At 43.3% G+C, this 288358-nt stretch overlaps 2 protein-coding genes across 16 annotated transcripts; one reads left to right on the top strand and one right to left on the bottom strand.

Moving 5' to 3' along the window:
* The first annotated feature begins 102010 nt into the window (after positions 1 to 102010).
* On the top strand, positions 102011 to 132651 carry TBX1 (T-box transcription factor 1). Of its 6 annotated transcripts, none has more exons than XM_029619998.1 (11): positions 102011 to 102333; positions 102557 to 102592; positions 106496 to 106641; positions 109244 to 109363; positions 111495 to 111897; positions 117373 to 117474; positions 120452 to 120623; positions 120975 to 121130; positions 123892 to 123959; positions 125137 to 125237; positions 130990 to 132651. In XM_029619998.1, exons 3-11 carry the CDS (start codon positions 106602 to 106604, stop codon positions 131373 to 131375), a joined length of 1548 nt encoding a protein of 515 aa, XP_029475858.1. In that variant the 5' UTR covers positions 102011 to 102333; positions 102557 to 102592; positions 106496 to 106601; the 3' UTR covers positions 131376 to 132651. The 6 variants fall into 6 exon arrangements, with proteins under 6 accessions (XP_029475858.1, XP_029475857.1, XP_029475860.1 ...); XM_029619997.1 differs by having other exon boundaries at positions 103990 to 106641; XM_029620000.1 differs by lacking the exon at positions 106496 to 106641 and having other exon boundaries at positions 102014 to 102333.
* A 14039-nt stretch (positions 132652 to 146690) lies between these two features.
* On the bottom strand, positions 146691 to 263415 carry GNB1L (G protein subunit beta 1 like). Of its 10 annotated transcripts, none has more exons than XM_029619923.1 (13): positions 261139 to 261507; positions 260867 to 260963; positions 254969 to 255113; positions 218736 to 218783; positions 207496 to 207553; positions 206610 to 206693; positions 189552 to 189672; positions 189128 to 189253; positions 182385 to 182547; positions 179197 to 179295; positions 158443 to 158658; positions 155084 to 155366; positions 146691 to 147316 (listed from the first exon to the last, which is right to left on the bottom strand). In XM_029619923.1, exons 7-12 carry the CDS (start codon positions 189665 to 189667, stop codon positions 155100 to 155102), a joined length of 987 nt encoding a protein of 328 aa, XP_029475783.1. In that variant the 5' UTR covers positions 189668 to 189672; positions 206610 to 206693; positions 207496 to 207553; positions 218736 to 218783; positions 254969 to 255113; positions 260867 to 260963; positions 261139 to 261507; the 3' UTR covers positions 146691 to 147316; positions 155084 to 155099. The 10 variants fall into 10 exon arrangements, with proteins under 10 accessions (XP_029475783.1, XP_029475786.1, XP_029475781.1 ...); XM_029619926.1 differs by lacking the exons at positions 146691 to 147316; positions 261139 to 261507 and adding exons at positions 153089 to 154230; positions 263350 to 263415; XM_029619921.1 differs by lacking the exon at positions 146691 to 147316 and adding an exon at positions 153089 to 154230 and having other exon boundaries at positions 261139 to 261506.
* Positions 263416 to 288358: the final 24943 nt, after the last annotated feature.

Genomic DNA, 288358 nt, shown 5'->3' with positions numbered 1-288358 from the left:
TTGTGTTGTTGTAAAGTCCCCTTTCCTCAGTTCAGGGAGGCCAATGTTGTGTTATTTTCCATAAAGGCAGCGAAACATTCTCAGATGATGACAGGTGCGCTGTCTTCATGTTGGTGACTATAAGAAAATGTAAGAAGGAGCGTAGGGTTGTTGAGATGGGCTCCAAGTCTTGAGGGAGGACAGCAGGTGATCGACTGGAAGCCTTCGCCCCTCTAACTCTACTTGGTGGTGCACTGATCTCCTCTTGCACTCTAGAAGTGGTAAGATTCATTAGAAGTAACATACACGTTTTAGAGGAGCAAGGAGATAAATGGTATTTTTATCTCAGTAATACTTAGGCTGTCCTTCCGCAAGGCCAATCTGGTATTGGACAAGAATCCCCCATGGGCTCTTGTTTTTCACTATACAGAGGTGCGCCTGTTCAATGATTTGTTTTTTTCTATTTTTCAAAGCAAATACTTAAGCAAATACAGACTAAGTGACCACAAATTATAAATAGAAATATGCAAACAAAAACTGAACTCTTGTACACAGGGGCCACCTGAGGCGAGGGACGAGATGGTGCCCCGCCCCTGCCCTCCTCTCAACCCACCCCCTGCCTCCTCTCACCCTGCCCCTCTTTTCAGCTGCTGCCGGCCTGGATGGCCTGCAGCAGCAACCCACCTGTCTTCAGCCGCTGCCGGTCTGGCCTCTGGCGGCAGTGGCCTGCAGCATCCCTCAGCCTCGGTAGGGGCAGGCAGTGTGAGGCAGACACCACAGCGGCGTTCTGAAAGAGGCATTTTTTGCCACCTCAAATTTCTGCCGCCTCAAGCAGCCGCCTCACCCTGCCTCATTATAGAACTGCCCCTGCTTGTACACTCTAACCTTATTCCCCCTCCCCTCCCCTCTTGATCTCTGCAGGACAGAAGGGAAGGAGAAAGCAAGAAGAGGGGAGGGGCTGGATTAGGGAGCAGTGTGTCTATTCTTTGGTCTGCAGGATCTGCTCCAGGCATACCCCATCCCTTCCTGTCCCTGAATGACAGGAGGGAAGAAGCTGGATTAGGAAGCAGAGTTGCTCTTCTTTGCTCTGCTCTGTCACTCCTGTTCCCTGCAGGCTGCCTGGGAGGGGAAAGGCTAGAGAAAGGCCATTCTCTGCTGCCCTAGATTTGAGCATTGGTCTATAAAGTAATCAGGCAGAGCCTTGGGTGCTCATGCATAGCAAAACCCCTGGTGCCAATCCCAAAACTGCTGCACTCTAGGCAATCACCTAATAGAAGAGCTGGCTGTGCCTTTAAATAAATTTTAAAAACATAATCCATTTTGTCCATGTTTCAGTAGACAGTGGATGGTTTACACAGTGGAACGTCTGTGCATACAGTATGTGGTAAGAAGGATACATGGCGAGAGAATGGAAGATGGATGAAGGGAGACAGGAAGAGAGATGGGGAGGGTTACAGGAAGTGATAGAGAAAGAAGGGAAGTGGGATGAGAGATGGGGGGGCTTTACAGGGTGTAACAGAAAATAACTCAATTCAGGTGCTCCTGTAAGAAAAACACATTTGCACAGTGTGACTGAAAGTTAGGGGAAGTCACATAGCAGAGAAGTACCCAGAAATCCAGACAGAATGACATCAGGGGTACCAAGGTGATGACGAGAGCAAATCTCTGGCTACTGGCACAGGAGGAAATAGACTTTGTTCATGTGGTGGTAAAAAGATTTATATACCAGTATTTTGTTTATAAATGCATCTTTGCTTCCCTAGTTTGTGAGATGTTTATTTCTTCTCAGATGTTCTGCTATTTATAATACTTTAAACATGCGCATTCTCTCTCAAGGTTTCCTAGGATGGGGGGCATGGAGAGGAATGTGTGCTGTGCTGTGTCCTCCATGAGATGTGGCGACTGCAGGAGGAGCAATAGCTGGGGCATTCTTCCTGCATGTTCATGACAATGATGTTTTTGCCTTCCGCTGCTCCATTATTTTAAATTAAACCTTTTACTCGAGCTCGTACACCTGTACGGTCATTTGCAAACACACAAAGTAGCTACTTTTAACTTGGCTGAGGATCTTTACAGCTTGCCTCCCTCACGGTTGCTGTTTCCGTGCAGGTCCGAAAGTTTCCTGCTCTCTCTGCTCAGGACCGCCAGCTCCTGAAAAGATTTGCAAGGGCCTGGGGGAGGGGTAACCCTCACCTTTTCTATTTGTGTCTCCCAGTGCAGAGCTCAGAAAGGTCCCTATTTCCCTTTCCTGTTAAGCGTCTCCCACATCTGGGGCCAGGAAACAAATCACAAGGTGGTGTTACACCGCGCAAGTCTGGGGGAAGGAAGAGCAGTGTTAGAGCAGGGACTAAAAGTCCCAATCAAGCTGCTTCTGGTGCTGGGTCCTGGCAACAAGTGTCTGATGGCATTTCAGAGTCTGCAGCCAGGCAATGAGACTTTCCAAAAAGCCCCAAAGATTAAACTCCGGTGGAGACAGAGAGAGCGCATCTGTATTATTCCCACTCTGGGTCTCCAAAGACAGCTGCTGTCCTCTATAACAAATCACACACACAAAAGAGTCTCCAGACGAATGTATATACCCCCACAAACAAGCATTCGGAAACCTTCTATCATTATTTTGTATTGAAAGGGCCTTCATAACATCCGTGCTGGCTTTCATTAATCAATGCAGTGACTCATGGTCTGAGCAGATCATGCTTAATCATCGGTCCAGCATTAGTCCCTTTTGCATTCCTGATCCACACCATTCAAATGTCGCTACATTAGGACCACAATACCTCTTCCATGGATCACCAACGTCCTCCAACCGTGCTATAAGCAAGGCGGTAGAATGTGCTCTGTTTGAATCCTTTTTGCTTGTTTGTGGGGTCAGGTAGGGTATGTAGCATCCAGTTGCATGCTATCCTGGCTGCCTGACAGTTTCCAGCTCTCTGCAGTTAAAATCCCTCTCTAGACACCATTAACAGTCTTACTAGAAAGCACACTACCACTTGCTCCTCAAGACTCAAAGAATGGAAGCCACCACTGTCCAGCTTCTGGAGTCCACACTGCTGGTGCTTTACGTGTGAGAGAGATCAGCCTAGAGCTGGAGCGAGGGCCACAAGAGTGAACCAGGTCTGGGATTTCAGGTCCTCTTACAAAGCATTCTGGAAGCTTCTCAATGGGGAAAAGTTTGAAATGGGCGCTGAAAAAAAGCAAGACTGTGAACAGCTGTAAGCCTGGTACTTACTCCAACCACGACAGGGCGTTTTCCTTAAATACAAGAAATCCCACCCAGAACTAAAGGAGCGACATTTCTGGGAAAATTTGGTGTGGATAAGATGCCAAACACAAAAGTGATTAAGAACGCACACATACAGGCTCATTTTAGAACGGGCGAGCGAGCACCCATACACTGTAATTTTAAATCATGCGCGTACCTGCATGAGTATGATTTATAATACGCCTATCGCGCATAAGTATGCTCCTAATTTTAAGCCGTTACGCGAGCAAACCTACTTTGTGTATCTTCCTTAGGACTTTGTCACACACAGAGAAGCAGATTTTAAAAAATCTCGCGCAAAGAACATTCTCAGTTTTCCAATTAGTCCACCTGTTTGCCCAGTCAATCTCAAGGTCATCCAGACCCCTCTGGATCTTCGTCCTGACCCCTCGCCCTCTCGTGTTAGGTCCAAAACACAAAATCTGCAGACTTGCTCCTCATCAGGGCCAGCAGTAAAGTTACCCAGATAACAAGCCGCCACGTGCTGCGGCCTCCGGTTTTAAAAGGCGGAGTTACGCACGTAACAATTGGCCCCGCCCTGGAATTCCCACTTCCCTGCTCCTTTTCCATCTCATTTTTTGCTTGCGCACACGCACATAACACACATGAATAACATTGTGAATGTGGGCATTTCAGTGCAAGCATCGCTTTTAAAATCAGGCCCATAGCTATAAGTTTTCTTTCCCTCCAGAAAGGAGGCGAAAATACTGCAAAAAAAACTCTACAGGTTCTCTATCGAAAAATGCAAAAATTGTACTAATTTGAATGCAGATCCCTAGAGACTTTTTAGTGCTCAAACGTTGGGTTAGCAAATGGATTCAAGTCACTGGGACAGGCTGAGCCAGTCCTGGATCTACCCCTCTTTGCATTGGCAATAAGGGACAAGTTTGATCCCAAACTGGAAGAGCAGTTAAGAAAGAGCGATGCCCGGCCTTCAGCTCTCTGCATCCTTCTCTAACCTCCCACAGAAGAGTGCTCTGCCTGAAATCTCCCTCGTAAGGCAGGGCTTCTCAAACCTGCCCTTGAGACCCGCCAGCTAGTCCACAATGAAAAAGCAAGAGACGAGTTTCTCAGTGATACTAAGCAGTTACCAAATGAAGCTGACCTCCAAGTTTTCCTCCCTTAAAGAGACCTCCCTCCCTCATTTACCACCAGTCCGTTCAGACAGCTTACTCTCTTGTTCTCCTCCAAGGATTGCTCCCTCTGCTCTCCCAAGGATTTCTCTACTTCCTTCCTCTCTGAAATTCAACTCATACTACCCGGCAAGAAGAATAGTTCGGAACAGTTCTTTGCCAAGTGGTGGAGCTCAGGCACCTAGCTCCTTCTAAAGGTACTAATACTATAAATTACAAGAGCCAGATCTTAATTGTTCAAGGATTATAGAGTTCACTGGGTCTAGAAGGAAGGAAGAGAGAGCTTGTGTGTGTATGTGTAGGAAGAAGACTGAAGGAGAGTATATCGTGTGTGCTTGTGTGCTAAGAGTAGACTGTTGAATGATCATATCAGAAACTTGTGGGTAAATCACCCGTTATATGTAATTTTAGGAAATAAATTTCACCCAAGACTATTCCCCATGTCTATGCGGATCTGCACAGTCATATTAAAGATGTCGGATACATTGATGGGGGGAGGACAGCAAACAGAACCCCTCTTGGCCTGCTCAGAAGTGTGCCCCTGTCCTCTGCAAAAAAAAGAGTTACAAATGCTCCTTACACCTTGCTGCTGTGGGATAATTAAGTGTTCTCACAGCACGTAATGCCTGCTTGGCCTCATTCACATGTTCCCCTCACCGCGCTGAAAGTTATAGCCAGAATGACCATGAAATCTTATCTCTGGTTAAGCTATTGCAGCAGTTGCTCTGCAGATGATTGTAAACTTCTGCTAACTGGTAATATTTTTTTTATTGGATCCAGGGTTTTATGGTCAATCATCAAACCTTCCTTCACAACTCAGCAACCACAATTACTAGGGCAAGCTTTAAGAAAGCTGTAGTTGTGAGAAATGTGATATTTTAAGACTTAAAGCAAATGTTTTACAAGCTTTATCCTTTACCTACTGTAGAAAACATTCTGCTTTGGTCTAGCTCTGTGCGCCGTCCCAGCCGTCTGTCGATGCCAGCTGATGGCACCTGTAAGTCATTTATCATCTGCCTGTGGAAAATAGAATTAAGGTCTGGGCCCAGCTTGAGTAAATTACCACTGGGTTTCACATGCAGTCTTGTGCATCTCAGACTATCAAGAGGGGTCCTGGGGAAAGTTCTAACGTTCTCAGAACGGAATAAAGGTGTCACATGAAAACCGTGCCAATTAAATAAATCGCTGGGTACAATATGACCATCGGGGCTGTAAATCAGGAGCCATCAGCGAGACATATTTTATGAGGGGTGAAAACTGACACGTTCTGGAAACTGGAACCTAAGTTGGAACTAAGGTGGGAGGTAAAGTGTGGGGTGGGAAGGTGGAGGAGAGAGGTGGGGATAGCTTCAGAGCATGGCTTTTAGTTCTCTGCACCAGAACAGCGCTCTGCGGATTCTTAGTGTAGGAGAATGCTAGAGCTGAGGCTGAAAAGAGGTTAAACAGAGGAACAGAATTTCTTCACAGAAAGGGTGGTGGGGTAGTGGAGGCCTGGTATAGGTATGGATGAGCTATAACAAGAATACCAGTGTGCCCAATGTGTTTTCCATCCACCAAGAACCTGTGAAAATTATGACCGTCATAATAGGCTTCATCGTTTAGCATTAACGTCCACTTTCACACTCCGCTTTATATATAATCATTGGTCATAGAAAGTACATTTTTTGTTTGGGCTTTTTTTTTTTTACATATCTTGATGTGTAAAATATATCGTGATCCTAAAATAACTGCGTTACTTATCTATGCAGTATCTCATAACTAGAAGCCAACCACTCCGAGTTTCAGTATACCCGGCGACTCTGCCCGACACAGGACCGTGTTTTGGATGTCAAAACAATCCTTTTTCAAGGGCTCAATTGCTGTAATAAACAAGGTTCAGTGTAACAAACAGTTTTTTGTAATAAACTTTAAAAATAGTAAACTGATGTGAGCAAAACAATGTTAGCCAAAATTTTCAACACTTACTTTTTCAGACTGTTTTTTAAACATGGCGCGGTAGTATAATGGCGTCCATTTCCGTATCAGCGGAATGGGTGCCATTTTGTAGCATATTTAAAGGGCTGAAAATGTCAATCAATGAAGACGACATGATAGAAGACCATTATCAGTACACTAATATCCTTCTACTGAAAAAATGCGACTCAATTGGGGACTCAAATTGGCCATCTTTTTACCAAACACTGCTGTTAAAGATATTCACAGTAACACCTTGCATTTCAAATTATTCTCAATGGTTTGGATATGAAAAAAGTTTTTTGTAAATGCAGAAAAACTTTGCAATTTGTTATAAAAAGTGTTTATGAAAAAAAGTATTGTGAAAAATTATTGTTAATTAATCTTGAACAAATGCCCACCTCCCTCCTCTCAATTCTTGAATATTTATATGCAAGAGTACCACTCTACAGCTGCATTTAAACCTCTTGGATGTGTGGTGTTTAAATGAAAAATCCATCATTGTTCACGTAAATTTAGGGATATCTTGGGATCTCCTCCTCTTGGATTCAAACGCACAACTTCAATAAATCGCCATTTCAATTCAGCAAAACTATGTTTATATTGGATGCAGTGTGCCACAATCGGCACCTGCATCTTAGCCTTGTCCTTATACAGCTCTGATGTTCAATGAGTCGGGTCCTACTAGCACGTTTGGTCCGTCCTACATACTGTAGATTACGTGGACAAACTATTAAATACACCACATTATTGGAAGAGCAATCAGAATAATGGCGTGCTTGATGTTGTTTACCCGTGCAATCCATCCAACTTGGTCCTGTGATTGCTTGTTGACAAAGTTCACAATTTTGACATGACCAATGACCTTTTTGAACTCCTTCCTCAATATCCAAAATAGGTATGGATGAGCCATAGCTCAAGGAAGGATTGATAAACAGAGATCAAAAAGGGCGTCTGTGGTAATGCAATAGAAAGAGAGAATGGGTAGAGTAGACAGGTCTGCAGCCTTTATCTATCATGATACTCTATCACAGTTAGAACATCAGAGCAATAATGGAAAAATTCACTGGAGCCCTTCAGATGTGGTGAGTGAAGGCAGGAACTGATCCAGGCTTTACCTTCTGGATGGAAAAGTCTCCTCCTGTTTCTTGTTCTAGTTATGGGATGATAGCGTAGAGTTTAGCACAAGGCACTCTGAGATATGTAGGGGCACCTGACATTTAAGAAAAAAAGTGTCATCTGAGTGTTCCTATTCATTTCTATGAATCATAAAGGCTTTTATACAGTTCTGCTAGGCTGTGCAAAACCAGTCATATAGATAAACATCTAGGTTTGAAGAGAAGGAGGTGAAAATGCCATGCTGATGGTCACATGGGAGTGATGGAGGGGGTATTAGAAGCCGCTGAGGGCCTTACACTCCTCACAATTGGGCCTTCAAGCCCCAGGGGTTTGGGAAATTAGATGAGAGAAGAAGTTCCGGGGCATTTTTGTGTGGCTGCCCCGAAGTTATGGAACTAACTTCCTCTAGAAATGAGATCTGTGAATGACTTATTATATTTCCAGATTGACCCATTATTATGATTCCCTCCCAACGTATGTAATTTTGGCTTGGCATTGACTGGGTTAGTACGGCTGATAGGTTGTGATGGAGAGATTCACTCTGTTGACAGCTGAGATGCAATGATGATGATGATGATAACAATCCCCAGTAGAGCTTCTCTCTGCCACCGTTGGAAGGAAGGCGGAAGGTCATAATCACTCCATACCAAATCCCACATTTTTGGTTCCAGTATCTGCTCTTCTTCCATGAGGACCCCTTGTTATTTCTTCTTCTCATGGAATGCAGGCCAGCTTGGCATGGGAAGATGTCATGCCAACAGCACTGCCTGGGATGTGAGAGCAATTTCATTTATGCAAATTTGGAAGCTTTCTTATTTTGTGGGAAGAGATAAAAGGTGAAAACTTAGCTTTATGAAGCAGCATTTTGTGCCAACCAATGACACAAACTCTACTAAAGTCTGTACAGCTTATTTATTTATTTATTTAAGGCAGCTTTATGCCACCCCACAACAATAGCTCTAAGCAGTTTACAAAGGATTAAAGCATTCATATTCAAGTAATAAAATCAACCAAAAATAGACAAACAGAATGAGAACAAATATCAATGTCTCAAACACAATCAGCAAATGCCAGCTGAAACTGCACAATTTATACACTGACCCTTACTTGAGAAATGTTATCCAGATTTAATGAGTATGCCACGCTATAATTACTATGCAGTTCTATCTGTGGTACACTTCGAAGTCCCGTTGTCATAAATAAACGATGACAATGAAATCTAATAAAAAAGCAAGAAAACGTCCCGGTTCTCAGAGTGCATAGGTTTTAACTGCCTCACTTTTTAGACTTTTACAAAAGCTTGAGTCACTCTCTAGCCCCTCAGCTAGCCACCAGCAGAGAGAGTGGAAGTTTTGAGACAGCCTCTAACGCGCAAATGGTGAGTAATCCCTGTGTAACGGCTTGGTAACGCGATCGCTTTTGAAATCATATGTATGAAATTAGGCCTAATCTGCATGGTAGCAACCCAAAGTTTCAGCCTGAATTCAGCCGCATGACAGACATACAGATGGATTTAAGCCTTTCATGTAGGGGGAGAAGCAGAAATGTGCACGGTAACACCACACAGCAAGGCGCCCGCACTCTGCATCGTCAGCTTGTGCAGATGTTGTTCTGCATTTGGAGAAGGGCAGGGGTTTGGCTTAGGATTTAATATTTTACTTATTGGTTGGAAAACGAAGCATTTTACTAACAACTGTTGGAATGTCCTCCTCGTCTGCTATTTAATGACAAATATCATGGAGGAAAGCACATTTATTTTAGCTAATAGTAATATGTGCCTCTGGACAGGGCATGAATTCAAGTTTAATGGCATAACAGGAAGTTGTAGGTGTATTGTGTGTTATTTATAGCTCTTTGAACTAAAACCGCATAAGAGAAAATCTAATGATGATCACAAGGGGATGTGAATAATGCACCCCTAGAAATCCTGCAGTATTTCCATGAAATGGTGTGCAAAGCTGTGAGGGATGTTGGGGGGTGGGGGGGGAGGGGGGAATGCAGAATGAGAAAGATATGAAATGAGAGAAACCCAAGATGCCAAGGTGCCATGCCACAGTGTTTCTTAATGCTCTGGATTCAACACCTTTTGGCCTCCCTCTTCTGTACAAAATGGGCATAATGTGTGCTATGTACTGTCCACCTGCGCTCAGCCCGCATGACAAGGCGGCTCAAGAAACTGGTTTGTCCAGAGCTACAGCCTGATCACTGTTGCTTTTTCAGGGTCCAATTAATGACCACAAAGCATTCAGAATCCAGCTGTGTATTGCCTGAAAAAGAATTCCCTCAATCGAAAATTACAAACAAATCAAATCAAGAATAAGAACTCTGAAGCCATCGATTTCGGTGAAGACAGCATGTTGGCAATGCCCAGAGTCTGTGTGAGCCATGGTTGCCTGGGCTCAGAATGCATCTCTAGCAATCCGTTGAGTTGCATGTCCAGTTTAATATCCTGGAGGAGAGCGAGTGCTAGTTCAGCCATTTCGTGTTCCTGTTCTTAACCGGAGTCCCTGTTCTTAAATAATCCCGACAGATACCATGGCAGTTAACCTTGACCCTTCTAGCACAGCTGCTAATACGTTATTGCCATTATCGACCTCTGACTATTGGCTGGAATAAAGCATAATCTGCCTGAAATCGGCTGTCTCCCTGCTTCATGACAGCTCTGCGTGCGGAAGCGTTAAGCCTCAGAGATATGAGGGTGAGAAGCCGCAGCCAGAACCACCCCGACCCTGACTGAAGGGAGACCTCCTCTAACCAGTGCTCACTCTTAAAGGAGACCCTCCTCTTTTCAGGCTTGAGCCCTGCTGTTTCCTCAGGGCGCTGTGTATGGTCCCAGGGAGAGCTGCCATTTCTGCTGTCCTCATGGGCTGACACGGTGCTCAGACACTGAATGGCTTGCAGGACTTCCCAAAGCAACCACGGGGGCTTCCATCGCACACCCTACATAGACAGATTCAAGGAACTCAAAATATTCATGCTGGAGGAGAGAAGGGGAGAGAGAGAGGGGAGGGGGATATGGCAGAAACATTCAGATATTTAGCAGCTTCCATAAAGCACAGGAAGATGCAGCTTTCCTTAGAAAAGGAAATCCAGGGACAAGGGTCATGACATGGAGTTGGAGGGAAGGAAACTCAGAGGAAATCTGAAGAAATCGTTCTCTGCTGAGAGGATGGTAAATGCCTGGGATAGCCGACCAGCAGATGTAATGAAAGCCCAACATCATGAAGGATTAAGCATACCTGGGGCAGATCCAGAGGGCAGTGTAAGAGCCTGGTTGGTGAGAGGTTGGATAAAAGAAATGGGGGTGGGCTTGGGTCACACATGGAACCTTAGAATAGCAAAATAGCAAAAACCAGAGATAACAAAACTCGGAGAAAGGGCAATCTCCAGCATGTGGCCCAGCTTGCATCCTTAGCTATAGCAGCATAGGCAGGAATAACTAGGCAGACAACCTCAAATGCCAATATCTACTATGTTACTGCCTAACAAAATGGCTCAGCTGCTCTCCATGATCAAGGGGTTGAAGAAGGGGGACATTAATGATAGGAGAATACAGCAAAAATGTAACATCCCTACATTGATTGTACTTCTCTGGTCTTAGGGTACACACAGGGTTACAAGCAGCCTCAGGAAAAAGGAGCTCTCTGTCTACATATTTAATGACTGCAATAATTTAATAATCATACATTGACGGAGTTTAATTCAAAGATGCTGTTGTGATAGGGCTCTGCTGAGGAGAAAGGATACAGATATGGAGAAAGGAGAGAAGGTGATGTGTAAGAGAGGCAGACTAGAAGGTTTTCTCATTATCAGCTGTGATTATCAGGAAATTGTTGCCACAACAGGGATAGCATTATAAAAGAACATGATAAGAGGAAGTCTCTGTTTGCCTGGCTCTTTGATTGGTGTGGTAGAGATACTGTACTGCTAATACTTTTTATCTCTTGCGGTCTAACGTTTCTGATAATGTGAGAGGCCAGGGCAGAGCCTGCTCCCTCCCAAGACAGCTTCCTGTCCTGCTCCAAACTGGGAGGCGGGTAAGGGAAAATTGGGGAAAATGGAGATTTGAGGACAGCACCTTTACACTGCGCTGCCTGCAGCTAAAGCATCTCGCAAAGTCTTCTCAGAGGAGGCCTCCGAGATAAGAACAGAGCCTTGAAAAACAACCATAGATTTATAGCATGAAAAAAAAAAAAAAGGTTCGGGAAGAAGGATCTGAGATTGTCAAACCTCATAAATGGAAGAAAGCATCAGGAAGTGTTCAGTTCATGCCCAATCACGGAAAGTGGCAGAATCCTAGTTTCCAAGCCCTGACGAGCACGTGACCTCTCACATCCCCCCCCGCCCCCCAGAGGGCCCAAACGCATAGGCAGAGGATAGTGAGAGCGGCCCAAGATCAGTGCACGGGTCTGGCAGGGCCTCGACCTCCTCTGTGACCTTGAGAACAGCGGATGCCTCCTCTCTGACCTTTGCTGGAATTAGGACCTGATTTCCCCAATCCCTCATGTTGCCCTAAATATGGGAAAGAGCCATCCCTCCCCTCGTGTATCACCCCGTCTGATGAAAGGAAGAGTTAAATATGCAGCAGGAGGTGCCATTCCCTGGCTCCCCGCACTTGGAAGCCATGCGGAGGCCTCGTCTTGCTGCGACCTGCCATAGGAGCAGCCTGAACTCGCCCCTGTGCCTCAGATGCGCACTTACACGGTCTGCTGGCCGTAAGAAATGCTTTTGTGCCTGTCGGGGATTCTTTCAAGGATCCTGTCCTAGCCCCATGGCTGTCCCTTCTCTTTCCAGAGCTCATCGGTGGTTATCTTTCCCCTATTATCCCTCCTGCCTTGCTTGTGAGATAGTTTTCTTTCTTTTCCCATTAGAAATAATAATCAATTACCTATGCCCCCAGTCTTGTATGAGCACGTAGTCCCTGGAATTCTCTCTTGTCTTCCTTTTTCTTCTTCTTCTTATTTTTTTTTTTTTTTACTGTGCTTCTCTCCTGCTCTCTCTTCCTTTCTTGCACCCTCCCTCCCTTTGCTGAGTCTGTTGGACGTTTTATGCTTTGTACCCTAGGAAGTGCTAAACCAAGACCATACTTATAGATGTTCTAGCTATTTCAGACCCAGCTACGGGAAAGTTGTAATTAATTCAGCTCCAGTCACAAGAGACAACTAAAGCCTGCGGATAAACATAAAGTAACTTAGCTCTGCCATGCTGTCCCATTTTGATATCAGTTCCTTCTCTGGCTGAAGATACCTTGCTGCATTATTTAGTGGCTGGATGCTGTCTGTCTGTCTGTCTGCTGTCACTGTCCCCGGGTGCTTCAAGGCTCAGCAAATCTCACACCACGGATGCTGGTGGCTATTTAGATTATTATAAGGGGTTGGAGAAGGGCCTGGCATGGGTGCCGGGTATGATCTTAGTAAGGGGCTCATCCATCCCAGATGTGGAGTACAAATGGAGTAAAAACTAAAAACTACCTATGATAGGAGAGACATCCTAAAAGCTGTTGCGCTCCATGGCCGGCACTGGGATGTATCCGTGGACAGGGAAAACTGGGCAGACTGAAAGGACTGATTGGTCTTTTTTCTACCATCATCTGCTATGTTACTATATTTTGCTGGAGGTCATGTTGCCAAGTCGGTCATGCAGTCCAAGCAGAAAATGAAAGAGAGAGAAAACCTATTTCAGACAAAAGTTACACCATTCCCTGACCTTTCACACTATAAACTACTAAATCTGCTTAGCAAAGCTTTCCACCACGGGGTTTTCAGTTATAATGATATTAACACATTTGATATTTGGTGTCCAGTGTTTGCACTTAGTAAGTCAGTTTGTCTTACTGTTTTGAAACTTTAAATATAGAAACAAAGACAGAAATGCCATTAGTCAGAGGCTTGTTGATATGTAACGTGGCACAGGGCCGGATCGATTTACTAGTACTTGCTGTGGAAGGGGACATGGGGACATCTAGTTCTCCTTCTTTCAAACCAGAAGCTACCTAAATCCCAGCCTAGCATGAAATGCACTAAAATGGAAGACAAACAGTGGCAGTGAGCAACTCTGAGGCCCTTGCTCTTCCAGTATATTTTCTGCCTCCCCCTATGTTTTTCTTACTGCTCCCAGCCCTGCATGCCCAGCATCTGATACAATTACCATCATCAGAAGCCGACTTAATGGGAAGAGGATTGCACAGGGTGATAGAACTTTTCGCCTCTAGGTCACCGGTTCAAATCTGACTCAGGTCAAGGCTGATCAAAAATCAGGGGCCTCTGAAATCCTATGTGAAATGAGAGACCTGCAAGGGCAAAAAAATATTTCATTTGCTTTGTTTGATCTTTAATTCAATTCATTTCATTTGCTAAACCAAAATAAACATTCAATTTTTAAAAAATGGAAAAAAAAAAAAAGAAGAAGAAAAGGAGCCTCCACCCTTGGGCCAAGCGTAATCCTTCTGCGGGGGCTTCTGGTGTAAAAAGGGGCAGGAGTAAGCAATCCCTGGTGTTTCCTGCCCCGCTGGCTCCTGGTACAGCTTCCAGCCATACAAAAAAAAAAAAAAATGGTGTTGGCCCTACGACCAGCAATGCCATTTTTGAACCAGGGGTTAGGGTAAAGTTCATTTCCTAGGTTTTATTTCCATTAACTTTCTCAAACAAAAATCAACAAAAAGAAATACATTATAGAGGGTTTGGTTTCGTTTCATTTTTAAATGAAACGAAAACGTGTTTCGTTTTATTTTTCATTTCGTTTAAAATCAAATACCTACCCCTAGTCTCAATCCAGTTTCTGGTGAGAAAGTCATTAAAAGCGCTCCCCTAGTTTGGCCCTAATTGAAACCTTTGTCAACAGAGAGACCAAAGATGGCAGAGGTGGGGAGAGTGAATTACTCTCCAGAGCAGGGGAGAGGCATATTGGACGAGCAGTAAGGGAAGCCTGCAGTATATCAGTTTTGTGGATAAACAGAGATCGATTTCTTGAACACTAAATTTACTAGAAAGAAAAGTCAATTTAAAGGATGGAAAGGAACCACAAGGAAGTTTGTTTTATAGAAATTGTGCAGTGTCTCAGGTATTTATGGAGACATAAAAGGCTTGGACAGATCAAGGTGTCTTTGATAATCTCCTTAAATATTTTAAACAATGTTCTCTGGATTTGTGGCCTGATCTTTTCTTGCCTTTGGAATGAATTTTAAGTTGCAGTAGTTTACCTGAAAAGAAGACCTAAGTAATCCTGGAATCTTTGGTTAATCTAAGAAGGGCATAATCAGGTCCTCCCAAGCATTTGGTTAGCTTCTTTCAGGAACCTTTATTTTCGGTGGGGCTCCCTTTCTCCTTCCAGATGTGGTACCCTGTCAGTGCCACCTCCTGATTCTTGCAGGAGAGGCAGAGCTGCCGATGAAGCTCATCCATAAATTTTATGTACTGTAACTAAGTGTTTAACCTCTGTCCCCTGAGCTATCAAGAGACTCATTTCATATTGTATTCGTGAAATGAAGGACTTAGGCAACTGGTGTGCTGATTATCTGAGCCCCAGCGTGCAACAGCACATGAATGCTCCAGATGACTGAAGGCTGGAAGTAATGCCTCTGCGGTGGAAAATTCCACACATGCTCCCAGATCTGGAAGTAAATGTTCTGTTTCTTCTACCAGAGACAAAAAGAACAGCAGCCAAAAAATCTGCTAGGAAGGCTTAATGGCATCTGCAAGTGAAATTAGTCCATTAGTCAGTTTTATGGGAGGTTTTTTTTGCAGTATTTCCAGATTGGTGGTGGGGGGTTTGCCATCCTCTCTGTACAGTGATCCATTGTTGTCTTAAATGGATAACCTGCCTTTTCTGGCATGTATTGGATAAGTTCATAAGCAGATATAGAATTAATGGACAGGATGATGTAATGCACCACTGAGTAAGATCAGTTCCAGCAGACAACCAGAAGGCCAAACATGACGGAAGTAAACCTGGTTGTAGTGTGAAAACTGTGTAATTATGTTGTTTGAGCAGTCAGTGCCTGCCATATTGTGGAGGGCTGAGGATTCATTGATCTTACAGGAGTGCTCAGAGAAAGCAGCAGCTGAGCAATAACAAAAAGAAAAAAAAAACTTCCTTCTGGCAGGTGCCTGAGGATTGAGATGCCTTTCAAGTAAGCACAGTGCTAAGGCTGCGGAGGGGGTGTGTGTGTGAGAGAGAGACTTGGCCTGGGACCTGCCTGTACCTGTGCTGACAATGTACGATAAATCCTCTACCACAGAATTAGGCGACTGTCCAAGCAATAGATGCCTGCCAAGATTATGCACCAGAAAATGATGACAAATAGTTTCCTCCTTGTAAAAGAAATGCAAATTGAAAAACACATGCAAATGAATAAAGACTTGCACAGTCTGAAGGCTTCGATAAGAAGCATTCGTAAAATAATTTGCATCTTATTTCTCTGATAAAGTCAGACCATGTGCTAAAGACACTGTTTGATTATTTGTGTTCCAGCTCCAGCCTGGACGTAGAAGGCTCCTGGCTCCTTTGGAGGCACAGCGGTAAGTCCAAAGGGATCCTACTCATTTGCTATTGGCTTACCTAAGTGTCTGCCAACATATTCTGTAAGTCAAGATGTGACTCGCTGACCCTTTTGCCATTGTTCATAAAAAAAATGCAGATACAGTTCTGGCATTGCATAAATGTAGCCAAAACAATCATAAATCAAGGGGGAAAACCATGTGAATATATACAAATTTCAAAAAATATATGTTACATAAAACTCTGCATCAGAAAAATGGTAATCACTTAACTTACATCCACCGCCTCTCGCCACGCAATGGGCCCCAAGCGGTATCAGCAACGCCCACCTTTGATTTCATTCATGTGCCGGTTCACTCAGTTCACACAAATAATAAACCCAAAAATGTATTTCAAAATATACATAGAACCACATTCAAATAATTTGTAAATACGTTCCCTAACAAAAAGAAACTCTACAAAAAAATGAAAAAAGATCAACTCATCTTAAAAAGACGCGCCAGTCACAACCTCACTGTTGAATCCAAAAACGAAACACCCAACATGAGCTCCCGTTTCGGCAGGCAACGCCGCCTCCCTCAGGGGTGACCAATTGAACTGGTATTTAAATCCCCAACCCAAAGTTTGTGTATCTAAAAAAAGAAAAAGGAGAAAGAAAAATCAAAAGATAGAATATACAATAAACAAAAGCATGTGCAACTCTTTAAAAAAAAGAAAGCACATAAATTAAAAAAAAAAAGCACCTATATTTTAAAAAAAATGGCACCTTACCAGTTCAAAATTGACAACAGGCATCGACATATGCATCAGTCATAATGGCGACATGCTCGACCAGAGCAGATGATGAGGGGCAGTTTAAATAAATACAACCAATCGCGCACTGAACGTGGCACAACGTCACGAACGTCGAACTCAAACGCCGTGTGTAAACAATGCCTATGTGGGGAAGTTATAAGGAAAAGATATATATTAACACAAACCTAACAATGGCCCTATTCTATCTCCTCGTTTAATCTCTCAGGTTGTACTGGGCCCAAACGATAAATCCACCGTTGCTCTATCTGAACTAGCACCGCGTCAATGTCTCCTCCGCGAGCACCAGTATGTATGACTTCCAAAACCGCAGAAGTGAAATCTGTAAATACCTGCCCTTTCTCGTGACAATGGGCAACCAAAGGAGCTTCAATCCTACTGTGTTTAATGGCGCTACGATGTTCAATCATCCGGGTACGAACAGCGCGTCTGGTCTTCCCGATATACATTAACAAACAAGTACACCTCATAACGTAGACAATCCTAGAAGTAGCACAAGAGGTGGTCACCTTCAACATGTAATTAGACAATTTGTCTAACGGCAGAACATTCCCACTGGAGGACTGTGCACAAACAGAGCAACTACCACATAGGTATTGCCCGGAACGTTCTAATGGATCAATTATTGGTTCAGGTACGGGGTTAAATTCAGATTTCTCTACCATATCGCTAATATTCCTACCTCTAGTGAATGCAGACAATGGTCTCTCGTTAAACAGAGCACAAGCCCTCTCCTTTTTCTTTTTTTAGTTACACAAACTTTGGGTTGGGGATTTAAATACCAGTTCAATTGGTCACCCCTGAGGCAGGCGGCGTTGTCTGCCGAAACGGGAGCTCATGTTGGGTGTTTCGTTTTTGGATTCAACAGTGAGGTTGTGACTGGCGCGTCTTTTTAAGATGAGTTGATCTTTTCTCATTTTTTTGTAGAGTTTCTTTTTGTTAGGGAACGTATTTACAAATTATTTGAATGTGGTTCTATGTATATTTTGAAATACATTTTTGGGTTTATTATTTGTGTGAACTGAGTGAACCGGCACATGAATGAAATCAAAGGTGGGCGTTGCTGATACCGCTTGGGGCCCATTGCGTGGCGAGAGGCAGTGGATGTAAATTAAGTGATCACCATTTTTCTGATGCAGAGTTGTAACATATATTTTTTGATATTTGTATATATTCGTGTGGTTTTCCCCTTGATTTATGATTGTTTTGGCATCTTTTGAAGGAGTTGCTGCTTTTGTGTTTTCTGTATTCCATAAATGTAGATCACATCAATCTGCTTATTAAGGGGGGTCATATTTTAGCAGTCTGTATACATTTGAAGGCAATTACACGTTACTCCAGTTTTGAAAGGGAATGTACGGCATATTTTCCCTTTGAAAATTATCCTACCAGTTATTACCCACACAATAACACCTTTGTGTTATTTGTGGTAGAGATTTTCAGGAAAAAAAATATGTGCACACATTTGAAAATGCAAAAGTGAGCATGTAATTGCCCATCCCTTCCCAGCCCCACCCCTGGGATTGCCTCCGCTCACTGCAGATAAATTCACACACACGCGTGGGCTATATGCAGGTTAGTTGAAAAAGGGGTGGTATGACATTACTGCATGGGGGTAACCTGCACAGAGCGGCAGTTACTACCACAAGCAAATTGTCTGGCAGACTGGATGGACCCTTGGTCTTTATCTGCCGTCATTATTCTGTTACTATGTTCACTTGCATTTTGGGCAAGCAGTTTTTTAACAGGCCATGGAAATGCTTTTGAAAATTATCCTCTTTGGGGGGACAAATTTTGTAACAACTCATATGAATTTTCAGTCAAATACATGTATAAGTTGCACCAGGTTTGAAAGGAAAAATACATGCAGACGTTCTCTTTGAAATTTACCCCGCCAAACCTACCTATACATATTTATACCTGCTAATTTGTGCACAGGTTGTTTGTTTTTGGGGGGGTTTTTTAATGAAATTCACATGCATACTTTTGAAAATAAAAAAGCAGGCATATAAGTGCAAATCCCACTCCAACTCCAGCACCTGAGAACACCTCTGCTCAGTCCAGGAAAACTTACACACGTAGAGTGCACATGCAAGTACGTTTACCCATATCTCAGGCAATTTTATAACAAACAATTTCTGTTTTATGCAAGGAAATGATTTGAAAATTACCTTTCCTACATTTAAAGGGAGTGGCTGTTAGGGGCCCATGTTGCAGCATGTTGGCATATAAAGTACTCCGGACTCGGTTTGGAACATAGAGCGTATGCAGTGAATGCATCTCAACTATCTTTTGAAGCTCAGGTTGGATATACAGTACAGCTGGCCACTGAGAGAGCATCGGTTCAAGTCAAGTCCCGTCTTTTCCTTCTCAAGGACTGCTTGACCCTTCGGAACCTCGGCAGGTCTCAGAATTCCATGGAGTGGTCTCTTCCTGAGGGACGGATTCATCTCTCCTTAGGCATGATGGGCTCACCACAATCCCTGGTTATACAGGACAATGACAAAGCTTTTGTGTGACAGAATAAAAAGTGGGTCCGCCAAAACTCAATTTCCCCTTAAGCAAAGCAGGCACATTCCTAGGGGTGCCTGTGCCACACAAGGCACTGTGGGCAGGTTTGGAGGGGCCCCTGCATTTTAGCATCATACTGGCATAATGTTGTCCCCTAGCAATCCCACCGGCTGAAGATCCTCTGCCTAGGGGCACATTTTTTGTTTTTATTTTTGTATTTAAAATCAGTTTATGGACCGCATATCTCCTTTAGTTCATAGCGGTTTACAATGGAACATACATAATTAAAAACATACAATTGACAGGTCAAGCAATTATAAAATTAGCATAAACATGTTGCATATGTAGGAATCTGTATTTAGATGACTTCAAATGCTTGCCTAAACAAATATGTCTTTAATGCTTTTTTAAAGCCTTTACTGCATGAAATCAGCCAAATCTGCTGTGGAAGATCTCTAGTTATGCCCAACCTTGCTGCTTTAATTGCTGGTATCTCTAAGAAACTCTTCTTTCCATGAGCGTAATACATGTCTTGATTTGTAGAGCCTTCGTGTAGAATTGAACAATGGGATAGAATTATTTTGAGTTAACTTATGAAGAATTGACAATATTTTATATTGTATTGTGAATTCAGTGGGGAGCTGGTGTAATGATGACAAAATAGGTGGGATATTTTAATGCATTCTGTAAATGGGCTGCAGAGTAATGGACATAAGATGTAAATCTGGCTCTGGGTCAAATGTTTCAAATAAACTCTGAGGTGGAGATTTCCTCTTTTCCACTTCCCACTTGAGCTCAGTGTATGTTGATGAGGGACAGAACACTGTGCACCTTGTTTATGGGACAAGCTTCTCTTCTTTGCCTCTGGTGTGGAAGTTTTCCTTCCAATGGGGCCGTCGGGCCGATGCAATATAGTGCGCTTATAACCCGCAGTCAGACGCAGGTTAAATAGGCAGTAATCCACCCCCTAATGCAATAGGGGGATTAGTGCCTATTTAACGCGCGTCTGATGGGGAGTGAATGAAATAGCGCTCATCACATGCAAATGCATGTGAATGAGGCTATTACTCATTCACTCCGCATTCAAAAAAAAAAAGTGTGCATCTCAGATGCACATTTAGCTCTCAGCTATTAACGCCTGCCTCGAGCAGGCGTTAATAGCTGAGCGCATGTAAAAGGGTACTTCTTAAGTAAAAAAAAACAACCTCGGCAGACCGCCGAGTTATGAAGACTGCGGCGGCTGCTGGTTATGAAAACCGACGCCGGTAAACTCTGAGGTGTCCGTTTTCATTACTGGCAGGCGGCCAGTTATAACCGACGCCGAGTTTACCGGCGTCGGATTTCATAAGCTGCAGCCGCCGCGGGTTCGTGTTAGCAAGGAGGCGCTAGGGGCGTGCAAGCGACCCTAGCGCCTCCTTGCTAGCATGACCCCCTAATTTGCATATAGCATGGTGCCACCCCCCTTGCGGGCGCCGTGCGTGCGTTAAGAAAGCGGGCGCTGACTTTTCAGCGCCCGCTTTCCGCGAGTGACTGGGAAGGAGGCAAATCATGCAGGCTTCAGTATGCATAGCCCTGGTGGAGTCTCTCACATTATGGATATCTGTATAAGGGCAGTAGAAAAGGGGGAAGATGAGGACTGTAACTGGAGCATTCTTTTTATCTCACAAACAGGTCGATACTGTAAGACCGCGGGAGAGTGGACGAACGCCCGCTCTCCCGGCGCGCGCACCGGCCCTTCACCGGTGCGGGCGATTCAGTATTTAAATGAGGCAACGCGGTGCAAACGAGGGAAAGGAGGCGCTAGGGACACTAGCGCTTCCCTAGCGCCTCCTTTTGGCCTGGAGCGGCGGCTGTCAGCGGATTTGACAGCCGCCGCTCAATTTTGCCAGCGTCGGTTCTCGAGCCCGCTGACAGCCACGGGCTCGGAAACCGGACGCCGGCAAAATTGAGCGTCCGGTTTTCGGCCCAACAGCCGCGGGCCGAATTCAATTTTTTTTTTTTTTTTTACTTTTTTTTACTTTTGGGGACCTCCGACTTAATATCGCTATGATATTAAGTCGGAGGGTGCACAGAAAAGCAGTTTTTACTGCTTTTCTGTGCACTTTCCTGGCGCCGGAAGAAATTAGCACCGACCTTTGGGTCAGCGCTAATTTCTTAGAGTAAAATGTGCGGCTTGGCTGCACATTTTACTTACTGGATCCCGCGCGCATACCTAATAGGGCCATCAACATGCATTTGCATGTTGAGGGCGCTATTAGGTGCCGCGGGTGGGCCGCGTGTTTTCCTCCCCTTACTGAATAAGGGGTAAGGGAAAACACGCGTCCAGAGCAGGCTGACAGTGCGCTCCGACGGAGCACACTTTACTGTATCGACCTGAAAGTCTCTAGAATGCAGACGCACACTTGAAAAGTTGCTAGAGCCCTGAAGAATGGATGAGATCCACACATGCACTGCAGGAAATGTCCTTAACTTTGGTTTTAATGAATACACAGCATATGTGCTTCCTTCCCCCCCCCCCCCCCCCCGCTAGCAGTCCATGCTCCTGCTGCACGTAAGTGAGGTGGGGGGGGGGGGGGGGCTTCTGTATGCCCAGAGAAAATCTGTGTGCAAGCCCAAGTTAAATGAGATGAAAGTGTCCCGGGACATTTTTTTCCTGCTGGTACTCAGTGGAAGTCATGTAAAGAGCAGTCAGCGCATTCCTTCAAGATGACAGCTGCTCGGCTCACTTTTCAGGCATTTCTGGTTTTCATCTGCTAATAACAAATAGGCGTCAATGTTGCTTAAAACCAGTTCCATTATTTATCGTGATCACTGGACAAATCCATCCACTGGGAACTGAGCTGAGACTTGGAATTCATTTTACATAAGCCACAAAAGAGCTGGCAGCTTCCAGCCTTAAACTCATTCATTGTGGTAAATATTGACTATTTTACAGGGCTGAAGGGAGCGCTGGGGGCCATATTCTGACCCATGCTCCCGGGTTCTTTCCTGATGGGGGGAAGTCACAGTCCTTCAAGGCCCTAGGCATTAGTTTGAGGTATTCCTGCCATTTTTCAGTTTAAAAAAAAATATCCAAACTGCATGCAATTAACGGTACTGATTACTTGACTGCAGATGAAAATTCACAACAGATTCCCTTCCTAATCTATTAATCCAGTGGACTCCAGCCAGAAACACTTAGGAAATACCCCACAGTATATGATTAGCATGCAACTTTGGATCTCCTCTTGGTCCTTTCCACTCTCAGAATCCTCCTTGGATCTCCCCGAAATTTCCCAAATCCTTAGCTCCCAACCACTCTCTCTAGACAGGAGACTGAAGGAACAGAGCACGTCCCACTGGGGAGTGTCAGGGAGCACTACACCCTCCTGCTCTGTGACTGAACTCATACATTCAGGGTCTGTGCAGTCGGATGCTTTGCTGAGACCCCTACATAACGCCCTCCCATGGCGATCTCTTACAGGTCCTCGTCATTATTTGTCTCTTTATTTGGAACAGGTAGAATACATAGAAACTTGGCAGAGTCAATATGTTTACCAATAACAACCTATTGAAATACAGATGAAAAATACAAGGCCAATATCTGCAAGAGACCTACGGAATACCCTACTACAATGGAACTCCATCCTGGCTCAAATAAAAAAAACTCCTATCACAATTATCACTCACCCTTAACCACTCTAAAACTGAAGACCTACACATCTCTAACAATCCCCCCCACATGGAATATCCAAGACCATTCTTCCACTCAAAACAAAAGCCAAATTGTTGCTACAGTAAGAGACCTATGCATCACACTAGACTCCGAGCTCAATCTGAAAACCTTCATAAATACAATAATAAAAGAGGGCTATTTCAAACTTCAAGTCTTCAAAAAAATCAAACCCCTACTACTCACTCAAGACTACCGATCAATACTCCAGGCCCTCATCCTTTCTAAACTCGACTACTGCAACTCCATTCTCCTCGGACTCCCAGCCTCCACCCTCAAGCCACTCCAACTACTGCAAAATGCGACAGCCAGATCCCTCTCAAACAGCAAGCGCTCCACACATATCACCCCCATACTGAAAGACCTCCACTGGCTCCCCATAACCCACAGAATTCAATACAAAGCCCTTACCCTCATGCACAAATCCATCAACAATGAAAAGACTGACTGGCTAAAGGACACCCTTCATCCATTCACCTCTCAAAGAAACCTGCGTTCTAAAAACACTGGACTACTTATGGTGCCCTCATCAAACAGGCACACCTCTCCTCAACGTGAGAACGCGCATTCTCAATAGCAGGTCCCACTCTGTGGAACAAAATACCAACAAAACTCCGAACGGAACCCTTATCACAAAACTTCAAGGAAGCCCTAAAAACCTAGCTTTTCCCAAAAGCCTATCCCGACAACATCTAACCCACCCCTCTGGGATCCAACCCCAAACATCCAGCTCTACAACCCCACCAAGAGATCTCATAACACCTCCAACAAAGGTCCAAACTATCTCAATAACGTTAGCTATAACGATAATGTTAAGAAACTAAACAGCGTATGTTACTCAATGTTATAATGTTATAATTGTTAAAGCACTACACAGATATAGGTTTTTTTACATGTTACAATGTTTGTTACAATGTAAAGATAATATGACCACCATCACATCAAAAAAGTTATCTTGTAAACCGATATGATACCCACGGGTGAATGTCGATATATAAAACCAAATAAATAAATAAATAAATAAATAAATAAATAAGAGGATGACATGGCAAAAATGAGAGGGAGATATCTCAATCCCTTACTGAAATGTCTGGATGGAAAGGAATTCTTAGGTCAGAAGGAGCAGAAAAATGTCACATTCTTGATCTCAAAGAGCCATTTTCCCCTCTAAAAAGGAAGAACTGGCAACTGTGAAACTGGAATGCAAGTTTGAATTGAGGAAAAAAATGCCACTTGCTACCATGCTAACAGGCAACAGATATTTCACCAAAAAAAAAAGAGAGAGAGAGAGAGAATAAAAGGTTCAGATGAGAACTGAAGCAGCTTAAGGCGATTGCAGAGTGCTGTCCGGTGCAAGTTGGCGATCTCCCCAAAGGTCCCCCTGTTCTACAGCGCCTTTGCCTTGTGCATAGGGAGCTGCCGGGAGGTGCGTTTTCAGTGACATCTAGTGGCAGGAGGTCGCAATGGCAACACAGCTGCAAGTGACTTGGCCCTTTTGCGTCGCTTTCTGGGAGCACAGCCCCAGCTAAGCTGCAAACCCAAGTACAGCTTGGGAGGCTCCATTAATTTGTCGAGCTGTCTCGATGATCACCGCTCTGGATGTGCAGACGAAGAGCACATGCATGAAATTGAAAGCTTCAGGGGAATAAGTATGAAGCTCAGAGCGTCATGGCAAGGATAATCGGCAGGATTGAAGGAAAAGCACAAAACAGTGCTGGCCGCAGAGTAAGCGTGCCATCCTCTGCCCAATCTAGCTTTCCTAACGCGCAGAACGGAACAGAAGAAGAGGAAGGCAGTCACTCATCCACTCTGTACTCATTGACTTTTCACAATTATTTTTAATTGGTAAAGAAGACAAGCAAAGTTATCAAGGAGTGGTAATAAAACAGATGTTAAAAGATGAATGAGAAATATTAAAATGTCCCCATCAATCATAGTGCAGACATCATCAGGGGAATTCAAACAAAGAAACTTCTCCTCTTGGTCTTATAGTGTTTGATTATTTCAAAACTAATGATTCTTTCAAAAAAATCACTTGCTGGTTGTCATGTGAGGATGATGAAATCCAGTAAAGTAAGTTCCAGCCCTGTTCAGGTGATCTATAGTCTAAAAGCTATTAATCTTCACGGCTTTCTGTATCCTTTCCGGAGTGTTTGCTTCTCTGGAGTGGCTTTCCCTGTTGTCTGGGTAAATATCGTGCCGCAAACACAAATGCCTTAACATTTATACAAGCTGAGGTTTCCCAATGCATGTTTAGCTGTTTGCTTTGGAGTCCATACAACACTAGACAAATATTGTATTACACGAGTCTTGCCTATAAACTGCAGCCCTATTTTGTGCCTGTGGCTTTGGATGGAACCCTTATTCTGGCTGTTAGAGAATATCACGAGGAAAGCTGTAACACTAGTGGAAGGGAGTCCAGATTCATGCATTTTTGTGTATTACCTATTTCTCTCTCTCCCCCTAGTTACCGGTTTATCCCATACAAAAAAATCCCCAGCTGGAGAGACTGGTACCCAGATGTACTGAGCCTTCTTCCACACAGACACCAAGGACAACATTTTCAGAAGCTTAGGGCCTGATTCACTCAAGCTTTTCTCCCATTCTGTGTCTAAAGGAAAAAAGCTGCAAAAATCACCAGGCCTTACTTGGGATCTCAGTACATAATATAAGGCATTACAGGCGGTTGATCAGTTGAATCTGCATAAGTGGATTTTCAGTTGCCTAAAAGTTTGCACATATGTTAACAACGTTTACTTTTAGTCATGTTAAGAAGAAATGTTCTGGGAGGGGGGAGGCATTTTGGGCATTTGGTTGGAAACTACACACATATATTTAATTTAAAAAATGTACATATGTAGTGGGCATGCCACTAATGGGCAGACTTTACTCTAACATGTAACACCGCTGAAATGTTTGTGCGAACACTTATATACACCATGCAGGCAGGTGTCCTGTGTTTCTATATCAGCTGGGTCTGTGCTTGCTGAAAAGTGGGTTAGGTGATATGATACAGACTTTCAGATACTTGAAAGGTTTTAATGATCCAAAGACAACGACAAACCTTTTCCGTTGCAAAAAAATCAGCAGAACCAGGGGTCACGATTTAAAACTCCAGGGAAGAAGACTCAGAACCAATGTCAGGAAGTATTTCTTCACGGAGAGGGTGGTGGATGCCTGGAATGCTCTTCCGGAGGAAGTGGTGAAGACCAAAACTGTGAAGGATTTCAAAGAGGCGTGGGATAAACACTGTGGATCCATAAAGTATAGAGGATGGGAATGAAGTTAAGAGGCATGGGGGCGGCTTGCGGGAATGACAGCTACTGCCTGGAGATTAATATCCTAATTAAATAAACATACACACGGTTAATGCGACTCCAACATTGCTCTATGCTTCAACGGCAAGAGGAAATGGAAAAAAAAGAATTTGCATCCACAAAAAAGCAGGGGAGTAGCTTGCTTGATACAGCGGTTACTACCCCAAACCAAATTAGCCTGATACTTCACTTTCAATTATATCCAGCATAGTTCTCTGCTTCAACGGCAGGGGGAATGATGAAAAGATGATTTATATTCGGACAACAACCAACAAAGACTGAGTTGCACAGGCTGGATAAACATGCGCGGGAGTAGCTTGCTATGACAGCAGTTACTACCCCTAAACAATTAGCTAGATACTTCACTTAGATGCAGCTCCAGCACTGCTAACTACATCGATGGCGGGGGTAGAAGGGAAATAGATCGATGGCGAGGGTGGAAGGGAAATAGAACAAAAAGTCACTTACAAGGGACAAGAGAAAAAGATACGTATGGGAAAAGAAAAAGTGAAAGCTTGCTGGGCAGACTGGATGGACCGTTTGGTCTTCTTCTGCCGTCATTTCTATGTTTCTATGTAAATATTTATCTTAATATGGGGAAAACCCTTTCTTACACCCAGCCCTTAAAGAGGTGCTTTCGCAGGGATTTAACATTTGATTGTTACACTAAAATCAGCCCTCCTGTCTCCATGTCTGGTCTTCTGAAGTTCCCACATTTGTCTACCACTCTTAAGTGCTGCCCTGATATCAGTCCTCCAGTCAGCATGTATGGTTGTCCATTCTTCCTATAATTAGCTCACTTTTCTGCTAGCACATTAGTCATTACATTTCTCATGGTATCCATACTGTGGAGCAGAAGTGCATATTATAAAGTCCTTGGTATTCATCGGTCTGCTCCTTATAGTTTTGGGGCTAAAAAAATGTAACAGAGGACTGTTCATCCTACCATTGCTTAGTCTAGTTGGAGTTTGACATAGTCTGTAGAATAGATTAATAGATTTTGTTAACAGCAGGTTGTGGTGACCTTCATTTGAACTACATAAGAATAATTATCCAAAAAATGCTATTCATGAGCTTCTTCAGGGGCTTGCTTGATCTTTCACTTTGGCTAATTCTTATTTTTTAGTCCAATAAAAAGTGCCACGGTGGTCTACAGAAGTAACATGGCTGCCAGAACTCTGTTCCAATGACTCTATTAATTGTTGCTGCTTATAGATGTAAGGGTGCTACCAAATTGTCCCTTACAATATGCATTGGAGTCTTCACAGATGCTGAATGTGTGATTGGAGAGAGGAGGAGTTGGGAGCGTTTCCTGATGCTCCCCAGGAGAGAGGTCTTGTAAAGGAATGTGCTTAAGTAAACATTCATCAGCTCACCTTTCTTCATGGTCTTCCATCCTGGGAAGGTGGCTAACATTCAAGCTAGGAGCCTTCAGGTCTTTCAGGAGAAGGCAGTTGTTTCTGAGTTCCAAGGAGGATCCTGAGATTGAAAGGAACAGCTGAAGCATAGTGAAAGGGGAGTTTGCATTTCACTGAAGATTTACCTTAAGGTCTGCAGAGTGGCTTTCTGGTTGGGGTCAGAGCTGCCAGACTGGGAGATCTGCTTTCAGAGCTGCTGCTTGGCAGAAACTCATCTGTTCAGGAGTTTGTTTCCAGTTCAGGTTAGTGGACTCTCCAGGGTGGGTCCCATCTCCGATGAGTGCCTCAGAGCTAGCAGGCAGTGGAGGAAGGAAGCCCCTAGTGTTTGAACATTTGCAGGGATGGTAAATTTTTAGGCTGTTTACTGTCTTTTGTTTTGCTGTATGGACTGCACTACACTACACTACAGAATCCATTCATCTGCATCAATATTCCCGTAAAGGTTTATTTTTTGGACAGCAACAGACTGTGGTGACGTGTGGCATTTTTACAGGATAGTGTCAGAGGGGTCTTCAAGAACTTTAATTACCCCCTCCCCCGTTAGAAAAGAACCCGGGAGCATGGTCACAACTTGGCCCCCGCATTCCCAAGTGAGGCCCTGCCTCAGAAATCTGGGACAGGGGCTAAATAGTTAACATACAAAACTGTAAGAACGACCATAATAAAGTGAGCCCAATGAAATCAAACAATTATTTTTCTGGATTAGGGGAGTGAGATGTTCCCATGGCATCGAGCATTCTGGGTATTTTTGCTGCCTGGACTTGTAGCTCCTGCTTTTCTTAGGAAACTTCGAGCTACAAACCTGTGGACACGGTGCCGAAAATCTGGGACTGGCTCAGCCTCTCACCGTCTGGTAACCTTATCGCCACTCAACTGAAATATGTAAGTTCTGCAAACTTTGTCAGTGACAAATACCTGTTTACTGTAGCGCTGTCAGTGCATGATGCGAGGAACCTACAGAACAAGCGTCTTCATAATAACCCTGTGCTGCAGGAAAAATTGTTCCTTTGTTGCAGGTAGTTTGTCTGTCATAACTAAGCAAGCTTGATTTATTACTTCCTGGTTACCTCCCCCACGTCCCTCAGTGGTATCTGAAGATTATATATGTCCCTCCTGGAATGACTGAAACCAGAAGTGGTCCTTGGCATTTACGGTAAGGGGGAAGAGGGGGAGGGGGGAGGGGGGGGAAACAGATTCCTGTTTTATGGGTGAAGAGGAGATGGTGTGAAGGAAGCTGGGTTTATCACAATCAGAGCCCTCCCATCTGAGCTGATATCTCTAACGTTCTGGAGTTTTCAATTAAGTATGTTAAATCTTTAATATCTTTTCCCTTCCTTCTTTTGCTTTCATTTCTGAGGAGATATTCAGTATTTAAACTTTCTGAAAGCTCTCCCGAATTTAGTCACGCCTGTCATTATGATTCTAGATAAATTTGTTTGCCATTTCAGGAGTATAGGTGCACATATGGTCAGTATGGACAGTGAACTTCATCAGAGCCCCATGCAGGTGTTGCACTGATATGCATAAATCATGAATACAGCATGGACAACTGAGGAGCAATCTTCCTCACAGCCTCATGCAGGTGTCACGCTGATACATGTAAAGCATTAATACAGCATGAACAGGTGAAGAGTGACTCTTCATTGAAGGTCCATGCAGGCATCACACCAATACATGAAAAGCATAAAAACATAAGAAGTTGCCAATCTGAGTCGGACCAAGGGTCCAACAAGCCCAGCATCCTGTTTCTAACAGTGGCCAATCCAGATTACAAGTATCTGGCAAGTACCCAAACATTCAATAAATCCCATGCTACTAATGCCAGTAATAAGCATGAATACAGCATGGACAGGTGAAGAGCAGATCTTCATTGGAGGTCCATGCAGGCATCACAGTGACACAGAAAGTATGAATATAGGATGAACAGCCAGCAATGATGTCACAAATGACTTCATGTAAATGGTAATAACCAATCAGATCCCATTCCATGTGAGGTTATTTGTGATTCAAGGGACCTACAGCAAATCAGCAACAAGAACATAAGAACATAAATTCAAAATAATAATAATAAACGTAACATTTGTAGTTAACAAAGGGCGTGTTGTACTACTTGTATGTACTTTTGATTCTGTGGGTACTGCTTTATATAAGCAAAATATCATGAACCCATTTTCACCAACTTAATGAGGGAGAAGCCTCCAACATAGCATGGAGACCATGGAACATCTCATAAGAGGTCACTTCCCAGATGTGACATCAGATCAAGGGAGCATGGCTTCCTTTGCAGAATGGGTCAAGCGGCCCAGCACAGCACTGACTGTCCTCAGAGTGGAGTTTTTTTCACCAGCTCCAGACTCGTGCTTAACTGGCATTGTCGACTGGAATTTCCTGTGCACCGGCCTACCTGTCATGAAAAATACAGAATAAAAATGAGCAGGAAGCAGCTGCATACATTGCAATCATACGGCAGCTTGACTCGGGCCATACTTTTTCCCAACACTACATCTTGGGTTTTTTTTTTTTTAATAGCCCAAATCCTGTACAAACAGCTCAACTGGAGTCCACTTCCTGCAAATTGATGGCCAAAAGAAACAACTCTGCAGCATGACTGAGCTCTGAGAAGGGGCATACTGTGGTCTGGTGAGGGCAGGGAAAGCAAAAAAAAATGTTCCGAGTTTTATCAGTTCTAGAGTAAACAGATAAAAAGGAAAGCATTCTATATTTTTGAAAGCTTTTAATAATGGGCCGATAAGCTTGTACACTTACACGCTTCCTGTGATTCAAGTAGCATGTTGTACTCTCAAAGTCTATTCAGGGCAGCATTTACATATTTTAGAAATATTTTCTGAAATTCAGGTTTGTGACAAAGAATATAAGTGGCTGTTTATCAGACTCCTAGTTTGAGCCAAAGGGACAGAGGTATTTATTTATTTATTTAGATTTTTTAGATTCTGCTTTTTGGCACTTCAAAGTGTAGGGTCAGTCACCTCCCTCTCTCTCACTGGCAAATTGTCTGGTTTGTAAAGCTTCGTGAGCCCGCTCCCCACACTCCTTGCACAGATTCACAAACCCCCTTTGCTTTTAGTTTAAGATTGGGGCGTTTGCATTGTTATCAGTGCATCACCTTGTCCCAATGTCCTTTAGGGCTATATCCAAGTCGACTGGACATGCTGACCATTCAGAGCCCAAACCCAAAGGCTGGTTTGTCTCCGCCAGCCTGTCAAAGGGAAGCGCATGCCACAGAGGCTGCCGGGGTGATTACCTTCCTTTGGTTTGTAGCTCGCACACAGGGCAGTCGCTTCTTTGACTTTTACAAGATTTGGCAAGAAGAAGTCATATTTTAGCAGCACCATAATTTATCTTGACTATTGCTTTTATATTGTTTGTCAAAAAGAGCCTAGGGGTAAACATTATTTCTTTGTCTGTTCAGCCCTGGCCAGGTGCCAAGAGCACATTTCTCACAGCAAGCATGTTACTGCATACCGGGCAAAGAGCCTAGCTGAGGACAAATTATAACCTCAGTAACTAAGCACGGCCCCCCTCAGGTGCCATTTCCACTTGAACAAATAGCTGTGGGGAGAATCGAAAGGGCGTGCACTTCACACAGAGTGGGAGGGGGAGTGGGACACAGCCGCTCCAGGGGCCTTGTGTGGCATCACCAGCTGCAGCCTTAAGGCCAGAGAAGTGGTTCTGGTGGCAGCACTATAATGCAGTGAGACCCAGACCAGCAGAGGGGCAGGTGGGACTCTGGCGGGGGTCACTGGCCTTCTGCCATATTGCCATGGGCTCAGACTGCCTGAGGGCTTAGGCTGGGCACGGGAGATCTCTAAGGGGCTGGGTGTTGCAAGGAGTGGGAACTAGAGGAAGGGTTGGCCTCATCCAGTCCCTGCTTTCCTCTGCTGCATGCAGGGACTTGTCATTTTGATTTAAGTAAATCAATGGAAGAATGAGATCCACAAGTCCCTGCATGCGATGGGTAAAGCCCCGACTGGATTAGTCTGGTCCTTATGATCTGGAGCTCATTGCCAGACATAACTGGAAGGTGCACTTCCTTCCAAACTGTAAGTGGACCAGCAACTTGACCTGTCTTTCACTGTGATCCGGAAGGGGTTACCTTGTACTTAAATCAGGAGTCTCAAACTCTGGTCCTCCAGGGCCATAAGTCAGTCAGCTTTCCAGGATATCCTGAATGAATATGCATGCATGCTGCCTTAATTGTATGCAAATCAATCTCATGCATTTTCATTAGGGATGTCCTGAAAAGCCAACCAGTCTGTGGCCCTCCAGGACCCAAGTTTCAGATCCCTGCCTTACCACAATCCCAACTGTTCTGTGGATATCAGCATTAAAGGCATCACAGCACTTTTACCAAGCATATAAGGATCGTGGGAATCTTGTTTGGGGTTTTGTTTTTTTTGTTCGCTAACTCATCACAGTTTGTACAAGCTTCCCCCTTTAAAATTAATTTGCATTCCAGAAAAAAACTATCCCCCCCCCCCCCCCCCCCCCCCCCCCCTTTTATGTAATGGACATGTGCTGCTTTCCCCCATTCATTCCGGCATATATGAAAGAATCCTACTCGGGGGAGACGCATTCCCTCCATTTCATGTCCCAAGTCGGAGAACCTATACAGAGCAAAGAGCACACAGTGATTCATTCATTAAGAAAGGAATTCATTCTTTTTAAACATTTATTACATGCTGTATCACTGAAGGTGATATTTCAAAAGTAGAAAACTTAAAAATGCAAAATCATAAACAATGATAATAAAAATGGTAAAATTAACATCTAAGACAAAATATTTCAAATGAAAAAGAATTACAACAAACAAAACATAAAAATTGCTCAAAATTCATTCAGGCTCAAACAGTACAAAATCTGGCAACATATCTAAACAACGCATACAAGCCCAAACAGAAATGAGCAGCATAGAAAGAAAATCACAAGCAGTCAATAATAACAACAGTAAATACACTGTGGGCCAGATTTTAGTTGTACGCGCGGGTGTAGATTTGTGCAACATGTTATAAAATCAGGGCTCGGCACGCACAAGGGGGTGCACCTTGTGCGCGCCGAGCCCCAGGGGAGCCCCGAGGGCTTTCCCCGTTCCCTCCGAGGCCGCTCCGAAATTGGAGCGGCCTCGGAGGGAACTTTCCTTCCGTCCCCCCACCTTCCCCTACCTAACCCGCCCCCAGGCCCTCTCTAAAAACCCCACCTAACCTTTGTTGAATACGTTGAGCCTGCCTCTGGGCAGGCGTAGGTTGCGCGCACCGGCAAGGCCGCTCTGCCGGAGGCCTTGGTCCCGCCCCAAACCACCCCGCCCACTCCCCGCCCCTTTTTTTCAAGCCCCGGGACATACGTGCGTCCTGGGGCTTGCGCGCGTCGCCGGGCTTATACAAAATAGGCTTGGCGCACACAGGAGCGGGTTTTCAGGGTTACGCGCGTAACCCTTTTAAAATCCACCCCTAAGAATGTAAAAATATGCCGAATCAATCCCTTGCTGCAGACTGGTCTGCTGCCACGACATCTGTGCAGCTGATGTGACAGTGATACATCTATTAAAACAGCCTGCACTGCCTAATGATTCTTCGAAATAAGGGTTTTTCACAAAGTAGTATATTAAAAAAAACCCAAAACATTAAGAACCCAATTTATAGCACGCCATGATTGGTCATGGACACCAAGGTGATGGTTTTATCAAGATGAGCTACATTTGGGTCTGGATGATTGAATGCACTATTAAATAAGTTTTGTGAATGCAGCATTCGAACGCCCTTGTGGGGAGGGGGAGAGGGAACGAGAGTCTCAGACATCGCACACAACCATGACGCCTATTGGTAGGATTTAAGGAGCACATATGTCAGATTCCAGAGGGAGCTGCAATCTGTGCTCTGTTGACTTTGGCTAGAAGAGAGGGGAAAAAGGTTAAAAGGAAAAAAGTTCCCCGTTAATGGCAAATAAAGGCCCCCTGGCCCAGATCTGTCATGTGATGCCTGGGCTAGATGAGAGGGAGAGGTTTAAAAGTGGAGAAAAAAAGCAGGTAGTTTTGAATGAAAGCTCATGAGGAGGCCAACAGTGTGACGACCGTGATGGACTTGGCCATGCTTGGGGCAGAAATGAGAGGAGGGCCTGAGAGATCTGGTGGAAGACCCATGAGGTGAGTTGGTGTTGGGTTGCATTGGGGCATTGTATATGCACAGCTACCAAAAGAGAATGAAGCTCAGGAGGGACCATTTTAGTCTTTCTCTGCTGTCAGTTACTGTAACTTCAGTAAAGGCCAGGTCTGATTGAATTGGAAGCCCAAAGGAGCAAGAGGAAGCTGTGGAGCTAAGCAAACCCCCTGAGGACCTCCTTCAGCTGTGGCGAGCAGGTGGTGCATGTCATCGACTGTTTTTGTTTGATAGCCATTAAATTGGTGTCAGAGGTTGTGAGGCGAAGAGATGCTGGTAGATAGCAGAACTAGTAAGCCATGCTAAGGCACAGAGCCTCCTGGCTTAATCAGGGCACTCCATTTCCGCTGCCGGTCTTGTTGCTCTTGGATCACCTCAGATCAGTTTCCTTTTGTATGTCTTGAACCTTCCAAGATTTGCTGGATAATGAGCGCAGGCTGGAAAACATCTTCATCTCCCAGAAGGATACAGGGACATCCGTGCTGGCTCCGGGCAGTCCTCTGGTTTTGTGCATGGCTTTGCGTTTTGTTTTGGGTCAGAGGTCATTTTTATCACCAGGATCTTCAAAGCAGAGAACTCGATGAGTAAGTAATTTGATTTCCAGCATTGAGGAAAATACCATTGGCCTAATGGGCTTAATCCTAATCCATGATCCTTGTTACTCCCTTGGTGAGAGGTAATATTACTCCCTTCTACTCTCCTTGCTAAGTGGCCCCTCCTGTTGTTTTCCCTTCAAAGGGAATCCAGTCTTTCTCAGGCAGGTCCGAAGGCCCTTTCCTTGTGAAAGGAGCTTATTAGTGCATGCAATAGTTAACCGCTAGTCAAAACAAACCACCTCAGGGACACATGAAGGACCCAGGAGGCTTAGGAGTGCCATCTGTATTTACATATTTTAAAAGCTACAATTTATTGTTTGGAAAAGGACCATAAAAACTATTTTTTTAATTGGGGCACATTAATCCATAGATTGATATCTTACATCTTAATTCTCAGGGGGGTTTAAACGTTAGACTAATTAAAGGAATGCGTCATAATCCCCGAGTGAAAAAGCCAGGGGCTGGTATGGAACCCCCTACCCCCTCAGAAAGGACCCGTGCAAATAAAGCTTTGCACTTAAGCAATTGAACGAAATAATGTCAGCTCCTGACATTATTTAGTTTAACTGTCACTGTCATAGTATCCTTGTGATGTCACTGAGCACTGTGATACGATGCATTTGGCTGTGTGACACTGAGGTCAGGAGATTTTCTTACTGTTTATAGGAAAACAAACAATGTGGCTGCCATGTTAGCCCACTTAAATGCACTGGATAAAGATTAACAAATACAAGCAAAATTTAAAAAACTGTGATACCTTTTTATTGAATTAACTGAATACATTGACTTCCTTCATTGACTTCCTTCATTGACTTCCTTCATTGACAGCAGAAAATGTAAGTAAATCATTGAAGGCATTCCAGTGATAGGATGAAGGGGTGGGAAGCTTTGAGTAGGAGGTCTCGATGAATGATCCAGGCAGGTTTCTTATCACATTATGAGCCATACAAATTATACGATAGCTTTTATAGTAAACTTGGCACTCAGGGCTGGATATCAGTGCTGAGGACAGAAAATGGAGAGTATCTGGACTCCTGGAGAGATGAAACAAGAAAAGAGATTTCCAGGAGGGGAAAAGCTAGACCAAAAGCACAGATTTCAGAGGTCTACCAAGGAGGAGAAGGACTGACATCAGTCAGTACCTCAGTCAGTATTAGCACATCCATATCACTGACACCAGGAAGGGAAATTGTTACGAGCGCGACCTCCGGCAGCTGTTAGAACCGAGGGCTTAGAGGCCTTCGGCTATTACAAGCATGGCGGCGCAGTCATTTCTAAAGCAGGTGATGTGAGCCCTTGGGCCACAGCATGACCCAGGGAGGAGCCCCAAGACACACCGCGGGAGGTGAGCTGGTGCAAACATGGGTAACAAGGAGCAGGACAAGGCTGAAGCGAAGACAGGGATACAAAGTCTGACCCTCTACTGGACCTGCACACCCCAGGATGACCAACAATGCAATGTTGATCAATGAACAGTCCTCCGACCATTCCAAGCCCTTTTGGACCTGCCGCTGGGTAACGGCAAAAGGCGGCAGACCAGACAGAGGACGAGGGTAGACGAAGACTGAAGTGAGGACGCTGTAGATGAAGGCAAGGATCAAGGCACTGTAGACAAAGGCAAGGATCAAAGCACTGGGTCAAGACTGCAATGCAGCGCGCCCTACACAGTCCACCCGCGGGACTGGTCACGGACCACGCTGGCCTCGAAGCAGACTCCAGGAGGGATAGTGGAAGCTGATACCGGAACATGATGAAGATACTGAAGAGGCCTGCACTGGGTCGCGCCCTACACAGTCCACCCGCGGGACTGGTCGCAGACCACACTGGTGCGGAGCAGGTTCGAACAGAGTCCTGTCATGAACGGACGTGAAATGCAATAGGCTCCGAAGACCAGGACAAGAGTCAAGCACTGGATTCACGATTCTCAAGGATTAAAAACTTAGGTCTGAAGCAGAAGTCTTCCTGAGGGTTGCACTGCAGAGATGAGGATGGCCTTTGTACCGTGAGGTACCCTACACATCCCACCTGTAGGACTGGTCACGGACCATGACAATGGTATGCCAGGAAAGTGGACATCAGGGAACCAAGGCAAGGAGGCAGAGGCGAAGACAAAGGCATCAGGAAGGACATCGGACATCAGGAGGTATGAACGAAGAACATCAGGAACAGGAAGACATCTGAAGACACGGATGAAGGACATCAGGAACATGAAGTCAACTGGAGACCTGGACGAAGGACATCAGGAACATGAAGACGACTGAAGACCTGGACAAAGGACATCAGGAATATGAAGACAACTGAAGACCTGGACGAAGAACATCAGGAACATGAAGTTGAAGCCGTCAAAGCAGGAGAAGACCATGGAGGACCTGGACCGGTCAGAAGACACAGACAACTGTGGAACCCAATCCAAAGGCCAGGAGTGACTGAAGAGAAACCCCTTTTATAGAGCTAAAGCAGGAAGTTGTCAGCAGGTGGAGCCCGGGGCATATCCAGCCGCGGGCCCTTTAAATGAAGTGAAGAGGCGTGCGCCAGCGCCTAAGAGGAAGCAGGAAGAGGAAACAGCACCAGGGACAGCGGCGTCCCCCTGCTCGCTGACACAGATGCAGGGAAAGGCAGGCTGGCTGCAGGCACCGGCAGGGACAGCCTCCCTGCCAGTCGAAGACCCCGGCAGTGGCGAGGATGGCTCCCTGCTGTCTGAGGACCCCAGGAGGGGTGTCGGGGAGCCGGAGTGGCATCGGCCGTGTGGGAAGCCTCCCAGCTGTTCAGCCCTGCCGAGCAGGGCCGAGGACATCCACAGAGGAGCCCGGAGGCAGCAGCAGGCTTGCCGCAAAAGAAAGGCATCGGCAGCCCAACTGGCCGCAGGAGGTAGGGGACCTGCCTGCGCTCCTCGCGGGCAAGTTCACAACAGAAATCTTCCAACTCTGCATCAGGATACCAGGATTTGATCATTCCTCCGCTACTAGCAGCCTGAAGTGTTGGGCAACCAGTGACATATTGATAATCACTTAGCCATTACGCTGAAGCAGTGGTCTTTGGATAGACTACTCATAACAAAGTCAGCAATGGCCATCAGTGTGAACCATCCGCTGAAGCTACTTCCCTCTCCCTCTTCTGCGGTGTCCATTCTGGATCAGTCATCTCGGTCAGTCACAGACCGGCAGTGGGAAGGATGCACAGGGGCCTCCAGTCGTGGGTGGGAAGAAGTCCCCTCATGTGCATAGGGGTAGCTATGTTTCTTAGCCACCCCTATATTTGGTGGGTAAGAAACATAGAAGCATAGAAATGACGGCAGAAGAAGACCAAATGGTCCATCCAGTCTGCCCAGCAAGCTTTCACACTTGGGTTTTTTTTTTCATACTTATCTGTTACTCTTGTCCTTTGTAAGTAACTTTTTTGTTCTATTTCCCTTCTACCCCCGCCATCGATCTATTTCCCTTCCACCCCCGCCATCAATGAAGTTAGCAGTGCTGGACTGCATCTAGCTAATTGGTTAGGGGTAGTAACCGCCATCATAGCAAGCTACTTCCACGCATGTTTATCCAGCCTGTGCAAGTCTGACCTTGTTGGTTGTTGTCTGAATATAAATCATCTTTTCATCATTCCCCCTGCCGTTGAAGCAGAGAACTATGCTGGATAACTTTGAAAGTGAAGTATCAGGCTTATTTGGTTTAGGGTAGTAACTGCCATATCAAGCAAGCTACTCCCCTGCTTTTTGTGGATGCAAATCCTTTTTTTCACATTTCCTCTTGCCGTTGAAGCATAGAGAAATGTTGGAGTCGCATTAACCATGTGTATGTTTATTGAATAAGGATATTATTCTCCAGGTAGTAGCTGTCATTCCCGCAAGCCGCCCCCATGCCTCTTCACTTCATTCACATCCTCTAGACTTTATAGAGCCACAGTTTTTATGCCATGCCTCTTTGAAATCCTTCACAGTTTTGGTCTTCACCACTTCCTCTGGATCCTTCTTAGTTCCCCCTCAGTGTCATTGCGTGAGGAGCCTACAGCTCAACTGGTGTCGCCTTGTCTACACTGCAATACCTGTTCTGCAGGCTATTTGTACCAGCTGAGACCATGCAGGACACAGATCAAATGCAGTGCAAGGTTTTATTGCAGTTCTGGTATTCAATCAGAGCTTGCATGTTAGTGATTCTCCTCTCTTGCCTCATTCTCTCTCTGTCTGGCTCTTTCCCTCTCCTCTGTCTCTCCCCTGTCCTCTAATCCATGCCTGCCACCGTCCTATCCCCTGCTCTAACAGCCCCATCTCTTCCATCAGAGCATCCTGTAAGCTAAGCGAGCGAGCTAAAGAGTTAATAGCTGGTCTGAGGCAGGTGTTAGTGAATGGATGCTAAATAGCACATGGAGGATAGCATTCCCCCATTATTTAGTGTGCACCTGCTAAAGCATAATTAGCATCTAATGCGCCTCCATTTATATGATAACTTCTTTCCAGACCAGGTCTGCATGCACTCTAGGGGCTTTCTACAGTGCAAGCTGTTTGTTGTGCACGTTAATTGTCTTAGTGTAAAAGCTAAGCTTTCGTACACAGGCTCACTATGTTCCTAAATATGCAGAATCTATTTCTGAGCTGCTGTAAGAGAAATCTCAAATATCTATTATTACTGTAATAAAACAAGTGCTCTGAGATTTGGAAAGTTCCCTCTGCTTCTTCGTGCCATCATAAGCAAGCTCAGTAAATTGACGAGGATGCTTTTGTGTGGACATCAGGGAATAGGTCATAAAAATCGAAGGGTATTTATGATTACATCTGGAATTAGTTTTGTCGATAAGATTTCCTACTAGTGGAATTATTCTACTTTTTACCTTCATTTCCTTGGATTACATTCCTCACCCTTTTTGTTTTGGATCCCCTATATTTGTTAGCCACCCCTATATTTGGTGGCTAATAAATAGGTGAATTTGAAAAGCCCTACAAGTGCCAAAGTCGGGAGACATGCACGTGTCTCGGGCCGGCGTGCGCCCCGCGGATTTTAAGAAGCGCTCGAGTTCGCGTGTATGCGCACAAATCAAAAAGTTAAAAATGGGGAGGGGCATGGTCTGGGCGGAGCATGAGCAGGACATGGGCGTTCTGGGAAGGAGACTTGAAATGTGCGCGTAAGTATTTATGCGCAAAAGCACGTCCGGGGTCCCCTACCTCATAGCTTTACTTCTGCTATGGAGGAAGTGTAAGTTTTAAAATGAAAAACCTCAGAGCTAGTCAGCGGGGTTTGAAGGGTCGGGGATTATAGGTTAAGAGGGAAGAAGATTAATTAAGGGGGGGGGTAGGAAGTTGGGAACCTTTACCTAGGCAAACTGGAAATGGACTGGGGAAACTGGTAATTGCGTCGACACGCATATCTTATAAGGTAGAGCCAGTATTTGCATGCACAAGCGCGGGTCCATACAAAATTGCATGCACATGTATGCGCGTACAGCCAATTTTATAGCATACACGCATATACATGTGTGTGTTATAAAATGCCTGCGTTCATTCACATGAGCCGCCATACACACGAATGTGTACACCCATGCAGTGTTTAAGAGTTACCATCTAAGGGTATTTGGGGAGCATTTTCTACTCTTTGTTATCTTGGTTTAATTTCATTATTACTGTTCACCTATCTTCTTTTTCTTTCTCAAGGTTGTCTTGATTAATGCATCTTTTGAATGCAAATATAAAAACGATTGTATTTCAGTTACCGTCACAAATATCAGGTGCCATTCTGAGAAAGCGATTGGATACAGCGCCCATATCTATAGCGAGGAGAATGATTATATAAGGGGAGCGCACCGTGACTTGGAAGGGGCAGAGGCTGCTTTCTGGGCTTGTGGAACAGGGCAGAGTGCACTGGATGCCTGCAAACAAATTTTCATTTTGGGAAATATCTCTGCCAAAGTAAATTAGGAAAGATGCTCATCAGTTTGGAAATTAAACTATTTTCCCTGAATATAAGCAAGAAGAATTGAATCTACTCTTTGGGAGCCTGCCAGGCTGGAAATAGGACGCTAGGTTCAATGAATGTTCAGACTGACCCAGTAGAGCATTTCTTATGTTCTTAATTTTTAAAGAAAGCAGTTTCTAGAAACCAGTTGTGCTGAATTTCTTGTTACTGAGAGCAGGAAATCATCTATGATGGATACCCACAAAGGTATAGGGTTTTCATCTCTAGGGTCCAGGATAGGTAGCAACCTAACCCAGCCAGTGACCGAGTCGTTAATTTATTTATTTATTTGACAATTTTTCTATACCGTCGTTTGGGGTGCCATCACAACGGTTTACAATTCACATAGTAAAATATAAAAACAATCTTATCAATCAAATAAAATCAAACTAAATCATAAAATAATCAATTAAATACTAATATCAAAATAAAACTTAAAATTCTTCAAAATTTAGAAACAATCGCTAAAAATAAAGTAAAATCCAATCTGCTAGTTGTTCTGAAATGTACTCAGAACGTGTTGCTTCTCTCTCCCTCCTGTTATATAGTCACATACTGTGCCGGTAAGGACGACTGTGGGTGCTGATGGCTAAATGCAATCCTACCGAAGTCAACAGGACTGCCCATGTGTGCCATGCCATGCCCACATTGTCTATCACACTTCAGTTTACTAGTCTTCTTTCGGCTTAACCAGCAATGTAACTGTGCTTGAAAAAGAGATATCAATCCATCAAGCTTAATCTCGTTCCTTTCCCAGTCTATCACCTTCTAACTAGTGGCCCCACATGGCAAGCTCCTTAAAGAGAGACCAGAAAATGAATTAGCATAGTGGTGCCTTTACTTCCCAGAATTGATCCCTTTAGGACAGGGTTCAGACTTCCTAGTGCTACCCATGCACTGCTTATTCCACAGACAGATGATGGACTTCAGGTACCAGTGCTCTTCACCTGGCATCTTTCTCCTCCTAGAATTTAAATAACCACCACTGCATGCTTCTACAGTAAGGATGTAACGTGTCTGTGAGTATCACAGTGGCCATACCGAGTGTGAGCGTCCAGTATGGTGACCACATGCTACAGTTGATATGTTCAGCACTACAAATCCCAGGATACAGAGTGCCGGAAGCTGGAGACGGCTATTGCGATCATCCTGCAATTTTGTAGACGCCCAGAGCAATGGCATTTAACATGTCACAATGCTGACTTACCTAGCATAATATCCATTCCTGACTTTTCCGTTGGCACACTACTGCATGATCAATGTATATTTTATTTACATATGTGTGAATGGAGGGGGCCGCCGCAGCCTCAGACCGACAGCTAAAGTTTCAGCTGCTTGTGTGGTCTGTGTCTAGGCAGAGTGTGAAGAGTCTTCTTGATCTGGAGCCCGAGTGATGGATGATTGAGGAGCTTGTCACTTTTCTTCCCTCTAGAAGGAGCAATCATCTTGTGTGACTTTCTGAAGGGAGGGAAATTGCTATTGAAAGAGTCCGGATTCTGATTTCATGCCCCGGACGGGGTGGGGAGCTGGATGCAGCCTGTCCTTCATCACATTACCCCATGTGCAGTTCCACTGGCTTTCAGCGCTCCTGCCACTCTCTGTCCCATGTTTATTATCAACATCATAATTCTCCAGTTACTGTACCAACACCTGTATGCACATCTGTTCCGTGCAGGGCTACCGATCGCTGGGGCTGGGGGCCCACCTCCTTAGCAGCAGTTGGCTTGGTCTCCAAATACACATCAACTCCCTCTGGTTTGTAACATGGTTCATATAATTCTTCAGAATGCATCCATGTATTTATTGTTCAGTGGCAGACAACGAGTGCCGGAAGGAGGCGTTTCGCCGATTAATCCAGGTCCACACATGCCCCATACATGCCCCCACCCTCTTTTTACTGAGAAAAGTAGCAACAAGATTTCCCTAAATGAAAGAACTTCTCGGGAATTACGGGGGTAAAGAGATACTTAATTTGCCGGGTGAATGATACTACGCAGTGGCTTTATTTTATGTTAATGTTTTACCTGATTATGTTATTGTGTTAGGGCAATTCTTTGATGCTATCTGTGGTTATGTAAACCGCATAGTGCAATGTATTTGATTTCTGCGGTACATGAAAGATTTTACTGCGTTTCTTGGATTCTTAAGGACGTCCGAGGAATGACTTGGAGCGTTCGGGACTCTCCCCCCCAGGTCCCACCATTTTATTCTTTCACAAAAGCCTTCCTAGCCCGTAAAAATATCAGCCATTTCAGCCGGAGACAGAAGAAGCCATAAGGTAAATTAAACAAGTGTTCAAGTTAATTTATGTGACCTTGTAGTCTGGAAGCTAATAAAAGCAGTTTCTGTTCGTGAGTGATAAATGAGGAAGCCCTAAATCATAAACTGAGACTGTGCCCGGACTGGGACAAAAATATACAGATTACAGGATAAACTGGGAATTAGCAAAACATCTGCTAAACGATCTGGAGAGCTGCGTAATCAGAGCCCCGCCATCAATCAGAAAGCATGGCCTGCACAGATTTCTTGTTTGTGCGCTGCATGGGCCGAGCCTGGGAGCCACCTGAGCAGTCAGAGCAGGAGCAGCGCCCCGAGAGGTCCTGAGGAAGCCGAGCCAAGGAGGCCGCTCTCTGCTCAACAATTAGCCACCTTACTTCTGTAGCCTTTTCCAGCAGTGTACTCATTAAACTGGCCCTCGGTGGAAGGAAAAGAAACCAAACTGGATTTTTGTTTTATCCAACTTATTGGCGGGAACAGTTCAAGGAGGACTGGACTCTGCCACCCCAGTCCATGGACCCTATGAGACTTTAGGTCAGGAGATTGTATGCTAACGGATTTTGTGAGGCTTCCCCACACTGCCTATCAGACTTTAGATGTGAAAGGTACCCTTGATGAAAAGAGGGATCCGTCAATGGTGGATCCCGTAGAGTGGCGCTTTTCCTATGGGATCCTCCTCTGTAAGCATGAGACTGCTTACAAATTCTGCCCTAGGACCTTACTCTGTAGAGATCAGATTCCATGATGGGACCCTGCCCCATGGGATTAGAACTGGGGAACATTTTGTAATATTGCACAAAATTTAATCAGCAAATATATGGATAAGTTACACCAATTGTCAAAGTGAACTTATGCAAATACTTACACCTGCTAATTACACGCATTCATTTGAACTTTCAAACTTATGTGTATAGGTCAAGCCCTTCCACAGCTCCAGCCCCACAAATGCTCCCACTCAGTCTGAGTAAACCTCCCTCCCCATGTGCTAGTCTCGCTCTAATAGTGCATACTGCAACTGTTCCTAGTTATGTTATGTTATATTATCCAAGTTGTTCACTCCCTTGTTCATTGTAAGACATATGTTGTCATTGTTTTCTACTTGTTATAATGTAAACCGGAGTGATAAGTTATAAATAAATAAATATAGGCAGTTTTTTGAAAACGTATTTCTGCAATGCGTTTGAAAATTCCCCTTCCTATGGGACTTTGCTTTGCCTGTCCAGTGCCGGGTTCTCTGTTTCTGATCTGCAGTGCTCCCAAGTTTCCCCAGTGCTGCTGAGGTAGGCAGTACATTCCTGTACTTGTCTAATGACAGCACTGGTCACAGAGATATTTGATGTGCCCTTTGTGATTGTCAGTATGGGATTTAATGCACAGCAGCAGGACTGTCTCGTCTTTTCATATAATGCTATTTTTCCTGATAGGGTTGGAGTTGCCATTTATCCCAGACTGCACCATTTGTGTTACCTCTATCTTCCCACTGACCTTCAAAGGTAATTTAGAGAAACCTGTCTGGAAAGCATAGTTCTGCAGGACGCACGGAGGCACAGGGCATGCTCACCTGGCCATTAGACATCAGCCAAAACAAAACCCAGAGCAGCAAAATAAAGCAATAGGAAAAGAGAGAGAGAGAGAGAGCAAATAATGGGGAATATTGTATTTATTAGAATATCAGTGTCATTTCCTGATTCAGCAGATAATAGGGTGATAACTACATGGTGTTCCCGTGTCACTTCCTGAGGCGAAGGATCCTGTTTTCCTGCCTATAATGACTACCTCATTGTTATGGTTATTGAAAGCTCAGATGCAGTCTATGTTGACTCAGTTTGCACTTCCATTGATTTTTGGGAATTGACAACTACTGATGTCTCCAAAGAGATGCATAATTATCCAATGGCAGAGGGAATTGCTCTCAGTTCAAATTACTTTAGGAGTCAGGGATAGTACTATATCAGGTTTCTTCCTCAGGCACCTGATGAAGGATTTAATCTGAAACGTTGGGAGAGTAGCAAGATATTACCCTTCAATGCCATTAATTTATTCTTTGCCAGCTTGATGTTTAAATATTATCATCTTTATGTATTGGACACAAGCACCAGTTTATTTATTTATTTATTGCTTTTCTATACAGACGTTCGTTTGCACATCATATCGGTTTACATTGAAAGGATTAGAAACATAGAGATAACATAAGATAAGAAATTATATCTCAAAATTTCAAACAGTTTAATATAGGAGCGTCATTTTTGCACATTTTTAAAGCAACTATTCACAGTATTTTTCAAAATTTCTTTAAAAAATTGTTTAAAAAAAACACATTATAGAGAGGAAGATGGTTGGAGGTTCATGATTATATAAACAGTGTGGCTTTGAGTACTGGGATGGTAACAGCCTTCACGTTATATGAAACCATCAATCTCTTCCAAAAAATGTCTTTATATTCTTATATGGCACATTAATATACACAGATTTTTGGTTCATTTCTTAATCATTGAGGAATAGTGTGAATTGTAGTTTGTTGTAATTTATTATTACACCTTCTTGTGGTAACTTTGCACATTGGTTTGTTGCATAAATATGGTGCTAGATAAATCTAAACTTATTCTTATTATGATATCCCCAAAAACATACTATACATGCTTCTTGAGTACAAACATTCCTTCAAATGTTGTGATTCCTAAGGGATTAACTTGCCGTAGCTGATTTGTCAAGGGATTTCTCCCTTGATTGTTAAAGGAGCAGTCTGGGAGGTCACGTGATGTGGTGAGCCTGGGAAGACATTTCTCTCCAGTGCTCCGGGTGCCATCCTCCAACATCTCCACTGATCCAGCTTCTAGCGAGGCAAGAATTGGTCAAGATCACCTAGGTAAGCAGTAGTTATGTCGATTGACCGATTTATGCAAAAATTGCCGGGAACTATGCCCATTAAAGAGGCAAAAAAGGTCAAGGAAAAAATGAATGTGGGAGATGGGAAAATGGCTGCCGTTACAGGGAATGCCTTGGGTCCCACGCACTCGGCAGAGCTGATTGCAGAACTAAGTACAGCAGTGGTAAAGGCATTGAAAGTCCAGCTAAACTCCATCTCAGATCAAATAGCGGACTTAAAATCTGTTATGTCTGAATTCAGTCCCTAGTTGGACCATGTGGAGGGGAAGATTTCTATAATAGAAAATGAGGCCTTAACGCAGGAGGGTAAAATTGTCACATTGGAAAAAATATTACCTCAACAACCAGAGAAAATAGATGATTTAGAAAACCGGTCAAAGAGAAATAACATTCATGTTGACTTACCAGAAAGTATTGCTAAGCGGAGGACATATTAGGAGGGGAAGAGGAGGAAATTCTTTTCTTCAAGGATTTGGTTTTACCCAAAATCACAGAGGGCCAATTGGAATTCCTAAATAGACCAATCCAGGCATATGAATCTTTAAGTTAATCATCTCTAGTAAATCAGGTAAGACCCCAGACCCTGACGGACTCCTTTATGATTATTTTAAGCTCTTGAAATCCCAGGTGCTGGAACCCATGAGTAAGTTTTTTACTGATGCTATACATCAATGAGCGTTCCTGCTTGATTTTACTAGAGCCTATATTACTGTTCTGCCCAAAATGGGGAAAGATCCATTGTCACCATCTTCCTATATGCCTATCTCTTTGTGATCTGAAGATCTTTGCCAAGATTTTGGCTGATAGATTGAGTCGATGTTTCCCTCAATAATCTAAAAAAATCAAGTAGGATTCATTAAAGGGAGAAATGCAGGTACACATATAGTTAAATTGGCCACAGCCATGACTATGTGTAAGAGCCAAAACCTATCAGTGTTAGCCATAGGTTTTGACTCAGAAAAAGCCATTGATAGAGTTTCATGGGTTTACATGTTCTCAGTTCTGCAAATATTGGGGTAGATTTTAAAAGGGTGCGCGCGGGCTTACATGTGCGCACGCAAGTTATAAAATCAGGGGTCGGTGCGCACAAGGGGGTGCACAATTGTACACCTTGTGTGCGCCAAGCCGCGCTGCCTTCCCCCGTTCCTTCCCCCCTAGCCTGACCTTCCCACCCTTTCCCCTAACCTTTCCTCCCAACCCTACTCTAACCCCCCCAAATGTTTTATCATACCTTTTGCGCCTGCCTGGAGACACAGGTTGTGTGCGCCATCAGCCTGCCAGCACACAATCCTCCAACACAGTGGCAATGGCTGCTGTGTCAGAGGCCTCTGACCCCGCCCCTTTAGTAAAGCCCAGGGACTTACACTCGTCCAGGGGCTTTTTGCACATTGCCGGGCCTTTTTAAAATCCAGCCCATTCATCAATTACATTTCCCTGTTGTACAGATGTCCGGTGTCCAATATACTAGCAAATGGTTCTAGGTCCTCATATGTTAGAATTCATAGAGGGGTAAGACAAGGCTGCCCTCTCTCTCCGATATTGTATATTTTATCTATTGACCCTTTACTGAGGAAAATTGATCTTGAAACTATCAGGAGCTTTTCTAAGGGGGGGGGGGGGGGTCAGTCTTTTACAGATACAGCATTCGCTGATGATGTGTTAATTTTTCTCACTAATCCCAAAGAGTCTCTATTAAAAGTATTGGAATACCAGCAGTTTTTTGGGAAATTTGTAGGCTTGGAAATTAACCAGAATAAATCTGAGGTCCTAGATGTTTCTAGAAATTTGGAGGAGTTTTGGGGACCGGGATTCCCATTACAGTGGGTTGAAACGGAGATGAAATATCTAGGAATTAAAATTCCAGTTGATATTAATATTAATTCTATATATAGTATGAATGACAGGCCATTATTAAAAAACATGGTTACCTGTCTTCAGCAATGGGGCTGGTTACCCTTATCTCTCACTGTTAAGATACACTTACTCCAAATGATGGTAATTCCAAAGTGGCTTTACATGATGCAAATGTTACCTATTTGGTTAACACGTAAGGATCTTAAAGAGCTAAACAGACTCTTTCGGAATTTTCTCTGGAATGGGAAAAAAGCGAGATTGCAGTTAAATATTTTAATGAAACCCAAAATTCAGAGGGATTTAAACTGCCTGAATCTGCAAAGATACAATTTGTCTTGTATGCTGAGTCAAATTGCGGACTGGTTATTTGAGTCTTCTTGTTATTCTCCCCGTAAACATTTACAAAGTTGGTTCGGGCCAATCTCCTTAAATTCATTACTACAGATAGAATCAGGAGAGGTTCCAAGGGAATTAAAATCACAATTAGAAGTGAGCTCCTGCAGGAAAACTTGGACCTTGCTTATTAAATTGTCTCACCAAATGGGAAAAGTCTCGTCCTACAAGACTCCAGGTTTAAATAACCCAGTATATAAGGTATGGGAAAACAAAGGACCCAAACGGATACATCAAATCTTTATTGAGAATTCCAATGTTATACACAGTTTCCAAGATTTACCAACACAATTTTCATTCTCCCGTAGAGATTTTTATGCATATTTTTGCAATTGCGGCACTATGTCCTAGGAGTCCTTAAGGTGTACCCGAACTTAGGCGCTGATGGACAGTTGAGAGAGATTTTGCAGAGGAGAATAAAGGGAAGCTATCTTGAGCCCAGTTTAATGGAGCAGTTACTCACCTTACCCCTTTAGAAGAGTTTGCGGAGATTTTTGCTAAATGGAATAAACGGCCCAATTTTCAATTGTGCAAATGAGAACTGCGGCAACTGCATTCTCCGTTTGTACGAGATGATACAGAATGTACTTCTTAGAGAAGCCCAATATAAATTTCTAGCTCAGTTTTACTTATCACGAGACTAAATTATGCCCTTCTGCACATTGTCTTAAATGTGGCAAAGCAGATTGTGAGTTCATACATGAGTTTTGGAGCTGCCCCAAGATGCAAACATTTTGGGGGGAGGTGGATTTATACTGTTCTAAGACACTTTCTGTGCCCCTTTCATAAGATCCGAGGATCTGGCTCTTTGGGCTGTACAAAGAAGGAATGCCTGACCTGGGTCCCAACAAAAAGTTCTTCCATCGCATGTGAAAAATACGATATTGAGTTTATGATCCTTATTAGGAGAATGTGGGCTATCACTAAGACTATTTGGGGGAATAATGTTGAGAGCATTTCTTGAGTTATTAACTCATCTTCGTTGTTTAAGGTACATTACTTTCGGGGCTCTCTTATGAAGCCTAAATATCTTAGTTGATTATACTTAGCTGTGATAGGATTTTCTAGATGACATCATTGTTCTTTGTTTTTTCTTCTTGTGGTTACAAGAATGGATCTGGTGGAAGTAATATGTGAAAATATGTAACTTTATTGGGAGCCGGGGTGGGTGGTCTGTGTAGGGGGATGAGGAGAGGGAAAGGAGGGAGAAAAAGGGACAATGGGTCACTTTTTTTTTTTCACTCTATATAATGTTGATTACAATTGTTGTATGATGTGACTCAATGTTTTCACAAAATCAATAAAAAATAGTCTTGGGGAAAACAAAAAGGAGCACTCGGAAGACCTGATGAATGCAGCAGGTGCACTCCTGCTGAGCTCTTGTCTTGAATGTAGTGCAAGGCAAAGTGTAAAAATAGTGCATTCCAGGCATCATTTGTTGGGTCCTCAGAAGTCCCTTTAACAGTCAGACCCGCCAGGCATGAACCTTTTGTGTCCCAATTACAGAACACAGTCCAAATGGGCTTTCCTTGACAGCTGTCAATTTTGAAGTTGGCAAATATATTTACTTGCTATATTTCCAATTAGATCCTGTTGTAGAAAGGCAATCTCAGACTAGGGCACTGGGGTTATTTTCAGGCATGTCCCAGTTCCCTCTCCTCCCACGCTTACCTCCAACTCCAGATTCTTCTCCAACTGCCTGAAAATGGTGAAACATGGTGAGAAATGCAGGTGAGATGATGATTGCAGTGAATGTGTGGTTAATTTTTCTCTTGGGACTTTTTTTCGGGGTTAGAAAAGGCAGGAATCTCACAGGCAGGATGCTAGAGTCTAGTCTATAATGCTCAAGCTGAGACATGCAAGGAACAGAAAGAGTTAAGAGGTGCCTAGCACTCCGTGGTACTGCTGGTCGCCAAAGAAAACAAGTTCTCTGCGTGCGTATTTCTGGAAAGTGCTCAAAAATGTTGGTGAAGTAGAAAACAGCACTAAGAAAAGCAAGACAGAGACAGACTCTTCCTCACCACGAATGCTGTGAGAGCCGCCAGCCCCTATATTTGAAGCCCCGAGTACACAAAGGGCCCCCCAAATCTGCCCTGAGACTCACCCCGCTCTGGAGGCCTCAGTGTCCTCGTCAGTCACGTTGCAGTGCTGTAAGATGCCAGAAGAACGGGCCCTGGCACTTCCTAGCTGTGAAAAATAAGAGAGAGGGGGAAATCTCTGGTCCCATACTCAGTCAGTTCTTCCTTACTATTGTTGAAATTCATTTAGGTTGCTAGTCTGGGACCTGTCACCTTTATGGAAATGTCACCTGTGCCATCACATACAGAATCTATTCTATAGTTGGTGATGTCACATATATTGCTGTTGACAACATGGACTAAGGCGATCACCAGACATAGCATAGAGGAAAAGGGAATCCATTGGCAGGAGCCAGAGGTCAGAAGGACTACAAGGAAAACATGAACTGTGAATTGCTGTTTGAATACTATGGGACTTACAGAGTTTTAAATGGCGACGTGAAATATAAATGCAAAATTCTGCAGGGTTGCCCAGCGTCACTTCCCCAGGCCGTTTTGTGCACACATTGAGTCATGGTTCTAGGATAGCTGCCATGACCCTTACAGACAGCCCTCCCTGGCCATTGAGGAGAGCAGAGAGAAACTCCCTGCCTCCAAGTGCAGACAACACACACGAGGCTCTGAAATGAGACGTGATTTTGCAAGGTCCAAGAAAGAGATGAATTACAGCAGCAGAAGTGGAACACAATCCTGGGACCATAGATACATGAAGATAGACGGATTAGGTTCCTAATGCTCCTATCTGCTCCTCCTCAGACCCCAGAATATAAGGGACTGTGATTTGTGCCAAGCCCATGCCCAGGAATGAACTGATGAGATTTTCATGAGATGAGGGAACTTGAAAGGGATTCAGCGGCTGCAGACACCTGAAGAATATTCATCTTGATCACTGGAGCAAAGGCTTGAGTTTAAATGGGATAGTTTAATGTTGTTTGTTATTTTTTACAAGCATGCAAGAAATGTGTTGGACGGCATGTGTGCCTATATGTCTGGGTCCATGTATACCCGTGTTTATAGACAGGAATGTATGCGTTTATGCATGTCTGTTCAAGTGTGTCTCCATTCTGAATGGATATCTGTAGTTGTGTGCAGTATAATGGTTTGTGTAATTTGCTGCCCATGGCGTGTATTCTTTTCTATGCATGTATGCCTATGTACTGAATATGCTTGCATATGAATATGTCCTTGAACAATGGCTGCACTCATGAGGATCCATATGGCTTATGAGATGTCGTCTCTAGTAGAAGATGATGTCAAATCAATTTCATAAAGCAGAGAAAATCTGGGCTAATCTCCTCCTGCTTGGTGATTATTAAAAAGGCCTCGTGCAGCTGTCTCGATTAATACTCCCTGCTCGGTATTCTTGTGTGCACAGCTGGTTCAGCCGCTGCACCTGCAGATTCTATGGGCCCTCATCCCTCAGAAGTGCACTGTGACCTTATTTAGTCTGGCTAGGAGTGCTCTTTCAGTGTTTTTGTTTGGAAAGTATTGGCTGAAAATGTGGAGTGTGGAGTGCACCCTATTCATCGCCAGCCTGCCTTGGATTATTGGGGCTTTACGAGCAGAGGAAGAGGGTGGAGTGTAATAAATACAGCCATCAATCAGCCGGCTTTGCGTAGGGTAATTACCTGGCACACAGGTCGGGAGGTGAGAGCTGGGTACTCAGACAGCACAGCCATGCTAGCATCCCATGTGACCCTGGGCTGACTCCCGACTGAGCTGCAGCACTTCATGTGCTCACACTGTATCCCGGCCCCCTTACTGGTGCACTGGACACCATGACCAGAACCAGATCATGGCGTCTCATGCGACGCAACCCCAGGTAACTGTGTCATGAGGAGAAGGGAACACTACATAAAGGCCCAGGGCAATACATGGGAAAGGATGAATTTTTTTTTTGCAGGACAGAGAGAAAAAAAATGTTAGCATTTTAAGCAACATGAAGGATAGAGTAACTGAGGCAAAACTGCCCTTTATTTCTTAGGCTTGCTCACGTCTGTCATGCTAATTATAACAAAACAAAGAGCAAAAGACTAACTGATATCAAAAAGGGATTTGAAAACATACACCTTGAAGAGCAATGCCTGTTTCTGCTGTTAGAATCACCTGGGCTGCTGAATCTGGGCAAACAAAGAACTTCGGAAGGATTTTATTGTCCGTTCCTAGGGTTGGTTCTTTGGCTTCAGTCCTTTTCGCCTCTTGTTTTTGTTTTGACTTGGAATCTCAGCTGGCTAGCATGAGCAAGTAAAGCCTGGTACAAGTCTAAGGCTGATGTCTGCTAGTCCAGCTCAGAGTTTGGGTGGCCTGATTTAAATTCTCCCAAAGGGCTCATTACAGGTGGTAGGCAGACAGGCCTGGAGCCTAGGCCATACCACATTTCCCCGAGAGAAATGGGCTTCCTTGACCAAAGAAGCACAATATTATATTCTTAAAACATTCCAGCCCTGTCTGGGTGTTCTCCGTGTGCATTCCTATAAGGGGGATTATTATTGTAGGAAATTTATAAAGTCATTCATTTAAGCAGAAGTGCATGACATGAGTTTTGGTTGAATGGGCCTAATGCAAACTCTGAGCCATGTGGGCCTGTAAAAACACAACAGTAAATAAATCAGCAGGAAGAATTTACACTTCATTCCCCTGATTATTTTTACACTTCTCCCAGTCAGGCCTCCAGCCAGAGGTTTAGTTAAATACTGTCAACCAGCAAAGCAGGATCCTGGTTTATTCCGTGAGCAGTCAGAAATAATGAAGAAAGAAATTTGTCTAAATCAGACAGTATTTTTGATGGATTTTGCTTACATTTATTTTGATTTTATATGGTTTTATATTAGGGAGAGAGCAGTATTAATAATACTGCTGCTGATAATGAGTTATTAGTCTCAGAATATAGGGAGTTTGCATGATCCTCTCCCCCAGCCTAGGGCATCAGACTACATTCCCCAGATGGACCCTGGGCCAGTGAACTAAGTTGGCCAGAAGCTTCGCTGTGGTGGTACCAGAGTTCCCACAACAGCAGGATATGACAGGTAAAAATAAGCACAATTAATAGTCCGTCACCAAAAGGACAAAATTGCAATCAGCAAAAATGTATATCAGTAGCGCATGTACTTACAATTTATTTACAGCCCAGGCGGTGCACCAGAACAAAAGGGAGTCAGAGGTGGTGGGCTCAGCTAACAAAGTCCCTCCAGAGTGGGCATTCAGCTCCTAGCAGAAGGCATAGCACAGAAGGGTGCTGCTCACTGGAGAGGACTGGACAGTAACTGGAGTTCCCAGAGTGGGCAAAAAGCTCTGAGAATTAAATACCAGGAGAGATCCAAAAGGCCCAAATGCAGACATCTCTTCACAAGTAGTTCCCAGAGCGGGGTGCTTCAGGTTCCTCTCCCCCGAAGGGGCTGCCTTCCTCCTGCAGGCAGGCACTGGCAGCCTTCTTCTCACTGTCTGCTCAGCCGTCACCATTCCAAGAGCTCGTTTCTCCCTCTTTTCCTAGGTCTGGCTAAGCTATCCTAGGCCCTGCAAAGTTAGGCCACTTCCTCTGGGTACCTACATCTCAGTCAAATGTGACTCCACTAAAACGTTGCTGTCTTGCCCATTGCACCAACAACCCAAATGTCTGCTCTTCTAGAATTCTACCTGATTTTTATTTCTCTAAATAATGAAATCTCTAGTGGCCGATACGTGTCATGATAATGCACAATAATACACCAGACTGAAAATGCTGGGTCACTCTGAGACACATATGCCTCAATAAAGGCCACACGAGAGGCAAACCTTTCTCATACACAGGTTCCATTCCACGTCTTGGAGGTACTACAGCCCATGAAAAGATGCTAAGACGGCATCTCCTGAGGCGTCAATACTAAAATATGCATGTACCAATATCCATACTGTTGGCATTCTGCTCCTCTCGTGCTTGACAATGATCCAATGCCCCTGGGTTAAGACTGGACACAGACCATCTTCTCCACAGAATGTTAGAGAAGGGGGAGTGGCACGCACAACCCCACGAGGCCTGTTCCATGGAAAGAGCATCCTCTGCTAAGTGACGCAACTTGGCCATTGCTCTGCTTTCTTCATTCCCAAAGCACATTCAGTCCAAGGCATTACCATGGGGAGCGAAGAGAAGTCCCACATTTCCCCTGGCCATTCCCCACAACCATCCCTCTCTACAGCATGAAAAACCTTTCAAGCCCAATAACATCAGAGCAGCGACCCTGCGACACTTTAGTAATGAAACGGCAATGACTGCATAGCAGGGTTACATTGCGGGAGGGTTGAACATTCTTCCTATAGCACACCCCAGTATTCAGCACCTTCCTGCCTATGGGAGTAATTTCCCACTGTCCTAAGCAAACCTCCATATAAACACTAAAAAGTATTCCTGACACTGTTGGTAGGATGTGGAAACGTTTTCATCGCCCTTCTCTTGCTAACTCCTGTATTGTGTTTTACAAATGCAATTACCTCCATATAACACTAAAAAGTATTCCTGACACTGTTGGTAGGATGTGGAAACGTTATCATCGCCCTTCTCTTGCCAACTCCTGTATTGTGTTTTACAAATGCAATTACCTGTGTACTGGTTCCACACATCTGCCCAGACAGTGGGCATGAATCTCTGTAAGTGCCTCAAGGATTGAACTCTTTCATGAGGATTCTCTTTCCTTCGAGTTCTTTTCTATTGCTGATGGCTTCTTACCTCATTCTGTTGATGCAGAAATGGTTTCTCTTTGGCCTCATTTTTTCATTCGCCATGGCCGTTATCTCTTGGGCCAAGGATTTGGAAGACACAACAATTTTACTTGCAGAGCTTACGGGTTTTTGGCTTGTTCCTCAGAAAGCAGATCCTTCTTCAGCCAGTTTTCTAGCACCTCTCTTCCACACCCCAAGTAAGAAAAGGTTTTTTTGAATCCTGAGAGGTGTATCATTCAGTTCCTTGGTGGACATTATAATGAGCAGGCTGCAATCCGTAGACATAATCATGGACATGTATAACCAAGTAAAAAACCCATGGCTTCTCTCTTGTCTGCACACATTTTTTCCCATTGTTTGTCAGTGCTTTTGAAGCATGTAAAAGAGTTCACCATCTTTATCCCTGAGCATATAATAAAACTGGATCTAATCAATCTTTACAGGCATCGGCAGACATTTTTACGTACCCTTTCTTGGTCACGGCATTTTACCTCAGCTGCATCTATTCACAGTTCTCCAAGGGCTGAAAAATTCTCGCTTGATGTGGGTCTCGGGTACCTAACTTCCCGATCATTCATTGTTTTTTTTTTCACAAAGGTTGGGTGCACATTTTTCCACATAACCTACTGTGCTCAAAAGCCTGTAGATGTCCTCTTTGTCTTACATGCTGGCATGTTTACAATGGGTTGAACTTTATTAATGCTTGCGTGAACTCCTTCTGGGGTTAGATATACACATTCCTGCACTCAGGATTGGCATGTTTTAATTCATTGTGAATCCAGTTTGCCTTGCTTGGTCCAGTACCATCTTTGGTCATGCATCGTGTTCTCCTAGGCTGGCACTCCAAATTAACATCATTCAAAGCTATTACAACTGGGGCTCCATCAAAGAAATCCAGGACAGTTACTGTATGTGGAATAATCGTCAGAGGGAGAGCCATGTTAGTCTGGTGTAGCAAAAATGACAGAAGTTGGGTGGCACCTTATAGACCGACCAATTTACTAAAGCAAGAGCTTTCTTCAGAGCCCACTTCATGCATCTGAAGAAGTGGACTCTGTCCTGGAAAGCTCATGCTTTCATAAATTGGTCAGTCTATAAGGTGCCACTCGAATCCTGCCATGTATATGGAATATTTCTGATGCTGAACAGATCCCAAATAGGAGTCTGTTCAGCTTGATGGACCTTGTCAGATCCAGGATGGCACTTCCTTAAAAAAAAACGGCAATTTAGCAGATATTTCCTTTTCATATCTTGCTTTTTCTCCTTAGGTGTCTTCTTAAATCTTTTATTTTCTAATAATATACACACTCTGCAGGTGAGCCAGAGAAGCCTTGTTAAATTCTGCTGCAGTACTTACCTCCGGCCTCTAGGCCTTGTTATTGTAAAAACCTTTGATTGTAGCTGTAAAAACTGAAGTTGGGAACTTAACTGGTTTTCGCTGTCTCAGCAAACTCGTAAAGTCACAGTTGCCCTTATATATCTTGTGAATGGGAACCGTATGAGCCTGGAATAGGCCAAGCAGGTAAGCAGACAGCTGGAGACAGAAGTTTTATCACCATGTGAAAAAAAGCCTCAACCAGCAAATAGGAAAGGGCCTTCTGAAGCCCAGGAGCAAGAGCTGGGTTATAATTCCTCAGCTGTACTTCTCTCACCACTGTAGGTGTCTGATCACAACAAGAGCGTGAACTTCTGGCAGAGGTCATGCCATGGCTCTGGGAAGCTGCTTTGCATTTCCCGATTCTATGTGATTATGTCTGTGCTGTGATTTGTGTGTGTGCGTGTGTTTGTAGAGTGCATGGAATGTGTGTGTTTGGTTATTTGTATTTATTGGATAAATAGACTCTGCATGATATTTATGTATGGGGGGGTATTGTGTGGAGGAAGAGGGGTCACCTCAGGGCTTTTGGCCACTTAGAAACAAAATTTGCCCCCCCCCCCCCTCCTCTTCCCACAGGCTTCCATTTTGCCTTCCCCAAGCTTCCCCAATCTCCCTCTACCCTGGGGCTTCAACAGTGCTCCCTCCCTCCCAGGGCCTGCCCTCTCCCTGTGGGCCTGCCCCATTTCTGAAGTATCATTTCTGCCACGGGGTGACCCAAAATCCAGGGCCAGATTTAAAAACAGCCACCCAAAAGCACGTGCCCATGTTGCAGCCACAGCTCAGGGAATTGGTTGTTACCTGGGCCTGGCAGCTTACACTTCTCTCCATTAATCGGGCTGTAAACAGGATTTTACGTTGCAGGAGGAGGATTCTCCTTACAGATTTCCTCATTCTGTTGTTGTTGTTGTCTTCTGTCAGAATTCCTGGAGTTATCCCTAAATCTGTGTTTTCCTCTTTTCACTGGCCCCTTATCCCTCCATGTCCCCCTCTTCCTCCTCTATATAGGCACCTGTACAGCCACAGCACAATCTTTTGATGTGAAAACATATTTACTTCATCACTGCACAGAGTTCAAAGCCTTCGCTACCTGAGCAAGGTCAAGAGGAATGCGGTGAGGTCATAGGTGTGTTGTTGTGGCACTTCAGTGCATGTGCAGCTCTGCTAGCTCTGCCACCCAAGTAGGCAGGAGGCGGCTGCGGTCTCTTGGTCATTAAAGGAGAAAAGGTCTCTTGTTGCCGCTCCCTCTCGCCCAACAGCCTGGATCACCAGCAGAGGAAGACACATGATACTGCATTAGAGCCATGATGTGATCTGACAGTGCACACTAAAACACAGCCTTGAACATGCCAGATGAAAGGACCTTGGCTGCCCTGTGTATAGGCACAAACAGTGCTGAGGTAGAGAGGAAATGCAACAAATGAAATGTCTATTTAACATAAACAGGCTTTTTTGGTATTTTCCCATCAGTTCAGTTCTCTTGAAATTTAGGATGAGTTTGAACAAATACTCCCCAAAGGCATCAAGGCCAGGTAGAAGCAGCTTCAAAAGGTACAGGTGGGCTTGCCCATAACAGCTTTTATGAAATGCGGTCTGTATTCCCCAAAGCTGCTCTTCTAATGCTCAAAGCCTACTCCACTTCTCATAGTTTTTATTCCACCTTTCCCCTTTTTTTGTCCTGGTAGGCAGGGCAGGTTTGTGAGGTTACTGTGGGCCCTATAGACCACCCTGGCAGTTTGGGAGCACTCCATGCACAATGTGTAAGTTATTTGCTTAGTTGTTTGAGTACTTAGCCAAGAAAATGCAACCTATGCGCTGTATTCAAGCAGCGTAAGCACTTTTGTAGCACTACATTGAATAGTGCTTCTGCTACACTGCTCTGCTGGATTCTGAAGTGTTCCGTGTGCGCCAGCACTTTGCGCTTCCTGGCTTTCTGCAGTCCCAGCATAAATTCTTTGGTTTGGATGAACCAAGAACGAGGCTGTGTACAGTTTCCCACTTTCCTGTTATCTATGCTGCTTCTCTCAGGGTCTCTAGCCTCGTGGGTGAATGCGCCCCTAGTCACTTCTGGAGCTTCAGTCACCAGTCAGGGAGGTCAGCAGAGCCCGGGTCCACAGACGGAACTTGCAGCTAATTTTACTGAAGCAGTTTTGGAAGTACTTCTCACTTTGTCAAATGGGGACAGATGTTTTCCCCACAGACATAAAAATGGGGGGAGGCAACCCCCTTTAGTGCATCTGGCCCAATGTGAAGATGTTGGAGAAGAGCCAATTAAGCTGAAGCAGGGGGAAGCTGACTGCTGATTTAGACTGATCGCTGTTGTCTAATGTTGACACTATCACCAGAATGGAGAACTTGGCTGTGAGGCCTTGAACATGCATTCGCAGAGATCAGATGTCCAGCACTTGGTAAGAGCAGAAGTTCATGAGTGCTTTGTAAGTAGCCTCTGGGTCCTGCCAGCCCTGTGAATCTCATTTTGCAATTCTTCCTAAACGTTCGCTTGTTAAAAATGTGCATTTGTGTCCGATTCATGAAATTCAGAATAAAACTGGAACGGGAACTTTCTTAGTGACAGCATCTTATATTTAACAAGTGTTTATAGTGTGAATAGGCCAGATTGCAAAGATTCACTGGGTTTACCTTTATTACTACAACTATTAAGCATTTATATAGTCCTGTTCAGACACATAGAAAAGAAAGTCCCTGATCTATGGAATTTACAATCTAGTCCAGGCAGCAAAGAACAGAAATTAAAATCAACAAGGTCATGACTGGGGAGAACCAGGATTTGAGGTGACAAGGAATGCACTGCACTAGTAAAGATTTCATAGGGTCAAAATCATGGCCCACATCATGTCTTACATTTTTGACAATGGGGAAATTTGTTATTTTTATAACACTACTGGATTTAGTGTGGCAGTAAGTATTCAAGAATGATAAGTCCCTGCCCCAAAGAACTTACAATGTAAGTGGAAACCTGAAGGAAGAGGAAATTGCCCTTAGTTGGGTGGGAGGCCTATCACTTCTTGAACCTTCACTGCCCTGGTTCCCAGGCCATTTCTTTCACCACTAATCCATTCCACAAGCCCTGGAATACATTTTCAGTATTTCTGTGATTCAATCAAGCATCCCTACCAAAGAGCTTCAGATCTGCATGTCCGACACTGAAAAGGAATTTTAAAAGTTCTGCTAAAGAAAAAGGTGCTGACTTGTTAATGGTGGAATCTGCCGGGATGAATCTTCCCTCTAATTGCCTGTTGCAGTTAGAAAGATGCTTTGTATGGGGCTCTCCCAGCCGTTTCAGGCAGAAGGGCTGTGTGCTCGGCTTCTCACATGCCACACAGGGGTGCTAACACTTCTCGTATAAACCTCTGCACAGGAATTTACTTGTGTGAAAGCAACTGAATGCCTGTGAATAGAAGAGGACGGCTCTGTAAAGGCAACCAGTGCGCTCTAAAGTTTGCATTTAGTGATTCTCTCTGAGGTGTTTAAAATAACCTTCTGTCTTGTATGTCTCGGTCCTCTGCTGAAGCCTTGAGTTGTTCGTACTGGAAAACCAAAGTGGCCGGTTCCTGGGAGTGCCAAATACTGGGGCCGATGTAAAAAAGCAGTGCTCTGAAATTCAGCGTGCATTTTCTGAATGCACAAGCTACGAAAATGTGCACACAGCAAAGGCTTTGTGCACAGAGGGAACAAGTTTATGCCCAGAAACCATGGCTTGGAGTGCACAAATCACACGAGGTGCTCCCTTAGGGGCGTAAGCGATGTGTGCAGAATTGATTTTCCCAGTGCAGTGCAGAGTTTTCCCCATGCCTCCACCTGCACGGGTTGTGAATGCAAAGCGCACAGGAACTTCTGTACTGCGTAAGGGTGAAGCGCATTTTCAAAGGACAAGGACCTGAGAAGTCTGTGAAAATTCTGTATTTTTGTGCCTCAAACAGGCAGGCGAATTTTCCAAGGAGTTAGACATTTAAATGTATCAAGCAATTTTCAAAAGCCATTTGCCTGCATTAACACAGGTAAAACCTATGGACAATTCAATGGCATTTTTTGTAGCAACTTTCCAAAGCTCACTTACACCCAGTTATAATTGTGTAAATGCTTTTGAAAATCAGGCCCATAATGCTGATTCAGATCACTTTATTGGTAGGACAATTTTACATGTGTAGCCAAAGTAATAGACAGACTCATTAAAATAAAAGGGAGGAAAAGAAGGAGAAAAGTCACAAACTGGTAATAAGTCAAGTAAAGGTCCAGGCTGCAGGAAGTACAGCATCAGGGTCATGCCTCAGGTGCTGGTGCTGGTCCAGTTTCATTTCTGGCCTGGTGGCAGGTTGCCACAGATCCTGTTGCTATAGCCGCTGTTTCTCCTCTTCCCCACCCCCCCCCCCCCCCCCCACCCCCGGGATTATAAAGCATCCCAATTCTGCTCTGCTCCCATTACTCCAGGCACCTTGTATTTGAAAGTTGTCTTGTTTTGTGCGCCCTGAAAAGATCACGGAAATGTGATGGACATAGTTCTTTAGACACAAAGGTATTTTTATTTCATTAAATAAAACTCGATTGCGCAACATGATGACGAATAAATAGTAAATGAACCTTTCGGTATTGCCGGTGCTGATCCCGTCTCACGCTTTCTATGAGCATGATTGCTTGCTAGGCTACTTAGTGTACTTAGCAGTCAGGCACCCTATTCAGGTGCCTGGCCTTCTATTATCGCCCTGATAATAGAAGGCCTTTTTGCAAGTAAGACAGTATTTAATTTCCCCTGAAAGTCGGAGCTATGGTTGTTGCACAACCTGTTCTCACCCGCTGGCTGGAGAGGGGTTCACGGGGACGCGTGGACTTTTTCACTTATTCAAAGGTCTGCGCGTGGCTTTGCCCAGAAACACGAGTCACACAGAACGCAGGCCCAAATCTCTGCAGGGAAGTTTTTAGTCAGACAATAAAGGAAAGTAGAAATTGCCCTTGCTGTTTCGCTTCTGCTATTGCTGCAGCTGCCCCCACCTCCGGGGTTAAAATTACCCTGGAGGTTTGCAGAAGCCCACAGAGACTGATTATTGCCCCCATACAGTTGAATAAGGCCAGAAAAACACTTTTTTTTCTTTTTTTCAGTGACACAAAGTGAGTGGGTGAAATGGACAAGGGCTTAGAATGATTCAGCGCAAATCTGAGCAGCTGGCGAGAAGCTGCCATAATGGGTGGCTTCCTGCAGAGAGAGGGGCACAGGGGGCAATCCTGAGAGGTGTTTATGGAGCGCCTGGTCCTGGGTGGCTTCAGATCTTGTGGCTTAAATCTAAAGCACCCCTGCCAAGTGACTCGGCCCTGATGCCTACTGCACTTAACCTGCCCCCAGACATTTTCATGAAGAGAGGAGAAAGCCAGGTTAAATAAAATCACGCACCAGCAGAGCCTGGAGATAAAGCCTGAAAAATGAAACCCCCATGAAGTGTTAAGGTTGCGCGGAGTTTGGGTTCTGGCCAGATTCACGAGGGAAAATGAGGCAGCGGGTTTTTTTTTTTCCCACATTGTTGCTGCCTGCCTGGGACTTCCTGAGCTTCTCTCACATCGCGTGGAAGGGGCAGTGAGAGGAAAAGGGAATCTTTTTCTATTTTCCTTCCTTTTGCAATTTCTCTGCAAACACAAAAGCCCTTCTGCAGCTGATTTTCCTGAGGTGAGGGAGAACGGGTCTTTGGCTCTTTGCGGTCTCCCCTGACACTGGTTGGGGGTTGAGCTTTTTCCATTGCAGGGCCCTGTTTGCTGGAATAATCTCCCTGAACAACTACGATTAACATCTTGTACTAAGTCATTTATAAAATTGTTGATGGCCCACTCAAGTTAGCTTTTGATCATCTGGGCACTTAGCACATTTTACATTGTATGTATGTTATTTTCTTTTTCTTATTTGTTCTTGTTCACAATTGTCTGTTTTGGTTCGTGTTTTGATTTTATGCTTGTCATTTTGCAAACCGCCTTGAAACTTGGCTTAGGTGGTTTAGACCTGTTTTAAATAAATAAATAAGTTATCAGTTTCCTGGGCTCTCTAGGTGCTACCTGTCCCAACACATACACACAAGGACGCACACAGACAAACATATCCCGAGGATGAGAGGCAGAGCAGGATTCAAATCCAACCTTCAGAAAGGGAAAAAGATTAAAACTCGGTAGGATCCTAACAAGGGGACTAGATAGCTAGACAAATGCATAAATCAATAAATAGGCATTGAGGTGGAAAGATAGACTGACGTAGAACAGGTAATCTCCTACTCTAGATACCAGATTTCTGTTATATGGAACAGCTATAACAGGTCTACTAGAACCAGAATGCTTTTGGGTTGGCCATTGACCCGACCATGATCATATCTGCCTAGCAAAAGCCATATGACCTGATGGTTATTCCCCGTAGTAAACTCAGTAAAAAAAAAATAGTTTCACAGAAAAGTGGGCCTACACTAAATCTCATGATGGCGCGGAGGGGCTGGGAGCGTTGGCTGGCAACATAGTCGCAGACATGAAAGGAAGAGCAGCATGCCGATATTCCTGAAGATCTAAAAGGAAAGCGCTATTTTATCTACCATGCTTTACACTGTTTAATTAAGATATCTGCTGTAAAGCAGGGTTGACGTTAGACATCTGGAATTCCCTTTTCATGTCCACGGTTGAGATCATCCTAGTCTAATGTATTAGAAAGCTTTTTTGCAATGCATAAATTTCTTTCAGTCCCTATAGTAATCTCTAAGGGGGAGCCACGCCTAAACGTACGTGTAATGGAGTGGAAGGAATTAGGTATTATTCTTCTATGATTATGGGGTAGTCGCATTGCTTACAAGTAACAGAGAACTCCAAAAAAGCTTTGCACAATCAACCCTAAGAAATTAGACCAAAAGGCATCAGGAGTTAATAGTTGTTAAATTTCTGCCCCCCCCCCCCCCCAGATCTGTGATGGCGTCCAAGACGCTATCTGTTAACCACTTGGTGCCATTCTTGTTGGGGGGGGGCACCATGGGACCTGCAGCAATCTGCTCAGGAATATGTCACTTGCTTTGCAAGGGTTGAGTAAACATCTGTATGGAGGCTTCCCGAGCAAAAGCGAACAGAGCAGCCTCCTTGCTCCTACAAATGCCCCCAACATTTGTCAGTCTGGGCAGGTACCCAAACAAAATCCAGCCAAGTCACTGGGCTGAGATGATATCTTTATAAGGACGCGAGCAGTCAGGACTACTGAAGTCCCTTCCTTGGGTAAAGAAATAGATAGAGATGTCAAAAAAGGATGTGCAATGAATGGCTGCAACTAGGAGTTTTCTGCACTGGGAAAAAATGAATGTGTATATAATAATCATATCACAACCTAATTCCTCGGAGTCCATTTTCACTTTCTTTCTCAGAAAGAGAGCTTTTTTTTTTTCCTGCTGGCAGTTGCAAATCTAGAGAAATATAATGCTAGTATTAAGAAAAATACTTTTCAAATTATCCTTTCGTTCCAACAGCTTAATGTCCTTACATATGCTTAGTATGGAGTTTCAGATTCATCTGCTGGAAGCAGCTCAGGACAGTCTGATTTGGAATAGGAATGGCTCTTTAATGTTTACGTGGCTAGCTGGGCCATGAGATCTGGCCCTCTCTGTTGCCAGCTGTTGCAAAGGCAGGCTGCTTGCAACTTTACTCCTCCAAGGCATTAGCCTGGATTCTCTTCTTTGGACGTAAGGTCTCTTCGACTTGTGCCCGGGTCAGGAAAGGTTCCTCTCTCATGCCATGCTGCCAGCTGCTTTCTCTTCTTTCTGTCTCGTTTTTACCAGGCTCTTTCATGCATTGGACCTCCACCTCTGCAGGTAATGGCTTCCTCCCCTTGTAGCACTCGCAGTTTGAATATGTACTGAGCAGTGGGCCTGCTTCATCACCCTACATCTGGGTTTAACATGCATGATGAGGAAATCCTAACCCTTTTGAAGAACAGATCCCAAAGAAGGAGAACAAGACAGCAGCAGAAGTTCAAGTTTTGCTGAAAGCGTTGTTTCCATGTCTAATTATCCAGGGTCGGCCTTAGGGAGAGGCAAGCAGGTAGCTTGTGTAAACTGGGGCAGCCTGCACAGAGCGGCAGGTATTACCCTAAAAGATTTAAAAAAAAAAAAACTTCGTGGCAATTGGATGGACCACTTGGGTCTTTTTCTGCCGTCATTCACTATGTTACTAAGTTACTAGTTGTCCAGAACCCAATCACCATAAGAGGTCCTTTTGGCGAAGGTGAGTGATGTCACTGAGTCAGAGCTTTAGGATCCCTGGCACTGATTGCAACCTCCTTAGTTTCTTTCTTCGGCTCCTGTGTGCCCAGTGCTGGCCCTGTAATTATCTACAGTGAGTAGGGAGTTGCATCAATCCAAACTCTATTCATAGAAATATGGAACAGCAGGGTCCAGGGTATTCATGTTCAGTCCCAATATCTTAGATAGTGGAGAAGTGTATAAGGCTTTGACATGGATTTTTGCAGTGAATTTCATGGGTAAATCGTAAAAGTCACAGTTACAGAGGTGATAGTCACCCTTCCTAACCATACTGCCAATCGCAAGCTTTCTGAGGACACATCTGAAGAAAACACTGCAGAGGTCACTCAAGATATATCACAATAACCGGTAACATCACTGCAGGTCATGGTTTGATAATCACAGGGGCAACAGAGGGATAGTTCCCATTCTAGAAGGGCAACTGGCACAAATAGCTTTCCACGATAAGCAACTTATGTTTGGTTTTAGAAAAGCTCTCAAAGAAGATCTTGCCATCTATAATCATGTCCTTCCTTTGATCAGATCCTTGGTTATCATGTTTCTGGGACACTTACTGACTAATTGGACAGAGTGCTGCTGAGCTGTGACCTGGAAGCACTTTCTTCACTACTTCACACTCTTTCTCACACTTGCAGAAGTGTTGCTGAGGACTTGCTGAAACTTCTGAACAATGCTTCAGTTACAGCACAAGAGAAGGACCATGCAAACTGATCTAGAGCAGCACGAATGGTCCAGTGACTCACTAGACTATTTGGAAGATGGAAAACCTAGCACACAGTCAAATTCATTTTTCCAACAAGAACAGTAAATCTGGCAGCCAGAACTGAGATTGGATTAGTGGCTCGGTGATAGTGTTGTGCGTTGCCATGAGGAGGAAGCATTCACAGCCCTAGGGAAGGATGAACATAAGAACATAAGAAAATGCCATACTGGGTCAGACCAAGGGTCCATCAAGCCCAGCATCCTGTTTCCAACAGTGGTCAATCCAGGCCATAAGAACCTGGCAGGTACCCAAAAACTAAGTCTATTCCATTGCTAATGGCAGTGGCTATTCTCTAAGTGAACTTAATAGCAGGTAATGGACTTCTGCTCCAAGAGCTTATCCAATCCTTTTTTAAACACAGCTATACTAACTGCACTAACCACATCCTCTGGCAACAAATTCCAGAGTTTAAATGTGCATTGAGTAAAAAAGAACTTTCTCCGATTAGTTTTAAATGTGCCCCATGCTAACTTCATGGAGTGCCCCCTAGTCTTTCTATTATCCGAAAGAGTAAATAACCGATTCACATCTACCCGTTCTAGACCTCTCATGATTTTAAACATCTCTATCATATCCCCCCTCAGCCATCTCTTCTCCAAGCTGAAAAGTCCTAACCTCTTTAATCTTTCCTCATAGGGGAGCTGTTCCATTCCCCTTATCATTTTGGTAGCCCTTCTCTGTACCTTCTCCATCACAATTATATCTTTTTTGAGATGCGGCGACCAGAATTGTACACAGTATTCAAGGTGTGGTCTCACCATGGAGCGATACAGAGGCATTATGATATTTTCCATTTTATTCACCATTCTCTCTCTAATAATTCCCAACATTCTGTTTGCTTTTTTGACTGCCGCAGCACACTGAACCGACGATTTCAATGTGTTATCCACTATGACGCCTAGATCTCTTTCTTGGGTTGTAGCACTTAAAATGGAACCCAACATTGTGTAACTATAGCATGGGTTATTTTTCCCTATATGCATCACCTTGCACTTATCCACATTAAATTTCATCCAATCCCTCTCTGTTGTCCCCACCCCCACTTTCTCTTGTCCTGAAGGGACCAGGAGAAGAGGGATGAAGTTGGAATGGACAGAAAAAGCAGTCAAAATGTTTGATCTCTCGAACATCTATTAAATAAAACCAAACATGATTTTGATATAATTTCTGGATGGAGTATGTGCACATATTTTTCCTTGTAATTAAGAACCTGACAACCTGCTGATGTTAAGGGCATTTTTAGCATGCATCAGCTCATGTACTCAGAAAGATCACAAGGGCTTTCTAAAAAAAATAAATATATAAAAAGGATCATTACACTATTTCAGTTCAAAACAAAAATGACATTTCACAATTAAGAGGTTGTAACTTCTATGTCTTAACTTGAGAAATTCTTGATTTATGTATGTGGTAAATTTTTATTTGTGTGTAGTTTAAAAATTATTTTAAAACAGCCTAAAAGATTTTTAATACAAAATTGACTTTTTTTTTATTAAATAAGAAAATAAAATAAAAGATTCACAGAGGTGTGAATCTTTATTCAAAATTTTGAAAATTTGCTACAGAATTGCCGCAGAATCCTGATAAATCTGTTGCAGGAAATGGGGAGAGGGGAGGGCTCTGAATGTTTAGTGCCAAATGTGAAGGGTTTTTTTCTTTGTGTTGTTCTCCCCATTTTTTTTTTTTTGCAAAGCAGAATGGAGGAAAGAAAAAGTGTATGGGGACAGGAGTGGAATGGGAGGCGGAGCTATAACTGCTGAGGATCCTCGCCTGGGGACGTCTGCTCACACATGCAGGCTGCTGTGTTTTCATCCATGCAAGCTCAGCTACAGTCAAACACTGCCAGAAGGTTCTCTAACTAGCAGGCCGATGCTATACCGTGCGCTGGCTGCAGGGCACAGTTTAACCCACGACTGGATACGCGTTTTGGACGCGCGTCCATATCCCCCAATGCAAAACTGGGGTTAGCGCGTCCAAGTGCGCACATAGGAGATAACGCTCGTCACACGCAAATGCATGTTGATGAGGCTATTATCGACCCGTTTTCCTAAGTGGCTGACAGCCACCTCTCCCGGGTGCCCGCTGCCGAGGAAACGCTAGGGGCACGCAATTTCTCCTAGCGCCTCCTTTTTACCACGGCAGCCCATTTGCATTTAGCATTGGGTGCCCTGGAGAGGTGGATCGACGCACGTTAACTGAGTAGGCGCTCATTCATGAGCGCCCCTGTAACGCGTGCCGATATTACATCGGCCCATAAGAGATCATGCTGGGCCTAGAAAAGGATCCTGGATGGTTTAGAGAAATACAGGGCAAGGAAAGCCAGCTTCAATAGAGAAAGGCTTTGTTAAATTTGGGAGACTGCTTAAGCTCCAAGCCAATGTCATCAGCTGTTTTAGCTTGGAATGTTAAGTTATTTTCAGCCGGCCAATCGGGGGAGGTCACTAGAAAGCTGATGATGTCTCTAGTGGGCTGGCTCTGAGCGGGCAAGAAGAGAGAATCCTTTGAGAAGCAGCACAAGCTGGGTAGGGGAAAAAAAATCAGGGACTGGTGCATGAACTTTACATCCCATTTTCAGAACGTTACAGAAGGCTTTATTTCCCAGAGGCACAAATTGGAAACAGTCCTTCAGTACACCAGCCCCAAAACGAGGGAACCCTTTTGAAAAGGGAATTTGATAGCCCAATGGGCATTTGATAAACTTCTAAGCATATGGGGGGTTCCTTTCTCTTGGGTTTGGGCTGGTTTCAGCTCTCATCACTCATTAAAGACCACCAATGGTAGCGCTGCCATCTGCCCATCTCTTAAGTGAAATAGTGAGCAGGAGACTTTAGAATGCCAATGTCTGGGGCATTTTCATTTTCCCCACTCTTTTTCCATGTATAGGAAGCTTGAATTCCACCAGACCAGGAGTGATGCTCCAACTCAACGCATCTTCATTATAACAGACTTAAACATAATAAATAATATACTTCCATCCACTTCCTCTAGCTCCCAGGGTAGACCACACTTGCACTGGAATTACACATTTCTAGGTCTTGTGTTTGGGTCTTTCAGGGCCTCTGCACAAGGGTCAATCAATACACCAAGTACCTACAACCCACTGGTGAAAGGTTACATCTTGTTTCTCTCTCTCTCTAGCTACTCATGTGTCTGCTTTAGAAAGGTGCTTCTAAATATGGATTTTTCCACCCAGAACACATGAAGCTAATATTAATCTTGGAGTACAAGAGAAGCCTCCTCAAATTAAGGTAGGGCCCCAGGTTCTCTCAAGCGGGCGTCATTGCTTCTTCTCCATATGTTGCTCTCCTCTGCTTTTGTCACCTTTTTCCTGTTTCGCCTCTGCTCTCACACAGCTTCTTTCTTTCTGCAGGCTTCACTCTGTCAGCTTCTTCCGACAAACCCTGGCAGCTGTCAGCACGTTGCTGTTTATTTGTTCTGCGAGAATTGGGGGGCCAGGATCCAGATTTGGGTGAATCATTGCCCTCCTGAAGGGAACAGGCGGGGGCAGGCAGTAGGGGCTGTGGGAAGGCAACGCCAAAACTCAGATGTGTGAAAAAAAAAACCCCCGTGCATATACAACAGCTTAAGAAATGCTTTAATCTGCCATCGTGTGCAGGACCCGAATGCTAATTTTTCCACAGAGGAAGTTTCCTAATCCATTTCAGACCCTGTCTCTTAAAGAGTAAAGACATCATTTGCATCATTCTTTGGCACGTATTGTTCCCTTTCTATCTTTGCAAAACCTATTAAAACCAGCAAAGTAATTAGGTAGAGACGAAACATTCGTAAGGCCAATGGATGTTGAAAGGCAAGTTTTCAAGAATCAAAAGGACTCTTCCTCAAGCAATGAATTATTTAATTAGGACACAGCCTGGAAATGAAGGTGACGATCAGGACTGAAAAAAATAAGGAGAGAACAGGGAAGCAAAAGTGACTTAGTAACAGCAGCCTCATCCAACTGGAGATCGTTACCTTCACTTGGGAGAAAACAGCCTCTTCCCTGCATAGACTTAAATGGCCTCATCCTCGTAAGCGTCAGGACTATTCCTGTGAAGCCACAAATGGTCATCCTACTTCTTCGTTTGGAAGTCAGCAGGTTGGAACATTTGTAACATTCTGAGGAAATTCTTTTTACTCAACGCACAATTAAGCTCTGGAATTCATTGCTGGAGGATGTGGTTAGTGCAGTTAGTGTAGCTGGGTTTAAAAAAGGTTTGGATAAGTAGTCCATAAACTCTATTAGTCAAGTTAACTTAGGGAATAGACACTGCTATTACTGGTATTAGTAGCATGGGATCTATTTAATGTTTGGGTACTTGCCAGGTTCTTGTAACCTGGATTGACCACTGTTGTAAACAGGATGCTGGGCTTGATGGACCCTGCAGCTTCTTATGATCTTAACAGCATATGAGAGTGTGGGAAAACAGTCAGTAATAGAAGATATGCAAAAGTTAATTTTAGGTATCTGGGGTAAAAATTTTAAAAAATCAGTGTGTGGTATATAAGTTGTGATGTTTGCAGAAAATGAAAGATGCTGGCTTCAGAACCAAGCATCCCTAGGATAAGCCAACCTAATATGAAGAGAAACCCAAGCAATGTTCCAAAGAGTAAACAAAAAACCAAAAGGAATATCTTCAAAACTGGATGATCATCCAAGCTGTAATATCTGAAAATTAAAAATTATTGACTTATCTTATTTTCTGCAAGATGCTGATGTCAAAGTCCCAAAACATTTCTGTGGCTTTAATTCACTCCAAAAAACCTCCAGCGTACGCTGTGAGGAAGTTTCCCGATTTCAGTAAGTGTTATATTTTCTAAGACTGTTTGATCTCCTTCTGCAAAAACTAACCGATGTCTTAATCTAATAGATTGCTGAGTATCCCCTGATGCCGGCAGTGCATGGTGCCGAAACATTACAGTATTGGGCGTTATCTGATATCAAGGAGCGCGCAGATCACAAGGGCATTATTTGATACTAGCAAGGGACCACATTGAAACAAAAATGTTTTTTGAACTGCCACAGAAATGTTTTGGGACTTTGACATCAGCATCTTGCAGAAAATAAGATACGTCAATAATTTTTTTATTTTCAGAGATTTTATTTACATTAGAGAACAATCTACAAAATGCTGTACAGCAATGGAAGTTACTCTACCTTTATGGCTTGGTGGGTAGTGGATGGGCTGGTAGATGATTGTATCAGAAGATGAATTTTCTATGTAATGACAATACAGTGGCAAACATTCAAACAGTGACCACTAAATAAGTAAATGATGCTAGCTCTTAAGAAAATAAATATTTATTATATAGATATTACAGCGTGGATGAGATCTCCAGTTTTGAAGTTGTTCCTTTTGGGGATTTTTGACCTTAGGATAAGGACAAATGCAATGAACCTTGCACACTCTGTGATTCCTTCTATGTGTTTAACCAGTTGTAAAGGCGCTTGGTGTTGGGTTCAGTCCCTGGACGCTACATCATCAGACACAACAACATTACTATTGTTTACCCAGATACATCTGAGCAGACTGAGCCCACCAATGTGTCTTTGTAACAGTGTATTCCAACGTGTCCAAGACCATCCAAGGTGCTTGGTGCATGGCGGGAGCTCTGCTGCGGAAGGCCTGCCTTATTCCTCCCTTCCCCCACGAATCTGTCAGAGTCAGAAGGTTGCATTTTTTTTTCGAAGCAAGCCCCAAGAGCCCTAGTGCTTGCATCCAGATTCCCGAAATGTTTCTGCCCTCATGCCTGTGGTTTCATGTATTGTTTTTTTTGTGAGATACTTGATGGGATGTTTATAGTCCTATTGTCCCTGTGTTTAGTTACTTTGCTGCTGGGCTATTTGTTTAATTTAATGATGGTTCTGGAATATGCCTGGAGGCGGTGCAGCACTGGGAACAGGATAAATCGGAGAAAAGGAAGCAAACTCTGTTACAAAGGCACATTGATGGGCTCAGTCTGCTCAGATGTAACTGGATAAATAACATGAATGTTGCTGTTTCGAGGGACTGAAAAAGCAACATTTTCCTCTTCTCTGTGCTAATACGGGGAATGAAGGAGGTTCTGTATTTTTTTCCTTGCTCTGCCTTATTTCTTCCTGGAAGTGAGAGTATATGGGATTTGATGAGGAGCCCAAGGGTGCCAGCAGATTAGAATATAGCGCTAGCCCATTTTTTGGTTTAAACATTGTAGGTGATTTCTGAAATGATGAACAGGTTCTGTTTACACATTGCAAAGCCTTTCCAGCCCTAAAGACACAACTAGGGAAACGTCTTCCAGCACCATCCAGAACATGCTGTCTATAACCCCATCAGCTGATGGAGGATCTCTGCTCTCATGGGACCTCTGCTCGCTCTGGCTCTGCTGGCAGGTGTACAAACGGCCTAAATACCCAAAACATGATCCCAGCTCAATCCTGCCAAACCTAAAAAAAGATTTAATCTATAAACAATATTATTGCTAAATTGGCTGCACCATGCTACACTTTATTTTAAATTGAGAGTCGATTAAGCTTTTAAGTGCTACTACTGTGAGAATGTCTTAAAGTGGATCCTATTGCTGCTGCCTGGAACAGGCCAGCCACACCAGTGAGTATGCCTGGGACAAGAAGAAGAGAACACCAATGTGCCACGATGCACCAGCAACCAGATGGGGCAATGATAAGCCATTAATCAAGTCATAAACCAAAATAATATTCCAGTGACTGGCTAATCTCTCTTCTTGCTCAGACAGTGCAGCACACCTGAGGCCACTACAGATTCTATCCTGGAATTTCCATAAAAATGTTTGGATCAACTTGAATGGGTCACTGTGGCTAGTGGCCAAGTTCACATGTAATAGTGGAATTGCCTCTTTGCCAGCTGCTGACATGAGTACTTTTCCAGCAGCTATGCATGTGGAACACATTTGTTTTCTGCAGTTCAAAGTGAAAATGGTGACTTGTCAGCCAATACTGAGCTCTGAAGTACCATCAAGGCTATTGATATATGACTCAGGTTAGCTTTGACAGCTTAATCCTTTCCTGGGGTTTTTAATTGCCATGTCACCCCATTTGGGGCCTTTTTCTATTACATAAGCAGGACTACAAGTACCAGAATGCAGAAGAAAGCCAGAGGTAAAGTAGATTATCCAGGCAAACCTGTGCCATGCCTAATCTCAGGCGCTCCAGCACAATCTGTGCTGGCCCACGTTTTCCTTTGTGATGTGAAGAAATCTGCTTTACCTTCCTGAATCAAGTTCCTGTCTTTATGATGCTCTTGCAGCTTTTTCTTCTATGCCTGCAGAATGCTGCTGTCAGAAACAGCAGGACCCAACTGTTCCATCAATCAAATATGTGAACCTCTGAACTAGAGTCAATATAGAATATCAATACAGAACAACAGTACAGCTTATAGATTTAATGCTAAAATAATGCCAAATCTACTGTGACAGGAAGATCAACAAGAAATGTCTTGCCTCTGTTTTGTCTCTAGCTAATTCAGCAGCAATCCAGGGTATTGTAAAGTGGTCCCTTAATGCCTCCATCACTACATAGGGAAAAAAATAAAAGTTACTCTCTATGAACCATTTTAATTTGTCCTCATTCATCCGTGACAACAATTCATGAGAGACTCCTCAGAAAACTAAAACATCCTGGGATAAGAGGCAATGTCTTACAGTGGATAAGAAACAAAGGGTAGGACTATACGAGCAGTTTTCCCAATGCAGAAAAGTCAATAGTGGAGTGCCCCGGGCATCAGCACTGAGATCTGTGTTGTTTAACGTATTCATTAATGATCTGGAAAAGGGAACAACAAGTGAGGTGATCAAAATTTTCAGATGGCACAAAAATATTCAAAATCATTAAAACACAAGCAGATTGTGAGAAATTTCAGGGGGACATTGTGAGACTGAGGGACTGGGCATCTAATGGCATATGAAATTTAATGTTGACAACTGCAAAGTGACACATAGTGAAAACTAACTCCAACAGGTAACCATCTAGAAAAAGGATCTTGGAGTCTTCAGTTCAGTGTGTGGTACTGGACACAAAAGCAAACAGATGTTAGGAATCACTACATGTACATGCTTTCCCTTTGAAAATTTGTGTAAATTCTATAGGTAAGAGACAACCATGGACTCAACACCAATGTGGGCAGTTACAAAATGACCCCCTAAGTGAGGAGGAGGCAGTGCAGTATGAGAGGCAGAAACTAGTCTTTCAGGTTTCCAAAAATCTGGCTGTCATTAGCAGAACATCACAGGAGGTATCAGTGTGGCATTCTGGGAAAGGTAGGGCTGACTTTAGTGCTTGCAGCATCAGGACAGTGCATTCCCTGGCCAAGGGGATCTCCTTGTAGCACTGAGGGCAGCAGTGCTCTCTGCATAGATGTGGTGGTGCTCTGCACTCCATAGCTGGGGGGAGGAAGGTTCCCCCTGGTGCCCTGCACTGCAGGGGCACTGCAGTGCAGGGGCACCTCTGAAGAGGCAGTGCCCTGTGCGACCACACAGGTGAGACACCGTGAGGAGGTTACCCATGGATGATTTCTAAGAAGAACCTCTAGAGCTGAACAGATAAATAAAGGCATCAAGGCTACAAGGTCATGAGTAAAGACAAAGCCAACAGGTGAATAGTAACCACTTACCTGCAGCTCATTAATTACCGTGGAAAGAAGAACCTGTAATTCGGCACTTTGTACACCTGGATTTGACATGATATTGGATTTTTGTTGAAGATCGGGGTAAAACATTTATGCCTGGCCTTGGGGGATTGTGTTGTATTTTTATTGTATGTGTATTTGATGTTATGATTCCTATGTTTCTCTTATTGTACCTGTATCTCAGGGTTTAGCAATATGTGTGTAAGAAATATTTGAAAAAAATACATTTTGCTGGATACAAGATAATATTAAAGGCAACTTTACTTCTGCACAATTGATTTTAGTGTAGACTTGCATATAAAAGGTTAAAGCTCAGGCTCTCAAATGCCAGAGAGTCCCATAAAATACAAAACATAGGGGCCAAAAATATTGAAGGATTGGAGCTTGTCAGATGTTCTCTGCTTGGAGGGAGGGGTGTTGGGCTTACTCCGGCCTTACTGAAGCACTTCCATGGTGTCCCTGTGTGGTAAAATGATTAGTAAAGTGTAGTCAGCTACACACACAAGCCAATGTACCAAGGTGTGCTTAGCTGTGTGCACATTTTAATATGTGGTTATATGCACATTTTTATATGCACAACTACTCCCAAGTTAATAGGGAGTTTAGTGCACACAGACTAGTGCTCCTGCCGGCAGATCTCATGTTAATCAGAGCACTAGCTATTACCGCCCAGTGCGGAGGGGTGTGTGGGATTAACCTGGGTTTTCTTAATTCCTGGTCAGAAGTGGAGGAAAGTTAGCACACATTTCTGGGACTAGTGTTCATCTCTAGGGCTGAACTTGGAGTCTATGGCGTACTTGGGATTTATGTGCATAAATCGTGTTTGATACATGCTAAGTGTATTTTCGTGCACGCATGTTTAGGTTAGCGCCCTTTTGCAAACTCTTGCTGCATTAGATTAGCTTTCTGCATCGGGTGTTAACTCTCAATTTACTGCAATTTATGGCGTATGTTATATTGTTCTCTGTACACCGACGTGATATCTCTGATGAGCGGCGGTATATAAAAACCAATAAATAAATAAATAAATAAATAATAAATAAGGAAACAGGCAATGGAATTCAGCACACATTTTGTACTCACTTCTTATTACATTGGGCACGCAGGGAGAAAAGAAGTCTCATTTATGTAAAGGGACTTTCATCGCCAGGAGAGCACTTTACTCTGAACTAAAAGATCTGAATGTGTACCCCTGGTTGTATTACTTCATTTCCCAATGCATCAGAGGAAGGAAGAGAGGGATATGATACTGACACTCACATTCATAATACACAAGATGCATTTTTTTTCAATGGAAAGGGTCATAGCAAAAGGGGACAGACTCAGACATAACATAATACATTTCTCACAGACAGAGTGGTGGATGCAGGGGTCAGCCTTCCACTGGAAACTAGGGAGGGCAAAAATGAAACCAGAATTCAAAAAAACCTGGATCAGGCAGTGACGGTTGGTGGCAATGCAGTGATTAGGAATAGTCGGGCAGAGGATCTTATTCCCATGTTATTTATTTATCTATCACACTCATGACTTACCTTTCCAAATGCTGAAGGTCAGGTTCAGAAGAATTAAAAATGTCAAAAATCAGTTTATGGCTGCATAATAGTTGAAGAATGGATGATGACCTGCAGCTAAGATGCCGTTAGGGTCCTGCCAGGGAATCCACACCAGACGTGGCTACATGTGTGGTTGTGGAGTGCTATGTGCTCAGCTATTCGGTGTTGTCAGACACTCTTTGGAAAGATAGGCACCACATGTATTTAAATTACTCCCATTATAAAACTGTCCAGATATGGTTTAGTTGAAATCCTGCAGGCCAGGCAAATGGAAAACTACCCTCTGAAAATAACCTGCGAGAGACTGGTCTTCATTTCTGTCAGTGCAGTGCTGCCTGAGCCTAGCACTTAATTCCCTGTCAACTTAGGAAAATTAGCTATTTTGACACCTTTCTAATATAATGGATGAAGTATATTTAGTCCCTTGCCAGATGATCTGCTTAAAGTCCCTCCAGCAGGTCGCTGGGTTGTTCGCCATCCTACAGCCTGGCACAGCCAGTAATGTCTAGAGGATCTAAGCTTAGCAACGTTTAGCTCTTGTATCACTCATTTCCAAGCAACTGTTCTGTAATGTTCTTCCAGTGCTAAACCCAGACTAATATGCAGCAACAAGTCCTGGGAGAGGTGGGGCTTTGGCAGCTGTCATTTGGCATGCTGGCGCACTCAAGCAGCCTGTGTTCCCTTTCAGAGGTGGCTTACGCTGGTGGCCTCTGGGCTAGATACACAGCTTTCTATTACATATGACATGATGAATCCCACCTGATGAAGCAAGTCTATCAATCAAGATGCTAAATGACTTGAATGTTGCAGCACCTTGGTATCTGAATACAGAACATCTTCTTTCCTCTAACTTGGAAACAGTTTTGCATTTCTTGCAATAAAAGGATATTTCTGACTCTGTACAAATAGGCTGACCTTTTTGCCGGCACGATGTTCTTCGTAACTGGTGGGCATTGTCACCATCTTTGCATGCAGTGTTCCCTTAAAAGCAGATCTCCAAGGAATGAGAAAGCAACCCTGGAACCTGATGGCCTAGCATGACGACCTACCCCTGGCAGTACCACCTTTGGGCTGTGTAATCCTACACTACAGCCTGGACTGCCTCAGGACAGCCTTTCAGCAAAGTATTTAAATCTCTTTTTGAAATAATGAAAGATATGTTCCATAAGTTACTCAAGGCCTCAGAATGGCCTGCCATTGGCAACTCTCCAGCCAAAGCTGTTGCTAACAATTTATTGACACTGGGGCTGCAGTGCCACTGATGAGTGCCATAGGTACATTATAATCCTGCGTAGTTACATGGACTTACATGGTAATTTCTCTGCCAGTGAAGGTGCCAACCCTGTAATTACACATTAATTCTCATTGGGGCTTGAAATGCGAGAACACAATGAAATGTATCTCACTACATTGCACTGAAGTTACTATGAAAGGAAACACCTCATTAAGTAATATGCTTCCCATAGGAACAAAATGAAAGAAAATCCCTTCCTAAGTATATTACTGTAATTATAACCCACCTTGTGACATATGGGCCAAGCCAAAGGTAATTACTTGGTTCCATGATCATTCTAACAGGCCTTTTTTGGATAAGAAATGGTTTTTGCCTAATGTGGTGAGACAAAGGACTGTCCCATTGCACTGTGAAAAGGGGGGGGAGGCTTTTAAATCATATTTTAAGTCATCTAGGTTGTGATTGCACAATTTCTCAAGAGCATTATTACATGGTAATGAATGTCAGTAGAAGGTACATAGGATTTGAGTCCCCAAATTCAGGACTCAGAGAACTTTCTGACAGAAACATATTTGTCAACTTTGGTCAATTATAAAAACATTTATGTTTGGGTTGTTTTTTTTTTTTTTTAAATATGACTGAGGGGCTCTGCAGATTTTGGGATACCCAAATAAAGCCTTTTCATGGGTATTTGCAGAGAAATTGTGTAATACATTATATCAGCATCCTACAAAATGCATGAGGCTCATTAAACCTCTTTTCACTGTGTGGAGCTGCTCTGCTGATGTCCCCGGCATCTGGAATTGGACATAGGAAGTTATCTGAGTATCCTCCAACCATGAGGTCCATTCAAACTAAAGGAAAGATGTGAAAAATGCTTTCCCAACACTTCAGTCACCATAGCCCAACCTCATGGGAATGGATGGGGGAACCTAAGGTAAGCAAGTGAAAACTGAAAATCTTTCATTTATTGTGCAAACAAAACAAGGAAAGAAAGACCACTGTTCCCTTTTGCCTTTAAAGAGCACATTGCATTTTATTGTCTGTGCTCTAGCCCTGCTCCACCTATCAAACAGCTCTCAAGTTCAGAGCAAGACACCAACGCAAGTCATGCCCACAATCAAAAAGCCTTGGAGCCTCCTCTCCAGAGACAAGGAAATGTTTGGCTCTCACTCCCTGCTTCTGTTTGGATTTCTAAAATCCAAAACCCCAGTGCATCGGACAAACTGTGCACTGCCAGCAAGCCAGAGTTTGCTCAGAAATCTCCTGATTCCAACAAAATCCCTGCAACATGTTCTGCCTTCTGCTGGGTTACTCCCCCCAACACACAGTCTCTTTCTTTCTTTCTTTCTTTCTTTCTTTCTTTCCTTCCTTTCCCTGGTAATCCCACCCTTCCCATCCTCCCTCCCAGCCTTGCTCCCATATTCCCATCCCAGCTCAGTGTGTGTTCCACCACAAAGGAAATGCCCAGACTGACGCTTCAAAGCCTTCAAACTGGTGCCAGCTGGCTACAGGAAATAAAGAGAGGCTCTTATTTTATGGAAACTTGAACATTTTACATTGTTCTTCATACCCTGGAATGCTGTTATAATGACGCCTGTCATAGTAAGTCCCTTGACAAAGAAACTATTTTTTATAACAACAAATAGTATGTTTTTGGACATAACGTATAATTCTGCCAATATTTGTCTTATTACTGTCTTTCTGTTCCATATGCACGTGTTTATCCACTTGCTAATGAGTAATATTGCAAAGAACAGTATATGTGGGCCAGCCTAGCAATGTTTCCTATCAGATGTGCAGGAGCCGCCCACTCATTTGTAATCACTGGCAGAGCTGGTGCTTCTTTTAGGCAAACCAGGTGGTTACCTAGAATGCCAAAAGTTTGGGGATGGTAAAATCTCACCAGCACAAATCCCAGAGCAGCACTGTGCTAGAGCAGATACCGCCAAAGAAGGGAGTTCTGTGCTGGAGCCATGACCTCCGGTAGGTGAAAGTGCCAGTAGGTAAGTTAGGGTAAGGTGATGAATGACCTAAGGTTTGCTTATGGTGCCAAATAATCTAGCACCAGCCCTGACCACTGGGGGTGGTCCAGCCATCTTGCTGTTTAAACTTCCCAGGGCTGGCAGCCTCTACAAGACTAGGGAGTTCCATGTACAAACTGCAAGATGGCTGGTGTCCACCCAATTGTTATATGGAGTGAACACTGCAGCCCAGAGATGGGTGCTGCCATACAGAGGGCTTGAGTGTGATTCCCAAGCCAAGCTTCTGATCCTTGAGTCAACTGGAGCTATGGATGCAGCAGCACTCACAGCTGTTTCACAAAAGTGACCCTTAGCAGCCACACTCAGGGTGCACACTTGCCCCTGGCAAAGGAATGATATTGTTGGACTACATAGGAAGGGTGAGGGAGGGGAGTTATAAAATGAGGAATCCCTCCCCCAGTTGTGAAGGCCCCTTAGCCCATTCCTTGCTACCTAGAAATGTTTCAGAACTGAGGACCCACTTTGAAAATGTACGGACTGGTCAATATTTACCTCTTGTAGAGTGAATCTAATTGGTCCAAATAAATAATGGTGTCATAAATCATATTACCCATAGGGTACAGAGACCAGTTACAGTACAGGGTGTGTTTGATACCCTGTGCTACTCTTATTAAAGGCTTTTCCTCAGAAAGTAAAGCATTTGTGAACCAACAGCTTCAAAGTGAAGATTATACTTTGTAGGATGCAGGCCCAGCGCTAATACAGAGCAGCTTGGGAATTGCTGGAAGCAGGGAGAAGGCAGTGTTTAATTCCTGTGATACCGGAGGACCTGCAGTGTAGGAAGAGGAAATTCTGTTTGTTTCTTTTTTCCATTATATCGGAAGCCAACCTGCTGGCAGCCAGGACCTTTCCTCGCGAATGGGATGCTCGGATGTGGTAACCAGAGATTCCGGATAATAAATGTTAGCAAAACACAAAACAAAACCTCACAGGGAGGGGGAAAGGGGGCAGAAAATATGGCTGAAGGGTCAGCAGCAGCATCCGAAGGGAAGGATGACAGGAAGCTCCCTACAGGGTTATCAAGAGCAGCGGTGAGCCAAGCACAGCTGCCCTGATCTGATGTGGAGCTGGGAAGGCAGAGACCGTCCCTGGGGATCTCAGATGGAAATGTGTCAAGCATTTATTTTGCTTTTCCTCTTGCGGACATCACTGTATGAAATGCACATCCCCTACCAGCAACCCCTCGCTACAAGGCTATTTACTTTCAAGCTGTGATCTCCTGACTTCCCTCCCCTGCTTGGGGCTGTCATTCTTCTCAATATAAAATCGCTTCACTTTTTCTGCCTTGCCTGGGGAAATAAAGACCCCTGTGTCTTTCGTGCAGGAGGGAGCTGGCAGGGGAAAATAAACTGAAAATACAACTCTCTACCCCCAGACCCCCTCTGTGACAGCATTTTCCCTCGTCTGGGTGTTTGGCGGAAGTCTGAAAATGTAACTGGCCCTGCTTTTCCGTGGTACTAGGGGCTAAATTGCATTGTGACTGTCAAATTATTCCCTGTCGAATGTCTGGTTTTTGAAGCAATTGCTTTTCTGAGTTTATTCTGCTGCAGTGAAGGCACGGTTACTGTTAAGGCTGTGGGAAACCCAAAAGTTCACTGCATACTCCTACTACTATCCATATTTCTAAAGGACTACTAGACAGAGGCAGCACTGTACAGGTAACACATAAGAGAAGGTCCCTGCTCTATAGAGCTTATAGTCTAGTTATGACAAACAAGAGTGTATGGGAATTTGCTTCCTAATCTGGAAGTTTCTGTTCTGTTTTCAAAAATTAAAAAAATTCATAATGGATATCCATATTTTAAAAAACCCAATTACTGTATTTTGAGGCTTTTATATTTTTCATGTTAAGCAAGAATTGTCTTCAAGTTCGGAGAAGCTCTGATTGTAATCCTTTATGTAATTTGCTGCAAAAGTTGTTGGAGTCTTGAAGAGGACTAAAAGACATTTGGGAAGCCTCTCCATGAGTGCTCAATGATTGAAGACCTCCAATGTTAGATACTCACTACACATTTACAGCTGCAGAAAGAAAAGGGGCAAGGAGGGGAGGTTGCCTGAGGCAGAATTGCATGGAGCAGGATGAGAGCAGCATTTTTAATTTCTTAACAGAACAGAACATAAGATTGCCATACTGGGTCAGACCAAAGGTCCATCAAGCTCAGTATCACGTTTCCAATCCAGGTCACAAGTACCTGGAAGGATCCCAAGGAGTAAATAGATACCATGCTGCTTATCCCTAGGATAAGCAATGGATTTCTGCAACTCTACTTTAATAATGGTTTATGGACTTTTCCTCCAGAAACTTGTCCAAACCTTTTTAATTCAGCTACACTAACAGTTTTCACCACATCCTCTGGCAATGAATTCTAGAACTATGTTGAGTAAAAAATATTTTATCTTATTAGTTTTAAATGTGCAACTTAGTAACTTCATTGTGTGTCCTCTAGTCATTGTATTTTTTGAAAGAGTAAACAACTGATTCAGGTTTACTCCTACTCCACTCATCATATCTCCCCTCAGCCATCTCTTCTCCAAGCTGAAGAATCCTAACCTCTTTAGCCTTTCCTCATAGGGGAATCATTCCATCCCCGTTATCATTTTGGTTGCCCTTTTCTGTATCTTTTCCAATTCTGCTATAGCTTTTTTGAGATGTGGTGACCAGAACTGCACACAATACTCAAGATGAGGTCGCACCAGGGAGCAATACAGAGGTGTTATGGTATTCTCTGTTTTATTCTCCATTGCTTTCCTAATAATCCCTAGCAATTTATTTACTTTCTTGGCTGCTGCAGCACACTGAGTGGAAGATTTCAAGGTATTGTCAATGATGGTGCCTAAATCCTTTTCCTGAGTGGTTACTCCTAACGTGGAACTTTATATTACTTTGCACTTGTTCACATTAAATTTCATTTGCCATTTGCATGCCCAGTCTCCCAGTTTGGCAAGGTCCTCTTGCAATTTCTCACAATCCTCTAGTGATTTAACAACTTTGAACAATCTTGGATCATCAGCAAATTTGATAACATCACTCATTGTTCCCATTTCCAGGTCATTTATACATATGTTAAAAAGCAGAGGTCCCAGAACAGATCCCTGGGGCACTCCACTATTCACCTTTCTCCATTGATTTAGCCTTACTCTCTATTTCTATCTTTTAAGCAGTTCCCAATCCACAACAGGACACTGCCTGCCCCCCTGTCCTAAGAAGTCTCTCATGAGGGAATTTGTTAAATGCTTTTTGGAAATCCAAACTGACTCACCTTAATTGAACTATATTATTCAAGAGCATGGCTAACCTATAGATCTTTCTTTCATCTTTGTCCTAAAATAGGAGCTGTACATCTGGTAAAACTGACTACAGCCCGATAATCTTGTTTGAAAGCTAAGTCATGATTTGCATGTGGAAATGCCCTCATCTTCTTAGCCTGGCACGAACATCCTTCCGTGGTTGATCCTGCAGAACCTGCCTTCCGTGTTTGCTTTCACCTCCTCCCGTCCTTGGGGTACCTTACTCCTACAGTTGCTGGGAAGCAAGGCAGGGGGAGAGGTTTTATATAATTTGTCCGAGCTCTGCTTTTTTTTAAAAATAACAAGCAATGCATACCCAATGAAGGCAACCAACGCCAAACATGATCAAAGCAGTGTGAGAGCGGTGACTGTGAAAAACTGGGGCAGGTAGCGGAACAGCAGGGGCAATAAGCAGTGTAACCCAATAATGGCCCTGAAGTGTCAGTATTTTTTTTTTATATATTTATCTGTCCAATTTATACCAAATTTTAAGAACTGTAACAGTCTGCACACTGGATTCATTAACTGTCTCACGTATTTTTATATTTCAGATTTTCGAAAATAACTCCCCAAATGTAAAGGTTAAATTGTGAAGCAGACGTTTGGGATGCAGCCTGGGGAGCAGCTCGGTTTCACGTGACCTCATCAAGCTGTTCTCATTGGCTGGTAGACAGTTATGCAAATGACCTCCAGGAGCTGCTTTTGGGGGGGGGTAATGCTCTCTCTCATGTGTAATAATGAGAATGCTTTTGCCATATTCGTGCCGTAAAGGTTTCAAACATAAAAATTCCTAAGTTTAAGGATAATGAATAACTGCATACAACCGGGACCTGCTTTTCGCAAAGGCGAGCTTAGAACGTGGGTTCTAGACTATCAATCGTTCAAGAAGTTCCTCTTTTGGACAGCAAAAAATATCCTCTGGCAAAATGCCGGCAGCCCAGGATGGGCATTTACCCGCTTCGTTTCCCTCAAGCCCCTTTGTAAGGAAAAAAAACCCGGAGTCATCCAGAGAGGAGAAATCTTAGAACAAGATCAGCTTAGAACTGAGTTTCATGACAGCTCTGCCATGAGCTATCCAATTCCTTACACCTAAGATATCGAATCTTTAGAATTACATCTTTAGTCTCAATAAACTGTGCTTGTGAACAGACCATTCCCATCCTCCCAATCTGCTGGAAGGAAGGCTTGCTGGTTTCTGTCGCTTTGTTAGCAATTCAGAACATGGCGTTGGACCTACGTTAAATGCTGCAGGATTAGCTGGAGCGACTTCATGGTCCAGAAAGGGATAATGCACAGGGAAACGAGGAGGCAGCCGGTGCAGGGAAGGTCTGAAGTGCTTCAATGTTCACTGCTACAGCCTCGAATCGTCTTTGACTAATAACGAGTTTTATTGGCTTCCCTGGCCGCAAAATGAGTGACTGCACCCCGCTTTGTAAGGAATAAACTGACAGATCGGCGCTTTTGGAAAGAGATTAAATTAATTTAACACAACAATCTGTTGAAATCAGTCTTCAGGAGTATAATCTTTGGATTTGATTTGATTTTTATTTTATGTGACTTTATTGTATGACTGGGTGATGACTGATAAGGGGTTTCTTCCCTACTCATTAGGCTGCCATTTTTATCTTGAGATTCGACTGACGCAAGAAAATTATATTTAATTCATCAATAAAGCTAGAATACGGTAATAAACCGTAGACTTCATCCAAGGTGCCTTGCCAGGAGATTTCTCTCGGTTTTGAGTTGATCGCGGATCAGTCAAATTAACGACAGCCAGGGTGTGAAGGTCACCTGTTGCCTTCCTAAGCGGATCTCTGGTCCCCGTAAATCCGGGGCTCTGGGGAGGGAGCCCGTAGCACCTGACACCGTTTAAGTTGAGTTCGCGTTTTCCTGTCCCAGCTAAGTGTGCCCCCGGTCCCCTAAGTGCTCTCACCATGTCCCACACCTTGCTGCTTGCGGGTGAGAATCCCACCAGATAAGGCAGGATGCACAGTAGGGAAGGACGTGGACTGCGCTCCTGCCGCCATCCTCGTGGCTCTGTCATGATTCTTGGTTTTCTTTCTATCGTTCTGAACATAAGAACATAAGAACATAAGAAATTGCCATGCTGGGTCAGACCAAGGGTCCATCAAGCCCAGCATCCTGTTTCCAACAGAGGCCAAACCAGGCCACAAGAACCTGGCAATTACCCAAACACCTAGAAGATCCCTTGCTACTGATGCAATTAATAGCAGTGACTATTCCCTAAGTAAACTTGATTAATAGCAGTTAATGGACTTCTCTTCCAAGAACTTATCCAAACCTTTTTTGAACCCAGCTACACTAACTGCACTAACCACATCCTCTGCTTCTCGTTTTTCTCATCTCCATCCCTCCCGTGCCCCTGCAATAGTCTTGCAGAGGGGCCACATATCGGAATCAGCTGAGGATGTGTGTACTTTAAATCTAAAAGAAACGTGGTTCCTGTTAAAAGGAGTAAGGCTTTGCATGGTGCAGGAGAGAATAGGCAGGAATAATAATAATTAAAAAAAAGACTTAACATCACAGAATTATTGTTTATAGTTCCTTCATCCTTAGTGTGTCTGGGGACACTGTTGGCCGAGCTTTTGTTTCAGTACTGACTCTATTGTGTTTGGAAAACTGAACTGATATTCCGATCACATGAGCAGCCTCAGCCCCTCAAACTATTTCATGCCTAAGACGTACGAAAACGACTTTCAACAGGTTCCAAGGTTCTTCGGGGTTATTCAAGGGATGCAAGGAAAAACAAGAAATACAATCTAATTAAGTTCTTAGTTTATGGTTTTAACAAAGAGAAAATACGAATATTGAAATTAAATACTGAAGTTATTGAGTTGTATATAGCGCCCAAGCTCAGTAGATTAGTATGGATTGGAAATAAGTAGCCGAAGCGAAATTAATAGTTTGATTTAGCCCCTGCACTTCAACTGAAATCAATGCAATCTTCCCCAGCAAGGATCCAGCTGCTCAGTATCTTCTTCGGGAAAACAGAGATGTCAGAGAGGAAGCCAAATGCTTTACAATGTCTGGGAACTGAGGAACCGCCCCAAATCGCCAGACAGATCGAGAAAATAAACGCATTTTGCCCCGAATATTTATTCAGTCATTTTTCTAAGGGTCCCGGTTTCCCACAGTTCCTGCCTGACTGACAAAGACTGGAAAGAGAGGAGAAATGGCTGGGTGGGAAGGGCGCTGCTTGCGTTTGTCTCTGTCTATCCTCCGTAGGGCGGGTGGAAAGCTGTAGACGGGACAGGCATCTCTTACCCTTCACCCCCGTTCAGTACAGGACAAAAAAGGAGAGAGAGAAAAGCAACCAGGAAAGCAACCCAGCTTTTCAGCTTCAGCTCTAAATGCCTGAAAAGCATTAAACCAAGGACGAGGAGAGTCACAGCCCGACTGGGGCGGGAACGCACTCTCCGCACCTTCCAAACGTGTATCATGTATGCTCCTGGCTCCTGGCGCGGAATGATGACATCCAAAGCTGTAAAGACAATGCTTTGGGGAAATCTGCCTGAGATCTTAGATCAGCCCGGGCAGGGCTCCCTGGGCACGCGCCTGTTTACTTTCCAGAACTTTGACTCTAAGGAGCCTTTCAGTGCCGCTGGAATATTCTCTGAGAACCAGGCGATGTCTTTAGCGCTGCCAGAATGGGCTTCCTGTGTTTGTTTGTAGATGCAGGAATGTTCCCCTGAAAGAAATTTGCACAGGGTCTTTCTTTCTTTCTTTGGGGGGGTGGGGGGTGGGGAGGGAGCTTTCATTATAAGTTGAATTATTTTTCTAAAAGTAGCACAGGTTGGCACAGACCTGTTAAAAATGTTGGTGTCTAGGCTAAGGTGATCTCAGGTGTGAGCAGCATTTATCTGCATTGATGTGCTTGTCCACCTTTTCCTAGGCAAGGCACAAGAAGGATTTCATGCAGTCAGTGATGCCTTCCCAAGGCATTTATTATCTGCACCCCATCACCCCAATATCTGGGTCTTATCCGTTTTTATCCTATGACGCCTTCACTCGATTGCTTTATTATCGCTGCACGGTTTTGTCAAACTCGTCTTAGCCTTCATTTAATTTGTATGCCTACAGATGCATGGTTATTAAGCTGCATAGTTATTCGGTACTTCACTCGATAGCCAGTCTCAAATCCCCCTAATAAACACAATAAATAAGTTACTTGCAGCTTTCCGTGGGTGCATTCCTATATTGGATACCTCTGATCCTTGCTATTCTGTAAATAACATGGGGCACCCTCACACGGCCTGTCCCAGGGTTCTCTGATGGCATTTCCTGCCATGGATTATGCTTAATGCTCCCTGATGAAACGCAATAGGACGCCTGTATAAGACTGAGCCATCTAATTGTAAAAGTCAAAGGAATGTAATTCATAAGTGCATTGTAACAACATGACAGGAGGGATGTGAATGGCTGGTTTTCAGTCTCTAGGGCATATTTGTTATGCTTTTCCATTCTTTCAGACCAGAGTAGTACAGAAACTCCACCTCTAAAGCGGCAGAATAGGGGCAGGAGAAAACACCTGGACAGCTCCGACTTGCAGGTGTATTTATTTGTGTATGAAAAACGGGCTTCCTCATCCATTGGAGTTTGGCTGTTCCATAATATTTTTTAAATACCAAGGATCAGAGGTATCCAACACAGGCAGAAATCCCCATTCAGTTCCCATCACAAACATAACTAGCTCTAAGAGATTACTTTCTGAAGAAAATGGAGCTCGGTTAGAAAGGAAGAGAATGCATAAGGTAAAGATCAATCGGTATCAACCAAGGGGGTTCATATTAGCACTGCTACCAGTTGCAAAGTGGACGAAAATGGAACATTGGAGATTATCATTGCAAAAAAGGAGAAGCTAAACGGTGGTGATTTTCTAAATAAACAAGATGTTGAGTCAGGTCCAGGAGCGGTTCCTCCACCTTCCACTGTCCTCCATTAGGGAAAAGTTCAAAAAGGTTAATGGTCTGGCAGAGCATCGGGCGCTAAACGCTAGCGCCCCTTTGCCCTGCGTCTTAACGAGTCAGGCAGTGCAGTGGATGGAGAGACAGAAACAGACGGGCAAGAGAGGGAAAACTGTGTGTAAGGATACAAGAAGCTGCTATGTTGGCAGGTAATACTCTATTTATTGTTTTAAAAGCCTAAATAAAGATATCCGGGAGTGTTTGCTAATTAGCGCCGGGGAGAGCTGTAAGAAAACCATTAGTGAAAACCGACTCCAAGCTTCCTGTCTCAAGAGCTGCAGTTCCAGCAGAAGGAGCAGAGTTTGCGCTCGGCATCTGGACGGAGCCCTTTGGGACCAGGACACCACCTCTTCCAAGGCGAAGAGTTTCATCCGGATCTTGCCTCCTGGGATACAATTGGTAAAATATAATTCTTAAGAAGAGGTAGCTGATTAAAACCAGCACTGAAAGGCAGGGCTCCAAAGTTTTCTTGTTAATTAATTTTTGCTATTAATCCGGTTCAATTGGAAGCATTTTTTATTTTATTTTACTGTAAAATAATGTAATTAAAAGGCACGTTTGCATGGGCAGGAGGAAACGTTAAATATCGCCCCTGCAAGGCTCTAGGATTGTATATTTATGAATCCTAAGATCCAGTCATTGAACTGTATTTTTTTCTTCTCTGTTTTAATCAAGATGTTCTGTTCAGGCAGTCCTTCTGGAAAGTAAGTAACACTGACAAACATTCTGGTTTTGAATTCCCTCTGGTGACGTTTATAACATTGCAACCATATCTTTTGCTACAAGTACAAGTATTAACTGTGTTCATTTCTTCGGGTCTTATCACTGCAAGAATCTCCCTGGCCCCCTTCTCCTTCGGGAGCTGACCGTGCGCTAAGCTGTATGCGCACATCTTCCTTAATGGACAAAGTCCTGACAGGAAATGATTTGGTTTTCTTTGTACGTGTAATATCATACTCCCTCATGATATCACAGGGACGCATACATGTTTAATTTACTCGCCCATGAAGCTTTCAGATATCAACTCTTCCATGAAAAATATAATCAAAATGTGTTTACCTCACCAACCCAGTACACAGCAAACACAACATAATAAAATTGCCAATGGCTTCTGAAAACTTCTAAAACATTTTCCATCAAATGTAAAAGCAGCAGCCCATCTGTGACCAAACACACAAAAAAAACATTTATCTTTGAAAAGCCTATAATGCCGAGTCAGCTTTTCCTGCCCAAGAAACGCTGCAAATCGCAGGCCTGAGCTCAGTCCCTCTCCCAACACCAGCATCTCCACCCGCTTACCTTGTGCTCAGGGAGCAGAGTGTGTAATCCACAGTATAATGTCTGCTTCTAGTCTACCACAATATCGGCAAAGCAAAACCCACCATGCTCATTCCATATCTATCGCTCAATTCTGTTAGGTGATGGAAAAAAAAGTGTAAGAGCTTACCCAGGAAAATGAATCAATTTAAGCGTCTAAAAAATAGAGGCTCAAGCGTTTGTCTCTTTGTTTTGGGACTCGTGTCATAAATCCCTCTCCTGAGGATCCTGGTGAATGTATTACATGATCTAGGACTTTACGTTCTGGGGAGGATCACATACAACGTCTTAGCGCACCAGCGCTAAATCAGAGAGGAGGTTTACACTCCCTCGCTAAAGCTGGCCGTGCTGTGAATAAATACGCTTTTACATGTGGCCACAATTTGCAGCCTGGTCTGCCTCGATTTTAATATTAAAATCGGCATAATTACATTTACACAAAAACGGGCCTCCCCTGCCACTCCTGAACAGCGGAGGCAGATTTGCTTTTCCTTCACTTTTTCCTTCTTTTTGATTTTTTCCCCCCAAAGTTTTAAGATTTGTCCTGCAAAACTGTTGACGGGTTGGTTTTTATAGGCTGATGTCTTTTCAGAAATAAGTGGGGAAAAGTATTCCAATCACTATCTCTAACCTACAAGAGTATAAGTTGCCCCATTGGAAACTATTATAAAGAATAAAATCGTAGAGCATATAGAAAGACATGATTTAATGGAACACAGTCAACATGGATTTACCCAAGGCAAGTCTTGCCTAACAAATCTGCTTCTTTTTTTTTTTTAAGGGGTGAATAAACATGTCGACCAAAGTGAACAGGTAGATGTGGTATATTTGGATTTTCAGACGGCAATGGACAAAGTTCTTCATGAAAGGCTTCTAAGAAAATTAAAAAGTCATAGGATAGGAGGTGATGTCCTTTTCTGAATTGCAAACTGTTTAAAATACAGGAAACACAAGAGTAGAATTAAATGGTCTTTCTCAGTGGTTAAAGGTAAACAGTGGAGTGCCTCAGGGATCTGTACTCCGACTAGCGTTTGTCAATATATTTATAAATGATCTGGAAAGTGATACCACCAGTGAATAAATCAAATTTGTGGCTAACACAAAATTATTCAGAGTAGTTAAATCACATGTGGATTGTGATAAAATGCAGGAGGACCTTGCTAGACTGGAAGATTGGGCATCTATAGGTGGATGAAATATAATGTGGACAAGTGCAAGGTGATGCTTATTGGGAAAAATTGTTGGGAATCCCGGCTTCCCTTACCGGCAGACACCGACGTCAGCTTCCCTCCTCTCCACTCCTACATAGGCCGCCCCCTCCACACCGTGGGTCTCCTCATGCCTCTGTATCGCTCCATGGTGAGACTGCACCTTGAATACTGTGAGCAATTCCGGTGCCTGCAACTCAAAAAAGAAATAGTTGCACTGAAGAAAGTACAGAGAAGGGCAACCAAAATGATAAAGGGGATGGAACAGCTCCCCTATGAGGTTAGGGCTGTTCAGCTTGGGGGGGGGGGAGGAATATTAGAAAGGTCTACAAAGCTCTATCAAGGACTTGAATGTAAATGTGAATCGGTTATTTACTCTTTCAGATAATACAAGGAATAGGGGGGCACTCCATGAAATTACAAAGTTGCACATTTTAAACAAATCAGAGAAACTTCTTTTCCACTCAAAGCACAATTAAGCTCTGTAATTCATTGCCAGAGGATGTGGGTTAAGGCAGTTAGTGTAGCTGGATTTAACAAAGGTTTAGATAAGTTCCTGGAGGAGAAGTCCATTACCTGCTATTAATCAATAAGGAATAGCCACTACTTATTGCCAGCATTAGTAGCTTGGGATCTATTTAATGTTTGGGTACTTGCCAGATACTTGTGACTTGGATTGGCCTCTGTTGGAAACAGGATACTGGGCTTGATGGACTCTTGGTCTGACCCAGTATGGCATATCTTGTGTTCTTATGTTCAGTATTGGACCCAGCTCCTTGCAATTAGCACCATAATAGCACTACAGATGATGAATTTGTTACAAAATGGGGTGAACACAAAATTAACCTCTAGGGGTAAAGCAGTCCTAAATAGCACTGTGCCTCACCTTCCCCATCTTATTAGAATTGGGTGGGTTGCAGGGCAGGGACCCTCATAAATAGCTGGAGTAGGGCTAAGGGGCAGTGCACTCTGGCCAGCCCTTATTTTGTAAATGAGCCCCATGGTGTCAATAGGCTGGGGAAATAACTCCAGATTTGCAGTTTGAGTTTATTTTTCCGATGCTGCAACGTTTTATAAGTTAATATTTCTACCACGAACCAAAAGCTAGAGAGGCGTGAGGAAGAAAAGCCGGTCCTTGTGGCCAGCCTTGTGTCCGCGCTACCTGACTGGAGTGTGACTAATATTTATTTATTTATTTATTTATGGAGTTTTATATCCCGTCCTTCGGAATCGCCATCACAAAGGTTTACAATGGGTCGATTTCCACAAACATATAATCATAATAGACTGACAACTCTGAAACGTGGGTCACCTGTCACTAATCAAACTGTGTTTCCTGGAGCTCCAATTCCAGGATAAAACACAAATATTTGTACAGTATAGAATGTAACACTAGGATCATGATCAGACCCGAAACACAATGTAAGTGAAGCCCCATGAACTCGGCATGTGTGTACAGCCCAGACACTCTGATTTATTATGTGTGAAATGATCTCAAGCCCAATTAATATCTGACTGGTTTTCTCTTTAATACACATTAAGAGCAGATGTACTAAAGGTGGGTTGTTTTTCAATTTTGCATTTCTGGGAAAAATACTTAAAACATCTGGCCTAAGTGATTTTAGCGCGTACCCTTGTCTGTACAGCGTTTCTGTTCTACCACAGTTTGGTTTTAATTTTGTTCCCGTCTGATAAGTACTAACATTAAGAACAAACAATAGGACAGTACCATTAATTTGTCTCATTCAGTCAAACCGGATCCCAGGATATTTTTCTATTGCAATACTTCGGGATTATTCATGTAGTCATCTAAGAAGTGGATGACTTGTAAGCACATTTTCAACGCCAGGGTTAGGAAGCCATTGCAAAGGGAAAAGGAAGAAAAATGAATGCATTTTAAGTTATTTGTATTGCTATTACTATTGCCCCATCACAGTAAGGTAAAAGTAACTTGACCAAGGACAGGCAGAGGTAAGTGGCAGAACTGAGATCACAAGTCATGCAGATGGATCACACACGGGCAGGCTTTAAAGCTGTGGTAGTTGTTGTTATCCTGACCCCCGAACACCCTTCTATCGGAGAATGCTGTCTGGATTACCCTATGCACTGGGGTAAAGACAAATATATCCCCCCCCCCCCCCCCCCCGAAACGTTCTGCAGGACGCCGTGGGGCTTTCCGTCTGTAACCTTCACCATTCTGTGAATGCGGTGCGGACTCCTTGAAGAGAAGGCATTTTTTTTGTTCCCTCTTATCATGCAAGCAAACTGTAGGAAAGAAACCCACTTTAGATGACTTTCTTTGGATGGATCTCCAGTAAATTCCACGAAACGTTTTCAATGAACATGTGTTCTCACTTTGAAAATCCGTCGATATATTTAGCAGCTCGTGTGTCTATAGTGTTTCTCTGGCTCGGAAGGAGCCCTCTCCCTAGCTCCCAGCAGGATCGATTTTCAATTGATTCTCGTTTCTCTTGGCTCCCTGTCCTGTCTGGTTATGAAGACAGCCCTTGAGCTTTTTCCCCATGAATTGCCCTGTGTATTCTATTTGAGTTAATCAGCTAAAATGTTGCTAACACGTTTTACAAATAAACGTGGCTCAGACTATTTCGTTTCTACCGCACAGCAAGCTGAGAAGGATGGAACTAAAAAAAAAATCTCTCTTTCAGGAAAGTTCCTGAATTACTGAAATATATTAGGACACAACCCGCGAGCCTAAAAAGCTATAAAGTAGGACACTGCACAAATATTCAATATAATTTTGGAAAAATACATATTTTATTCATAATCGATATTACTCAAAATTATTGCCCTGCGTCGATTCATAATTATATTCCCTTTGTATTGTATTAGCTTTGGTAGCAAGACCCCCTTTCACACTTTTAGTCTGAATTAGCAGTCCTCATGTTTCAAATACTGAATTCGGACTTTTACGTTTATTTGCTTTGAGCTTTTTTTAAAACGACCTTTTTAAGCGGCGGTGCTAAGTTTTTAGCTGGCTGGTGACTGATTTTTGACACATCAGCCCCCTCGTGCAATCACACAATGTTGTTTAACCTCTGTCAGATGTTTGCACCAGAAACCCCATCTATTGGTCAGGAAAAACTCTGGGAACACTTTGTGATGACTGAATTGAAGCCATGCTCGGTCAAGATGTGCAATCAGACAAGGTACCAATAGAATTAGCGTCTTTTTTCAGTTCTGTGTTTACTGGGCTTTTTCATTATCAGACAATTTTTATTTGCAATCAATGTTCAAGCAGACATTTCTTTCTGCCATCTTACAAAAAGGTCGCTAACCATGATTCAATGCAATATATTGCAAAATATATTGCAGAATATTGTAGTCTCTGTCGATCAGGATCTTCGTTTTGCCACCTTAGCTTGCAAATATCCTCATTTTAGAGACGTTAGCAAATGTTGGGAAACGCTTGGATTATTCTGGAGGTGGCACTGAGCAGGTTTTTCTGCTTTTAGCTCATTTTCTCTGGTCCTCATTTCTTGTTTGTCTAATCGTGGGCTCTGTTATTCTGAGCCAGATTCAAAGTGTGTGTACGAGACACAGTTATCTTTTCCCATGATCTGTGGCTTTGGACATAAAGGTAAATGTATTCAGAAAGATAAATAGTGGACAAATGGCATCAGCTGGTCCTGTGCCTTGATTAAAAATATGTTCAGACACGCAGCCCAAGTAGGAACCCAATGCAACCTCCTACCCTACACACCTACAGCCCTGCTAGAGCCTCTGCACAATAGTCTGGCTAGGTAATTTTGCAGAAATGTATCAAGGTATTAGCACGTTGGAACAGCCTGTATAGCTCTTAAAAAGATAGTGCAAAGCTCCCTATAATTAGCCTAACGTATATAGAAATAGTTTTTATTTCTGTAAAGTAGGTGCATGAGACACTTTGTAAAAAAACAAAACAAAAAAAAACCTTCCAAAAAGATTATGAATTTTGAATATAAAAAGTAGAATGGACATTCCTGAATGTATTGCCCTAGCAAAACTATCCCTGCACTTATTGGGCTAATCAGCACTGCCAAGAGATGTTTACTGCACGAGTTCCAGACGTTCTGTTGTAATTTTTTTTAAATATCATCGTGATTGCTTTAAAAACCTGCAAGAATTAAATATACAACCATATCAGAAGACAAAAAAAATGGAACTTAAATATACAGAACGATGGAGGGGCGCTCACAAGCGGTGCCGACTTCAAATGTAGCTGGCAGGATTCTTTCCTACCCCGAGATAGCCGAATACTCGAGCATGGAAAAATGATAGAATTTAATGGGGTGAGAGGGACATGTCCAGATTAATCACGTGAGCACTTGTAATATTTGAATTCCACACTTCTTGAATTATGCAACACCTATACTTATTATATTTTCCTTTTTAAAAAATGCCATTGAAAACAGTACAACAAAGAACATTTCTAAGTATTTTTTTTTAAATGAAGGGTTTATTTAAGTGCAACATTTCTATATGCTATGCTAATTATAATAATTAGACAGTGGGCTGAAGCCTGTGCAAAAACAATCGAAAGTGTTATTTGATACTGAACTTGTTCGGCTGTCACAAATGTCACCCAACCCAAGATGAAACCCCATTTCTTGCCTTCATCGCTAGAATTTTAATCCACGCTCTTCGGGCGCTAAACAGAAAATTTTTAGTATGTGCTAAAAAAAAAAAAAAAGTTTGAAAATAAACAAAAAACAAACAAACACATTTCATCGAGCTTGCCGATCCAGACGGAATAAGTTTAGCCTAATGAAATTAGCAGAAGGGAAAATGTCTTCTTATTCTCCTAGCCCCGTTTTGCTGCTCCCGAACCGAGATTTCCCTCTGTTCACGAAGAGCACGCGGCACCTAAAGGTTCACGAGCTGGCAGTAGGTGCTTCTCTTTCCGTGCGCTTGATACATCAATTCCCTCGTTGGTCCTTTTTTAAAAAAATGAAATATATATTTCCCCCTTCTAAAACCCTCGTTAATTTCTTGCAGCCGAGAATGTTTTAAATAGAATTGCTTTCTTGGTAACATGCAGTTTCACCTAATGTGCTGAAGTATCTGTTTTGAAATGGTCTCCAAAGTATATCCATAAATACAATGGCGTTGTATACAGCAATAAGACTGCAATATCGTGGTCTTTCTCTCATTACGCAGACATCCTGCTCAGCACTGAAGTATATTTAAAAAAAAAAAAAAAGTCTACATGTATAATTACAATTAGAAGTCTCCTCTCTTTGTACAAAAGTCTATTTTTGTAACTTCAGAGAAAAAGCAGTTTCCTGAAGAGTCATTAGACATTTTAACAATAGTCATTTATTTTAAGGAAAGTTGATGAAAGACAGAATTGCCACAAAAGAAGATATTTTTTCTGCCGAAGCGCTTCCTTGGCTTAAAAAAAAAGAAGAAGCAATAAGGATTAAAAATTCGAACTGCAGAGGAGATAACAGAGATTTGAGCTCGGGAACAGTGAGGAAAGATTCACCTGTGCAGAAGGTTTCTGTTTATCTAAGGGTTCTCTGCCTTTTAGGGTAGCCAAATATCCTCTTTCAAAATGCACAACCGAGTTCCTGTCAATAATGCACATAAAATGCTTTGAAATATCTAAAATAAATCTGAGCCGTTATTTCAACACCAAGAAATCACATCACAGGCGTCCTGCGAAAAGATGTGCGAACAATTATCTTAAGTACATCAAAAGTTATTTGTCACTTTGCCTGTCTTGTTTTTTTGTACCACGGCAGTTAGAGTTTACAAAATCTATGTGACTACCAGAGTTAATCAGGCTGTGCAATCAAAATCAACTGCTTTATTTCCGATAAGCAATGTGATTTATTTTTCACATGTTGGTTGATAGCAAAGTAAAATCTAAATTGAACAGATTGCTTTTTGTTGGGTTTTTTTTTTTCTTTCACTGAATCTGCCCTTCTTTCAGGTTAATAAACAATTTCATCTTGATAATTACATCTGTTGTCAAATTGAAACTTTAACCGTCTGAAAAGCTGTGATATTCTGTTGCCCCTCTGTGCTTGGGTGTTGTTGGATACGGTAAGTCCCAGGATCAGCAGCATGTGGGGCACTGAAGTGTATTGTAGACTGTAAAGAGCAATTATCTAGAAGCCCCCCGGGGATCCCTGTGTATAGAAGGAACGCTACTGTATATGTTCCTGAAAATTGCATAATCCTTTATTCAGACGTACAGTTTTTCTTTGTCTGCCACCCAAGCATTCAGTCAATAGCATAATATCAGGATAGGTAAAGAAAGCATTCTGGAAATAGCTTTTATTGCATATCTTTGACTTAAAATGCAATTAGAGGACAACTGCTTGTATTGTGGAAAGTGATATTATTACAGTATGTTTCTGTGTCTGAGACTTGTATATGCTATCAGATTGTAACAGAGAGCAAACAGGCAGATCCATTTTAGTCCATGTCATCCATCACATGCATGGTCTTGCTTCGGCGTCATGTTTTGGGGGGTGCCATGAATCCCTTCCCGGAAGAGCTACAGTCTGCGGGCACCCAAGCCAAGGGGAGATGAAGTCACTCGGACACAGTCACAAGGAGTGTCGGGGGCAAGAAGCAGGATTTGAACCCTGGTCTTCGTTCCCACCTCATTACTAGCCCCGCCTTCTTTATTTTACAGTCTTGTGCAGATTGCTCTCTTAGACTTTCTGGTACACAGCAGACATACACAATTGTAATAACCAAGCTGCTATTTCAGGAGACATATAAGTGAGACAATTGTGTTCCTAAAAAAAACCCTCTCTGTCAGATTGGAAAATAACATCTCATATGAAATGACAAAACTGAAAAATGATTTGGGGTATAATTTTGTGGTTAACGTCTTCTGCAACACAATAACAGTCCAAGGGCAAGTTCTCAGGTCCAGTCCTGGAGGGCCAGAAACCGACCAGATTTTCCGAATAGTGAATATTCATAGGATATATTTGCATACACTGTAGTTGGTCCAAGAGCAGGGTTAATTTGCACATTTTTATTATTTAAAAAAATCAGATCTTAAAGACAGGGATTTTCAAGACTTTGTCTCATACTATTCTTTATACATTTAATACATTCGTGGATAGTGTCAATACAGTCAAAGAGCAAGTTACCCAGATGTATGACCGGATATTAAACTTGTTTTTGGACTAAAGGTTTTGTTACAGGATGCAGCCTGTCCAGCAGATCTGCGGCACCCACCAAACCTAACACCTAGCTTCGGGTAACAACTTCTATTAGAGTAACCAAAATAAATTGCCAGTTCACTTGTATTTTAGTTTGATAAATAAAATCGATTGCCTGAAAAATATTCGGAGGGAATAATTAGGTAGATCGTCTATTGGCAAGACCAGGAGTTCATTTTTATGTAAGTACGTGCTCCAAAGGCTGGCGTGTGTGTCTGTGTACGTGTACGTGTACGTGTGAGGAGGGGGAAGAGGGTGACTTCGAATTTATCTTCAAAAGAACAGAGTTCGAAATTCATTCAAATGCATCTCTTTATCCCTTTCTTCAAAGTTCCTATCATCTCCCAGAAATGCAGGAAACATATTTCCTTTCCAAAGGAAGGCATAGTTTGGTATTTACTATAGAAACATAGCTACTCAACGCTTTTTTTCTTTATCCTCCGGAATGTAAGCTTTCGCTATCAGAAACCCCGATGAGTCACTGAAGGTCTTGGTCCCTAATGGGAGAAGGCCTTTGGACGATGCTGCGTCCTGTTTTTTTGACTCTAGAGCGTCCTTGGCGGCACTGAAGCAGGGACGGACTTGCCCCTCCTTTGGGCTTGTCCAGCCAGGCTGGTTTTTTTTTTTTGGGGGGGGGGGTTTCTTCTAAATCTTGTATCTTCTTTTCACGCCAAAGTTCTCCTCCGTGGCTCACTTGGTGCCAGGACCCCCATTATCAAACCTCAGTGGTCGTGAAATCCAAGCCCTGACGAAACGAGACTCGTGAAAAGCTTTCGGGATGTTGCCGACTAAGCACTTTCGGACTATTACAGAGACAAACAAACATTCACACCGACTTTAGCAAACAGCGTAGCCTTCACCTGTTTGGTGAAGAGGTCGGAATAAATGCTGACAACATGAATAGCAACATCCCTAAGGCCTAATCTAACATAAAGGAATTGAAAATAAAGCTTCAAGCGGAGGGAGGCGTATACATAACGCCACAGTTTGTGTTCCGCTGTGATACTTTATGATCAAGGGGCGCTGCTATTCCCGGAGACTGCTTTCATTACATTACTGAAGAGAAGGCTCCAAGATCTCTCAGGGGCCCCTTCTTGCTCGACACGTCCAACAAAGTGACGCCATATTCCCAGGCTTGTCCTTCTATAAAGTCCATGATCATTTGAACAAAGTGAGGAGAAATGCGCTCGCATTTTTCTGCAAGATGCGAGCCTAAACTTTAAGAATATTAAGACTGTTTTCCAAACATCGCACCCACGTCGGGATTATTTCATGGATATGTAACTAGATTGATTTGTATTATTCTTTTTTCTATAACGTGGTTTTAGATAGAACAGCAGCACGCTAACTACAACATTGAAACAAACAGCAGTAACTCGATTGGAAACACATTCGGACATTAACGTTCGCAAACTTCGCTTTAGTCGGGGGTTTTGTTTGTTTGTAAAAAAAATATATATATATACCTGAATGTATTAACAAAAGGTTTGCAGTATAGCCTGGACATTTTTAAACTGTTTTCCAACAAGATATTTGCAGCTAACTGCTTAAAAATAGTTCCTTCTTTAAAAGATTATTTGCTTTTATTTCTCAGGTAGGTCTGATAGATTCAGCATATCCAGTCAGAACAAAATACCAATAACCCGAGTCATTTGCGGATTTTAAAGCTTTCCCCTGTAGCTGTAACGCGTGAGTAAATATTGCAGAGCTTAGGGTTAATTTTCGCCAGTTATCCAAAGCCAATGATAGGTAACGGAATACCTTGCGCCAAACCAACCTGCTTCTTTCTATTAGTTACCACTTGTCCTTTTTTTCCTGCTCCCTTGGGCTTTTAGCTCAGTCGGAACCGGCATGGCCTAGGGAGTCACGAACCTGCCTCGGGCCTGAAGGCTGACAACTGCCAAGGATTGCTTGGAAGAATATTCTTAATCCATTAAGTAACAGAAATGCAATTCAATTTTTATTGTTGGTAAAATGGTCTTGAAGAAATCATGAATGCTGGAAAACTATAACAAAAGGCAAAATATGGAGGAAAGCAGAGAAGGAATAGATTTCAAGCTGTTTCTTAGAGCCTTTCCTCCCCTGCTTGCTTTTGCAAACGAAGCCAACCATGAAAATGTCGAGTGACTGTTGTGGGTGCTCACCCGATACAGAAATAGCGCTATAGTACATGGCTAGAGACTTAATAACTTTCCGATGAGCCGAATTACCGGGGAGGTCTTGCTTAAACCAGGGCACGCCTGCTGTCTACAGGTGCTCCTGCCCTACAGTATCTGCGGCTTTAAATGGATCTGGAGTCTGAGTGTTCAGGACAGAGGATAAGTCTGAGAGTTCAGCTGCTCCCAGCATCGCCTGGGCGGTGCGTTCCCGTCTCTTTCCCATCACACAGCAGGCACGCGATGGCCATGGTCTGCTGTCCAGAGCTCAGCCTACAGCACACTAGACCCAACCTGGTCGTTCTCTTCGTGTGTTTTTGTCTAAAATGTGAAGGTCCTCAGACGCCTGTAGAGAAAAATGCAAAAAAAAAAAAAAAAAAAAAAAGCGAACGATTCACGGCATGATGGGATTATCACATTTGCTAACAATATAAAGGAGCAGCGCAATCAATGTATTAAACACATTGGGAAAGAAGGCATTATCTAGACATACCTAAACAGCTCAGCTATACTTCTTCATTAATTGTCTGTGCCAGTGGTTAATTAATAGCAATAGAGAGCTCTTTTAAGTGGAATTTCTATTTAAATAAAGCAAATCTTCATTTGTTATGCAACTATTTCCTCTTACAATTTGCTGGTATGACTTAACTTTTATTATAATTTATTCAAGTTTATAAATAAAATTAGGACAATTTGAATTAGACATTATTATCTCTTATAATATATTCAAGTTTATAAATGAAAAATAGGACAATTTGAATTAGACAAGTATAACTATTTAGTCATGAATTTTATTCCATGCAATATCCATCCAGTATATATGCGACAAATTAATTTATGCGGTTTCTTCTGCGACCGCACAATCGCTTGAACCTAGGATACTGAGAAGTAAATCTTTCCCGAATTTTGCATACCGAAATTCACTTTAATGAGAAAGTATCTTATCTCTCTGTTTCTGGTTCTTGAGTGTATATACGCCCCACGATAAATAGATAATGCTCTGATAGAAACTGCGGGTGCCACAAAGACAATTACTGCAATTGGTTAAAAATATTTTAAACCAATTTAGGGTTAAAATTGTTTTATAAATCTAGAAACAAAATATTGTCCACCTCTTGTAATTCACATGCGCAAAGGGTTATGCCCATAAATAATGCAAAATTTTGGAGCGGTTTCAATTGTAATTGGACCTTCAATCTAAATCCGATTACAGGACTTGATATTTTAAGAGATACAGACTTTTCTTTCGTTAAATTCTCTCAATAGATGCGAATCAGACCTGGCAAACTTGAGATTAGCTCTCCCCCTCTTCTCCCACCTCTCTCATATCATCATGAACGTCTGCAAATATTTTACTGCCTAGTCTGTGAATTCTGTGAGATTGGATAATAACATTTATACGATATAGAAATATTTATTGTACAAATTGTGGGCACCAGTGCCTTGAAACGATTTATGTTTCCTCAAGGTTTATGTTTTCTTCTTGACAAGGATTAGAGAAACAGCCAAAGAGCTACATTCTTCAGGTTTCTCAAAACACACCTTGTTCGATTTTGTTCCCGAATTCGTCACAGTGGTTTGTTCTCTACCACACTCCACTTTGGCGTACCTTTGCAGAAAAGTCTAGTGTGCATGCATGAATGGGAATGTAAAAAACCATCATTGTGTGCCGTGTGGTTCCAAAGTTATTATTTTAGGTCGGCGAAACTTGACTCCCCCATGACTTAGAATTAAGGAAGCATGTTTTTCCAGATAGAAGGAAGAATCTCCCTGACAGAAGAACAGACAGAAATAACATCATTCCACTTTTCTAATGGTTTCTGTTTCAACTTCAAGAAGTGTTTTGGTTGTTGAAAGCCAACTGCTTGAAAAATGTTAGTAAACCGAGCTGCTGCTCTGTTTGTCATTCGAAGCTTGTTCTTTCCTCCATTTTAATTGGTATAAATGCAACAATAACCACTCGGAGAGAGGCCACATGATGATTTTAAAGATGGTGAAATTCATTAAAAACTACTCAAAATGATGCATTAGAAATTTGACTCGGTTTAAAAACAAAAAGATTTTTTGTTTTATACACCCTGAGTATAAGACAAAATATCTTGTTCCCCTCTTTTTTCATCTGTGCATATGTGCTGACGTCCTCATACAGTGATAGCCAACTCCAGTCCTGGAGTGCCACAAGCAGACCAGGTTTTCAGGATATCCACGATGAATATGCATGAGAACGATTTGCATGCTCTGACTCCATTGTATGCAAATCTATGTCATGTATATTCATCGTGGATATCCTGAAAACCTGGCCTGTTTGTCGCACTGGAGTTGGCCATCCCTGTCCTAATCGCACCGGAGAACATGGTAATCTTGATTTAGAAACTTTTCTGCTCTCTGGCCTTTTCCTAAAGTGACACATTTTTCTTCTTGTAATGACTGGATATGAATCTTGTCCAGCCCCCGGCACTGAACGGCCCCGATGAGATACAGGGAAGCCTTCTGGAATGAAAGTGATCTAGCAACAAAAAATCTTAAAGGGTCAAGCACTAACTCTCAACTATAATGTTTGCACATGCGTATCCTTCATCCGAGCTCGTGACTAATAATGAATAACTGGGAGCCGGGCGTGGGGAGGGCGATTACAACTGTTAATACTGAAAGTCCTATTGGGATAGAGAGAGGAAAGAAAATAGAATGAAGGAAGGATAACTTTCTTGTACCTGAATAAACGTAATAAATAGATAATAGTATAATATAATTTATATAATGAATGTACGGAAATGTAAATTGTCTTTTTATATTTAATGTATACAAATCATTAATGAATAATCTGAATATAAAAATAAAAAAATGTACTTAAACATGGCAAAATTTCTCGTCTTCGGTATTCTTAGTGCAAACAGTATTTTCTTAAATTACACTTTGAACATTATGTCTTTTTTTCCGGAGAGCTCTTCGCCCTGCAGTTTTTCAGGGAGTTTGGCCGCCTTTTTGGTTTCGGTGCACACATCCTACATGGAGTAGCTTTTGTCACTTTGCTGCACCAGATGTTAGTCTTAATACAAAACATTTATTGGAAGAAGAGAGAGTGTGTCTGTGTGTCACATGATGACAAATGTGGATTGACCTCGGTGTGGACGGAAAGTAAAACGAAGCACCTGGGTATAGACAGTAGAGGCGCCAGAGGAGCTGCAAACAGGAAGTGATCTGGATAGCGAGAAACAATAATACAAATAGTTCCCAGTGTTACAATGTCTGTACTGCTGGCCAAATTTCCAATGGATTCTGTTGTGGGGTTTTTTTGTTTTTTTTTTTCAATGAAATGACTGAAAGGAAAAAGGCAGCGATTGAAGACTATAGAGCTAGGAAATGTGTCCCTGGTGGAAGATTTTTACCATTGTGAGAGCTTTGCTGCTGATACAGACACAAACGGTTTCTGTAGCACCTGTAGGGAGGGAAGCAAAACCGTGAAAAAAAAAAAACAAATTTCTGGGAGTTTTCTATGCTTTCACCCTTTAAGGCTGAAGGGCAACGACCTTAGAAGAGTCCCGGGCAAATACCGGGCGTGGTGGTTGGGTGGCTGGCATAAGAGATATCTGCGTGGAAAACGGATCCGAGACTCCATGCTGAGCAGGGGTCAGTATAAATAAAAGGATTGCTGTGCCAGTGTTTAAGTCTGCGAAAGCCCCAGCCTCTGGCGACCAGGGCAGTAAGTATTAGCAGTTTCATTCTTAAGCATTTTGCACAACATGTTCATATTATCAAGCTTCAGGCAGAACTTGAAAAACACATCAGATAAAAAAAAAAACATTTTATCCGCCTTTAGTTACATTATATATATATATAATGAGAACGTGTGGATAACTTGCATCTTTGCTGTCCTGTGTTAATATACGATCATGCCTACTTATTATACAATTTTTTTTTCACAGAAACTGAAGCAGAAAAACCCGTAAAGAAAAGCAGAGGTATTGTATAAAACAGTACAGGAGATTAAATCTAGTTCTGCTGCAAACATTTTTCATGTATATTTTGATAAATGCTAGTGGATAGGCTACAAGGTTTCACTATGCCTGGAAAGAAAGGGGGTTGGGGAGGCAGGTGGAGTTAAACTTTGATCTCCATTATGAACAATTTGGGCACGATTAAGTGGCCTAAAAGCGACAAAACGTTCATGTATATGTGGTACAATTCTCTCAATCTCTTTGATAGGAACCTAAATGTTAATTTAGTGCAAGGTGCAGCTCAATGCACAGCAGTGACCAAATAAGCAAATATAGCAGGAATTGTTTGGGTATGAATAGAAAACAAAACTGGGAATATAATTAATGTCTCTGTAGGGATCCATGCTGCCAACTCACCCTCAGTGTTGTGGGTAGCTCTGGTCACACTATCTAAACAAAGATATAGCAGAACTTGAAAAGGTACAGAGAACTGCAACAACATTTATATATATTGAAGAAAGGCTAAGGCTGAACAAGTTAATAAAGACTGGTTATTTACGTTTTTAAATACTAGGGGACTTTCCATGAAACTAACTCCTAGAGGATTTAAAATGAATTTAAGAATGTAATTTTTCAGGGAACGCACAAGCCCTGGAATGTTTTGCTAAAAGCTAGTAGTAGAGTTTAAAAAATGTTTGGCTAAGTCTCTGGAGGACAGGTCCATTAACAACAATTAGCCAGACAGAGTTGGGTGTCTCCACTTCCTACTCCTGGGAGGGAGCAGCATGGAATAGGCTTTTCCTGTTCGGGATCTATCGGGATGCTGGGCTCCATGGACCTAGCTTGGCACTTTTTATGTTCTTAAGTTTGCAATAACAGGTCAATACCTCCGTGTATTGTTAATACTTTGAACTTGGAGAAAATGCAATATTAAGACATCTTCTTTTAGGATTTGTATTGTATGTGCAATGGATGTTTAAGGAAACTATGTGTAAGAGCTCCGATTTTGTTTTTTTTGGAATATTTTGCTTATAAGAACATCCTTTTCAAAATGACGTCCTGATTTTCCTTATGGCGTTCTCCTTAGAAAGATATGTATACAGCAACCGTTCATCTGATCCCAAGGATGTTCAGATAAGACTCCAAAGGCCTATTCAATACTGAGTCTCCGCCTGTTTCCCTTCAGTTTATAAGCTATTTATGCTAATGATTTATACTGGCTTGATGCTTGCTTGAAATACAATCAATTCAAGGGGTGGTTTTTGTCAGTTTTGCTCCTGTGCAAAACTTGTGCCAAATTTACCAATTAACAAAATAATGGAGAAAACACTGGCACAAAATCGATGTACCGAAGCAAAAACTGGCATACATTTATAATAAATCAGCCCCTAAATCTGTCTCTCTTTTTTTGTATTGACCAGTCCTGCAAAAGAAGCTTTATCCAATGCGTTTGTAACTCAAATGCATTCAGAAGAAGGCTGAATCATCAATGTTCTCCCTGTGACTGAAGTGTAATGTTGTTTTTCTGTTTTGCAATTAAATAAAAAGCTGCAACCATCTTTCTAGTACCAAATATATCCGTTAACTTGCTTAAATCTAGTCTGAAAAGGGCAGCAATGTTTTTCGAAGGATGAAAGCTAAGCTTTACCAATAAGATATAAGAAAGTATGATCTGTTATATTTATCTGTTATTGTATAAGTGACTTATTTTTCAGCCCTATCTTTCTCTTTCTTAATTATGTCAATATTTTTTTCAACACGTCAGTTTAGACATCTATTTTAAAATCCTGGACCTGAAAGTAAGAGGGATGTATTAATCAGAAATATATTTGTGTAGTTATTGCATATAGCATAGTCAGAAAGGCTTCCTGGTGTGAGAAAGCATTCCCAAACACAATCAGCATTACCTTAGGAGAACTCTTTTGTCCGGGATGAATTAAGGTTGTTAGTCTGTTTCCCTAAGATTTCTTAAGTCAGTTTTCCTTTCGTGTTTGACTGGAGTGCAAGCTCTGTCTTTTATCACCTGGCTATTTACACGGGACACTTCCGATGTGCTCAGGATCTAGGGGGCTTTGTATCAGCAGGTACAGGACACGAATGAAACATGCATCATTATGTCCTCCTTATCTGCTTCCTTCCCAACCCTCCAAAGGAGGAACGCACCTGAACCCGGAATCATAGACACTAATAATTACATTTATAACCTTAATAACATCTTTTCACAACTTTTCCAGTGTTCTTTTAATTAGCAGTGTGGTTGCCTTGCTGGTCCACTTCAATGCACAGAAATAAAGGTTAACAAAAAAAAAATACGTATTTAAAATGTATTAAATTAGTCCAGTTTAAAAAAGTATCACCTTATCTGGCACGGGCTGCTCTCTGTTTTTGTATTTGTTTTTATTTCTGTGCATTTAATTAGTGTAATAGGAGCATAAGATAAGACCATGCAGGATTAGACCGAGGTCCATCGAGCCCAGCATCCTGTCTCTGACAATGGCCAGTCTGGATTACAAGAACCGGGCAGATCCCCAATAGTTGATCTGTTTCCTGTATTTCTCTTCTAGGGGTAAGCGCCGGCTTTCCCAAGTCTACCTGGCTGATAACTGTTTATGGACTTTTCCTTCAGGAACTTGTCCAATCCTCTTTTGAACCCCTGATCATAATTCATTATGAAATGAAAACAGACTATGTTGCTATCATAACTCTTGCTTTCTGGAAAAAAAAGTATTTTAACTTTAAGAAAGATGCTTCGCCTAAACAGTTTTTAATTTAAGATCTGTGCTCCTTTTCAATATCTCAGCCCCATCCCTCTCCTTCTCCTCTGATATCTTTTACTTCCAATTCATGTGCTCAAAATAATAAATGTATATGTATGTTTAACAATATTTGTGTTAAAATGTTTAGAGGTTAATGGTCTCTTGCTCGTATTTGGAAGGGGATTCTCGGTCCCAGCTGAGTTTTTATTATTGAGGTTGTAGATACAAAGGAATAAATTATTTTTTTCTAGAGGTAGCCCTATAAAACAGAGCAACATATCATAGGGAAAGAAAATGTATGCTCTCCCTGATGAAATTAGAAGAAACAGAGGTAAAGGCTTTCACTAAAATAGGAAGTTTTGTTTAATTTCAGATTTATATTCTGAGAACTGTTATATTTTGAATGTCACTGGCTGCATACAAAGTCTTGAAAACGTTAAAGCAATAGTTTGTTCTAATTCTCAGAGCCCCGTGAAGGAATGGCTCGGATTAGAGGATTATATCGAGGTGCAGGAGCAAAACTGTTATGATTTATAGGAAGTTCGCCCCGTATATATATACACACTGTAAATCTTCAGGGAAAGTGTTAGACTTGCGGATTGTTTTATGGCTTTCCTCCTCCTGGGCTTTGCTAAAGGCAGTTACTTTCTTACATTTCATTATTGCTTTAATCACTTCCGAGGGCAGCAGAGGTTTCAGAGCAAGGCTTGGAGAATGAATGCTCTCCAGATACGCACTCGGAGTTGTAATGGGTAAGTAGCGGGTCTCTGGGTGCACGGCAGAGAGGAATTAGTCTGGAGACTTCCTGCTCTGTTTGTCTAAGAGGAATCTTCGGTTTACCAAATGAATCAAAAGCAAGATATATATAAATATATGGTTCTAGTGCATTTACTAACATATATAATGGCATTCTCTCCTACAGGAATTAGACGTTTCCTTTGAGGATCTCATTCTCACGGCTAGTTTGATATTGCAGAGCGGAAACCTCCGCTAATTTTACCGAGAAATGGGCCGAGATTCTAGATTTGTTTTCCAGAAATGTATATTCCTGCTAGCAGATCTTTGCAACAATCGGGAGACGGATTTGGTTCCTGGCACCAGGGGCTATTTTCGTCCTCTTTTCACTGAGGCCTGCATATGTATCTGTAACGCGCCCCTGTTGTGCTCTTAGGAGCTGGTACAAGAGAAACGGGCGGCCCGGAGGCAGAGCAGAGAAGGCTTGCGGGCGCTCTCGCAGGTTTCCTCTCGTTTTGCAAGCGCAGGAAAACTCCTCCTACATGCAAGCCTTTTCCGCGAGACATAACGTGGCCAAAGCAGGTATTTACCTTCCATTTGTATTATTTATATGGCTCAAGAACCCACGTCTGTAGCTTGAAGGAATTAAGTAATGTAGCTTTTAAAGCACCGCATAAACTGTTAGCTACTTTACTTCACTTCCTCAACGAAACTGGCCTTAAGCTTTTCGTTATGACGTTATCATTGCTCCAGAGCGGTAGGCAATTCGTTTCCATGGCACTCGGAACACATCCACTAGGCACTGTAGGCAGCGCACCTTGAATTACACTTTCCTATTGGTGTTGTAGAAACTCCTTTCTAAAAATGAAATATTTTCAGCAGACCGAAAGGGAGCCAGCCGAGCCAAAGTCCTGAGGTCTGCAATTTGTGATTGCCCCTTACCTCTGGGTACTGGCCGCAGCTAAACCACTCAGAAACCACTTTATTAATTCACCTTCAGCTGCCTTAACTTGATCATCTTAATGCCAAGTGGCTTCCCATTGCTTTAAGCTCTATAATTTGTCCAGAAGGATGTCAGCCCTTTGATTTTACATCCGTGCTGGTAAAGCTGCAGCAAAACCTTTAATATATAGGGAAGACACGTCAGACATAAGGCCTCTTGTCTTAGACGCTTTCTGTACTGTGCCTGGGGGGAGAGATTTTGAAAAATAAACAGAAGCAACTTGTCGCTCTTTTCGGTTTGAATATCAATGAACTATTACATATGAATCAATAATTCGCTTCTGGATAATTCGTTTTAATTTTATGTGAGGAGACTGCTCCGCTCAGATCCCCATGCATAGTACCTGTTATATTCCAGGGCAAGACCCTAACTTAAGTCTGCTTTTACAATACCGCGCAAGGTTTCATAGAAAAAAAAGGACAGAAGCAGAACCGAAATTAAACAATAATCTCCCTAAAATCTAAATATATATACACCTGACCTTAGCTAAATACCAATGTAATTTCTGGCGTGCTGTGTAAAATGTCTTGTCTGATATGGAAGTTATGCTTAAGATGCATCACCCAGGGCTTTTCTAGCTCTGTCCGCTCTTTCCTTCCAGTAATGCAGCAGATATGGACTTAAACCTAAAAGTTGTCACCCCTCCCAAATTCCAGTGGAAACCCTCTGCCTACGGTAATTTGAGAAGGCTACAGTTCATTTTATAATCCTCTGTTAATGAAATTCATTTCAAGACATTTTTGCGCGAAAGACATTTTTTTTTCCGCAGCAAAGTCTACTCATTCGCCCACTAAAAACGAGCAAGAAATTTAGTTTAATCGGAAAAAAAAAATTCTGCTTAACACTATTGCCAGCTTTCTTCATATGATACTGCATGCAAAGCTTTCTGTAGTCCTACAGAAAGACAAAATAAATAATTCACAGATTGATTGACTATTCTTCGCCCCTCCCCCCACCTCTCCCTCTCTAATGATCCAGACATTGATAGCTTAAAGGTTGAATTTATGGATGGTTTTCTTTAAACGAAACTAAGTTATGTAGCTGTACTTAATGGCACTATGTATTCCAGCTCCTTCCACCCGAGATATCTCAGGATATCCTTCTTTTTCCCGGATAAAGCGGCTGCCTTAGTGCCCTTGAACGCACAAACAAAACAAGAAAGGTGATACCTTTTCTGTGGACCAACTTAATACATTTCTTCTCTTCCTCAGGTTCAAACAGAATAAGCAGGTGACATTGCCAGAGAATAGTGTGGGTGTGAAGGAAGGAGAATTCTTACCCTAACACCCCCTTCCCCCCTCATTCACACCACCCTCGTAATGTGTATTCTGCGTTTTCTGGCAAATGTCACCTTGTGCTCTGACCTGCTCGGACCTGAGGAAGGGAGCGCTAACCCCCAAAAGCTGCTCAAGAAATGTACGAAGTTAGATCAATTAAAAAAAAAAAAAAAAAAAAAAAGGCATCTGCTCTTTGTTGTTTGTTGACCTGTGTTTCCGTTTGCTCCCCCTAATGAATTCAGACTTGGCTGGGGACTTCAGAGTGAGGTCGGGGGAAGCTGTGCAGGAGGCGGGCGCTCTCTGGCTTGTTGCACACTTTGCTCTGCTCTCGCCTACAGGCGACCCCCGGGCTGACATCACCGCAGTGCCTCAGTAAGGGAGCGAGCCTTCAAGGGAGCAACTGGCCGGGACCAGAATACAAATAAATAAACCAGAAAGCCCTAGGCAAAGGGGCAGAAAACTGTCCCAGCGCTCCTGGCAGGGGAGCAGGCTTTTTTTCCGGTGCCCAGAGCGCTGCATTGGCTGATCTTTGCTTGGAAATCCTCTGGGGTTTCTCCTTCTCTTGGAATCGCACAAAAGGATCCACCAAAGGCACGTTTCACGAAAAAAAAACCAAAACAAAACCTTCCACAAACTTGTTCTCCACCCACCCGATCTTTGAAGACTTTACAAGTTGTGGTTGGCTTCAGCTACTCTGGTTGCAACTTATTTTCAACTGGATGTTGTGGTAGGGAAGCAAAAAAACCCACAAAAAACCCAACCCCGAGAACAGGGGAGCATTGGGGAGGAGGGGGAGAGGGTGGGGGAGGGGGGGTTGCTGCTGAAGTTTCTTCTACCCTTATGGACGAAAGGAGTCCTCTGTCTCCTAAGGCAAATGCTTTCAGTATCGCCTCTCTGATTTCAGCCGCAGAAGGAGCAGGCAAGGAAGAGCGTGGGCAGCCCGGCGGTGGCCTGAGCAGAGCCTGGACCCTGGCCTCCAGCCGCTTGGAGATGCATTTCAGCGCAGTGACCAGGGACATGGAGGGTGAGTGCGCACCTGCAGTGCGGGGACGAATCCATTCGTTTGCAGCAGGCTTCCTGCGCCGCGTATTAACCCATTAGGAGACCTCATCCTTCCCCTAAACGCAAGCCCCGCCAAATGACATGAATCTTTCCGGGCACTGATCTGCCATACAGCAGGAACCTCGTGTAAATGAATAACCCTAAAACAAGCATGCTGGTTAGAAATGCCTTTTTCAGAAGATCTCCGGGAACAAATAGGGTAGGAAAACGCTCTTTTGAAATCTGTTATCAAGCTGCCAACAAAATGAAGGCATAATGTAAAAAAAAAAAGTTGGGGGAAGGGGACACCAACGATGTGACTTTAGTGAATTTCCAGGGGAATGAATTAATATCCAGCACGTAAAAAGATAGTTTCAGTCTCAAAAAGGAATAAAAATAATAATACAGTGAAACAGCTCAGAATAGTCTCGATATAAAAATCAGCCTAGGAAGGAATGGATAATAAAAGTATTATTTATGCTGTCCAACCCATCACCCTGAAATCGGGTACAGAGTGAATTGTATGACTATAGAACTAATGCCAATACGGTGTTTTATTGTTGCTTATCAAAGGAAATTATTTTCAACCCCCAAACTTGCCAAAATTGAAAAATAAGAGTCAGTACGAAAATACAAAATATTATTGGAATATTACTATTTCTGAGTGGTGCTTCAGATCTAGAAACCAGGATTTATGTCATTAACAAAAAAAAGAAAATTGAATGGCTATAATGAGACGAGGCGTAGGGAGAAAACTCATACTGTTTAAATCCTGGAGAGATCAAGAAACACAAATTAGAGGCTATGAAATCATATTCAAAAGTGAGAGCTTTCTTCCGGTTAATTTCCGATTTAAAAAGTAAATGAGTTCCTAAACCGTCAAAAGTTTAATATAAAAACCTTTCAAATAGCGAAGAAAAAACGGCGTTCTTGAAAATGTTAAGTAAAAGTCCATCACTGCCCAATCTATAAAGAGGAGGGCAGACCCCGGAATAATATTTGTAATAAACCCTTAAATTTACCCTCAGACATGAAGGGGGGACAGCTCAAGGAACGCCTTCCTGGATCCATGCACCCTTCTGGGATCCGGTTTTACTAAAAGCGCTCTCAGTCGTTGTAAAGCAATAACCCAGTAACTAATGTCAGGGAATTGCTATAGCAAGCTCTATATCACCATCACCATACAACTATCAATGCAATAACATTAAAACCAAACAAAAAAAACCAACCCAAACCACCCAAACAAAATGCAATTAGCATTTTTGCCCCTTACCATGGGAATTAGCTCACGCAGTAAAATCTGTCCCCCAAACAGGAAATCTCCCCCCACAGCAATAAAAGCAGAGCGATGGAAAGGTTTCAGGGGCAATAATGTATCCCTGACTCCTCAGTGCAGGGCTCTGGGCGGCAGTTTCTAGGAAGCACAGGGTTCAAGGTGCTGGGAATAACCTGCTGAAGGCGAGGGGAGGACGCTGGGACCCCGCTTCTAGTTAAGAAGACCTGGGGGCTTTGCTGTGGACGCAGCTCCAGGGGTGCAAGGACGTTTTTCTATTGTTTGCACAATGTGGCGGGGAGGGGAAGAGAGGGTGGAATGGGCAACGCCTTCCCGTTTAAGTGGAAAGTGGGTGTTGGGAGGAAGGAAGGACACCCCCTCCCCCCCCCCCCCCCGGTTAAAAGGCGCACTTTGCTGTCAATCAAGCCACGGTGGGGCTCGAGTAGTCCCAGAGGCGAGGAAAGGCGCCTCTACCTGCCAGGGCCAGAGGCCAGAAGCCCAGGCCCTGCCTGCGCAGGAGATAAGAGGGAGCCCGGGCGCTGGGGGCTGTGCAGAGAGCGGCAGCGCAGCACAGAGGCAGGAGCGGGAGGAGCAGGAGGAGCAGGCGCCGGGCTCAGCTCCAGCGCTGTCCCGTCCCGTCCCCCCCCTCCCTCCCCGCCGGGAGACGCCGATCCAAGCCCCCCCCCCCCCGGCCGAGGGCTCGGGCACCGAGAGGGGGGCAATGCGCCCCCGCTGAGGGAACCGCAGGCGGAAGGTGGGGCGCCGCCGAGGAGGACGCTTGCACTAAAACCTCTCTTGCTTTTCTTTTCGTTTTTGTCTCTCCTCTCTGGAATGATTTCAGCCATTTCCAGCCCTTGGCTCACGCAGCTCTCCCACTTTTGCGATGTTGCAGCTTTCACGGCCAACAGCTTGAGTAGCCTGAACGCTTCGGGGGGCTACCACCTCTCCCCCTCCCCCGGGGACCCTTACAGCCAGCATGAGCCGCACTACGAGCCCTGCTCGGCCGCCCAGCACGGCTACGCCTTCGGCCCGGGCTCCAACCCCGGCCCGGAGCCCGAGAGCACTGCCTCCTCCGCGGGCTGCTCCTCCTCGTCCACCTCGGGAGGCGGCGGCGGCGGCGGCAGCAAAGCCCCGGTGAAGAAGAACCCCAAGGTGGCCAACATCACGGTGCAGCTGGAGATGAAGGCGCTGTGGGATGAGTTTAACCAGTTAGGCACGGAGATGATCGTCACCAAGGCTGGAAGGTACAGTATGCAGCCTGGAGAGCCCCCCTCAGCCCTTCCTCCTGACACCTCTCCTCCTCCTCCTCCTCCTCTCCCTCGCACTCCCTGATTCCTCTCAAGGCGCCATCTTTCTCCCTATCGCTCTTATTCTGGGGGGGGGGAGACGGGGGTTTCCCCGGACAGTGTGCGGCCGGGAGTCCTTTCCAGCCAGGGCCGGGGGTCACTTTTCGCCGCGCAGGATCTGTCAGCGTTGGCTGAAGCAGGGATTTCGGCTAAAAAAAAAAAAAACCCTTGGCTTCCTTGTCCTTGCCTTCGGCTTCCGGGGACTTGGGAGAGTTTTGCTCACAGCTTTACTGTTGGCAGAATTATTATTACTGGGGGGGGGGGGGATCCTGAGCTCTCCCTAAAATCACGGAATCGGGTCAGTCCCAAAGAGAGAGATTCAAGCACAAGCCTGTTTTCTGGGCTCCCTTTTTCCCTTGAAAACGAAAAACACACATAGCATCTAACCGAGCGGATCCAAAATCCGTATAGACTGGGTCCGAAGCTTTCAGAACCTGCCTCGCTCCTACTCACACACGTGCTTTGGTTTCCCTACCTTCCGAGATTGGGGTTTTTGGGGTTTTTTTTACATTTTATATGAAGTTGTAGCTTCTGCCCAAATCGCAGCTTCTTTTCGGACCCCGCAGACGCCGAGGGCTGCCTGCTCCCTCTCTTTCCGTCTGCCAGGAAACCTTTTCTGCCCTTTCTTTAAAAGCGGCGACTTCAGGTTTCTGGAGCTCTGGGTGATCTGTGATTTCACGAATAGGCCGATCTCTACTGCAAAAGTATCGGAATCCTAAATTACGGTTTATCAGAAAAATAGAAAAAGAAAAGATTCACCTACTAGGTTTTTAAGAAGGGTCCGTTTATTATGCGTTTGTAAAAAATACAACCAGGACAGCTGAATTTTATTCCACTAGATAAGAGCTTTTAATCCACATTTTAAAGTGTTTAAATACTGACCGTGCACAAAAAAAATGCGATTTCTTCTTTGTACTCTGTGGGTTGTTTTTTTTTCTGGAAACATAAGAAGGAATCATTCAGAGGCTAATGAATCGTTTATGCTCCACGGCACTTTTTAATTTTCTCTTGGAATTTTTAAATTGCATCTAAAATTACAAAATTCATATACATGGGAAGAAAAATCCCAAATCTTATCATATGTCCACTTTTTGCCTAGGAGCCGATTTCATAGGGGACATAAACTTGGTGAGGTCCTAATTCTAAGCAGTTTAATGTGCCTCCTTGTCAAGGACTTGAGTACACAAAGAAGGCTCTGCTTATCCTTACATTTCTTGCGTTATATGGAGCAGCAGAGAAGATCTCAGGCTGCAAAATACAGCAGAGAAGAAGAAAAGAAAGTAAATTTAAATCAGGAAAAGAGAGAATGAGTTTGGAAAGTAAAAACCCCGGGTAAAATGAGTTACCAGCTCAGCAAAAAATGCTGACAAGTTGCTGAGTTTGTAGGAACCGCAATTAATACAATAGGGTGTCCCGACTTAAGGCTGCTCAGTAACCCTATAGATACATCTTGCAGAAGGACGAGGGCGCGCGCCGCAGCCTGGAGCACGTGCAGAGTTGCCCCTGTAACCTGTCCGCTACGGGCGCCCTTGGCTAGCGCCTGGGCCAGGCCACCGGTTAATGGTCCTCGGTATCCAAGTCCCTGCTCTCCTCCCACCTGCTGTGGCTTTGAAAAGCAGCGAGGACTTGCCGTCGACTCCCTCCAGTCAAAACGAAGACGACCCCCGTTTTCCAAGTTGCGAGAAAGAAGCCTCGCGGAGGAGCACAAACAGCAATAATAAAGGGAATGCAGAAAGGGCCCAGGACCTTTGCTCCGTGTTCACCTGCGCCACTTCCTCCGGCTTTTCCAGGGCCCCGCACCGCTGAGGAGAGGAAATCTTATTGCAAGTTACGGAGCCCGGCGCTTCTTTGAAACAGAAATGGGAAAGCAGGGGATAGGGACGGGGAGCTTCGGCTTTTGGGGGCGCGCTCCTCCCTATTCCACCCTAATTTAATTCTTCTGTCTAGCACCAGAGACTCATTGCAAGAGGCAGAGGGGGTGTGTGAAACGGACTCTACATAACTCCCCGATGCAGCCGAAATGTATTGCAGATCTAAGTCAAAGTCCTTACATTTGTAGTAAACTCAGCTACAGAACCGCTGCCGGGGAGCTGCGCGCGCTCCTCCTTGGTTGTTTCGCGAATGTGAACGATTCCCGGATTCCGTCTGAAATGTTTTTATAGCTGGGATTTATCACGGGCTCCTGTTGCTTGAAAGCGTCATTTAAACATCTCCAGGAGGCCTGGTAGTAGGGGTCGGATTAAGAATCTGCAAACACTTTAGCAGCAGAAGGATGCCGGGCCCTGAGTTTGTGCACAATTTGTACGCGCGTAGCCAGGACCTTTGTCCGGGCCTCCGGTTGGTATTAAAGCGCACAAGGCTACAGCTGTTTGCCAGAGATTTGCTCTCAGTCAATGGACAAATCTCAGGGAGAAAAAAAAATACAGTCCCATAACTCAAGTCCCTTGTCAGAAAGCGAAGTCGCTTGCTAGATTAGAGGCTCAATCAGATCATTATTGCGGATTATGGGACTTTGCCCCATGCTGCACAGACGGCAAAAGTACATAAAATAAAGCTGTATTGGGCTTTTAATGCTGATTGTTTTTGCCAGGCAAGCTTGTCCGTCAGGGAGAATAGCAAAGGATGTAAACTGTAAACCGGCATGATTTGCATTTAATGCAAGAATGTCGGTATATAAAAGTTATAAATAAATAAAATAAATGATGAGGAGTGATCCTGCGGCCCTGTTGTTGGGAGGATTTGTTTGTCTTCGCCTCTGTGAGGCTGAAGTGCCGGAGAGTCCTCGGAGAAACAACCCCACAGCTTCCTCGCCACGGGAGAAGCTTTGCCCTATCAAAAAAAAAAAAAAAAAGAGAGGGAAAGAGAGAGAGAGAAGGGACTGCAGCCTGGTCAGCAAGCGATCTGGGCAAAGAGGAGGCGAGAACCCAGCAGGACTCAGCCAAGGCTCAGTGCCAGAGGGGCCCGATTCCTTCTCAATCGCTCCGGTATAAAAAATCGGATGCAAGGCCCACGCCTCAAAACTAGGGGAGATTATCCTCGTGTTCTGTTAACCGGCGGGATTTTATGTACAGATCAGAATAACCGAGAGAAATGCAGCCTTGTCTTTGTGCAAACGCTCCATGATCAATTCCTGTTTTCGGCAGAGCGGATATCTAACGCGCACTCCTTCTCCAGTTTGTTCCGGCCCCTTATTAAAATATTGAAAATAACCCATAATGTAAGGAAAACAGACCGATGTTTGTACGAGTCACCGTGCTGCTGAAGGCTAGGGAATGAGCCACCGATGATTTTTTTTTTTTTGTCAGATTTGGGATGTACATGCGGTGTCAGAAAGCTAAAAACCTGAAAAAAATGCAACAAGATTAGTGCAAAAGTCTGTGATATGTTTAGTTCCCTGTATACAAACCCCATCTTAGTAAAAATAAAAAGTATTTTTGTATGGGTATTTTCCATTCTGTGAAGAATTTTTATAGAAGCAGGAATCTCCTTGGGGCTGAAGGTACACCCTGAATGAGGTTTACTTGCATAGATATTTAATCATTTGTGAATTGCGGCTCACTTGCTCCATCAGAGGGCAGCTAGCGGGGCAATAAACCAAGCGGGCGCTGCACAGAAGCTGATGCAGTGTTACAAAGCTCTTTAGTTATTGGGACGAGCCTTGGGACTCTCTGATCTAACAATTTATTAAATATAATAAAAAAAAAATAAAAAAAAAGAGAGCATAGCTGACCTTGTGACTGTGCGTTTGGTCAAGTGGGGACGATCCGTTACCTTCCCTCCCGCTAAGCCGTGTTTGGAGCACTTGGGTGTGTGTTTATCGCTGCCTTGCCCTCTCTCCCCTGCCATTGTGAAGGTGACAGTGGCGGTCAGAGCTGTCACTTCAATGAGACCCAGGGACGCAGACCTCACACCGTCCTGTCCACCCCCTACTTTAACGTTAGACAGAGTGGGAGAGGTTGAGCGAGTCCTCCGCCGGCCTTGCTCGGTCTTCAGGTTAAGATCCTGGGGACAGGACCTGCACAAGGCTCTGAGCCGTCTAATGAAAGAACTCGAGAGGCCTCCATAATTGTTGTTAAATGAGCCATGATATTATAAATCTCATTTAGGATAACAATTGCTTAGCTTCGGGGTATTAAGAGAGCCTGGCACATTGTATAAAGTTGTATTAAGATAAATATTTAGTCACTGGATTGTTAATATCTTAGGTTTGGCTTTTCATCTTCAAGAATTCAGTCTCTGCCTGTTTTCCAGTGCCCTTTCTCCTTCTCCTCGTTTACGGTCTCTCGTTCTGGGAAACAGGATCCTTCAATCACCAGCAAATTAAACAAAAAGGCATGAGGAGAAGTGCAGTTGTAAATTGTACATTTTAGCTTTCTAAACGTATTTCCACCAGTTTGAGAGGGAAATCACCAAGTGGTAATTTGTTAACAGGAAGACCACCTTTGAAGTTAAAAAAAAAAACCTTTCAACATCACACAAACGGTTTAGAGGAAAATAATTTACTGTAGCACTTGAGGTGGAAAGTCAGCTTGCACACATGCAAACAGAAATGCTACCATAGCAGGCAAGAAAGATAAGAGCGCAATAAGGATCAGCCCATCAAGCGATCTGATAGACTGGGCCTAACTATGCGCCATTTTCTCGGAAACCCTATTAATACCACCCCCACGCGTTGGGTTTGTTTGTTTTTTTGTCTGAGAAGAGAATAAAAGTTGTTTTTTTTTTTGCTTTGTTTTTTGTTTTTTTTAACGAATCCCAGATCCAGCACTTAGGTGATTCTTCTTACCACTGCCTATTGTCTTTTAAAAATAGTTTTGGCACTCTGTCTTTTTTTAATGCTCAGTCATTTTATTTATATTTACATTTAATATCAACTGTTAAAACGTGCAATGAACAATTGATAAATAGAACATGCAATTGCAATGTTTACTCCTATAACAATGAAAATGCATAACCGTTATGCAGTCTGAACTAGCATATTGCTCACTCTTCAGATATTATGTCCTCTAAATGATTTTAAGCCTAATTTTTAATTCCAAACCCGAGAAAATTATTTGACATTTAGCAAAATATTTTTTCAAATATTTTGTTCTGGGACCTGGGACCCTCTGAACTGGAGAAGTACATTTCCTTCTTTAGAGACTTTTTGTTCTTTTTTTTTTTTTTTTTTGTATCCCTGATTCTTCTTTTGCCAGTTCCAAAAAAAAAAATAGATTTCTATCTCTATCGATCTACATCTCTATTTTGCATCCGCATTTGTATCATAACATGACTGAAAATGCCATGATTTGAAAGGGACCGGAGAGATTAAACTCCATGCTTTAGGAGAAAGTAATTCTGTAATTCCAAGTCTGACATTCGTTTCCTTTTCAGGCGCATGTTCCCTACCTTCCAGGTGAAGATATTTGGGATGGATCCCATGGCTGATTACATGCTATTAATGGATTTTGTACCAGTGGACGACAAAAGATATCGGTAAGTAAAGCTAACGTTTCTATGGGTTTTAGAAAATGAGAAATTAACATATTACAGCCGCCCTCAAAGAAAAATGACCTGGGAAAGGAACCTGCCAGTCAAACAAAGGAATATCCTAAGGGGAAAGGCGCCTTCTCCCCTACCGCGAAAATATCCCAGGAGGCGAGGGATTCTGCACCGGGGGAATACCAAGAGGGTAAGGGGCCCCCCTTCTTTCACAGCGAGGGTAGGGACCCTGCCACCCACAGAAGATTAGGCGACATTTCTAGGGAAAGAGGAAACGAATTCAGAGGGAGAATATTCTGTGGAGATGCTATATATATATATATATATATATATATATATGTGTGTGTGTGTATGTATATATATATATATATATGTGTATGTATATATATATGTATGTATTTATTTATTTCAAATCCCCGTCCTCATGCACAATTTAGGATATACATTCCTGTCAAACTAAGACTTTACATACATTTAAAAGTAATTAAACTTCATTGCTTGAGGTTTCCCAGACCTGATATTTTAGTTATTCGATCCTTGATTTGTATGAAATATAAACCATTCCTAACATCTGATGAGGGAGAATCATTGTTGCCTTTTTTTTTATTTTTATTTTTTTTAGAAAATCGGTTTTATGGCATACTCTTTAACACTATTAGATAAAAAGATAAAAGAACGATTTAATTTGTTTAAAATATTCACCATCCTCTGTTTGTTTGTTTTTTTCCCTGACCAAAATTTGTTGGAAGAAGCATCAGGGGTCCTTAAAGTTGCCAAAATATAACCCAAACCTTCATATTGTGCCTAAAAGCCACTTCAGCAGATAGTTTCCCTCCGACCTCAAAACCATGGGTTTTTGGTTTGCCTAATCTAGCATGTGCCTCCTTGACACTTAGAATAACAGCAACCAAGCGTTACCGCCCGCATCCTCTTAACGCTGCTTCATGGCAAAGAAAATATTAGATATTATTTAGCACCGACCTCATAGGTAACTTTGTATGTAAAGGTTAGCACACGGATTCAGGTACATGTGTGCAAGCTAAGGATCCCTTTTCTAAGGGAAGGAAAGAGTCAGTCAATTCATAGATAAACCTGGGACAAAGGTTTGGCGAACAGGGAATCGGCAACATTCAATCCATCTGCAGGAATATTTCCCCAGCGCCAAGAAGCACAATATCTCTTTGCAAAAATGCATTTGTTCCCCTCGAAATTCTTTCAAATTTCTGTTCGAAAAGGCAGTTTAGCATTTTTCTAATGGATCCCGAAGTCTCCTGGGATATGATTTCTTTGTTGTGTTTAATTTTTTTTTTAATTTTATAATTAACTCACTTTGCAACTGCATTTCTTCAGTGATTTCATGAAAACAATATAATTAATGGGGGATGTTCCTGAACAAGCCAAATTGTTTTCATTGACCAAACACAAAAATCAGCGATCAAACGATAGTTTAGAAAAAAAAAGTTTACTGGATAATTTTGTTATTCGAATTTCAGAAAGCAACAATACAATTTTTACACTGAAACTTTAATTTTAAATTATTTGTTGAACCACATTAGTTGAATGTTTAAAAATAGCTCTATGCATTAGCATAGAGTCGTTTTAGAAAATCTTCAAACAATTTTTATTTCAGGCAGCATTTCAATATTTTAATATGAAACATGTTCAGAATATGAACGGAAGAATGTGGTGCAAAGTTAATATATTTGATTTTAAGACACATCTTATATAATATACTCATGCATGCCATGTATATATTGCAACTTATTTGGTGGAGACTATATCTGAATCTCAGTGTAGAATGTGTAAATATTTGGACAGGTTAAAGGCACTCTGGAAAATGCTTGTTTGACAAATGAAATGGAATATGCAATACAACAGCAAGTTAGGTGCCTATTACAAAGAGATGTTTCTGCTCGACTGTGATAGTATACTGCCCCCTGTGCCCGTACCAGAGTTCCCAAAACTGGAAACTCTGCTTTAAATCGGAATAAACTTTAAACACCCCCCAGACTCTTCCAGCTCAGAACCAGACTGAACGCTAGGGTGCTGTTAAAACGAAGTCATTCCACATTCACTAACAGCACAACCTCCATGGGTTTTGCAGAATCGGGCCTCACGTGTTCTTCTAGAAACAATTTTTTGCCATTCTGTACCTCTACAGGGAAGAGAAAAGCTTTCCCCAGAGAGGAGGAGAGATGTCCTTCTGCTATAAAGTTTTAGGTGGTGGAGTTCTATCTATATTTGAATTTTCCATTATTTTTAGAAAGTCCGAGGTAGAGTTTATGTAGGTTGGACATATATGGATTCACAAATCTAGGGGGGGCGGGGTGTATCTGTGCTTCTTTTAGTTCTCCTTTATTTTAAATCCTGTCTAATATATATCTAAAGGGCCTTTCCCCCGGCAGACTTTTCCACATATATGAGGCAAGCAAAAAAGGATGCCGGTATATGGACCTCTCTTACTACAGCATTCTGTCTTTATTTACCCAACAGAGAGACTGAAGTGCACATTGCAGGAGAGGTTTACTGTTGGGGGGTGAATAATCCCTATTCCATATATATTTCCAATAAAAGGAAGAAGATGCCAACAGAAAGTACCCGCAAAGGCGAAGGGATAGACATAAAAGCAGACCCCACAAATCTCAAGCTCTCTTGCTGCAAAGTAGGTGGTTATATCTTTAAGCAGGGCGAGTTAGAAAATAGGAAATCGGTAGGAAATCAATCATTTAAGGGACCAAGGAAAATGAGCTGAAGAAATGTAAACCTCTGGAAAAGAAAGGTTAAAAAGAGGAGCTTTTACTTTTGACCTGAAAACACCCAGAGGTCACATTTCCAACCTGAGGAGGGAGCTTATTGCAGCCACTAGGTGCTGGAAAAGAAGAAAGCGCCTGTTTAGTTGGAGGAAATCACAGAATAAGTCATCTGGAGACTGAAATTCTGACCTGCCTTTTCCCCCCCCCCCCATTTCCAGATATGCTTTTCATAGCTCCTCTTGGCTCGTAGCAGGTAAAGCTGACCCTGCTACCCCAGGGAGGGTGCACTACCATCCTGACTCTCCAGCTAAAGGGGCCCAGTGGATGAAACAAATCGTCTCCTTCGATAAACTCAAACTGACCAACAACTTGCTGGACGACAACGGGCACGTAAGAGCACCCGGCTTTGTAAAAATAAACAATAATAATAATAAACTTAAACGCTTCACTTCCATTCTTTTTAATTTTCAAAACTTTTGTAAAATGTATGTTCAATGATTTGGATTAGTATTTACATTTAAAATCAACGGTTATAAATTGCAATGAGCAGGTGATAAATATAACACACGGCATCGTTTAATGTTCTCCAGGCTGGTATTTGAAATCCTGCCGCCTTCTATTTCATGGTGGTTGCCTTTTCTAGAGCTTCTGCAGAGGTGAATTTGCTGGATGCGATAGCCGAATCTCCTCTGATAGTTTTTTGTTTTTTGGTTTGTTTGTTTTTTTCCTCCCCTCCCTCAGATCATTCTGAACTCCATGCACAGATACCAGCCCCGCTTCCACGTGGTCTACGTGGACCCCCGGAAGGACAGCGAGAAGTACGCGGAGGAGAACTTCAAGACCTTCGTCTTCGAGGAGACGCGCTTCACGGCGGTCACGGCCTATCAGAATCACCGGGTGAGTGGGGCCTGCTCTCTGTTCCCCAGACACAAACCTTGCCCATGCCTTCATTTATCAAAGCCTTCCCCATGATGGATGGAGGGCCGGAAAAGGGGGAGCTGCCTTCATTCCGAGCAGGAAGGCTGGGCACTCACTGCAAGAGGGAAGTTTGTTGGGTCCCAGATAAATAAACGGTGCCTGTCGCTGGCTTTACTGCAAGAATGATCAATAACTTCTTTAAAAACTGTCAGGTTCAATTACGAGAACGCTATGTAATCAGTAGGTACCGGGGCCATGCTCTCTGCAGCTCGGGACGGGAAATGGATGCTTAGCTTCTTCGAGCTGGCTGCTCGCTTGGAAGACCCAAGAATTGCAAACATCTGAGAGCAAAAGCCATGCAGATGCTGCCTGCCCGAGCCGATCGATATACAGATGTGCGTGGCAGGGCTGAGATGGCAGAGCCTATATTTTCCAGCTGTTGGTTATTCAGGAAAGTATAAGAGAGCAAACAATTCAGGTGCCGTCTCTCTGCAGTGGATACAAGACGGACAGACGGACATAGGTTCTTGCTCTGCAGTTAGAAAATAGCGGAGGCCGCCACAGCGTGAACTCAGTTCCCAGAGACAAGGAACAGGACAGTGAAAGAGGGTTATAGAAGACCTCAGATTGCTGTTTCTGTTTTCTTTCTTCACAGCTTTTTTTTTTTTTTTTTGTGGACTGATAAAAATGATAGAACTGCCTTACTTATTTTAGGGTTTAAAGTTTCATTTTCTACACGCCATAAAAAAAATAAATCTTGAACCCACAAACCAACTATCAGGAAACCAGAAGCCCTCAACACGGTTATTTATTTTTCAGTGGCTGGGATTTAAATATGGGGGGGAACCTTGCGGGTTATCGGGCCCTTAGAGAAATGGAAAACAGGCGAATGAAATCTCGAGGTGCCCTATTAATGTCAGGTCCTCCCTTTCCTGAAGCAGAGCTTGTTTCAGGCCCCCTGTGTGCACCAGAAGGTCACCTTCTTGTTGTAGGCGAGATCATCTCTTATTCAGTAGAAGGAACAGGACCAGGTGATTAGGATGTGACCCACTTCTGGGAACAAGGCCACGCTGAGACCCTGGCCTCTCGGGTCTCAGTGTCGCTGGGAAACAACGGGACGTCCTGCCAGGGCTGCAGCAAGCTCTGACGGACACTGGGGGACTACGGGTAGGCATGGAAGGAGCTGACCCCGGCCCTCCGGCCATCTGCTGTGCCACACTGCAGGAGCCCCTGATCTGCAATTCTAACCCCCACAGAAAATGCCCTGCAACCCAGAGGGGACCTCACTGCCTATGTAAACCCGAAACCCGCTCTAGTTCTGAAATGACAGCTTTCCAGCTGCAAAATGTCAATCAGAATTTCCTCGGAGAGCTCTGCTTTTTGCCTTGATCAGAATTTGCTATCTAGTGGTTGGGAGCCATCAGAAAGGGTTTTGTAAATGTTTGAGCATACACTGCTGACTTTCAGTTATGAATAATGTTTGCTCTAATATCTCTAACATTAATAATATCATTATTATCCTCATTTGCATAGAATCTTTCTCTAAACAGGATTCTTAAGTGATTTAACCAGTAATTTAAATAAATTAACAGTACAATTATTATATTCAGATATTAAGACAAATCAAACATTTAACAGACGGATGAATTAAAAAAATAATTGTTACTTAATATGAGTTTTCTAGTAGTAAGGCACTGTAATTTAGAGAAAACACATATTAATTAAATTCTGGTATTTAGAATCTTTCCAAGGCTTATTCTACATGAGATGTCTGAAAGTGTTTTACTTTCTTTCCAAAGTAAATTCAAGTGTAACATTTTATTTTATATTTGAAAACGTATTACTATGTTATTAAGTACAACTATAAAGTTTTCCTTATTTAGGTTAAAAAAAAAAAAGAAAATACATTTTGCTTGTTTGTTTTCAGAAATTGGCTTTCCATTCCAATCAATTATTTATAAAAACTTTTGAAAGTTACGTAGTGAAGATAATTCTATAAAACATAAATCGCATTAATGTCTTGATGATAACTCTTCCAGCGGTGTTTGAGAAGAACTAGATTCCAAATTATTATCTGAAATTAATTTAAAAAAACCAAAACAAAACGCAGCCTTGCATCTAAAAGAAAAGGCGAGCTGGCCCTTTAAATAAACCTCTCGTTTATCTGCTTCCAATGCGGGCACTGCTGATGGTCAGGGGCAGCTGCAGTGTCTCTCTTGCTTTCTATCAGCTTGACCTCTAAGTCTGGAACTGTCACTGAGGGGCTTAAAGTTTGTTTTTCAACTCATTCCGGAAATTCACAATCACATACTTTATCCGTGGATTTGCTTAAATATAGAAAATGTCCCGGCTGGTCCCTGGTGATTTAAATAAATACATAAGTATGATTTATCTCGTGATTTGTCTCTGCTGCTCTGCTGGTGACCCATATAATCTGGCGTTTTCGTACAAGTGTCTCACCAGAGCCTTGCTCTTGAATGGTATTAAATAGCATAGAATCAGGCATTTTGTTTGCGGGAGAGAGAGAGCGAAACCACATGTTTTACCAATAATCAGAGAGCGCATTTTCTTGCTTATTTTTAATATAATATTCCAAACATAATTCGGGCTTAAAATATATTTAATTAAAAAATGCCAGATACTAGTGAAAATGTTCATATATACATATATAGATAGATAGATAGATAGATGATTTTTAAGCAGTGAGAGCTCTTCCCGATAATCTGTTCCTTCTTTTTAGATCACACAGTTAAAAATTGCCAGTAACCCCTTTGCTAAAGGATTCAGGGACTGTGACCCAGAGGATTGGTAAGTGAGAAAAGTCATCTTTCCTTGTTCACTGGGGTTTAGTTGTCGATTATGAAGTTTTAATCAGAGCAGTAGATTTATCCAGATTAATTTGTAAATGTATGTATGTATTTTTCTTTTCTTTGAGTTTTCTCCCATCTTTCCACAATCGGTTCAGTTTGTATTGTTCTATAATTCCTCTTTATTTTATTATTATTATTATTATTATTATTATTATTATTACATAGCTAGGTATGGGAATTAGGTAAGCAATTTTTCTTCTTAATTAACATTTATATACCTGGGGTTCACGGTTAGTATCACATTGTCAATGTGTATTTATTGTCCTTAAATAGTACACATACTTACCATAGGTGCTGAAAAAGTATGAATTTTACCAAGTGATGAGGGCTAAACATATTTTATGTGTCATACCTTGCTTTGTCGGAAGAGGTGTACAGCACTGATTGTACATAAGTCGAATTTTCTGCCTCTAATTGAAGTATTTATCACATAGGAATAGTATTTAGTGTCAGACCTAAGCTCTGGATGGAAATACAGTATTATCCTTGTTTTACTGATATTTCACTTTTAATCTAATACTTTTCTCTGGTTTTCTTATTTTTATTTATTTTTAAATTAAAAAAAAAATCTGATTACTCTAGTCTGAGGCAAATCTGTTCTAGTGCCAGAGAGCACCAATGTTCTAGTTCATGCTGCATACAGATTACTACCCATAAAATAATTGTTCCTATTTAAAAAAGACTTTCTTCCAAACATAATTATTTATCTGAGATATTTTACAATAATAGGCAGAGGAAATTATAGAAATTCACAATACAGCAGGACTTCCATAGAGCCAAAGGACAATTACATTATGTTATTAGCAAACACAAGTGAGCCACGGTGAAGCAAGGTCACTCGCCAAAGGTCACACAGGAGGAGTTCTGACTCCTGGCCATGTCCTCTGCCTGTTTCACTGACTTCTTGGACAGTATACAAAGCATTCTGGGAACAATGACCAATGGATATCTGTAACATCTGAAATATTCTAGAAGAAAATCTGTAGGAAGGAAATGAGAAATCTGACACTGAATGGTACAGTCTGACTTTTGTTTCCCTAAAGCTTGCTTGGGATATGTCTGGGTACTCTCTATACTCTAGAAACATTCAGCAAAGGCGTGTGCTGCTTTTCTAGGCCCAGGAACCACAGGCCAGGCGCACTGCCTCTAATGAGTGCTTTTGCCAGATCCAGAAACCCTGTCTCTTCGCCTCCTCAACACAACGGTACTGACAAAGGTAAGCTGGCTGGTTTCCTTTCTCATCAGTTTTTCAAACATGGTATAGTATTTCCCATGCTGATGTGGAGATGGGACTTTCTGGTTAAAGGATCGGAGGTCTAAATGATCAGTTTTCAAAATGGAGAGAAGTGCACAATAGAGTGCTCTAGGCCCCAGTATTTAATTTAATTAATGATCTGCAAAAGGGAGTAATGTTGAGATCAAATCTGTAGATGACAAAATGTATCCAGTGAGCAGAGAATGAGGAATTGCAAGAGGACTTTGCAAAGCTGGGGGACTGGACATCTAAGTGGCAGATTAAATTTAATGTGGATAAGTGCAAAGTGATGCACATAGGGAAAAATAATCCTAGTTATATGTGCACAATGCTCCATGTTACATAGATCTATGGTAGTGTGTGCAGTTCTGAATGCCCCATCTCTTTAAAAAAAAAAAAAGATAGAGCAAAACTAGACAAGTACAGAGAAGGATATGGGAAGCAGAAACTGGAGAAGGGGTTCAATAGAGGTGGATAAAATCATGCCTGGTGTGGAACAGGTCAGTAGGCAATCTTATTTATTTTTTCATATAGTACTAGGACTAACTAGGAAACAATCCATGAAACTAAATGGTAGCAGATTTAAAACACATTTAAGATTTTTTTTTTCAGTCATCATACAATTAAATAGTGAAATTTGTTGCCGGAGGATGTGATTAACTGGGTTTCAAAAGATTTAGACAAGTTTCTGGGGAGCAGGTACATTAACAATTATTATTAATCAGATTGGTTTGCTATTTATTTCTTGGAGTGAACAAGAGGAAATGGATTTTCCCAGTAGGATTTTCCAGGTACCTCCATGTGACCTGGATTGACTACTGTTGGAGTTAAGATGCTGGGCTTGATGGACCATTGGTCTGACCCAGTATGACACTGCTACTTATTACTTCTAGTGTTACTCAGTGTACCCAGCATCCTATGGTTTTATGTTCTACAGTAATACATTTTTCTGTCACTGAAACCTCTCCCCCCCACAAAAAAATCCATTAAGCAAGGTGATTTTATCGTTAGGCAAGATGAAGCGGTCACCCCAGGCAGCACATTTTTGGGGTGGCTGCAAGGAAAACGATCTGCATGGCAGGACGGTTTGGTGATGTGCCAGTAAGGCTCCCTCTCCTTGCCAGCAAGAAAAAGACCTGCACTGAGGCACAGCGAGGGATGCGCCGCCGGAGGAAGACCCCAGCCCATCCCCCACCAGTGGGAAGAAGACCCCTGCAGGGGAAGGTCAGGGGCTGTGAGTGAGAGGGGAGAGAAGAAAAGTAAAGAGAAGGAGGGGGAGGGAAAGAGAGGGCGTGAGAGGAATGGGAGAGAAAAAGCGGGGAAAGGATGGGTAATGGGAGGGAAGTAGCAGGAGACCAATATCATCTCCCACTCCCCCGAGGGATAGATGATGGAGAAAAGTGGGAGGTGGGTAGTAGGGTTCCTGGGAATGGGCAGGGTTGCCAGAGACATTATTACTCCATCTGCCACACCTCTGGGAACCCTGACCCTGCCTCCCTCAGAAAAACTCGGACCTCTCCCTCAGACCACCATGCCTTGAGGGGGGCACCTTCACAGCCCTTGCCTCAGGTAGCAGATTATCTTCACCTGCTCTGCCATTAAAGAAAAAAAAGGAATAAACTTAGATTTAAAGCAGGGCTAGACCTTGAAAGGCATAACGTTTATTAGAAAATGCTCCGTCACACATCACAAGACGTTGTTAATGCTGATAAGATCCAGGGCTGGGGGAAGAACTAGGCAGCTTTCTAGAGCCCACAAGTCTGGGGGTAGTCACCTAGCGCTCCCCCTGCTCCTGATCGGCCAGTGGGGCTGGAAGAAAGAAGAACAAGAGGGCAAAGCAGGTTAGGTTGAGCTGGTGCGGCCCAAAGGAAGAGCCGGAGCCATGGGGCCAGAAGGTGACGCAGCATCGTCTGGGCCCGCAGGTCCTAAAGAAGCAGCAGCGTTGGTCGGACCATGCTGGCTGCAAAAGGACTCCAGAGGGAGAGCAGCATTGGCAGGGCTCATGTGGCTCGATGAAGCAGCAGGAGCACAAGCATCAGCTGGACCCACGGGACAGAGGAAAGGTGAAATCAGGAGGCACAGCAGCAGGAATCTCAACCAGCCTGCGAGGCTGAAGATAGGAGCAGGAGCACTAGGGAGATGTCCACATGGCGGAAGATGCACAAGGAGGAGATAGTCGCTGCTTGTTCTGGAGGGAAAGAAAAGTGAATCAGCGTGTGGGTATAAGAGGGAGAGAAAATATCTGTATGTGTGTGTGTGTGAGAGAATGTATGAGAGAGAGCATATCTATGTGTGCGTGCGAGAGCATGTACATGTGTGTGTGGTGTGGGGGGAGAGAGTGAGCATGCGTGTGTGTGTGCGTGTGTGCATGAGCATGTCTGAGTAATCAAGCATGTGCGTATTGGAATGTGTGTGTGTGAGAGAGAAAGAGAGGGGAATGTTTGTGCACAACCACCCTCTCCTCCCCTCTCTTCCACTATTCCACAACAAACTCAGGGTGACTGAAATGGAAAGTGCTCAGGTATGGAGAGTGGCAGATCATTTTTTTTTTATCCTTATTAGTTTTAATTGTTGAGTGTTATTTGATGTGTCTGTTTTGAAATATTTTATTGATGTTTGGGGAATTATAAAATAATTTAATATGAATGTTTAATTTTTGGTGGTTTTGTTTGTCGGCTGTTTTGAAATGTTTATTCTTTTGATTCATATAGTTTTATTATTATGATTTATATTTCTTGATTTTATTGTTTTGTGTTTTCTGAGGAGTGATAGTGATTTTGTTTTTCCATTGTTGCATTGAATAAAGTGTCTGGCTTCTTGCGGCTTCCAGTTCAGTTTTTGCCTATGCATTTCTATTTATATTTTATGGTCTTTTATTCTGTATTTGGTGAGGGTCTGTTTGTGTGATTGAGGGGAAGTATTCTGCTAGTGTGCAGCTTCTGTGTAGGAAATCTATAACAGACTGGCTTGTTCTGTTTTCCTAATATGAGGTGTATATAAAAATATACATTGTAAGTGATATTTTTACCTCAGAATATCTTTTCATATAAAAAAATATTATAAATGCATAAAACTGAAGGGTGGTGGGGAGGTCTTGGGGGGGGGGGGGGTGCCAGTTTATAAGATTCCCCTAAGGCACCTAATCCCCATGCACTGGTCCTGATAAGAACCTTTTGATTTTGGGAGAGACAACCAAAATACTAGAATCGAAAAGATATTACAGACAGTCATGTTTTGATTGGGTTAATGGCTGTAAAAAAAACAAAAAAAAAGCTATTCTTATCCAGTGGCTAGAAAATAACCTTCCCCAGAGCTCTCTTTGTGGATTTCATTAATGGCAGGGTGTTTTGAAATGGAATGCAGTAGATTGATATTTGGCTACACAAAAAAACCCAGGAAAGCAACACCATACTAGTGTGGTGAAATTCCTTCGACTGGTTACCCTCAGAGGCAAAAGCAACAATGCAGCAAATGTTTTCCAAGGGTGAGTGGAGAAGTAAAGGTCCAACACTGCGACTGAGGAGGAGGTTAACGAAAAGGGAGCTGCAGCTCCCACAGGAGTGAATCACAGGCATAGGACATGCATGGGGGGAGTTTGTGGCAGCGTGGAAGAAGGTTTTGTTAAATATAGGAGTCTCCATCAGCCTAACGGTACTTCTCCTGGTTGTAAAGGTACCGTTCGGACTGGCAGATAAAGAGAATGCAATCTTGTAAATCCAGGTGCAGTTCCAGGGTGGTTAAAGGCTACCAGAACGGACAGATGGGCAGTTGGAGGAGGGGGAAGGGGGTTCTTTATCCATTGGACGCCAGGTTAATATATACAAAAAGATATTTCAGCTTCTATTTTGCAGAAGTCGTAATCTGAGGGAAGTTACAGTCCGGAACAACTCTTGAAATCCTTCGTGTCCTTCTGCCCTTTAAAGGTGGCAGTAATGGGGCAGGAGGGACAGGACTATATGGACACGGGCTTTAGAAGGAAATAATTTGTCGTGTTTCTAGCAAAAAAAAAAGTGTATTTCTGGGGCTGATTTTTGTTGTGCTTTAAATAGTCCAATACATAACTGAACTCTCTTTCCAGTCCTAACAGAATCCAGCCATTCACAAATGAGTACCTTTGAATGTATTTATCTTGATTTGCATGGAGTAAACAGATGGTTAAAGCAAGCAGAAGGTGCCGGCGCTTTGGAGCACTCTGGGCCTGCTTATTCTGTGCTATACACTTTCAGCCTGTAGCTGCTTGTCCATCAGATCCCAGTAAGAATGTCTGCTCACAGGAGTAGTTTTAGGTTCTGTTAAGGATGTTAATGGCTTGACCTTTACAGGCTACTAAAACACCCTGCATCCCCACTACCGACTTTTCTTTCATTTTAAAATAAACTATTTATATTAGAAAACAGATAATGCATATTCCGTAGTCTCTATTGTAAATTACATTGAATTGTACCACTTTCTATATATTTGTTACAATATCCTTAATTGATACATTTGATTCATGTACATTGTGCATTTATATTATGAGAATCCATAAAAAATAAAGATAAATAACTCAAATAGTCTTTAGCTATAAAGCTATTGTAGGCGAGGCTTTTGACATGCTCTGTCAATGTTTCTTTTGGAGAAATGTTAACCTTAATCCTCTTTAATTTTTTAAAACTGTTTTGTAAATTCCATCTAAAATTAACTGCTTTGTCTAGTGGTGGATTCATTTTACTCCTCCCAGTTGCCTTTGACACCTTCGTTTTGATGCTCTGATATTATTTGAGCAACTGCTGTTACAGCCTCTCTTGGAGCAAGCTACTTCTTCCACAAGCCCTTTGCTGCCTCTGCAGATGTTACATTTGATCTGATTACCTTAACCCAGGGCCTTCCCCATAAATCACAGTGGTACATATATTGCAATGTGAATTAGGATAAGGATTATGAATCTGACAGGCGATAAGGCCAGTTATGGTAATGTCGTCGTCTTCCTCTTTAGAATAAATCAAGTATTGCAATTTATCAGACAACCTTGGGTCCATCTGCCATAAAATCCTTTGGCTCAAAATGAGCGCACCCTGAAGCCTGGGCCACTGGCGAGACCACTTTAGCAATACCAGATGACATGATGGGGTTTCAATTGAAATATTTTTTTAATAAACAGTAGAGAAAGGACGAACAGATTCCAGGAGATTTTGAAAATGTATTTACACATTCCAGGGTGCACCTTAAAAGGATTTAAAGGCACTTCTGGGATATTGAAGGCGACTGGCCTCCTGCCTTTCCAGGCACCAGAGGTGCATGAAATCCTTTAATGGGCACCCTGCCCTCTGTTTCTGCTTAAATTGGGCATCAGAGAGAGCTTCTTAAAAGAAAACAGGTTACATGTGGTGCTAGGGGGAGCAGCAATTTAATATTCCACATCACATGTAACTCGGGGATAGAGCACCTCCAAATGAATGCACCATTCCTGGGCTTTACTGTACTCCCAAAGATCTTGTCCATAGACAGATCCAGACAAGGCTTTTGGAAACAATCTTAGCAAAACTTGGGCAGTTTTAAGTTATCTGCTTTGCTGTTATAGACCTTAATTATTTTTAAATATGCTGGAAAGATAGAGAATAATACATTTTACCTAGTTCTATCAGTACAGTGTGCTGGGATCTTATCATTAACTAATTTTCCATTTTATTACAGACCGTTCCTTCTTCCTCACCACAATCTTTCTGTGTTTCAGATACAGAAAGCAGAAGGGAATATGAGAGAGATGCTAGTGGGACTCCATTGCATGCCGACGCAGCCCATCAGCAACTCATGTCCAGAGTCCTTAGCCCAGCTCTTCCGGTCCCTGGTGGTCTAGTACCTCTCAGTACGGCCAGACCCAGCCCACCTCATGAACTTCGCCTGGACCACCATTCCCAAGGGTCCGAACCCCTGCATCACCATCCCTACAAGTACCCTACGACCTATGATCACTACTTAGGTGCAAAAACTAGACCAACACCTTATCCCTTACCCAGCATCAGAGGACACGGCTATCACCACCACCATATGAATCCAGCTGCGGCCAACATGTATTCTACGGCTGGTGCTCCAGCTGCCTATGAATATGGTCCAAGATAACACTGAAGAACATCGACCCGGATCTCTATATAATACTTAGTGTATTAGAGAATGGACTTTTTATGCATGGTTTTAGGAAGTTAGTGGTGTATGTTCTGAGTACACCACTACCTACACCCGAACACTGCTGCCACTTTTTTAATAGTGATCTTCCAAAAACGATCTGGGTCTGCTGTTAGTAAATCCATCATGGAGACACCAGGGGCCTCACCCTGCCGCCATCGACGTCTCGTCCACAAATGAACCAAAGCAGGGGGACTGTCAAGCCCTCACTCCATGACAGAAAGGATGGATGGACTGACAATCGCAGATCCCAAATGGAAGATGTTAGGAGGGAGAGACAAGCTGTGGACTTACCGGACACCCCCCTGAGCCTGGCCCAGAGGACGTGAGGGGGGGTCTCTCGCCACCCAGCTGCTGCACTGCTAGAGGGAGAAGACATTTGGAGGGCATTTCTTCTAGTGTGTCAGTTGCACTTTTGTTGCTTAAAAGAAGCCATATGTTCTGGTTGTGTTTTCCCCTCTGGAAATAAACTGAGTTGTCTCAGTGACACTTCTCAGCCTAAGGAATGTGATGCTGGGATGAAAGCCCTTTTCAAAGTCCTGGATGGCCTTCTTGTGTTTGAGATGGGGGAGGCAGAGAGGCTTCTCTTAGTGGGATGCATGTGGATTATCAAGGGCAGGTCAGTCCCTCAGGACGGAAGACAAACATCCGTGTAAGGTGAAAAGGTGGAATGATCCGTTTTACGGATTACCAATATAAAGCTGCAGGAGTATTGCGCCAATGGTCAGCTCAATTACTTTGATTGTCAGGGTAGGACTCCGTCTCCGGTGATGTGAATTCGATACCGCTAAAACCGTGTGGATGCATCATTAGCATTTTTAGGGAACTTTCTAATGATTCATGTTGCGCTTTGTGCTGGAGTCAACGGAAGAAAAAGAAAACATTATGCGGGACTTTGAATCAGCCTATATTTGTTTTGAAATTTGCAGTGAATTGTTGAGTTTTAAGCGTTAAAAAAAATCCAACCTGAATCCGTATCTGTAAAATAGCCTTCTACCGTATTAGCAAACTGGATAAAAGGCCCTTTTGCTTTACAGCTGTATTTCCGTATCATTTAAAACTGTTCATTGATTAGTGCCAAAGCTTTTGGTTAAATGTTTAATGAAGTTGTTAATATTTATTTTCTTCCAGAGATTTTGCGAAAAAAAAAACCAAAAAACATGCTTCTTCTGCATCGTTGCAGTGTAGGGTAAAAAAGGGAATAAAATGGAGCCAAAGAGTTACCCCTGCAACCAGTGTAGATATTTGTAGATATGTGTAGATAGCACTATTACAGTCACATTGAACAGGAGGTTGAACAGTGACATAAATGAATATTTTTTAAAAAAAATTAGTAACATGTGTCGCCCATTTGTAAATGGTGAGTCAGCTGGAAATTCCCCCTCAACTCGTGGTTTGAATTCACAATGTGAGAAGCAACTGAAAAAAGTGTCAGGATCTGTGTAAACTAAGCACAGAAGGAAGGATCTGATCTGAGCCACTGCTGCCAAGCCTGCTTTAATCACAGCTGTACGGCCTGGGAAGATCCAAAGCTCCCACTCAAATGGTGCTTATATGGCCCTAAATATCTGCAGGAGGCCTGAAACGGCTGCACAGGGCTGCTGCTTCCATTAGGCAAACAAGGCGGCTGCCTAGAGCGCCAGCATTTTGGGGGCAGCAAAATCTCCACAGCACAAGGCCCAGAGGGGGAGAGCCAATGCTGCTAAAGAAGGGAGAGCTGTACCCGGAGCTGCCGCCAATAGGTAAGCTGGGAGGGGGGATCGTGACTGAAGGTTGGGCCTAGGGTGCCGAATACCCTTGCACTGCATAACTGCAGTACTCTCAGACCAAGTCTAGCAACATTTTCCATGTGTAGGAGTCCAAGGTGCTATAGGGACGGGTCTTCATAACTCTATGCCTAGAGTTTCTGCAAAAATTAGAAAAACAAAGATGCTTTCCCAGCAATTGAAGATTCTCTCTTTTGAAGATCTTTTAAGCTGACAAAAAATTGGAAATAGAGCTTTTATTGAATTCTAAGCAACACTTTGCTTATAAAATTAAATCATATTCGTAATGTAGAATTAATGGAAGGCATGCGGCTGGAAACAGACTGCACAAGGCAGTTGTTTTAACACCGGATTACTTGATTCATCTGTTTCTCCTCCTGCTACTCTTATCAGCTTCTCTACCAGTTACTAAGGGTCTGATTTTAAAAAAGCAAATAAAACTGGGTTTTACTCGGGTAAGTGGGCTTTTGAAAATTGCTACAACATCTGCCACTGAATTGTCCATAGGATTGACTTGAGTAAGTGGCTTTTGAAAATTGCTACAATAGTATGTGGCATTTATGTGCGTAACTCCTTTGAAAATTACCTCCTAAGAGTGTAAATAATTTTCCACTCATTCTGATTTAAAAATCATCTCCCACTATTTCGATTTTCCTCACAAATTTCCATTGCATTATGCAATTTGAAAGTAATGGATTTGCTTAAATGGACTGAAGCGTTTAGCTTAGCCTCAGCTTTTAATTTAAGTGCTAGGTGAAACCTAGGGTCTAGAGCTGTGTGCAAACTGGAATGCAGCTTTAAAACCGTATTACTACCCTTTCATGTTTTTTTGCTAGTCTTCTGGTTAATACCTCATAGGTTAAAACACCCGATATAACATTTCATAATATTTCAACAATGCCTGAAAACATTTTTTTTAATTTTTTTTTCTTTCTCAAATGCTAACAACGAAGTCTGCACATGCTATGGCAAATATAAATGTTAAAACCACAGTAATTAAGTGCATTATTCTGAGCTGTTTGTTTTATGGCAATAAATGAATGGGTCATGTGCTGTAGACCATTCATCTACACACAGTCACTAAGAGAGAGAATGTATTGATAAGTCACACCGCTTGAAAATAGGTCATCATATTTCAGTTCCCACAAGGATGACTGGGTCAACCTATTAACCAACCCAACCAAATTCTCTGGGTTTGCTCTGTAGTGCACAGACTGCTGACATCTGCAAGCCTGATTATGGGGGTTGGACTCTGCTGCCTTTATTTCTTTCTGTACAAACTCATTTCATTCTTTTTCTTCTTTCAGAATAAAGATAATCTCTGCCATGATCAAAACAAGTATATCCATAAGATAGAAACAGAAGAATGACAATATGGCTATCCAGTCTACCCATGCACGTCTCCCTCCGAGATCCTCTGTGCTTGTCCCATGCTCTCCTGAATTCAGATCCCTTTCCTTGTTTCCACCACCTCCACTGGGAGGCCGTTCCACGTATGCTTCACTCTTTTTTTGTATAGAAATATTTCCTTAATTAGTCCCGAGTCTACCTCCTTCCGCCTTTCCCCTATGACTCCTTGTTCTGTTGAAAGAGGCCCCGCCTCCTGTGCATTTCTTCCTTGGAGGTATTTAAACGTCTCTGTCCTATCTCCCCTTTCCTCCAGGGTACACCAGGGTTTAGATCTTTAAGTCTGGCCCCAGGTTCTTCATGATGGAACGGCCTTCCCAGTGGAAGTGGTAGAGACAAAAACTATCTGAGTTCAAGAACTCACGAGGAAGTGATGAGAATTATAACAACCTAATAGGATGGATGGGCAGACTGACTGGAGCGCACAGTCTTTTTCTGCCGTCATGTTTCCATGTGATTATTTTAGTAGCTGCCTTTTAGACCAATTATATTCTGTTAAAGGTGTAGCCTCTGGAATTGTACACAGTACTCCAAAGTAGGGATATGCATTCATTTGAAATGAAATGGTAAATATTAATGACATTTTCTTTCAATTCATTTTTAAAACAAAATTAATTTATTTTTTTTTTTTTTAAGTTTTCACCTCTGCCACAAAAATAAAACCCTTTCCTGGGGCTCATTCCTGCTCCATGAAGAAACTAAAATATGGAAAGGGGGATGAGGGGGATTGGAGGTTTTTGTCTTCTTCAATGGTGCCCAACATTTTTTGAGGGTTTTTTTTTTTTAATTTTGTGATTTTTTTTTCTTAACTTTTTAATTTTTGTTTGTTGTTTGTTCCATTTTGTCATTTTAAATAAATTGAAAAGAAATGAAACAAAACAGCAAAGAAAACACAAAAGAAAAACAAAATGAAACCAAAACAAGTCTCTGCTCTCCCCCTTTTGCAAATGAGGTCTCACCAGAGACTTCCACAGAGGCGAGATCGCCTCCTCCTTCCTGCCATTCCTCTCTCTCTGCACCCGAGCATCTTTTCTGTCTTTTGCCTTCACCTCATCTCCTGTTTGGCCACCTCAAGATCCTCAGAAACAATCACTCCCAGAGCCCGCCCTTTGTTTTGTGCTTAGGAGAATTTCATCGCGATTGTGGACGCGCACACGTGCGTATATGCATGCGCGGTATAAAACTGGCAGTACGTGCGAACGTGTATGCACAATTTTATATGGACGTGCGCGCAAATGGGGGATTTTATTACATATGCGCGTCAATGCAATTACCAGTTTCCCCAGTCCATTCCCAGTTTGAGCAGGTAAAGGATAGGACTTCCTAACCCCCCTAATTAACCTGCCTCTCCCTTACCCTGTTAGCCTCAACCCTTCAATCCTCGCTTACTAGCCTCGTTTTTTGTATTAGACTAGTTACACGCCGTCCATAGCCGAAGTAATGATATGCAGATAGGGACCCCGGCATGCGCTTGGGTGCGTAAATAGTTACGAGCTGTTTTAATGCTAAAATCCGGAAACACCCAATCTCCCCCCCCCCCCCTTCACCTAAAAATGTTTATGTGCGTACCGGTGTGTGTTTAAAAATCTGCATGGCGAGCGCCGGCCTGAGAGACGCACATATCTCCTGGCTTTGGCGCTTGCCTAATTCTTAAAATTTACCCCTCAGAGGGTAACTTTCAAACAACTCTGCACCGCCCCCTGTACATGCGGATATGGGCGCACAGAGATGTATGACAGCATTTTATAACCTGCCTGTGTCTGATTCGTGCAAATGATAAAATATGCATATGTCCCATTACATGCAAATATCAGCAATGCACTGAACATGCAGACTTCGTCTTCTGTTTCATAAACACATGCCCGTATATTTCACGCATGAAAAACAATTAGAACTTGTTCAAGTAAAACTGATTTATATGCGGAAAGTACATATAATTAAAAAAATGTGTGCATAATTGAAATCATCAGTTTGCCGATATCTCCACCAGCTCACCCAGTTCATTGAAAACCTCCTAATACAGGGGTGTCCAACTCCAGTTCTCAAGGGCCACAAGCAGGCCTGGTTTCACAATGAGTCTGCATGAGATAGAGGTGCATGCACTATCTCCATTATAGGCAGATCTCGCTCATGCAGATTCCCTGTGGATATTCTGCGAACCTGGCCTGTTTGTGGCTCTCCAGGACCAGAGTTGGCCACCCCTGTCCTAGTCCCCCACCCTGAACTCCCCCAGCTCACCTGGTCCTCCCATCCTACAATAGCAGACAACAGACAAGTCTGATATCAATTGTGCGAGGTAATTGGCAGGTGTAAAATTGCATGAGTAATGTTCCTAATGTATTCACATAAATCACATATAAAATAGCAACTTTCACACATTCCTCATGGCCACCACCCCAGAAAATCTCTAGCCTGCCCCATTTTTGTGCACAGAATTGAAAAACCGGGTGTGCTTTTAGGGGTAGATTTTTAAACATACGTGCGTTTCCATGTGCGCACGCTACCCGGCATAAAATAGAGGCAGGGCCTGCAAATCTATCCCATGCATATGTATTGTAGACATCCTGAAAACCTGACTGGCTAGGTGTGTCCCGAGGACAGGTTTGGGAACCACTGCTTAGTGCTTTAGACCATTTCTCAAGCTTTGCTAGATTACACGTTTTCCTTTCTATTAGTTTTATTTTTTTCTGCACATTGGTGTCAGGGAAATGACCCTTTATTTGGGTATTATTACATTTTTTTCTAGTTATCAATCAAATTTTGAATCTCACGGAGCAAGAATTCCTTGATCAATCTCCAGGCGGATTTTTTTTGTTCTATTTTTAGCCCAGTCCAATAATACTTTTTCTATTAGGCTCCAAATTAGATGGACTTGACCTCAGAACATGAATTTATAAACTCTGGTGTGATATGAAAGCTGCTGGGTGCATTAAATTAAAACCATTTCTGCAGTAGGCAGATTGCAATTGCTTTATAGAAGCTGCCATCAAGATATCTTATTCTCTGTTTTCTAGACTTAATGTAATCCTTCAATACCCAATGCACCCAAGCCAGAAACCCTCTCTTTCCAGGGAGGTTGGGGGGGAGCACAAAGTCACCTCAGAAGTCAGTAACTCCTTGGAATTGTGGAGGGCTTCTTATATTTTGTTTGATTCCTGGGCCTGAGCTTGCACTGAAGAGAAACGCACAAAAAATCCTCACTGTAGCTAGATTTGTATACTAACATATTGCATTAAATCGTGAAAACAGAAAGCATTTCTAATTTAGGACTGTTTTAATTCCTCCCATCCTCCAGGTCTGAGGACATTTCCTCCTATTATGGTGGCTTTCAGGATTTGCATTGACTTATTCAAGGGGAAAGTAGAGAGGTCTGTCTGGGGTGCCAGAAGGGGTGCTGCAGGGTGCAGGCTGCCATCAGATGGGGGGTCCTAAGCAAACACTGCTCCCACTCCCCAGTGCAGAGGCAGCACAGAAAGGACCTTTGAAACTCTAAAAAAAAAAAAAAAAGCCAGGAATCTGAGGAAGGCAGGCTGTATATTTTGACTAGAATGTAATGCCCAGTTTGACAGGGTCTGCTAGTTCCTGCCTGGCTTTCTTCCCTCAGAGTTCAGCAGGAAACCAGTCTTACAAGCCTAACCTGGGCTGCTCTCGCTGCCGACGTGATTAATGGATCCTCAGCACCAGGGCTATTTAGCAAGCTGCTATTCTTCACATCAAGCTGTGCCACTGCAAAAACATTATTCTAGGGCATTGCAGGGGACTGGGAGTGCCTCCGTTTCCCAGATGCAGGCAGTATTTGAAACATCGTTAATAGCAGAGTCCCGGGGAACCGAGAACCACAGTGTGGCCTTTGGTCCCGGTCCCAGTCCCTTCCAAGGTATTTCAGTGCAGAAGGAAAAGGCAAGGACAGAGAGCAATGGGCAGCCAGAGTCTCTCCTGTGTGTGAAAGAGAAAAGCAGGGACAGAGAGCAATGAGCAGCTGGGGTCTCTCCTGTGTGTGAAAAACAGTGACACAGCGCAATGGCAGCCGAAGTCTCTCCTGTGTGTGAAAGAGAAAGGCAGGGACAGAGAACAATGAGCAGCCGGGGTCTTTCCTGTGTGTGAAAGAGAAAAACAGGGACACAGAGCAATGGCAGCTGGAGTCTCTCTTGTGTGTGAAAGAGAAAAGCAGGGACACAGAGTAATGGGCAGCCAGGATCTCTCCTGTGTGTGAAAGAGAAAAGCAGGGACACAGAGTAATGGGCAGCCGGGGTCTTTCCTGTGTGTGAAAGAGAAAAACAGGGACACAGAGCAATGGCAGCTGGAGTCTCTCTTGTGTGTGAAAGAGAAAAGCAGGGACACAGAGTAATAGGCAGCCAGGATCTCTCCTGTGTGTGAAAGAGAAAAGCAGGGACACAGAGCAATGGCAGCCGGAGTCTCTCTTGTGTGTGAAAGAGAAAAGCAGGGACACAGAGTAATGGGCAGCCAGGATCTCTCCTGTGTGTGAAAGAGAAAAGCAGGGACAGAGAACAATGAGCAGCTGGGGTCTTTCCTGTGTGAGACAGAGAAAACCAGGGACACAGCAATGGCAGCCGGAGTCTCTCTTGTGTGTGAAAGAGAAAAGAGGGACACAGAGTAATGGGCAACTGGGATCTCTCCTGTGTGTGAAAGAGAAAAGCAGGGAAACAGAGTAATGGGCAGCCAGGGTTTCTCCTGTGTGTGAAAGGGAAAAGAGAATTACACCAAAGTGTATGTCAGTGCGGGCCCCTGGTTGGTTTTATCTTGCTTCTGACGCGGTTTAGCACAGAAGTTTCTCTCGGCACACTCCAGTACATTTAACTGCGAGTTAACTTTTCTGTTTTTTAAATTATCATTATTATAGTCAAAACAGCATTCCCTACTCGGATAACCAGTCCATGTCCCAGCCTATGAATATACCAAGAGAGGCACATGGATCCCAAAGGTCCTAGCACAGATTTTAAATGCAATCGGCCTCCAATTTACACCTCATGCTTGCACACTTGTCTCGCAGGTTTAGGGATAAGTGGCATTTCCCTGTGATTCCCTGTCAGTCTGTTCTTAGGTGGAAGGCAGGGCCCAGTCCCACCCTCGCAGAGAGGAGGAAACCAGTTAATAGTGGCTGGGGACTAACTACAGGTTGGCAGCAGGGGAAAGAGGCGATAGAATACAGCTAAGCCTTTAAACTGAATCAAAGCTTTCTCTCCTTTTTTTTTTTTTAATCTTAATGACTTTCCTATTGTTTTCGATGATGAAATGGGAGCAGGTTACCATCATCATCTCGTGAGGCTGAAGTGAAATGAGCAAAGCCGGGAACCAGCAAAGCTGGAGCTGCTCCCAGGCCAGGCCGCAGCCAGCTCTGCTCCCCGGCAGCCCGAGCCTTGCAGGCCAGTTCTCCACCCCGGGACAGCAGGAGCTGCACAGGCCTCGACTCACTGAAACACGCAGGGGAAAAAACGGAAACCATCTCGATGGAAGCCAATCTTGTTTAGATGCACCTCTAAGCTGTCATCGAATAAAAAGTGAAAAACTGGGGAATGGATTGAGAACTGGGCGTTGTTTACAAAGCAATTGTGATTTGCTGTGAATGTTCATTTTTAACATCATTTGCAGGTCATTCTGATGCCACTCACTGAACGGTAGACTAGAACCACACTGGCCGTCCTATTCAAATTCATACAGCAGAAATCCTTAAGCTTTTTCAGATTTACTTTTTTTTTTTTGGGGGGGGGGGGGGGGGGGGGGGGGGTTCTGAATTCTTGTCCCAGAGGTCCCCACACAGGCCTGCTTTTTAGTATGCCCACCATAATACTTAGGTTATTTCCACTTAATTGTTCTCATCATGGTTACTTTGCATATGTTGGTTCCTCTGAAAATCAGAGGTAGGTGGGGGGGGGGGGGGGGGGGCCTTCCAGGACCAGAACTGAGAAACCTGAATAGGGACAAATATCAGAAAAGTGAACTCTGGCCATTCTAGGCCCTGTTCGGGTTTATATTGTAGGCTCTAGGCAGCTAAAGTTTTCACATTTGCTTTGTCAGTTCCAAGAGCTGTTGCCGCAGCCCTGCAGCTATAACTGTGTGTGAGGACTGGTCGCCATCTTCAGGGCAGAAGGAGAATTGCAATGGAAATAGAAGCAGCCCCTGTTGAAACCTGATCTAGAGGTCACTGTGTACTAAAGGGATTTTCCCTATGTTGTGCGTACAGGGAAAATACTCAGCACATAGGGGTCCAGCCATAGTTCATTTGTGAGTGTTTTTCATTCATTTCAAGCAAAGTATGGTGGTTGCTGTATTATTCCACCTGAACATGTAGAACTAAGGCTCAACACACCAGTTGGAGGAGAGGCCTTTTAATTGTATTTTTTATTAGGTATTGAGTTAGTCCAGGGGTGTCCAACTACAGTCCTCGAGAGTTTCAAATAGGCCTGGTTTTTAAGACATCCACAATGAATATGCATGAGATAAAATTTGCATGATATGGAGGCAATACATGCAAATTTATCTCATGCATATTCATTGTGGATATCCTGAAAACCCAACAGGCTGGGGGGCCTCCAGGACAGGATTGGGAACAAATGACCTAGAACCTGTTTGCTAATCCTTATTTTTACATTTTTTTTTTCTATAAATTGAATATATGAAATGAGAACATACAGTTTAAATATTTATTCCACCTGGATAATTTTATAGGACAAACCTCAGAATTAAAAAAGATCAAACTGGGAGAATTAAAAAAAAAAAAAAAAAAAAGTTTGCCACTAAATTTGTCCCTGAATTTCAGGAGCAGTATATCTGGAGTACAAAGAGGGCTCAGCAGGCACAATGCATTTATTTTTGATAAGTATGCTAAAGCAGTTTGCTTGCTAGGTGCACCTCTTTCATTCCTAGTGCTAAGAGTATTATTCCTAGTGCTAAGTAGTATCATTCCTAGTGCTAAGATTTTTATTGCTAGTGCAAAGAGTATTATAAATGGAGTCCCTTGTTTTACACCTGTAATGAGCAGTTATAAATGATGCTTTATAGGTCCTGTGATGGACAAGACAGGAAACTATCATTATCCTAAAAACTAAAAGTACTGTACATAAGAACATAAGACTTTCCATACTGGGACAGACTAAAGGTGCATCAAGCCCAGCATCCTGTCTTTAAAAGTGGACAATCCAGATCCTAAGTAAGTACCTGGCAGGATCCCCACATTTAGGCCTAGTCCTTGTTCATAATCAGGATAAGCGGCAACTTCCCTAAGCCTATTGCTCACAGTTTATGGACTGTTCCTCATGAATTTATCCAATCCCCTTTCAAGTCCAGCTTCACTAACTGCTTTTACCAGATCCTCTGACAATAAATTCCAGTTTAATTGTGCGCGGAATGAAACATTACTGGCTCTGATTTGTTTTAAATGTGGTACCTGTTATCTTCATGGAGTGTTGCCAAGTCCTAGTACTATTGGAAAGGTTTCCTATTTGCTCATTCCACGCCAGTGATTATTTTAAAGACCCGTATCATATCTCCTCTCAGCCGTCTCTTCTCCAAACTGGAGTCCTAACCGCTTTAAGCCTTTCTTTATAGGAGAATTGTTTCATACCCTTTATCATTTTGGTCACCTTTCTCTGCACCTTGTCTAGTTCAGCTATATCTTTTTTGAGGTGGGGGGACCCAGAACTGCACACAGTACCTAAGATGCAGTCACATCATGGATCGATAGAGGCATTTTAGCTTCTGTTTAATTTTCCATCCTTTCCTTCTAATCCCTAACATTCTATTTGTTTTTTTGACTGACGTAACACACTGAGCCCACCTATTGTGCTCCGTGACTCCAAGATTCTTTTCGTGGGTGATGATATCCAGCATCACGAAACTATAGTTTGGATTATTCTTTCCTATATGTGTCATTTTACACTCATCTACATTAAATGGCAGATGAAATTATATTTCCAATCACCCAAGCTTGCAATTCCTCACAATCAGTTTGTGATTTAACAACTTTGAATAATTTTGTGGCAGCTGCGAATTTGCTCACCTCATTCATCACTCTCTTTTCGAGCTCATTTATAAATATATTAAAAGGCACTTAAAGGGTCCATCCTGCCACCCCCTCATTTTGCCGATATGGAAAACATGCTCAGTTACACCTGGCTCCAGGAAGGGGAAGAGACAATGATGGAAGCTCTTGCTGGACTCTCATTTCTTTTTGCTCTGGCTGGCACATATTTCAGTCAGTTTGACTGAATTCCCTTTCCTGCTTATGTTCTGAGATAGTTCAGACCAGATGGGCTCAGGTGATAAAGTTTCCTGCATTCAATGTCTCTATTGATGCCAAGTCTACATGGAATAAAAATATGCTAAAAACCACCTAGAGAAGGTAGCATCTGAAAAGCAACAAAGAAGGGTGATAAAATACAAGATATAATTGCAGCAATTACCTTGTCTTTTTAATTATGATAAATTCTTAATGTCTTGCCTCTATCTTTGTTATGTAAAAATTAGTTCTAAATTCTCACCTCCCACCAACATATATAAATCTTTCCTGTACAGATTACCACACACTCAACTTCCCATTAACAGAAAACCAGCAGATTTTCATGAGGGGTTTTTTTTTCCAGGTGTTTCTACTGTAAACAACTTACATAAGTATTTACAACAGTAAAGGTATTAGACTTGCACCCAGACAGGAGTGCTTTTAATAATTTTAGATGCTTGGATGGATTGCTATTTTTATTTGGGTTAAATTGGCGTATTTATGATGCATATTCTGTTTGATGGAATTTATTGGACCCCACTTAGGTTGTTTATTTACTGCTGGGTCCCATCTGGACTATTTAGGTATGAAGATTGCTTTTTTATTTTAAACATAGACAGCACAGACCTGGGAGAAGAGGTTGAGGATTCTAACCGGAGCAAGCAAAATGTCCTTTCCAGGAACAACTCATTCATCTTAGCCCTAAAAGTTCAGATTAACCACAAAGGAACTTTTAACTATTTTTTTTCCTAGTTTTTGCTATGTGCTATGTTTTTGTTAATGAGTGATGACAAAAGGAAAAGAAAACCAGACAATTCACCCCTTCCTTCATAAGAAGCAATTATCCCCAGAATTTTTGAGTTAATCACTATATTTGACTATTGTTTAAAGGAGAAAAAGTTACCAATATTTGTTACATGCACATCTACAGAAAACCTGTTTCACTCACAGACACCAGCACCCTGATTCTGTCTCACCCATACCTTTCTCTCAAATCTACAACCTCTACATCAGAAAATATATTTAAATACAAATAAATAAAGTCACACACACAATACCATGGATATCTCGCTCTTCCATTTTCCACTAGGATTACAAGCTCTTTTCCAGAGAAGAGCTACCAAAATTGTATAGGGTCTTCACCAAAAGCCCACTGAGACTTCAGGTTCGAAATATGGATACTCTAGTGGAGAGGAGAAAGAGGGGAGACATTCAAATACCCCAAAATTATTAATGACACACAGGGGGTGAGCCTTTTTCAATGAAAAGGAAGTTCTAGAACAAAAGGTCATGATATGAGACTCCAGGGTACAAGAGGCAGGAGAAATATTTTTTCATGGAAAGGGCTGTGGATGTGAGGAACACCTTCCTGGGGAGGGTGGTGAAGGCTAAAACAGGAACAGATTTTAAGAGGATATGCAACAAGCCCAAAGCATCCCAAGGTGCAAAAACTGAAGAGACAACAGAAGCATGAACCAGCGGCACATGTTTAAGTGTTTAACGGGCCCTACGATGCTTCATCAACTAGTTTTGGGGTTGCCAGAATGAATGGCAAAAATGAAATGTTAGACTTCCTAGCAGAAATGCAGGAAACCACATGGCTGGGTCTGTCTGGCAAACTGTGATGACAGAATTAACTAACAGCTGGGTCTGTCTGGCAGGCTGCAAGAATAGTAATAATTAGAAGGCCTAGTGGAAATGCAGGTGCTCATGAAGCTGGGTCACTTTCTGGCATGCTAAGCAGGAGATCTGGAAGGCCAGATGTTTGGGCAATGGCCACGATGATCTGGGTACTAATTTAAATTATTACAAAGGCTTTGAAGAGCCATGGGAAGGATGAGATTCTGGATGTGAACTAAGAGGAAACTTTCATATACTGGGGTGGCCAACTTCGTTCCTCAATAGCCACAGGCAGGTTGGGTTTTCAGGATATCCACAATGAATATGCATGAGGTAGATTTGCATGCACTGCCTCCATTGTATAAACCTATCTCATGCATATTTATTGTGAATATTCTGAAAACCAGGCCTAGTTATGGCTCTTGAGGACTGGAGCTGGCCCTGGCCCTCCCTGTTGCATGCCCATCTGCCTAAAATCATAGAATACAAAATGGGGAAGGAGACACCAACTATTTAACAAGTGGTCACATATTATGGCTGGCAACTGGGGGACAAATAGCTAGGCAGACTGAATGGGACAGCTCGATATTTTTTTTTGTCATCATCGATTATGGGACTGTTTTACTTTGAGGTTGATGACTTTGCTCACACCCTTCATCATGCTGTCTTGGTAGCAACCTTCTCCTCCCTCCCCAAACTGCCATCAGCTTCTTCCTTCAGCTTCCAGTCCCACTCGCTGGAGGTAATCACCATTCTCTCCCTCACTCACATCCAATTACTGCCCTCTCCCAAGCTTAAAACACCCTGCTCTGATCCCACATCCCCTCTTACCTCTTTTCCAGCAGCAGAATAGGACTCAAGCAAGTGGTAATGCTGGCCAACCTCACTCTTTCCACCAGGAGGGGATTGGTGCTATGGCCCAGCAGAAGCAGCTAGCCAAGGTCTTTCTGGCAGGGCTCAGGTTTGTTATCCTGACTTAGTAAGATCAGAGAATGGCAGCACTCACCTGCTGGGATGTGTAGTTCTGAAGGCTGCTGGACATGATCTTCAGTACTATTATTTCTCAATGGTGCGCAGATGGCATCCACTAAAGTGACTCAGACTGGCTACTGTGTGAGAAAGGATGCGGAGCGTGATGGACTATTTGGTTTGAAACCAGATGGCACATCTTATGTTCAGGATGCTGAGCTCTATGGACCATTGATTTGATCTAGCATGGCCCTTATGTGATGACATTTCTCAGGCCCAGATTTTGGCATAGGCAAATGCTTAAACATGACTCATATCCTAATATGGGAAAAAAAACTCCATACATAACTACAAAAGCAACCAAAAAAGGGTAGGATGCATACCTAATCGCCAATCATAGTTATGTCTATTTTCTTTTTCCATACAACTGTACAATCATAATTTTAAATTTGCAACTACTAGTAAAGGGCACCAGCAGGCACAATAGTTTGCAACTGCCCTGCCCTGAGAGCAGACTAGTGCAGTTAGCTCAGGATTAAAGCTGGAATTGGTATATATGAAGTTTCACTTTTTAATATAATTTCCAGTTTATTTACATTCTTGCTGGGGCTATTTAAACATTCAGTGTGCAATAAGAGGCTGATGGCATTAGGTGGTTGTGGCTGTGTGCACATCTTTTGCATGCTTCTTTACATCCAATTTAACAAGGAATTTTGGGCACAAACAATGCACACAGACATATGAGCAAAACTGTATGCACAAGTTAGCACTCCATAAAAATCAAGGCGTTAGCTAGTACTGCCAATGCAGAAAAATGCATGGGTTTAATTCATGTTTTCTTGACAGCGGACATTTAACTCTGGTGCACAACCTGGAGCTTGGGCTGCAGGAGGTCCTGTACTCGGGGTTTACGTTCATAATGCATTTTCTGTGTGCTAAGCATGGCTTTGTGCAATATATGCTTGTTTGTTAAATTCCCACTGCAAGAGCATAGCTTAGCTTACTACAGCAGGAGTTACTTTTTTTTTTAGCATATGAGTAAAGAAAACATGCACGGACATTCAAAGCATAGTTTTTACTTACATCAGGGACTAAGTCAGGTATTAGGTGTTTATTCAAATGAAACTGAAAATGGCTCAGCCCCCACTGCTTGCAAGGAGACAAAAAGCAGCAATTTTATCATTTACCTTTTATTGTTCTGCGGGGGTGGCCGTGCAGTGTCTCGCACTATCTGTGGGGTGGCGGCTAACTTGTTCCTTTTATATAATGACTCTAGTTTTGCAGCGCAGGGGCAGGGACTCCCCCCCTGGTGCGGCGGCATCCACCGCCAAAAACACACAAACGAGGAAAGTGCTGCAACTAATTGATTTATTGGCAAAAACCCGGTGTGGGTCAAGAGTCACCGAGTCAGCCTCCATTGTCAGCCTTGATAAATGCCCCATGAAATTGCTGTGCAAATGCAAAATGTTTTCCAGTCGCTCTCAGCTTGAAGATGCTGCTTCTTGCTCCGTTTTCAGTGCCAGGAGCAAGAAGCAGCATTTTTAACTGGCACTGGCCGTGTGTTCCCCAAAAAGATGACATTGTCTAGCTCTCATCTTGCCAGGTGGTTTTGTTTCTGGACTCCAAACCCACACTTTAATGCAGGGTCCAGCACAGGCTTCAGAGTAACTGCTTAAGACAAATTCATGCCCATTTCAATCTTTGTTGTCAAAACGTAGATTTACTTTCCAAAACTTCATGTGAGCATAGTCACTGGAGTGAAGAAGTCACCGTGCTACAAAGTCAGTTTGTAAAGAGGGAGACTCCGGCTCCCCGGATGGCCTTAGTGACTGACTTTCAGCTTCCCAGACAGCAGCAGCTTTTACCAGGAAAACGTGTTACTAGGTAAGAGAAAAAAAACATCTTTAATGCATGCAAAACCTCCACGAAGCTTCCCAGGACGTTGTGCCAGGAGTGAAACTTTGTACATTGAGAGTTAAAAAAGTACAAAGGAAGCGCTGGTGTTCTGACAGACAGAATACCTTGGAGCACTGGCTGACATGCAGAGACTGATTTATAAGTCTGCAGGAGACACCCCACACAGACTATATTAATGCCATAAATCACAAGGAGCACACAGAACATTTAAAAACATATTACAACTTAAACAAATCATTTGAGAAATATCTGGTTTTGAATTGTAGCTCCCCATTCAACACCTGAACAGTAGGACAGCACAAGAGAGGAGCTGAGTATGTGCACAGAATGAAGACCTGGAATGGTTGTCTAGGCCAGGGATGGCCGACGTCAATCCTGGTTTTCAGAATATCCATAATGAACATGCAGGAGACATTTGGATACCATGGAGGTAAAGAATGCACATCTCTCCCTCATGCATACTCATTGTGGATACCCTGTTTGCAGGAGGATCAGAGGTGGCAACCTTCGGCTTAGACTGATGCCATTAGCTGTAGGTCACTGTGTGCTTGCGAAACTTCACAGCAACAGCAGTGGCGGTCACAGCCGCTTTCCTCTTAAATGTCTCTGCAAAAGAACCAAATAAATTAACCAGACACACAAATGTCAGAAAACATTATTTGTATAAAAGTAAAAACCAATTTATTATTAGTTAATATGCAATCGTGCTACATAATTGCCACAGAATTTGCAAAATCTCATTACAGAATTTACCCTTGAACTGTGAAGGAAACGGAGGGCAAACCTGCTGCTCTACATGAGCTTTTAAGCACACCCAAGCGACAGAGGAAACCAAGTAAAATGAGGACTGAGGACCTTATGACAGCTTCAGGCCCCAGGTCATACTCTTTCAGTTTGCTAAGTAAAACAATTTGTTCACAATGTTAATTAAGCTGCAATGAGTATTCTGTGAAGATCCTGCTCGTGACCTCATCCCACACTTTGCTGGTTGCTGTCTGATGAATTCACAGCTTGGGGGGGGGGGGGGTGTTATAAAATCACCCTCTCTGTAAGGACTGGACCGGGAAAGAAGAAATATGAGCTTAGAATGAGGGCTCCAGAGGCAGGGTGGGGGGGGGGGAGGGAGGAGCCCGTCCCCCTGGAGATTGTACAAATGGTGACCCCGAAAGCAGCAGAGTGCACGAGAAGAGGGACAATGCCCCCATGTCAGCTCCCCCAAAATTACAAGTAGCTGGAGCAGAAGAGAGGGCTTGCTGTCCTGCCAAAAAGGAATCCAACTACTGCTCATAAATCCTTTGATTTCTTTCTTTTTTCTTTTTTTATTCTCGCTTCTTTGTAATTTCTGCCTTTGCCCATCTGCCCCCCTATACCACCACCCCATTCCAGTACAGAGCAGCATCCGTTTCCCCTGAATCCCCGAGCAGCACCGTGAAACGGCTCCAAGATCTGAGCGAGCGTGCTTGGAAAGCCGGGAGGCTGAATATTCTCACAGTCTGGGGCCTGGGGCCGTGCTCGTGGCTCGCAGTTTGCATTTCTGGCAAAGTGCCCCGGCCGCACATCGCATTCATTCCATCCTTTTCAGTTCAAATCAGGGCCAGGGTAATGGGCACCCTATGCAAGCTTTCAGGCTCCTAGGCCACCTTCTGTCCCCCACTCCCTGAGATTTCAATCAACTCATCATGATGACGACCCCCACCGCCACCCTCCCCAGAACAATCCTGTGAAGACGCAAGAATGGACAGAAGGAGGAGGAGAATTTCTAAAGCCACTTAGGGGGCTGTGATAGCAGGGCCCCAGTCCCACTGGAAATGAGACCGGACAGGGCTTTAACTTAGTGCTCTCCTCTAGGTTTAAGATATAAACGGGAGCCGAGCCCATGCACTGGGGAGCCAGGACAGGCACTATGGGAGGACACTGTGAAGTGAATGAAAGAGGAGTCCGAGTGCCTGCCCTCCTCCCCAGCCACAGACGTTTCCAGAGAGCAGGAGATGAGAGAAGTCTGTTCCCCCATACAAGAAGAGCTAATGGATACTACAGAGGCAGTCTAAGACACGGGTATCCTCTAAGACGTTTGGAGGTAGGAAGGTGACTGTGGGTGCTGGCAACAGATTTAATAGAAGAAGCTTCCCTCAGTTATCTAGAGGGCAACAGCCAACTAGCAGCCTGCCATTTAGCCTAGGTAAGCCTCCAAACCAAAGGCTGCATTGCGATTGTTTGCTTTAATTTGTTCTTCTGTTTGTATTAGAAGCTGTGTTGCAACAGAGCAGAGACTGTGAGAGAGTGCATGCAGTTTGGGGCTATTCAGACCATTCAGCACTTATTTTGGGGCTGGATTTGAACTTGCTTCCTACAGAACACCGAGTCTGAGTAAGGACTGCCATCTATCAGTTCCCTGGGAGAGGGAGCACAGAGAACTGGCCCCAGCACAGAAGCTGTTTGAGGTCTTCATGGAGGAAGGGAACTAGACCACTCACTGGCAACTCCCCAGACAGGGAACCTGGAATAAAAAAGGCACTTATTACCAGGAGGAATAAGAGGTGGAGCACCAACCCCATGCCAGTGGGTAAATAGCAATTTACCAGGGTGAAAGGGCTTTCTGAAAAGCGCCTAAAACCGCACAAGGCTGCAAGGGAAAGCATGCTCAACCTTCCCTCTGACAGCTGGTGCAAAGCCCGAGGATAACAGCAGCCGTGGGACTTAGCACTGAAAGTGACCCCGCCTTTGACTGTGTGTTTCATAGATTATATGCACATATAATACATTTACATTTTCAGAAATCAGGTCACTGTGCCTGATGCAAGCGGCATCTGGGATTCTGAAAAGAAATCCATGCCCCCATTGGCCGAAGGTAGTCTCTGAAATGATTGGCTGGCCTGTTTGTCACTTTAATAACAGTGACCTAAACGCCCTTCATTACCAGGCATGTTGTGAAGTAACACAAAACCCTGCAAAAAAAAAGGGGTCACTCGGAACCTATAGAACAAACCTGCCATACCAAAACAGCACTAACTCCCAAAACTCAAACAGCAACACTGCAAATATTACACCGGGCCCTAGGACAGCACTGCCATTCTTTCCTGAAGAGGAAATAGGGTGGCCTAGTGGGCTAAGAAGCAGAGAAACTACTTCCTCCACTTGACGCTCATTGTGATCTTCAGCAAGTCGCTTTTTCTCCTATTGCCACTTAGGCTGTAAGCTCTTTAGGAAGGGACTTATTGTATCTGAATTCTAAAAATGCAGTATGTTGCCTTGAGCATTATTTGGAAAGATGAGCTAAAAATCCAAATTTATTATTTGCAATACACCTCCTGCTGGGTAAACAGAACACGGTGGAGTACCCAGAAACTACACCTTATGTCAGTCACACACAGAAAAACATTCACCAAATACAAAATAAGTGACCACACGTTTTAAATAGAAATATACAAAGCCTCAACTCTTGTCCACTCCAGCCTCACTTCCCATCTCCCCCTGTTCCAGGCAGGGAAGGGAAAACCAACACGAAGGAGCTGGATAAGGGAGCACAGTTGCACTTCGTTGCTTTGCTCTGTCCACTCTAGCCTCACCCACTCTCCTCCTGTTCCTTGCAAAGGATGGGGTAGGTGTAATAACAAGCAGGGAAGGCCTGGATTAGAGAGCTGCGATTCTTTTTTACCCTGTTCTGTCTGGTTCCTGACTCACCTCCTCCCTTCCTGTTTCGTGAAAACTGCCTGGGAGGGGAGGGGCTGGAGCAGGAAACAAAGGGCTGTCCTCTGCTGCCTGAGATTCTGGGCACTGTCCAATAGTGTCATCAGGGCAGAGCCTTGGGTACGTATGATAATGAGGTCCCAGGTGCTGTGTTCTAGACCAGGACATAAATCTGCCTAATCAAATAGCTAACCTTGATTTGAATGAGTTCAAATTCATGCTGAGCAATTTGACCCATTGCTAACTTCATTTGCAATACTATTCACCCCAGAAGAGTCCTTTGGCTACCATAAATCTGATTTGGCTTGTGATTTTTATTGGTGTTGCGCATATAACCCTTAAGTTTCTGGGGAATTTCTGCCACTATTCCAGTTGCCTGGCATCTGGTGGCAACCATTAAAACTAATATAGTCCCAATTTTTAATAAGAGATATGGCCACCAATTTTTAGATTGGCTGCTTGTGCCAAGACAAAAAATTCACTTGCCTAGAGGAAATGTATTTACAAGACATAACCTATCTTTTTAATCCAGATTTATATAAAAAACACAGTAATTTGGAAACTATTTCCTGTACTGTATTTATAGCAGGCACTTCAGATTGGGTCGGCTTCGTGCACAGTTTTAAGAAATATAATAGTCTTTCAAAATGAGGACATGGACATATTTCTGTTTATTTACCAGAGTAAACTGGACCTGATTTTAGAGGATAGCATTAAAAAAAGGGCTCTAGATATGATCCGAGAAACTATAGACCAGTGAGCCTGACTTCAATGCTGGGAAAAGATGGTGGAAAATATGATAAAGAATAAAATCACAGAACATATAGACAGACATGATTTAATGGGACACAGCCAGCATGGATTTACCCAAGGCAAGTCTTGCCTCACAAACCTGCTGGTATATGTTTTGAAAGGATAAACAAACATGTGGATAAAGGTGAACCGGTAGATGTGGTATATTTGGATTTTCAGGTGTTTGACAAAGTCCCACATGAGAGGCTTCTAAGAAAACTAAAAAGTCCTGGGATAGGAGGCGGTGTCCTTTTGTGCATTGCAAGTTGGTTAAAAGACAGGAAACAGAGAGTAGGATTAAATGGTCAGTTTTCACATGGAAAAAGGTAAATAGTGGAGTGCCTCAGGGATCTGTACTTGGACCGGTGCTTTTTAATATATTTATAAATGATCTGGAAAGGACTACGAGTGAGGTGATCAAAATTGCACAAAATTATTCAGAGTAGTTAATTCTCAAGCAGATTGTGATAAACTGCAGGAGGAACTTGTAAGACTGGAAGATTGGGTGTCCATATGGCACCTGAAATATAATGTGGACAAGTTCAAGTTGATGCATATAGGAAAAAATAACATTGTGTAGCTACAGCATGGGTTAGGTTCCAAATTTGGAGTTACCATCCAGGAAAAAGATCTGGGCATCATAGTTGATATTACATTAAAATTATTAGCTCACTGTGCTGTGGAGGTCAAAAAAGCAAACAGATTTGAGAAATTATTAGGAAGGGAATGGCAAATAATTCCTCCATATCGCTCAATGGTTAGATTGTACCTTGAATACTGTGTGCAACTCTGGTCATCGCATCTCAAAAAAGATATAGTGGCATTGGGGAAGGGCGACTAAAAATGATAAAGAGCATGGAACAGCTCCCCTATGAGGAAAGGCTAAAGAGGTTAGGGCTGTTTAGCTTGCAGAAGAGAAAGCTGAGGGGGGATATGATAGAAGTCTACAAAATCATGAAAGGACTTGAACGGTTAAATGTGAATCGGTTATTTACTCTTTTGGATAATACAAGGACTAGGAGACACTCCATGAAGTTAACAAGTAGCACATTTAAAACAAATCGGAGAAAATTATTTTTCACTCAATGCACTATTAAGCTCTGGAATTCATTGACAGAAGATGTGGTTAAGTCAGCTAGTGTAGCTGGGTTTAAAAAAAAAGTTTGGATAAGTTCATAAACTGTTATTAATGAATAGGGAATAGCCACTGCTTGTTGGCAGCATTAATAGCATGGGCTCTATTTATTATTTGGGTAATTGCCAGGTACCTGTGACTTGGATTGGCCACTATTGGAGAAAGGATGCTGGGTTTGATGGACCCTTGATCTGACCCAGTAGGGCATAACGTATGTCTTTATGTAAAGAACTTGTTTCCTTTCACCCATTCATTTTATGGGCAGTACAGTCCCTTAATTAGGATGCTACTCTATTACAGCAAAATGCAGTTCAAAAAGCTACCTAGTATCCATCTGAACTACATTTCCCATAATGCATGCTGCTTTAGAGCTGGAATATCAGACTTTCTCCTACATGAAAAACATGACAGCTTAACCTCTTGCTAGTGAGCAACATAATGTTGCTTTCTCCAATATTTACTGAAGCTGGGGAACCCTGCAAAATATGTCTGTGGCAGTCATTTCTTTACAGGGTCTCCAGCTCGAAGAAGGCTAAATATTTTGGAAAGCCCAGTGAGGGACGGGAAAGGGAAGGAGGTGCAGTTAGCATAATGGCAGTAATAGGAAACAATCCCCCACTCAGGTCTGTCACAAGATGCAACCGCCCTGGGTGCCAAGCTTGGGGGGTTGGTGGTGAGTCGGTGAGCTCACAGGTCCAAAAGCGGGTTGCTGAAAGTGCTGTTTTATCCAAGGTATGGCAGGTTTAGAGGCAGTCCGTGTCCCTTCCTCCGAGGACATTAATTCACATTGGTGCTACAAGCTGGGCTTCCTATGGCTTGCAGGTATCAGGACAGCACCAGCAAGGAAGAACACCAGTTCCTCTCTTCCTCGTGTCCCCTGCTCCGGCAGACTGCCACTTCCCAACTCGTTACTACAGGACCTCTCTGACACAGAGGGACACTTTTTAGAAGCAGCCATGAAGGTGGCAGGTGATTAATGATCCTACTGCAATGGAAAAACTAGGAATAGAGCTGTTCTGTAATGGAAGAAAATGACTTCACAGAGCTGGATAATTAATATACTGTCCGCTGGGGGGAATTGCATCACTTCAAGTTTTGCTGTTACAACACTTATTATCTGTTAAACAATAGAATTCTTAGGTGGTGTTTTCATTCCTTTAGGATTGTGCTGTTTCATCAGAATTGCATACGTCCGAGGAACAACAGGACAACGCTACCAAAAGTGCAAGCCCCAACTCAGCAAAATCCACGGCCAGCATTCTCCTAAATAAAGCAAAGATATTTTAAGCTTTTAAAGCAAACCGTACTAAAATAAAACAGTTCCAGTAGCCTTTATTTAAAGACCTCAGCACCTATACCACTTTCTCAGTAATATTACAGGTCATACTCAGCAGCAAGGCTGGCAATGAGGGACCACAGAGCTGCCAAGGAGAGAGGAGTTCAGCCTCCTGACTGTTTCTCCCACTGGGGGAATCTAAGAAAATGGGAAGCGAGGCAGATGGGATTTCTTTATTAGCTTCATGCACACCCCTGACAGAACCATAAAGAAGGGTTAAGACAGGCGCAGGCAATTATTTCAGGCACCAAGGTGGCTGGGAGAGGTAGGTTACATCCCACTAATGCTAAGTGGTGGACAGGACTTTCACTGGGCTACCATCCGAATACAGGGGCTCGAAGTCCAAGGCCAAGCAGGTGCTTAGCCCTCTCCAGCCCCAGTCCCAGTCCCTGTAGGAGGAGTTCACTTTTGTACTTTCAGCCTTGGCCGCTCAGTTTGCACCTGATCTAGGTGTGTGGATGTGACAAGAAAAGCCAGGTCAGCGCGAGGCAGTTTACGCAAGCCCCGTTAGGAGATGCCAAAGCAGCAGCAGCAGAGTCGCAGGGCACCAAATCACCACAAGAATTCTTCCTACAGGTTTGCTGCAGGTTTCATTCAGCTGAATTCAGAATATTTTCTCAACCGCAAATGATAAAAAAAAGTCACAAAGCAATTTACTCTGAAAGAAGCCCCAACAGCTTTAGCAGTCCACACTTCTTGTGATTTCTGTATTCTTTAAATACAAAAAAAACAAAACAAAAAACTGCTTCCAGCAGTTTTGCCTTTCGCCCACCTTCATACCTGCCAGTTCGGTCTCTCACGTTTCCTGGTATATGGACCAGACGCTGATCCGATGGTCTTTCGAGCCGGCGGCCAGCAGCCTTTCACGTGGCGTCCTGTGATCAGAGAATGCCACACAGTGCACCGTTGCACTATGGTAATCCAGCACTGCCAGGGGCTTCAGGGCCTTCCAGCCAAAGAGCCGGATGCGGTGGTCCCAGCCAGCCGTCGCTAGGATCTTCTTATCTGGCCGTATAGCGACGTGTGCTATCCCAGGATTGATGAGCCGGTGCACTTGGTGAACCTTATGAAGCAACATTATCAAATACAAAGTGAAATGAAACCTGGCATGGAAAGCGACAGGACATAGGATGACTGTTTTTCTATTATAATAAAACAAAATCTTTGTGTCTTAATGGGATTTCAGTATCCTTCATGGCATTTCAGACAGAGACAGACAGACATGCAGCAACTTCTGGCGTCTGACTTTTCAATAATTCTCTCCTTTGCTCTCATGACCCTTTCAGCTCCATCAGACTCGGCCACTACTGGGCTACCACATCATGAGCCTTCCATTACAACTACCTGGGTGGGGGTGGGGGGAGTCTGCCTATTTTTACACCCCCTTCCCTAGTGCAGCTTACTATAGTGATTCTCATTTTGGTCCTCAGGACAATCCCAATGAATATTCAAGAGACATCTGTGCCTTATTTGTGCTGCTGATTACAGAGAACAACGGTTACAGGCATGTAACTTTCTTTTATCTGAATTTTGCCAAACCTGTATAAAGGGTTTGCACAAAAGCTCCAGCGGTGAAGACCTTAGCACACGAACAGCCTCCCAGGTGGTAGCGATAAGGACAGTAGTGAAATTCCAACAGAGCATGGGACGAGCGCACACCATCTCGGAGGGCGAGGAAGGGAGTATAAAACTGAGCAGGAGAAGCGGCTGGACAGACCGAATGGACTGTAAGGTTTTCTATGTTTTGAATTTTTTCATATGCATGGACGTGGTCTCTGTGCTTTCCTCCTGGCTGCACTATGTCCTTGGGACAGACTTTGGAGCTGGTGCGTCACACTCTTATTTTAAACCCACCTTTTTGAGGCTGCTTTTAAATCTTAACCCCTGATTATCCTCCTTACAGCCTCATTAATTTTTTAACTATTGTCTTAATAAAATAAATTCCCAAAGTCTCTTTTGCCTGTACATTAGTCTTGATTAGATTGTAAGCTCTATTGAGCAGGAACTCTCTCATGTATTTTTGTACAATGTTGCATACATCCAGTAGCACTACAGAAGTGATAATGATCAGACTACTGGAAACCCAGGTTACATGGTGTGAATCCCATTAGTGTTAATTAGTGTGTGGCTTTAATTTGTCATTTGATCTGTCAGGGCCAACTCTGGTTTCCTAGTTCAGTTTTCTTTATTGGTGCAGAGCAGCAGTATGTAAATAATTAGTACTCATTCTCCACTCCCGAGGTAGCTGACTTTTTATATGTTTCCCAGTACATGGTGTTTTAGAAAAAGGTGCTGTGTTATAAAAGCTGATTCCTTTTCTTATTTATCCAGAGCCTGGATTCTTATCTGTACTCAGCAGTTACAGAGCCAGCGATCATGATTAAGAATGTAAGAGAGCTCTATTAGATAGATGTAGTTATTAAAACTTAAAAAATAATGTGCCGCTGAGGGTTTCTCAGCTATGATCATGACCTCATGTACCTGGAATGCAAGGAGAAGCCCTCATCTGGTTTGTGTTACTAATATAATAGTGAAAAAAAAAAGAAATCTGCCTTGGCGACTATTTCTAGGATTTGTGTGGGAGACAATTATTTACATTATCCGTGGGTCAAACACTAAACACAGAGTGAAAAATGTCAACTCTTTCCGAGTAAATGCACAGAGTGAGGATGCATGTCTGTAAACTTTATGTGCTCTGACAGGAAAAGGGGCTGCCAGGAAATCCAGGTCTGAAATGGGCGAGTTTGGGAACAGATGACGAAGCTGGCCCTGGCCCTGCACCTGCACACAGGATGAATAAAACCATTTCAATATCAAAATGTAAACATTGGTATTTTATTTGTATCAGTGTGGCCCTTATTTTCAAAATGAATTCTCTACTTCTCCAATATTATTTTAAGTACTCATTCTCATCCAAGAGCAACAGGCAACTGCAACCTGTAAAGCCAGAATGACTGTGAGCACTAGGTCCTAGAGAGCTGGGGGTCTGGTCTCAGCTGTATTGGTAAAGGACGTGCTTATAAGGCAGAATGACTGTGAGCACTGGGCCATGGAGAGCTGTGGGTCTGGTCTCTGCTGCATTGGTAAAGGATGTGCCTGTAAGGCACAATGACTGTGAGCACTAGGCCATGGAGAGCTGTGGGTCTGGTCTCTGCTGCATTGGTAAAGGATGTGCCTGTAAGGCACAATGACTGTGAGCACTGGGCCATGGAGAGCTGTGGGTCTGGTCTCTGCTGCATTGGTAAAGGAAGTGCCTGTAAGGCAGAATGACTGTAAGCACAAGGTCACAGAGAGGCATAGGTCTGGTCTCTCCTGTTTTTGTAAAGAATGTGTCTTTTGAACAATACAGCCTCATAAAGCCGCCTCCACCTCTGTTCTGCCAGACATCTTAGCACATTTCAACAAGATCATTCTCCACAAAGAACAACATTATTTAGGAGAAGACAGTTGATGCAAAAATGAATCAGCAAAAATGAATCAGCAAAAATGAATCAGCAAAAATGAATCAACTGTGAGACTGAGGGTAAGGAAACGTGGAGAACACCTCAGCACCATCACACCGTATGTGCAACAGGGAAGGCACTTGATCTGCAGAAAACTAGGTAAGAAGTGCTGCAAATGACTTACAAACTCATGACATGCAGGGCAGACTTTTAAAAGACATCAGCCCAGGCATCAAAAGGGATGTGCTCCATTTCTGTTTTCTATCTGGACTTTTATAGTAACATAGTAATGACAGAGGAAAAAGACCAAATGGTCTATTCAGTCTGCTCAGCAAGTTTCATCCAAACCCAATGGGGACACCCAAAGCAGCTTATAGACAATATCACAAACAATTCACAGCCACCCTTAAATAGGGTAAAATTAGAGTCTAGTAGTGCACAAACTAACACATAACAATAACTATCCAAACACTCATATGTAAACTGCAAAATATTAAATTTGTATTAAAAAGTCATTTTGTTTAAAATCAATTCATAATATTAAGTGCAGACATCGCCATCCAACTTTCTTAGGCTCCACATCCCCAGGTTTCTATGATTAATTTGCAAATGATCTGAAATTGTTCCCTTTTGGGATGCCATATGACTGCTTGTGTACAGCTGGATAAGAGACACAGCGTACCTGCTGCTACTAACCTTTAGGATCTGCTGCTCATCAAGACTCCAGGTGCTAAGCACCTTTTCTGAGGAGCCCGACACCCCCCTGGCTCTCTCAGAGTCAAAGTCGAGGCTCATCACTGGCTCCTGGTGGCAAGCGAGTCGGCAGAGTGCTTTTGTCTCCAATGTGTCCCAGAGAGTCACCGATCCATCCTCATAGCCAGCCAGAAGCAGAGGACAAGAACCAGAGCTTGGCTGTTCAGAGAATCACAAAATAATGCATTAGGCCAGAATAACTATTTTGAAATAAATAAACAGATCAAAATATCTTAAAAAGCACTAAAATCTCCTCTGAAAGTTGGTTAAAATGTGCAAATACCTGAAACTGCATTAAAATGATTTATAGATAAAGTCATTACCCATGCAAGTTTTCTCAGCCATGCCATATTGTGTCACTTGAAGTTTCTGTCCAATTAGAAATGTATTTTCTACACATTTGATTGACTATGTATGATAGAGAATGAATCACACCCAAGCACACACAGTAATGGGGTAAGCTTGAGATTCAGACAATAGAAATAAACCCTGGGAGCTAAGAACCAGAATCCTGGATAAAGTTACAGATATCTATAGTTTATCATGTAGATAACACATACTACGAACTAAGTCTTCGTAGCTGTGATTTCATTACTCACCACATTAAATCACATGGCAGGCTCTTATTTCAATTATTTCAGGCTTTTCCACAATCCACAGAAACTACAACTTCTCAATAGATAGCTGCAATGAATATGCCATATCCTTAATAGACAAAATTAACAACTTAAAAGCTCTATTCCCCACCTGTCCTGCAGCAATAGCAACCAATAATCCAAAAGACCTAATGAAGTGGTCCACGTTCAAAAAAGAGAGTCACAAATCTTGAAATAGCCCAAATAATCACAAAGATTAAACCCGCCATTCACCCAAGAGACCCTATTCCTTCCAGTACCTTGAAACAAATTCACAGTGTTATCACCTCTACAGTCACAACATTAATTAATCACTCTCTCACAGAAGGAATTGTTCCACAGGGGCTAAAACAAGCAGTAATAAAACAGATCCCTAAAGACAAATCCGGAAGAACTGATGACTGGGACAACTACCGCCCAATATCAAACTTGTCTTTTCTCACCAAGGTTCTGGAGAAAGCAGTATTAACCCAACTTGAAAATCATCTAGAAGATCAGAGCATACTCCGTCCAACCCCAAAAGGTTTCAGGAAACAACGTTCAATTGAGACCCTACTACTCTCTCTAACTGACTCAATCTTAAGAAGGTTTGATGCAGATGAATCATTTTTTGGTGCTAATCGATCTAAAAGCCGCCTTTGATACAGATGACCATTCACAACTAAGCTATCAACTGAACAACATTGGAATCGACGGCTGTGTCCTCAAATGGTTCTCCTCATTCCTATCAAAAAGATCTTTCAAAGTAAAACTGGGTAATTCCATATCTGACACTTTCCAGTCTGGTACCATTGCTCCCCAAGGCTCAGCTCTATCAGCAACTCTTTTCAACATTTATATGCTCCCTCTATGCAAACTTCTTACAGACCTTGGAAACACATTCTTCCTATATGCTGATGATATACAGTTCCTCATTCCATTCTTCAAATCTCTTGAATACACTGAATCAACGCTGTCAACCCATATGAGAGCAATTCAGCAGGAGCTAAAACATCTAAAACTGACACTAAATCCTAAAAAAACCAAAATTATCTGGTTAAGAAGAAACTCCCCGATCAAACCAACAGCTCTTGATCTTGGTAATTTTAAAATTACGCCCTCTGACCAAGTACGGGATCTAGGCATACAACCGGATGAGAACCTCACAATGAAGAAACACATGAAGCCAGATGTGATTAGCTTATTGATATAAGCTAATCACATCTGGCTACAAGTTAAGGATTCTACAACATCCGAAGCCTTTGCTAACCTTCGAAGGCTTCCACATTATATTGCAAACCTTCGTTTTCTCAAACCTAGACTATTGCAGCTCCCTATTTCTAGTTCTGCCCGAATACCTCTTACAACCCTTACAAATATTGCAAAATGCATCTCAAAGACTCTTACTAGGAGCCAAAAAATTCGATCACACTTCTCCAGCACTAATCTCATTACACTGGTTACCAGTTCACTTCCAAATTCAATATAAAGTACTAACTTTAACATTAAACATCATTCACTCAAATAACACTGATATGAGTGGCATATCATTTACAACTTTACAATCCCCAACGATCATTAAGAACCCAAAATAAGGGTTTACTGTCTGTCCCCAACATACGAAGCACATACTTGACACAGTTATGGCTGTGCCTTTTCCACTGCTGGACCAAACATGTGGAACTCTCTACCTGGAAGGCTATGACTGATCCCAGACAAATACATTTAAAAAAGAGCTAAAAACATGGCTCTTCAAAGACGCATACAACCTAACCCAATTAGGAGTCTCTAAATTGACACTTAATGAACTAAACAATTACATTCTCAAATAATTCCCACTCAGATACACTCAATCTAAAGTGAAGAATGATTTTGTATGCATATTCTTCAGCATGAACTATGCCTTTTACTCACCACGTTATCTACTATTTCTCTTTCAAGTATTGACCTGAGTCATGATCTGACCCTATGAATGTATAGACCCATATTATGAATGTCTCAATCTATCGAATAGCCATGATCTACGAATGTCTCTTGTGAACTGTTGTGATCTTTATTAGGAAGGACGGTATATAAAATGCTTAAATAAATAAATAAATAAAATATTTATTTTTACAACCTAAACCGGATTAGCACCACGCGATATCCCATTAGACCCATCAGTTTTGGATGGATGTGAAGATGCCAGTAGCTGATGTTATCAATATGCCATCACAAATCTGGTTTTCATTTTTTTTAAAGTTGCTTTTAAAAGAAGAAAATAATCACACAGAAGATAAAACAAAATGTACTCTCTGACACTCACTGTCCATTCTTTCTGCTACCAATAACAGACTAACGACAAAAGAAAGGGGGGAAAAAAAACAAACCTCAGAGGTGTTTTTTTTCTTGCTTTACTCCCAATAAAAATAAATATCTTTTCTATTGATTACCTACTCCACATACCATTAACATACCCATATACCCCTACTCTCCCTATTACCACTTAAGATTAATGTGAGTGGTGGCACTTTTTGTAATGCACTTAAAACAGAGTTCTGTTTTTGTTGTTTGTTAGACATGTTGAATTTTTTGTCTATTTTATTGTTTTAATTTTAAACAGATTATGTATGTTTTAAACTGTAAACCGTTTTGATTAAATTTTATTTGTAAAAGCAGTAGACAAACACTTTTAAATAAATAAATATCTATATTTTTTAAATTCTATTTTCTAAAAGCAAGAGTCACCAAGATAGTGATGTTTGTCATTGTCTTGGACTGGCACATCACGCTTCTGCTCAGACAGTCCTCACTGCCCCAGAAAGTATCATGCCAAAGGCCTGTTAGCAAATAACCCCAATATCGGACATGTTACATTCTAGAGACCAGAATTCAGCAAGATATCAGAAAGGGAAACTGCACCCAAGGAGAATACAAGGAATGGGTGACAGGAAGACTGTGAGGCTGACAAAGCAGACCTGGAATGTGCACGCAGCTCGACCTGCCTGAACTGTCTGGCTTGTCAAAAGGTTTAGAAAAGAATGCAGGCTTGCTTTTTCAAGGCAGTATTGTTCCAACGTTTCTCAGAAGTGGTTGTTTTTTATCCACCAGGTATGGAAGAAAAAAAGAGTCAGCACAAGCCAGCACTAACTAGGTGGGGAAAGCTGCAAATCATCTCAGCTCCAGCATCTGGAGTGTGCACCGTAGTACAAATACTTGAACTACGCGTTTCGGCGTGGCCTTCCTCAGGACTGGAAAGATGCAGCCCTTTTCTGTATGCAGCTCACCTTATGTGGTCCAATTAAAGCTAAGCCACTAGAAAGGGCACCAGGATTTCTCGCTCTGTATTGCTTTTAGTAAAAGAATACAATTCTAAAAGCTGGGCTGGTCCTGGAAGCAAAACCGATTCTTGTAATTGCACCAGCGTAAGAATTATCCACAGCTGGTGCTCGAGAGATGCTTCCCGGACCACACTAAGATCTTCGGTATAAAACAGCTCATTGTATGATGCATGACCTAATATTTACATCTCTAGATTACAGGGAAATCAAATTGCTCAGGCAGCAGACTGAACTGAGCTGGTGCGCGGCCATTAAAACCATTGGTGCATCATTCTGTGGATACAGCGACCTGCGCCGCTGGGCCACTGAAAGGTTTCAAAGCCTGCAGAGAACTCTGTTTCACGTTGTTCCTTTTCTGGATGGAAGCGGGCAGTTTTAATATGAGCTCGGACTCGATAGGGGAACAGGAAAAGTTCACTCTAAGGGGGAACTTTATTTAATAATCCACACAAGTTACGCGTGTATTCACTTTGGAAATTTTCCTACCAAAGCTACCCTCATGCCATCACACCTGTGGGAAATTTCCGGGCATACTTTGGGAAATCCAAAGGAGGACGCCTGTGTCCCAACCCCTCTCCCCAGCTTTGCTCAGTCCGGATAACCCTGCGCCCCATGCAGGAAACACAGGAGTCATCTGTCCATAAGAACAGTCGCGTCCAGCACCCTCTCTCTGACAGCCACCAATCCGGGTCACTACAAAGGCGAGATCCACGCCTTCTTGCCCACTCCCAGGGATCAGCAGTGGCTTTCCTGAGCCCACCTGGCTAATACTCATTCATAGACTTTTCCTCCAGGAACCTATGCAAACCTCTCTTAAACTCAGCCATGCCCATGTGATCCAGCAACAAATTCCACAGCCTGCCAGTTCCGTTTTACATCTGCTTCCCATTAGTTCTGTGGACTGTCCCCTAGCCTCAGTATGATCTGAGAGGGTAAACAACTGTTCCCTGTTTTCCCATTCCAGCCCGCTCATGACTTTATCGTATCCCCTCTCAACCGTCTCTTCTCCACCCTGATCAGCCTTTCTTCATAAAGAAGCTGTTCCATCCCCCCCCAGGCCCGGCTGGCGGAAATCTGCAGCAGTGCGAGGGCATCGCTCCTCCCCCATGAAGACATTTTTAACAAGAGGGTGAGAAGGTCTGACAGTGGTGTCAACCTTTTTTTTTTTAAGCACGAAAAACAAAATTCATTTAATTTTCTTCTGGTTTCATTTCATTTTTAAAACTAACAAGAAATTTTATTAAGTAATTTTGATCTTAGCAATAGCTTCCCCCATTTTACTTGGCAGTGATGTCTGGCTCACCTCTCTATAGTTATTACCTAAAGAAGATGGCACAGGGGTAATCCTGCACAGAGTGGCAATTACAACCCTGAACACCTGACTGGGCAGACTGCTTGGACTATTTTGGTCTTTTTCTGCCATCATTTACTGTGTTACTTGGGTCCACCCATGCATTCTTTCTGAAAGCACTTTTTTACCCATGAAAATCTCTAATTTCTAGCATATTATCCCTAAGTATTTACCTGTGACCGTTTTATTTATGACAAATCTCAAAGTGATAAAATAATTACTAATCCTAAACAATCATAACCAAACATTATTACTGAACTGCAAGCAATAACCAAATTCCAATATCCATATCATCAAAAACATATTACAATACAATGGTAAATAAAAAATATCATCAAATTCAAGAATTAACCACAAATAATAAGAGCCTTATAACAGCCAACAAGAGCATATCCTGAATAGCTTAAAGGCCAGACAGTAAACCAGACAGGCATTCAAGTACAATCTAAATATATATAACTTGTAAAATAGCCAAGGGGATGCAAATTATACCACAATGGCTTGTGTGAACAACCAAGTCTTAATCCTTTCAAACTGAATAATACCAGTTGTCACCGTAGACTCTTCTGGGAGAGCGTTCACAATGTTGGTAGGTAGAAGGAAAAGGCAGGTTTGTACTGTGAGGGGAGCAGCCTGAGAAGATCTCAGCTGCCCAGATGGCACATAGCTTGACAAAAGATCTACCTACCACCATGGATGGCTTTAAATGCTGATAAAAGATTCTTAAACCGATTCTGTGAGGGGTATGGGAGCAATATGGTCTTTGTGATGCATTCTGGAGAGCAGCCTAGACGCACTCTTCTGAATCCAGTGCCGTAGCTATAGGCGCCACCACCACTACTCATGCTGTGGCGACTTCCACTCCAGAACAAGGCCTTTAACTGCAGTACCGCAGGTTCATCCCTTTCATCCCTCCCAGTACTGAAGGGCGTGCTGAAACGCTTACAGCAGGCACAACCGCACAGGTGCAGTGCCTGCTGTAAGTGCGATTGCAAACAGTTGAGCACGTGCAGACCAAAGAGACAGAGCATGCAGTGAGACAGGCTTTCTGCAGAAAGAAGGACTCCCTGCAATCTCAGTCCATGCCGTCACACTGCTAAAGTCCTCCTGAGAAAAGGAGCAAGAGAGCAAGGGGAAAAGGAGGATCCACAGTGGGCTGAGACTGCCACAGAAGGAAAGCTTTGGAATGGAGACAGAAAGCTGTACAGCAGAGGCCACCACCTAGTAGGAAAACACTTGAGAGAGATTTAACACGAGAGGGGGATGTGGGAGGGAGAGAGAACGCATGTATGTGTGCGTGAGGGGGAGAAAGAGAGAGAGAGAGAGAGAGAGGGAGAACGTGTGTGTGAGGGGGAGAGAGAGGGAGAATGTGTGCATGTGTGAGGGGGAGAGAGAAGGAGCACGTGTGCGTGTGAGAGGGGGGAGAGAGAAGGAGCACGTGTGCGTGTGTGAGGGGGGAAGAGAGAAGGAGCACGTGTGCGTGTGTGAGGGGGGAGAGAGAAGGAGCACGTGTGCGTGTGTGAAGTGTGAAAGGGGAAGAGAGAAGGAGCACGTGTGTGTGTGTAGGGGGGGGGGGAGAGAGAAATTTGTGTTTTTGTGAAAGAGAGAGAGAGAATGAATGCGGGGGAGAGAGAACTAATGTATTTGTGTGAGAGATAAAGACTGTGTGTTTTGTGCATGTTGGAGAAGGAGGAGAAAGTTTGTGCACACACACACATCCACAACAATCTCAGGGTGACTGGAAATCTAAATTTCCCAGGTATGGAAAGTTGATTTTTTTTTTAAATCCATAATAGTTTTAATAATTGGCTGTTTGATGTCTCTGCTGTTTTGAAATATTTTTGGGGAAATTTAAAAAAATTTGCATTAGTTTTAATTATTGGATGTTATTCTATTCATCAGATATTTTGAGATATTTTTCTCTCTCAAGTAACAAGGTTTAAGGGTAAGTTCTTGTAGAGGTTAAGGATCACATCCTTCGAGACCTGAGGATCACATTTTGGGACCAAGGTCGAGCTCATAATAATAATAATAGGGTTTTTCATTTTAAGAAATGTAACAGCGTCTTCCAGCTCATGGTGACGTATTGTGCACAGGGCGAGGACGCCTGGCTATGGCTCGGTCTGAATCAGCTGAATTCTCCAGAAGGCGTCCCAGTGGTAAACCATTACAACAGCCGAGGTGAGATAGCACTCGGGCCTGAATTACCAAGGTTTTGTTCTATTTATTGAAGTGAACCTATCTGCCAAAGAATAAATAGTTAAAAAAAAAAAAAAAAAGACACCTTCATTCCCAGGGACCCCCCAAGGATTTTCCCGTTTTATCCCTCTCTCCTCCATCAATTCAGCTTTGCTTAAGGGTACGGCCCTGCTCTGCATTTAGTTTACATAATGCGGCTGTGTTTCCAGTGACCTCTCTTTCTGGTGCCATAATAATAATTTGGATTTATTCAGCTCCTTTTATCCAAAACACAACTGCAACACGTTTTCAGATTTTTTTTTTTTTTTTAAAAACATACCTCGCACTTTTACCTTCAAAACAGAAGAGGAAACAATGCTTGTTACAGTACAATTACAGACCTTGCCTGGGGCTGCAGAGTGAAAGAGGGGCCCAAGAGGAGGCCTGAACGCATGGCGCAGGCTGCCTAACCCCACCAGACTACACCTCCTCCCTGAATGACATCACCACAGTTGTGGCGTCAAAACTCTGTGCCATGGGGTGCACAGAGTGCCCAGAGCCGCACACGTCCAGCAGCGCTACAGCACTCTGAGTTCCCTGGAGAGAGATACACAACTAAAATCGTACTGGGGTTCGGCAGACGCTGCCAGTTTTGTTCAATTCTGAGTTACCTCGTCTTTTCACAATCGATCAGTCGAATGAGAAAAGCAACCCCAGAAATGGATTCCCAACTACAATCCCGAGAAGATTTGCCTATTTCCAAATAAAAAAAGAAAGGGGGGAAAGCCGCTTTAAGTGAGTGCCCCAAGTGACAGCATCGCACGTCTCTGCCTTATTCTTAGCTCAGTCGCCCTGCAACCTCTCCTCAACGTGCCTCGCCTTTTAACACCCAGCCCCCCAAAATAACTTTCAGCCCTTACCCCTTTCCAAGCAACTTGCATTTCTTGGCCAGAGTCCCTCTCTAATCTGGCCTGGATGAAATGCACATGATTCTCCCTGCGTGGAACCAGCCACTTCCCCCAGCACACTGCGAGCCTGCAGCAGCAGTGACAGCTTCCCTTCCAAAATATCTTGGTTGGTTACCGCAACTGAGAGAATCCTTTGATTAATGACGGTGCGGGCCAAAGGGCACAGCACCCTGGGCAGACACCTAATTTATTTTAGCCTCTGAAATAACTGCGAGGGAAGAGAACTTTGCCAGATTGCATGTCAGACTTCAGAAAAAGATTTATCATTTTGCTACAAAAGAGTTAAGGACTGTGATGGGTGAGTGTTCATGTGAGGATGAAAAGAGGCATACAGGAAGCAGAAAACACTGAAATGCTGGTCATACTGCACATAAAACTTTAAAATAAAAAAAAAAAAACAAGGAGAGACCCTCATCTGGTCTACACTCCAGACTATACAAATTCTATAAGCGTGGCTGATGCTGTTTTTTCAAACAGCTGAATTATTCCCATACAACATCTGAATTTATTTTCAGGAATTCTACAGATTTTTGAAAGAATAAGTGATAATGCCACACACATCCCTGTGATGCAAGCGTCACAACAACAGGACGAATGTGTTCTAGCCTCTCCTACTGCCAGACCATCACCGCTAACGCCAAACTCACACACAGGCCGATACAGTACCGATGCATAAAAAACGTGTGGCAGAGCCGGGCGCCCGCGTGTTTGACGCATGTGCATTTTTGTTCGCAAGCCGCTCGATTCAGTATTCAAATTAGACGCAAATCCAAGCGGCGGCGGCAAAGGAGTGTCAAAAGCGCGCCTATGAAGCGGGAGGCATTCGCAATCCATTTTACTGTATAGAGCGGTATACAGTGCTTATACAGTATCCAGGATGCGCTGGTGCCATACCTGTCATTTCAAATGTCATTTCAGCAGGTAAGTGGATGGTTCTTTTCTACAGACCCTGCATGGACACCGGGGCCGCTGCCCTGAGCATCCGGACGTCCTTGATCGGAGGCCACCCCCAACCTTCCACGTCCGGGCGCTTAAGGATGTGCAAGGCCATCCGGGCATCTGTGAAGGTCGGGGCCTCCGAGCATGGACGCCCGGAAACAGACGGGACTGCTGCCTTCCAACGTCTATGGCCGCTGCCTTGAGCGTCCGCCCGGACGTTCAAGGTCGGGGCTTCCGTTTATGGACGTTCCCGCTTCTTTCCGGGCATCCATGATCAAAGGGGAGGTCCCACTGCCTTCCAACGTCCATGGCCGCTGCCTTGAGCGCCCGCCCTCGAGGTTGGGGCTTCCCTTCATGGACGTTCCCGCCTATTTCCACTGGACCCCCGGAGCCTCAGGACGCCTTGTAGATGCCGGAGGAAGGCCTGGCTCGGCTCCCATCTCTCCGGCGTCTGTAGAGGTGTCCATGTCTTCGCTAGACCCCCGGAGCCTCAGAAACGCCCAGAGATGGATGGTACCATTGAACACATACCTCCTCCGGTCTTGCTGCTGGGTTCTCCTTGCTGCTGGGCTCCCCTGTTGGCCTCGCCAATCTGCCTTCTAGAATTTGCTTGCCGAGCATATCTTATTCTGCTTCTCAACTGAATGAAAAAGATCGCCAGAGCCAATATATACATGTTGTCCATGATGCTGTCCGGTCCGAAGCTGACTGAACATCACACTAACGCCAGGGTCAGGGTAGGCGGTAAATATAGAGGTTAAAGACGCGGTAAATAAGCTGGTTAAAAATGCGATAATTTGGGTACGCGTTACTGTATCGGGGGGAATAGCTAATCCGATCATTAACATATCATATATATGCGGCGGGCGGAAATGGATACGCATCTTTTTCAGCAAGCGCTAAGGACACGTAAAAGCCGATACTGAATCGTGCGTCCATCTTACTTGCTCAAAACGTGCATCCAAAGCGGGTTAAAAACCGTGCAACCGCTGCCATGCTTTACTGTATCGGCCCGACAGTGAGTTCTCTTTCCGCTAATTGTAGACTTAAGCAGCACGGCACTGCTTTGTAAATGAGATTGAGCTTTCTTGGTTTAATTTCTAGGCATTTCCCTGAAGGGATTCTTCTGAGAACAAGCAGGATGGGAGTCCTCACACGTGGGTGACATCGTCAGATGGAGCCCTGACACGGAAAGCTTGTGTCAAAGTTTCTGGAACTCTGACTTGGCCCCCTGAGCAGGCCCAGCATTCCCTATACCACGCGTCCACGCGGGGGTCCCTCTCCAGCCTCTCTTTCCATGGAGCTGTAAGCATCTCAGCGTAAGTGAGCTCACTTTGGCTTTTTGGAAAATATTTTTCTCGTTTTCCACAGATTTTTTTTTGTTCACAATGTTCACCGCCGGGTCCCTCTCAGTGTTTCCTCATCGTGTTCCTAGTCAAGGTTTCCTTTCGTGGTCAATTCCCCCACAGCAGCGATGCTTGGATGCCCACCACCATCGGTTTTGATTTTGCAGGCCTTTTATTTAGTCCTGTCATGGCCACAATATGGGCTTTCAGAGATCAGCTGTCCAACAAAGTTGTCCTTATCCAAACTGACAACCAGGAAGCTATGTGGTATGTCAACAAGCAGGGAGGCACGGGATCGTATCGCCTGTGTCAGGAAGCGGTCCAGATCTGGTCATGGGCCCTATCCCACAGGACGGAGCTCAGGGCCATGTACCTGGACAGGATGGGGAATGTGGTAGCGGACAGGCTGAGTCGAGACTTCAGACCCCACAAGTGGTCCCTGGACCAGGGGATAGTGAATCTGATATTCCACTTCTGGGGGAGCCCGGATGTAGATCTATTCGCATCCCCTTGCAACAGGAAGGTGCCTCTGTTCTGCTCCTTGTACAGGTCAGACAGCAAACCAGCCTCGGACGCCCTTGCCTGTCACTGGGGCAAGGGTTTTCTGTATGCTTATCCTCCGATTCCCTTAATGGTGAAGACTCTCTTGGACAAGGGGACTATGATCCTCAGAGCCCTTTATTGGCTGAAACAGGTCTGATTTCCTATGGGAGTTGTCCATCCAGAGACCGATCAGTCTGAGGACTTCCTCAGATCCCATCACTCAAGATCAAGGCAGGTTGTGGCATCCCAACCTCCAGGCCCTGACACTCACAGCCTGGATGTTGAGAGGTTAATTCTGCAACCACTCGATCTCTGAGGATGTGTTTTGGGTCCTGGTGGCTTCTAGAAAGCTTTCCACTAGAAAGTTCTATGGACTGAAGTGGAGGAGATTTTCCGTATAATGAGAGCAGAAGGCCCTAGATCCGTTCTCCTGCCCACATAAAAACTGCTCAATTACCTTCCACACAATCGTAAGCTGGCTTAAAAACCAACTCCATTAAAGTTCATCTCAGTGCAATTGACGCATACCATCAGGGTGTAGATGGTACACCCATTTCTGTACAGTCTATACTTGTACGATTCATGTGGGGCCTGCTTCTGTTGAAGCCTCCCCCAAGGCCTCCCGCTGTGTCTTGGGACTTCAACGTGGTATTAGCTCAGCTAATAAAAGCTCCTTTTGAGCTGCTGCGCAACTGTGACCTGAAGTACCTGACCTGGAAGGACATTTTCGGTGGCAGTCACCTCAGCATGCAAGGTCAGTGAGCTCCAGGCCTTAGTGACTTATCCATCTTATGCTAAGTTTTATCATGACAGGGTAATTTTGCTTATGCACCCTAAGTTCCTGCCTAAGGTGGTGACTGATTTCTATCTTAACCAGTCCATTGTCCTGCCAACATTCTTTCCCAAGCCCCATTCATACCAAGACAAAATGAGACCTGCACAGTTTGGAGAGCAAGAGAACCTTAAACTTCTGTCTGAAGCGGACAGAAGCTCAGAGGCAGACCACCCAATTTTTTATTTTTCTTTTGATAGGAATAAATTGGGAATTGCCATTGCCAAACAGACACTATCCAATTTGCTAGCAGATTGCATCTCCTTTTGTTATGCCCAGGCGGGATTGAATCTTGGAGGTCATGTCAAGGCTCATTCTGTCAGAGCTATGGCGGCATTGGTGGCCCACTTGCAAGCAGTTCCCATGGAGGAGATCTGCAAGGCTGCAATGTAGCGTTCTCTCCACACATTCACATCACTATTGTCTGGATAGGAATGGCCGATGGGACAGCAGGTTCAGTCAGTCTGTCCTTCAGAATCTGTTTGAGATGTAGAACCCACCTCTCCCCACCTAGGGCCCATTGTTTGGGTTCAGGCTGTCTCTCCCCTCTGTTACCAACAGCACTGTTGTTGTTGTTGTTGTTCCCGTTGGCACCTGTTTGGGTGTTTGTTGGTCCCCTTGTATTGAGGAGCAGCCTGTAGCTAGGGATTCATCCATGTGTGAGGGCTACCATCCTGCTTGTCCTCAGAGAAAGCAGAGTTGCTTCCCTGTAACAGGTGTTCTCAAAGGACAGCAGGATGTCAGTCTTCTCGAAACTTGCCCACCACCCCATGGAGCTGGGTTTCTCCTAATTTTTTCATTTATATATAATTCTGTGTTATAAGACTGGAGAGAGACGTGGGCATGCTCAGTGTACCAAGTCAAAGTTCTAGAAACTCTGATATAAGTTTTCCATATTGGGGCTCCATCTGATGTCACCCATGTGTGAGGACTAAAATCCTGCTGTTCTCAGGGAACACCTGTTATAGGTAAGGAACTCTGCTAAAGGTGAATTTTCTTTAGCCTCGAGTCCCTTTTTGCATGGCCAGTGCAGAAGAAGCCCTGAGGATGTCAGCAGAATCAATGTGCTTTACCTCCCTTACTTTGGCCAGAGTACAAAAGGTTTAACAGCCCAAAAGTTTCTACAATGCTTTGCGCCCACAAGAAATAAGGGTAAACATGGTTTGTTCTCCGCTTCCAGAGCCACCTGGCACCCGTGCTTGCACCATTTCTTCATTATATCACATGGACCTGATTCTAACGCAGCTCAGAAAATAAGTTGTCCCGGGAAATAAAACTGAGTGGTGACCCAGCCTCCTTTCCTAGTCGTTGCTGCATCCGCCACCAGTGGAGCTATCAGGATTCTTTTTTCCACGAGGCCCCAGTGGGATGCTGCTGCTGCTTCCTTCCCCGCTGGGCCCAGGCTGCCTCCTCTTCCTCTGCCAGGTGTGGCGGGACATCACTGCTCCCTCGTGGGCTAGTCTTGGCGGGTCACTGCTGATTCTCCCCCCTCCAGGCCTGTGCGGCACATTGCTGCTTCCCCCCTCCCCCAATCAGGATTCCACTGCTACTCAGTGTCAGTCTTTGGCCTGCGTAGGATGGGGCCCGTTGGGCCTCCTGTGCAGTAGTCTGACTGGAGAGCTCTAGGACCTTGATTATAAGGTGGGTTTTTCAACAAGCAAGAAAACCAAAAACCCTCATCTTATTGAATCAACAAATATAAGAAGGTGTGGCCGGGTCTAGATTTAAGCACAGGCAACTGCCTCCAAAAGCAGAATTTTCACGGGAGCCAGCGCACCGCCGCTAGCCATGCTGCCGATCTGGGCCTGCAGCTGCACCACTGTTCTCCATACCAGCCCCAGCTCTGCAGCAAGGTCAGGAAGGAAATTTGGCATGGGGCCTGTGAGCCCTTGTGCATTCATAGGCCCCTCACACAGACTTCCAGTTAACAGGATGCCAACGTGGAAGGAAGGGGCAAGGTGGTGCAGGGCTTCTGCATCTACGAGGACTTGCAGGCCCCGCTCTGAACTTCTCCGCTGAAGTTTCTGCAGCGCCATTATGGAGAACAGCGGCAGCAACTCAAGGTGGGGGGGGGGGGGGGGGGGGGGGAAGGAGGGAATGATGCTGAAAGAGGGGGAACTGTAGACTATCTGAGAGAGGAAGGGAGACACCCCCCTTCCCTCCCCCTCATTGCATATGGACACCCACACAGTAAAGCCAGCACTGAGAGTGGGAAGCACTAGATGTACACAGCTTGTGAAAGAGGGATGGTAAATGAAAATCATTGTCCAATGCAATGGATCAAGCAAATTGCACTGTCAGGAAGACAAAACAGTGCTAGCAATTCAGTGCCACTACAAACCCAGGGCAAACCTTCACACATCAGTCTGAACTGCAAACGAAGAGTGGTGGGGGATGTGCATGCAAGTACTTTAAAGGATATTTTGTTGGGACTAATTTTGTAAATTTTTACAATGTTTGTTAGCAATAAATGTACAGTTTCAATTTGTTTCACGGCTCCTGGATTATAATCCCGGCTGCAGACATATTTGCCAAAACATGGCCATGGTGGGTTTTCATACTATTGTCCGATTCATTTTAATCTTTTTGTCATCACACATCGTCACTGGCAGCTCCTCCTCTTGTGGTTGCCATACTGCCTTCTCCACGTTATTTTAAAATCTAAACTTTCCTGTTAATTATGCTGAGCAATAGTTCTGAACTGAGCACACGTACAGACTCTGAGAAGCAGGGCTGCTCTGCCTGCAGCAGCATTAAAAGTAAAGCCCGATGGATGCTACGATTAACGTGCCAGTGCTAAATCTTACTTTGGGTACACGGACCTGAACTTTCATGACTGTGCTTCAACAGTTTCGCATCCTATTACCTGGGTGCCGAATGATTCATTCAGCAAGGGACAGTGAACTGCAAAACAGACTCGCACACTGCCCCTTTTCAGTTTACCTGTCTTCTCCACGATAAGGGCGATGAGCTGCTTTCATGGGAAATATATCTTTCACTTGACTTGTGCTTGCTCGAACGATGGGTGGCCATGGAAAGATGTTTTATTCATTTTGTTTTTATTTTTGTTGTGTTTCAAATTTAATTTTGTTTTGCTTTTTTATGCATGTGCATAAAATCGATTTTACGTGCATAATAAATTTATAAAATGTTTATATTCCGTGTTTGGAACTTGAAGCCAATTACATCAACAGCATAAAATATACAACAGTAACAAATTCACACATAACCATAAACACTCAAACATGAAACAATACACAACAGGTGAAGAGTGTTTGTAACTGTGTTACTCCACAGGGAAATGCCTCAGCACTTGTTGAAACTTCTAGTGGACCACAATAAATACTACAAAAGATTATAACTATTTCCTATTTTTGGAGGCAGCAAAAAACATAAAATATTCTTCTTATACTGGGATAAACGAATACAGTCAGCTGAAAACAGAAACTGTGAAATCTGGTTTATACAGGCACAGTCTCTCAAGACAAACGAAGAAAATGAATTAGCATAATTTGTACCCTTTTTCTTCACAAGCAAGTTAAACAAGGTCTTAATATTAACAATGCAAAACAAGCTGATGTCAGCTATTTCTTGTTTAATGGAGACAAATTTACTAAACCAACAGGTCTAATTTAACAGTTGATTTCCTCAAGTTTACAGCTGTGTGTCAGTCTACAGCAAGAGACAATAAATGAAGTACCATGCCATTCCCAAGCTTAGCATTAATACTGGAGGTAGGGCAGCGCATAGTATGGTGATGCAGGTGTACCTCTCTCCCTTGCAGTGAAACGAATGACCAATTATCAGATCCATTAAAGTATTTTTCACACTGCAAAAGCAGTCAATTATATAAGCAGATTCCATGGCACCCTAATAACATTCAACGTAGATTTCATGCAGGTCCTCCAGTGCAGGACAAAATACCATCCAATGTCACTAATGCATATATATGTCTGGGCTTTCGTGCAGAACTTCTGCCTAGATGAGGCATTGTTCTGCATTTTTTTCCAATACATGTCTGTGCAACACTAAATACAACTTTGTTTTACATTTACAGGTGAGTCAATGGATATAGTGGATCTAAGAGGTTAGATCCACTTTGTGTGTATATGCAGTATATAAAAATCTTTTAAATAAAGTTTAGTCAGAAGGCATTTGTCAAAGTCATAAGAATACAAGTGATTTCATACTGGGTCACACCAAGGGTCCATCAAGCCCAGCATCCTGTCTCCCAGTGGCCAAACCAAGTCACAGGTACTTGGCAAGTACCCAACCATTAAACAGATCCCAAGCTACTAATATTGGAAACAAGCAATGGCTATTCCCTATTGATTAATAGAAGTTTATGGACTTCTCCTCCAGAAGTTATTCAAACCTTTTTTAAACCCAGCTACACTAGCTGCTTTAACCAAATCCTCTGGCAACAAATCCCAGAGCTTGTGTGTTGAGTGAAAAATATTTTTTTTATGATTTGTTTTAAATATGCTACTTGCTAACTTCATGGAGTGCCCCCTAGTCCTTCTATTATCCAAAAGGGTAAATAACCGATTCACATTTACCCATTCTAGTCCTCTCATAATTTTATAGACCTCTATCATATCCCCAAGCTGAACAGCCCTAACCTCTTTAGCCTTTCCTCATAGGGGAGCCGTTCCATTCCCTTTATCATTTTGGTCGCCCTTCACTGTACTTTCTCCAGTGCAACTATATCTTTTTTGAGATGCAGCGACCAGAATTGCACACAGTATTCAAGGTGCGGTCTCACCTTGGAGCGATACAGAGGCATTATGACATTCTCCATTTTATTCACCAGTCCCTTCCTAACATTCTGTTTGCTTTTTTGACCACCGAAGCCCACTGAGCCGACGATTTCAATGTATTTTCCACTATGACGCCTAGATCTCTTTCCTGGGTGGTAGCTCCTAGAATGGAACCTAACACCGTGTAACTACAGCAAGGGTTATTTTTCCGTATATGCATCACCTTGTATTTGTCCACATTAAAATTTCATCTGACATTTGGCTATCCAATCTTCCAGCCTCACAAGGTCCTCCTGCAATTTAGCACAATCTGCTTGTGATTTAACTACTCTGAATAATTTTGTATCATCTGCAAATTTGATCATCTCACTCATCATATCTCTTTCCAGATCTTGAGACTCCTCAGGAAATTGGGAGATCATGGGATCGGAGGCCATGTCCTACTGTGGATTACTAACTGGATAAAAGACAAGAAATAGAGGGTAGGACTAAACAGTTTTCCAAACAAAGAGAGCTTGTTAGTGGAGTGCCGCAGGGGTCTGTATTGAGGTCTGTGCTATTTAGCATATTCATAAATGATCTGAAGAAAGGAACGATGAATGAGGTGACCAGATTTTCAGATGATACAAAATTGCTTTGAGTCATTAAAACAGCGGATTGTGAAGAACTGCAGAAGGAACTTTTGAGACTAGGACTCTGGGCATCTAAATGCAGATTGAATTTAATGTGGAGAAGTGCAAAGTAATGCATATAGGAAAAAAGCTCAACTACAGATAAATGATACTGGGTTCTATGTTAAGAGTCAGTGCCCAGGAAAAGGACTTCAGAGTCCTTGTGGATAATACCTCAAAATCTTTAGCTCAATGTGCGGCAGCAGTCAAAACGACAAACAGGCAGATACAATAAAGGTGTGGGAGAGCCAGCACTCCAAGTTGAGCGCCTGCTCTCCTGATGCACGTCCAGGCACCTCTTCTGTATTTAAATGAGGCCCAGGGTTAATAAGGAGGCACTAGGGACAACAGCGTGTCCCTAGCACCCCCTTATTAGCAGAAGAGGCGGCTGTCAGTGGCTCCGACAGCCGACGCTTAATTTTACCGACGTCGGTTTTTCAACCGCTGACATCCACGGGTTTGGAAAACAGTCGCTGGCAAAATTGAGCATCCGTTTTCAAACCCACCGACCAGCAGGCAGGTTTATTTATTTTTAATTTTTGGTTCCTCTGACTTAATATTGCTTGGATATTAAGTCAGAGGGTGTATAGAAAAGCTTTTCCACCTGGAATACTGAAAGCCGCACATTTTACTCTCAGAAATTAATGCCTGTCAAGGACAGGCGTTAACTTGGAATCAACCCTGAAAAGTGTACAGAAAAGCTTTCAGTATTCCAGGCATTTGCATGTGATGAGCGCTATTAGTTGGGGGGGGGGGGGGGGTGTTGGCTGAGTGTTTTCCACGCGCTTTTACTCCTTACAGTATAAGGGGTAATAATAGTGCGTCTAAAACGCACGGCCAAACGGGGGCTAAACAGTGCGCTCAGCTGAGTGCACCATTCTGTATCTGCCTGAAAATGTTAGGAATTATTTGGAAAGGAATAGAGAACAAAACAGAGAATATCATAATGCCTTTGTACAGATCCATGGTACAACCACACCTTGATTACTGTGTGCAGTTCTGATCATCCCATCTCTAAAAAAACAAAAACAAAACATATAGCAGATATAGAAAAAGTACAGAAAAGGGCAACAAAAATGATAAGGGGGATTGGAAATCTCCCTTATGGAGAAAAGCTAAACAGATTAGGGCTCTTTCGCTTGGAAAAGAGATGACAGAGAGGACATGATTGAGATTTATAAAATCATGATTGGGGTGTAACGAGTAAATAGGGAAAGCCAACGCTTATCCTTGTGAGCGAATTACAAGAAATAGATCTACTATTGGAGGATCTGCTGGGTACTTGTGATCTGGACTGGCCACTGTTGGAAACAGGATGCTGGGCTCGCTGGACCTTGGTCTGACCCAGCATGGCATTTCTTTTGATCTTATATTTTATATTTATTTCACAGTGCCCAAAACAGGCATCAGGCAACAGTATTTCATATTAATAAATTATGAAAACTATGCTAATTTTTCTTGTTAATACAAGAGAATTCTGCCAATCTCCAGAGTGATCTTATTTTGATTTTTTTCTATTAATTATATATTCAAGAGTACTACAATGAGAGATCATCAAGTGACCAATTTGCTACGGGCCAGAAAATGTACCCACTCAAGACTGAGATAACAGAGCTATCAGCTAAGTGTTTGCAAGAAATCATGTACTTTCCAATTAGGATAATTATATTGAAAGAGGCTGAAGAGCTGGAAAGAATTCGGGTTACACTGATGCAGAGTCTTGGTGCTGAAACACAGGAGTTGGTATCAGGGTATGGAACTGCAAGACTAGGTCACTTGGCATCACAGGTGGTGCCAAGAGTCTCTGTGCTGGCAAATGACAAACCAAGAGAGCCTCAAAGATCATCTTCTCCCACTCTGCATTTGTTTAAAATGAAACAGACAATATCAACACATTGTTTATTTCGTTTTATTTAGTTGGAACCATGAAAAAAAAAAAAATAAAAAAATTCAGTAATTTTGCTTTTTTTTTTAGTTTTGTTTTAGTGTGCACTAGTCATGAAATTAGGGAAAAATGGAAAAAAAAATAAAGAACCATTTAAAAATTGAAATCAAGCCAAAAAAAGAAACAAAGATGACACAAAAAGCCCTACTGCATACCCCTAGTCTCAAACACTGCTGAAGCTTGTCGGATGTGGCTGAGTCTCAGCCTGGAAGGCTAAGTTTACCTCCCGACGTAACTGCTTGGAAGGGCGGATGGGAGCTGCAGCAAAATCCATGTTCTCAAATGCCCGCACCAAAGGAAATTGATGCCAATGTTTCAGTGCCTTCGCACAGTATTCGGATCTGAGCCCTTCTCAGATTCCCTGCTTCTGGCCCCATGCTCCCCTTTCGGTGCCAAGGCCCAGTGAGACTCCTGCAGTACTGAAACATCGCCAGCTCCATGTCAAATCCTTCAAAGGTTTGCTTGGTACCAAAGATGTCCTGATGCTTCAATTTTTGGAACGTGCTGGCCCTTCAGTGATATCACGCTCTAGCCCCAGGCAACAGACACAGACTTCCCGAGGGTCAGTAATGGACAGTTTGAAATTATACCTGGGCAAGTGCTTGAAGTCGCTGGCCTTCTTTTCAAAAACACTGAAGGAAACAGCTGAAGCAAAATGAATATAAAATGTTTTTTGATTGCTGCAGATGGGCGGCACCAAAAAAGGATCAGAGCCTTGCAAATGCATCAAAAACATAAACAGACTTAAAGAGAGAGTCAGTGAACGACTAACTAGGGAAAGGAGGTTCGAAATGAACCGAGGAAGCAAACCAGAAAGAAACTCTCTCTCTCTGTGTGATCCACTGTGGAGGAGAACATGTACAACTGCCGCCCCACAAAAAAAAGGATGAGGGGGCCCCGGAGGTGGAGTGTGCACGGAAAAATCCCACACTTTCCAGAACATTCCGGCGCTGTCAGATGACATCACACACTTCTGTGTGTCCTCAGACAACATCGAGTGAGCACTAAAGAGAGAATAAACTACCCTACATCAAGAGTGAGGTGATGTATTTGTCAAAGTGTTTATAAGAAATCACATGCTTTCAAATTAGGAAAATCATAATACATCCTCAAATCTTATTTTCCGCTAGATTTACCTACTTAGCAATCTCACCAAGCAATTACTCATGCATTCGGTGTTAAGTGAATCATAACTTTAATGTTTCACAATTAGTGAGCTGGTTGACTTACCTGCCACAGCTTCAGACACATGGGCAGGCCCAGCTTAGCATCTGCTTCTGGCTTTAAGGTACAGACCAACTTCTTGGAGGGCAGATCCACAACCTGAACCTGACATCAGAAAGGCAAGTTTCTATTGGCCCAGTTTCAAGTCATTTTTTAATAGTATTTTGTTCATGGGGAAAGGGGGGGGGGGGTGATCTTTCGAAGTAATTAAAGCATGTGAGTAGCTAAGACTAAAATTCATGCTTAGAGGTCACTGCAGGCAAGAATACAGTATCTGAATGCAAGAAAGCCTGGGATAAATACAGGGGATCTCTGAGGAAGTGATGGGAATTATAATGCTAAATTAATTGGGCGGATGGGCCATACAGTCTCTTTCTGCCGTCATGTTTCTAATACCCCAACACCGTTTCAACCATCAAATCCATTTATTCTATGCAGGGACCCAGGATTACCCGAGGAACCTTGCACACGTAAGCCCCTAACAATGGTGAGTTTGGCTGAAAACACAAGCCCCACTATTACTGTTCCAGTTTGCTTTTCTTTGGTTCCCTGGGACAGCGTCTTCGGTTGTCGTGATGATTATTATTTAGAAAACATACTGCAAGGTGCTCTGCCTTTTCAAGGATCCACTGGTGACCTTAATGATGCACAATGGTTGGACCTTGCCCTTCTAAACAGGGCTCCATTATGCCCCATTTTTTTAAAATATTGTAAAGAGAACTCCAGGTGAGAATACGGATTCTCAAAGAACCCAAGATGCTTACAATTTATTGCCAAACTGATTTCCATTTTAAATAGATGCTCATTAAATCAGATTCTCTTAACAGCAGATACTTCGAGAAAAGAACGCAGGAGGGATAAAACAAGAAATAGATATTAAAAATCAATAAATGAAAGGAATATGATATTTTGACTTTTTAATTAGTGATTTCAAAAAAGGAGTTTAAGAGACATTAAAAAAGAAATATGAAAATGTAAGCTAGAGGAAATAGATTTTAAAAGAGGATCCATGTACAGTATCTTTGGATAAGATGGGGGCATACATGTAACTTACTTAAGTGAGTCTCTTAATATCACTACAGATAATTTCAATACAGATGAAATCACAGTAGAAGAGGCAAGAAGAGCAAGCAGATGAATAATGCACCGGCTGAAAGCTGTCCCCCCCACTTCTTCTTCAGTCCTCACTCCCTCCCCTTCCTCTTCCAGTTCTCTTGCATGCCATCTACCTGCCCGAAACAAATCTAGGAATAGGGAGTCCAGGGAAAATGAGGAGATCAATGCACGACACCACCACAAGTGAGTCATCAACATTGCTGACTGGGTTTTAATGGATTCAGAACCACCGGATTTATGGAAAGGTCTTGATTGGGGGGAGGAGATAGGGAGGGGCTGCAAGCTTCAGCAGGGATCATCATAGTAAGGTGGGAATCCAACTTTGATCAGGAGATTGGGGGGAGGATGAAATCCCCTGTGCTAAGTGGTCCTTTCACTTTGGACCAGTGACCAGGGACAATTCTGGCTGAGGCAGGCTTTAGATTTTAGGCCTTAGTGGGTAGGTAGAGGAGGAGATCAACTGTGCTATTTCATCTGTGCCCACTAACCCCTCATTTACATCTGAAACTGCATCATTTGCATACTGGTACTCACTAAGTTTGGCACATGCCAGTTAACATGCATGCTAAGCCTTAATGCACCGCGTGTTATTTCATGTGCATAGAAAACAGCCTTAGTATGCACTGGGCCCTATGTGCCTTGACTAGGTTTCATGCTCCATAGTGCAAGGACTACATATGCATCTGCACATCACTGCATGAGTCTCGTGGCATGACAGAAATGATGAAGAGCAGTAGCAGAGCAACAGCCACAATGGGAATCTAAATCTGGATCCCCTGCATCAGTGTACAGAGCTGCCATTGAGTCATGCAGCTGGACTTTAATCTGCACTGCACAAATGTGTTTGGTTTGCCTCCATATTCTGCCCCTTACCAGACGCTGAGGGCTAAGAGCTGGATGGGAGCTCTCTAATGCTGCTGAAGCCATTCTTCCTATCCATGTGGTGCTCCGATGGATCACCAGCATTTTACCAATCAGCTAACCCTAACTTGGGTCCCCTGCAGCACAGCGCTACAGCTAAGCCATGGGAGGAGAGTGGTCAGCTCCTCAGTTTCAGTAGATCATTAAGACTTGAATTAGCAAGGGTTTTCTCCTTTCCTGTGCCTACTTTGGGTTCATATGAGCTTGCATCTCAGGAACTGGTTTCAGATGAACTCCAAAAATTAGTTGTTTCCCATATTTTGACAACTGTATTATATTGGTTATGCTTACATATGGAAAATGTTTTGGCTTTGCCTTAAGATTAATAATGTTCCTGGGTGGTTAACGCTGGCCAAGAGACACACCCTCTTCTCTCTTTTACATTAATAAACCTTTTAACATGTCTCTTTCAACCTGGCAAGAGAATAGCGTGTAACTCATAATTGGTGATTTAAATGCAATCATGAACAAATAAATACCTGTTTAAATCTCATTATTTATGGACTAAACCTGCTTACAGACAAAATTATTCCTTTTGTGGAGATCAGCCAAGCATAAACATTTATTAGGCCTTCATTTTTAATCACCAGCTGGAAACACGTTCAACCTCAAAATGATGCACTCTGAGACATGCACGGCGCTGCAGCGGAGAGCGAGAGAGATTTTCACCCCCAGTGAAAGGCATTGGAAAATCTTCCCTGCTCAAGAATACGCAGCTCCAGCCCAGCAAGCCCAGCCCTGAAAACGGTGCACTGTGGTTGGTGAGCCGCTAATCCAGAGACAGGTTTAAAGAAAACCTTGAGCAGATTTAGGTACAGAAGAAAACAAAAAAATCCTTCTGAACCCCTGGAAATCGAAAGCTGAAATTTCCCGGCCTCTAGTAGAATTTTAACAAATCTGAACCCCCGGCAATGTCATTCATCCCTAGGAATTCAAAAAGCGATACAATAAATGTATATCTTAATGAATTTTTAAAACTCATCTCTTGATTACTCTGGAAGTGTAAGAGTATATTAAGCTAAAAAGAAATACAGGGACTGGTGGGCTACGTATTTCAGATGCTTATGTAAGGATATACCTTGGAAATACTCTCAAGCAGTCAGTATGGCTTTTGAAATAACTAGAAATCTTCTCTTATTTAAGAAAATGTTGCTTACCTCAGATGTCTCTTGCCCTGGCACTGCCAATAGCCAGCGTTCCTGTGCGATCCTGAGCAGAGAGCATTTACAGAATCCAATACTCCGCAGGGAAACAGAATCTGTCACCATATTCCTTCCTTCCGCTAGGTCCCACATGCAGATCTGAAGGTCACGCCCCTGGCTTTGGCAGAAATAAAATTATAAAGACTGCTCAGCAAAGAAGTCCAAATGAAACTTGCTAAGGAATCACATAGCTAGTTCACATCATGTGTAAAATACACGTTACAACCTGATTAGAAACAGGACATTTGAACTGGAAAAGGTAAAAGTTTTGACATAGACACAATGGAAAAAGTTCTCGGCAGAAGAGATCCAATGTGTTTCAACCCGAAATCCAGTTGCTGTTCTGAGTCCCCCAGGCTGACACAACAGTCACAAGTGAAATGAGACACATTTCCTCTCACGATGTCTCTGGGAAACTGCTTGGTATAAAACCCTGCAAGTCGGACTGCTCAGAAGTGTCAGATGTGCCAGTACATGTGCTGAGAGGAATAACTGGACACCAATATGTAAGGAGATCATTTGAGAGATTTTGGTTGACAAGTGATTTTTTTTTTTAAGGGCAGTTGGCTAAATAAGTCAATTAAAAGATTTGAAAATCAGATTTCTCGAAACCCGAGCAGAATTATTGGTTCAGCATTTCCATGAAACCACACATCACTACAGGCACAATATAAGATTACCAAGTCCCCTTGAAGCCTTTCCTAGATGCCTCTGGCTTCAGTCGCTGGCCTTCTCACCACCTGATTACTGTAACTCCCCATATGCCAGCCTTCCCCCATTCAGGCACTTCAGATTATTCTCAGTTCTGCAGCTTGTATGCTAACCAGCTAATATTCGGGATCGCATTGCGCCAGTACTATACTCCTTACGCTGGCGTCCGGGGCAGCGTGGTGTACAATACGAGTTACCCCCCATCACCCCCTCTCCCTGGGTCAGCTCCGCGCTAAGACCAGGCACTCCCAGCACAACTCTTCATTCCTCTCACCATCATCTTCCTGGCGTTCCTTCCCCATGGCAACCCCGTCTTGCATCCACACGTGAGAGAGCCTTCTCAAGGTAGCCCCTATTTTCTGCAGCTCCCTCCGCCGTATCGAGCCCTTCAGACTTTCCTGTTCCTCACTGCTTGTAAAGCACCTGACTGAGGTCTGCTGAGCCTCCATACGTCATCTCCCGGGCTTTCTTTCTGCCAAGCCTCCGACTTTCGGCAAAGCCGCTATCCTTGCACGTTGCTCCCACTGTTCCAGTACTGCCTGTGTGTCAGTCCATCATTTAGCGTAGTTTTTGGTATAGTTTGTATCTGCTCTTATGTACGTTTTTATGTACCCCGCGCCCCTGACTTTGAAGGGCACGGGCAAGGAGTGATATTTTGCTACCTACTATATGCGCTTAAAGGCAGCTGAATGGCAAAGGGGATTTTTCTTCAAGCTCTAAGCCCTTACCCTCTCCCCAAACCACAGCCACCTAGAGAAATCTGCTGCACCTGGATCCCCTTCCCACAGGATAAAGAGTTGTTCTAGCAATGAGATTTCACAGCCATCCAGAAAATATCACTAACATCAACAATCACACAGATGCAGAATGAATAAAGTATTAATCAGAGCGCCTGGCACTTTCACAGCCAAAGTAAAAGCAACAACTTGTTAGTTTACTTCAGGGTAAAATTACAAGCAAATGCAAGTACATATCCTGCACATGTTTTCCATAAAACAGGAACAATGAATGTCTGGAAGATGCCGCTCATGCATTTAGGTAGTCAAACAATTTGCCCCCAAGTTATCACCTGGTGTAAGCACAAATCTGCTTCCAAAAGTTTATTAAAACAAAATAAGTACTTAAAACACTTTAAGTAAACAGTGTTGTTACTTGACCAAAAAAAAAAAAAAATTCTTCAGGCAAAGCAGCTTTGTGAAAAAATCTCACAGATCACATGAACATTAAGTGAACGCTGCTGCCCGTCTCATCGCTCGAAGGGAGGGCAATGGCGGCGCGCACCCCTGCAAAGACAGAAATGGAAGCACTGAGCAAAATCTGCATCTAGAGATGGACACAGCCCGTCTTAGTAAAGAATAAAACCTTCAGGATGCCTGTGTGTAGCTGCTCTGTAATATCTGAGCTTATGCTTAAGATTCTAAAAAGAGAGAGAGTTGACGCCTACGTTTTACGTAGGCGTCAACTTTTCAGAATGATTGCGGTGCGAAACACCAATTAGCCCTCCTCGATCACGGTGATGGTTGGAGGTGCCTGAGCACCCGCTGCACCCATTCAGCTGGCACATATGGAGGGTTTTACACACAGAAATGGCCAATTACAGAACTGTCCACACGATATGCGGCTAACGTTATGTGCGCGTATCCTGCTCCTGCCCAACTTTAGCCTGACTGAGCGGAGGCATTCTTGGTGGCGGGGTTTGGACTTAGCGTAAAATTCGACCTTGTCTGTACGCACCAAACAGATGTAATGGGGGGGGGGGGGGGGGGGGGAATAATTTATAAAGCAAACTTAGGCGTGCAAGTCCACCTTGAAAACTGGTGTAACTTATACCCATATTTGCAGCTGTTTGAAGATTACCCTCCCTAAATCCTGGATTCCCGCCCCACTCCAACCTGACCCCGGGATACCGCTGCAATAAATTCCCTGGGCCAATCCCTCTCCCAGTTATTTGAGCGTTTCCTGCCACCGGGGATTATTTGAAAATTCCAAGTCAGATGAAGACTACCACGGGTTTCTGAATGAGATGAAGGCTCTAGTGATGGAGAAGCTATGGATGACGAGCGTGAAATGGGAATAAATGCAGTTAGGTATTCCTCAGGATGGAACACTGCTGAGTGTGGTGGTGTTTTTAACATTTTAAAGGATTCTTGAATGATTTTTCCTATTTACATTTAACTGCACTGGCTCAGACAGTTGTACAAATCTATACAAATCATTACCAAGAGCAACAGACATACTGAAAAAATATTCTGTGAGTGATAAGAGACGTACGGGTACATACTGGTGGTTTATTGATGACTTTTGTAATACGGAAGAGAAATGAGAGTGAGCTAAGCCACTTTGCATATGATCTTAACATTTCACTGTTGACATAACAGATGCTATTTCTCTCCACACTGCTAAGGATATATCCCAGCTGCCAGCCATAGGGCACGACCACTTATGGGCTATCTTTCTTTATCCAAGGCCGTGCTTGTCATCTTGCTCCTCGGTTCCCCATCTTCTTAGGCAGATAAGAATATAAGAGCCCCTATTTAGTTCACACCCAGCACCCCTCCCTTCCCATGTCTATCCACAGCTATAAAGATTTTTTTTTTTGCCTCCTAGATCTCATTCACATGTCTTAGTTAAGAAAGTTTGGATTCAACTATTAACAACCCTATTTAGAAAGAAAAACACAGATAGGATTTATTTCCTTTTGACATTCAGTTTCCAGTCAGAGGCACTTAAGGTGAAGACTAACAGAATGTTGAAAATAAGAATCACAGAACATAAAAGCATGATTGAGGGCGGGAATAAACCAATTCCACTTATTGATGACTGTGCAAGAAAACACATGGCCCGGCATCCAGGATTCCAGCTTGTTCATCAAGGATACACTGCAACTGCTAGAAAGAAGAGACTCCTGTAACATGCAGCCGGTTGGATTCAGGAACTTGAGACTTTCTACCTTAAAAGTCTTACCAGTGATTGGGAGGGAGTATCCTGTATCGGGGAGCTCTACTAGTGTCTACCCTCCCTACATAGTCTCAGATGGAATCAACAGTCTTCAAGACAGATGTTGGCAGTGGAGACAAAGATGCAGCAGCTGAGCTGAAAGTCCCTCACAAAAGGGCACTGAATGGGAACGTGGAGGGATGCCACTTCACAGCCAAGGCTGGATGCCCCTCTCCAGTCTTTCTAGTACTGGTTCATTGCCCTCTGAGATGGCCAATTCTGCAGGGTGTGGATGGAGTGAGTGCCAAGGAAGGGGACGAGCAGCTTCAAGGGATGGAGCACATGGTGGTGTTATCAGTCACCTGAGCTTGCTTTGCTGATGTATGGCAATTATTTACCCTTTCAAATAATACTATAATAAAGGGTCACTCCATGAAACTAACAACCAGCAGTTTCAAAACAGATTGCAGAAAGTACTTTTTCACTCTGCACACAATCAAGCTGTGGATGTTGCCAGAGGACGTGATCAAGGTGATTAGCATAGTGGGGTTTAAAAGAGGTTTAGACAAGTTCCTGGAGGAAAGAATCCATAATGCATTATTAGCCAGGTGAACTAAAGAAAGCTACTGCTATTCCTGAGAGTGAGTAATAGGAATTAGATCTACTTTATAGGATCTGCTATGTACTTGCGACCTGGAGTGGCCACTGTTGGAGACAAGATGCTGGGTTTGATGGACCTTGACATGACGCATGGCAATTCTTTGTTCACCCATTATCTGATGTTTTTGGGGGGATATCTATCTCATTAACAGTTTATAAACACTTCTTGAGGGCAAAGATGGTGTCAACCTGACTGCCACAGGGACATGGAGCTCAGAGAGTACATTTACCTTTTTCGTTGACTCTTCCTCTTAGCCTATGTACAATAAGAGGAAGGGGGAGGTGAGGATATGCCCCCAGAAATCTTCTGCTCCTCTTTGATAGACCACCACTGAGGGATTAATGTCAATGCAAGCCCCCGTAGCATCAGTGGGATCTGACTGGCACTGGTGTGGTTGCTGCCATTCAGCTGAACCTGAAAACTACGCTTAGTCTCAATCCACCCAAAATTCCCCTGCTCGCAGGGGGAAAGAGATCTAGCAGCACCCACATGGAAGATCTCACGGCTGCATGGGATCTCAGTGATGCAGATGAGCCCGGAGGGAGCTCCCCCCATCTCCATCCATTACCGTGTGAGCAGCACCTGCATTACCAGCAGACAGCCTGAGGGACACTGATAAGATCTGGGCATGAGGCTGTCATTGTAAGCATGCCTAAACAAGACGACACGGTGTCATCCCAGGAGTCAGGGGCCTCAGAACAATCTAGGAATGCTCCGGTAAGACACCCCAAAATAACTCAACGCCATATGGTCAGCCATCCCCATATCTGAGAGGTCTGTGTTCAGCCTGTCCCATGATATAAATTGTTCAATGAATGATTGGCAGAGTAAACCGAGACAGCCGGAAGAAGAGCTGGCATTATATTCTGAACAACTATCCATTCTGGAGTGCAAAATGGAAGCTTGAAGTCTTTGAAAATCAAGCCAAGGACCTTACCCTTGAGATTGTTATATTTTACTTTATCATCTACAATATCTGCTGGAGGAATGTTTAAAAAGTTTTCTATTGGAATTGTGGGTAATGCAATGGAAAGTGGACCCCTGTGAATTCTGTGGAGAGGAGAAGAGTTGTGGACACGGACATCTTTCCGTCATGCTTGACCGTACGGGCCTCCTAGAGATCCGCTGCAGAAGAGATGAAGCCAGACACACTTATTGTAACTCTGGTGTTTCTACAGAATAAGAATTTAATTTTTTTATTTTACACAGAGAGACCGTTTTCTCAGGTTTTAAACTATGCATCCTTCGGCATCACACAGACTGTATTGCCTTACGCTAGCGCTTCAGGGCTATTGATAAAAAGATGTCCTTAGCTATCTGACCTAGCGTTTGGTTAGGTTTCATTGTGCTCGATACATTTTTTGGATCCTGAGCAATTGAAGTGTTTTAGAGATTGTAAGGAGGTTGTGGGAGGTATGGCGTGATCCTGGGCAGCTTCCAACAAGATGACAGGGAGCTATAGTGATGTCAGGGCTACTCTTCCTTAACAACTCTCGTCAATTTTCGTTCGGAACTCACTTGGATCTCCCTTACTTGTGGGCTAATGTTTATGGATTCTGCTAATTAATAATCAATGCCATATTACAGTTATTTTAATTTTGTATGACTATTTATTGCAGTCTGTATGTAGGTCATTTTAAAAAAAAAGATTTACAGGCGCTGGGGTAGATTTTATAAATTTCCGCGCGCGCGAACAAAAGTACATTGGATTTTATAAGATAAGTGCGTAGCTGCGCATATCTTATAAAATCCGGGGTCGGTGAGCGCAAGGGGGTGCACATTTGTGCAACCTGCGCGCGCCGAGCTCGGCCCGCACTGCCTGTTTCCTTCAAGGCCACTCCGAAATCGGAGCGACCTCGGAAGGAACTTTCTTTCCACCCCCCCGGCACCTTCCCCTCCCTTCCCCTACCTAACCCACCCCCCCGGCCCTATCTAAACCCCCCCCTACCTTTGTTGGCAGACTTACTGATTATTTGGGTTAAATTCTGCAGTTAAAAAATACCCACAAACTATACCTTATGAAAACTGTCTGAAAATTTCCCTCACTATGAATTTCCTATCCAGCTGATCTTGTAATTATTTATAATTGCAATACAGATTTAAACTTTTTTTTTTTAAAAGCACCTTTTCTTTATATAGAAAATCACTACCCAGTGACTGTTCCTACACCTCCTAAGCTTCCCAGTCCACTCTCACTGATACTTGTGACCGGTAATGAAAGTAAATATGAACTGGGAGACACAGTCACAGCTGCTGGCAACCTGAGGCTCTCATGTTTGAAGACATTAAGCGCTAAACCACACTTTAAGCTGGAGGGTCAAAACTGGCAGCATTGGATATTTTGATACAAAGTGCAATTTAGCAAGAGAGCCTGAGCATTAGGACCAACCTGAGAAGAACATCCCTGTCGTGCAGCATTTGTAGCCAGCAAAGAGACTTTCCTCCATGGCCATCCAGAATTGTTCTCATCCTCCGTGTTCTCAGGTCCCAGAGATGGATCAGTCCATTAGAAGCCCTACCGAGGGGGGGGGGAACCAAAAAAACCAATGTCAGTTTACTAGTACTGCCTAGGCAGAAAATCTCTGTGGTTCTGGAAACTCCTAGGAGGGTTACAGCGTAGTCTGGTAGGAAGTGTGAAAGACTACAGTGCAATTCCTGCACAACAGAAATGGTACAGTACAGCCAAATTCATCCCAGTCCTTGTTTTCTGCACTGACCCCCCCTAAGCAGGGCTGCACCTCTACGCATGCAAGAACGTAGAACCAGGCCCGGCTCAGCCTGTCCTCGTAACTGCTCGCGGCAGAGCTACTGACCCAGAAAAGAGAAGAGGGCAATTCTGATCCAGGTCTGCGCAGTGAAAATGCAGAGTCGTGAGCTCAGCACCGGTGCCTCGCAGGACAAACTTTGGGCCAGGAGGTGGAAGAGCCATGGTTTCTGCAGCGCAAAAGAAATGCCCGTCAGAAAATAATAATTAACACTGACATCTGAAGATCAGTAATGAGAACAGGTCATTTGCAGTACCTAGGAAACATGCTTCCATCACTATAATGAACACAGGCCCACTGGGGGACATTTTCAAAAGGATTTACACACTTAAAACTGAGTTTACCTCGTGGAAGAGGGTGTTTGAGAATTGCAAAGCACATGTAGATGAGACTCGAGAGACAGAGCTCTCAATTGCCGGCCCAATATTGCAGAAATCTCTACCAGTGCAAGTTCATAACAAAGATAATAAACTTTTTAAGAACGCTTTGAAAACTCTTTATTTATTTATTTATTTTTAAGTAGACTAAGTGCTCTGCAATTGTTGGCCGGGATAAGGCAAGAAAGTTAGTAAGTTTTATCTTAAAACACAGAGATAAAACATTGTAAGACAATTATGGGTGTGCACTCTGCAGCCTGCCCCGAAGTGTAAGGCGAGCATGGACTAGAAATCATTGAAATCAATCAATTAATAAATATGCCATTGAATTGTCAATAGGTTTTACATTCATAAGGGTACTTTAAGCCTGTAAATGAGCTTCTGAAAATTGCTACAACAGCATGTTACATGTGTACATGTAACTCCCTTGAAAATGACCTCCACTGTGAAGAGGGAACACCATTTTAATGGAAAGATCACTCTGAAACCTTTGAGCCCTACCCTCTAATTAAAAATCTGCAAACAGCCCACAGTGGAATCATAAAGCAAGACAAAAGTGATCCAAATGCATGAGTAAGGGAAGACTCCTGGCTTTGTTCGGGGGATGTAACACGATCCCATCTGCAAGATGCTTCAAGTTGCAGTTTGTGAATCAGGGCTTTAAAAAGGTAACACCCTGTGGCTTACCTTTCCACGATTTCATTTATGAGCTGGAGGGGCAAGGGGAGAGGAGAAAGTGCTCTCCTCGAAGGCCCTAGTGCTGGCGCAGCACGGTCTGAAAGTGCAGAAACCTCGTGAGAGGAGGGGTGGGGGGGATCAGGGAGAGCCATAATTGGGGAATGCCCGCATTGGCATCAATAGCCAGCTGGGGGCTCTAGATGTCAGGATCCAGGATGCCAACACAAGTTAACTCCCTCTCACCCCACACACCCAGCGTTCAATGACGGATTCCACTACATCTAGAGCACAGCATTCTGGCAAAGACTATTTGTTAAAAGGAAGACAATGTAGCATGGGGGATGTGACAGTGAAAAGAAATATACCTTTAGCAGCACAATGGGCCTGTTGTAAGCACAGTGCAATATTATGCAAGAGCCCGGAGCTCAAGGACAAGTTCATATCTGCTAGAGCTAAGCCTGTTTAAGACCAGGAAGGCCACAAAGATGACAGTTCTGGAAAGAAACATGAAGAGCCAAGAAATCCCTCTCAAAATGTGTGGCCTGCCGCCACACTCGCAACTCCTTTCCACCTACATTATTAACTCTTAAAAGCAACAGACTTCTTTACGTACTGTCCTTGCATGTTTTTTTTTTTTGTGTAAACATTTTTATTGGTGTCCAAAATATACAACAAACAACATCATGGAAAAGAAAATGTCAGGATATGACACCATTTCGATAGATACCCACCTCCCCACCCCCCCCTACCCTCCCCCCTCCCCCCAAGCATACAGTACACATTACAAATGCGGAGGATAAAGTAAAGAGAACTAGAACAAGAACAGCGATGGCAACAACTGGAGTATAAGGATTGACCATGGGCATGATCCAGCAAGGTATAACAGCAGGTTAAGACTACGCAGTACCCGGGGGCAAACTGCACAGTGCTTAGCAATAAGGAAACATAGGCAGGTGGAAGAACCAAACTGGCAGAGACATTCAGGTGAGCACGGTAAAGGACAATAGGCCAAAAGCGAACCGGGCGGCCCCGACTCAAGCCAATCACATCTCATAGGTAGAGGCCAACCCAGGGTAGTAGCTTGTCGTATAAGAAGAAGTTGTCCCTTCAATAGAGAGTCACGGCTAATCCTTGGTCTTTGAGGCAAGCCAGATAAGATATGGATCCCAGGTAGCTCGGAATTTCTTCAAGGAATGGGTTTTTTCCGCAGTCAACCGGCATAAAGTACAGACCGTGTCCAACCTTTCAAGCACCGCCGCTAGGGACGGGCAGCGTGGCGCTTTCCACTCCTTGGCAATCACCAACCGGGCCGCAATACACATCTGTTGAATGAAAGAATGGAGAGACTCAGATATATCCAAATGAACATTATTGAGCAAGGCCACGTCTACTGTGAGGCTGATAGGTCGTGACAAAATCGTGGTGAGTTGGTCCTCAATCTGCTTCCACAACGATTGGATACACTCACCCGACCACCACATGTGTAGATAGGTACCCGGCGAAGTACAGCCCCTCCAACAAAGACCAGAGGAGGAAGGCACTATTCTGGTCAACCTTTCTGGAGTGTAGTACCAGCGGTATAACTGTTTAAATCCATTTTCCACCAATGTGGCTGAGATAGACGATTTACTGAGCTGGGTATAAATCACAGTCCAATCTTCTTCTGTATAAGGTCGAGGCAGATCCATCATCCATGCTTTAATATTTGCTGGAATGAAGGTGAGTTTCGCATTTAGCAATTGGTATACCTTAGCAATCAAGCCTCTAGTTATACTGCTAGCCGAGCAATATCCCTCGAAGAGGGACCTTCCCTTGCCCAATCCCTCCTTCATCCTTTGAGCCAGACAGAAGTGCCGCAGCTGGAGGTATGCGAGGTATTCAGTGCGTGGTAGATTAAATTTTTGGCAGATTGAGTCAAAAGTGAATATATCCTCACCATTCCACAAATGCTCAAAGCGGGTGATACCCCGCTGTCGCCAGACGTCAAAAGTACTTCGTTCAAGGCCTAGCGGAAAAGCAGAAGTATGGAACAAATGAGTGAGATGGTAACATGACTTTGCACCCACTAAGCGTACTTTCCACTTCTTCCAAAGGTCCAGAGTGTGTCGGGTAGTAGGAAATAGAGCGGCTCTGTCACCCCAGGTAGTCCGAGGCTGCCAAGCCAGAGCTGACAATGGTATGGTAGACAATCGAGACTGTTCAATGCTCACCCAGTGCTTATACTCGACTGTGTGGTGCCACACGATAAGAGGTCTGAGTTGTGCCGCCACAAAGTACCACATCAGACTGGGTACACCAAGCCCTCCTGATAGTTTAGGTAAATACAGAACAGATCTACTAACCCTGGGTGGCCGTCGTTTCCAAATGAAACTAAAAATCTTTCTTTGCCATGCTTTTAAAGCAGCTGGAGCAATAGAGATAGGCAAGGATTGAAACAAATATAACAGACGGGGAAGAATGTTCATTTTAATCGTCGCAATGCGACCCAACCAAGAGAGAGGAAGATTACCCCATATATCCAGATCCAGAAATATTCGTTTGATTAATGGTTGATAATTCAAAGTGAAAAGATCTCTGGGATGAGATGACATGTGAATTCCCAAATATTTAATATGTTTAGTAGCCCAACGGAACGGATGGTGTAATTTCAAATGTGCTATTTGGGCCGGGTCGCAAGTGAGATTTAGAATCTCTGACTTCTCCCAATTGACTTTGAAGCCCGAGACCACACTGAAGGCCTGGATATCAGTTTCAATAGCCGTCAGGGAAGTATGAGGGTTCGTCAATGAAAACATGATATCATCAGCAAAAAGAGTTATCTTATAATCATGATGCGCGAAGGAAAAACCCGAGACATGGGCATCGGCCCTGATGGCAGTCGCCAGCGGCTCCAAAAAGAGAGCAAAAAGGAGGGGCGAGAGGGGGCATCCCTGCCTAGTACCCCGTCCTACTGGGAACCGATCTGAATACCCCCCATTAATTTTTAAACAAGCCTGGGGATTGGAATAGAGGCTCTCGATCCAGGTACAAAAGTTATGACCGAAACCCATCTTGCGAAGGACACCAAAGAGAAACGGCCAGTGAACTAAGTCGAAGGCCTTCTCAGCATCGATAGATAAAAACAGGGATTCAACTTTCTGTTCATGAGCCCACCACATCATATTAATTAACTTACGGATATTATCACCAGCTAGCCTGCCCGGCATAAAGCCGGCCTGATCCTGATGGACGAGGGTAGTGAGATAGAGGTTCAATCGGCCTGCTAAAATTTTTGCCAAAAGCTTTAAATCAAGATTGAGCAGGGATATGGGTCGGTAGGAACCACAAATAGTAGGGTCCCTTCCCGGCTTCTGCAATATAGTGATCCCCGCTAGATTGGTATTGGGCGCCAGGGAACCCCCATCCCGTAAGTGATTAAATACTTTTTGTAGGGAAACTACTATGTATGGGGCAAACGTCTTATAGAATTTTGCCGTGAGGCCATCAGGACCCGGAGACTTCCCCGACTTTAACGTTTTGATAGCCTCCAGAATTTCAACTGTGGTGATTTCTGCATCTAATACTACTTGGGCCTCTGGAGATAGGCTATGCAATTCTACCCCAGCTAAATATTGATCAATCGCCGTGGGTGAGATGGAGTCAGCCGGTGAATACAGTTGGTGATAAAAAGCTAAAAATCGCTGGCGAATATCAGTATTCGTCGTAAGAATCTGCCCCGTGTCATCATTAATTTTAGCAATAAAATTTTGTGAAAAAACTTGTTTAAGTTTACGGGCTAAATATCGTCCGGCTTTATTTCCCCCCTCGAAATAACTCTGTTTAGCAATGTTAAGGAAATGATTCATCTTGGCAGCCTCCAAACGCTGTAATTCTTCCCTTTTATGGGAAAGGTGGCGCCAAATTTTCTGAGAACCCGTTTGTTGATGTTCCCTAGTCAAACCCAGAATATCCTGCCTTAAAATGGAAGCAGCCAAGTTATCCCTTTTTTTCACATGGGTAGCTCTGGAAATGAAAAGCCCCCTTAAATAGGCCTTCAGGGATTCCCATACAAGTGGGGGAGAGACTTCCCCAGTATCATTGTGGGATAAAAAATCACGGATTTGTGTAATTAGAGAGCCAGTAAAAGCGTCATCTAACAACAAGGAATCGTTGAGTCTCCAAAAACGGGTCCCCCTATCGTACTGGGGAAAAGTGAGTTCGAGGGTTACCGCAGCATGGTCTGTCCAAGCTATGGGATGTATATCAGGGTTCGATATCTGGGAGAGCAGAGTCTTATCCACTAAAAAGAAATCGATTCTAGAGTGTGAATTATGTGGATGTGAGAAGAAAGTGTAGGATCTGGATCTGGGGTAGTGAGACCTCCAGACATCGGTCAATTGCCAGTCATCCATCAGCTGTTTCAATTTCTTCCTATGGTACGGGGCTGCCGCAACCGAGCCTTTAGAAGTATCCAGGCCTGGTACCCGTGCTAAATTAAAGTCGCCTCCCACCAATAGCTTACCCACACTATGTTGTAAAATAACTTGATTGAGAGACTCATAAAACTGACCTTGGTCTTGGTTGGGCGCATAGACATTCACAAATGTATAATCAACACCGTCAATCTTGAGGTGTAGCAGTATATATCGACCATCAGGATCCTTTATACAAGATTGGCAGTCAAACACCATATTTTGCGAAAACAAGATACACACCCCTGTATACCGGGACCGTTTAGTACAAGGAGAGAAATATTGGAATGGATAGTGGTGAGATTTCAGCAAGGATTCATACCTGCCCTTTAAATGAGACTCTTGTATGAAAACAATATCTGCTCGTAGAGTGGCCAACTCCTTAAAGAAAGAGTGCCGTTTAAATGGGGAATTAAGTCCCTTAACATTAAGGGACACCGCCCGAAAGGAAGACATGTGTCTGGAAATAAGTCCCTATTGTACCATAAAAGCTCTCCCTTAGGGCTAATCGAGGCCTCCGCGCCAGTGGGCGTTGCCCTAAGACACTGATTGCACTGCACCCTCCAGGAAACCCCCTAAAAGTCTGCCCACCGCCCTGATCCATCCAGTCCGCTCGTACTGTTAAAGAAAAAAATGTATGCAATACCCTCAGAAAACCTACATCCCCCCCCATCCCTACCCATTCCCCATGATCTGCAAGAACCATAAGCAGATCAAAATAGCTATTAAGCTAAGAGGAAACAATAGAAATTAACATCATCGTGTGGGCCCCACCCAGCCTTCTTCAACTATCTCAACTGGAGACAAGAGGGTCCCTCCAGAAGCATAAAGGTAAATAGAGAAAACCTTCATTAGACAAATAGGTAACAGGAGAATTGAGGTAAGAAAATACAACTCTGAAGCACATCACCAATGAGAATGTTCAGGGTGGCGCTGCCGGTGCTCTTTGGGAGTCAGACTGACGTTTCAGCCTGCTATTTCTGGCCCCAACTCTCTGCCACTTCGGCCTGGCATCTTTGGAAGGCATAAGCAGTGGGTGAGAAGGTAGTTGCGCCTGAGTAGTGAAGCCATGCTGTCCAAGTTGTTGAGCTGCGTCAGCTAAAGTGAAAATACGCGCTGAGACACCCTCCCTCGAATAAGTAAACCCGAAGGGATGGAGCCAGCGATACTTAATCCCTTCCTTGCGCAAAAAAGCCGTAGCCTCCTTCAAGTCTTGGCGATTTTGTAAGGTAGCTTGGGAGAGGTCTGCATAGACTGAGATCTCCTGGCTCTCCCAGGTCCATCGCATCTGTTTGCGAGCTAGAGTAGCAATCTTATCCTTGAGCGCGTAGTCATTAAAACATACGATAATGTCCCGCGCCTGATTAGGGCTGGGCGCTCGCAAAGCCCTGTGTGCTCTATCAAATTTTATCGCAGGCATTTGCTCCCCCGGGGAGTGTTCGCTTTGCTGCAGGAGAAACTGACAAAACCTCTGTATCAGAGCTGCACAGTCGCCATTTTCAGGAGACTCGAGAAACCCGCGAAAACGGAGGTTACTCCTTCGAGCCCTGTTCTCTAGGTCAGCTAACTTGGTTTTAATAGTGTAGTTGTCCTCCTGAAGCGCCGAATAGGCTTCCTGTAGTTGTTTCGTGGTTTCCGCATGTGCATCCACCCGGTTATCGATGTCGTCTACCCGACGTCCAAGCGTAGCCATCTCTTCGCGAAACTCACCCAGCATCTCCTGAACCTCTTTTTTATAAGATTTGAGGTCTTGTCGAAGAACCCCAAACCATTCCCTGAATTCTGAACGAGTCGGTGCGGCATCCATTTGGCAGGGAGACTCGTCATCCGAATCCGGCCCGCCATCTTGAGGATTCGAGTCTGCAGAGTTCTCTGTGGCATCGCGAGTGCGATCCTCCGCTTTTTTATACGAATAGCTTTGAAAATCCACCGATTTCCGTTTGGTCGTCATGCTGCAGGTTTCCACCACGAGTTATCACCCGTTTCAGGGAATTTCAGGCTGATGCAATCTCCCAAATAATCAATTAAAAGCGGCTGATGGAGGAGCTCACAGTTTAAGCGGCCATTCAGCCCGATGATGTCACTTCCTCCGTCCTTGCATGTTTTGTATTATTCATTCATTTTACCCAAACGTTACTTTGCACAGCAATGGATATGATCCACATCCTATACAAATATAACCATACACAAAACAATGCGGGCTGCCATTCCTAGAGGGTGCGTGCCTACAGGTGCACCCTGCAGCTCTCCTCTTGCCTGGAGGCCGTTATCAGCGTTACCACAAAAATAAAACAAAACAAAAGAAAACTTAGTAGCCGGATGTGCATGACCTATACCTGTGAGAAGTCTGCAATGGAAAATCTGATTCTATAAACATAAGCCAAACAATTAATAAACCAATTATACAGCCCTAGGGAACAGACTATCATGAGCCTTTCCTTAAAGAGCTGCAACGGAATGACATTGAAGCAACATTTCAACAACTTCTACAGTTTTACTGCCTGGGCCTCCAAAAACATCATTGCAGCATGTGGGATAATAGCAACAGCAAAAAAAGTTTTAAATTCACTATAAAATATCTAGATGCCACTTGGACCTTCTGCTAAAGAAAAACTCTTCAAGAATTAAAACCACGAACATATTCCCACAGGAAAAATTCCAGCTGCGTTAAGCAAGCCTCTTGTTCCCACTCCTGTCACTTCCAAATCAACACACACTCAAGAGAAAAGCAAATGCTAAAACAGATACCCAATGGTCTTCATGTCCCAGTTACGATATGGCCATGTGGAGTAAAGCCTACAACTCTTATCAAACAGGATGACGAGAAGTCATTGAGTTATGCATGGAAGAGCAGATACGGCAGGGTTGTAGATATTATGAAATGTCCTGCACATCGCAGCTGAGGTCAGGTGCAAATACACACAATACCCATCGATCCTTTGGTGTGATGAAAATTCCTGTTCTGAGTTACAGAGAAAAATGGCACAGTGGATGGTGATCATTGTTTCTAGGCCTGCCACTTTGGGAGCTACTGAAAAACATTTAAATCTATACTTTAAAAAAAAATAAAAAATAAATAAAAAAAGGAGATGATAATTAGCTTAAAGCACGTTAGGTTATGATCTTGAAATTTATCTGTGTGAAACAGAGAATATGACAGCAGATCAAGACTTCAAGGACCATACGGTCTGCCCAAGTCCGTTCTTGCTGCAGTCGCACAGAGCCTCCTGCATCTTTGGCTTTCCCGTCGCTTCTTTGTAACCAGGAAGGCTCTGTACTTAATTTCTATCACTTTTTCCGTCTCTACTGCCTCTCCCAGAGGTCATTCCATACATCCATCATCATTTTCATGAAGATATATTTCCTGCTGTCACTTGAGTCTAACCTCTTGGAGCCTATTGTGACCTTTTCTTCTAGAGCATTCTCGCCTCTAAATAAGTTTCTTTCTTGCGCATTGTGAGATATTTGAAGGTTTCTATCATGTTCCACCAGTCTCTCCTCTTGCCTAGAATATATGGGCCGGATTTTAAAAAGGCCCAGCGACATGCGTAAAGCCCCGGGATGCATATAAGTCCCGGGGCTTGCAAAAAGGGGCAGGGAGGGGGCGGGGTCAGGCTCCCAGCACAGCGGCCATATTTGCCTCTCTGCCGGGGATCGTGCGCCGGCAGTTGGCCGGTGCACGCAAATTACTTCAGCCCCAGGGCTGAAATAAGTTTTGGAACAAAACTAAGGGAAAAAAAAAAAAAGGTAGGGGGGAAAGGGTGGGGTAACGATTTCGGAGCAGCCTGGGAGGGAACGGGGGAAGGCAGCACGACTCGGTGCACAATTGTGCACCCCCTTGAGCGCGCTGACACCCAGTTTTATAACACGTGCATGCATGTTATAAAATCGAGCGTACATGTGTACGCACCGGGTAGCACGTGCATATGTATGCCGCGCTCCTTTTAAAATCTACCCCTATATATTTAGGTCCTTATGTCTCATTTCATTACTTTTTGTGTAGACTCTGAACCATTTTGGTAGTTTCTCTCTGGACTTCCTCTACCCTTGTCTATATCCATTTAGAGGCAATCCCTTCAGAACTGGACACAATATTCTAGGTGTGGTCTCACCAAGGACATATACAGAGCCATTATCACCTCTGACTAGGGGAAATGGTGAAGGAGCTCTTCTGCTTGTATCTTCAGAACTCAGTGCAGGGAATGTCCAGACGTCTGGTGGAAACACATACTGGATGGTGATCATGGTTCTACCAGGATATCTGAACCCCCTGGCTCTTGCTTTATATATTCCGCAATGTAACCTTCGATCAGCCAACAAGGGCCTGCTAAATATTCCAACACTGCAAAGTGTTCACCTGGACAAAGTAAGAGATAGAGCTATTTCTATAGCAGGGCCAAAACTATGGAACTCCATGCCAAGTAAAATATGAACTCAGAGAGAACACAAGGTCTTTAAAATGATCTAAAGAGCTGGCTTTTTAGACCAGCAACTGAGAGTAGCAACCTGAATTGAAGACATCAAAGTCTGTGACAATTTTATCGGATGAATGATATTAGAGAGATTGATAATGCAACAGATATGTCGTGTTTTTTGGTTTACTTGGTTAGATAATGAATTTTAGATTCTATTTTAAAAAAACTTTTGTATTTGATTTGTTGTAAACTGCCGTGATTGTTCACAGAACAGAGGTATAGAAATAAATTCAATAAAATAAATAAAAATTTTGTTTGCATGCTGAAGGTGTCGGCCACGTGAGCTGCAGCTAAGTCCTGCAGGGGACTCTGTCCCAGACCGTATCTGACTCGCTTATCAGAGTACCTGAAAGTTCCTCATTCTTTCAGTTTCTTCACATCATCTAATGCAGTTACACTGATGCTATCATCTTGGCTGCCTTCTGAGCTAGAAGCCAGGATTTCTGGAATGCCAGATGGCTGGTTGTGGCCCTTGGTCTAGACCTGGAACTGTTGGTTCTCCGCTAGTTCAATTCCAATCCCTGCTTCAGCTGCCCAGGATAAAACTCCCCTCTCAACTTATGAAGCTCATGCCTAGGGCACAAAGATAAAGGAGACTCTAGATCCATTCCCTGAAGAAAGTTCCTTATACTTTCCCTAGAGAGGAGGAAAACAGCTTTGCAACACTGAATATCCCCAAAAGGAGAGTGAATTGAATGAGATAAGATTTGCCATACTAGGTTAGACCAAGGGCCCATCAAGCCCAGTACAGTGGCCAATCCAGGTCACAAGAATCTGGCAGGATCCCAAGGGGTAGATAGATTCCAAGTTGCTTATCCCAAAAATAAGCAGTGGATTTCTGCAACTCTCCCTTAACAATTGTTAATGGACTTTTCCTCCAGGAACTTGCCCAAACCTTTTTTAAATGCAGCTATACTAATAGCTTTCACCATATCCTCTGGCAATGAATTCCAGAGCTTAATTATGCATTAAGTAGAAAAATATTTTTTCTTATTAGTAACTTCATTACGTCGCCTGGTCTTTGTACTTTTCGAAAGAGTAAACAACTGATTAACATTTACTCGTTCTATATATGATGGAGGAGCTATGTGAGGAGCTCGCAGATTTGGGGCAGTACGTTGATGAGCTTGACATGAGTACTGAAGGACAAGCAATGCCCTGGATCAACTTCAGAGCCAGCATAAAGAAATGGAGCTGGAACAGGCTTCCATCGCAGATAAAATTGAGGAGTTAGAAAAAACAGTTCCCATAGATGTAATCTGTGGTTCCGGGAGGGGGGGGGGGGGAGGGTTGTGACCAGAGACCCCCGCTTATGAGGACTGTAGGATAGAAGTAACTGCTATTTCCAAAAAGCTGCTCTTACATGGGTCTGTACCTAAGGTACTATATTCAGGTCCATTGATATGGAGCCTAGGACCTACAGAACGTACCATATTCGGGGCTAGAGACAGAGAAATACTGAAGAGCTGAAAGCAGTACCAGAGACTTTTATAAGGAGGGGGGGGGGGTGAAGTCAGCTTTGAGCTTCTTTTCTCTGTCTCCATTTGCTGGCAGGAGGACATAACTAACTTGTCAGGTCTGATCTGGTATGCATAAGGAACTTTCTTAGATCATGCTTCTTTTTCACTCAATGCACAATTAAACTCCGGAATTTGTTGCCAGAGGATGTGGTTAGTGCAGTTGGGTTTAAAAAAAGTTTTGGATAAGATCTTGGAGGAGAAGTCCATTAACTGCTATTAATCAAGTTGACTTAGGGAATAGCCTCTGCTATTACTGGCATCAGTAGCATGGGATCTACTTAGTATCTGGGTACTTGCCAGGTATTTGTTTGCCTGGTTTGGCCACTTTTGGAAACAGGATGCTGGGCTCAATGGATTCTTGGTCTGACCCAGTATGGCAATTTCTTATGTTTTTCATTCTGTCTACTCTCTTAAGAGAGCCCACTCAGTCATGCATCTTAGTATCATCTTCAAAGAGGTAAGCTTTTCCTTCTAACCCCTTTGCAATATCCCTCACAATAGCATACAACAGAACTGGTCCCAGGACCAATCTCTACTCCACTAGCCACCCCTCCTTCCTTAGACAAGAGAAAGTGGTAGTAAATGAAATTCACTCTATCACTTAACCAGTTTCTAAACCCAGTCTACTATGTTGGGGGCCCACCTGCAGTCTGATATTAGCAACAGTCCAGAGTTCACTGGCATGACACATGCCAAGAAAGAATAGACTGGAGTGAATCAGGGATGGAGTTCAAAGATTAAGAATTTAGAAGAGAAGGTTGTCTCACTTAATTTTTCCATCATTTGTCTTCTGCCTCCGTTACTGGACGGTGAGCACACTTTTTCAGTCAGATATACTAAATGGAAAAAATGCTTAGTACATCTGGACCCTTTGCTTTTATGACATATTGTTTACGATACCACAGGGATGAGTTGACCCAAGCATTTTAGACTGTTTCCAAAGCTCCAGTGGGACACTTTGTGAGATCAGCAGACTGACATAACTCATTTCCAGGTCCCAGTGGGAATTTTCAGCAATCTTTGAGTACACAAGAGGTGTACATTAAGTCTTTGTTTATATCTTGATGAAAATTAGTGTAGGTCTGTCCTTTTTGTTTCTCTTATTCTGGTGAAATGCCTCTTCTTTTCATTGTAAGTAAATGGACCAACATCAAATATGGGAGGTGGGAAGAAGGTTATAATCTATTGTATTAGATAAAATAAATGAAAACATCCATGGTGGAAATGTAAATATTGGATCAAAACATTAGCTATGTTGTGTTAATAAATTAAAACATTCTGTATGTATATTTTTTGGAGGGCCCAGCTGCTTCCTTTGCTGTGGACCAGAATTTTATGATTAAGTCCCGATTTCTATATTCCTTGTAATCTTCATTATATATAACAAACAATGATAAGAAAACTTATACCAGGTTCTGAACAGTCAAGATTTAGCCTTCTGGTTTATGATGCCATTGGAAATACTCAATGGAATTAAACATATTTAGTCAATATTTTGGCATTTATTTTATCTGATGAAGATCACTCGCATATGTGCGTTAAGTTTTCATCATTATACTGGAAACAAATTTGTTGAATATTTTCTCAAACTGTAAGGGAGATAGAAGATGCAAAAACAGACAGAAAACATTTATTTATTTATGAGCTTTTCTTTACCGACATTCGTACAGCACATCATGCCGGTTTACAATGAACTGAAAAGGAGGAAAATTACAATAAACGAGGGGAGGGGAGAGTGGGCAAGCAAGAAAGGGGGAGAAGAGGGAAGGGGAGGAGATGAGGTGGAAGTAAAGGAAGGAGATGGAAATCAATAATAAACTGGGTACAAAGGAACTGCATACCAGATAGAAGTGAATGCAATAGGAACTATATACATCTTATATATCACTATATACATCTATAGACATCTTATCCGTCAAGGCTGCTATCAATTGCATAAATATGTAGGAAGTAAAAGGCTGGAATGAGGGAAGGTAGTTGAGGAGGAGCTAAGGTGAGAGCGCTGGGGTAGGGAAGGGGCAAGAGGATGGATTGAGGAAGCCATCATGGAAATACTGTTCAGGGGAGACAGTCTATGTTTGGTTTGTATCAGGCTAGGCTTGCTTGAAGAGCCATGTCTTGACTCCTTTCTTAAATTTGTGCAGGGATGGCTCTAGACGGAGGAAAGTGGGGAGGGAATTCCAGAGGGCGGTACCAGCGATGGAGAAGGCCCTTTCTCTGGTGAGGGACAGGGTGTGCAGGGTGCCTGCAAGGGAGCTTCTTGTGGGGCGGTCAGTGGAGCGGAAACGTGGCATTTCATCTAGCCAGGTGTGATTGTATTTGTATAATGAACAGTGAAGAACGGTAAGAGCTTTGTATTGTGAGCGGAAGGAAACGGGCAGCCAATGCAGGTCCTTTAAGATGGGCGTGATATGGTCCCTTTTACGGGTATTAGTTATGACCCTGGCCATGGAGTTTTGCAGAATCTGGAGGGGTTTGATGGTGGAGGCGGTAAGGCCGAGTAGGAGGGAGTTACAGTAGTCCAGTTTCATGAGCATGGTAGTCTGTACTACCGTACGGAAGTCTTGAGTGTGGAGTAGCGGTTTGAGTTTTTTGAGGACATTTAGTTTGTAGAAACCTCCCTTTAGGAGAGATTTGATGTAGGGTTTGAAGTTTAGGTGTTGATCTATGAGGACACCTAAGTCTCTTACGGAATGCAGCTGGGAGTGGGCTGTGGCTGTGTTCTGGAGTGTGAGGTGGGGAGTACGGTCAGGGTGATTAGAGATAAAAAGTAGCTCAGTTTTAGATGCATTTAGAGCTAGGTGAAGGTTAGATAGCAAGGAATTTATGGAGGTAAGGCATGATTCCCAGAATTGCAAGGATTCATCTATTGATTTCTGAATCGGGATGAGAATCTGCACATCATCTGCATATAAGAAAACTTTCAGGCCTAAGTCGGACAGTAGGTGGCATTATGGAAGGAGGTAAATGTTAAAAAGGGTGGAGGATAAGGAGGATCCTTGGGGGACACCTTGTCTGATGGGGATGTGTGAGGATTCGTGCCTATCAATTTTTACTAGGTATTCTCTGTGGTTGAGATAGGAGGAGAACCAGGAAAGGGCTGTGTCTGCAATACCTATTTCTGCCAGGCGGGTCATTAAGATTTGGTGGTTGACAGTGTCAAAGGCTGCCGAAATGTCTAGGAGGGCAAGCAAGTACGAATTTCCATGGTCCATGCCTTTGAGTATGGTGTCTGTCATTGATAGTAATAGGGTTTCAGTATTATGAGCTTTACAGAAACCGAATTGTGATGGGTGGAGGAGGTTGCGGTCTTCTAAGAAATCAGTAAGTTGTTCGTTAACCACCCTTTCAAGGATTTTGGAGATGAAAGGCAGGTTGGAGATAGGTCGGAAGTTAGCAGGGTCTGTGGGGTCAAGATTTTGTTGGGTCAAAACATATTTTCAATAGGTCATCAACTGGATTTAGACAGATCTTTCTCTCTTAATATATGACAGAATTCTTCTTAGCAAACATCTTTTGGCCAATTTGTCAATTAGAATCCAAAGCATAAGCAATCAAAGTCCTCTACATCTTTGCTTGGTATCTTGATTGATGGTATGGAATAGTAAATATATATTTCATTTCGGTAACGTTACATAAATTTGCAGTGGAAAACTCAGCTGGGATTCAGATAATGGACCCCTTGTGACTAACGAGCTGTCAGCACTGGCCGATTCCTATCTTAACATAGAGGAAGGCACGTGCACCAGCAGTTCCATTACATCTCACAACCTTCTTCAGGAGCTCAAACATACATCATTAGTCTTTTTCATACAAACACATCTACTACATTGGATGAATAAAAATTCCTAGAACAATTTGGCAATTAAAGCAGGAAATTTTCCAATGCAAAGATCGATCAATCCATCCGACTAGAACATTTATGCAGCTTCATTCTGCACCAAGCTGATGAAGGGAGCTAGTCACATAGTCGCAACCTTCTGCAGCACACTAAATGCCCTTAGCCACAATTCATGATCTCTGGAATTAGAAACTCCTAAGCAGCTAAAATATATAAAATTCTAATCTGTATTGTTATTATGTTCTGATCTATTTGTTGTATGCTTCTCCATTGTTACTATTATGTATTGTTATTATGTGCTCAGTTATCTGTCAACTCTACTCCATTTTTCCAGCTACCTATGCTTCCAAGTTTTAGCCTCCTTGTTGATTGTAACTTTGCTCCTTCTGTTAAATGATTATTGATTATTTATTTACTGTTAAGTTCCTCCCTGTTTTATGTAAACCGATTTGATATGGCTATTACCATGAAGGTCAGTATAGAAAAATGTTAAACAAATAAATAAATAAAATAAAAAGGTTGCACCTCCAACGTGTTTTCCGCGCTTTACTTCTTTGTGTCCAACTGAACTAAATACAGCAATCACATTCCTTAGAAACATGGTGGCAGAAAAAGACTGTTTGGCCCATCCAGTCTGCTCATCTGTCCAATTAATTTTGCATTCCTTGATTTTTTATACGAAGAAATCTGAAACCAGATTAACTAAAAGCTCAAACAATCCAGAAGAGAAATACGTAATTCTCTTGAACTATGAAACTTTGTTGTACTACATGGAAGGGACTGGAGTGCCAGCAGAACAATGTTTATTTTCATTCTCTTGCATTACACTGATGCTATAACTGATATTAAAGGATTAAGACTTTGAATCAAAGCAGTTCATCATGCTACTTCCAGCTATATGAGATCCACATCTCTAGCCCAAAGGCGTCTTGCAAATATTTGGCCTGTAAAATATCCAAGTTTAAAGATGGAAAGTTACAGTAAAATAGCAATAATTTAGAAAATAAATGTAATGATTTCCCACATTGCCACACAGATCCAGCCCTGGGAACCCACAGCTTCTTTCAGAGAACTGTTCGCTCGCATATGGATCTCATTGCCACTTGCACATTTTCAGGGATTCAAACAAAAGCAATTAATCAACATGTAAAAGCCATAAATTAACAAACATTAATCATTCTAATATTTAAAGTGATAAATTAACATAAACATTAATCATTCTAAAGTTCCTAATATGCCAGGAGAATCCGTTCCTTTTTAATTGTTCAGTGTCTTGCTTGGATTTTCCTGCTTCTCCGTTACCAGCTGTTTGACCTTTCTCAACACAGTTGAAACGTTTTGGGCACTGCTGCTCTAACTCTGGAAAATATTCCCAAGAACGCAAAAACAACGGGGGATCCTATACACCATCGGGGTGGGGGCTCCACAACGTACGCCTTTGTGCTTCCTTTTAACACATCAGGTGGAAGCAGCCTGAAAACGCAGCTCAAGCGGGTGAAATCTTTAGCGTTCTATAAACAGGTTCATGTCTGCAGATTAATGGAAAGGAAACCAAAGCTGCTTTTTCTTTTATCAGGTCATTACTGTCGGGTAAAAGTGCACGGATACACTAGAGGAAAATATACAGCCTCATGTTAGTAAAAGGAAACTGACAAAGACCACACAGTCATTGTTGATTGCCTCCAGAAGATGCATGACAATGAAAAAAAAAAAGAACGCCTTAAGGCAGCAATGCTATCAATATTAATTAAAATATCATCTTACCTGCTTCTTAACTCTGTTTCTGTGCTAGATCTACTCCTGGTACAATTTCTAATATATGCTTCTAAAAGCAAAAATATGGTTGTCCTAAAAAAAAAAAAAACAAAAAACAGCAACATTAAAAAACACTGCCCTGAGGCTCTGTCTTCAGCAAAACCTGCCATGTTTTAGGTCTATCAGAATAGCAAGGAGTACAGCAGCATTTTACGTTATTTTGCTCATTAATGCAGGGACAGGAGCTTTTGCAAAAAAAAAAGTGTCATTTATTTCATCTTGACAATAAGTTAGAAATTGGAGAGAGGGGAAGGACGGGAAACATTTTAATGGCTTATTTGCTCTAATTAACTAAATTATTTAAGATAAAACTAAGGGCTGAACCACAGACTCCAAAAAAGGAGAGGTATGTAAACATCAAGGTTAAAAAAGAAAAGCAATTCATTGCCATAATTCATATTCAGTAGAACAATCTGGCACCCTGGAGAGCCAATTTCAGGTCTGCACACTGGAGAAATCATTGCAACCTAGCAGAAAACTGTTAAGCCCAAGCTATCATTAGCAGGCTTTTCTGAGTTTTCTAGTTCAGCCATGCATGGCAATCTCTCAGCCACAAAGATGAGCATGCCCAGCCTTCAAAATAAATGATGCCTCTGGCACACAGTTTAGTAGTCACGTAGTTGAATGGATAAGCTGAAAGAAGTCAAAAAGGTCCAATCTGCTTGTATGATTGCCTCATAGCTCTCATTACAGGGCAATTTAGGAGATGGCAAAGTGCATCTGCAGCCAATCCTGCAACAGTGAAAACAATTCATAACCAACCTCAAGTCTGGGGATCAGCTCAGAAGTGATGCAGCAATATCTTGTCCTTATTTAAAAAGAACGTTATACTTACAACATGTGCAATCTGAAGTATCTGCTGTAAGTACTGGACCGGACAGATTTTCCAAACTCTGAAAGAATCCAGATAAATTGTTTTTATATAAATCTGCAGTCAATAGGGGAAATCATTGTTGGCCCTTCCTTCAGCAAAATCTGCCTGCCTGCTGGACTGGTATCAAAGCAGCAGGAGCCTTCTTTTCTCTGGCAAGCCCTGCTCAAACCTTTGTGGGCAGCAGAGGATATTGTAAAGTTTCATAAACATCTACAGGCTGATGCAATACCATGCGCTGGTCGCAGTGCATGGCTTAACACGCGATTGGACACGTGTCCATAACTCCCGATGCAAAACGGGGGTTAGCGTGTCCAAAACGTGCACATAGATAATAGCGCTCATCACACGTAAATGCATGTTGATGACGCTATTATCTATTTCCCCCTCGATGCAAAAAAAAAAAAAAGAAGAAGAATGTGCACTCGACGCACACATTTTTACTCGCCAAAGTTAATGCCTGCCCCGAGCAAGCATTAATTTTGGAGGAGCCCAAAAAGTGTATAGAAAAGCAGAAAATACTGCTTTTCTGTACTTCCTCCAACTTAATATCATGGCAATATTAAGTCGGAGGAACTAAGAAATTAGAAATCCCCCCCCCCTCCCAAAAGAAAAAGGGTGCCAATGGTCAGGTTAGGAAAAGGGACGCTCAATTAACGAGCATCCATTTTCCTAACTGGAGGTTGTGCAAAGATTTGGAAAACGGACGCTCATAAAACTGAGTGTCCGGATTCCTAACCGGCTAACAGGTGCCCGCTGCCAAGCAGGTGCTAGGGGTATGCAATTGCCCCATGCGCCTCCTATTTACCGCGTCACCAGATTTAAATATTAAATTGAGTGCCCAGGAGAGGTGGATTGGCGTGCATTAAGGAAGCAGGCTCTCAATTATGAATGCCCCTTTAACACGCTCCGATATTGGATCAGCCTGCTACAGAACCCTTTTGGCAAGAAGTTTAGGGCAGGTCTTAAAATGATTTTTAAATTTTGTTTATTATGTCAGGTTCTTATGGTATATTCTATTTTATTTGTATGTTTTAAGTGCTCATTTTATATATGTAAATTGCAGATTACATATTTAAAACTTGCCTAGCACATTTGTTGTAGGGGGAAAATATTTTTAATAAAATAGGTAAAATCTTGCAAATGCGTTTCCTCTGGAAAAATGATCTTTAGTCAAAGAGCATGCAGACAATCTAAAAAAATTGGTGACCATATTATGTCTTATTAAGAACCATGGGGGGGGACGGACAAGATGGTGGCGTGACTCAACTCAAACGCGCTGCCTGTATTTTTCTTCTTACCATTTCTTCCTGGTATATCTCCAAAGCGCAAAGGGAAAGTTTGGGCTTCCCCTTTAGAGCCCTCCTTTCCCTCGGGGCTTCGTGGCGGCTGCATCTCCAGGGGAGGCAGAGATCCCATTGTGTAGCCAGTAGGAGGAGAGTCTGCCCCAGCTGGGAGCAGGTTTCCCTCAGCCCTCCTGACGCTCGTTTGCCACTCTCTCATCATTTTCGGGACCCGATTGTGGTGGAGGCTTCGGGTGGAACCCTGTGATGCCTTCTACCTCTGAGGGTGATTCCAGGATCCCATGGTGTGCTGTCGCAACTGGGTCCTCTCTGCTGCAGATTTCTAATCGGCCCCCTGCGTCTCTGACTGCGGCTGGAGTTTCTCTTGGTGAGCCTGGATAGATTTCCAACATTTCTTTGGCGTTCGTGGCCCCTACTAATCCGGCTGTTGTCACCCTGGAGGCTCTATGGGACTTGATTATGTCCACTGGCCAGGCTTGTGCTGCATGCTCTTCCAAAGCAGATGTCGCTTCCTTGCGTTTTAATTCTCATATTTCTGCATCAGATGCTTTTCAATCTGTCTGTATCAAGTTTTTCTTTCCTCTCCTGAACATAAGGTTTCTAATATTGAAAGCCTTCAATCATCTTTAATACAAGAGAGGAACAGTCTCCAACGCAGGACTGAATTTCTGGAAAATAAATCCCATCAGCTAAACTTAAGATTCATCAATTTTCCTAAGATTATGGGAGAGCTTCCCAGGATGGCTCTATGGTGCTATTCTCTTCAAATTTTGAAGATTCCTGAGGAGACGATTCCTGCTCTGAATAAAGTATATTACTTCTTATCTGGGCGTTCTCAATCATAGGCTTTGGACTTGACTACCTTCCTAGAGACATCAAGTCTTGAGGTTCTGGGAAGATTTACCCTTTTAGTTACTTTCATCTCTGAATCTGCTTTGAATTTTGTTATACTTTAAGAATATTACCGCCTCTTTTACGGGTCTCGCAGTAAGGATTTTTCCTGATTGTTCTCAGGTCACTCAGACTCGGAGAAAAGCTTTCTTAGCTTTGCGTAAAGATGTATTAGCACTTGCTGCTATGTTTATGTTAAGGTTTCCTTGTAAATGCTTTCTCAAGTTAGCTAATGAAAGGTTTATATTTTTTGTTCCAAATCAGCTTCAGGTTTTTGTTTTCTCCAGGAAGGCTTTAAGTCCTAGTCCTATAGAAACTCTGTAGAACGTCTTTTGTCATGTAATATATTTTCCTATTATTGTTTATATCTTCATTCTATCTCCTATATTTCTGTCCTCCTTGTATTTCCATGATGGTGGACAAATTTAAATATTGTTTGTTTTCCTTTATGTTTATATTCTTTTTGCCTTCTTTCTATTTTTTTTTTCATTTTTCTGTACAAAGTTTACTTTGTAATTATTGTAAATAAACCAATAAATTAAGAATACATTTTTAATGGTTGCCACCAGGCAGCTGGAGTAATGGTAGAAATTTATCTGAAGCTCAAAGGTTGGATGCTCAGATTTCTAGTAGCCAAAGGACTCTTCTGGAGCGAATAGTGTTGCAGATGGAGGGACCGATGCAACAAGACACGCATTTTCCTAACGCACATGTATCCACATCCCTTGGACACACAATGCAGTATTTAAATGAGGGGATAAGTAAAAAAGCACATGCTAGGGGAGATTTGGGCATCCCTAGCATTCAAATCCATTGAGCACCCACAATTGCAATTGGCGCTCAATACGAGCATCTGTTTTTATCCCACTTCTTCTGGACAATTTTGCTGAGGTTGCTGAAGCCACCTAAAGCTAAGCACCCCTTGCTAAGGGCATCTAAATTGTGTGTCCAGAAGAATTTTTTTTTTTTTTTTAACTCAAGCAAATATACATTTTTCACCACCATTAGCAGTAAATTTAAGCATCACAACAATACTAAGTAGGAGGAACCACATTTTTTTTATTTCTCATGAGTCCTTGACTCGTAGATTGACACTACACCACTTCTAGGGTTGGAGTTATATTTGCCGCATTAAAAAGTGTGCATTGGGTGTCCAGCGATTTTTTGCATCGGGGTTAATAGCTAATAGCCTCATCTACATGGAATTTAAAAACGTGATGGTCGCCATCAGCTATGCATTTGTTTGGGCGCACTAAACTCCTTAAAGCCTCGGGTACTAGTCTAAAGTGTCAAAATCTGTGTCTAACCGTCTGGTATGGCTGGGCGCACTTTATTGAGTCGGCCCTGGAGTTTGTGACAGCCCAAATCGCACGGCATGAATTGGAAGCCATTTGAACAAAAAAAGGATTTAAGGCCGAATTTTCAAAGGCCTACGAGCACCTATACCGGGAGATATGCGAGTGGCTGGAACACAAGTGACCGCACAGATTTTCAAACACCTGCGGCCATGTAGATATCTCCCGGTATGCGCAGAACAGGTTTGGGGAAAAGGGGCGGGCCGGGCCAGTGCCATTAGGCCAGGAGTTGACCAGCCTGTTCAGAGATCAAGTAAGTTTTAAAACAAAAAAAAATGTAGGGTTTTAGGGTTGGAGGTAATTGGGTAAAAGGGAAGCAGATTAGGTAGAGGGTTTAGGAAGTTCACTCCCAGTCTGCTCCTTTACTGGAGCAGACTGAGAGGGAACAGGGAATAGGGCAGAATATGTCACTGTGCACAGGTTGTAAAATCCCCCCACTTATGTACTCGCCGATATAAAATCTTGTGTGTGCCGGCAACCGCACATGGGACGCCCACACACGAATCTTAAAACCTACCTTTAAATGAATACAATGTGTAATTGACTGGGGAGCTTTGCCAGAAATGCAAACCGCAACCTACCAGCACAGCCTCTATCACATTTCTAGGATGAAATGGTACCTTGCGGTATTTTATCCTCCCAGCCTTCTGTGCACGCTCTGTCAGTAATGGAGAAATTACTTACCTGATAATTTCGTTTTCCTTAGTGCAGACAGATGGACTCAGGACCAATGGGTATAGTGTGCTCCTGATAGCAGTTGGAGACGGAGACAGATTTCAACCTGACATCAGCACTACATATACCAGAGCAGGAAACTCTGCTCTTCAGTATTCTCCTTGAAAAGCAATAGTGGATATATGTGTGTTTGGATAACTTGATTAACTTGAACTAGTTGAAGTGAATTGTAGCTGGAGACCGCCAGTGTTGTCAACCGAGAAGCGCCGACACCTGGTAACTATAGATGTCTTAACTACGAGTAAGCCTGGCTTACCCGTGCTTGTCTTGCTCTCCGGGATTGTCACCCGAGGTTTTCATTTGTTGAGGCAGCCGTGGGCGGGATACTGAGTCCATCTGTCTACACTAAGGAAAACAAAATTATCAGGTAAGTAATTTCTCCATTTCCTAGCATGTAGCAAATGGACTCAGGACCAATGGGATGTACAAAAGCTACTCCCGAACCGGGTGGGAGGCTGCCCATGGCCCACTTAGTATTGCCCTTGCGAATGCTGTGTCCTCCCAGGCATGAACATCCAGGTGGTAGAACCTTGAGAAGGTGTGAATGGAGGACCATGTCGCCGTCTGTCAGATCTCGGCGGGTGACAGCATCTTGGTTTCTGCCCAGGACACTGCCTGGGCCCTTGTGGAATGGGCCTTGACTTGTAGAGGTGGAGGCTTGTCTGCCTCTACGTAGGCCACCTTGGCTACTTCTTTGATCCAGCGGGCTATGGTTGCCCTTGTTTCTTCCCGCTGTGAAGGACAAATAGGTGGTCCGTCTTTCGTATGGATTCCGATCTTTCCAGGTAGTGGACTAGGAGTCTGCCGATGTTAAGATGGCGTAGGCGGCATGAATCTTCCGAGTCCTTATGCTCGTCTGGAGATGGCAGCGAGATGGTTTGGTTTAGATGGAAATGAGAAACCACCTTTGGAAGGAAGGAGGGGACAGTGCGTAGTTGTATGGATCCTGGTGTGAGTCTGAGGAACAGTTCCCGACAGGATAGTGCTTGAAGTTCGGAGATGCGACGGGCTGAACATATTGCCGCTAGGAATGCAGTCTTCAAGGTCAGGAGCCTTAGGGACAGACCGCGCGTAGCTCTGAAGGAAGTTCCCGCTAGGAAGTCTAGTACTAGATTGAGATTCCATAGGGGTACCAGCCACTTTAGTGGTGGTCGGATTTGCTTGACCCCTCTCAGGAAGTGGGAGACATCTGGATGGGAAGATAGACTATGCTGTCCACTTTGGCTCTGAAACAGGCCAGCGCGGCCAGTTGAACCTTGATGGAGTTGAGAGACAACCCCTTCTTCAGGCTGTCCTGCAGGAATTCCAGGATCATGGGAATTTTGACTGTCCATGGAAGGATGTCGCGGTCTTCACACCAGATTTCGAATATTCTCCATATTCGTATGCAAATTAAAGATGTGGAAAACTTGCGTGCTTGGAGCAAGGTGTTAATTACTGCCCTCGAGTATCCGCTCTTCTTCAGGCGAGTCCTCTCAATGGCCAGACCATAAGAGAGAATCGAATTGGGTCTTCGTGGAGGATCGGTCCTTGCTGGAGCAGGTCTCTGTGTGGAGGTAGGCACAGGGGGTTCCCCGCCAGAAGTCTTCGCATGTCCGCATACTACAGACTTCTTGGCCAGTCCAGGGCCACTAAGAGTACTAGCCCCCTGTGGTGTTCTATCTTGCAGATGATCCCGCCCAGTAGTAGCCATGGAGGAAAGGGCGCTTGTGCCTGGGATGGCCAGCTCCTTCAGGCTCAGGGACACGAGGTCTGGTAGCTCGTCTTTGGAGAAAAAATGCATCATAGTTTGGTATGGTTCCGTTCCTGGAGGGATTTTCCCTTCCTCCAGGGAGTCTTGGTCTTCCTCCGAGGTGTCCGTGTCCCCTAAGGTTAGGCTTTTGTCCAGGGGAGGCACGTCTCTGGGAGGATGAGAAGGGCCTGGGAGGTTTGGGTCCTCCGGTGGAGGCTGTGGCTATGTCACTGGTGGCGCCGATTGGGCTTAGACGAAGGTTTGCAGACCTTTAAAGAATTCCACGCAGGAAAAGGTTCCTGGGTCTATATTGAACCCAGCGGTGTCCCGAGGGCCTCGTCTGGAGGGCCGAGCTGGGGATAGAGATGTCTGGGGTACTATCAGTGGATCCAGATTCCTGTACTGACTGGGGGAGACCTTGCCCTGATTCTCTCAGAGCCGTCTCACACTGTAGGCACAAGGCAGTAGCCACTTCATGCTGCGCAGCACTTATGTGGCAGGCTGGGCAGAGGGCTTGGCTTTGGTTTTCTTGGCTGGTGGTGCGATGGTTTGTGCGCATAGGGCGTTCAAACCTGGTCTGTGCGTTTATATGCGTTCCAGGTGCGCCGAGGGTGTGCGTGCAAGCTGCGAAGGTGTGCGTGCAGGCCGGTATGTGCGCTTATGGAGATGCGCATGCTGCTGTGCGCGCAGCTGAACTTGTGCGCCCGGTGCTGTTGAGCATGTCGCTATGCGCCCGGCACCCTCGTGCGCCTCGCTGTGCGCACGGCACCTATGCGTGCACCGCTGGGCACACAACTATGTTATGTGCCCGGCTCGCCGCTGTGTGCACGGCTCAGTTAGGCCGACAGTATGGCGATCAAGGGGGGGGGAAATGGCACTGTGACCACGCGAGCAAGATGGTGACCCCCCCCAGGAGGGTCTCCATGTGGGAGGACCCTCGAGCCAGATTGGGGTCTATCCCGGACTGGGCTGATCAACCCGATGGGACCGGCGCCGGTTGGCAATCTGTACAGTTATCTGAGCCTCGGAGACTTAAAGTTTTCTATCTTACCTTGTCTCGGCATTTCCTGGTCTGGAGCCAGGCGGTTTCCAGCTGCAGGGGGAGAGGGAATTTACCTTCACCGCCGCGCTCAGTCTTGCACCCGCTGCCTCTCAGCCACTCCCGTGCATGGGGGCTAAGTCCACGCCGGGAACCGGCTACCGGACCGAGGCTTACCTCTGAGGGATCTCGGAAATCACCTCAGGAATTCTCGACTGGGGGAGGGACCCTTAGGTATCACCGCACGAGAGCGGGGCTCGTCTGTAGAGGTAAGATTATTTCTTGTTTGGATTTTCTTCTTTGGTTTGGAGTTTCTAATGCAGTGCAAGCGTGTGTATAGTCCCGAACTGCTAAGGAGACGGAGAAATACTGAAGAGCAGAGCTTCCTGCACGGGTATATGTAGTGCTGATGTCAGATTGAAATCTGACTCAGTCTCCAACTGCTATCAGGAGCACACTATACCCATTGGTCCTGAGTCCATCTGCTACACACTAGGAAACTGTAGCTTGGTTTCGCAGTGACTAGGCCATATTCCACCACATACATGGTTAAAAATACTTAAATAGCAGGTCTTAAGGGCCAGCAATTTTACAAAACAACAAATGAAAAACAATGGTTCCATCTATTAAAATGAATTGATGTTCTGAGAAACAGACAAGAGATTGTTTCTTATTTTTACTATTTTACAAAGCCTCACGTTGTTACACTCACTGTGCAGCACTAAACATGTGAAAAAGCTAGTATGCACATTTTACAATTAAATCCTTACAGTTTTTAACACATCAATGGTTCCTCATCCCCAAGGAGGTAGCAGGAAACAGAACTCAAAAAAGGAAGAAAACCAAGAGAAGAGGCTGAGTCCAAAGGCTGATGATAAAGCAAAGAGAAAGCAGCCAGTTTGGCATGGACTAACGAGTGGAGACAGATTTTACGTTTATTTCACCTGGTCTGTAATTTCATTACATGAAATTCCGGAAATCTGCTAAAATACGGCTTTTTAGCCAGGCTTCCAATTGTTGACGCAGACCGACTATTATTTTACCAGGCACCGTCTCTGTATTTATTTAATTGTAGCTGTCTGTCTTAATTTGATTTTATGCTGGTTTTATTTTGTAAACCACTTGAATACATTTGTTACAGGGGGTAGATTAAGTTCAATAAATAATAATATATCTCCGCACACAATTCAACCATCAGTGAATTGTGTGCACGGCTACACTAGCACAGCCTGCATCATCAGTGTAGCCATGCAAAACCAGCACACAGAAAACAGTTCATAAGTCCCAAGGTTCACACATCTGCCCAGCTCTGGCAGGATTCCCTCTCTTTCTCCTTTACCTTCCTGGCCTCAATCACCAGACAAGGGGAGCAAAAGAAACGAAACTCCTGCAACATATAACAATGCAATCAAATTTTACTGCAGATCATGGTGAAAGCCTGCCTACTGTAGGATCCATAACAGGGTCTCTCATAAGCCTTTGATACCAAAAGAGGTAAGAAATGGCTATTGTTTTTCCTGTTTTCTGAAACTGTTCCTGTCTCTTTTACATGGGATACATAGAAGCCCATTCTGTGATTAATCATGGTGTCAGGACATAAGACCCCCTGAATGTATTATAAACACAGAATTAAAAACCAGACTGAATAACAAATATTGTGTGTTGCCATGCGGAAAACAGAGTTAACACTGTGTCAGTAATTTAAAATAACCCCAATTAAAACAAACAAACACTCTTACTTGCAAACTAATCTATGCCAGCCCCATACTTCTGCCATGACAGTCTTCCAGGATTACTGATCCCTAATGGCGCTATTATTCATCTAGCCATTTATTATTGTCTGATTCTACATCTTTTTGACATGGATCCAGTGCAGCGTTGCCTCCAGTCATTTTCGGCAGCAGGATTTTGGGTTTCTGTTTATAAAGACATGTTGATTCATTTGCCTGCCTTACATGCCCCTACAATTAAAGCATTGGGAAAGAAACCTCCTGTGGGTCCACGTCCACAAACGCACATGTCTATCCAGAGATACCTATCAAGCGTCACTTTTCCCTCATCTGTCTGGCAATACAAAGTATGATAAGTTTCTTCACACATCAGGCACAGGCAAAGACGACTGGAATTGTAAAATGGTTACTGCTGGTGATGAAGTGTGACCAATTAAAAACAAACAGAAAACTCAGCATCCAAATCAGCAACTATGAATAATTACAGAACAAGGTGAGCACTTTAAAAGTTGCTACCAAAAACACACAATGTAATAGTGCTGAAACTGGGAACTTACCCATGGTAAGAAGCATTCAAATGAAAACATACAGCTGAGATTTGCACAGGCCATGAGAGGTCTTGAACAAGTAGATGTGAATCGGTTATTTACACTTTCAAATAATAGAAGGACTAGGGGGCATTCCATGAAGTTAGTAAGTAGCACATTTAAGACTAATCGGAGAAACTTCTTTTTCACTCAACGCACAATTAAGCTCTGAAATTTGTTGCCAGAGGATGTGGTTAGTGCAGTTAGTGTAGCTGGGTTCAAAAAAGGTTTGGATAATTTCTTGGAGGAGAAGTCCATTAATGGCTATTAATCAATTATACTTAGGGAATAGCCAGTGCTATTAATTGCATCAGTAGCATGGGATCTTCTTGGAGTTTGGGTAATTGCCAGGTTCTTGTGGCCTGGTTTGGTCTCTGTTGGAATGCACATTTTGTGAGCGTAAAATTTCTTGCTGCATCGGCAGTAGAGTTTATGTTCATAAAATGTGCATTCAAGTGTGGGTTAAACTGTGTGTTTGGCCGAACACACCTTTCTGCATCGGTCTGACAGTGGGCACCTGAGGCAACAGGAGCTAAGCTGATGTGCTGAAGGTCACAAGGAGTGGCAGTAGGGGAAGTGGGATGTGAAGCCTGGTTTCCCCAATTCTCAGCACATTTCAACAGGCGGCTACTCCTTTTTTTTTTTTTTTTTTTTTAAAGTTAAGCTGCCAGAAATGTTTTCCCAGTTCCTCTTCTATTAGGAATAAAGAATTAAAGAACAGATAGGTATCCAGTGCTAGAGTACACAGCTGAGACAGCAAGAAAGCGACGTCGTACAATGGGGGTATTGATTTTCTGGGGGTGACAGACGCTGAATCCCATTGTAGCTAACAGATCTATACTGTACATGAGATACAAAACATAAATGACTTTCATAAGAACATTGCGACATGGAATCAGTGGCTTAATGTATTGCTCAATGCTGCAAAATTCCTAATCATGTAAATGTTTCAATTTCTTTGAATTCAGATCTAGCCTATTCATTGGGATCTCAAGGCGGATTTCATTCAGGTAATGCAGATTAATTTCCTTGTCGCCAGAGGGCTGACAATCTGAAGAGATCATTTTCAAAAGGGCTTTACGCATCTAAATAGACTTTTGAAAATTGCTATTTTTACATGTACAACTCCTTTGAAAATTCACTCCATAGGGCTGAATTTTCAAAAGGTTTTATATGGGTTTACGGTCTTTTGAAAATTGCTATATGCGCTATTTTTACATGCATAACTCCTTTGAAAATTCATTCCAGGGACAGTAATGTTCAAACTGGTGCGTGGGCATACATGTGAAGGCATTCATCTGCCCACACCCAGAGAGGTGGCGATTTTATAACTTGTGCATAGCAGAAGTAAAGTTATCTGGCAGGGGGCATCAGCACACAGGGATGATGACTTTGGAACAGCCGCACAGACGAACATATATGCGCACGTATGCCAGCTTCCGCCAATGGATGCAGCCATTTTATAACATTCGCGCATATTTGCAGGCATGGTATAAAATATGCTGTACCCCGCTAACATCTGGTTTGTTTCAGGACTTACACGCCATCCATAGCAGAAGTAACGTTATGCGCTAGGAGACCCCCGGCATGCACTCGTGTGCGTAAACAATTAGGTACAGATTTCACTGACCCAACCACACCCCGCCCATTTTTTGCAAAATAAATTTTTGTGCGTGTACTGGGAGATCCACGTGTAATTGCCCGCCTTTCAAACCAGTGCAGCATGTGCCGGCCCAATTTCTGCGCTTATCTCCTGGCTTTGGTGTGCATAAGGCTTTTAAAATTCACTTTTAAGTTTGTATCAGAGGAAATGGAGGGGGAAGTGACTTACCCAAGGTCACAAGGAGTGTTGGCTCCAGAATATCTGGAGATTTTCATGCTGCACATAAAAAAAAAAACAACTTAGGTTTGTTATTCAGGCCAACTGTGGTGAATTTGATAAGACCCAGTAAAGCTAGTTTTCTCCAATTAGGACATTGGACATTTTTTTATTTGTCCAAAATGATATATTTTGCTTTGTCATGGATTTATGTAATTTCCTGACAGAAGCACTGACCAACAGATCATACACTGAAAAGGAAAGAATGAGTAATTACTACTTACTTGATAATTTCCTTTTCTTTAGGACAGTAAGAAGAACCCAGAACAAGTGGGTTATGTACTTCTATCAGCAGATGGAGACAGAGCAAAACTGACGTCACAGTATATACACCCCTGCAGTGACATCAGTCTGCCAGTATTCTCTTCAAAAGCAACTATGGACAGACTAGCAAAATACTCAGTCAACAGGCAACACTGAGCTCAGACAGGAATATATTAACACTAGTCTAGGGACTGGACTAAAACTTACCAGTAACTCCTGGAGAACGCTCCATCCACTGGAAAAAGATTTCACGCACTTATCACGGGCGCATGCGACTCAGTCACGTATTGACTATTTTTTGGTCAGTGCTCATTTTTTTTCCAAGGTTGCGGCGGCTGAAATTGGGGACATCATTCTCTCCGATCATGCCCCTATCAGCTTAGAATTGATAGCAGTAGACAAAGCCGTTTTGGTAAAACACTGGCGTTATCCATACTATTTAGCGGAGGATGAGTCCTTTCATGGGTTCCTAAAGGAAAGATGGGCGGATTACGCGAAACTGAATGCTCAGCATAGCGAGGACCCTATTTTGTTTTGGCAAACCGCGAAGGCGGTTTTACGGGGTGACATCATCTCATATTTAGCATATCGGAGGAAATCTCTAGACAAGAGGCTGTTGTCCCTTAGTGCACAGCTCCAGAGGGCAAAACGGGTATTGGTGCGGCAGCCTTCCTCGTCTCATAGGGCATCTTTTATCGCCTTGCAATCTGCAGTCAACTCCCTGTTACATCAAAGGGCTAAGAAGAGTGTTCTTTATTATCAATTCCAGCTATACAAATTTGGGAATAAGCCGGGGAAAATGATGGCAAATTTGGTAAAATCGGCCAGGAAATCTCGATATATTCCAGCTATCAAATCAGGGGGAGGTCAAGTAGTTAACACCACTTCTGAGATTCTAGCTGCCTTTCACTCTTATTACTCTGCTCTTTATGAGTCTGATGGCTGGAATTCCAGTGCCTGGGAAGCTTTTCTGCACCGTATTAATTTTCCTTCCATAACGGTAGGGCAGCAGCGGAAATTAAATGAGCCTATTACGTCTGAAGAAGTTTGTTTGGCGATTGCTAAAGCAAAAAAAATTGAAAACGCCGGGCCCAGATGGTTATAGCTCGGAATTTTATAAATGTCTCGCGGAACCCCTTACCGATCTCCTACCGTTGGTCTATAATGCTTTAATTGTTCAAGGTTCATTCCCTTCTTCTGCCAATAGGGCACATGTCACCCTTATTCCGAAGCCAGGGAGGGATCCGCTCTTACCAGCGTCTTATCGCCCCATTTCCTTATTAAATGTTGACCACAAGCTATTAGCCAAAATTTTGGCTGACCGTTTGGGCGATATTTTACCACAATTGGTCAGCCCAGGGCAAGTGGGGTTTGTCAAGAAGCGTTATGCGCTCACCAATATTAGACGGGTAGTTGCGGCTATGGCGTTGTGTCAACGCTCGGATACGCCCTTCCTGATAGCTAGCCTAGATTCGGAAAAAGCTTTCGATAGGGTAGAGTGGGGCTATTTATTTCGCCTGTTCCCCTTAATGGGGTTTGATGGCTTTTTTCTTCAAGCAAAACAGCTTCTCTACCATGATCCAGTAGCCCTGCTTTTGGTGAACGGGATGTTATCTGCTCCCTTTCCGGTAAAGCGCGGTACACGACAGGGCTGTCCACTCTCCCCCCTGCTTTTTCTACTAACCATGGAACCCCTGTTATTAGCCATTCAGGAATCTCCGCTTATTCGAGGTGTACAGTTTCATGTTGGATCTCAGAGGGAGATTTTCAAATATGCCGCCTTTGCAGACGATGTTTTAGTCTTTCTTACTGCTCCGCAACGCTCGTTGCAGTTGCTTTTGGATCTTTTTCACGACTTTGGGTCCTTCTCAGGCCTGCGAATAAATTGGGACAAGTCCGAGGCGCTGGCGTTTCCGCCGGGGCTTCGGGAGACGTGGCCCGGTCCTTTTCCTTTGCGGTGGGCTGGACCCTCGATTAAATATCTTGGGATATATCTGTCTGTTGATTTAGCTACCATTTACTCCCTAAATATATCAGGTCTGCTTACACGAACACGAGACAAATTGAAGCAATGGCGGGATCTTCCTTTATCCTTGGGGGGACGAATTAATCTGTTTAAACTGATTCTGTTACCCCAATGGTTGTATGTGGTGCAGAATTTCCCCTGTGTGCTTAAACGCAGTGATGTGCAGACCCTGGAAGCTCTCATGCGTGTCTTTCTCTGGAGGGGAGGGAAAGCCCGAATCCCATTGAAGTGGCTTAAGTTAAGATGGGGTTCAGGGGGTATGGGGGTTCCGGATCTTTTCCGCTACAACATGGCGGCTAATTTAAGACTTGTAAGGGATTGGCTGCTGGGGGAATCTAAATTTGTGAGTTATATAGCGGAAAACACATTGGTAGCCCCGCTCGACCTTAAATTTGTGCTTATGTGCCCTAGTCAGGCTCTTCCCAGTGCGTTATCACAGCATCTCTTGATTAGCCCGATTAGGAAGGCCTGGCGATTTCTGACTACGCATTTACACATTCCGCTACAATGTGCGTGTCTGCTACCATTCTTGGGAAACTCGGATTTTTCCCCTGGGTCTGACTCCCGTGGGTTTAGAGAGTGGAAATCAAAAGGCGTGGTTCAAGTGGGACATGTGCTGGATTCCACGGGTGAGATATTTACTTTTGAGGTGTTTCGGGATTTATATGGGCTATCCAGCAGTCATTTATTTAGTTATTTACAAGCCAGGCACTACATCCATTCACTACCCTTCTTCAATCAATCGCCTGGCCACATACAAGCCCTTAATGGTTTCTTTCACCTTGATAATAAACGAGAGGTCTCTCTGTCAATGTTTTATCAGAAATTGCTCCAAGGTTTGGCTACTGATACTGTGCAGGTTTCTGTAGCTCGCTGGGAAAGGGATGGTGCTTTCATAATACCAATAGCCGCTTTTACTGCCTGTATGAAAAATTTGATTAAGGTTACTGGTAATATGTATTATCGGGAAATGCAGTTCAAATTTCTGCGCAGAGCATATGTCACTCCCCAAATAGCTTTTCAGGCAAAAATTTCCACATCGGCGACATGCCCACGATGTACCTCGGCACTCGGGACTATGTCGCACGTATTTTGGACTTGTCCACATATTCAAAAGTTTTGGGGCAAGATTGTGGGCTATCTGAGCCAGCTTCTGCACATAAATCTCCCACTCTCTCCTTACATGCTTTTATTTGACTGCATTCCCCGCCCGCTTGTTCGGGGTTTTGGCCCCCGTTTGTTTTTGAAGAAAGCAGCTGCGGTGGGGAAAAAAGTTATATTGCTTAATTGGCGGGAAGCGGAGGTCCCATCTATTTGGACTTGGCGGATACATCTTCATCGCATGATGCAAATGGATAACTTGGATTCGAAAGCTTGCCCGAAACGGCATCGTCGGTTCCTGCAGATTTGGGATGGATACCTTCAAGCTTTACCACATCGTTCCCGAAGCTTGATACTTAACGACTGACTATAGTGTGTGCTCACGGATCCGTCTGTACGTGTATGTTCGGTGAGAATGACTGGAAGAATATATGGAAGCGGCCTTGGGATAAGGGCTGGGGGGAGGGGGGGGGGGGGACAGGGGGTTAGGAAAAGGAAGCTTGGCGAGAGGAGGTGGGATTCACCCGGACTTCCAATATAGATGGGGCGGTACAAGGACAATAGCGTCCCTGGTTAAGTTTGGTGTTTACCCATTGGTTTGATTGTCTATATCTCTTTAGGGGGAATTACAGACAATATTCAGGTTTGTGGGAGGGTGGGGGAGATGTATACTTATAAATGAGCAGAATTTTGGCTGTTTACTGTACTTTGGTCTGTGGCTGTGGAAATGTCAACACAGTGGGGACCTTGTGTATTTCATTTTGCTCAATAAAACTTATTTGAACAAAAAAAAAAAAAACTTACCAGTAATCCCTGTAACATATAACCACGCAGAGCATAATACAATAATTTGTCAGCCAAGGGAGGGAAGCTAGATTCATCTGACTGTCCTAAAGAAAATGAAATTATCAGGTAAGTAGTAATTTCTCATTTCTTAACATCCAGTCAGATGAATCCAGAGAGACTTTTCCAAAAGCACAGGCTCCACCTTAACCAAAATCGAACCAGGCTGCTGGTGCTAACTTCTAAAAAGGAGTTAGAACAGCTTTTAAACTAGAACAAGGGGGAAAGCAGACAGTCACTCAGCATTGCATGGTTCAGAGGAATGTATCTTTGAAGGATACCAATGAAATAGGAGAGTTAGGGCGTCCCAACAGAGAGGTTCCAATAAATGCAAAAGTAACCCATGTGCCTATAAGTAAAGAATTACCTGAGCTAAAGAATTCCAAATTATCCATATCAACTGAAAAGAAGATAGTAGAAACAAAATAACACTTTGAAATGTCTGTATACCAATGCCAGAAGTTTAAGAAGTAAGATGGGAGAGTTTGAATGTATAGCAGTGAATGATGAGATAGACATAATTGGCATCTCAGAGACCTTGTGGAAGGAGGATAACCAATGGGACAATGCTATATCAAAGGTTCAAATTATACCACAATGATAGGGAGGATCAACCTGATGGGGATGTAGCACCTTTGTCCAGAAGGGTCTAGAGTCCAACAGAATAAAGATCAAACAAGAGACTAAATGCTCAGTAGAATCTTTATGGGTAGAAATCCCTTGTGCGTTGGGTAAGAGTATAGTGATAGGAGTATACTATCATACACCTGGCCAAAATGATCAGACAGATGATGAAATGCTAAGAGAGATCAGGAAAGCTAACCAATTTGGCAGTGCAGTAATAATGGGAGATTTCAATTACCCCAATATTGACTGGGTAAATGTAGCGTCAGGACATGCTAGAGATATAAAATTCCTGGATGGAACAAACAACTGCTTCATGGAGCAATTGGTTCAGGAACCAAATGAGAGAAGGAGCTATTTTAAATTTAATTCTTAGTGGAACGCAGGATTTGGAGAGAGAGGTAACAGCAGTGGGGCCACTTGGCAATAGTGATTATAACAATCAAATTTGAAGGGGGGACAATATGTAAATCTACAGCTCCAACACTAAATTTTCAAAAGGGAAACTTTGATAAAATGAGGAAAATAGTTAGAAAAAAACTGAAAGGTGCATCTGCAAAAGTTAAACATGTACAACAGGTGTGGACATTGTTTAAAAATACAATCTTAGAAGCGCAGTCCAGATGTATTCCAAGCATTAAGAAAGGTGGGAGGAAAGAAAAAACGATTACCAAAATGGTTAAAAGGAGAGGTGAAAGAGGCTATTTTAGCCAAAAAACATCCTTCAAAAATTGGAAGAAGGATCGATCTGAATAAAACAGGAAAAAGCATAAGCTTTGTCAAGTTAAGTATAAAATATTGATAAGGCAGGCTAAGAGAGAATTTGAAATGAAGTTAGACATAGAGGCAAAAACTCATAATAAAAACTTTAAGAAACCTGTCAGGGAGTCGGTTGGACCATTAGATGACCGAGGGGTTAAAGGGGCTCTTAGGGAAGATAAGGCTATTGCAGAAAGATTAAATGAATTCTTTGCTTCTGTGTTTACTAATGAGGATTGTTGGAGAGATAAAGGTTCCAGAGTTGGTTATCAAAGTTGATGATTCAGATGAATTGAACCAAATCACTGTGAAGCTGGAAGATGAAGTATGCCAGATTGACAAAACTAAAGAGTAGCAAATCACTTGGACCAGATGGTATGCACCCTAGGGTTCTGAAGGAACTAAAAAATGAAATTTCTGATCTATTAGTTAAAATTTGTAATCTATCATTAAAATAATCCATTGTACCTGAAAACTGAAAGGTGGCCAATGTAACCCCAATATCTAAAAAGGGCTCCAGGGGCGATCCAGGAAACTATAGACCAGTGAGCCTGACTTCAGTGCCAGGAAAAATAGTGGAAAGTGTTCTAAACATCAAAATCACAGAACCATAAAGAAAGACAAGGTTTAATGGAACACAGTCAGCATGGATATACCCATGGCAAGTCTTGCCTCACAAATCTGCTTCATTATTTTGAAGGGGTTAATAAACACGTGGATAAAGGTGAGCTAGAACCTGTAGTGTATTTGGATATTCAGAAGGCGTTTGACAAAATCCTTCATGAGAGACTTCTAAGAAAACTAAAATGTCATAAGATAAGAGGCGGTGTCCTCTCGTGGATTCCAAACTGGTTAAAAGACAGGAATCAGAGAGTAGGATTAAATGGTCAATTTTCTCAGTGGAGGAGGGTAGGCAGTGGAGTGCCTCAGGGATCTGGACTTGGATCGATCCTTTACAGAGTAGTTAAATCACAAGCAGATTGAGATAAATTGCAGGAGGACCTTGACAGACTGGAAGATTGGGCATCCAAATGGAAGATTACATTTAATGTGGACAAGCGCAAGGAGATGTATATAGGGAAAAATAATCCATGCTGTAGTTACACGATGTTAGGTTCCATATTAGGGGCTATCACCTAGGAAAAAGATCTAGGCATCATAGTGGATAACACATTGAAATCATCGGCTCGGTGTATTGTGGCAGTCAAAAAAGCAAACAGAATGTTGGGAATTATAAGAAGGGAATGGTGAATAAAATGTAAAATGTCATAGTGCCTCTGTATCGCTTCACGGTGAGACTGCACCTTGTGTAGAATTCTGGTTGCTGCATCTCAAAAAAGATATAGTTTCGATGGAGAAGGTACAGAGAAGGGTGACCAAAATGATAAAGGGGATGGAACAGCTCCCCTATGAGGAAAGGCTGAAGAGGTTAGGACTGTTCAAGCTTGGAGAAGAGACAGCTGAGGGGGGATATGATAGAGGTCTTTAAGATCATGAGAGGACTAGAACGGGTAAATGTGAATCGGTTATTTATTCTTTTGCATAATAGAAGGACTAGGGGGCACTACATGAAGTTAGAAAGTAGCACATTTAAAACTAATTGTAGAAAATTTTTTCACTAAATTCACAATTAAGCTTTAGAATTTGTTGCCAGAGGATATGGTTAGTGCAGTTAGTGTAGCTGGGTTTACAAAAGGTTTGGATAAGTTCTTGGAGAAGTCCATTAACTGCTATTAAGCAAGTTATCTTAGAGAATAGTCACTGCTATTACTAGCATTAGTAGCATGGGATATATTTAGTTTTTGGGTACTTGCTAGGTTCTTATGGCCTGGATTGGCCACTATTGGAAACAGGATGCTGGGCTTGATGGACCCTTGGTCTGACCCAGTATGGCATGTTCTTATGTTTCTTATGTTCCCTGCTGGATGTAGGTCTGGGTTAAAACATTTCAAGTGGTGCGCCTGATTTTGGAACTCCCCTAACTGGTTCTTCAGCAGGGGAAAGCAGCTCAGTGAGTACATCTCAGGTACGTCCTGGTCTTGATACCTCTACATTTTCATAGGTAGAATTTTTCCAGGGATTGCAGTCCTTTCTTCGGGCGCAGTCCTCAGCCCCGTCCAGTGCTTCCAGGGCAGAGTTGCAGGTGCAAACCTTGCCTGGATCAATTGTTAAGTGCCGGAGTACTCCTAGAGCGGCAGTGTGACTGCCCGATAGAGATCCGGATGATGATCAAGATGGTGCTGTGAGGAGAGGACACTGTTACTGAAGCTCCGCATTTCCTCGCCTTTGCTGCTATTTCCTATTACCATGCCACACACCATTAGGAAAGGGAGAGTGAGAGAGGTTGCTTCGGTCTCAACTCAGCCTACCCTGATTCAGATGAGTATTGCGGGCTTCTGCACAGCTACTGATTCTCCTGCTCCCGTAGGCGGCTCCACTGTGAACGCTGGTGCAGAGCGAGCACCGGCGTCCCTGGACGAAACATCTCTTAGTCCCGGAGCACCGGCTACTCCCACCCCTCCTACACACCTCACTGATGAGGGAGCGGGTGTGTCGCTCGGATGGAAGACATCTTTAGAAGCGGCAGCCCCCGAGGCTGCTCTCTCAACTTACTCTGTGACCTGTGATCCCAGCGACATTTATTTAGCACCTTTGTCGCTGGTAGATGATGCGCCATCGAACTTGGAGGAGGAATATTACGGTTCTACCCACTGGGAGAGAGTCTGTGGAGGCAGGAGATCTTTATCGCACTTCTTCGGTAACTTTTTCTTCACAATTTCTTCTGGTTAAACCCTCTGTTGTCACTCTGGATACAGTTTGGACTGCCCTCCTCTCTTTGGAACATTCAATTGTTACTTTAACATTGGTTATGAAAGAAACTCAGAACCAAGTTCTCTCTTTGAACCCTCTAGTTTCTGCCCATACAACTAGATCAGATGCATTAGATTCTAAAGTGACTCAAATGCATGTTGTTCAGAATGGTTTAGTTCAAAGTGAATTTACTATTTCTAAAAGGGTGGAAAATTTAGAAAATTCCTCATGATATTTAAATCTGAGGGTGCTAAAATTTCCTAAGTGTAAAATTGTGTCTCCAAGAGAACAGTTTAGAAATAATTTACAGGATGTACTCCATTTTTCATCTGAAGCAATAGCACCAATCTCAAAAAAGTTTTCTCTTTTTGCCATTTACAAAACAGGAAAGAAATGCATCTGTTTCTGGTAACCTTTCTGAACTTCTAGAAAAACATCTGATGAAGCCCAGGTTGAAAGAAGGGGAACTCTTTTGGTTAATTTTGGGTTTTTTTGTCCAAATCGGGACTCTATTTTAAGGCTTTTTCTCTGAACTAGAGAATCTTTATAATTGGGACAAAAGGCTTGGATATATCCGGACATATCCAGAGCTACGCAACAGTGTCGGAAGAAATTTCTAGCTCTCTGTCCTCGTGCAAGACAGATGGGTGCTCAGATCACTATAAGATTTCCCTCTAAATGGGTGATGAATATTATTAATTCTCAATAGGTCTTCTTTGAACCTTCTCAAGTTTTTTCTTGGACTCCTACCAACGCCCTGGGGATGACAACCAAGCAGTAGCCGTGGATTGAATTGTAATCTGCCTTTCCTTATTACTTTAGTTCTTAGATTCTTTTATATATAATCGCTCTAATATGTTTTGATTCTCCCCTTAATTTCAGGGTACTAAGGGACAGGTTTGAAGGTCTGAGTGATGGATTAATTTCTTTCATCTCTTCTTGTGACATGTATACCATTCTCTGTTTTCTCTGACATGCTATTGCTGTCTTTATTAATTTGAAATGCAAATAAAAGTAAGAAGTTATAAAAAACAGAAAGAAAAAAAAGACAGGAAACAGAGAGTAGGATTAAATGGACAATTTTCTCAGTGGAAGGGAGTGGACAGTGGAGTGCCTCAGGGATCTGTATTGGGACCCTTACTTTTCAATATATTTATAAATGATCTGGAAAGAAATACGACGAGTGAGATAATCAAATTTGCAGATGACACAAAATTGTTCAGAATAGTTAAATCACAAGCAGATTGTGATAAATTGCAGGAAGACCTTGTGAGACTGGAAAATTGGGCATCCAAATGGCAGATGAAATTTAATGTGGATAAGTGCAAGGTGATGCATATAGGGAAACATAACCCATGCTATAGTTACACAATGTTAGGCTCCATATTAGGAGCTGCCACCCAGGAAAGAGATCTAGGTGTCATAGTGGATAATTCATTGAAATTGTTGAGTCAGTGTGCTGCGGCAGTCAAAACAGCAAACAAAATGTTAGGAATTATTAGAAGAGAATGGTGAATAAAAATGGAAAATGTCATAATGCCTGTATATCACTCCATGGTGAGACCTCACCTTGAATACTGTGTACAACTCTGGTCACTGCATCTCAAAAAAGATATAGTTGCGATGGAGAAGTTAGGGAGAGGGACGGCCAAAATAATAAAGGGAATGGAACAGCTCCCCTATGAGGAAAGACTAAAGAGGTTAGGGCTGTTCAGCTTGGAGAAGAGACAGCTGAGGTGGGATATGATAGAGGTGATTAAAATCATGAGAGGTCTAGAATGGGTTAATGTGAATCGGTTATTTACTCTTTTGGATAATAGAAAGACTTAAGGGGCACTCCATGAAGTTAGCATGTAGCACATTTAAAACTAATCTGAGAAAATTCTTTTTCATTCAATGCATAATTAAACTCTGGAATTTGTTGCCAGGGAGATGTGGTTAGTGCAGTTAGTGTAGCTGGGTTTAAAAAAAGGTTTGGATAAGTTCTTGGAGGAGAAGTCCACAAACTGTTATTAATCAACTTGGCTTACGGAATAGCCACTGCTATTACTGGCACTAGAAGCATAGGATCTACTTAGTGTTTTGGTACTTGCCAAGAACTTGTAACCTGGATTGGCCACTGTTGGGAACAGGATGCTGGGCTTGACAGACCTTCGGTCTAACCCAGTATGGCAACTTCTTATGTTCTTAATTATAAGCTTTGTCCATCTCAGATTAGTGACGTATACCAAGGATAATGCGATAAGAGTCTGCTATTTAAATAATACTGTTGACTGCTGCATTTGAACATATCTTTCTAGGGACATATGGGTAACGAGGCAATTTATTAGCAACATTACACAAGTATTGATGAAAAAATAAAAAAAATAAAGGTAAAACTTTGTTTGCTGCTAGGATTAGAAGAACCTGCTGTCTGCTTCAGTTAAACAGAGTTGTGTTTATTGAGGTTTTTATGAGTACCAAAAGCAATTTTTCAAAAACTCTCCTGGTTTAACCTGGTGTATTACTCAGTTCTTTGGACTAATGAAGGATTTTCAGCCTGTGACATTATTTCTTCTGTTACAAAATATATTTGGGCGATATGTAGCTCTGTTCAGTGGAGGTTTTCTGCTGATCAGAATGTTTTGCGTACCTCCAAATGTTTGTCACAATATCTGGGGATTCAAATCTTTCAGCTGCCACATATTAAGACCTTTTTTGGTCTGAAAACCCAGAATCAGTCGTTTCTTGATTGCCATTTTTAGCTATAACTATTTTTCTGGCCAATTCTTTCATGTTTCAATGGGAAATACATCCTTGGTAGACTAACATTTTCCATGCATGAGACACTAAATTCAAGAAATCATGGCCTAGTTAGTGGCCATAGCTGCAACTAAGAACATAAGAAGTGCTATATTGGGTCAGACCAAAGGTCAATCAAGCCCAGCATCCTGTCTCCACAGTGGCCATCAAGTCCATAGGAAGTACCTGGTAGATTTCAAAGAGTGAATCCATTTCTTGTTGCTGACTCCCAGCGCTAAAGCAGTGGCTCTCCCAAGACTACCTGGCTAATAACGATTTCTGGATTTTTCCTCCAGAAACTTGTCCAGGCCCTTTTTAAATACTGCTGTGTTAGTTGCCTTGACCATGTCCTTCCACAGCTTGATTTTTTTCAGTCAATGCAAATTCTCTCTCCGATTTGTTTTAAATCTGGTACTTTATTTAACATTTTTATATTGAATTATCAACCTTTCTAAGCGGTTTACAATAAAAGTCAGAAATAAGATCATAATCAATGAAATACCAATAACACAAAACAAATCAAGCCAAGCGTCAACACATTAACAGAGATAAAAATATGAAATCACAGCATTAACACTATTAAAAACTAGAACTAAAACCAGGAAACGTGTTAGTTTCATAGAGAGTTCCTTTAGTCCTAGTATTGTTTGATAGATATTTGCACTGTCACCTATTTACCTGACCCACCCCACACATGATTTTATAAACTTCCTTCATATCCCCTCTCAACCATCTCTTCTCCAAGTTGAACAGCCCTAATCTAATTAACCTTTCTTCATAAGGGAGCTGCTCTATCCCCTTTATCATTTTTGGTTTCCCTTCTGGGTCTTTCCTAGTTCTTTTGTGAGATGGGGCAACCAGAACCTCACACAATACTCAGTGTGCAGTTGCCCCATGAATTAAAACAGAAGTATTAGGATATTCTTTCACTTTCCATTCATTTCTAAACCATTCCTATTTGCTTCACATTATGGGCTGAGGATTGCAATGTATTTTCCACAATGATTCCAAAATCTTTTCCTATAGTTAGGATTTATTTTCCTATGTACATCACTTTGCATTTGTCCACATTAAACTTCATCTGCTGTTTAGATGCCACTCTCCCAGATGTGGCAAGGCCCTGCTGCAATCACATACAATCTGTGTTTTAACAACTTTGAATCATCTACAAATATGATCCCCTCACTCACTGTTCCCTTTTCTGGATCATTCATAACAGCATCTGTCCCAGAATAAAGTCCTGAGGAACTCCACTATTTACCATTTTCTGAATTTCATAGCCAATTATTAATCCACACGAGGCAATCACCTCCTATCCTATGACTTTTTGATCTTCTGAAGAATCTCTCATCAGGGATGTTGTCACATACCTTCTGAAAACCCAAACACTCTATATTGACTGGCTCACTCTTATCCAGATGTGTAACACATTATAAAAAATTCAGTAGATTGGCAAGGCAAGACTTCTCCTTGCTAAATCCATATTGGCTCTTCCCTATTAGGAAATGGCTAGCTATATGGCCAGTGATTATTATTATTATTCTAAGAAAAGCTTCTACTATTTTGCCCAACACAGATATTAGGCTCACTGGTCTCTGTTTCCTGGCTCACCCATGGAGTCAATGTAAAACTGGCATTACATTGGTCACCTTCCACTCTTCAGGCACTGTGATTGTTTTTTTAAAATTAAAGGTTCCAGATTATTAATAACAGGTCTGTAATTTCATATTTGAGTTTTTTTCAGAACTCTGGGATAAATACCATCAGGTCCTGTGATTTGTTACTCTTTAGTTTGCCAATTTACTCTATTACATCTTTTATTTTCACAGTGATTTAACTTCAGCTCCTCTGAATCAACCCACACCGGAAACATTCTTTGATGGAGATAGCTCCCCAGCATCCTCCTCAGTAAAGACCACTGTTATAATAAAAAGAAAAAATAAAATTCCTCTGAACCATGGCAGCCGATCACAGAACAGATGACCTTCGAAACACTTTTATACCAAAACCTGGATTTTTGAAGCTCTGCAGTGTTCCAGGTCAATGCTCAGTTGTTTGCAAGATACAAATGAAATACATCCTCCACTTAGTTGCACATAATCTGGGATTTGTCTATCTCATGTGCCCATTTCCTAAAGAGAGTTTTACAGACATTGTAACAAAGGGGTGCACCACTCTGATGATGGTACCTTCCTCTGCTGGGCTTGCATCATTGCCCTACAAATCTTGATGAACCCCAATAAAACTGAAATTTGGTTAAGGCGCAACCCATAAAAATTATACCCCTAGGAATAGATCTTGGAAGTTGCCAAGTAACGCCTGCAACCCAAGTGAGAGATCTAGGGGTCCAAATTGATGAAAATGTAAAAATGAAAGCCCAGATAAGCAGACTAATTAGATCTGGTTTCCACAAGTTGCGGATTTTGAAACGACTGAAATCTCTACTAAGCGCATCGGATTTCAGAACAGTTTTACAATATCGCATGTTCTCACACCTTGATTACTATAATTCATTATTTCCAGGTCTTCCATCTAGTCAGTTAAAACCTCTGCAACTACTATAAAATGTCGCAGATTGACTATTGTCTGGAGCAAGAAAATTTGACCACATCACCCCAATTCTGTTGGCTCTGCATTGGCTTTCTGTCCAGTCAAGAATACATTACAAAGTTCTAACAATTCTATTCAATAACATGAACCGGAACAACAACGATCCGCTAGGAATAACATTTAAAACTCACAACCCATCGTGAACTCTCAGATCACAGAACAAAGGCCTCCTAGAAATCCCGAACTTAAGAGGTTCTCATCTAACACTAACTAGAGATAGACTGATGCCAATTGCTGGCCCAAAACTATGGAATTCCATGCCAGAAGAACTTTGGATAAAAAGAAATTCAAAAGCGACTTAAAAACTTGGCTATTCAAAAATGCCTTCTACTTGACAGAAACACCCAGTTCCCCATGACTCAGATAACCTATATAATTTCTTATACAATAACCCCCCTATGTTAGAAGTCTACCATTGTATTACTTCAGTTTCTATGAATGTGTATCCACATTGTAACACTCATTTTATTTATGAATGTTTTTCCTGCAAACAGTTATGAACTAATGATTCTCATATGGCATGAAGGCATTTAAAACATTTAAAAAAAATACAAATACAGGATGGTGGCAGAAACAGTTACCTTTGTATCCCAAATCAACATCTTAGTATAAATTATTGCTATATTTGTATATAACAGGTAGTATTAATAGGTTTCTAGTGATTAACATCACAGAAATAATAATAATAATAATCACAATGTAAGCCGCCCCCGAGGCGACAGTTTTACTTCTTTGTACACCGGTGTGATATGTATATTATACAGGAACGGTTTATAAAAACTATAAATAAATAAATAAATAAATAAATACATACATAGAGCCAAAGTACTGTGCCTTTTATACTAATTTAAAAAATGTATTTACCCTCAGACCTGTCAACTAAGACCAGTGGTGGGCCATAGAGATTTCACATATACTAGGCAGGTGCTACTAATTTGGAACATGCAATAGATAGTGTTTTGTAATCATGTGTCCTTACTGAAAACTCTTCAGGACTATGCGTGTCTGGTTTCCAGACCTAGATGAAAAAAACAAACAAACAAAAAAACAGATATGCATTCTGTTTTGTTAGCTGAAAATGCAGACTGGATTATTTACCTTATTCCTCTAGCGGTATCAAAGCAGCACAATGATTACTAATCTCTTTTCTTTCAAAATGAGACCACAATCAGTAGCCCCTGAATGCCCTTATTTTGAATCTAAGTTACAGTAGAACAGTAGCTGAACGTAAGCTGCCAGTCTGTGAATGTGCTCAGAACAGCATCCCATTGTACTGTGCTTCTGCACTGGCAGGAACTAAGGCGTCAATCTATCATCAGACGACCCGCTTATGACATTGTTCTGACCAAATTCATTAGGAAATCTCTTCCCTCTACCATGATCTTCAAACAAGAAAATCAAGATCAAAGTGCAGTTGGGTCCTTCTGCACTTTTATAGCACAATAAAGCTGTTATAAAAAGTTAAACATTCATTAAAATGTCTGGTGGAAAAATGAAATTAAAAGCTGCGCTTCCATACAGTAGAAATAATAAAGCCATTGTCAGGACATAAAGGTACCTGGGAATACTGTGTAGTTTTGTCACAGACTGCATTCACTCGTGGAACCCAGGTCTTCTCAAAACTTTCAGACAGCTACAATGGAGCATTTTATGTTTTTTGGGTGTTTTTTTTTTTTTTTTGTTTGTTTTTTAACATACTTCTTTGGACTCAGGGCAGTTTAGAAAGACTGGAGCCCAATGGGTTCAGAAGTCTTCCAGGGTCTACAGCAATCCAACTACTCAATGTTGTAAAATATGAATAGCTTTTATGTCTGTGAGGTTATCCAAATTACTCTTAAAAATGCCCAATGTGCTGGGTGAACAAGTTCATTGATAAAGATCCTATAGTCTAGCTACAGAAAAGTTCTTTAAAATCAAGTTCAATTTCTTGATCTACAGACTTGTTCTTCATAATTCTTTCATTAGAAATAAAAGTAATTCTGTAATTATCTAGTGCCTCTGTCAAAAGCACTTAACAGATTATAATATGTGGCCAAGAGTTCTAGTAGCCAGACTGGTCCTGGAGAAATCTGGGATCTGTGTTGGCTATGACTGGAGATGTGGCTGGCCAAACTGGATGGGCTGTATGGTCTTATCTGCCATCCAACAGAAAACGTGTTGAGTACAAGGGTTTGAGAGCACACAGGTCCCTTTTTCAGCTGTGACTGCAAGGTTGAAGGAAGGAAGCAGTTACAGCAGTTTACAATGTTGTGGGACAGGAAGTCCCACAGGTAGGTTATGTGATTATTTCCTCATCAACAACAAAAATACAAAAGTAAGACAAGTGCCTTATTTTTAACTGGCACAAGGTCCTAAAGACAAGACAATGTCCCAGGGCTTCTCCTGAATAGTTCAACATGCTACCCACTGGCCCACTGGTCCTCCCCACTGGTGCCCATTTTATCAGTCTTGGAAGGATGAGAGTCTGATGCTGTAATGTTGGGTATCGCTGCACAATATTTAGAAAATTATCCTTAATATTCGTTGTTGCTTCACCATTTAATTAGCTTTTCTTATTTTGTCAGTAGAAGAGTTGAGACCTATGGTCACCAGCTTGGGAAACTGCTAGCACTCGAATGCCTCTTTCTGCCAGGCAATCATCAGATACCCGCGTGCTGTCTGCTCCCACATGAGCTTTGTCACAAACCCCAAGGAAGAAGGACAAATAAAACCAAGGAGAAATGGAAACTGAACAAGGCATCCAATATGTGCTTTCTATAGCAAAAGGCAGAGTCCAAATTTGAAAAGAAATGAATTGTTGAAATGTACTATGCACCGCAAGATTTCAAATGCTATAATTATTTCCAAATGTGGAAACTGTATTAAACTAAGTAACAAAGCAGAAGAATATATGCACGATAATTTCTTGAGCATGTACTTTTTTGCCTGCAGGAAATCCTCATTGGTTACGCATCCACGCAGTAAATATTAACCAGCGTTATGCGTTCCTTGCATGGCGCCGGCTCCCTATTCCAAGAGGCTCTTATCAGGTCCCATGTGCTCAGTAAACAGAGAAAGAAACAGGAGTATCCCTGCTGTCTACTTCCATGCAGAATAATAAGGGAGCAGCTTCAGTCACCACATTCCCCATCTGTAACTCTAACTTTAAAACTCTGATAATTTACAGAGAGATTAATTTAGCCATATCCAGTCAAAGCCTTTCTTCATAGCTCCATCCCAAATCCTGTATATTGTTAGGATCCTCCTCCCCCCTCCCCCTTTCAGGACTTAGTGAATGACTGAAGCTTCGGCTTTCTGAGAAAGAGATAACACAAGGCTGGTAATCTGACTCTAAGCCAGTGGATAAAGGCAGTTTGTTTCCTCTTAGCCCATCTGTCAACACCTCTTCAGTAATTAGTCCTAATTATTACAAAGGGCTAGCCTCCAATTCGCATTATTAAATCAGAAATAGTATCATAGCCAGGTATCTTTCAACGCCTACCAGGCTGGTGACCTTCGATTTCATTGAATCTTCTATCAGTATCCGCCTCTGGAAGAGTCTGGGCAGTAATTTTAGCAGCGGCTTCAAAGATGCACATCCCACAGTGGAATTCCAGGGATGCATTCACAAACGCGCACTCACACGGAGTGACAGGGCAGAGCAGCACCACTGACCCCAGCATTGTTCTCCTCTAGACAACTAGCACTGTGTTGCAAAACCACCTTTCTGTAAGCGACAAAAAAAAAAAAAAAAAAAAATCCTCCGACACATCGAATGGAAGAGAAACTTTTCCTTGTGCAGGAAGGAGGGTGGGAGGAAGAGAAGGAGAAAATTAAAAGAAAAAAAATGATGAAAACTGGGGCATTATGCAAATCTCTTTCAAAGTGGAAGAGGAAAGGTGAGAATTTGGATGCTGTAACTTTGCCTTTAAGTTCCATAAGAGCTCACTCAGTCTAGACTAGCAATCAGTGAATCAAATTACATGGTGTGCAGATAAGGCGCTCTAGGACAGCTCCCTGCTAGCGGGAACAGTTAGACTAACATCTATAGAACTTGTATCTGTAGTAAGGAACATGCAGATAAGCTGGACAAGGTTACACGCTGTAGGAGTGGTAAGCAGACTAACCAAGCATGGATCAACTAGGTCTGACTGTACATTACTCCAAGAAATAACCAAAATCAGCAGTATTCAGAAAATGTTTGCTGCTAACCTCCTAATAGCATTCATTCAAAGCTCCCCCCCACCAGAAAGTTAATCTAAAGTGGGGGATCTCTTGGAGAGTTGGTAGGGGGCAGAGGAGGAGGTACCAGAGCCCAAGCAGCAGCTTAGGACTTTAACAGAAGGTAATATTACTAGAAGCCCAAAATAACCTTAGTACAATGTTTCCAAAATTATAGTGTCAATAGCCAAAATGTACTTTAAGTACATTCCTAATCTCCTGTAAAAGCTTTCTGATTTCATACTGAGGAATCTGCGTTTCAGAAGGATAAAATTATGGCCAGCCACTGCACAGCTTGCTTTACAATGCCACTTCTTCTAACGACCCTTAACATCCAGCCCAGGAAAAGCAGTTAATTAGTTTACAGGAAAAGCAGTAAATCCACGCAAGTCGTGTAGGTAACTCAACATTTCTGCCAACAGCAGGCGAAGCCCACCTCAACCTTCCAGGACTTTTCTGTGTTGGCCAAAATTAGCAGCAAATATTTTCCTATTCCTGGAACAGATTTGAAATCTGTAGGATAGTGCAAACAATGCCTTAATAAGACATCAACCACAAGTCGAGGTTAAGTATTATTTTTACTTCACAGCCTTCAGGCCATTAGAAAAAAATGGAATAGAGACTGCTGGAATCTTATGTCAGCACGGCCACCAACAGAAATGGTAAATTAATCAAAATCAGATGTGTGCGAAACTCTCTCTGCAGAAAAAAAAAAAATGGCCAAACACATTCCATACGGCTTATAAAAGACCCCGTTGCTCTCACTTTTGCCCATGAGATCCAAATGTTTGAATTATGAAAGAGGAGTGGGGAGGAGAGAGGAAGTGTGTGCAGAAAAAGCATTGCACTAGTATAGTGAACAGGGGATGCATGGCCTGGCTGATCACTTTGGGATAGATATTCAAAGCTGTCCAACTAAGTAACTTAGCCAGTTAGTACGGATGTGCAGAGGGACGCCATACGTTGCATTCGGGATTCGTACTCGTCGGGGGGCAGATACATTGCATTCGGCAAGGGCCCCCCCCCCCCCCGATACGTTTATACGTTAATTCTTATTTGTTTCCCCACTAAAATTAAATTAACTACAACCCCCCACCCTCCTGACCTCCCCCCCAAGACTTACCAAAACTCCCTGGTGGTCCAGCGGGGGGTCCGGGAGCCATCTCCTGCACTCACATCCTTGGCTGCCGGTATTCAAAATGGCGCCGATAGCCTTTGACCTACTATGTCACAGGGGCTACCGGTGCCATTGGTCAACCTCTGTCACATGGCAGGAGCAATGGATGGCCGGCGCTATCTTGTGCTCCTACCATGTGACAGGGGCTGACCAATGGCACCGGTAGCCCCTGTGACATAGTAAGGGCAAAGGCTATCGGCACCATTTTGATTACTGGCAGCCGACGGCCGGAGTGCAGGAGGTCGCTCCTGGACCCCTGCTGGACTTTTGGCAAGTCTTGTGGGGGGGTCAGGAGGGTCCCCCAGGACTTGCCAAAAGTCCCTGGTGGTCCAGCGAGGGTCTGGGAGCGATCTCCTGCACTCAGGCCGTCGGCTGCCAGTAATCAAAATGGCGCCGATAGCCTTTGCCCTTACTATGTCACAGGGGCTATCGGTGCCATTGGTCAGCCCTGTGACATAGTAGGTCAAAGGCTATAGGTGCCATTTTGAATACCGGCAGCCGAGAGTGTGAGTGCAGGAGATGGCTCCCGGACCCCCCGCTGGATCACCAGGGAGTTTTGGTAAGTCTTGGGGGGGGGGGGGGGAATCAGGAGGGTGGGGGGGTTTGTTTAAATTGGCTCCTTTAGACATCTGAATAATTTGGCGAAGATTCGTTGTATTCGTGGAGAATCGCAATACGTTTCGCTTCCCCACAAATACAACGAATATGGCCCTATACGTTGCAGATTCCCAATTCGTAGGGAACGAACGCACACCCCTACCAGTTAGAACTAATCCAGCTAAGTTACGATGTATATTCATCGGCACGGCAAAGCTGCTGAATATACGTGCATATATGCACACTTTGCTGGTTAAGTCTACCCGGCGAAGTTTAGACATGCTCTACGACGCATGTACACTTATGCGGCTAACTCTGAATATTGGTAGTTAGCCGTTGCTTCGGCCCTGATCCGCCCAGTACATGCCTACTTTTTGTGCATGTGGGTTTATGAGCTTATATACACTGGAATTTTAAATCATGCTTGTGTATATATGATTTAAAATACACACCTACCATGCATATGTGTGCGTCTCATTTTAAGCCGTTTGCCAAGTCCGCCCTGAGGTCATCTAGACCCTTGTGGTGCTTCATCTTACACTGCCCCCAGTTGACCCAGACCCATTGCCCTGTTGTGTTAGACCTAAAAAGCGATCTCTACAGATTTACACCTCATCAGGAGCTAACAAGCTGCCAAGTGCTGCAGCCTCGGGTTTTTAAATATGGATTTACACGTTCAGTAGTTGGGCCCACCCCGGAACGCCCAATCCCTGCCCATGCCCCTCCGTTTTTATTTCTTTTGCTCGTGCACATACACACATAAATTAGCGGCTTTTAAAATCTGTATCGCTCATGCGTAACCCACATACTCACATATAAGGGCCTTTTAGCATGAGGAACGCTTTTAAAATTCAGCCCACTGTGAGAAAAGTAAGGGGTAATAAAAGCAGTGGTAAATGAGGGTAATATTTCCAGCACCCCAACCCCCCCCCCCCCCCCCCCCAGTCTGTGGCTGGAAAAAGGAGATGTGATAAAACTGGGATAAGGGGAACTATTCAGCAGGGGAGAACAGGCTTAAACTAATATTTAACAAGTTACAGACTAGGGTAGGCAGTATACTAAAGAGCTATTCAATGCAAATTTCCCATAGCCAGCCACTTTCAATGGGCCAAACAAGCCCATAATCAGGCTGGGATCTCTTTAATTTTGTGCTTATCCTTACAGACAATCCCTAAGAACACAGCTCATTAAAATACACCAAGACGTTAGGCTCTTGTTACAAGCAGTAGTAATCTTGTGCTTAAGCAGAGGCTGCATAAACGTTTTCTTATACAGCTTTGTGTAAAATTAAATTGAGCTCCTGAATTTTTACTTCTCATTTCATATTGTTTCATTTACAGTTTGGCAAACAACCCTTTTAAGTAAGCTGGATACCTTGCCTACCTTAAGAGGCCTTTTTTTTTGTTTGTTTGTTTTAGATAATTTTCCTCCTAGAACCCACCATTACAGTCTGGATGCAATCAGCTTCTGCTTGATACTGAAAGCCCTGAAGGCTCGGTGTGAAGTTATGAATCTCCAGCAAGTGGCAATTACAGTCAGCCAGGGCCCTTTCTGTGGGTGTTTTAGCAATTCCTCATAATCCTAACACACTTGCCATTTTGGGCTGGAGTTTATATGTCCCTTGGCACCATCAAGTAGATCTATGACAATCTCTCATCTCACAGAGTCCTTAATGGTCCTTTAATAGCCTCTTCCTGGGGTAAAGTAGAAAAACAGTGGACTTTTCTGGTACATGGAAGCTATGTATAGATATATATGTCATAACTCATGTTGGTGAAATAGTGAGCGGCTTTGAAAGGGAGTACGCTGAACTTGACAAGGAACAGTCAGAAAGAGGCAATATTGAGTGATGGTCATGTTCAATGAAGACAGTGAGCTCGGAGAATAAAAGCTGCTTGTTAGCAGTGCTCAAGAGAGGTTATGTTAGGATTCTGAAGAAGTGAGATTGGAAGACATAGGACAACGGAATAGGTTAAAACAAATATAAGGGATTGAAGCAAGCAGTATTGTTCATGAGAGAAGCGGTCCCTGTGTTTAAGTGAGAATTGTGAGGCTCACCGATCATAAAAAAGTGAGCGATCCTGTCAACTGTTGAGAGTCAACACACAAGCATCTATTTGAATTTTCCTAAAGAAGCTTATTTCCATTTATTTGATATTCCCCTGATGAAGCAGACTGGCAAAACAAGGGCCTTGTTGGGATCTGGGATATAGCGTTATGTTAAGAGATGATTAGAATTCGGGTTCAACAGAGGTGACTCAGAACAGGATTCGTTAATATTTAGATTAGCTATTGAGAGCAAAGATTTAGTAATATGTATTAACTGATCGGGATGAGGCATTTTTATAGATGACTAAAAACAGAGTCTATGCATGTTGTGTGCAATATTGAGATTAGGGATTTTTGTAAAATCACAGTGGCTATACTATTTTAGCATTGTATTGAAAGAAATATCATAAGAGGGTATTCTTATTGCAATTTATGTAATGTGGATTTGGGAGGTTTTTTATGGATGAGTTGTTAGTATGAATGAGAATGTATGGGGTGTGTGAGTGTTTGAAATTTTTAATGAAGATGTTTAACAATGTTGACTGTTGAAATGACCGCAGATTCAAAGAATACGAAGTTTAATGTAGTTTGTATTTATAATTATTTGTAGTAGAGTGATTGTTTGAAATTATTGATATGTGCTTGTATCCCACTCTATTGAGTGTTTTTTCTTATGATAAGCGTTAAGCACATTTGATGAGCAAATATTGCCTAAAGTTTTTTGTTTTATATATATTTATTTATTTAAAGGCTTTTATAGACCGGTATTCGTAAGAACATCATATCGGTTTACAATAAACTTGAGAGAAGCAGAATTACAATTAACAGGGAGTAAAAACTGGGAGGGGGGAATCGAAACAAAGACCAAAGGAACATTGCAGGATTAAAATGATACAAAGTTGTCAACAAGGGAGAGAGATTGGAAATGGGCATTATATATATATATACATACATACATACACACATACACACACATACATAGCTTCCATGTATCAGAAAAGTCCACTGTTTGTCTAACGCTGTATTTTTCAGAACTGTCTCTTTCCTTTTAAAGAAAAGGAAACGACTGAACTGGAATACGGAGGAGGCTATCATGAGCATATGGAATTCAACAACAAAGTAGCCTTAAATAAATCATATGAAACAAAAAGATTCATGGCTACACCCATGAAACAAGAAAGAAAAGAAAAGCATTTCCTTTTGTGTTTGATGTATTCTTCAGAAATCCGTCCTCATTGGCATAAGCATCACGCCTCCCTTGAATTCAGTAACAGGAATCATTTTTCCTGACAATTACTTGGTGCTACCAGACACATGCAGCACTTTGCAGAGACAGTTCCTGCTCCCTGGAGCTGACAGACAGACAAATAAGATCGGGAGGACGTGACTGGGAAGAGGTATTCCAGGTGGGTTCTGGATGGGATTCCTTGCACCAGCAGCAAAGGATCAGACATCTGCTTTCTAAACACTCTTCATAAACCAGGCAGGAAGTGCAGGCCAGCCAGAGAGAGCCTCTCTTCTGCTAGTCAGGGCGGCGGCAAACAGGGGTATCTGCCCCACACCCCATGCTTTGTTTGAAGGCAGGGTCAGTCACCTGTGTGGTCTCTAAAGCTCATACTGATTCAATACGAAGTCCGGCAGCCTACAAAGAGGCCTGTCTGAATTCTGAAAGGGTTAATTTAAGATACGTATGTAATTCAGCGCACCTCACGAGCAACCATTTGGACCAACTATGGTCATTTGCTCCAGAAAAGGTCAATAGCTGGGTCACACGTCCCTCTTGCTAACTCTGACGATTAGTTTGCATGCTAATCCTTGGGGCTGGAGAGAGGGTTTTGGAAGCATCTGAGATGAGCAAAAAGTTAGCACTTTGGAACAATGCGCAAACCAAAGAAAACAGGTTGCATGCTTTTAACTAAATAGCCATCAGAGCCGCACAAAATGTACATTTGCTTTAACAATTACATTCTCTGTTCCTCCATCATGAAAAGTGCAAATGTTTGATTTGCTGCCCACCTTGTTTCTCAAGCATGGAACAAGCAGGATGCAGTTAAACAAGACGCACTCATCTGAGGTGGCCTCACAGCTGCTACAGAAACAGGGACGACCGACTTCCCTTAGCTGAGCTGGGTGCAGGGACAGGCAGAGGAAGAAAGCTGGAGTCACCCTTCTCATATGAGGTGGAGCCTCGGAAGGGAAGTACATTCACCAAACGAAAACACAGACTGCTAAAAATCTCTCTTGGATAAACACAAAAGGAAGTGACCAACACCCTCGATTGTAAGAAATAAAAAAAAAAAAAAAAGAGAAGAGGTGGGGGGTGGGGTGAAAACCTGACTAGAAAAACAAGGCAGAAGGATACAAACAATGGCTGAAGTGCCCGCTTGCACCATCACAATATTACCAGCAGAATCTCAAGGAGTGATAAGCAGCCCCTCCCCCTATGACTTGGTAGCAAGGCCCGGGATCAGTGACGAGCACACACAAAACCGCAGAAAGGAATGCTTTAAGGCAGGGGGAGGGCCACAGAATGCAGCGCCAGCCCATGTGCAAAATGTTTAAGAGCGCCTTTCAAATTAAAGTTTCCAATTTTTTTTTTTTTTTTTGTAACTTCCAGAAAAAGTCAAACTGATTTTCTCCTGTTATCAGTCAGATAAGCTTCAGGCCAATAAAAACCATATGCCCAACTACTCACCAGGCCATCCCCTCTAGCTTGGATCAGCCGCTGCTGGTTCTCAAATTTCGGGATGGCGCACTTTCCAGTGACAGTGTACAAGAAACTACTGTGGGCCCTATTTTCCGACGGAGGAGGAGGAAGACTTTCAGAGTAGGACAGCAAGGAGCAGAATGCATGGGGACAAAAAGACATGAGTGAAAATTAGCCCCAGCCTTGGGGTTTAACGGGCCGATACAGTAAGGTGCGGTAGAAAGAGGTGCGTTAGTGCTGGGCGCACCCGCGTTTGCCGCACGCACAGTTTGAAACACATACCGCTCGATACTGTATTTAAATGGCATGCAAATGCAAGCCGCGTCCAACGCGCATCCATGAAGCGCAATCCATTTTACTTGAGCGCCCGTCCCAAATTGACGGGCGCTCAAGCCAGCAAAGGCGCATGAACGGGCATGCATAACGTCACGGCGTTTGTTCATACGCTTTCGGTGCCTTCAGCGCCCATCAATTTCGCCCTGTGCCTTGCTTCGGGAGGAGGGGAAAGAGGACTGGGCTGTCCCGGAGACCAGCACCCATGGACGCGGCCAGGGCAGGTGAGCGGGGGCTGGGGGAAAGTTTGCCGCCTACCCTTACCCCTGCCTCTAAAGCAGGGGTAAGGGTAGGCGGTAAATTAGCAGGTAAAAGACGCGGCAAGATAGCAGGTTGAAAAGGAGATAGTCGGGGTGCATGTTACTGTATGGGAGGGAATAGCTAATCGGATTATTTACATACATACACATGCCGTGGGCGGAAAGGGATATGCGTCGAGTAAAAGAAGTGGTAAGGATCGGTAAAAACAGATAGTGAATCGCGGGTTAGACTTACGCGGCCAAATTGTGAGTACACAGCGGGTTAGAAACGGGGTAACTGCGGCCGCGCTTTACTGTATCGGCCCGTAAATGAGCTGTTGGACAAGCAATGCCAGGTGAAAAATCTCACCCTCTTGCACAGTATAGACTGGCTCTGCTGGACTGCTGATGAAGGAGTCTCATAAGGAGAAAAGGAATGGCAGGGTGGGCTAGCATGAGAATTAAATCTGAATGCTGTCCCGGCTAACGGGCAGCGGTGTCCAATGGCAAGATGCTGGGCATTATTTATTTATTTTTAGTTTTTATAAACCGACGTTCCTGTATAAAATACATATCACACCGGTGTACAGTGAAATAAAACTGTCGCCACGTGGGCGGCTTACATTATAACAAATAACATTTTAAATAACATTATAAATACATTTAACATTTTAACAGATAACAAAGATTAAAGGAGATTAGGGGAGATTACAGTAAACAATCGGGGTTGATTAAGATTCAATGATGAGCTCTTCAAGAACTTATGGACAACAAGTGGGTCTGGTCAAAGGCTAAACTGATATAGTATTAGCTCATCCTGCTCTTAGTTCTCCGGGAAAGCTTGTGTGAAGAACCAAGTCTTTAGTTTCTTTTTGAATGTATTATGGCAGGATTCAAGGCGAAGGTCTGGAGGGAGTGAATTCCAGAGTGTGGGGCTCGCTGTGGATATTGCGCGTTTCCTTAGTGAGGTTTTTGCCGGCTGGGTGATTAGCAGGTTCTTGTATGCGCTTCTGGTTGGTTTCTTGGAAGTATGTAGTTGGAGTTGGTAAGTTAAGTTGAGAGGCGCGATGTTGTGAAGGGCTTTGTGTATCATCATAATGGTTTTGAAGTGAATCCTGTATTTAATCGGTAGCCAATGGAGCTGCTGAAGGATGGGAGTGATATGTTCCCTTTTTTTGGTGTTTGAGAGAATTCTGGCCGTGGCGTTCATTACCATCTGGAGTGGTTTGGTGGTGCAGGCGGGAAGTCCCAGAAGGAGAGAATTGCAGTAGTCCAGTTTTGGGAGTATGATGGCCTGTAGGACCAGGCGGAAGTCTCTGTAGTTTAGTAGTGGTTTTAGTTTCTTTAGTGTCTGCAATTTAAAGAAGCATTCTTTCGTGGTGTTATTTACGAACTTGTTGAGGTTGAATCTGTTGTCCAGCAGTACACCCAGGTCTCTTACTTGTGGGGCGGAAGAAGTGACTGGACCTTGGCTAGCCGTTGGAGCGATGGGTGGAGAGTGATTTTCAGGAGCTATGAGTAGGATTTCTGTTTTGTTCGTGTTTAGTACCAGGTTGAGGCTGGCGAGTAGGTTATTGATTGCTGTGAGGCATTTATTCCAGTATGCCATAGTTATGTGTAGAGATTCAGCTATAGGAATGAGTATTTGAATGTCATCCGCATAAAGGAAATGTGTTAGCTTGAGATTGGTAAGTAGGTGACAGAGTGGGAGAAGATAGATATTGAAAAGTGTGGGTGACAGTGAGGATCCTTGCGGTACTCCCATCTTGGATTCTATGGGGTGAGACACTTTGTTGTTCACTTTGACCTTGTAGAACCTGTTATCTAGAAATGATTTGAACCATTTGAACGCTGATCCTGTAATGCCTATATCTGAAAGACGCTGAAGTAGGCATGTGTGGCTCACTGTATCAAACGCTGCGGATAGATCCAGTAGAGCGAGGAGGCAGGGTTGACCTTTTTCCAGATTGAATATAATGGTGTCTGATAGTGAAGCTAGTAGGGATTCAGTGTTCCGGGTTTTACGAAAACCGAATTGGTTTGTGGTGAGGATGTTGTTATCATCGAGGAATTCTGAAAGTTGTCTATTTACAATTTTCTCCATAATTTTGGCGATCATTGGTAGGTTTGCTATAGGTCTGAAGTTGGCTGGGTCAGTAGTGGGAAGGTTAGGTTTTTTGAGGAGAGGCTTGAGCATTGCCAGCTTGAGTTGATTAGGGACATGGCCTTCAGTGAGGGAGCAGTTGATGATGTCTGCCACTGGTTTGGCAATGATGTTGGGGATGGAGCTCAGCAGATTGGAGGGGATGTGATCCAAAGGATAGGATGAAGGCTTGATCTTCTTGAGGATGTTTTCTATTTCTATGGTGGACGTGGGTTCGAATGTATCGAGTGTGACTTGGGTAGTATTAGGTTGTTGGTTGGATGGGTCCGATGGTTGGGTACTGTAGGAAGCTGAGTGATTAGAGTGCGGTGAGGGAACCTTGAGGGGGGCGACAAGAGTGGAGATTTTTTTGTCAAAGAAGTCAGCCAGTTCGTTGGCTTTGTTGAGCGCTTGATCATCTGGTATAATGGGTGTGGATGGTTTAGTGAGGGCTGATACGTAGAAGAAAAGTGCTCTTGAGTCGAATATGAAGTGGTGTATCTTTTTGGAGAAGAATTCTTTCTTGGTTTTGTTGATGTCTTTTCTATATGCGTTTAGGCACTCTTTAAATGTAAGTAGGGCTGTCTTAGAGGGGCTTTTCCGCCATTTGTTTTCCTTGCTTCTGAGTTCCTGTTTGCGTGCTTTCAGTTCCTGAGTGAACCATGGTTTCCTGTTGTCTTTTTCTGGATTATGTGATTTTGTCATCAAGGGGCACGCTTGATCTGCAGTCTTGTTGGTGATGTTGATCCATGATGACATGGCCGCGTTGGCGTCCGATAGGTCCAGATGCTCTAGTTCTTTGGAGAGGTATTCACTGAGGCGATCTCCGGTGCACGGTTTCCTGCTGGATATAGTAATTGTTTGAGTTGTTTGTGGAGGGTGCTCCTTGATCTCTAGTACGGAGGAGATGATTTGGTGGTCTGTCCACGGAACCGGTAAGCAGGAGGGAGTGGTGTGGGGTAGTATTCCTTCGTTAATGAAGATAAGGTCTAAGGTATGACCTGCTTTGTGAGTGGGCTCTTTCACAATTTGTCTAAAGCCCATATGGCTGAGGGAGGAGATTAGTGTTTTGCAATTAGAAGAGTGTGGTTGGACATTGACGTGAAGGTTGAAGTCTCCCATCAGTATTGCTGGTTTACCGGTGTTAAGGTGTTTTGCTGCATGTTCTATGATCGGTGATGGGTCTGCTTCTAGTGCTCCGGGAGGAGCGTAAATTAGTCCGATTGTCAGGTGTTTTGAATTGAATAGGGCAAATTCTATATTTCCTAGGTTGTTGGAAGTCTGCAAGGTTAGACCTAGGCCTTTTCTTTTTTTAGGTTTAACAATTTTTATTGATGCAGATAACGGTAAGGTACAACAACAACCTTAAGATACAGAGAGAGATCACGTGATGTGCTGAGCCGGCAAGACGTGAAAGTCACTGGCTCCCAGGCCTGCCTCGCCTATCGTGGCCCATCTGATCGCACACATTGCTCTTGACTCTAACAGGGCCATCTACTGCTATCTATTGTATGTCCACCATTCGTACCTGGTGTCGGACTTCGCCGGGCATGACTACGAAAAGCGGACGGAGAGAGAAGGAAAAACCGCGGGCCCCCGACGCCAAGATGGCGACCGCTGGCGAGGGGGAGTCTGCTGCTGACCCTCCTGCACTCACGGTCTCGGAGATTAAAGCGGCGATCAAGGAAGCCCTTGATGAAAAGTGGTCCCTACTGCATTCGGAGCTTGGGGAGGTTCGAGACTCCATAGCGGCATTGCACCCCCGGCTAGATCAGATGGAATCCCGCGTGTCCGAGCTGGAGGATGGGGCGGGGGCGGCCTCTACCAGCCTGGCGTCGCACACGAAAACCATAGCGGCCCTCACGCAGAAAATAGAAGATTTGGAGAACCGGACCCGCAGGGACAACCTGCGGTTTATGGGGTTCCCCGAAGAAATCGCAGAGAGATCGCTATGCTCGCTACTGGAGGACTGGCTGCCGACGGCCCTGGATCTGCCGCACTTGCGTGGGAAGTTGGTCGTCGAGAGAGCCCATCGTTTGGGGTCCAGGTCAAGTAACTCGGGGCGGGCCCGCCTAGTCATAGCTAAGATCCTTAACTCCGCTCATAAGGCGGAAGTCTGGCGGGCCTCCCGTAATAAACCTCAGCTGACTTACCAGGATCACTCCATTCGCCTGTTTCAAGACTTTTCGGTGGCCGTCTCAGAGGCCCGCCGGCGATTTTCCCCGCTATGCACGACCCTACATAACCGCGACATTAAATTCTCTCTCCTTTACCCAGCTCGTCTCCGCCTGTGGCATGCTGATAAACCCCATATGTTTGATACCCCGGCCGCGGCACAAGACTTCCTGGAGGCGAATGGTCTATTAGCTGCTGGGTGAGAATCAGTTTTTTTTTCTTTTCTCAACTTTTCTCAGTCCGTGCGCAGTTAGCGCTCCTCGGATGATTTTTTTTGTGGTTTACCTTCGTTCTCCTAAGACATGGGGACCTATTGAACACCCACCTGCCATTTTCTTTTTTTCTCGTTTTTTTTTTTTGCTCTTCGTTCCGGAGTCTTGGCAACCTTTTGAGATTTGGACCCTCCTTTCCCACTCGGGCAGTGTTGTGCGCCCCGAGAGACGAGGACTGCAAGCCTGAACACATTATTTAGCGGCAGAGAGTTTTTTTTGGTTTTTTTGTTTTGTCCTTATGGTGCCTGCTACGGAAGGCTGTCCGTGCCTGGACATCGGGCGCTATTTTCGGCCATTTTGTTTACCCCCTAGGTGCTTACCGGGGCCCTGTGTTCTTTTTTTCTTTTCTCTCTCAGGGTTATGCCCACTTGGAGACTCAATCCGGCAGGGTTTTTTTTCCTTTTTTAGATACTGTTCTCTTATACGATTTATCATACCCTGAAGGCTCTGGTTTCTGGAGGGAGCCCACATTTGCATCCGGGACCTTTTTTTTTGTATATATTCATTTTTGGTTTGTAAGCGGGTGGGAGATGGGGTTACATTTCCCTTTAGCCTTGTGTTGTTATGGCATGTTTTTTATTACCTGCTCCGGTGGGGACCCATTGTAATGGCCCTATTGCATGTTCTTGTGTGGGGCATTCGACTTAATTGTTGACCATGAGGCAGGCCTGGTCACGTCGATGCGGATCTCTACGCTCTCCAAGTGGAGGGTATGGTTTGGAGGAATTGGGGGGATGGGGGGGGGGGCCTTATGGGGGTTGGAGGGGGAGGGAATGGGGGGGAAGACGGGAGGAGGGGATGAGGGGTGGGGGTTGTTTGCATCATCGCTACTGTCCCGTACATTTCTGGCTGTCAGTGATTTCACTCCACTCGTGTGGGCAGTTGCTGGGATCCTATTGGGTAAGCGGTGGAAGTGGAGGGGAGGGGGGGAGGGGGGGAGGACATTACCCTATTTGGACAGACATAGACGGATGACTGTGTGTGGACTTGGCATTGCGCCTGCTGCTGGAGGTTATGCGGGGGGGGTCTTAGCTGGGAGGACCCCTGTCGCTTACTTTGGCCGACACCACTTTCCCCACTATGACGTTTCTTTTGCCCATGAGTAATTCCACTAGGATTGTCTCTTGGAATGTCTGCGGCCTGCACTCCCCCATCAAACGTACTAAAGTGCTCTCTTTACTAAACAAGCACTCTGCGAAGGTGGCGTTCCTACAGGAGACCCACCTCACCGATGTTGAACACGAGAAGTTGCGCCGCCTTTGGGTGGGAGAGGTCCGCTATGCTTCGGCCTCCACTAAGTCGGCTGGGGTGGCTATTTTATTCCATAAATGCCTTCCTGTTACTATCCGTGCGGAAATTAAAGATCCCCAGGGGCGCTTTCTTATTGTGGTCACGGAGCTCTTTAATCACACAGTGGTGCTTTGTAATATATATGCGCCCAATATCTACGACCCCCGTTTCTATCGTGGGTTGTATTCTCATCTGATCCCATATTTGTCTGACACTCTAATCATAGGGGGCGATTTTAACACTGTTAGGGACGCACAACTCGATGCCTCTCGTAGTCGCGATTGGGACGCAGGGGTGGGCCGCGGCCCAGCCATGTTGGAATCTCAGCTCCACCTTTTGGATGTTTGGAGGACCCTACATCCTACTGAACGAGACTTCACGCATCTGTCTAGAGCACACGCCTCCTTCTCTCGGATCGATTACTTCCTCCTTAGCGTTCACGCTTTCCCTCGTGTCTTGGAGGCAGGGATTGAGAGCATTGTTATTTCAGACCATGCCCCGGTATGGGTGGACATGGGGCTCATGCCTCCCTCTGCTTTACCAAAACAGTGGCGCTACCCTTACTATTTGGGGCAAGATGAGAAATTCACTGAATTCCTTAGGGTCAAATGGAACGATTTTGCACTTCATAATCAAGCCCATGAGTCTAATCCCGTCCTCTTCTGGAATACTGCTAAGGCAGTGTTGAGAGGCGAAATCATCTCTTATGTCTCTCAACGCCGGAGGACTCTCGACAGGCGGATTCTGGCCTTGAGCACCCAGGTTCATCAGGCCCGGGCCTCTCTGATCCGGTCTAATACGGCGGACGCCCGTGCCCTTTACCTATCCCGACGGCATGCTCTCAATTCCTTACTTCACCAACGGGCCAAAAAAAGTTTCCTTTATTATAAGTTTCAGCTCTATCAACATAGTAACAAGCTGGGAAACTGCTGTCCAATCTTATTAAATCCTCTAGGGCAAGCAGGTTTATTCCGGCACTACGTATTTCCCCGACCGAGGTAGCTAGGGACACTCAGGCCATCCTTACCCGTTTTCGGGCGTTTTACTCTTCTCTCTATGCTTCCGAGGGTTGGGATGGGCAGCGCTGTCAGGAGTTCTGTGATAACCTTCCGCTCCCGAGTTTGACTTGGGAACAGCGGGATCAATTAAACGCCCCTATCTCCGAACAGGAAGTTCAAATTGCTATTCATTGTTCTAAAAATTTTAAGGCCCCGGGGCCCGATGGGTTTACTGCGGAATTTTATAAATTGCTCAAGGATTCTGTCTCCAAACCTTTGGCATCGACATTTACTGAGTTAATTGCCCGGGGCTCCTTCCCAGATCACGAGAATGCGGCCCATATTGTTTTGATTCCCAAACCTGGGAAAGACCCCCTCTTGCCGGAATCTTATCGCCCTATATCATTGCTCAATTATGACCACAAGCTTTTAGCTAAAATTCTGGCGGACAGATTGGCGGTTTGTCTCCCATCTTTGATTGGCGAACATCAGGTGGGCTTTGTCCGTCGGCGCTACGCGAGTTCTAATATTCGGAAAATTCTGTCGGCCATGACGATGAGTCGGTGGATGTCCCACCCTTATCTGGCCATTAGCTTCGACGCAGAGAAAGCGTTCGATAGGGTGGAATGGGATTACCTCTTTTTTGTCCTGCGGCGTATGGGATTTCAGGGCCTTTTCCTACAGGCTATCCACTTGCTTTACAATGGGCCCAAGGCTCGCATAATGGCTAATGGCTCTCAGTCTGATATCTTTCCTGTGGCGCGCGGTACTAGACAGGGTTGCCCCTTGTCTCCTCTGCTCTTCTTGTTACAGTTGGAACCTCTTCTGCACGCAATCAATGAAACACCGGAGATACGGGGGATTCGGATGGACTCTCTCATCTTTAAATACGTGGCATTCGCTGACGATCTCTTAGTTTTTATCACTAAACCCCAATCCTCCTTGCCGCCCCTTTTGCGCGTACTTGAGATTTTTGGGTCCTTCTCTGGCTTCCGTCTCAATGAGTCCAAATCTGCAGCCTTAGCCTACCCCCCCACCTTGCGGGATACCTGGGTTGGCCCCTTCCCATTGCAGTGGGCGGGAGATAGCTTATGTTATTTGGGGGTTTGTCTTCCCTCCGACCCGGAGTCTCTTTATCAAGCCAACATCCCGGGCCTTCTTCGCCACACTACGGACCAGCTGGGGGCGTGGAGGGGTCTGCCTCTTTCAGTCGCAGGGCGTGTCGCACTTATCAAAATGACCCTGCTTCCGAAGTGGCTCTATCTTTTGCAAAATGTGCTGTTATTTTTGAAACATAGGGACTTGGCCCTGGTGGACAGCGCTATGCGCCGCTTCCTGTGGCGTGGTGGGAATTCCAGGATTCCGTTGAAGTGGCTAAAGAACCCGCGAGTAGGGGGAGGTTTGGGGGTCCCGGACCTCGCTACATATAATCTAGCCTGCAACATGCGGATCCTTCGCAATTGGTTAATAGAGACTTCTGACTACACACCTTTCTGGGTGGAAAGGGCTCTTTTGCACCCGCTGGCCCCGTCGTATGTACTGCAGGCTGAGGCAGGTCACCTTCCCCCTTTACTGCACGCTTCAGCTCTTATCCGACCCTTGAGGAGTACATGGCGTCGGTTGGTGAAACTCTTACGCATCCCCACAATTTGTGCTTACTTCCTCCCCATTCAGGGTAATGCTGAGTTTCCTTCCGGTTCCCAATCTACGATGTTTCGTCAGTGGGCGGCTAAAGGTATCACCCGCCTGGGGCATTTCTGGACCCGAGAGGGGTTGTTCATGCAGTTCTCGGATTTTCAAGCCCTGTATCAGCTGGGGCGCGCACACACCTTCTACTACTTGCAGGTTCGACACTATGTGAGGGCTTTGCCGTCTAACACTCAGGAGCTGGCAGTTTATGTGGCGCTCGATACTGTTTTTCACTTTGAGAGGTTGAGGGCCCCTTCCATTTCTAGTTATTACAAGGCCTTGCAACAACAAACTCTGATAGATGTCTGCTCCCCCTTGGTTGCACGCTGGAACGGGGATGGTGTGTTCTGGATTACTAGTTTTATTTTACGTGTATGTTTCAGGCGTCTATCCAGGATCTCATCGAACGTGTATTATCGGGAAATGCAGCTCAAATTTTTATGTCGAGCTTATGTGTCCCCTCAGAGGGCACACCAGTTAACAATAGCGTCTTCGCCGGAGTGCCCGCGCTGTCTCGCGGCGGTGGGCTCCATGTCTCATGTTTTTTGGGCATGTCCCCCTGTGCACCACTTTTGGCGTAGACTGGTTGATTACATGTCTGCTCTGCTAGACGTGGCATTACCTTTTTCACCCCTGTGGGTGCTTTTTGGCTGCGTTTCCCCAATCCGAGTTCGAGATCCTGGCTCTCGCTTACTTTTCCAAAAGGCATGTTGTGTGGGGAAGAAAATCATCTTACAGGTTTGGCGCTCCTCGGATACCCCATCTTTTGGTGCGTGGAGGAATCATTTCCATGCGATGATGACGATGGAGAGCATGGTGGCCCGGGGCTCCCCCGGCAGACGACGCAGATTTTCCAATACGTGGAACTGTTATCTCCAGCAGCTTACTCCCCAAGCACGCAGTCTGGTCCTGAACGATTGACGGGGCTCGCAACGCAGGGGCTCATTGTATTGCTATACTTCTTGTGAATGCGCAATTATTAATGTCTGTTCTGTACTCTGTGGAAATGAGGGAGGTGGGGGGGGGGTGGGGGGCGGGGGGCTACCTTATTGGGTGTAAGACTCACCTTACAGAGAGGGATCTGAACCAACCCATCTCTGTGTTGTTATCTGTTTTTCTTTGTTAAAACTCAATAAAAACCGTTTTACACAAAAAAAAGATACAGAAAAATATAGAGTGCATCACAATTTTATGTCCCCCTTCTGCCCCCTCCACCCTTACCCCCCCCCCAAAATCCTCTGCTAGATGTGTCCGCAACAGATTAAGTAAGGTAGAGCCCTCACCATCACCACCAATAACAACAGTATGCGTAATCAATGTTACAGTGAAACGAGATGGATATAAGTGTCATGTATGGATAGAATGACATTGGATCCACACCCAGCCCTGCAGAGGCAGACCACTAGAATTCGCAAGGATAAACTGCTACATACAAGGAGAACACATCAACAATGGTCAGGTATAACAGATATGGCATTCATGCTTGAGATATAGATGTCCAGGAGATCCGCCATGTCAGATAAGGGTTCCAAATGCGGTGAAAGGATTTCAGCCGCCCGTATTTTTCCGCTGTGAGTTTGTTCAGGGTACAAATTTGGTCCGTCCTATTTTGCACCGCAGCCAAGGATGCAGACCTAGGCCTTTTCTAGCTGCGAGGAGAAGACCTCCTCCTCTTTTTTTGAGTCTAGGAATAGATAGGAAGTCGTAGACCTGAGTGGGTAGCTTTACCATTATCATGGTAATGTTTGGGTTTTTTTAATTGAAATTTTATTGACTGCTCAAGGAATAAGCAGAACAACAGGCTATAAGAAAGTACCATGGTAACATTTTTAATGTAACTCTGCATGTTAATCTGTATCCCGCCCGCGGAAACTCCATGTCAGGGAAGACCTGTGTAGTGTGGTTGTAATTATATCTGGTCACGTGCTTAAGTGTCAAACAGATTCCTAGATATTTTGCATGCACTGCAGGACCGACACCATGGGAGCGTGTCTTGTAAGCGATTCATCTCTAAAAGTGAGGAATCCTATGAGCTATAGTCAATTTCTTGCAGCATTTATTGTACCAACATCAGAATTATCCAGAGAGGATATTCTACAGGCCACAGGTCCATTCTTCAGATATCTGTGAAGGGTGCTGTGAAAGAGGATGCTGAAAGCCCTTTCACCAGTCACTCTCCCGCTCAGGGCTTCCCAAACTGTGGGTTGGGACCCCAAATGAGGATTGCCAAACCTTCAGTTGAGGTGATGAGTGCCTCAAATGTCAGTGCTCTTCAAATCACTGTGTCAATTCCACCCCAGCTCTAATTCTTAACAGGGATTTCTGAGTGTTATGTGACCATCATGCTAGGTAAGCATCATCGAAAAATGTTTGTCACACATTCTGATCTCCACTTATAGGGGGTTTTTTTGGGGTTTTTTTTTTTTGAGAAAATGTTTTGCACATAAAAAGTAAACATGTCACTGGTGCCACAGCTCAATATGAGCTTTGTACTTACCTCATAGTGTGCATTCTTTTACTTTATCACCATTATTTCACCACCAGGTTTGTCTTTGTAGTCCTTAGCGTGCCCGCTGAGCCAGACACTGGTCGGTGTTTCAGACAATTAAGTCCTTCAGCAGGGTATGGTCACTATAATATTTCTGCAATAAACATAGAATCAATTGATAAGGTTGTTTGCTTCTTTCAATGGAAAATTAAGAGACCTACCATCGGTATCTATCGAGATAATCATGCCACTTATATTAAGGAGTGCCAATCTAACAGCACACTGAAAAGGTTTAGGCAGTAAAGGCAAGTCGATGACATAATTTCCAGTGAAGTGTTGTGCTGAAGGATCAACAGAAGCCGAGAGGAGGTCTCAATTGTCCCTGGTATAGTTGAAAGAAGTATACAGTTTTATCAATTTGTTGTAAGTTTATTGCACACCCCTGTATATTTAGTGACCGTATCCTGCTGAAGGACTTAACTGTCCAAAACAAAGACCCATGTCAGGCTCAGCAGGCACACTAAGGATTACAAAGATAAAAATGGTGGTGAAATAATGGCAATAAGAACGCACTCTGTGAAGCAAGTACAAAGCTCATATTGGGTGGTGCCGCAAGTGACTATTTTATTTGCAAAACATTTTCTAAAAAAAAAATAAAAAATAGTAATCTATACATGAAGATCAATGAATATATATAAGGCGGAGATCTGAATGTGTGACAAACATTTTTCAACAATGCCTAGTATGATGGTCGTATTATATTTATAAATCCCTTTTAAGAACTAGAGCTGGGGTAGAATTAACATAACGATTTAATACAAGAATCCTCCTGTCTCGTTCAAAACGAGAGGAAGTAGTGCGATGTTGTAGCAACTCTTCCACTGCCAGCATCATTAGTAGTGGAAGTCAGCATAAGGCCTGTGAGTGAGCTCATGCTCACTGGCCCTGCCTCTCTGTGGTGACAGAAAGCCCTGTGTGAGGAGGGAGCAGGGCTCCTGCAGGGCCTGTGAGCTTGCACTTGTTTACAGGCACCAGGCGGACTTTCCTTAGTAACTCTGCAGCCACTTGCAGATTAGTCAAGCTTGGGACCAGCCGTGAGAGAAATGGACGAGACTGCCAGGACTCTTCCCTCCTCAAACACCACTGAATCTACCCAGGAGTAAAATGCTGCCTGCCTCTTCCCACCAGCTGTCATTTACAGTCTGCCCAGGACCAAAAGGAAAAAGGATGCCACCGGCCCTAGCCAGAGGGATGTTTGAAGGGGTGGAATAGAAGCAGGAGAGATTTAAGGTTGGAAAAAGTGAAGAGGGATTGGCTGTGGAGGGTAAGAGGGGAGGGGGGTGGAAAAGTGTGAAAAGGGAATGAGGGAGGGGATGTCAGAGGATCAGCTGGGGATTTATAAAGGGCTTGGTGTGAGAGAGGATCAGCTGGGGGTGGGATGCGGTGGAGAGGGGAGAGAGAAGCAGAGGTTGATAGAGGGGGATACAATTAGTGGTGTGCAGGGAGGGTGAGGGGTGATTGTTGGACAGGGACCGCATCCCTGTTAAATTTGTTTTAGTCGTTCTCTGGGGTCACCTGAATTTTGAAGTGCTAAAATGGGGTCACATTGTCTAAACGTTTGGGAAGCTCTGCTCTAGCTTACGCTTCCTTTAAGAACATCCCCCGGCACAGGATATGTAGGAGTGCACACTCACAAAAATAGCTGAATTAGCACAAGTCTGAGACTTGTGTGCAGCAGCACAATAGTCCAAGCTTGAATCTCAGCTACAGAACCATGTGTCCCTGCTGTAATCATTCACAATTCAATCGCTCCAAGAGCACACGTGCATTCACATTTTTCTTTTTCCAGAGACATTGTCGAATTTGGGGAAAAAAAACAAAAAAAAAAAACTCTCTTCTAGAGTGCAAGGTTTTTAAAATTATTTTTGTTTGACATTTGATCAAATAAACACTGTCTGATGAGGCTCTCCGAGGGTGTAAACATTTCAGCATTGACGCATGAATAGATTAAAGAACTGTAAAAACCAGGAGCACTTTAGAAATCGGGTGCAGGCTTAGATCACACCGGTTTTTGAAATCAAGGGACTTTTTGGAAATTTGCACTAATTATGCAAACATCATCGAACATGTTCCTGAAAGGTAACTGAATTATAAACGTTCCTGAAAGACGGATGCATGTGACAGTACACAAAACAAAGGGGTTTTTCCCCCCACACTGAAATTTATCCATAATGAGAGGCCCGCTCGTATCATATGAGCCCTCTACTAACAGCCCAGCCCATTTTCTACCTTTCTATTTCTCGAGAGCAGCTATCGGACTTCAGAGTGGAAGGGAGCAGCTGCAGCTGTCACTGCTGTTAGTTGTGCAAAGGATCCCTTCTGGTACCATTTACAGTTTAATTTGGCCCCAAAGCTCATATTGAGTGAATAAGGGATGTCTAAAAGCGTTAATGCACTAGTTTGTACTCCCATCCTGTAAGGGAGCAATGCAGAGAGCAGGGTTCCAGGAAATCACTGTTTGCCTGCAAGCCGACTAAGTATCACCAAGCGTGAATCTGTAAACATGTGTCCTGTGTACATGGAAAGCGCTATAAAATAAGACACTAGCTTGTCAACTTTTCCTGAACTGTAGAGGCAGAAGCCTAACAAGTCGGTAGGTTTGTTTAAATGTTAGTCACTAGTGGTTTGTGACCTTGGGCAAGTCATTTTACTTTCCACTGACTGAGGGACAAACTCAGGGCTTGATTGACTGAAGGCTTTTCTCTCATCCTGTGCCTATGGGAAAAGTCCTGAGTAAATGAGGCTCTGAAATTGTGAGCCCTCCAGGGACAGGGAATTATCTGCAGTACCTGAATGTAATCTGCTTTGAATATAAATCACATAGTGCAGCACATGTTGAACAGTCAGATCTGAGTTTGGAAGCTTTTTGCCCAGGGATACCATATTTATAAAACAAAACCATCAATAAACCATTTTTTTAAACACATGGGGCACCACTATCAAATTCCTGAGTGGAGTATATGATTAAATATCTGGACATATTTGGCCCACGGCCATTTACCAAACAGGTCAGAGATCAGACAAGGCTGTCCTCTCTCTCACCCCCTCTGTCTATGTTATAGAGCTTTTTATGGAACAGATTAGATGGCAAGTGAGAATCAGAGGGATCATAGTTCCAGGCACACAAGAAAGACAGCAAGCAAAGTGACAAGCATTCTCACTGACATCTGGAGGACTGTGGCATAGCTTCGAAATCAAGAATGAACGGGGAAGTCAGCGATCATGCTGTTTATAGAGAGTAAGATCCAGCTGCTGACCGTACCCACTTCTCACCAAGACAAGCCTGATCAAAATTCTAGGAATTTGGTTTTGAGAGAGATGGAGTAGTCCAGGAGCATTGGAAAGAGAGACTCGAGAACATGAACCTGAAGGAGGGAATGTGGAGATCAAGAAAGTTGTCCTTCAAGGGAAGGGGTCCCAGTGCTCAAGAATGAACCTCCAGGATGCAGCACAGGTGTGGCCACTTCCATCACCAGGGCAGCCTTCATCCTCATCTGGAACTCCAAAATGGATTCTGTGAAGTATGCAGTTCTGTTCAAGGTACATCTAATGGCGAGGTGGGGGGGGAGCCCCCATCCTTGCCACCATATTTCAGTGCTTCTTTGTTTACAGTTAATTAAGATTAACCTGAGGAACAACTCCAAAGCATATATAGGATACCTAATGCTTTGGAAAAGGCAAGGCTGGGAGAAGTAGGAGATCTCACTGCCTGCCCCCCCCCCCCCCCCCTTTTACAAGGAGCTGGAGCAATTTGTGAAGAAATTTGGACTACAAAACATCACACAGCCTTCCTGATATGAAGAAATATCTACAAGCCTATCTGTGCCAAGAATACCATGGATCCTGAGAACAATGTACCAGAGGCCACCTGCATCATGAAGTGGCAGAACATCAAATCCAAGAGATGAATGGGCAGAGACATTACATGGATGGCTATAAAGAGCAGCCTGATCTTAAGGACATGTTTTGTTTGTTTGTTTGTTTGTTTGTTTATTTATTTATTTATTTATTTATTTATAAAAAAAAATTTTATATACCGACATTCATCCAGGATATCACAACGGTTTACAGTGTAACAAAAACAAACGCCAGGCCCTCATGTACATGTCTGTACATGAGGGACCTCAGAAGAGAAAGGCATTTACCTGAGGGGTTGCATTGCTTGCTCTAGGAGTGCTTTTTCATACAGGACTTACTGAAGACCAGGACAATGAACTGGGACTGCATTCCAAGGAGGGAGGTATTTATCAATGTTCCACTAAGGGTTGCCAAAGACACACCTGCAGAGAGCCATTTGCTAAATCAAGGACACCTTCCTTTTCGCCAGGAACCATCTCATCTATCATACAGAGCCAGTATCCATCCAGTCCAGCTGCATTCAGAGCTTGTTCCAGGATACATCTTCAATGTATCCAAGGAGGAAGATGAGGAACACAGACTTTTTCAATTTAGAGACACTACAGACCATGGGGTAGCATGGTTGGTACCAACAGGCTACAACATCATAGAAACTAATCAGATCAGAGCAGTGATGCATATATCTTTTTCCTTTGCAATAGATAGAGATAATGTCTTCAGGCTATATATGCGAAATAGAGAAAAATGTTTTCATGGTAGCAGAGTCTGGATATATCCGGATCTCTCTAGACAAACTCAGGATAGAAGAAAAAAGTTTCTAGGTTTGAGATCGGAGGTTGAACAGAGAGGGGGGAAGATGCTGGTTAAATTTCCATGTAAATGTGAGGTAGAGATCCAGCAACAAAAAACGGTATTCTTCGAGGTATCCCAATTGCGATTATTTTTGGATTCCAACCCCCAGGGAACTGCAGTGGTAGAAGCTTGAGTGTAATTTAGGAGATAATCCTGGTAGCATTCTCAGAATTTCAATTGTTCATTGGATGTTGGGAACTTCCCATGTTTTCCTTGTATATGGCTCCTTTACATAACTTCATGAGTTACTTTTTTCCTCAAAGCTATATGAATATGTACTGTGAATACTAGATCATTAATGTTATTTCTTACATTTATGTATAATTTATAATCTGTATTCTAACAGTGACTATGTACTAAATGAAAATGCATAAATAAAAAAAAAAAAAAAAAAAAAAGAAACTAATCAGATCAATCTAGCAGATTGGTGGCAGCCACATAGAATTTATATTTCTATGTTACTAAACTAACCTACAATTCACAAGTACTTTGAATTGTATATGCAGATATTTTTGCATTCAGCATAACAGCATCACATACAATTAAATGTACCTGATATTGTTATGCTGAATGCAAAAATTGCTTAAACTTTTAGTGCAACATATATTTGCTTTATGTAAACTACCAATTAGTTATCTCATTGAACAGATGCTATTTTAGAAAGCAGTTCTGAAACCCTGACTTGTCAACCTGCTCTGCCTTCCTCTGTCCTGCCGACATGCCATGTCCCGCCGACATGCCATTTTCTGGCATGGGTCAAAGTAACACAGTAACTTTTACTCGTAGAGGGGAGGGCAATGCTCAGACTCCCATTTTACCTGGATAACTATGCAAGTAAAATCTGAAAATTGTTCTCTTTATGATTGCAATATAGTATGAACCACCCTCTGTTTTATTCATAATGCATCAATAGCTTTGTAAAATGTATACATCTATTTTGTTTTAAAACAAAACCCTCCAAATTTTTATGAATGAGATTTCTACAAGACTCCCCTTATGCATCAATAATCTAAGAATTTTGTTTTTACAACATCAGAACAAAGGCAAAATTCAAGGAGCCGATTGTGGCAATTGAAAAGAAAAAAAAAAACAAAACCTCCCTTAAGTATGTTGTTGAAAGATGAAAAGTTAACTTACTCTTTACAGCACTCGGGATTTCCTTCCCATTAAATGGCCCGCTGGTGAATGGACTGGAATGTTGACACAGTCCCCCGTGTTGATTTTAAAGCCCCATCTGTCAAACCGGAAACAGAATTCAAGAACACACAATGCACCTGCTTGTTTGTCAATAACACTGGTAAATGGCCTTTAACAATTACAGAAGAGCCTATGCCACTGCATTCATCCCCATCCCAAAGGACTTCACATGCGTGTGGTTACTAAAAGCCAGGGCAACTATTCATGCTCACCATGGGAGACCCACAACTGATGATAATATTCCAAAACGTTGTCCTCGAGAGCGGATTACAAGCTATACACATCAATGGCCATTTTTAGTGATGCTTGTGTATGCTACATATGCCTAGTAATCAACAACCAATTTCTGAAACACAATCACCATCAGCAAAATACACCATTTGCACAACCAGTTTTATAAAGCCACGTTGTTTGTTTGCTTGCTTTTTTTGTTATTAAGGTGTTTCCCTACTGAAACAATCCCCTCTATTTCCATAGCACCCCATAAACAACGCGCCTGCGCGGCTATGCCCAGCTTCCAGACCTGCCGCGCACTTGACCCAACACCCAGCACGCGAGAGGCGGGGCCGGTGCTGCCAGGGAAGTGACGCTTATACCCAGAAGTCCATAGGAAGAGAGCGGAGGAAAACCAGCAAAGGAAATGATGTCATCAGCACCGCCTCCGCCACCCACCTGAAGGCGGGACCAGACTGGGCAGCCACGAGTCCAGTAAAGGAAATGACGACTGCAGTCCTTCTCTCACTCCCGGAAGGAAAGTAGCTGCTGCTTGGGCAGCCTTTTGGACGGAGAGGAGAAGAAACGCGTTGAGAGAGCATTGCTGCAGGCTCTCTGATGGGCTCCTTTTATAGGAGAGCGCATTTTTAGTTCATTTGGCTCCTACAGCCGCTGTTTATAGTTGAGGGACTGAATGCGTTTGAGTTGGGTGGGGAAACAAGCCAGCTAGGTGTGTTTGAGAAGGGAAAGGGGGGGGGGGGAATCAGCTGGAGGAGGGAATTTGGGTTTTATTTATTCCGCTTTTTCAGACTCTTGGCAGATTACATTCAAGTACTGAATGGGAGAAAAACCTTAGTAACTCAGGCCCTACGTTTGTACCTGAGAGAGTGGAGGGTGAAGTGCTTTGCCCCAAATCACAAGGATCAGCAGTCGGATTTGAATCCTGAATGCCCTAGTTCCCAGCCAGCTGCTCTAGCCATTAGGCTACTCCTCCATGTCTACCCTACCTCAGCTAATCTCCACAATTGGGGGGTGGGGGGTAGAAATGTCAATTAGCTGAGGAGATTTACAGGAATGGTGGGCCAGAGAGGGGTTGGAGTGAGAATCTACTGGAGGGGGGGGGGGGGGACCTGCTGATGGGGGAGGCAGTAGTGTCAGAGAGGTGATTGAAAAAAGGGGTTTAAACCTGTACTGAACAGATCCTTCCAGTTTGTTTTCAGAGTTTCACTCCCACATGGGAATAATATTCTGCCTCTAGTGGGGGGAGACTTGGGGCAGTTGATGCAGCACAGGCCCAATCGCTCTTGTGCTCCCTTTTCCCATCTGTGCCCTTCAAAAGGAGCATTGTCAGTGGTGCAGGCTGCTGGGTCTTTGAACAAGCCCAGGGCTACCTGACTCCAGCCTCCTCTCTCCATCAGCAGGCTTCCTATTCAAAGGAGGACCATGGGAACTTGCAGTGCTGTACTTGCTCAAAGATTGTGGAGTCTGTGCCGCTATGACTGTTCAGGAGAGTCTGGGTGGAATAGGATAGATAGGGCAGAAAGGGATGAGAAAGGGGTGGGGGGAAAAAAGGATGGAGGGAAGGATTGGAGGAGAGAATTAAAGGAAAGGGTGTATGCGAGGGAGAAAGAGCAGGTGAGCAGTGTGTGCGCATAAGGGATCAAGGTGTTTGTGTGAGAGTTCTGGAGGGATGTGTGTTAGCCAAAGGGGCAATGACAGTGTGTGAGCAGGAAGGATGTATGTATGAGGTGGTAAATACCATGCTGTAGAATAAAGAAAAAGGTTGAAAAAAATGGGATGTGGGAATGAGATCAGCAAGAGAAGAGAGAAGCAACAGGACTAAGATTGCTGATGGTTTTGTTAAATTTGGAGGTTATTTAAGGGAAGTTGCAGATATTATTGTGTATTGATGTTTATTTTTGGGTTTTATCATTTGGTTATGATAGTCATCACTTGTAACTACAGTAGTTCAGTTATTTAACTGTGATAGTTTGGTTAACATTTTAACTGTTCCATTGTACAGTACTTTGACAATTGCTGTGAAATACAATAAATACTGCATCTTCAGGATGTGATGGAAATTTTACTTTATTGGTTGAGAGGGAGTGTGATTGTTTAGCTTTGTGCTAGAGCATATTGCTTCCATAGGGCTCATTGTAATAAGATGGGAGTGAAAAAGTGTATGCTGTATTACAGTCCACATTTCTTACCGTGTTTTCTAAAAAGACGTTAATTCCTGATGCAGTTAGCTAGTAGCATGAAGATGCATTGGGAGTTAAAAACAACCGCATGTAAACCTAAAAAGGTATACAAAAAGCACATATAACCATGTTTAATGTAAACAAATTACATGTTTACTATCATTTTCCAAAAAGGAGATCTGAAGCAGTTTACAGTAGAAAAAAATCTATAATACAGTTCAATCCATAATGCAGGTCCACCACATGCCCATTTTTAGTAGGGCTCAAATATAATAAGGTGCCCTAAACTCTCTGCACATAGCGGCTGGAAATAAAAAGCGTGCATGGGGGTAACCTGCATGGAGCGGCAGTTACTACCCTAAATAGAAGTCATGAGGGTAACCTACACTGAGTGGCAGTTACTACCCTTAATGGAAGGCATAGAGATAACCTGCATGAGTGACAATTACAACCATAAGCAGCTTGCTAGGCAGACTGGATGGATTTTTTTGGTCTTTATCTGCTGTCATTACTATGTTTCTGTGGTTCTGTGCACATTTTTGTGCACAGAACTGTACTCATGTATTTTTTGATTTATATTTTGTCTTTCAGCCACTTCAAAACATTACATTCAGGTACTGTAGAGTTTTACAGACATCAAATATGCACACAAATTGAGTAAAACTAGGCACATAGTTTAATGCTTCTCCATAAAGATCCCATGTGTATCAAGCTATTACTCCCTCATGCAGAGAGGTGCTTAGGCTTAACTCATGAATCCTAAGCATTATATTAGCTAATAAAATCCAAACACAACTATCCCGCAGTTTAGAACATAAGTGCCATTCTGGCCCAGAATCCTGTCTCCAACTGTGGGCTATCCAGATCACAAGTACTCAGCAGATTCCAAAACGAAGGATCGATTTCTTATTACTCATTCCCAGATATAACACTGGCTTTCCCAAGTCTCCCTGACTACTGTTTTATAAACATTTCCTCCAGGAACCTGCCCAAACCTCTTTTAAACGCTGCTGTGCTTGTCACCTTGACCACGTCCTCTGGCAGTAGATTTCAAGGTTTATTTGTGCACTGAGTGAAAAAGTGCTTTGTACAATTTTGTTTTAAATCTGTGATTGTTAGTTTCATAGAGTGTCTTCTTGCTTTAGTATTATTAGGGTAAATAACCGACCTGTATTTACCTGTTCCATCCCACTCATGAATTTACAAACTTCTATCCTGTCCCATTTCAGTCTCTTCAACAAGTTGAAGAGTCCTAATCTGTGTAGCCTCTCTTCATAGGGGAACCATTCCACCCCCTTTATCATTTTTGTTACCATCCTGTGCATCTTTTCTAGTCTTTTTAAAAATGGGATGACAAGAACTGCACACAGTAATCAGGATGTGGTCGCGCCATGTTTCTATACAAAGGCAATATGACATTCACTGTTTTATTCTCCATTCCTTTTTGGATCATTCCTAACATTCTATTTGCTGCACACCGGGTTGAGGATTTCTAGGTATTGTCCACAAGAACTCTAAGGTCCTTTTCCTGCATGGTGACTCCTACTGAAAAACCCAGGATTTGGTGCCTGTAGCTTCACATTAAATTTCATCTGCCATTCAGATACCTACTCTCCCATTCTCACAAGGTCCTTCTGCAGTGCCTTGTAATTTGCTGCTTTTTAAATAACTTTGAATAATTTTTGTGTCATCTGCAAACTTGTTCCATTTTCCAGATCATTTATGAACATGCAAAACAGTGCAGGACCCAGTACCAATCCCTGTGGTATTCTACTAATGATCTTTTTCCATTTGAAATGGATCTTTTTCCATTTGAAAAACTGAACATTTGGTTCCTACTGTTGTGGTTTAACCAAAATAATCAAATCATACTGGCAGTTTAAGGACAGATCTTTTATCAGAATATTCCAGGAGAGTGCAAGATTACCAGCAAGGCAATTCAAAAACAGTCACAGAGAGAGCCTTAATTACAAACAGGCCAATACAGCGTGTCCAACCCGCGGCACCTAATAGCGCCCTCAACATGCAAATGCATGTTGATGGCCCTATTAGGTATGCATGCAGGATACAGAAAGTAAAATGTGCAGCCAAGTCGCACATTTTACTTTCAGAAATTAGCGCCAACCCAAAGGTCGGCGATAATTTCTTCCGGTATTAAGTCAGAGGGTGCACAGAATTATAATACCACACTATTATTAGGGTAAATAACTGACCTGTATTTACCTGTTCCATCCCACTTAAGTCGGAGGTCCCAAAGAGTAAAAAAAAAAAAAAAATTGGAATTCGGGCCGAAAACCGGACGCTCAATTTTGCGGGCTCGAGAACCAACGCTGGCAAAATTGAGCATCGGCTGTCAAACCCGCTGACAGCTGCTGCTCCTGTCCGAAAAGAGGCGCTAGGGACGGCGCGTGTTTTGAACCCTGGCCTACATTTTAGAATTTCAGCATATTTTGTCATATCAGCAACCTTCAATAATTCTACGAATCTGAACAGTGTGATTCGCAATGCAGAACAATAGTTGCACAAAAAATCTTTGTTTCCTGTCTTTTAACCAGTTACTTTGAAAGGTGGAATATAAATCAAACACATACAAGGACACTACCTCCTATCCCATGACTTTTTAATTTCTTGAGGAGTTTCTCATGCGAGACTTTGTCAAACACCTTCTGAAAATCCAAATACACTATATTATCCTGCTGACCTTTATTTATACCTTCAAAAAATAAAAAATATTGATAAGACTAGACTTCCTTTTCCTAAAACGATGTTAACTCTTTACCATTAAGCCATGTCTATATGACCAGTGATTTTGTTTTTAAGAATAACTTCTACCATTTTGCCCAGCACCAATGTCACCAGTCTACAGTTTCTCAGATCACCCCTCGCGTCCTTTTTTTAAATTGGTGTTACATAGGCCACCCTCCAGTCTTCAGGTGTTGTGGCTATTTTAAATTATAGGTTACAGATTACTAATAACAGGTTTGCCATTCCATGTTTGAGTTCTTTCAGGACTCTGAGGTGGATGCCACTCAGTCCTGGTGATTTGTTAACTCTTTAGTTTGTCAGTTTGATCTATTACATCCTCCATTATTTATTTTTATTTATTTATTTATTTATAGGTTTTTATATACCGATAGCCGTTTGCACATCGTATCGGTATATAAAAAGAGATTTATTTTAGTTTCTCAGAATCATCACCATCAAAGAATGTTTCAGCTGTGAGTATGTTCCAACATCCCCCTCAGTAAAGACTGAGGCAAAAAATTAATTAGTTTCTCTGCTATTCCTTTGTTCTCCCTGAGCACCCCTTTTACTCATTGGCTATCTAGCAGCCCAGCTGACTCCCTCACAGGCTTTTTGCTTCAAATGTACTTGAAAACGTTTTTATTAATAGTTTTTGCCTATTTGGAAAGCTTCTTCTAAAATTCTGACTTGGCCAATCTTACAACTGTTTTACATCTAGTTTTCCAGTACTTATGTTCTTGCCTGTTCATTTGAGTTTGCTTTCTTTTTTTTAACAATGCCCTTTTGGCTTTACGTGTCTATTTCACCTTTCCCTTAAACCATGCTGGCAGTCATTTGGTCTTCCTGCAACCTTTTTTAAATCATGGAATACATTTTATCTGGGCTTCAAAGATGGTATTTTTAAACAATGTCCAGGTCTCATGCAAACTTCTAACTTTGCATTATGATCACTCACTATTGCTAAGCAACTCCACCAAAGTAACCCCTTGCACCAGGTTGTGTGTTCTTCTGAGGACTAGATCTGGTCAATTCTAGCACCAGTTGCTCCGTGAAGCAGTCATTTATGGCATCTAAAAACTTAACCTCTCTAGGATATCCCAATGAGACATTGACTCAATCAAACCAGGGTAATTGAAATCTCATTGTGTTGCCAAATTTATTTTTCTTTCTAGTTTCGGCTTGCATTTCGTGGTCTTGTCTTTTCATCTATGCCAGATGGTTAGCATTGTACACCCACTGCTATGCTATTACCTGTCGCATACTACTGTGGATTGCAGACTGGTTAAAAGATAGGTATCAGACTAGGACTAAATGTTCAGTTTTCTCAATAGAGAAGGGAAAACAGTGGAGTGCCTCAAGGATCTGTACTGGGACTGGTGCTTTTTAATGTATTTATAAATGATCTGGAAAAGGGTACGACAGGTGAGGTGATGAGATTTGAGATGACACGAAATTATTCTGAGTTGTTAAATCAAAAGCAGATTGAAAGAAATTGCAGGAGAACCTTGCAAGACTGGGAGACCTCTGTATCACTCTATGGTGAGACCACAACTAGAGCACTGTGTGCAAGGCTGGTTGCCACATCTCAAAAAAGATATAGTTGAACTGAAAAACATACAGCGAAGGGTAACCAAAATGATAAAAGAAATGGAACGGCTTCGCTATGAGGAAAGGCTAAAGAGATTAGGGCTTTTCAGCTTTGAGAAGAGACAGCTGAAGAGCAGATAAGATATAAGTTTATAAAATCTTGAGTGGAACAGAATGGGTAAATGTGAATCAGTTATTTGCTCTTTCAAAAAATTTGAAAACTAAGAGAGATTCTATGAAATTAGTAAGTAGTACATTTAAAACCAGAGAAAATTCTTTATTACTCAATGCACAATTAGGCTCTGAATTCATTGCCAGAGGATGTGGTAAGGCAGTTAGCATAGCTGGGTTTAAAAAAGGTGTGGACAAATTCCTGGAAATCTATAAAATGTTATTAACAAGATATATACTTGGGGAAAGTCACTACTTATTCCAGTGTGTTACTAGCAGCATGGGATCTATCTGTTGTTTGGGATCCTACCAGGTACTTGTGACCTGGATTTTGCCACTGTTGGAAACAGGATGTTGGGCTTGATGGACCATCAATCTGACCCAATATGGCAATTCTTACATTCTTATCCATAAGGATTCCACAGTGTATTTTGTTTCCTGCAAGATTTTTAGCATGCTTGACTTTATGCCATATAGGGCCATCCCTCTACTAATTTGATCTGCCTTATCATGGCAATATAATTTATACCCTGGTATCACAGTGTCCTATTGATTACCCTCCTTCCACCAGGTCTCAGAGATGAATATGGGGTAGATTTTATAAGGTGTGTGTGCGCAGTTCCTGGCGTACGCATGTTATAAAATCCGATGGCCGCGTGCACATGCTCACCAGATTTTATAATCCGTGTGCATATGTGTGTGGGCGGCACGCGCAAGGGGGGAGAATATTTGCAAACTCCACATGGCGACGCAGTTGGGCCTTCCCCAGTTCCCTTCCAGTATGTTCTAATTAAGGAGTGGATGGGGAGGGAACTTCCCTATCCTTCTACCTAAACTCCCTCCTTCTTCCCCACCCCCTAAACACTACCTATCTTTTTTTTTTTTTGGGGGGGGGGGTTGTTTTATAACTTACTTCAAGTCCCGAGCTGAAGTAAGTTGTGCATGCCAGTGTACGAGTCTTCGGGACAGAGTTCAATGGCGCTGTCCTGGCCCAGACTCCGCCCTCCGGTCCACTCTTTTGAAGAGGCCCGGCACTTGTGCGCATACCAGGGTTTATGCGCCTGGCCGAGCCTCTTTGAAAATTCATGCAGCACGCACAAGGCCCGGCCTTGTGCGTGCTGCATGATTTTACGTGTGCAGGCCTTTTAAAATCCGGCCGTTAATATCTGTATCATCGTATGATGCCATACATTCTAATCTCCCAATCTTACTGTTCATTCAGAGTTCTTGCATTTGCACGCATACATACAAATACAAAACAAACTTTAAAATGTATTATTTGTATTCTCACAACCTGCTTATTAACAGAAGATACCGGCAGTGTAGCGTCATTCACATCTGTATGCTCTTTACATCCATTTGGGCTAGTCCAGTTGTAACCACAACCTGTATTGTATAGATACATTATGCAGTTATTTCCTTGGTCACTTGATACAACATAAAATAGAGGAACTAGATTTATGAGAAGCAACTTCATCTTGAAAACTGTGGGCCCAACATTCAAAGATATCCGGAGTGTTCTTGTGTCCCTGGCCATAAGCATAGAGGAAGCTTAACATTTTTGGCACTCTGAACAAGGGACTTGATCCATCGTTAAGCCAGGCCCCATCCAATAACTGCGCATTCACTACTTCCTTTCTCTTTTTAAATCTCCCCGCGGTAACTCCCATTTCATACGTCACCCGCGTGAACCACATATTATTCCCTAGATACTGCCTCAATGAACACAACTCCTTCAAAGATTTTGGGACAGCAAAATCCTGCCAGCACGAGGTCCAGAGGGGCACTGTGCCAGAGCTAGTACTGCCAAAGAAGGGAGCACAGTTCTGGAGCCACTGCTTCCGGTAGGAGGGAGTACTGTGCATGACTGGAAGGTTCACCTAGAGTGCCAAATACTGCTTGCGCTTGCCCTAGCGGCGGTGTCATCATCGAAGTCTCTGGCATCTCTATCTAAGTTATCTGGATATTAATTATCCGGTTAACTTAGAATGGATATTCAACAGTACGGCTATGCTGCTGAACATAACTGGATAAGTGCTAGTTAAGGGATAACGTTAGACCTGCTGTTGAGCTGGTCTAACTTACTCAGTTAATCTAACTGGATAAGGCTGAATATAGGCACTTATCTGGCTATAATAATTGTATAAGTTACCCTGCCTTCATCCGCCCATTCCCTGACTCCAAGCTATCTGGCTGTCTTCTTAACTGGATAAATACTTATCCGGCTAAATGGCAGCCACTGAACATAGTCAGATATTCAGGATTGCCACGTAGCCGTCCTACTTATCTGGCTAAGTAGCATTTTAATATCTATCCCTGTATGTTTAACTTGCACCAACATTTTTTACTACAGTAAATCCATTTAATATTTCAAATCTGTATTCCTTTATCACAACCAAATTGTTCTTTTTCTGTCACCAGTGATGATTGAGTAAAGTCAAATCTTGGATGATGATTTTTTTATTCTTTTTAAACTGACTAAAATCTATAGCTGATACGTTTCTATGGAAACAGCAACCTTCCATCATATTTCTAGCATGTTATATGGCATGAAATTCAGATATTTATTTTAAAAAATTATGAATCGCTTTTATAGATCTTACAATAAGGCCTTCCAAAGCAATGTAAAATATAATTTAAAACAAAATCACATCTTAATATAAAAAACAATCAAAATAAAACAAAATTAAAAATCGTGCTGCCAGTCAAATCAATCAATCGATGTCAGAAACCATCAACCAGCTCTTTAGCTTTCAATGAAACTTCATTAAATTGGTTTCTGGAAGAAAGTTCCATAACTTAAGCATGGTCATGGAGAAAGATCTATTTTGCAACCTCGTATGCAAAAAACGTTTGGTGATGGAATATGAAGTTGGTGACAATGCTGTGAACACAACAACCTGGTTGATGATCTCTAACAGAGTCTAGTAGTCATGTGCGGCGGGCCACAACCACATAAGATCTTAAATGTATCAAAAACTTAAATTTACATCTTAATCTCACAGGTAACCAGTGTAATTTGGCTAACAGAGGAACAGCTGATTCATGTCTAGAGTGGCCCATAACTATTCTAGCTGCCGTATTCTGAACCGTTTGAAGTTTTCTAGTCAGATACTTTGTAATATTTACCCTGATTAAGCAGATAAAGACAGCCTGTGAAAATTTTTCTTTTAAATTTATGTAATCAAAGTAAAACAATGGGTTCTAAACCCAGGTCAGGCTTCTGCCGGGGAGAATCAGAACTGTGATTTATGCTGCCTTACTAAAGTCAGTCAAAGGTTGTTACTAGAGGACAATATTGGAAATTGTTATGGAAGACCACTGTAGCCCATACTGTATGGGAGAAGATGGAGCAAATTGGGGAAACGGTGGAAGCCATGCATGGAGTTATCCTGGGTAAAGAAGGAGATCTGAGTCTGAAAATGCTAACAGCAGGTGAGCCATACAGAACAAACTGTGCTGAAAAAAACATCACACTTTTTCACTTAATGCAAGTAGCAGCACCAAAGCTGAGCAGAAGGTGGCAAAGAATATATATTTAAAACATTTTATTTTACAGATTTTGCTCCAGCAGAGATAAGCTTGCCCCAGCTTTCAGACCATTTGTGCATCAGATATTTTTAGATCTGGTGTGCGAATGGATATTTGCTTGGGTCAAAATTAGGACAAAGTATTAAGAGACCAAAAAGAGTGGCAGGTTACATTTATTTGTACAGCACAATGAATTAAGCATGACAAAGGTCTCTAAGACTTCACTTTTTGCTTGTTGCAGACGTGTCAAGGCTAGAGTTGAGAAAAGCTTATCTTAACAAGGTTCACTGGAGCTAGAAGAGGGTTGTGGGGGGGACTGATTCTCCACAGATTCTCTATTGTAACGCTTGTGTGATTATTACTCTCCTGTGCACAGGGATGATAAACTTTAACTGACCCAGCATTTATAGCACTGGTCTCAAAGCCCTGCTAATTGCAAACTCTTTGTATTACAAAATGTATTTTTAATAGCCTGCACTTAATCTGGGATGCATGAAACGTGGTGTAAATCTATCTGCACATTTTCCAGACTACTCATCTATCATTCAGCTTCATCAACTACTGTGCCTTGAACTTTTGATTCGTTGGGTGAGTTGTACAGTACTCACAGCATAAGAACACAAAGCTTGGGGGGAGTCTGCATTGCAACCGGTTTCAGGATCAGAAGTCTTCCTATGCATGCATTCAGCAAAAGAACTTTTCTTTCAGACATGGGTACATTTAGCTGGTAGAAGAATCTGGAGTCAATTTTGAAAACTAAGGAATACAAACACTGGCACAAAGGTTTTGAAATTATGGGCCTATAGACTGTATTAGAAATACAGAATGCCTGTGAAAATGTTTACATTTACTGAGAGCAGAGTACAAAGATTCCTGTTTAATATGACACACTGGATTGGAAGAAACTTGCATTACATGGCATTTATAGGGTCAACTGCTGTTGGGTCAGCAGCCAAACAAACTTGTTTCTGTAAAGTGTTACTAATCCTACAATATTTATTCAACTTTTCAATATTAATAAAACACATATTTATCATCTGTATATATAGGTATAAATGTGTGTGTGTTTGAGCCCAACACAACATGCAGACTGACACGAGTTAGGCTTTTAATCCAAGCCACCAGCAGCTTGTCTGGCTTCAGAAAACGCCCTGTTCTGATGTGGCACACTTGGTGTCTGATGGATATGACAGGCCAACCCAACTTTCTCTAACTTTTATTACTCAGAAAAGGAAATCAATTTACAGAACAGCTGTTTTCCTATTTAGATAACTAAATTGTGTAAGTTTGCTACATAAAGATGTGTAAACAGTTTTCATTCAAGTTCCATTTAGTGAATCCTTTTTTGGCCTAATAATATATTTGTGTTATGTACCCCTCAGTCAGATAAAAAAAAAAGTACCAGCTACATTACAGTGGTGGGATGGGAAGAGCACTGTCTGGGAATAGGTACATTACAGTGGTGGGATGGGAGGAGCACTGTCTGGGAATAGGTACATTACAGTGGTGGGATGGGAGGAGCACTGTCTGGGAATAGGTACATTACAGTGGTGGGATGGGAGGAGCACTGACTGGGAATAGGTACATTACAGTGGTGGGATGGGAAGAGCACTGTCTGGGAATAGGTACATTACAGTGGTGGGATGGGAGGAGCACTGTCTGGGAATAGGTACATCACAGTGGTGGGATGGGAGGAGCACTGTCTGGGAATAGGTATGTGTTTATGACAAATCCATGACTTTCTTTATTTCTGGTACTAATGATGGCACAAAAAAGAACAAATGATCCATGCAGTCTACCCAGCAAGCTTCCTTAAGGTAATAACTGCCACTCTGTGCAGGCTACCCCCATGTTTCTCTTAAGGGTAGCAACTGTCACTCCATGCAGTTATCCCCAAGCTGTATGTTAAGGGTAGTAACTGCCGCTCCATGCAGGTTACCCCCATGTTTCTGTTAAGGGTAGTAACTGCCGCTTCGTGCAAGTTACCCCCAAGCCTTATGTTTAGGGTAGTAACTGCCACTCCGTGCAAGTTACCCCCAAGCCTTATGTTTAGGGTAGTAACTGCCACTCCGTGCAAGTTACCCCCAAGCCTTATGATAAGGGTAGTAACTGCCGCTCCGTGCAGTTATCCCCAAGCTTTATGATAAGGGTAGTAACTGCCGCTCCGTGCAAGTTACCCCCAAGCCTTATGATAAGGGTAGTAACTGCCGCTCTGTGCAGTTATCCCCAAGCTTTATGATAAGGGTAATAACTGCCATTTCGTGCAGTTTAGTGTTTAATGTAGTAGCATTATCAAAATGTCCATGGCTAGTTGCAAATAAAGGTGCCTGGCCCCAGATTCCAGCCCTGGCTCTCTGCCTCCCTCTTCCTGTTTTGTCATTGCTACTTGTGACAATCTGGGGTCAGTTTGACTGCACAAAGCCAGAGTTCTATGCTAGACAGAGTCAGGGCCGGGGCTAGCTTTTTGGTGCCCTATGCAAACAATTATTATGCTGCCCCCTACCCACCACTTCATTCAGTTTCTGTCTAGGGCCTGCCAAAAAAAAAAACCCCAGCTCCTTCCAGCAGCCTAAACTTTAAAAACTGTCACCCCTCTATCCGCCAGGTCTTCACCCCTCCAACAGAACCCATTGTTGGTACAAGAGTATTTATGTGCCCTGGGCAAATCTTATACCCTTTCACCCCCATCTCCTGTTTTCTCCATGTACACGGTTAAAAATTATGCATTTATAACTGAATATTCTTTTTCATGTAAAATCTAAGTACAGTCTTCTGAGGTCAAAAAATATCATAACAAGTATTTGCAATCACTTCTTCGGTGCTAACCAGAAAACCGAACAAAAAAAGACACTTGGAAACCATATGGCATTAGGGCTACTTTAATGCATGTTACGTGAGGGCTTGATCTTCAGAAAGCCATGAGTAAATTACAATTAAAATATAATAAACTTTCCATACCAAAACAGCACTAACTGCCAGCACTTAAAAATGTAACAACCCTACTTATGAAAAGGCAAAACTGCAAATATTACATCAGACCCTAAAACACCAATACACCTCATATGAGGAAGACAGAACAAACCAAGCTGATATAGATTCCTACACCCTAGCACAGTGATTCTCAACCTTTTTTTTGGCCGGGACACACCTGACAGATGGTTCTCACATGCGTGACACACTGAACATGTGACCATCATGGGGCTAAATGTAAACATGCACTCTGCATCCACAGGAATCCCCCCAACCCCCAGCAATGAGTGCAGAGCAGATCTAGGGCATTAACCTGTACAACTCGCCATACAAAAAAAGATATTCTGGTTCTGATGACATCTCAGTAAAAGCAAAACAAACTCCCTTTACTACCAGGCACAATAGCCTCCCTTATGAAAAGACAGTAATTTACCACTAATGCATATCCTATTGAGAAAACACAACAAATAAGATTGATACAAATGCCTACATGCTAGTTAAATACCTCACCTCGGTCACACACCCTGAACTGACCTGGAAGGGAAAGGAGTAGGAGACAGAAACCGTAATGGAAAACCATGCAGTGCGAACCTGGAGAAATGGAAAGAGAAATATAGCACCTAACAGACTCTCAGGATAATGCACACAAACTAACCCGCACAAAGTTACACCTGTATTATGGAATACACTCAAACAGTAACAACCCTATCTAAGAAATACAACTATTAAACCAGGCCCTAAACACTAATACATTTCCTATTGGGAAAACAGAATAAGCCAAGCTGCTATAGAGCCCCACACAGAAATAATTGTAAAGCTATACTAAAAATGTTACAAAACAGCTGCTGAACAGAATAATATCCAACAATTAAAAACTCATTGTTGTGGTTAAGCAGTGTTTGGGTGGATTCTAGGGTACTGTGGCAGATGACCACACCCACGGAGAGGAGCCCCATGAGGAGCCACAGAACTGGGCTAAACACAGGACGCACAAACACAGAGTTCTTTATTATACAGCTTGTAGTGTACCACCAGAGGTGGCAGTGGTGAGGTAGGTCTGGATGTAGCAGTCTCAGGACCCTCGGCAGAGGCGACCCTTTTCACCCCGTTGGCATAGGGGAATTCCGGTGTAGGTTTCCCAGCAAGGCAGTACTATGGGTAAGATAGACTGAGAGTTAGATTACTCACTAGATGGTTGCTGTAGGTATGCGATTCCACCAGGTTGAAGAAGATGGTACTGGCATAGAGGCAGGGAGAGCAGGCCCTCGAGCAGCGAGTACCTGATCCCTGCAAGGCACCTGAAATAAAGCAAAGGGCCCCCGAGGAGCAGGTACCCAGGTTAGCAATACCCCGAAGGGCAGAGAGAGAGCTTCCAGCAGCAGCATGGAAGCAGCAGAGTAGCTTAGATCGGTTGAGACCAAGTCCTTGCTAACTCAATGAGCTAGCAACATAGTACAGGCTAAATACCCGGATGGCGTGACGTCAGTAGAGGGGAATGCTCCCAAGGTTCGCGCCATTGCTGGAATAAAGACGTGGGTGGCATGCGCGCACCCTAGTAGGCCCTTGGGAGGAGCATGGCGGGAGGCAGCACCATAGCCGTTCCGGGCACGTCGGAGAGGTCGGCTTGTAGACGCGGCGGCAGCCATTTTCCCTAGGGATGCAGTAGGAGCCGTGAACAAGGTGAGGCAAACAGGGTGAAGCCGTCTAGCACCGACAGACGTAACACTCATAAAAATTATTAAAACATGTCCAAATATCAATAAAATATTTCAAAACAGCAGACATCGCATAATACCCAATAATTAAAATGGCAGTCAATCAAGAAAAATAAATGTAAAAAGCCACCTTTACTTATCCTCTCCAGCAACTCTCCTACTCCTTTCCCTTCCAGGCCAACAGCACTCACCAGAAGCAGCAAGGGCTGCTGATGCTCTGTCCTCACAGTCCTCTTCCTTAGTGCCCACAACCAGTCACACTCACACACACACACCCCTAATTAGACCCCACGACCAGTCTCGGTCTCTTTCACACCAGTCATCTTCCTGACCAGTCTCTCTCTCACATACGCACACTAGTCATCTTCCTGACCAGTCTCTCTCTTACACAGAAACACATCACCTCCCTGACCAGTTTCTTTCTCAATCACACTCATGTTCTCTTATATACAAACTCTCAACCACACACAAATGCTCTCGCACCCATACACATCAGCTCTCACCTAGGCACCAACTCACACCCACAAGCTCTCACCCAGGCTTCCATTCACACCCACACACACAAACTTTCACCCTGGCATCCATTCACACCAGCTTTCACCCTGGCATCCATTCACACCCACATACACAAGCTCTCATCCATTCACACCCACACACAAGCTCTCACCCATTCACAGCCACAGACACAAGTTCTCACCCATGCATCCATTCACATCCACAGACACAAGCTCTCACTTAGGCTCCCATTCACACCCACAAATACAAGCTCTCACCCATGCATCCATTCACACCCACACACACAAACTCTCACCAAAAACCTCTACTTCCTTCACTGCAAGGATGGGCTCCAGTTTCGCCACGGTTTTACTCCAATGGGCCTTCATTTTTTGCCACCACGGGGATGGCCTCCCTTGGTGGTCGGGATCGGGTTTCCTCTTCGCCGCCATGGGGATGGGCTCCCGTGGTGGCCTTGCTTGGTCGGGGTCTGGTTTTTCTCTTCACCACCACGGGGATGGGCTCCCGTGGCGGCTTTGCTTCGTCGGGGTCGAGTTTTCCTCTTCACCGTCACGGGGATGAGCTCCCGTGGCAGCCTTGCTTCGTCGGGGTTCGGCACTGCCATTCCTCCCACCCCACCCCCAGGCTATGCGATGCCTGCCTCACCAGCCAATCAAAGGCTTCCTCCCTTCGTCCTATTCCCACTGGCAGGTAGAAGGGAGGAGGCTTCCGATTCGCCTGCGCGGGGGCAAGCAGAATGAAGAAACCTTCCCATTGGGCAGTGGGGGTAGGACAAAAGGAGGCTTCCAATTGGCCTGCGGGGGCTGGAAAAAGGGAGAAGGAAAGTATAACGGCAGTGGGACACCGAGAGATGCGACACACCGGTTGAGAAGTACTACCCTAGCAGAATACCTCTCCTCGGTCACTCATGCAGCACCTCACCAAATACAGGAAAAAGAAACCATAAAGTATAAATAAAAACATGCAAGCAAAAACTGAATAGGAAAACCACAAGTCAGACTCTGTATGCAGTGCAACAATGGAAAACAGAAACCATCACCAATCAGACATTAAACAATAAAATCAAGAACTATAATAAATACATTATTTATTTTATTTAGATATATATTCCGCTTTTCACACTTTTTTCAGCGCTTCAAAGTGGATTACATTCAGATACTGTATACATTAAACATAGAACATAAGAAATTGCCATGCTGGGTCAGACCAAGGATGCATCAAGCCCAGCATCCTGTTTCCAACAGAGGCCAAACCAGACCACAAGAACATGGCAATTACTCAAACTAATAAAAATAATATTTCTAAACAGTTGGTGAATGGAAGATCCAATAATTAAAAACTCATAAACAAATTTGTTTTACATTTCTGAAACACCAGTAAAATATTTAAAAACAGCATCCAAAACTTAAAACTAATAAGGATAAAATAATTCATGCCGTCCATACCTGGAACCTTTTGATTTTCGGTCACTCAGATTGTTGTGGATTAGTGAGAGAGGGATGCATAAACTTTCTCCTCTCTCTCTCATTCTCATAGATATAAATCTATACATGCACATACATGCATATGTTCTCTCCTTCATACATGCACATGCTCCCTCTTACATACACACACGTTCCCTCTTACATACACGATCCCTCTTTCTCACATATACATGCTCAGACACACACACATGCTCAGACTCACATATGAAGAGAACACCCTATGCTTGAATACCTTAATCTTTCCTGATATAAACTAAAGACTTTGCTGCTCAAAAAGAACTTACTAGAATGTGCATCTGTCTCATTGCTCCCTCTTTCACACACACACAAGCCACTTCTCACACACACATGCTCAGACACCACACACGCTCTGCTTCTGCTCGGATGCACACACATACTCAGACACCCACACACGCTCTGCTTCTGCTCGGATGCACACACATGCTCAGACACCCACACACGCTCTGCTTCTGCTCGGATGCACACACATGCTCAGACACCCACACACGCTCTGCTTCTGCTCAGATGCACACACATGCTGAGACACACACACACACGCTCTGCTTCTGCTCGGATGCACACACATGCTCAGACACACACGCACGCTCTGCTTCTGCTCGGATGCACACACATGCTCAGACACACACGCACGCTCTGCTTCTGCTCGGATGCACACACATGCTCAGACACCACACACGCTCTGCTTCTGCTCGGATGCACACACATACTCAGACACCCACACACGCTCTGCTTCTGCTCGGATGCACACACATGCTCAGACACCCACACACGCTCTGCTTCTGCTCAGATGCACACACATGCTGAGACACACACACACACGCTCTGCTTCTGCTCGGATGCACACACATGCTTAGACACACACGCACGCTCTGCTTCTGCTTGGATGCACACACATGCTCAGACACACACGCACGCTCTGCTTCTGCTTGGATGCACACACATGCTCAGATACCCACACACGCTCTGCTTCTGCTCAGACACCCACACACCCTCTGCTTCTGCTCAGACACCCACACACGCTCTGCTTCTACTCGGATGCACACACACATGCTTAGACACACCTACAGGTTCCCTCTTGCTCATGCAAACACCAAGGCCTCTCCCGGCAGCCCCGGCCCTCCACTGCTGCCTCAGGGGAGGTTAGGAGCTGCTTTGTGGCTTTATTTTTCCTTCTGGCCACCCAGTGAGTTTGGAACCGCATGGTCCTGCAGCTCCTTCTCATCTTTGCCGTGTGGTGGATTGGGAACCACCTTGCGGCCATGCAGCTCCCTCATCTTTGCTGTGCAGCCCTGTGGTTCTTCCTCTTCTCCCGGCCTCTGCCCTTTGCAAGTGCACGGCTTGCACAGTGGGTTGCGCTGGCCCATAGCAAAATATAGTTTTACTGTGAGTTTGGACCAGCAATGCTTAAGTCCATTTAAAATCTGTCTTCTGACTTGTTAAATAACTCACAAGACTAGAAATGGGTTTGGGCTACACTTCTGGTGACTTTTCTTCTAGAGTCCAATAGGGATTGGGTTCTGAAAACATTTTTCTGTAATAGGTCTTCTCTTTTATATGGAGAAAAGATATGGATCTATCCAGAATTATGCAGAACAACTCAGAGGAAATGCAAAGTCTTCTGGAGGATGGGAGGGCTGAGATGAGTTTGAAGTTTCCTTTGCTGTATATTATGAACTATCAGGGAGCACACTTCTTGTATTTTGGTGCATCTCAAATCAAAGTGTTTCTGACACTCCTTGTGACCTTGGGAAGTCACTCACTCTCCACCGCTTGAAATGCAAATAGTGCCTCGTTTTTCCCATAGACATGAAATGGGGGTAAATCGGGCCCTTGGATGGTGAGCCCTCTGGGGACAGGGAAATGCCTGAATGGAACTCACCTCGAGTTACCAATGAAAAGGCCCGAGCTACATCCAAAATCAAGAAATGAAGTGAAGTAAAAGGAAAGGCTGAGAGTCCAGGACTTCCGAGTGATTTGGGGATGCGCTGCAGTTCCGAGAAATAATGTACAGGGACGGCTGCTTTGATGCTGAGGGATATCTGGACATCTCTCTGCGTTCTTACCAGCTTTCTTTTTCTTTTCTCCTCCTCAGTTTGTGGGCTTTTTGTCTTTTGCAGTGAAACATTCACTAATAATTTTCCTGTTTACTCTTGTTCTAATTTTTTAGATTCTAATTTTAGGTTATCGCAGTTTAAATAATTTTTCTTTGTCAAGTATACAAATGCTGACAATTTGAAAACTTTCATTGAAATAAAAAAAAAAAGAGATAGAAATCTCAGAAATAAGTTACCAGACCAATCCTCTTTCTTTCTCTACTTTAAGGCATTTACATGGTTATCAAAAGATCCTAAATTTGAGCAAGCAGTTCAGCAAGAATTGCCATCAAGACCCGCATTAGGAGCTGACAGCAGCGTTTGTAGATTTTCTAGGCGTGCACATGGTAAAGGCCCTCGGTGTATTCTTTCCTTTTGCAAGCCAATACAAATTTACACTGACAGCAAAGCAAGGAGCAGTGTAAGAAGTCATCCCATGATCTTATTCAAGGTGAGTCAATATGGGCAGTGTAAGTTTGTTTGTTCTTTTCCTGTAAAGCACACAGCTGCCTGTCTCCTGTCTAACTTTTGACTGCTCTCTTACCTGTTTTGTTTTGGTTTTTTTTGACACAGGTTCTGGGTGAACCGGCAGCTGCAGCCCATGTGACAGAATCCCCCAGGTGTGGGCCGAAATCCCAGAGAGCCCCGGGGAGAGCTGGAAGGGGGTGGCCCCCGGCCATGATAAAATCTCAAACTCTGCTGGGTCCCTCACCCACCTCACCCCCATGCCGAATGCCCATTAATACCCCATCTTGTAATAGCCAAGACCATCTGTACAAGAAATATTGTCTAAGAGCCTGCTATTCCGGCCCAGAAGCTTCCAGCCATGTTGAGTCTTGCTGTAAAACTCCTCTTGATTTCTTAACGCCTGCTCCTGGGGGTACCAGAGAGGGAATGCCTGCACTGAAGGGTGTGGCTGGTCACATTCTAAAGTGGTGGGGGTTTTGTTGGGTTTTTTAAAGCATTTTATTCTATTTCTGTTCTGCTAGTAGAGCAAATGAGTCGACCCAAAGAACTGCTGGCACTGATACTTGGCGACTGGATTTTCTTTTACTCATTACAGATTTTGACATGTTTGCAGTTGTGTGTTTTTATCCCAGCTAAAGGAGATTTTTTTTTCCTTGGGTTACTTTGCTAACCGAGTAAGCCCTTCCCCGACCCTTCCTTCAGTCCATTACCTTAAGTAAACAGTCTTTTCTCTTGGCCAATTTGAAACTCTTCAGTAGAGTTTTGGGTCTCAAATCCAAAAGGCACACTGTGTCCATTTAGTAATAATTCGGCAGTAGAAAGCCTTTATTTGCCCATTCCTGAGGTTTTGTGGAGTTGTTCATGGATCTTGTCTTGGGTTTCGGGATTAGGTGAAACTAGAGTGCTTTAAACCTCTTTAGAGGTTTGGGATTAGGCCTAGATCTGTGCAAAGTTAAATTAAAGAGCAGGCGTGCTTGTGGCGCACTGATGCACAGGTGTTTGGCTGGATCCCAGAGCATTCGGAGGAAACTTGGGAAGAGTTGGGAAAGCAAAGCTGTAGAAACCTGAGCATTGGCTAAGTAATGTGGTATCTGTTGCAACTATGGGGTCTTTCATAATGTGCTTTTAAGCAGGGATATCACTTTGTGAGTATCTTAGCATGAATGTGAATACACTGGATTTCTGGAGTGCAAAGGGATAAAGGACTTTTATTCGGGCATCACACAAGTGTTCCTGTTTTCCAAGTTTAAGTATGTTAGCTGATATTGCTGAAGAATATTATATACGCTCAAGTCAAAATGTACCCCAGATCGCAAGCCCGCTGTCTGATTTCTCAAGTGATTCTCCTTATATGTGCAGAATGAGGAAAAAAATCCTCTTGTGAAATTGGCTCTTTCGTTTCCCACCATAGACCAGCACTGATCTATGCACCGGTCTATATTTTCCTGGACTGTAGCCTGATGAGTGGTCAGATTTTCAAGATCCCATAGCTCCCACTGCTTAACTTCCAAGTTCCTGAGTCCTAAAATTGATCTTTTAAACTGGTTTTACTTATTTTTCAAAGCAGTAATTTCACCTTTCCTGACACTTTTCTTCCTCCATCCCCCCAAGCCGTCTGAACCTTTGAAGTTGCTGAAAATCTCATTTTCAGAATTTTATACAAGATTCATTGAATCTTGCTTCACCTCAGTTTATATAACTTATCTGCATGTTGTTGACAGTGTTCAGTGCCTGCAGAGTATAAAATATAATCTGATTTGTCCACTACACCCAAAACCGATGCAATTACCGATGCCATTAACTTGATCTGTGATATATTCTGCATTGCATTTATGGACGCAAAGTAACAAAACAATACTATAAGTTGACGCTTTCTTGTTAGCACTTTGGGGTAGGGCCTTATTGTTCCTGAACACTAAGGGGCGGATTTTAAAAGGCCTGCGTGCGTAAATCCTTCTAGATTTGCGCGCCGGTGCGCCTATTTTGCATAGGCCACCGGCGCGCGTAAGTCCTGGGGCTTTCGAAAAGGCGCGGGAGGGGCGTGTCCGAGAGCGTTCCCAAAATGACGTGGCGTTTCGGGGGCGAGCCCGGGGGCGTGGCGCCAGCCCGGGGGCGTGGTCAAGGCCTCCGGACCAGCCTCCGGGACCGGAGGATGGAGTGGGGCTGCCGGCCGGCAGGCGTAACTTTGCCAACAAAGGTATGGGGGGGGGGGTTTAGATAGGGCCGGGGGGGTGGGTTAGGTAGGGGAAGGGAGGGGAAGGTGGGGGAAGGTGGGGGGAGGGCGAAGGAAAGTTCCCTCCGAGGCCGCTCCGAAATCGGAGCGGCCTTGGAGGGAACAGGCAGGCCGCGCTGGGCTCGGCGCGCGCAGGTTGCACAAATGTGCACCCCCTTGCGAGCGCCGACCCCGGATTTTATAAGATACGCGAGGCTACACGCGTATCTTATAAAATCCAGCGTACTTTTGTTCGCACCTGGTGCGCGAACAAAAGTACGCGATCGCGTATTTTTTAAAGATCTACCCCTAAGGATGCTATAAGCCGCCTTCAGTATTATTTAGGTGGACTTGAAATTAAAAATTAAGCTACATGATGAAAACAAATATGGCATTAATTTAATACATTTCTTGAGTAGCATTTGGGAGGGAGCAGGTTCGAGGCAGATAGAGCCACCCAGAGCTTTCCCCCAAACTGCACCTGCAGTTCTCTGCAAAGACAACAAAGAGGGAGGAGAGACAAAATGGCTGACCCTTGAATGCTATGCGCATGCTCTGCTCTGGCTCTCTAGCTCTATTTCTTGCTGAAAGATTTCCTATTTTTGGAAAAAGATGCCACACCCAGAGAGAAAAGCAAAACTAAAGTTTGTTCAGTTACCTCGACTGTGGACTCAATGCAGAGGACTATTGCGGAGTGTTCTGCGGCATCCCCAAGTACTCCCGAAGTGATGACCGCTGAGGTAGGGGACCTAGAGCGAGGTCCCGACCTCCTGGTCAAAGAGGTCTCACTAAGCCCAGGAGTGCCAGCTACACTGTCTCCCCGCCCCGGACCTGGTGGATTGAGACCAGCCCAGGAACTGGGGGTTACCCGAGAACCTGCTTTGGAATTGGCGAGTCTTCGGGACGCAAAGGGAGAGGACGCTTGGAGCGTGGAGAGGGAACCCAGTGGATGGACAATTGAAGAGATATCTGCCTCTGGGGCCTTCACATCACCTCCCTCAACATCAATGGTGGCAAGAACGCCAATCTCGAAGGATGCCGTTCAGGGAAATCAGCAGGGACTGGGGCTAAGCCCAAGCGCCCAGCTCAGTGGGAAAGTAATCATTAAACCTCCAGTGATTACCCTAGAAACGCTATGGAATTTAATAGTAAGAATGGATTCTTCGCTTTCAACATTGACTCAAGCAGTTGCAGAAATAAATAATACCTTGAAATGAGATTCCCAAACTTTAAAGAAACAAGAAGAGTTAACTGTGAACCTGGATAGTCGGCTAAGTAAAGTGGAAAAAAAAATTCAATTTCAACAAATTAAAGCAGAGAGTGACACTTTAAAGAAAATGGAATATAAGGAAAATAACACACGGGCATTAAATCTGAGGGTATTACATTTCCCCACTATAAAGCACATGAATGCTGTGGAATTGTTTAAAAATGACATATTACAAGCATTAAAAATGCCTTCAGAGTGTATGCCTGTGTTGAATAAGGTTTACTATATTCCTCAGAAGAAAGAATAAATGTTTCTTGGAAGAGAAGAAAATCTACCACCACTGGGTAAATCATTGAATCTATCGGAATTTCTTCAAAGTTCTCAAGATTATGAGATCAAACAAAGAGGAACTCTTAGGGTGAACTTTGCTTTTTTCGGCAGATAAACAGAATGTTTTAAGGTTTTTCTTTAAGTTTAGATCTGTGACTTTTTATGGCCAGAAAGTCTGGATTTATCCAGATCTGGCCAGGAACACCCAGCAGCGAAGAAAAAACTTTCTAGTATACAGACTTGTACTTGATCAAGGGGGGCAATTCCTGCTTAAATTCCCTTGCAGATGTTTTGTCAGATAGAATAATGAAAGGTACATTTTCACTGACCCGGAGCAACTTAAACTGCTCTTGGGCTTGCAAGCAGAGCCACCGACATAAGTATTTAAATTGGGGCACTTCAAGATTCATTTTCTTGAATTTTTTTTTTTCCTTTGGATAAACGCTCATTATTTCTTCTGTCTCTCTCCCAGTTTCCTATTTTTAAATCTGATGGTTTGTATAATTTTGCTTGGGAATTGGATTATATGTTAAACGATATTGGTTAATAATTGCTGTATCTACCATATTGCTGGAACAGTTTAGTTCTTGTAGATAATGTTAAAATTCGATTAAAAAAAACAAAAAAAAAACGACAAAAGAGGAAAATGGACAAGTGAAGGCTGAGTGTGGAAGCGCTTAGTAACTGTAGGTGTGCTTGCATCCATCCAATTCACCCTGGCGTTACTGAATCTCTGCTTTAGAGATTCATGAATGCAGCATTCAGTGAGCCTGGCTCATTTCTTTTTTTTTTTTTTAATTTTTAAATTTTCCAAATTTTCAAATAATTACAAACATTTTGCAATTTAGAACATGGTACATATTTCCACATGAACAGTCTACAAGAAAATTGTAACATAGTAAACATTACTAAACGGAATATATGTATACCTAAATATAGGAAAATCGGGGGGCGAAGGAAAACAGTGAGCAAGTACAAAAGAAAAATTCAAAATAATTGATAGGAAGGAACACCTAACTTTCTTCAAGTCGATTCATCCCTTGGGGTGCAATGCAAGTGGCCAGAGAGAAAATCCCTGAGCTGTTCCGGTTCAAAGAAAATATAATTATTATTCAAAAATCTAATACAGCACCTTACTGGGGTATTTCAATACAAAACAGGCTCCCATAGTGAGTACCCTTTCCCTCATTGCAAGGAACTGCTTTCTGCGCTCTTGCGTGCTTTTAACTATATCAGGATATATCCATATTTGTGCGCCGTAAAACTTGGTCAAGCTATTTCTAAGAAATAGTTTCAAAATATTATTGCGGTCTGTAATGAAAGCAAAGGAAACCAACATGGATTTTCTTTCCCAATCCTGGCTCATTTCTAAAGAGTGAGTGAATTCAGCACTGTACAGATACACAGAACAGACAGCTTACCAGGCTGACCAGGGCATCACAACCATCCTGCTTGTTCCTGCAGCATTATTAGACAATATTGCTGCTTGAAGCCGAGGGACATATGAGGATGGGGTGACGGGTTGAGGGCCTTAGTGTGACCTGCATGATTACAGTTTAGGGAACTGTGCAGTCCCTGCCTAGTCAGTGCGTTCATTGCTGTCAGCCCCTCTCAGAATCCCTGTGGCCAAGGTAAAAACAATTCTGGCTAGACAGCAGTTGGACTGAGCAAAGGAGTCCCAAGCCATCATCATACGAGTGAGAGAAAAGGAGTAACTTTAAATTCCATCAATGCTTGAAGGACATAAACAGCTGAATCCTGAAGCAGTGTGAACCTGTGACCTCTATAACACTGTTTCTGTGAAACGGAGTTTGTTGTGACTTTTAAATGTGCAATATATTCTCGGGACTTAATAATAAAGGAAGTTCTTGTCAGTAATCACAAAAATATTTTCTCATAAGGAAGGTTTGGAGGGAGGGGATGGGAGTAATATTTCAGAAAAACAATATTGCTCAGGTCACGGTGAAGGCCATAATCCTCGAATATTGAAACTGAAAGCGATAAGCTGAACAGGAGGATGCGTAGGCGTGCTCAGTCAGACGAGATTGCCCTGCTCCTGATAAATATTCAAAGTAAAAAAAGCTACACAGCCGTACTCTAAATTAGATTTCTGTCTGACCTTTGAGAACGAACCCTGTGCAATCAACGCTTCTGCTTGTCTAAATGCTGCCTTTAGATAGAAAACCACAGCCTTGACAGTTCTAATCTCTGGGAGATAAGACAGTGCACTGAGCAGCCACTCTGAGTCAGCGCTTAAAATCCAGCCTTTGAAAATAGCAACATGTTAGGTCTAAGAAACTAAACAAGACAAAAAGCTTTCTTCAAGAAGCATTTTTTCTATTTTGTGACTATGGATTGGCCACTGTTGGAAACAGGATGCTGGGCATGATAGACCTTTGGTCTGACCCAGTATGGCAATTTCTTATGTTCTTATTACTGAGTGAAGCCCAAAGGGATCTGGAAAGGATGTGGGCACAACCCATGCCACAACATTTACACCTTTCTCTGGTCACCGCATCTCAAAAAAGATATAGTTGCGATGGAGAAGGTACAGAGAAGGGCAACCAAAATGATAAAGGGGATGGAACAATTCCCCTATGAGGAAAGGCTGAAGAGGTTAGGGATGTTCAGCTTGGAGAAGACACTGCTTAGGGGGGGATACGATAGAGGTCTTTAAGATCATGAGAGGTCTTGAACGAGTAGATGTGAATTGGTTATTTAGACTTTCGGATAATAGAAGGACTAGGGGGCAATCCATGAAGTTAGCAAGTACCACATTTAAGACTAATCAGAGAAAATTCTTTTTCACTCAATGCACAATAAAGCTCTGGAATTTGTTGCCAGAGGATGTGGTTAGTGCAGTTAGTGTAGCTGGGTTCAAAAAAGGTTTGGATAAGTTCTTGGAGGAGAAGTCCATTAACTACTATTAATCAAGATGACTTAGGGAATGGACTCTGCTATTAATTGCATCAGTAGTATGGGATCGTCTTGGTGATTGGGTAATTGCTAGGTTCTTGTGGCCTGGATTGGCCTCTGTTGGAAACAGGATGCTGGGCTTGATGGACCCTTGGTCCGACCCAGCATGGCAATGTCTTATGTTCTTAAACACTCATTATTGTAACAACAAATCCTCTTCATACTTTTACCTTTGCTTTCTTGTTCTTTTATTTATTTAATTTTTTGGGGGGTGGGGGTGTTTCACATCCACTCAAAATCTGGAGAATCCAGGTTATCAATTTCCAGAAGCAAGAAAAAAAACCTTATTGCTATCTGGCCCAGAATCTATCAAAAGAGCTGCTTTTATTAGTAAAGGGTGAAGGAACTAGGGTCATGGTAGGAAGCTGAAAGGCGGCAGACGGGCCTCTATCTCTTTATAGACTAGATGGTAGACTAGATGCATGGAGCAGCTTTCCAGGGGAGGTGGTAGAGGCCAAAAGAATCAGAATCAGAGTATGTGATAGACAGAGATCCTGAATTGTGCAGAAGTGAACGGCAAATGGGAAGAGTCCAGGGCCCTTGTGGTCTTTATTTGCTGTCATAGTGTCCAGTTCTGTGGGTCAACAACTCAGACTCTACATTGTTGATGGATCACATATTTGAACTCCCATCATAAGAATATTCTTTCTGTAAGCGCACACTCTTTCCACAGTTCCAGTCTGTTGTGTCTTTGGAAGTATTCCTGGTTATTCCATTTATAAGAACATCTACATAATTTCTTATGGAAGTAATTCTTGTTATAAGAATATTCTAGTTATCAGTATCTTTATCAACTTCTCTATGTTCTTTATGGAAATTGTTTAACATAGAAAGATGAAGACAAAAAAAGATTGTATGGCCCATCTATTCTGCCCATCTGCCCAACTAATTCAGCTTTACAATTCCCAGCTTTACAATTCCCTCAGAGATCCCCGGTACGTATCCCATGCTTTCTTGAATTCAGATATTTTTTTTGTGTCTCTACCACT

This window comes from Rhinatrema bivittatum, chromosome 11, assembly GCF_901001135.1.
Source record: "Rhinatrema bivittatum chromosome 11, aRhiBiv1.1, whole genome shotgun sequence".
In the NCBI taxonomy this organism is placed as follows: Eukaryota; Metazoa; Chordata; class Amphibia; order Gymnophiona; family Rhinatrematidae; genus Rhinatrema; species Rhinatrema bivittatum.
This window is presented reverse-complemented; position numbering and strand designations above follow the sequence as displayed.

Bases quoted from the DNA above. Each gene is read 5' to 3' on its own strand.
- TBX1 (XM_029619996.1), top strand. From the start codon at position 109,180: ATGGACGAAAGGAGTCCTCTGTCTCCTAAGGCAAATGCTTTCAGTATC. The intron at 109,364-111,494 runs GTGAGTGCGCAC...GAATGATTTCAG, and splicing joins AGTGACCAGGGACATGGAGG to CCATTTCCAGCCCTTGGCTC. The intron at 117,475-120,451 runs GTAAGTAAAGCT...CCCCATTTCCAG, and splicing joins GTGGACGACAAAAGATATCG to ATATGCTTTTCATAGCTCCT.
- GNB1L (XM_029619926.1), bottom strand. From the start codon at position 189,667: ATGGCTCTTCCACCTCCTGGCCCAAAGTTTGTCCTGCGAGGCACCGGT. The intron at 179,296-182,384 runs GTAAGCAACATT...TTCTGATGTCAG, and splicing joins CAGGGCAAGAGACATCTGAG to GTTCAGGTTGTGGATCTGCC. The intron at 155,367-158,442 runs GTTAGTAGCAGC...TTGCTTCATAAG, and splicing joins ATGAGCAGCAGATCCTAAAG to GTTCACCAAGTGCACCGGCT.